Source organism: Eretmochelys imbricata, chromosome 1 (genome assembly GCF_965152235.1).
Source record: "Eretmochelys imbricata isolate rEreImb1 chromosome 1, rEreImb1.hap1, whole genome shotgun sequence".
Taxonomy (NCBI): Eukaryota; Metazoa; Chordata; order Testudines; family Cheloniidae; genus Eretmochelys; species Eretmochelys imbricata.
In genome coordinates, this window is record NC_135572.1 from 333,254,827 (window position 1) to 333,471,970 (window position 217,144).

At 42.6% G+C, this 217,144-nt stretch overlaps 1 protein-coding gene across 8 annotated transcripts; it reads left to right on the top strand.

Annotated features, from left to right (window-relative positions):
• Positions 1–12,649: 12,649 nt before the first annotated feature.
• Positions 12,650–215,681, top strand: ATXN7L1 (ataxin 7 like 1). Of its 8 annotated transcripts, XM_077835536.1 has the most exons (14): positions 12,825–12,874; positions 13,505–13,573; positions 61,745–61,875; positions 82,935–83,039; positions 85,879–85,932; positions 137,687–137,909; positions 172,356–172,639; positions 181,047–181,129; positions 181,972–182,228; positions 185,280–185,472; positions 191,185–191,306; positions 198,966–199,902; positions 210,475–210,549; positions 213,036–215,681. In XM_077835536.1, the coding sequence occupies exons 4-14, from the start codon at positions 82,937–82,939 to the stop codon at positions 213,075–213,077; spliced, it is 2,373 nt and encodes a 790-aa protein (XP_077691662.1). In that variant the 5' UTR covers positions 12,825–12,874; positions 13,505–13,573; positions 61,745–61,875; positions 82,935–82,936; the 3' UTR covers positions 213,078–215,681. The 8 variants fall into 8 exon arrangements, with proteins under 8 accessions (XP_077691645.1, XP_077691646.1, XP_077691653.1 ...); XM_077835519.1 differs by lacking the exon at positions 61,745–61,875 and having other exon boundaries at positions 12,650–12,874; XM_077835520.1 differs by lacking the exons at positions 61,745–61,875; positions 85,879–85,932 and having other exon boundaries at positions 12,650–12,874.
• The last annotated feature ends 1,463 nt before the right edge of the window (positions 215,682–217,144 follow it).

Consider the following 217,144-nt stretch of genomic DNA (forward strand, 5'->3'; position numbering starts at 1 on the left):
CCCATTCTAAGATGCCTATCTCTCCCCATTCATTGTATAGGGAGCACAGGTACCTAACTCAGGCTTTGGGATCCCATTGTTGTTCCAGTGATTTTTCTAGGCACCTAAAAGTTAGGCAGTGAAACACACAAGTCCCTTTGTGGATCCAGGTCTAAGTGACTTGTCCAAGATCATATAGGAAGTCTGTGACAGAACCAAGAACTAGACCCACATTACCTGAGTCTTAGCCCAGTGTCTTATTTACAAGGCCATTTTCATCCACATTCGATGGGTTGATACGTGGATTTAATTATGTTATAAATGTGTTTCACCAGTTCTTTTCTGTAGATTCATAGATTCATAGATTCATAGATATTTAGGTCAGAAGGGACCATTATGATCATCTAGTCTGACCTCCTGCACAACGCAGGCCACAGAATTTCACCCACCACTCCTACAAAAAAAACCTCACACCTATATCTGTGCTATTGAAGTCCTCAAATTGTAGTTTAAAGACCTCAAGGAGCAGAGAATCCTCCAGCAAGTGACCCGTGCCCCATGCTACAGAGGAAGGCGAAAAACCTCCAGGGCCTCTTCCAATCTGCCCTGGAGGAAAATTCCTTCCCGACCCCAAATATGGCGATCAGCTAAACCCTGAGCATATGGGCAAGATTCATCAGCCAGATACTACAGAAAATTCTTTCCCAGGTAACTTGGATCTTACCCCATCTAAAACCCATCACAGGCCATTGGGCCTATTTACCATGAATATTTAATTACCATGTAGCAATTTAAGTTTCAGTAATGGGTGCCAGATTCAATCAAAAGCTTTAAAAATATCTATAAAGCAAACAAATATATTCCTTTTTAATACATATATATTATTGAGTATCTGCAGTGTAAAGATCTGATTGGTTGTTCATTTCTCAACCAAATCTTACTTATATGTATTATGATGTTGTTGGTCAGATATTGAATTATTCTCTTACTGAGACTGTTATACTAAGAACAGCTTATTGTTACTGCTAGAGCAGATGAGTCTGCAATTGTTCGGGCTGAGGGCATCTCTGCTTTTGTGCGTTGGGGTAATTAGTTGATCTGATGATATCTTAAGGAATGTCCTTAAATGTCCAGACTGGAGGATGAGGTTAAATAACTTCAGAAGTGCTTACTGAATGTGATCAATACTCTGTTTCAGTATCTTATTTGTGATTATCAGGTCTAAGTGATTTCCTGATTTTAGGCTTCTGACAGTTTTCTTTAAGTTCCTGTATTGTTATAAGCATGGCCAGGAGGCTTAGTGGTTTCTAGTGGGACCTTCAAGTCTAATACTGTCTCTCTTTTTAATAATGCTGAGTGCATTTGATGAGGAAGGGGGATTGAATTTCTTTGCCCAGGCCTTAGAAACTTTCTGGCCAAGCTTCTCTTTTCTGGGTGGCTGTGATTTGTTTCTTTCCAGGTTTGTAAGATGGAATCAGTATATATTGCATCTTCAGTTTATGCTAATTTTTCCTTCATATGGTCTGATTTTTGTTTCTGCTAGAGCATGGATTGTAACTCTGCAATGCGACATTGTAAGCAGCATGTAGATTAGTGCCATGTGTTAAAGTTGGAAAGTTCCCTTCCTTTTTTCTTAGTTTATGGCAGACTCCAACGAGAGACTGCTGAATTGGAATTAATTTGCAAACTGGATACAATTAACTTAGGCTTGAATAGAGACTGGGAGTGGATGGGTCATTACACAAAGTAAAACTATTTCCCCATGTTTATTCCCCCCACCCCCCGCACCCCCCACTGTTCCTCTGACATTCTTGTCAACTGCTGGAAATGGCCCACCTTGATTATCACTACAAAAGGTTTTCCTCCCCCCGCCCACTCCCCGCCCCTCCCCCCCCCCCGCCGCTCTCCTGCTGGTATTAGCTCATCTTAAGTGATCACTCTCCTTACAGTGTGTATGATAACACCCATTGTTTCATGTTCTCTGTGTATACAAATCTCCCCACTGTATTTTCCACTGAATGGATCCGATGAAGTGAGCTGTAGCTCACGAAAGCTTATGCTCAAATAAATTTGTTAGTCTCTAAGGTGCCACAAGTACTCCTTTTCTTTTTGCGAATACAGACTAACACGGCTGTTACTCTGAAACCTGTCATTATGCAAGGCACTGCATTTAGCCGTATGGAGTGGAAATCTATCAACTTCATGAAAAAACTCGTACAAATACAGACAGACATCATCTTCCTTTCCAAATGCAAACAGATGGACATCATACCAAAAGGACTGAAGGTAAAAAATCCATTACAATCTACATACCACACAGACTACGCTGACAGCTTGTGCCACACGCTCTCAAAGAAACTGCGGAACCACCTGATCAACATCCTCTACAGCAAACAGGGAAAGATTAAGAATGAGCTCTCAAAACTGGATACTCTCATAAAAATCCAACCTTCCACACAAACTTCCTTGTGGCTGGACTTTACAAAAACTAGACAAGCCATTTACAACACACACTTTGCTTCTCTACAAAAAAAAAGGACACTAAACTATCTAAACTACTACACGCCACAATGGTTCCCTTAACCAAGCAATGGTTCCCTTAACCCACCCAGCAATATTGTTAATCTATCCAAATATACTCTTAGCTCAGCAGAAGACTCTGTCCTATCTCAGGACCTCTCCTTCTGCCCCTTAACCCCCACGAACATGATACAGTTCTGTGGTGACCTAGAATCCTATTTTCGATGTCTCTGACTCAAGGAATATTTCCAACACACCTCTGAACAACATACTAATCCACAGAGACCTTCCTTCCAACACTACAAAAAGAAGGATTCTGGGTGGACTCCTCCTGAAGGTCGAAACAAAAGACTGGACTTCTACATAGAATGCTTCCGCTGACATGCACAGGCTGAAATTGCGGAAAAGCAGCATCACTTGCCCCATAACCTCAGCCATGCAGAACACAATGCCATCCACAGCCTCAGAAACAACTCTGACATCATAATCAAAAAGGCTGACAAAGGAGGTGCTGTTGTCATGATGAATAGGTCGGAATATGAACAAGAGGCTGTTGACAGCTCTCCAAAACCACTTTCTACAAGCCATTACCCTCTGATCCCACTGAGGGTTACCAAAAGAAACTACACCATTTGCTCAAGAAACTCCCTGAAAAAGCACAAGAACAAATCTACACAGAAACACCCCTAGAACCCCGACCTGGGGTATTCTATCTGCTACCCAAGATCCATAAACCTGGAAATCCTGGACGCCCCATCATCTCAGGCATTGGCACCCTGACAGCAGGATTGTCTGGCTATGTAGACTCCCTCTTCAAGCCCTACGCTACCAGCACTCCCAGCTATCTTCGGGACACCACTGAGTTCTTGAGGAAACTACAATGCATCAGTGATCTTCCTGAAAACACCATCCTGGCCACTATGGATGTAGAAGAGATCCACTTCCTGGACACTATGGTGCTAATAAGCGATGGTCACATAAACACCACCCTATACCGGAAACCTACTGACCACTATTCCTACCTACATACCTCCAGCTTTCACCCAGATCACACCACACGATCCATTGTCTACAGCCAAGCTCTACGATACAACCGCATTTGCTCCAACTCCTCAGACAGAGACAAAAACCTACAAGATTTCTATCAAGCATTCTTACAACTACAATACCCACCTGCTGAAGTGAAGAAACAGATTGACAGAGCCAGAAGAGTACCCAGAAGTCACCTACTACAGGACAGGCCCAACAAAGAAAATAACAGAACGCCACTAGCCATCCCCTTCAGCCCCCAACTAAAACCTCTCCAACGCATCATCAAGGATCTGCAACCTATCCTGAAGGATGACCCATCACTCTCACAGATCTTGGGAGACAGGCCAGTCCTTGCTTACAGACAGTCCCCGAACCTGAAGCAAATACTCACCAGCAACCACATACCACACAACAGAACCACTAACCCAGGAACCTATCCTTGCAACAAAGCCCGTTGTCAACTGTGTCCACATATCTATTCAGGGGACACCATCATAGGGCCTAATCACATCAGCCACACTATCAGAGGCTCATTCACCTGCACATCTACCAATGTGATATATGCCATCATGTGCCAGCAATGCCCCTCTGCCATGTATATTGGTCAAAATGGACAGTCTCTACGTAAAAGAATAAATGGACACAAATCAGATGTCAAGATTTATAACATTCATAAACCAGTCAGAGAACACTTCAATCTCTCTGATCACTCGATTACAGACCTAAAAGTTGCAATATTACAACAAAAAGACTTCAAAAACAGACTCCAACGAGAGACTGCTGAATTGGAATTAATTTGCAAACTGGATACAATTAACTTAGGCTTGAATAGAGACTGGGAGTGGATGGGTCATTGCACAAAGTAAAACTATTTCCCCATGTTTATTCCCCCCCCCACGCACTGTTCCTCAGATGTTCTTGTCAACTGCTGGAAATGGCCCACCTTGATTATCAATACAAAAGGTTTTCTTCCCCCTGCCCACCCACCCCCCCACTCTCCTGCTGGTATTAGCTCATCTTAAGTGATCACTCTCCTTACAGTGTGTATGATAACACCCATTGTTTCATGTTCTCTGTGTATATAAATCTACTATATTTATGCTCAAATAAATTTGTTAGTCTCTAAGGTGCCACAAGTACTCCTTTTCTTTTTGCGAATACAGACTAACACGGCTGCTACTCTGGAACCTTGTATCAAACTGTTTTTCTTCCCTTTTCTTTCCTTTACACTTGAAGTCTTCTCCTCTCCCTCCCACCTCTCTCCAGTTGTGTGGTTAGGAATTACTTTGCTGCCCTCGATTCTTTGTATACCTTGTGGCAGTGTTTAATGTTGTTTGCTATTGGCTATACACTTTGTTAAGAAATGTTAACTGGGTTTTTATTTATTGGGGTTTTCTGGGTGCTATCGTAGTTTTCTTTTGAATCTTGTCCCCAAAATATATATCTTAGGTAATCCATAGAGGTTGTGTAGTGTGATATGTTGTCTGTTGTGATATGGTATGACTTGTTTAGATAGGACTAGTTGGCTGCTCTCTGATACGTATGACTTTTGTTTGACTATTAACACACACATGTCACTCAGGACTAAGTTTGTTATGTAATAGTGAATTTTGCTTCTCTCCTTTACTGAGCTAAAGATATATCTTAGGGAATCCCATCTTGCTTTCCCACTGAGACTACCTTGACTAAGGCTTTCTACACACACCTCGTACTTTCTTTCCATTTGTGGTGGCAATGCTGTTGAAACCATGACTGAATTTCAGAAGCATGTTGTAGTGAGGTAGTTCATTTTCAGATATGTTCTTATTTTTCTTTGTGGAGGTGAAGATTTGTTCTTTCTGATTTCTGATTGCATGCTTGGAACATACTCTTAGCCTTAGTACAATGAGTTTGTAGTTGGCAATGTATAGTGCACAGAAGCATACAAAACGTCTTTGGATATTTTGATCCACTGCTGTTTTTTATGCATTTTACTACATTTCTTCTTTGAGCCGTACTCTGGAGCTTCTTCCGCTTCCCTGATTCTTTTGTGTGTGCTCTTGTAGTTCCTTGTAGCCAACGTGGTAGTACCTAGAGGCATCTTTGCCCAGACAGGTCTCATAATATGATATGACAGATTCTGAATAAAGCCTTTATGTACTGAGGACCAGCCATGTGTGTTCCAGCTGCTTATAGAAAAACTGTGTGTGTATTTTGACATTATATGTATTTGATATTGTGTGTGTGAAGCAGAGGCTCCTTGCATCTTCTCCCAAATATGCACCCGTATAAAGGCCAATCAGAATCTGGTCCTAATAGGTTAAATTCTAGAAAATTTTACTTCATCTTAAATCTGCAGTACCTCCATTGAAGTTACTATGTTGTAAAACTGGTGTAAGAGAATTAGGAATTGCTAAACATATACATATGGGAAGTCAAAGACTACTTACATGAGTAAAATCATTCACATGTAGTGTTTGCAGTATTTGGCCCTATTAATATAAATTGGATCAATAGGGTTACATGATATGCCTTAAAGATGCAATAGAACTCCCTACCACTCTCAGAGAGGTAAAGTAATTAAGAACCACAAAAATGTCAAAATCCTGTAATCAGATGAATAGTCCATATACTTCCCACAGATCTGCACATACAGGCTGAAAATCTCAGGATTGGTTTAGAGAATTGGGTCTAAGGACCCACTTGAAATGATACGTTGGCAAAATTGCAGACTAAGGCCATGTCTACACTACAGAGTTAAGTCAACTTAAGTTACATCAATGATCATAAGCCACTTTAAGTACATCGGTTGTACATGTTCACACAATGCCCCTTGTGTCGGCAGAGTGTGTCCACAGTCAGTGCTCTTGCATCGACAGAGAGAGTGTTGCATTGTGGGTGGCTATCCCACTGTGCAGCTTGCCACCCTCTGCTGCTTGGAGCTCTGGAAATGGATTCCGGTGCATCATGGGGGAGTGGTTACCATCCCATGATGCAGTTCTTTCCATCCAATCATTCCATGGGCTTCCAGCTTCATTTTATGCCATTTTACAACAGCCCTTGTTAACTGTGCACCCACAATCTGATGGCGTGGATCCTGAACTGTTGACCAATCTGGTGATGAGCTTTCTGAACTCAATGCTGCTGGTCCTACAGTATTTCATGAGCTGCAAATCAGAAAGTCAATTTGTGGTGCCTGCTCTGCTGTCTGCCATGGACATAAATAATTCAAGATGGCTGCTGGCATTCACGGAGCAGCTGCACATGGTGGACCATCATTACTGGGACTGGGAAACAAGCACTAAGTGGTGGGATTGCATCATGATGCACAAGCGGAGACTGCAGAATTTTCAGATGTGCAAATCCACCTTCCTGGAACTGTGTGCAGAGTTTGCCCCAGCATTGCAGTGCAAGGACACCAGAATGAGAGCTGCTCTCACTGTGGAAAAGCGAGTGGTGATCACTGTGTGGAAGCTGGCAACTCCACGCTGCTACCGGTCAATTGTGAATCAGTTTGGAGTTGAAAAGTCTACCATGGGGGCTGCGGTGATGCAAGTGTGCAGGGCCATTAATCACCGCCTGCTACAAAGGACTGTGACTCTCAGTAATATGCAGGAAATACTCAATGGCTTAGAGGCTGGGTGATAGATGGAATGCTTCTCCCGATTTTGGCCCCAGATCATTTTGCAATGGAGTACATCAATCGAAAGAGCTATTTCGACATGGTCTTGCAGGCACTGGTGGATCACCAGGGCCATTTCACTGACATCGGTGTGGGGTGGTCAGGGAAGGTGCATGAAGTGCACATCTTTAGGAACACGGGACTAAATCCACCATGGATTCACCAAGGGAAGGTCATGCCTGACTAATCTAATCGCCTTTTATCATGAGATTACTGGTTCTGTGGATGAAGGGAAAGCAGTGGATGTATTGTTTCTTGACTTTAGCAAAGCTTTTGACACGGTCTCCCACAGTATTCTTGTCAGCAAGTTAAGGAAGTATGGGCTGGATGAATGCACTATAGGGTGGGTAGAAAGCTGGCTAGATTGTCGGGCTCAACGGGTAGTGATCAATGGCTCCATGTCTAGTTGGCAGCCGGTGTCAAGTGGAGTGCCCCAGGGGTCAGTCCTGGGGCCGGTTTTGTTCAATATCTTCATAAATGATCTAGAGGATGGTGTGGATTGCACTCTCAGCAAATTTGCGGACGATACTAAACTGGGAGGAGTGGTAGATACGCTGGAGGGGAGGGATAGGATACAGAAGGACCTAGACAAATTGGAGGATTGGGCCAAAAGAAATCTGATGAGGTTCAATAAGGATAAGTGCAGGGTCCTGCACTTAGGACGGAAGAATCCAATGCACCGCTACAGACTAGGGACCGAATGGCTAGGCAGCAGTTCTGCGGAAAAGGACCTAGGGGTGACAGTGGACGAGAAGCTGGATATGAGTCAGCAGTGTGCCCTTGTTGCCAAGAAGGCCAATGGCATTTTGGGATGTATAAGTAGGGGCATAGCGAGCAGATCGAGGGACGTGATCGTCCCCCTCTATTCGACATTGGTGAGGCCTCATCTGGAGTACTGTGTCCAGTTTTGGGCCCCACACTACAAGAAGGATGTGGATAAATTGGAGAGAGTCCAGCGAAGGGCAACAAAAATGATTAGGGGTCTAGAACACATGACTTATGAGGAGAGGCTGAGGGAGCTGGGATTGTTTAGCCTGCAGAAGAGAAGAATGAGGGGGGATTTGATAGCTGCTTTCAACTACCTGAAAGGGGGTTCCAAAGAGGATGGCTCTAGACTGTTCTCAATGGTAGCAGATGACAGAACGAGGAGTAATGGCCTCAAGTTGCAGTGGGGGAGGTTTAGATTGGATATTAGGAAAAACTTTTTCACTAAGAGGGTGGTGAAACACTGGAATGCGTTGCCTAGGGAGCTGGTGGAATCTCCTTCCTTGGAAATTTTTAAGGTCAGGCTTGACAAAGCCCTGGCTGGGATGATTTAACTGGGAATTGGTCCTGCTTCGAGCAGGGGGTTGGACTAGATGACCTTCAGGGGTCCCTTCCAACCCTGATATTCTATGATTCTATGATTCTATGACTATATAGAAAGCTGCACACTGGGAATTTCTTTCCAGACCAGAAGATTAAAAAGGGTGATGTGGAAATGCCCATAGTGATCCTGGGATACCCCGTCTACCCCTGCTCCGGTGGCTCATGAAGCCTTACACCGGGAGCCTAGACAGCACCAAAGAGTGCTTCAACAACTGGCTCAGCAGGTGCCAAATGACTGTTGAACGTGCCTTTGGCCAATTAAAAGGTTGCTGACGCTGCCTTTTTGGCAGAATAGACCTCAATGAGAAAAATATTCGATAGTCATTGCAGCCTGCTGTGCTTAACATTTGCAAAGCAAAGGGGGAAAAGTTTCCCAAGGTATGGAGTGCTGAGGTAGATATGCTGTCTGCTGATTTTGAGCATCCAGATACAAGGGCAATTAGAGGGGCACAGAGGGGGACTATTTGAATTAGGGAGGCTTTGAAGGAGCATTTTGACAATGATTTCTAGTAATGTGCATTTATGTGATGCATTCCGCCAGGCAATATTTACTTGCCACCTTGAATGATCCCTGTAGTGCTTGCTTCCTGAGCATTAATCATACTGAGCACATGTTCCTGCCTATAGCCACTGTGTTTGAATGTTACTACCAACTAATGTGTGTATGACACAAATAAAGCCTCATTTTATTTCAAAGATTAAAGTTTAATAACAGGACAAAACACAAACATTTTGTTAAACAGGGGACATAGTAATAAGGAACAGACTCTCAGTTATAGGCTCTTATAGCTGTGTGTAACTCCAGCTTTCATTGTGAAACCAGTCCCTAGGAGTGGAGTGGATGGGGTACTCCAAGGGACTAGGAACATGCAAGGAATGGGGGAGGGGAGGGTTTGGGGAGGGCATGGAATGAAGTTCTGTATTGATTGCAGGGGCACTGAGATATGGATGTGCTCAGACTGCAGCGTAATGAGGGACTTGAGCATCTCTCTCTGGCCCTCCAGTAGCTTTATCATCCGCTCCTGTCCCTGTGTCCTTTCCAGGCTATCCAGCCTGAATCTTCCATTGATTGTCTCCCTGCATGCTCTTGTTTTGCTCTATGATGCATCTGTTGACTGCAGCATTTTGTGAAATATAGACTTCTTACCCCTCCTGGTTCACCAACTTATCTGACAGAAGCGCTTTGCCGGTGTGAAGAAGTGGGTCCTCAAGGGCACATCTGCAGAAACCAAAGAAACAATGAACAGAAACAGTATTCAGAGTAGCAGCCATGTTAATCTGTATCTGTAAAAAGAAAAGGAGTACTTGTGGCACCTTAGAGACTAACAAATTTATTAGGGCATAAGCTTTCATGAGCTACAGCTCACTTCATTAGATGCAAATGAGCTGTAGCTCACGAAAGCTTATGCTCTAATAAATTTGTTAGACTCTAAGGTGCCACAAGTACTCCTTTTCTAGAAACAGTATTGTGAGTTAGCTCACAGCAATGAATCACAAAAGTTACATGCGCCTCTTTCTCACTGTCCCTTTGCTAGCACACAGTCGGCGAAAATCTGGAATATGGTGAGTTCGGGGGAGTTGGGGGAGGTTGGGAAGGGGGAATGGGCAAGAAGGGACAAGGGTCTGGATGGTTTGCAAAGAGGGTCACTGCATGTGCCTAAGGAGAGTATTCTGAATATTGGCACCCTTTTCCACAGGCTGGGGTAATCAAACCCAATATCTCAGTCCTCAGGGTAACCCAGGATGCAAGGGTGCATCTCCTGCATGCGTGCAGCTTCAGACTGGGTCTGTATGCTGCTTGCCTGTATGCTGCTCTGGTCCCTGCAGAAATAATTGCTGTTTGGCATGGCAAAGTTCCCTACAGTGGGGAGAGAAACAAGGCAGCTCTGCCAAGGAACCTTTGGCAGAGGATTGCAGAATACCTACAGGAAAGTTTCCTAGAGATCCCTATGGAGGATTCCCGGGTCATCCCGGTGTACATTAACCAACTTTTCCGCTGGGCACAGCTGCATAGGCTCTGTTGTTAATTTCTATCCCTTATCCCTCCTCTACCATATAACAAAGTAAATGAGACTTCAATCTCCTCTCAGCGTGCAGTATCAAAGCAAAATGTATACTTACTAGAGCTCATGCCCCCTCCTTCAGGCACGCCAGAGCCGCAGTACAGGGACTGACTGTCCTGTGTTCCACATCTTTCTCCAGCTCCACTTCCTCATCTATTACTTTGTCCTCGGCCTTGACTCTGCTGACCACTGCTTCTAATCCCCCCTACATATCCACAGGGCTCTTGATGGTCGAGGTAGCATTGCCACCGAAGATGGCGTGCAGCTCCTTGTAGAAGCGACATGTCTTCAGTGCCGCACCAGAGCAACAGTTGGCCTCCCTTGTCTTCTGGTATGCCTGCCTCAGCTCCTTGATCTTAGCATGGGACTGCTGCATGTTCCTTTTGTGCCCCTTCTCCTGCATGCCATTAGCAATCTGCCTGTAGGTATCAAAGTTCCTCCGGCTGGAGCGAAGCTGCAACTGCACAGCCTCCCCTCCCCACAGATGCAGCAAATCCAACAGCTCCAGTGTATTCCATGCGGGAGTGCATCTACTGCAGAAAGCTGGCATGGTCAGCTGGGAAGATGCTGTACGAACTGTCCACGCTGAGCAAATGAAGAAGAATTTCAAAAATTCCTCAGTCTTTAAACAGGGGAGGGGCGAATGCCTGTGTACATTCAGGGCAATGGAGTTCAAAGTGCTGACAGTGGTCATGATGGGCATTGTGGGACACTTCCTGGAGGCTAACTAGGGCGACAGAAGCAAGCGCAGCATCTACACTGACACTGCGTTGATCTAACTTTGTCACAAAAAGTTTTATGCCTCTTGTTCAGGTCATTTTATTTTTTTGGCGTAACAGGAGAGTTAAATCAGTGGGAGGAGCATTGTAGTGTGTACAACTCCACTGTTTTGTCAACAAAAGTTGACTTTTCTTAGCAAAGCTGTGTAGTGTAGACAAGACCTAAAAACAATACATTCAAAAACAACAAAAATATAAGAGGCATGAATTCAAACTTAGCACTGCCTAGCACTTACAGACACCAAAACAGTGGTGACAGTATAGTATTGTTGTTATAGTTTGGTCTATGCGAAGCTACATGATTAAAAGTCCTCAACACCCTCCCACCCCCTATTAATTGAAATCCAAAGTTTTTGTGTAGTAGTAGTTGGCTGTCATTCGGAGATGCCAATATGACACTTGTAGTCACAAAACAGTGTCTTTCACATGCATTTATTAAACACATTAACACAGTCTACACAAAACATGAACGAATGTTTTATGTTTTCCATGTAGACTGCATCTTCACTGGGCACATTCAGCCATTGTCCCAACACTGGTGCAGCTCTAATCCCTGGCGCTAGATGCTCAGAGCCTGTGGGGAAGTTCGCGGGGAAAAACTCAGTGAAGACACGGCCGTGGGGACCTGAATCCTTTGCCATGTCCAGGTTGAGCGATGTGTCCCTTGAGCACGTTTCTGAGCCTTGTTGCAGCAGATACTCAGGCGGGAGGGCACTGCTTTGGGCGCTTTATTTAAGAAAGCCTCCTGCTCCCTGCCTGGTAATGCCTCTCAGCCGTGTCTCCTCAGCCTTCTCCCCCGTGCCGTGTGTCGGTCACCCCGCTGTCTCTGATTTCCAGGCTTGCCCTTTACAGACGCCCTCCCCGCAGCGCCGACAAACGAGGGGACGGCAGGGGCCCCCTGCAGCCCGCGGTTCACCCACGCAGCCCCTAGCGCCCGCTGCTCCCACCGAACCCAGCAGCCCCCCAGCCCCTCCCCGGGGACTCCGGCTTCCCCCGCCCCTGGGCTGCACGTGGCCCTTCCACGCCGGCGTCCCCCCCTGCCCCGCGCCCGGCTCCCGCGGCTGCCTCGCGCGTCCCCCTCCCCAGTGCCCCCTCTGGCTCAGGCAGGCTCCGGGCAGAGGCAGAGGCTTCGCGGTGGCCAGAGCGCAGGCTCGGCTGCGGCGGGCATGCGCGGTGCGAGGCGGGGAGCCCGATCTGATAGGGAGCAGGGGCTGACACTACCCCCGTGTGGGCGGCGGAACGTCCCGAGGATGACGTGCGGCGTTCTCGAATCCCGTGGCTGGCTCGCTCGCTCGCTCGCTGCTGGTGCCGAAGGAAACGGGAAAAGCAACAAGAAGGCAGGAGCAGGAGCGGCGCCATGGCGGCCCTGGAGCGGCCCGTGCCCAGTCCCGAGGCGTTCCTGGGCCAGCCCTGGGCCGCCTGGGTCCGGGAGGCCGCCCCCTCGCACGCGTGCTGCGCCGCCCTCCCGCACAGTAAGGGCAGCACCAGACACGGAGCCCTGCCCGGGGCTCCCCATGCTGCTCCCCTCCCCCTGGACACCCACATGGAGGAGGGGGACGGGGCTCGCCGCCCGGGGTGATGGGGGCAGCGGGGAGGCCCGAGGCTCTGCTGTCCCCCCGCCGCACTAGGGGCTGCCTTCTCCCCCACACGCCCACTGCACAGCTCTCCGTCCCCATGCGTGTGGGGAGGTGCTGGGTACGCGGTGCCTGCTGCCGGCACTGTATTGGGTACCTCTGCTGGGCCAGCTGCAGGGGGTGAGGGGCAGGCGGAGGATGCTCTTGCTTGGGAGGCTGGAGGCGCCGGGGGATGCCGCGGCGTGGGAGGGGGGCTGGGGAGGCAGGAGGATGCTGCTGCTGGGAGGGGGCTGGGGGCAGGAGGTTGCGGTTGCATGGGGGAGAGTGGTGGAAGAGAAGATGCGCTTGCATGGGAGGGGGCAGGAGGACGCTGTTGCCTGGGGAGGCCGGCACTGGTACTCCAAGGCAGGTGCTGTGACGGTGATAGTTGGGTTTTTACTGTTAAACACATACACACTGTTAACTCCTTCCCCTCCCCAATAAACACATCTCCTTTGACCCTCTCTTGACTTCTCTTCTCTTCTGCAGGTGTAGATCTAGAAGAGACTGGAAAAGAGGGTGGAAAAAGCAGGGAGGTTATGAGGCTTAATAAAGAAGGTAAGTGCAAACCACTGGCACACTTTTACCTGCCTGTGTCGTAGTGGTTTTGAGTGAGTGTGGCATGGTCTTAACAAGGTATCATAATATCATGTGAATTGTTGTGCTGGGTAACCATGAAGAATGCTTATCAGGCTTGAGTCCATACAAGCGATTGTCACTGTGTGTCAACTTCTTTTAAAGTATAAATATAATGGGTGTGTGCATAAATGTTACATGTTAAAGGATAAAAGACCATTTTAAGTCAAAGGATCATGTGACACTTCATATTGGATTTCTTTCTAAAAGTCTCCATCCTTTTTGTTACGACAGTCCCTTCATTTCGGTATGGAAATACACACATGCGTGCATCTGGGTACCAACTTCAAGCAGCTTAATTCTAAAAGTTATTAGCAACCGCAAAGACAACAGTATAGGCTGTTTTTCACTTTTGCTGAAAAAATTGGTTTGTGGTAATATTTAAATGAGTTCATATTAGCTCAAGTTGCATTTTGGTTTCAGATTGTCATGTGGTGAGTGTGGTTACAGATGGCTAAATGGATAATTCACAGTGTTACATTTTATTAAGGCCAACGAATGTATATAACCTGAAATCAAATCCAGTGAGTTGTTTGAGAAATACTGGGCATAAGACTGCTGTTTGAAATATCAAGTTTCCAGGTGCTATGAATGTGAACACACAAGTAAATTTCAATGTACCGGCATTTCCAAATATGCCAAGAAGCCTGCAAATTGGTAAAAGAAACCACTTTAGTGTGGCAGCAGGCACTCAGATTGACAGATTTGTTTGTGACAGGATTTGCTAAGATAACACTTGGCTATGGTATAATGAAATTAGTGAATCAGTATTTGGCAGATTTTGAGGGTGACTTTATACTGAAGAAATTATTTTAGTTTGTTACAGTGTGAATAAGATTTTATAAACTCATAGCCTGATCACCACCAAAAAATACACTTGATGTGAAAGTGGTTCATAAGAAGCAGGCCCACCGTAGTGAAACTTCGCATAACATACTAACATTGAGAGAGCTCAGATTATTAATAAGGGATACTCGAATATTGTAACTAGGGCTGTCAAGCGATTAAAAAAATTAATTTGTGATTAATTGCGCGATTAATAGCACTGTTAATAATAGAATACCATTTATTTAAATATTTTTGGATGTTTTCTACATTTTCAATATATTGATTTCAATTACAACACAGAATACAAAGTGTACAGTGCTCATTTTATATTTGTTTTTGATTGCAAGTATTAGCACTGTAAAAAAACAAAAGAAATAGTATTTTTCAGTTCACTTAATACAAGTACTGTGGTACAATCCCTTTATCATGAAAGTTGAACTTACAGATGTAGAATTATGTACAAAAACAACTACATTCAAAAATAAAACAATGTAAAATGTTAGAGCCTACAAGTCTACTCAGTCCGACTTCTTGTTCAGCCAGCCGCTCAGACAAACAAGTTTGTTACATTTGCAGGAGATAATGCTGCCCACTTTACAGTGCAATTAATGCTGCCCACTTATTGTTTACAATGTCACCTGAAAGCGAAAACAGGTGTTTGCATGGCTCTGTTGTAGCCGGCATTGCAAGATATTTACGTGCTAGATGCGCTAAAGATTTATATGTCCCTTTATGCTTCAATCACCATTCCAGTGGACATGCTTCCATGATAATGCGTTCTGCTCAATAACAGTCCAAAGCAGTGCAGACCAATGCATGTTCATTTTCAGATCCCACCAGCAGAAGGTTGATTTTCTTTTTTGGTGATTTGGGTTCTCTAGTTTCTGCATCGGAATGTTGCTCTTTTAAGACTTATGAAAGCATGCTCCACAACTCGTCCCTATCAGATTCTGAAAGGCACTTCAAATTCTTAAACCTTGGGTCGAGTGCTGTAGCTATCTTTAGAAATCTCACCTTGGTACCTTCTTTGCGTTTTGTGAAATCTGCAGTGAAAGTGTTCTTAAAATGAACAACATGTGCTGAGTCATGATCCAAGACTGCTATAACATGAAATATATGCAGAATGCGGATAAAACAGAGCTGGGGACGTACAGTTCTCCCGCAAGGAGTTCAGTCAGAAATTTAATTAACGCATTATTTTTTTAAGGAGCGTCATCAGCATGGAAGTATGTCCTCTGGAATGGTGGCCAAAGCATGAAGGAGCATACGAATGTTTAGCATATCTGGCGCAAAAGTACCTTGCAATGCCGGCTACAAAGGTGCCATGCAAATGCCTGTTCTCACTTTTAGGTGATATTGTAAACAAGAAGCAGGCAGCATTATCTCCTGCAAATGTAAACTTGTTTGTCTTAGCAATTGACTGAACAAGAAGTAGGACTGAGTGGACTTGTAGACTCTAAAGTTTTACATTATTTTGTTTTTGAGTGCAGTTATGTAACCAAAAAAAAATCTACATTTGTAAGTTGCACTTTCATGATAAAGAGATTGCAATACAGTACTTGTATGAGGTGAATTGAAAAATACTATTTATTTTATAATTTTTACAGTGCAAATATTTGTAATAAAAAATAATATACACTTTGATTTCAGTTACAACACAGAATACAATATATGTGAAAATGTAGAAAAAAAATCCCAAATATTTAATACATTTTAATTGGTATTCTGTTGTTTAACAGTGCAATTTAAAACTGCGATTAATCGCGATTAATTCTTTAAATTGCGATTAATTTTTTTGAGTTAGTCACATGAGGTAACTGCGATTAATCAACAGCCCTAATTATAACAATGTGTATCTTTAGAGTATATATGTTACAGAACTATGTTAACTAGATTTTTATCACATTGATATTAATTCTGTGACAATGGCAACATTGTTGGCAACTTAAATGAAAACTAGAGACAATGTTTCTTTTCCAGACAAACCTTATAACTTATTCTGTGTTTCAAATCAGATGATTATTAATGTAAATTTGTATTTACCATACTTCAGAAATCTGTTACTGCTTTCAGGTAGCAACTTGCAGGACTTTTAATCCACTTGAATAAATTAGTATGAGTTGAAATATTTTTATCTTACTCATTTAATCAGTCTGTTAATGTAAATTGTTATATCATAGCCATCATTGTGTTTGAGTACCCTTTGTAAATCATGAATGAGCCTTCACTCCCCTTGCTAAAGGTGGGAAAAATCTGAGCGCTCAAGTCAGATGTACAGAACTCATTGCCCGTGTATTTGCAACAGTACTTGTGGATGTATTCTGATCTCACATATACAACAGCTATTGCATGGTATGACAGTGTTTTTGTTATGGCAAAGGCTTATGGCCCTGGAAGGTCTTCAGTTCAAACCCAACTTGATTTTCTTTGTGACCTTATACAATTCAGTTAACTTCCTTATGTCACAGACTACCAAGGTATAAAGCTAGGTTATAAATAGGGCCCTACCAAATTCACAGTCTATTTTGGTCAATTTCACAGTCATAGGATTTTAAATATCGCAAATTTCATGATTTCAGCAATTTAAATCTGAAATCTTACGGTGTTGTAATTGTAGGGGTCATGACCCAAAAATGAGTTGTGGGGGGGCCGCAAGGTTATTGTTGGGGGTGGGGTGGTTGCGGTACTGCTACCCTTACTCCTGCACTGCGGGGGCAGCGTTGGCTTCAGAGCTGGGCAGCTGGAGAGCGGCGGCTGCTGGCCTTGAGCCCAGCTCTGAAGGCAGAGCCGCAGCCAGCAGCAGTGCAGAAGTAAGGATGGCATGGTATGATATTGCCACCCTTCTGAGCTGCTGCCTGCCGAGCTGGGTCCTTGGCCAGCAGCCACCACTCTGTGGCTGCCCCGCTCTGAAGGCAATAGCACAGAAGTAAGGGTAGTATGGTATGGTATGGTGTTGCCATCCTTATTTCTGCACTGCTGGTCATGGTGCTGCCCTCAGAGCTGGGTGCCTGGCCAACATCTGCTACTCTCCGGCTGCCCAGCTCTGAAGGCAGTGCAGAAGTAAGGGTGGCAATACCGTGACCCCCTGAAACTCCCCTTTGGGTCAGGCCCCCCCATATGATAAACACTGGTCTCCCACATGAAATCTGTATAGTATAGGGTAAAAGCACACTAAACACCAGTATTCACAGAGGGAGACCAGATTTCATGGTCCATGATGCATTTTTCATGGCTGTGAATTTGGTAGGGCCCTAGTTATAAACAGGACTTTACAAAAATCTGAGACTTCATGTGAGTTATGATAATATTTATTGAATGATAGTAAATTATTTTTAAACGTTGAAAAAATCCAGAAATCTTAGTTTATCAAATTTGCTTTTTTGTAGTATATGGCTTTTGTCATGATGATAAATACCAAATGTACATTTTAAAATTTTTATATTTTAAGTAATTGAAATAGTTGCTTAGCAGGAGATTGCTTAGCTACTTAGCTTTTACTCCATAAAGCACTCATCAGATGTTGACTAAGTTCCTCTTATCAATGAGAAAAAATAAAACCATATAAAAACTAGTAGGGTTTGTATTCCCATTTGCACACAGGAGATAGATGAGGAAAGAATATTTGAAAGGGTCCATAATCCATGATGGATCATTTGTTGGTGGTATGATAGCACACCATTAAAGACTGCTACCTCACTCATTATGGCCCAGTTTACATACCTCTTTCAGTGGTAAGCAGTTACATAAAATAGTTCCATTCAGGTCAGTGGAGCTACTTGTGGGAGTAAGTGCTCACCATTGAGAGTAAGAGTCCAACAATCTGGACCTATTATATAATTTCTGTAGTGGAAAAGGTGCAATGAGGCCATGTTTTAAAAAAAACAAATAAAAACTGGAGACTTACAAAAGACCGCATTGTATACTGCCCCTTGTTTTATTATTTGTATAGTGAGGGAATAGTGAGGAGGGGAAAAAATCATGAATATTTGCTCATATTTGCAAATGAACTTGCTTTGGCCATGATCGTGTCCCCTTTATGTTTACTTTTTGTGAATGTGTTTGTGTTTTACTGGTAAGTATGTTTGTGGAAAGTGGATTTCCAAGTTACATGCTCAAGTATTCACAGGAAAATGAAATTTGCATGGATAATTATTTGTGCCAGAAAAGCTTGATTACTCATCTAATCAGGAAGCAGTGTCATGTGAGTTATCTGACAAATCACAACTAATCAACATAGCTCAAATAGTGACTATCAAAGACTTGGAGCACTGTTTGGAATTTATACTTAGAATTGACTAATGAATTTGAGGAAATGAGGATTTGCTTGTGGATAGTCTATGTACAATATGAGGCAAAATCAATGGATCACTTATTTGTTGTGAAATATTCACTAAGCTGTAATTATTTGACTATGAAGTTGATGCTAAAAGATCACCATTTCCATAATAACCTGTAATTGATTTTAAATATGTTATGTACATCAAATATTTTCACTTACTCTTTTTCGTATGTGAATTCACATGATGTATAAAGTAGGAGTGTATTTTCTTATGTACATAAATCTTTAACTTAGAAAGAGATGTGTGCTTTGCTACACTGTATGTGTATTGAGATCTGTTAAGCAGAAGCATTGCCAGAAGCTGGGAATGGCTGACAAGGAATGGATCACTTGATGATTACCTGTTCATTTCCTCTGGGGCACCTGGCATTGGCCACTGTCGGAAGACAGGATACTGGGCTAGATGGACCCTTGGTCTGACCAAGTATGGCCGTTCTTAATGTCTTATGTAAGCAATTATTGGCTGTATGGGATCAAGACATCCTGATTTAACTTTTCTGACTTTGGACCAGGGATGAATTTGGTTCAAGGTGTTTCAGTCTATATCTGGTGGCTCTCCAGATAGAAGTTTAGATTCAGTGTAACTCCATACAAAGTGAAAGGGTCAAAGGTTAAGCTGGATGTCATAGTCAATTTACACTTTCACAGTTCAACAGATTTTAATGTTCCAGTTTGAACTTGATGACTGCTGTGTCTGTCTTACATTGTCTCTTCACTACCAGTTTCCAATTTATCACTGTACAACAGGATAGCTGAGTATAAAATTCATTATAGCAAAACAAGTTATAATCTATGTATCTATGTTAAAGTCTGGGTTTCTCTGGATCAGCATCACACATGCCCAGTCTCTGGGCTCAGACTTGGTGACTACATTTGGAGCTAGAGTGCTGAAAGGATAGAGTGAGGAGATAGGTATCAGGGGAAGGATTAAATTGGGTTCAGGATTACAAGTATCCAGCATTTTCACTCAGAACAGGACCACAGTAGCACTAGAGTAAAGTTCATGGAAGGTCTAGTCAGTTTTACTCTTAACATCTGCGCTGTGCATAAAATGAAAATGATGATTCCATTGGAAAGGATTCTGTTCTTGTTGGAAGCAAAGGAAGGAAAGTGGTAGGGAAGTAGAGGATGTTTTCAAAAGGGGATCGTAGAATATAAACTTGAGTGGAGTTGGGAAAAAAACCCAGGGGAAAGAGCAAAAAATATGCATCAGAAAGTGGACTAGTGAGAGACGATCAAACAAATTGGTTTGTGTCAGGATGGAGATTGTATCTTAATTTCTTTTGGTCCCAATCTTCAGGAATGAAACTTACCTCTAACATTTTAAAATATTTCTTTTTCTCCGCCTACTCCATCTTTTTTCGGAAAAATGTTTGGGAAGAGTTTAGAAATTAAACATACCAAAGAAGAAAACAGAAATCAAGCATAGGCAGTCAGCGGAGGGATTGCATGTATGTTCTACAGTTCACATTATGTCTAAGTTTCCTCCATTTGCCCCCTAATGTATATAGACTAATAACCTGTTCCAAAGGCAGAGGGCCTCCAGTAGACATAATTATTCCATTAGAGCTTGGTGTGTGAAAAAGCTGGGAATTGGCCTGAGACAAGGCAAGAAGTGGAACTGTTCTATATCAGTATGAGGTTAGGTGTAGGAATAATCTATGCCATCTGTTTCTGATTACTTAAACTCCCATTGTGAGTTCTCCTTGGGATGACGAGGCTGACCATAGGATTGGATTGTCCATGTTCTGACGTTAAATGCCGGATCAGTTGGAAATACAATCTTTTGGCTTCTTGATGTTTTCTAGGATTCTGTCCTGATCTAGCATGCAACATTGAGGCACTGCTGGGGATTAAATATTGGCTAACTCTAGTCCTAGCTGCGTACTACGGTATTATTGTTTAATACATCTGTTCTGATAGTCCCCAGAGATTTAGTCGGAATTGGGGCCCAGTTGTGCTAAGGACTGTACAAAACACATTCGAAGATGTGGACTAGGTTTCAAGAAAGCTTACAGTTTAGGTGTTCTATATTTCATCAGCCAAGGCTGGGTGGAAGAATGGATGATGGTAGTGGGAAAGGTGCTTTCTGACCATAGATATTCAAATCAGGATTTTGGATCCTTTAAATATATGTTCCTAAACTGTCACTCTAGGGAAAGACCTCTGTTAAAAATTCTTTCAATATGTAAAGGCAGTAAATTCTTTTAAACTAGAACTTCTTTGCTTAATTTAGGTTCTCCTTAGAATCCTTGAGATTGCAGCTGAATTCCTTTCATCTAGCAATGTTGACAACTCCTCTTAATTTACCAGAGATCTTTTTAGACAGCATAGGTTCTTACTCTTCTTAGTAAGTTATTCTGCTGACGGTATATATAAGGCAAGTCCTAGAATAGATCTACATTTAGAGGCTTCAGGAGTTGCCTGATGCCGTGGAACGATCATCATCTTGATACGAGTTTGAGATTGGGGGATCTAGGTGGTATCTGATAATTTTCCTCAATATTTGTGCTTGAGGGTTTCTGGAGATCGAGAAACCAACCTAATGTTCTTCAGGATATTGAAGATTTTGAGTTTAGTGGGAAGCAAAATGTGGTTTTCTCTTAACTGATAGAATTGTCACAAAAAGACTTTTCTATTTGACATTCTTTGTACTCACTGCAAATTATGGTAGAATTTGGGATGATGAAAAGATAGGAAAGGAAGGGTGTACAAGTGTCTACTAGGGATCTCTCATATAGCGAGATCCCAAAGTCAATCCCAGAGAATTGGTAAAATGGCATGATGCTAATAGTTCTGTCTCTGTGCTTTCCAATTGCTTAACTGATGGGATGCAAGTTTGGGAAAACATTTAAAGAACCATTTCCCCCCCCCCCTCTTACCCTTTCGCAGCCATATATATTGGTGTATGGTTGACAGTTTCAGAGTATATTCTGTCCTACGCTGATGTAATGTTTGTTTGGGGCTATGCTTATAAACCACCTGAGCTATTTCAGAATGAGGCTTTGTGATTCCTCAGGTCCTTTTATTCAACAGAATATAAGTTGTCTGTACTCTGTAAGCTGCCTTGATTATTATTCAGCAATTTTCTTCACTTTTTACTATCATAATTTAAACTCTTAAATAATATACATTTTACACCCAGCATGCCTTCCTGTGTCACTTTATAGCAATTCAGTTCACCAGAGTTTAGAACTACATGCTCTTACTTCATGTTTTAGTAATGTTTTTGTTTTTTATTATTGTGTGCGTTAGGGGAAAGAAACTGGGTTCTCTACGTTAAAATAAGCATTGTATAGTAAGAGCAAGGACTGCAAGGCAAGAGTTCTGGGTTCTTTTCACACCTCTGACACTAAGTTTGAGCTTGTTCAAGTCACTTACTCTCTCTGTTCTTCAGTTGATCCATCTGTAAGATGGAGATAAGCATACCGTTGTGGTGGGGCTCCGCATAGTCTGCAGTGCACGAGGGGTTAACTCTGGCTTCCCTTGGCACATGTGATCAGGAGAAGGGCTATAAGAAGGGCTGCTGAAGCGACAGGGATAGGACAGTGCATGGGGGAAGGCAAGACTCCCTATCCCAGCTTTGAGGATGGGGTTGATCCCTAGTCTGTGGTGGCTTGCGTTTTACTGTATTTGCTTGTTGCTTTGTTTTCACAGAGTTTAAAGACAGATGGGACTATAAGAACATCTAGTCTGACCTCCTGTATCTTACAGGCCATCAAATTTCACCCATGTACACCTGTGTTGAGCCCAATAACTTGGATTAGACTAAAACATTTTGGTTCTGAGGAGACTAAACTATTGTAGGCCACTGGCAGAGAACAGTAGAGACTGAGATGCCACCTGTCACAACCGGAACCTGGTCAAAGCAGGAGTCAGAAATCAGGCCGTGTCAGATACTAGGAAGTCAAAGTCTGAGACAGAGGGGAAACAGAGTCGACTGTCAGGAGGCAGACAGGGTCAGGTTACCAGGAGATCAACTTGAGAGCAGAATCACAGCTCAGTAGCCAGAGCCAGGCCAGGTTGGGATACCAGGAAGTCAAGCCAGGGGAGTAGGAGCAAGAGAGCACAAGGCACACAGTCCAGAGCAAGGTGGATCTTAGTTGCAAGGTCGACTTCCTGTTCCTGTGCTGGGTTTAAATAGGGGCTGTGGACCACTTAGTAGAGCCATGCAAATCTGCAGATATCTGCTGTGACAAAGTTCCTGTTCTACCTTGGTAGGTCTTGCGCTTATTGGCGGATTTGCTCGCCTTGGAGCTTCACGGCAGCCCTCAGCTTGGCCGTTTCTCTGAACCCACAGTCCAGGTCAACTCCTCCTGTGTCTGACCAGGAGTTGGGAGGATTTGGGGGGAACCCGGGCCCCCTCTCTACTCCGGGTTCCAGCCCAGGGCCCTGTGGAATGCAGCTGTCTAGAGTGCCTCTTGGAACAGCTGTGCAACAGCTACAACTCCCTGGGCTACTTCCCCATGGCCTCCTCCCAACACCGTCTTTATCCTCACCATAGGACCTTCCTCCTGGTGTCTTATAATGCTTGTACTCCTCAGTCCTCGTTCTCACTCTCAGCTCCTAGTGCTTCTTGTTCCCAGCTCCTCACACGCACACCACAAACTGAAGTGAGCTCCTTTTTAAAACCCAGGTGCCCTGATTAGCCTGCCTTAATTGATTCTAGCAGCTTCTTGATTGGCTGCAGGTGTTCTAATCAGCCTGTCTTAATTGTCTCCAGAAGGTTCCTGATTATTCTGGAACCTTCCCTGTTCCCTTACCCAGGGAAAAGGGACCTCCTTCGCTTGCTGCTACTCTGTTTGCTTTCTATGCTCTCCTAAAGCCCCCTGGCCTGGATTTTTCTTACTTATGACCCTGCTTTAGTTTCCCCCCCCCCGACCGGGCCAGATGCTTTTTCTTCGTTTTGTTTTTTTTTGCTGTTTTTCTGCTGCCGTTCGAGTGCTGGTCGATTGCCAGCTTGCTGCCAGCCCCCCCTCCCCCATGCCTGCTCTCGGACACTGCTATTTGCTCCAGCTGAAACCCCCAGTGGTGGGGGGGAGGACTGCCGACCCGCTACCCGGAGGAGGGGAGTGGAAGCCCCCAGACCCAGCCGTTTTGCTGTTATTTCTAAACCCGTACTGAGCTAGGAAGATTCTTCTTATCTTTACAACATTCTTGGCCTGCTGAAAGCCTCGTTACAAAGCTGGAAGAGAAGATAGCCGACAGAAAAAAATCACCCAGGGAAGCTACGAACCATCGTGGAGGGGGCCGTAAGACTGAGTAACTTTTGAATTGTACTCTCGTGTGGGGGGAGTTTGACTGTGTTTTAATTGCGTTTGTGGGGGCACAGGGGGTGTGGCACGGAGCTACCCCCCGATCCATCGGTGCCCCTCTCCAACACTGTTACAACTGTCACGGTCCCCCTGCCATCCGTCCCTGCTGGCAACTTGCCACCTGCCTTTGGATTCAGCTGTTTGCTTTGAATTTTGCCGTTCGGGCTGGACACAACAGCCGACCAAACGAGACTCTTTGGACAAATGTGTGTGGGTCCATGTCCCCCCCCGCCCCACCGGACTGTTTACCCCACAGCTTATCCCTATTACCGGACCCCAATTCCTGTTTTCCTCCCCCGTCTAGTCCGACCCCCTTTGGCACCCCCGCCTGCAGCCCAGCAGGGAGGAGTGGTTAATCTGCTTCCCCCCCCCCCACCTTCTGGTATCTCCCCATCTCTCCCTGCTCACAATGGCAGGGAATGAGAGGGGTGAGGCCCCTCTAACAATCTCAGTTGCCCCTCCCCCACCCAACCCCCAAGCCCTCCCCCCCCACCATTGCTGTTAAAACACCTGCCACCGCCCCCGCTGGGGCATCGGCAGTAGGAGACACCGGGGCGACTACTGCCGCTGCTACGTCCACCACTCCCCCCAGATTCTAGGAAACCCCCACCAGTTGGCCGGAAAGGCCAGGGTGTGAAGAAAGGAAAGGGCCCCGCTAAAACCACCAGACCCCCCATGGCAGGGGCTGCCCCTACCGCTGTGGCCTCGTCATCGACCATGGCGTCCCTCCCCGCTGTTCCCTCCATCAGCTCTGCGAGCGTTCCTCCCCCGGCCCCCAGGACGTATGCCCGGGCAGTGGCAGCCCCCCCCCGCCTGTTGCCTCGTCATCTTGCCCACCCACCGCCTCCACTACCATCAATAGCGGCCGGGGCCCCTTTCCCACCATGACCAGGAAGCACGGCGTCCGTTGTCTCCTGGTCCCCGCCTCGCCCCACGTGGAGACATACGTGCAGGCATTGGCGAGGGTGCGGCCTCCAAAATGTACGGGAAGGTCGTCTTTTTCTTAGCATCGGAGGCTGCCGCCTAGGAGGCGGTGGAGAAGGGCCTGGCGGTGGGGGCGGTCTTTGTCCCCCTGGAGCCGCTAGAGGACCTGGGCATTTGCCTAGTCCTCACCTCCGTCCCTCCCTTTCTACCCAATGCTGCCCTGTTACCCGCTCTCTCCACCCTGGGGAAACTTGTTTCTTTCATCAGCCCTCTCCCGTTGGGCTGCAAGGACCCCACCCTCCGTCACGTCCTCTCGTTCAGCCGGCAAGTGCAGCTTCTACCGCCGCCGGTGGCGCGTGACGGAGAGGCGCTCGAGGGGTCCTTCCTAGTCCCCTACCAGGGAGCCTGCTATCGGGTCTTTTACTCCACGGGAGAAGCCCGGTGCTACCTCTGCTGCTCAGCGAGGTAGGGACTGCCCTTTGACCCAGCGGGGAGGGGCACCCGAGACCCCCCGAGACCTGGCAGGACGTTGGCTCCGTCGTTGCCGACGCCCCTGGCCACCCGGCACCTGAAACCACCTCTCCTCCTGCTCGACCCACCGCTGCTCCCGTCCGGGCCCAAGAAACACCTCCCCTACAACGCCCAGACGAGCAAGGGAGTCCCACCCTTGCTATCAACAATCCAGCAGAGCCTATGGAGGAGGGTACAGCAAAGCTATTACCGGGTATAGGAGAGGGCCCGCCCCAAGGAGAACCTCCCACTCCTCATGCTGCCTCACTGTTACCCCCCCGAACCCTTGAACCATCGCCTCTGCCCCCCTGACACGACCCCTGCTAACCAACCCCCAGACGACGTTATGGAGGGCTGGACCCTAGTCCAGGGGAAGCGAGGCAAGCGGAAGGCTCGAGCTCCGCTGCACCCATCCGATGCGGAGGCCCCCCGGAAGACCAGGAAGGGAGGCACTGATACTGAGCTTTCCGCTATGCCCATGAGTCAGATCCATCCGCCGGTGTCGAGAGGGGAAGACAGAATGGCATTGGAAGGTAGAGTCTCCCCTCCACTAGAGACTCTCCCCTCCGAGACCCCTGAGGAAGCCCCTTCTACCCAAATACCACCTGAACCCCCTGCGAACCCCGAAGCGACCGTCGAGGCGGGCCCCAGAGGAGGGGCCCCCGGGGTAGCAGAAGACGACCTCTCCTCCATGTATGAGGAGATTGAGGCCCTAGGTTTGACCCCAGTCATCCAGGGAGAGGATGATCTACTGCCGGCTGGCCTCGATCTGGGCAACCTCACCCCAGTCCCCCTTTCCCCATGCTCCCTCCCCCTAACCGCCTTCCCGGGCGGGCACCCTACAGAAGGTAGTCCACCACCTGATGCCATGGCCGCCAAATCCACCACAGAGCCTGCGCCTAGCATCACTGGGAGCCCCCTCCCCCACCCCTCAACCCTCGAACCTGCTCAGGAGGCACCACCTTTCAGCTGCTTGCCTCCCGAAGCCCAGAGCCTTGCCTCTGCCCCCGCCCCCACCCCCACCCCTGTCCCTGCCCAATCCACCTCCTCCTGCAATGCTATTGCCACCCCTGGGGTTATTTCTTTTCCGTTTTTTGCGGATTCCCCCCAGGGAGCAGCCTTTGCATTTTCCTGCCACGACCCATTAGGGGCTGCAATTTTCCCTCCACCATCCCCTTTTACCCCAAGGCGTGAGATGGACCTAATAACTTTAGCCTGTCAGACGCCCCGTCGGTGGTCCGCACCCTGTCTGCCCGCCTCAGCGGACCACGAGGCTGCATCAAGAGCCCCACCAGAGAACAACCCGGAAATCGCAACCCCCCCCCCCGAGCTGCAAAATGCATTGCGGAAGTTTTTAGAAAACATCTGTGGCGCCTGCAACGGGGTACAGCTGGCTCTCCAGCTATGGGGGGACTTTGATCAAATCCTCCAGACCACAAGGGCCCTTAAAAAGGAGGGTAGAGGGCAAGGAAGGCGCGGTGCTGCGGCTTACGGGCGGGCCCGCGGCTTCCGTAATGATTTACTCACTTACGGGATGGGTCACGGATTGCTGCGCGACCCGCCGGGGGCCGCGAACACCCCCGCCAATAAGGAACCCCCAGCCCTCCGCATGACGCCTCTCATTATCGCAACTTTGAACACCAGGGGCTGTAGGATGGCTCTCCGCAGGTCCCAGGTGCTCTCTTACCTTCGGGAAGGGGGGTACTCTGTAGTTTTCCTGCAGGAGACCCATACGGATCTGACCGCCGAGGACAGCTGGTGGCTGGAGTGGGGGGACGGGGTCTACTTTAGCCACTTCACGATGTGGCAAGCTGGAGTGGTGACCCTGTTCTCCCCCAACCTACTGCCCGAGGTGCTAGGGGTCACTGAGGCCGTGCCGGGCCACCTGCTGCATCTCCGAGTCCGTATGGAGGGGCTCGTGGTCAACTTTGTTAATATCTATGCCCCAACTACAAGCCCGAAATGGCCACAATTCTATCAGTGGGTGTCCGACTTCCTCGGCACCCTAGATTCTCACGAGTGCCTAGTCCTGGGAGGGGACTTTAACACCACCCTCGGGGAACGGGACCGCTCAGGGGCCGAGCTGAGCCCGGCTGCTGTGAACATTCTCCGAGAAATAGTTGAATATCACTCCCTAGTAGACGTCTGGCGTGACCACCACCCAGATGACATTTCCACGTTCACCTTTGTTCGGGTGGAGGCCCATTGGTCACACCACTCTCGTTTGGACCGTATTTATTTATCCCGTTTCCATCTTTCACAGGCCCACTCCAACATTTGGCCGGCCCCATTTTCCGACCATCATCTAGCCACCATAACAGCCTCCCTCCGTGCAGAGAGGCCGGGGCCGGCCTATTGGCACTTTAACAACAGCCTGTTGGAGAATGAGGGCTTCGTGACGTCCTTCCAGGAGTTTTGGCTGGCCTGGCGAGAGCAGCGGCGTGCCTTTCCCTCGGCACGGCGATGGTGGGATCTAGGGAAGGTGTGCGCCAAGCTCTTCTGCCGTGACTACACCCGGGGCACCAGCCGACGGAGAAATGCAGCGATAGAGCAGTTGGAACGGGAGGTCTTAGAGATGGAGAGGTGTCTGGCCGCCAGCCCTGAGGACCCGTTCCTCTGCGGAGCGTGCCGGGAGAAGCGGGAGGAGCTCCGGGCCCTCGAGGACCATCGGGCCCAAGGTGCCTTTGTTTGATCCCGCATCCGCCTCCTTCGGGAGTTGGATCGCGGCTCCCGTTTCTTCTACGCCCTGGAGAAAACGAGGGGGGGCAAGAAACACGTCACCTGTCTTCTAGCAGAAGACGGCGCCCCCCTCATGGATCCGGTGGAGATGTGTGGGAGGGCCCGTGACTTCTACACAAGCCTTTTCTCCCCGGATCCGACCGATCCTGGCGCTTGCAGGGTGCTCTGGGAGGAACTCCCCACGGTCAGCATGGGCGACCGAGACCAGCTAGAGCTGCCTCTCACCCTGGCCGAGTTCTCGGAAGCCCTCCATCGCATGCCCACCAATAAATCTCCGGGCATGGACGGGCTGACCGTGGAGTTCTGCCGTGCGTTCTGGGACATCCTTGGCCCAGACCTAGCCACTGTCTGGGCTGAGTCTTTGCAGGGCGGGGTCCTCCCTCTTTCGTGCAGGCGAGCAGTGCTCGCCTTATTGCCGAAGAAGGGGGACCTCCGCCATTTACGAAACTGGCGTCCCGTCTCACTCCTTAACACGGACTACAAAATCGTAGCGAAAGCAATCTCGCTGTGGCTAGGGTCCGTGATGGCAGATGTGATCCACCCAGACCAGACCTATACTGTCCCGGGTCGCAGCATTTTTGACAACCTATTTCTAGTCCGAGACCTTTTGGAACTCGGGTGTAGAGACGGTCTGTCGTTCACCCTCCTGTCTCTCGATCAGGAGAAGGCGTTCGATAGAGTAGACCATGAGTACCTCCTGAGCACTCTGCAGGCGTTTGGATTCGGACCTCAGTTTGTGAGTTTTCTCCGGGTGCTGTACGCCTCCGCGGAGTGTTTGGTTAGGCTCAACTGGACCCTGACCGAGCCGGTCAGCTTCGGGCGAGGAGTGCGGCAGAGGTGCCCTCTCTCGGGCCAGCTGTTCGCTCTGGCGATCGAGCCTTTCCTCTGTCTCCTCTGCAGGAGGTTGACAGGATTGGTGCTGCGGTAGCCGGAGCTGCGGCTGGTCCTGTCAGCATACGCCGATGATGTACTCCTCGTGGTCCAGGACCCGGGCAACTTGGCGCGGGTGGAGGCTTGCCAGGCCATCTATTCAGCAGCCTCCTCCGCCCGAGTCAACTGGGTCAAGAGCTCTGGCTTGGCAGTGGGGGACTGGCAGCAGGTGAGCTCCCTCCCACCCGCGCTTCAGACCATCCGGTGGAGTGCGGGTCCACTGCTCTATCTCGGCGTTTACCTTTCTGCCACGCACCCTTCCCCGCCGGAGAACTGGCAGAATTTAGAGGGCGGGATGATAGAGCAGCTCCGGAAATGAACGAGGCTACTACGGTGTCTCTCCCTCCGAGGGAGAGCACTGGTGCTTAACCAACTAGTCCTGTCCACGCTCTGATACCGGCTCAACACCCTGGTCCAGCTCAACACCCTGATCCCGGCCCCGGGTTTCCTGACCAACCTCCAGACATCGATTCTAGAGTTCTTTTGGTCAGGAATGCACTGGGCCCCTGTTGGGGTTCTTCATCTACCCCTGAAGGAAGGAGGGCAGGGCCTGAAGTGTCTGCACACTCAGGTCTGTGTCTTCCGCCTCCAGGCCCTGCAGAGGCTCCTTTATAGTGCAGGTAGTTCGACGTGGAGCATATTGGCGCACGCCTTCCTGCACCGCTTCCAAGGGCTCCGATACGACCGGCAGCTCTTTTATCTCTGTCCGAGAGGTTTTCCATGAGACCTCTCCGGGCTGCCGGTCTTCTACCAGGACCTCCTCTGGACCTGGAAACTGTTCTCAATGACCAGGTCCGTGGCAGCCACCGTCGGAGCAGATCTCCTCACGGAGCCCCTGCTACACAACCCCCAGCTCCATGTGCAGGTGGCGGAGTCCCGCTTGGTGCGCCAGAGTTTGGTCCTGGCGGAAGTCATGAGAGTCGGAGACCTCCTGGACTACAACCGGGGAGACTGGCTGGATCCCCTGACGCTCGCCCAGCGCATGGGGCTCTCCAGACCTCGTACCCCCCGGCGCGTACTTCAGGAGGTGAAGGCCGCCTTGACGCCCGCTGCTCGGGCTTATCTCAACCGAGCCCTGTGTGAGGGCACACCCCGCCCACCCTCTACCCTAGGCCCGCCGGACCTTTCAATTGGCTCCCTACCCCGTAGATCCCAACAAACCCCTCACCCTTTCACTGCAAGCCGGCTGCATGAACTGCAGCCGGTCAGCTTCCAAATCGCGCCACAGAAATATTTATACACACTCACGCTTCACACCCTTCACGCCCACACCCTGGTGTCCCGCCCTGATACAAAGTGGCGGGACCTCCTGCCACCTTTGGAGGGTGAGCAACCTTGGTGGGCCAGCCTGTATTCCACCTTGGTCCCGAGGCCCGTCGGGGACATTAGTTGGCGGCTCCTTCACGGAGCTGTGAGCACGGGCGTGTTTTTGACACTGTTCACCCCCATCCCGGATACTTGCCCTTTTTGCAATGTGAGGGAAACCCTGGCGCACGTATATTTAGAGTGTGCCAGATTGCAGCCCCTTTTCCGGCTCCTCACGAATATTTTATTATGCTTTTGGCTCCACTTTTCCCCTCACCTTTTTATCTACACACTCCCCATCCGTGGCCCCACAAAATCATGAGATCTCCTGATTAACCTCCTCCTAGCCCTAGCTAAAACAGCCATTCATAAAACCAGAGAGGGGAGGTTGGCTAATGAAGCGTCCTGCGATTGTAGGGCCGTTTTCCGATCCTCAGTACATTCACGTATCCGGGCAGAGTTCCTCTGGGCGGCGTCCACCAACTCCCTTGACACCTTTGAGGAGTGGTGGGCGCTGTCCGAGGTTCTCTGCTCGGTGACCCCATCTGGTTCCCTCCGTCTGACCCTTTGATTGAGGGGAAGAGCGAGAGACCGCAGCCTCAGCCGTTGCCGCTGTGGATACCATCATCATTGTCACCTAGGAGGGGTCCTATAACACGTGGGTGTAATCCCCCTCCTCCCCCCAAACTGCCCACTCCGCAGCCATGCCCATCTTGTTGGGCACTCTCAGGAGAGGAATAATCAGTGACACTGGGCGTGGCACTAGGTAACTTGAGGGGGTGGAAGACCACGAGTGTCGAGGAAGTTCCCCCGCTCTGGACCCAGGCTAGCCTGAACACTTCTCCCTCCTGAAGGCTGCTGTGTTATACCTTCTGTTTGGTCTTGTTTTGTTGCATAGTTTTGCTTTATCCTTTTTGATGATTCTTTGTAAGTGTTACAGAAATAAAATTCTTTTCTGCTTCAAAAAAAAAAAAAAATTACTCTCCTATAGCCATCTGGCCCGACCCTGTCACACCACTTTATATCTGCATCTGCGGATACGGTTGTATTGTTTACCATCTTTACGGATCAGATGCCAATCCAAATTTTTGTATCCACACAGGGCTCTAACAGTGGGATAGGGTGCTGGTGTGGATTGTGGGTTGGATACAAGTTAATTGTCATGGATGCGGATCCAAATTTTTGTATCCATGCAGGGCTCTACCAATCAGGGTCCCCAGCATTCTACCAATCAGCTCCCAGGACTGGGGTCCTCTGTCAGAGTTTAGCTCCTATTCTGACAACAGTTAGCAGATCCCTGGAAGCAGGTTGGAATTTGCTAGCTCCAAAGAGCCAGGGTTCAAGGTCTGAGGCCCTGCAATGGCAGGAAATTGATTAGGTGGGATATGCCCAGATGATCCATACTCCATGCTGCAGAGGAAGGTAGAAAATCCCCCAAATGCCTGCCAATCTGACTGGGGGAAATTCCTTTCCAACCCTAAATCTGACAATGAATTGGACTCTGAGTATGTGAACAGGAAACACGAACCAAGGACTAAGAGGATTATCTATACCACCTCAGTGCACCATGGTGTCTGGTGTCCCACCTCCAGCTGTGGCCATCCCTGATGCTTCAGAGTAGGTGGGGGAGAAGGGGAGAACAAAAATACCCCTAGCAACCCAGAATACATCTAGCCAATTGTACATTGAGAAAAAATTTCTCCAGGGCCCTTGCTGGTGAGCAGCTGAAGTCCTGAAGCATGATATTTGAGTATGGTAATTATCTCAGTTCAGAGCTGAAAGTGTTATGTCGAGGGCAATGCATAGCTTCCTGTTCTCTCGATGGCCAATAAACAGGGGATTCGTAGACTGTCTCTAAGGACCGGAAGGGACAACCATCAAGACCAACCTGACCCTGTCCCGTCTCCTTCCCCCCCCAACCCTTGTTTTTTTCTGAGAAGATGGATTAAAGTATGTATTATAGAAAGATATGTAATCTTGTTTTAAAGACTTCAAGTAATGATGAGTAAGGCTGCAGGTTTGTCACGGAGGTCACAGAAGTCACAGATTCCAAGACTTTCCGTGACTTCTGCAGCAGCCGGTGCGCCTGGCTCAGGGGCAGTTCAGGCAGCCTCTGCGCCAGGTGCACTGGCCACTGCTGGGGCAATCTCGGGCCACCATGTCCACCCCCCAGCTGCAGAGTTTGGGTGTGGGAGGGAGCAGGGGGCTGGGGCACGGGACAGTGTGAGGTGGGCTCTAGGTGGTGCTTACCTGGGGGCTCCCCTGAAGTGGCAACATCCCCCTCGCTCAGCTGCTGGGTGGAGGCGTGGCCAGGAAGCTCTGCACGCTGCCTCCGCCCAGAGCGCTGGCTTCGCAGTTCCCATTGCCTGGGAACCGTGGCCAATGGGAGCTGCAGGGGTGGGGCCTGCAGGTGGAGACAGCGCGCAGAGCTGCCTGGCCACGTCTCTGCCTAGCAGCTGAGTGAGGGGGATGTCACCGCTTCCAGGGAGCCCCCCAGGTAAGCACTGCCCAGAGTCCACCTCACCCCATCATGGACCACAACCCCTTGCCTCCTCCCACACCCAAACTCTGCTGCCTGCCGGCCCCACCAGCCTCCCACCCCAGCATCAATGGAGGTCCCGGGCCATGCGCTTCCACCTCGCCCCCCTAGCAGCCGAGCTGCCCTCCCCCAGCACCCGCGGGGCCCCTGGGCAGCTCCCTCCTCCCCCGAAGTGTTATTCACTGGTATTTTTAGTAAAAGTCACAGACAGGTCACAGGCCCTGAATTTTTGTTTACTGCCTGTCTCCCGTCTGTGACTTTTACTAAAAAATATCCATGACTAAAATGTAGCCTTAATGAGTCCACCACCTCCCTGGTAAGATGTTGCGATATTTAGCTACCCTCACTTTTAGGAAATTGCGTCTTATTTCAAGGTTGAATTTGTTTAACTTCAGCTTTCTGCCATTGGATCCTGTTATGTCTTTGTCAGCAAAGTTGAAGAGCGCTCACTATCAGAGCTTTTCCATTTTTAAATGCCTACGCAGTGATCAAGTCACCTCTCAGCCTTCTCTTTGATAAACTGAATAGTTTGAGCTGCTTAAGCCTCAGATTGTAAGGCTTGTCTTCTAGTCCCTGGTTCATTTTTGTGGTCCTCCTTTGAACTCTCTCCAGTATTTCTACATTGTTCATGAAGAGTAGACCCCAGCGGAACAGTGTTCTAGTAGTGATCTTACAAATGCATTGTACAGAGTTAGGATTGTTTCCCTATTTGATTTTAGTCTTCCCCTTTTCATACATCCAAGGGTAACATTAGCCCTCTTTGCTACAGCATTGTATTAGATTGTGACCATTAAACTAGGTAATCCAAATGATTCTGTAACAGTAATCTGTTGTAATGGGGGGAGGGGGGCGGCACACTTACCTCTTGAGTGCTTCCTATGGGCTAGGTGTGGTACTTCAGTGCTTTTATCACCCCTTGCACCTTCTGCAGGCTGCCAGCTGACCTTGCTGGGTCTTCCATGGCTTGACCCTCCAGCCAAGTTAGGGTGACCAGACGTCTTGATTTTATAGGGACATTCCCGATTTTTGGGTCTTTTTCTCCTATTACCCCCCTCACCCCGTCCTGATTTTTCTCATTTGCTGTCTTGTCAACCTAAGCCAAGTCAAAGTCCAAATGAACCTCTTCCAGGTTAGTAAAGAGTCTAATAAAGGAACAGTCCTGCTGCCCTTCTACGGTCTTCATCCCCAGCTCTGGGCCCTTGAAATTCAGCCCTTTATTTGAGCTCTCAAATAAGCTCTGTCCCCTTCTTGGGGTTTATGCCACCGTGGCCAGGAGGGGAACCCAGGCCTGCCCACTACTCCAGGTTCCATCCCAGGGACCCTATAAACAGCATTTAGTCACTGCTTGTTTTCAATTTGTTGCTGCTCCTTCCCTGTGCTTCTTCCTACCTGGCCCCTTTTAACTTCATCTTTACTTCAGGGTTAAACATCTTAGGTCCTCTCTCTTCCTGAAAACTCAGTTTTAAGCAAATGCAGGCAGAAACAAACTTTGGTTATCCCTAGAGCTCCTTTGGCCGGAGTGGAGTGGAGTGGAGTGGAGTGGAGTGGAGTGGAGCGCCTTGCCTTGCCTTGCCTTGCCTTGCCTTGCCTTGCCTTGCCTTGCCTTGCCTTGCCTTGCCTTGCCTTGCCTTGCCTTGCCTTGCCTTGCCCCTCTGATCCCACCCAGGAACTGACTTGCTAAGGCTTTGCAGCTCCTTTTATCTGAGCCTGCTGGGCTCTGATTGGCTGCTTCCGTAAGACCTTTCTAGGCAGGCCTGGAGGACCCACCTTTCCTGCTCCTTTCCTGTCACTTTGGTGCTTCTTGGGGCGGGGTGATCTAGTAGGATCGTGGGGCCTCCTGTAGGGAACGACAAAGGCCAGGTACACCCTGTCATACCTGTTTTCATTATATAGTACTCCACCAGTCTTTGTCATCTGCAGACTTTGTCAGCAAAGATTTTATATGAGCATCTAGATTGTTGAAAATAGCATTTGAACAAGAACTGCTCACTGAAGGACCCTTAGAAATGGCCTCGCTTATAGATATTTTCTCGTTAACATATACATCTGCAGATCTGTTCGCCAGTTTTTAATTCATCTACTGTTAACAATGTTAATTTCATATAAGGGAAGTTTTTAAAATTTAAAATGTCATATGGTACTAAGTCAAATGCCTTCAAGAAATCCAAGCATACTATATCAACACGTTACTTTTATCACCCAGTTCTGTAACCATGTCAAAAATAAACAGGTTTGTTTGACAAGACCTACTTTCCACAAAACAGTGCTGACTGGCATTAGCTATATTTTCAGCTTCTAATTCTTTGTTGACAGTGTCCTGAATAACTGTCCTATTATTTTGCCCCGATCAATGTCAGGCTAATTGGTCTATAGCTCCTCTTTATCTGCTATCCCTGCTCAACAGTCCTTATTATCTGTTCTGTATATTTTCTGACCAATCATCCCACTAGTCTTTATGGGGGGGATCAGAAACATGGTCTAGTTTTTCTTACCAAGCTTTGTGTATTTAGCTTCTGACAGATGTAGTGCAGTTTTCAAAACTCCCACAGATGTTACTTATTCACCAGAAAGAAAAACTTCCTGTTTTGCACCCCTGAACAGAGGATAGAATGCCACCAGTTGCATTTTCCAATATTTATTGTTGTTTCTTCCCTTCCCAAATCCCTGCCAGAGTTCTTGGCTGCTGGTTCCACAAACATTTTTGACAAAATAGTGCTAATGTGAATCCTCAGAGGGATCCTGGCAGGTCAAATTTTGTTCCAAAATTGGATTTTGTAAAAATAAGCTTTTAAAAATCCTTCAAAAAGTCTTTATTTTTATTTATATATAATACCAAGAGTGCGCTTGTCATTTTATAAACAAATAAGAGAACTTGGTTCCCGTTCCAGGGAGCTTACAGTGTAGTTGAGATGCAGATAAAACTGACAAAAGCAGTATGTGGTGTGCCGGTCTGAGTTAGAGGTGGTAAAAATCGAGAAGTAGTCAGTGTTGAAACCTTCATGGAAGAAGCTATTTTAAGGAGACGTTTTGAAGGATGTAGAGTAGATTGGTGTGAAGGGAGGGGACTATTCGAAGTTTAATGGGTGGTTTGGAAGAAAGTTTGAAAACAAGAATGGGGAAAGATATAGAGGAAACAGATATTTATTTCCAGTGGAAGCCATTTTTTAAACTGTTCCTGAAATATTCAAAATCTTGTGTTAATGCAGAAGGACCTGAAAGAGAAATAAGGACAACCCAGGGAATTACAGACAAGTCAGCTTAACTTCTGTACCTGGAAAGATAATGGAGCAAATAATTAAGCAATCAATTTGCAAACTCTAGAAGATAATAAGGTGATAAGTAACAGTCAGCATGGATTTGTCAAGAACAAATCGTATCAAACCAACCTGATAGCTTTCTTATAGATGGGGGGAAGCAGTAGATGTGGTTTATCTTGACTTTAGTAAAGCTTTTGATACTGTCTCACGTGACCTTCTCATAAACAAACTAGGGAAATGCAACCTAGATGGAGCTTCTATAAGGTGGGTGCAAAACTGGTTTGAAAACCGTTCCCAGCGAGCAGTTATCCGTGGTTCAGTCATGCTGGAAGGGCATAACAAGAGGGGTCCCTCAGGGATCAGTTCTGGATCCGGTTCTGTTCAATATCTTCATCAATGATTTAGATAGTGGCATAGAGAGTACATTTCTAAAGTTTGTGGACGATACCAAACTGGGAGGGGTAGTAAGTGCTTTGGAGGATAGGATTATAATTCAAAATGATCTGGATAAACTGGAGAAATGGTCGGAAGTAAATAGGATGAAATTCAATAAGGGCAAATTATTGGGAGGGGTGGTAGATACGCTGGAGGGTAGGGATAGGATACAGAGGGACCTAGCAAATTGGAAGATTGGGCCAAAAGAAATCTGAGGTTCAACGAGGACAAGTGCAGAGTCCTGCACTTAGGATGGAAGAATCCAAATCACCGCTACAGACTAGGGACCAAATGGCTAGGCAGCAGTTGTGCAGAGAAGGACCTAGGGGTGACAGTGGACGAGAAGCTGGATATGAGTCAACAGTGTGCCCTTGTTGCCAAGAAGGCCAATGGCATTTTGGGGTGTATAAGTAGGGGCATTGCCAGCACATCGAGGGACGTGATTGTTCCCCTCTATTCGACACTGGTGAGGCCTCATCTGGAGTAGCGTGTCCAGTTTTGGGCCCCACACTATAAGAAGGATGTGGAGAAATTGGAGAGAGTCCAGTGAAGGGCAACAAAAATGGTTAGGGGTCTGGAACACATGAGTGATGAGGAGAGGCTGAGGGAACTGGGATTGTTTAGTCTACGGAAGAGAAGAATGAGGGGGGATTTGATAGCTGCTTTTAACTACCTGAAAGGTGGATCCAAAGAGGATGGATCTAGACTATTCTCAGTGATGATAGATGACAGGACAAGGAGTAATGGTCTCAAGTTGCAGTGGGGGAGATTTAGGTTGGATATTAGGAAAAACTTTTTCACTAGGAGGGTGGTGAAACACTGGAATGCGTTACCTAGGGAGGTGGTGGAATCCCCTTCCTTAGAAGTTTAAGGTCAGGCTTGACAAAGCCCTGGCTGGGATGATTTAGTTGGGATTGGTCCTGCTCTGGGCGGGGGTTGGACTAGATGGCCTCCAGAGGTCCCTTCCAACTCTGTTATTCTATGATTCTATGAAATGCAAAGTACCCTACTTAGGAAGGAACAATCAGTTGCACACATACAAAATGGGAAAAGACTGCCTAGGAAGGAGTACTGCAGAAAGGGATCTGGGGGTCATAGTGGACTGCAAGCTAAATATGAGTCAACAGTGTAATGCTGTTTCAAAAAAAGCGAATATCATTCTGGGATGTATAAGCAGGAGTGTTGTAGGCAACGCACAAGAAGTAATTCTTCCACTCTACTCCGCGCTGATAAGGCCTCAATTGGAGTATTTTGTCCACTTCTGGGCGCCACATTTCAGGAAGGATGTGGACAAATTGGAGAGAGTCCAGAGAAGAGTGACAAAAATGACAAAAAAAAAAAAAGGTCTAGAAAACATGACGTACAAGGGAAGATTGAAAAAATTGGGTTTGTTTAGTCTGGAAAAGAGAAGACTGAGAAGGGACATTATAACAGTTTTCAGGTACATAAAAGGTGGTTACAAGGAGGAAGGGCAAAAATTGTTTTTCTTAATCTCTGAGGATAGGACAAGAAGCAATGGCTTAAATTGCAGGAAGCGAGGTTTAGGTTGGACATTAGGAAAAACTTCCTGTCAGGATGGTTAAGCACTGGAATAAATTGCCTAGGGAGGTTGTGGAATCTCCATCATTGGAGATTTTTAAGAGCAGATTAGACAAATAACAGTCAGGAATGGTCTAGATAATACTTAGTCCTGCCATGAGTGCAGGGGACTGGACTAGATAACTTCTCGAGGTCCCTTCCAGTCCAGTGATTCTATGATTAGCAACAGCTCAGTTAATTGTAATTGTCCAAGCCAACTGGTAAAAGTAAATTTCATCCTCTGATACTCTTCTCCAAGCGTCCTCTCTCTTTTCGTCCAGGTCCCTTCTTAAAATTAATCACTTTAATAAGCTTTCGTAGATTCCAAGGCTAGAACGGACCATTGTGATCATCTAGTCTAACCTCCGGTATAACACGTCATAGAACTTTCCAAAAAGAATTCCAAGAGCATAGTTTTTTAGAAAAACATTCAATCTTGACTTAAAAGTTGTCAGTAGTAGAGAATCCACCACAACCCTTGATAACTTGTTCCAATGGTTAATCATTCTCAGTGTTAAAAATGTACATCCTATTTCCAGTCTGAATTTGTGTAGCTTCAACTTCCAGCCATTGGATCATGTTATGCATTTCTCTGCTAGATTGAAGAGCCCATAATTAAAATTTGTTACCCATGTAAGTACTTATAGACAGTAATCAAGTCATCCCTTTTCTCTTTGAGCTAAATTGATTGAGCTCCTTGAGTCTGTTAGCATGAGGCAGGCTTTCTAATCCTTTAATCATTCTCATTCTCATGGCTCTTCCCTGAACCCTCTCCAGTTTTTCAACATCCTTCTTGAATTGTGGAGACCAGAACTGGACACAGTGTTCTGGCTGTGGTCACATAGTGCCAAATAGATATAAAAGTGGGAGGCGGGAGAGAGAGCGAGAGAGACAGACAGTACCCCATCCTATAAGTATCTCCTACATTCTTAATGCCTAGATGTTTGCATTTACTTTTAGCTATATTAAAACACAGATTGTTTGCTTGTGCCCAGTTCAGCAAGCGGTCCAGATTGCTATATGTTAGTGACCTCTTCTCTTAATTATTTACCATTGCCACAATTTTATGTCATTTGCAAACTTTATCAGTGATGATTTTGTTTTTCTTCCAGGTTGTTGATAAAAATGTTAAATAGTGTAGGGCCAACAACAGATCTTAGAGAGACCCTTCCAAAATCAGTGATGATTCCCCATTTACAAGTGCATTTTGAGATCTATCAACTAGCCAGCTTTTAATCCGTGTAACATGTGCCATGTTAAGTTTATATTCTAGTTTTTAAATTAGAACGTCTTGTGGTATCAAGTCAAATGCCTTTCCATCTCTGGGCTCTACTCCACTATTTTTCATGAGTCATGCCTTAATTTTAATCTTAACTAAAAGACAAAGCAGAATTAACCAGGTGTGTATACAACAATAATCGTATGACGTTGTGACCTTCCTAGTGCCTTGCCAAGTTGCAGCCATGGGTCCTGTTTCTGCTACCATTGGAATCAGTGGGAGTTTTGTTATTGAGCAGGGATCAAGCCTTTGGACTGTAAACACTTCAGGACAGGGTTTCTAAAGTACCATATACACACACGTTGTTATGATATAAAAATAATGCATACAATTTTGATTTAAAGTCATTTTCCTTTTAGTAGTCTCTGATGTTTATAATAAAAGGAATTTTTTTTTTAAAAAATGATTTTTAACACATCTATTTGAAGTGTCTTACCCACAACAATTGATATCAGAAAACCTCAATGTGTGGCATGTATTTTTGCATGTATATTTGAAAAAAAGGATATGAACTGTGAACTTCATGTCTATGGTATATGTAGCTATCGTGTTTGGGAGTGGGAGGGAATGAATGGAGAGAAGCAGTGAGCTTAGGCAAGTTGACTACTAAGAAGTACCATTTATTTTTCATCTTTCATCCAGAAAGGTCCCAAAGTGATTTGCCAACTATGTGCAGTAACTGCTTCCTTTACCTCTGAATTAAAACATGGCAGCTGTTAAGGGCCTGATCCAGCCTTCATTAAGGACGGTAAATGGACTTTGAAAACCTTCAATGGGAGTTGAATTGGGCCCTAATAGCACATACAAACACTATGTAATGGTTTGGAGATGAAACAAAGAGTACCATATCTATTTGAAATTGTAGAGGGGATATAGGGAGGTATACACTGGAATCTGGCCAAGACACTAAGGGCTTGTCTACACTCACCGGGGGATCGACGTGTGGCGATCGATGCCTCGTTGGTTGATTTAGCTGGTCTAGTGAAGACCTGCTGAATCAACCACAGATCGCTCTCCCGTCAACTCCTGTACTCCACCAGAATGAGAAGAGTAAGGGAAGTCGACAGGAGAGCGTCTTCTGTTGACATCGCTTAGTGTGGACCCCGCAGTAAGTAGATCTAAGCTATGTCGACTTGAATTATGCTATTAACGTAATTCAAATGGAATAGCTTAGATCGACTTTCATGCGTAGTGTAGACAAGGCCTAAGATTAACACACACCTTTGTGAGAAGTGTCAGCATATACTTTAACCAGTGGTGAATACCACAGTTTCAGATCTATTCCAAAAGATGGCACCAGCTTCTGTCACTAAGATTAGGCATCTCTCAAGACTGCCATCTTTTGAAACACCTTTGCCACTTCCTGCAGCACTTAGGTGGGCCTTCCTTCCAAGTAACAACCTTTCTTGGACCTACTGGTATGTGAGACCAGGCCAGCTTTTACTTTATTGGAAAATGCGCCGACCTAGCAATCTTCCTCCATTTCTTGTGGAACTTATTTTTCCCAGCTGTTACGTTGTAGTATTATTTATTGTGTGTTTTACCATAGCACATAAGAGCCCTTGTCATGGACTAGCACCCCATTGTACTAGGTGCTGTACAAACCCAGAACAAAAGACAGTCCCTGCCCAAAAGAGCTTACATTCTAAGTATAAGACAAGAGACAGCAGTTGGATACCGACAGACGGGGAGTACAAAGGGACAATAAGATGATAATGTTGGTTGAAAATATTATAGAATCATAGGAATGTTCTGCCACTGGGTCAATGGGAATCCACCGCAACATGCTGGCACAGGTTCTAATAGCAAAACCAGACCAACGTCTGGTTTCTCTGCACTACTTCCTACCATAGTCTGGGTGAAGGCTTCTGTAGTCCAGGGGTCCTCCGTCACTTCAGGGTGTATGGAAAGCAGCAGTTCCAGCAGCTCTTCACCTGGGTCAGCCTCCTCTAGGGGCAAGGCGCAGCGCAGCACAGATTGAACTCCGGGATCCTGCAGTGGTCTGGAGATGTCTGCTTCCTTCCCTTGCGCAGGCTCAGTTGGGCTAAAGGCTCTGCTCCTGCCTTTTATACTTCCTGTCCCGCTCCTTAGCTTCCAGCAGGAGGCATGGACCCAGCCTAGCTCCACCCACCAGGGGTCAGAGAATGGCACCTCCTACTCTGGCTAAGTGGGAGGCCGCTCCGTCTCACTACAGAGTCCTATTCTGACCAAATTCACATACCTCATATCTCTCATTTACATAACAGGGATGAAAAAATAACATAATGCTGTTATCATCCAGCAGGAGCAAATTTGGTGGTGGTCCATTCTGAATGTGATTTGGTGTTAGGGAAAACTTACTTCTCGGTGTACAAGAAGGAGGACACGTGTTTACTGAAAACCAGAGTAGAGCCACTGTCTTAAGCATGAACTCCCTATGCGTTGCAGTGAAGAAGATGACTAATGCTGTCCTTGACTGTATAAACAGGGAATATAGAGTAAGAATAAGGAGGTGTTATTACCGCTAAAATGGCATTGAAAAACTGTGCACAGTTCTGGTGTCCATATGTAAAAGGATGTTGAAAAATTGGGGAGGGTTTAGAAAAGAGCTACATGAATTATTCGGGGTCTGGAAAACTTGCCTTACAGTGAAAGATTTAAGAATCTCATTCTATTTAACTTACCAAAGATATTGGTCTTGGTGACACTCCTGAAATATGTGGGGTTAGTTTTTGATTTCCTGCCCCTTAAGTTTCACCTGGCAGCAATATTGCTGTGTTGCACTCCATGGCAATTGTACTCTGTCTTGTTATACCCTACGTTATTAAAAGTCCTAAAGGACCTTCATACTTGCCCACCAGTTAGGATGTTGACTTCCACATGGGAACTCAGTGTTGTCCTTCTAAAGTTTGAATTCTCCCTTTCACCTACTGTCAGAGTGCTCAGTACATCTTCTTGCCATCAAGACTGTCTGTCTCATGACTAGGGCTGCGAGTCTCTCATGAAGGTCACAGAAGTCATGGATTCTGTGACTTTCCGTGACTTCTGCAGCAGCCGGTGCTGGCTCAGGGGCTTCCTGAGCCGGGCAGCCCTTGAGCCAGCAGCAACAGTTTGGGTGTGTGGGAGAGGGCTAGAAGGTGCAGGGGGCGCTTACCTTGGTGTGGGAGGCTCCCTGGCTCCCACTGGCATGGCCCTGCAGCTCTTCCTAGACGGAGGGACCAGGGAGGTTTCACGCTCCACTGCGCCCACAGGCCCTGCCCCTGCAGCTCCCGTTGGCTGCAGTTCCTGGCCAATGGGAGCTGTGCAGCCGACGCTTGTGATGGGAGTAGCATGCGGAGCCCCTGGCCCCTCTGCCGCCTAGGAGCTGCAGGGACATGTGGAGCCAGTAGAGAGCCCCTACCAGTCCTGACAACCCTCCCCACCAGCACCAGCGGGGCCCCAGGCCACCTCCCCCAGCACCTGTGGTGCCCCCAGAGTGCTCCCTCCCAGAGCACCCGCGGCCTCCCGCCCAAGTTTTAGTTAGGGGTATATAGTAAACATCATGGACAGTTCATGGGCTCTGAATTTTTGTTTACTGCCCGTGACCTGTCCATGACTTTTACTAAAAATATCCGTGGCTAAAATGTAGCCTTATTCATGATCATTACCTCAGAATGGAGAGCCAGCAAGCTGCAGTCTTTTATGGTTGGGTCACCTTATACGATTTCCACAAGACAACGTGGTGATGGAACCACACTGCTGAGTCCTCCCTAATGTGGTCTCGGAATTTCAGCCGAACTAATCGATCACCTTACCAGTCGTCCTTCTCACACACTCCTCATAGAAGAGGAGAAGCTGTATACTTTTGGATGTCTCTAGAGCCCTGCTCTGTTACCTCAACAGAACCAAGCTTTTCAGGATCTCTTCCCACTTCTGTGTGGCCATATCTGGAACACTGAAAGGCCAAGCTGTCTCATTGTGGAGAATCTTGAAATTGACCACACCATGTATTTTCACTTGCTGTTACCTGGCTGGTGAGCCTGTCCCTCTGAATGTCCAGGCACACACTATCAGGGTGCAGGCGGCATCATCCATCTTCTTCAGAAATGTGCCAGTTTGAGTTCTCCAAGTCAGCTACATGGAGAACCCACTCATTTTTGTTGCCAGTTCGGATGCCAAGTTCAGAACAGTACTTCAGTTTCTGTTTGACTGATTGATACTGCTACATTCCCACCATCCAGGGGGGATACTGCTTGCCAGTCACCTATGGGGAGCCACACTGACACACACTCAAAGAAAGTATGGTTACTTACCCTATAGTAATTGTGGTTCTTTGAGATGTTGTAATCAATGTGGATACCCTATCCCACTCTCCCCACTTTTCGAAGTGCTCAGCCTCATGAGCTTTCAATTGTGAGGGAACTGAGGATCAAAAATGGTTCTAATAATTTGCAGAAGATTTTGAAGAATTTTAGCTTGAGTGAAGAACTAGCATGTTGGACACTTTCCACCCCCCACCTCCCCATGCCCTCTTACAGGAGTACAGAGGGGCACAGGGTGCATGTTGGGGCGATGGACACTGTTAGTTTTTAAAAAAAATCCAGTCTCACGCATGAGGTGCATGCATATCTGCAGTGGGATCAATGCTGACTATAACATGGAAGGACTACAATCACTGTAGGGTACGTTTAAGAGTAGCAGCCGTGTTAGTCTGTATCCATAAAAAGAAAAGGAGGACTTGTGGCACCTTAGAGACTAACCCTTCTTTCTCACATGTGATCAGTTGCCTCCAGAAGCAGGTGCTTTAAGAAAAACACTAAATGTTGCAAGACTTGCAATAAAATTGTGAGAGTTGGCAACACTGTTCTTCACCTACACATGACCACCTTTCATAGGCGCCCCCGCTGGTGGTCTCATCCATCAAGTCCTCTCCCTCCTTCCCAGCACCTCCTGCTTGCTGTTATCAGCTGTTCTGTGGCATGTAGGAGGCACTGGAGGGTGCGGGGGAAGAAGGAGAAGCGGGGATAGGGTGTGCTAGGGGGAGAGGGTGAAACTGGACGGGAAGAGGTGTAGCAAGGGCAGGAAGAGATGGGACGGGGTGGGGGCCTTGGGAGAAGGGATGCAGTGGGTGCGGGGCCTGGGGCTGAGCGGAGATTGAGCACCCCTAGGGAATGGAGGAAGCCGGCACTTATGCCACCTTTTACATCCACTTGCTTGACAAACAGTCAGTAAAGCTTCATGCAAATACAGTTTTGCAGACTGAGACATGGAAATATGAGTAGTGGATCAGCAGCACTCACAAAGGTTGAAAAAGCAAGATGAAAGGTATCATTACATCTTTGATTGATTGATTTATTTTTTAGATACAGAAAACCCATGAACTTTACTTAAAGTTGGTTAGTCTCTAAGGTGCCACAAGTACTCCTTTTCTTTTTAAAGACAACAGATACCACATCATTATGTGCAATGTTCTAATGAATATTTTTAGGAAATGTGCTGTAAAGACATGTCATCTGAAACAGTAAATGATTTTAAAAAGCCATGTTTTGTTAGGTTTCAGAAAAATTTTCCAGTCTGACTTGATAACTGTAGACCTTTATTTATGTCTGAATGAAAGCTGCTCCTTAGCTATGATACTGTCCTTCCTTTAGCTATGAGTGCTTTTAAAATTACATGAGCAAATTAAACTGTTGTAATTTATCAGTCTTTCAGTTCCTTTAAAGCTGTGGCACAATTCGTAGTGACTAGATGGGTGGGTTTTGTTATGTGTTCTTGTAGCAGTTGTGGGTATGTAACTACAAAGTCATACATGTGTGCATTTACATGAAGGCTTGCATTTTTTGCCTGCTGAACGATGGGGATGGAATGATGTTAGTATGTACCAGACACAAGAAATATTTTTAGACCCTTGCTTAATCTCCAGTATGTCCGTTTACATATATTGTTCCTCCCTTATCACCACTAGCTTTTTGGAATTTTCACTGGTATTATAATAAAATGCACATGTATTAAATGTATTCATGCACATCCATAAATATATTAATGGGTGAATAAAACTTGATTTGGTAAAGATATCAAACCTCCGAGTTGCTCTTACTTGTAAGTGAGATCCAGTGCTTTAATGTCATTCAGCATCAAGCTCTAGGATGCTTTCTTTTGCAGGTAATGTAATTGGTTTGTCCCTGTCTGTGCCAGCATCCAAACTCTTTTCATCCCTAGCAGGAAACCTGTGATTTACATCTGTGGTCAGTTAGAAATTGCTGACAGGGCCTCAGTGTATAGAGGGCTTTCCCTGTGAAACTGACTAGGCACTTGTAACTTTCACTTAGTGCTACTGCAAATTCCCTGCCCCCTCTAGGATTGTCACATAAGCAAATTATAAATGGAGAGAAGGGGACAGGGAAAAAGGCATGATACCCCACAATGCTGTACTGAAAATAAATCCCCAAAGTATGGAAATTTTTTTTCCTAAAGATGAGTGGATTTAAATATATTTTACCTGTACATCTTTTTTTAAAATATGTTTAATTTAGGAGAACCAGCAATACAATTTACTGTAAGATGCAATGAAACATAATAGTTTAATACCTTTGTAGCTTCTTCTAGCTGATGATCTCAGAGGATTTAGCAAACTGTTAGTGAATAAGACCTCACAGTCTCCTTGTGACCTAGATACCTAAATATTATTTTACGGGTAGAGAAACAGAGGAATAGAGAGGCTAAATGACTTGCTCAAAGTCATATTGGAAGACTGTGGTGGAAGCAAGAATATAACTCTAATCTCCCAACTTCCACTTCTGTAGTATTAATCACTATGTCATGCTTTCTCCCATGTATTGTAAATAGGAGTTGGACGAGTATGTCCAGGACACCCAGAGCTTTGTATAGCATTCTTTTGTATGGAGTCTGCATAGGATGGAAATCTAAAGAAATGAATACAAGTTTAGTTTAATTTATAATTGAAATATTCAATATGGTTACAATAACATAGAAAATTGACTTTATTCTCAATTTTCTTGCAGCATGTAGTCTGTTACACTTGTGCAAAGATGATTTAAAATGTTACCAAAACAGAATGGAAGCATTTTACGCCCTGCTTTGCATTCACTTTATGCTGATACAAATGACTACATAAAGTATAAGGCAGTGGAGAACCAGGCCCAGTGTTTTTAAAGCAGATCTCTCCCCCCCCCCCCCCCCAAAAAAAGCCATATTAAACTTAAGCTCCTCATCGTGGAATGTTCCCTCCAACCAGTCTTGGATCCAGGCCCAGATATCTCCCTATCTCCCCTGCAATCCCCCCCCATACATTGACTTCCAGGTGAGCACAGTGTCCCATCAACCTCCATATCCCACTGGCCTAGGTCATTTGCAGGATGAGAACATGGGAGGGTACTGGTAAAGCTCCCCCAAGAAGAGGAGTCTGGAATCTTCTTACAGAGTGCCTACTTCAAAAAAGCTTTTGTCACCATCTTGGAGACCTTGGGTCTTGGGAAAAGTACCGCTGAGGCTCCAGGCTTCTCCAGTACTGGGAGCTCCTCAAAAACCTTGAGCTCCTCAAAGACCCAGAGTGCCAAGCATACCTCAGCACCAAAGTTGTCCGCTGTACCTTCCAAGCATGACCACTCAAGCAGAGACCCAGAAAGATGTGTCTCTAGATTGTCTTTAACATCCACAGACTTTTCAATACCACTTCTGGTACCTAAATAGATGACCCAGGCTCCAACTTCAGTACCTTTGAGGTCAACATCTTCTGTTCCAGCACTATGGACTAGACAGATATCCTTGGGAAAATCAACATCCTCTGCAACCTCATCTGGTCCTGACAAAGGTTCACCTGAGACCACAGGAGTTTAAGTTCTCCAAAGATTTGTTGGTGTCTGATAAGCTGGAGTCTCTTTTATTAATGGGTACCGAATTGCTATGGGTACTGAGATCTGCAGGGTCTCTGAGACCTTATCTTGCTCCAGTACCCTTGGGTTCTGTGTTATCATCTGCACCAGGGGAACAGCCATCCTTACCTCCAGTGTCTGCTCCACTTCTGACCTATGCTGAAGACTCCTCTTCAGATTCTCAGATATCTGTGCAGGGATCCACTACCTCTCTCCTGACTCCTTAACTGAAAAAGAAGCCCCAAGGGCAGGACAATCTTGTGCCCTTCTTACTGGTATGACCAGCACTGGATGCCTTCCCCTCTACCTTATGCCCCCATCCATGACCATACTGGGACCCATCATCAGCTTTCAAGAGCTCCTAGTTATACCTTTTGAGGATCATCATGGAAGGCAGTCTCCTGCTCTATCTCTTCCCCCTAAACAGCACCAACTAGAGGAGGAGTCATTTGAAGAGCAAGAGGCTAGAGCAGACAAGGAGGTGACAACACATACTATTATCTCCTAATCTTCACCAGACGAGGCCGTGATGCCTCTTCTGCCTTCTTACAGGGATGATTTTAAACAGTTTCATGAACTGATGAAATGCATTGCTGACTCGCTTCAGATGCCACTCGAGAGGTCCAAGAGTCGCTACATAGTCTCTTGGACATCCTCCACAAGACAACCTCTGGGCGAGTAGCTTTACCAGTGAATGAGGCTCTAGTCTACTGGATCCTGGCAAGACTCTCTGTCAGAGTACAACTACCTCACCACCAACATGTACACAAGCCAATTAAAAAGTACTATGTCCGAGCAAAAAATTCTGAGTGTTTATTTTTGCACATTCCTCCCAACTGTCTAGTTGTGTAGGCTGTAAATGTGCCTCGTAGACAATACCACACTAAGTCTACACTGTATGGTCAAGACCAAGAAGCACCCCAACCTCTTTTGGGCATAAAAGCTATTCTTTCATGACCCTCCAGTTTAGAATGGGGAGTTATCAGGCTCTGATGGCAGTTATAGTAAACTCAACACTTTTATTGATCATTTTCCCCTGGAATACCAAGAATAGTTCTAGGCATCATAGCAGAGGATCAGCTCTTAGCAAGGATACAGTTGCAAGCCCCCTAGATGCAGCGGACATCACAGCTTGTTCTATCTCTACTGCTGTCAAGCATCTTGCAAGCATCTTGGTTGCAGCTGTCAGGATTTCCTAGGGAGTTCCAGGATACCATAGAAGACCTTCCTTTTGACAGACTGAAACTTTTCAGTGAGTCCAACAATGAATCCTTGCACACCTTGAAGGATTTGGGGGCCACTGTGGTTTCTCAATGTACATATACACCTGCAAGTTAAGGAAAACTTAGCAGATCACAACTGCAAAAAGAGATCCTATCTAGTACAGTTCTCCAACCTTTGTAGACTTCTTGTATCACATGAGACTGATGTCATGGCGTGAGGCCTCTTCTTTTGATACAACTTCCCCCACCTAGCCCTCTTCATCAAATTGGATGTGTTGATGAGGATTTGATTGAGGGTCTGGCACATCCCAACCTCGGGAATGTTCAGCTGCACCACCCAATCGACCTCCCTCATTTTGGAGACTGTATGTCCCATTTTTGCCCTGCATGAGAGCAAATTACATCTAACAAATGGGTTTTGGAGGTTATAACATCGGGTTACTCCATCCATTCTACCTCTATCCCATCCCTCTTTCCTGTCACTTTTCAGGAGCCCATCTTACAACCATTTGCTAAGATAAGAAGTAATCTATTATGCATAGGGACCACAGAACCAGTTCCAGTCCATCACGGGGGAGAGATTCTGTTCCAAGTATTTTCAAGATTTGAAGGTGAATAAAGAGGTAGCTTTGCAGATGTTTACAGGGAGTGCCTGCCAGGCATGGGGGCAACATGGACCAATAGGAGGCAGGAGTCAACCTCTCGACAGTGAATGAGTGGGGTGGGGAATAAGCTCTGAAAGGCAGGGAAAGTGAAGACAAGTTTGTATTTGTTACAATAGAGAAGGGGTAACCACTGGAGGGATGCAAAAAGAGAGGTGATGTGGTCAAAGTGACGAGCTAGAAAAATGAGAGAGCTTTCTAAAAAAACCACCTCCACAAGGGGCGTAGCTACCGGTACTCGGAGCCTGGCTCCCAGCGCTGGTGCACTGTCTACACTGCCACGTTACAGCGCTGAATCTTGCAGTGCTCACGGGTGTGTTTTTTTCACACCCCTGAGCGAGAAAGTTGCAGCGCTGTAAAGTGCCAGTGTAGACAAGCCCTTAGATTATAAGATCTTTGGGGACATAGACAGTCTCTTTATTATGTATGTTTATTGCCCAGCACAATAAAACCGTGCTTATTTTTGAGGCTTTTAAGTGTTATCACAATACAAGTAACAGTACAGGAGTAATAATTAGTTGGACAAGTCACTTAACCACTTTGTGTCTCCATTTCCCCCACCTGTAATATTTTGCAAAGTTGGCAAAGTGCTTTGAGATCTTTGCTTGGATGATGTAATTAAAGCCTGTAGTAGTGCCTCTCCGTGATAGACTTGCACAGGGGAGCCTGAGAAGGAGCCAAAATTTACCAATGTACATTGCCAAAGAGCCACAGTAATACATCAGCAGCTGCCCATCAGCTCCTCCCCGCTCCCAGTGCCTCCCGCCCGCCGGCAGCCCCACCGATCAGCGCCTCCCCCTCCCTCTCTGCACCTCCCAAACAGCTGTTTTGTGGCATGCAGGAGGGTCGGTGGGGGAAGAGTGAGGGCATAGCAGGCTCAGGGGAGGAGGCGGGAAGGGGTGGAGTCGGGGCAGGGCCTGTGGCAGAGCCAGGGGTTGAGCAGTGAGCACCCGCTGGCACATTGGAAAGTTGGCACCTGAAGCTCCAGCCCCAGACTCGGTGCCTATACAAGGAGCCGCATATTCACTTCTGAAGAGCCGCATATGGCTCCGGAGCCCCAGGTTGGCCACCCCTGGGCTTGCAGCTTCTCTGGGAAAAGCAACATCCATGCCTCTCTCTTCAAACTTTTCACTCCATTTGGAATGTTTTCCTGGCCTGAGCTTCAGGTCCAGGGAAGTTCAAGGGTTTTTCCACTTTCAAATTGTTTTTAGTTCTGTCATTTCGAAATTCTTTGTCGGTCCTGGGAATCTGAGAGAATAGCTATTAATGTGTCACCATTGGTGGTCAAAATCTTGGAGGTCGAACGTTGTTGCTCTTTTCTATATATACATTGGTTCATCTTTTTTGTTTAATTTGACTAAACTGACCCAGAAACGTTTCCATATATTCAGTCAGGTCAAGAAGCTCTTTCACAGTGAGGACCTCCAGAATTCTAATAGTAGTGTTGTGTGCTCTGTCCTGGTTTCTGAGCTGCTCCAGTCGTCTTTCCATTACAAGATTGCTTTTAATCAGGGGGTTTTATGTGGCCTTCCTCTACCACTGTAGATTTTTGGTGGTGTTTTTCCCCCTACTGTGTCTAGGAGCTTATCCTGGCTGATTAGTTTGCTATCTTGTATAATTTGCATAGTTTATGTGAAGGTGAGTCAAATATGTCTAATAGGCATGCCAGAGAGGTGTGTGCAGGTTACCAGGATCTGTTTAATGCTTTGCTGTAATTCTTTTATTTTACTTTCTGCTCATGAGGTGTTTTCCCATTTCTCCTTCCACTGTCTGCTTTGCAGTTAAGAGTTCTGCTTGTGTCTGGTCCACCAGTGAGGTTGATTTTGACCCACAGACAACCTGCACATCTGATTTGATTTTCATTATTTTTTCTGAATATCCAATTTTTGCTTCTCCAGGAGCCTAAAAGCATTTCACTTCAGTGGGGGACCCTTTCATGGCCTACAAAACAGTCTTACAAGATAATCTTACGTGTGTGCGTTCCTTCCCATTAAGGCCTGTTCCTGTACCTATTGAAATAGATAGCAACACTCTTATTGATTCCAGTGAATACAGGATCAGGCCTATAATGAGCCACCTCACTTGCCTCCTTTGCCAGTTACTTTTTTTTTTTTTTTTAATGGTTTAGGCCTTTTTTCAATTTGAGAATGGGAACAAAATTTCAAATTCAAGTTTGGGGACTTAATTGTACGACTCACAGTGACTTTAACAGGAATTGAACAACTGTATGGGCGCACCTCACTTAGAAGATCTGTACCCTTTTGTACAATTGTCATGATGGAATCATACTGCTCCAATCATCGAATTATTAGATTACGTCTTCATGTTTGCATTCTGTAAGTGTGGTAAAGTAGAGTGATTCGAATCTAGCATGTGAAATCATACTTAGTATTAGAATTGGAAGAATACTTCCACACTTTTTTCTAATTTTTGTTACAATAGTAGGTGGGAAAGGGGCTTGAAATCTTTTGCTACAGCTTGCACTCTGGTAGAATTTTAGCAGATATGACTTTTACTCATAACTTCATCAGCAGTTTTGCAATAAGTTTGATATTTTGTAAAGCTCTGTTTCCAAAAAAGGTCCTTGTAAGGTTATTGAAACATCCAGTTTTAAAGTGCTTGTAAATTATTTTGGAATGTCAACAATGATTCCAAGCCAGCTGTGTGAGAGAGAGAGGGAGAGAGAGAGCATTATTTTAGTAAGAATTCATATGCATTTTGATAATGAACAATTGGGCATTAATGCCTATCACATTTTTTACATGAAAAAGTTGCCAGTAATGTAAACCTCTTTTTCTGGGAAGCGGAGGTGTCTTTATAGTTTAGTTTATGGTAGAGTAACTTGATGGCTGTTGAACTTCCTACTTGTATTAAACCTGCATGAGCTAGTTGGGAATATGGGAGATAGTAATTTCCATTTGATGTTTCACTTTGACTTTGAATTGTACCAGAGGTATCAAAAAAATTGTTAAAGTGGAGTTTGATTGGTAGAGCATGATCGCATTCTCCTTGCTGTACATTACACTTCTAACTGAAAACTAAACCTTCTCGATACATGTAGCTATGTTTGTAGGTTGAGATTTCAAAACCAACTACAGGATTTAACCACATGCAACTCCATTGAAATTAATGTGAATTGTGTGGCTAAATTCACTAATTGGTTTTGGAAATCACAATCATATTCTCTAATGAAAAAATATGAAAAATAACGCCAAATTTCTCCCACTTTAAAAATGTGTAAGCAATTGGAATTAGCAAGTTTCCGTTCTTATTTTATAACTAAACATTTGTTTCACTCTGTTATCCCCAGACATAAAACTAGGTTAAAATGGAGTTGAGAGAGCACAGTGGTATCTGAAGGTTTAAAAACATAAGAGGAATTTGTAATTATCCCCGAAATGAGGGGATAATTACAAATGAAGGAAATTAGGGATAAGGTTAAACTTAAAGGAAATTCAAACATGTTTAAGTATGGAAATTCACAGTTAAAGCATCCAAATAACCTTAACTTTACCCTGTAGTAATGCTGTGCCATAACTATACACCTATGAATAATGCCTTTTTAGTGTTTGTGGTCTCTTGGAAAATTAAAGGGGTTGTTCAAATTTTCAGCTACCATAACTACCAAATCTCCTGTCCAGAGCAAAGAGGAAGGAGAAGACTGCTATTTAAGCCTATGATAGTCTCAGAAACAAGAAAAATTACTCAAAACAGTTAAGACCAAAGCTGACTGCAAAGAGTTACAAAGGGATCTAGCTAAGCTTCATGACTGGGCAACAAAATGGCAGATGAAATTCGGTGTTGATAAATGCAAATGAATCCACATTGGAAGACATAATCCGGGTATACTTACAAAATGATGGAAAACACTGTGGTTGCAAGCTCACCTGCAGCAGTCGTGTGTGTGTGTGTATAATTTAGTCACAAATTAGCTGTTACCACTGGAGGAATCATCGTGGAGAGATCTCTGAAAACATCTGCTCAATGTGCAGCAATAGTCAAAAAAGCTAACTATGTTAGGATTCATTACAAAAGGGATAGGTAAAACAGAAATTATCATAATGCCACTATAGAAATCAATGATACGCCCATACCTTGAATACTGCATACAGTTCTGGTCACCCCATCTCAAAAAGTATATATTAGAATTGGAGAAGGTACAGAGAAGGGTATAAAAAATGATCAGGAGTATGGAATAGCTTCCGTACAAGGAGAGATTAAAAAGATGGTGATTGTTCAGTTTACAAAAGTGGCAACTAAGGGGAGATATGATAGAAGTCTATAAAATCATGAATGGTGTGGAGAAAGTGCATAAGGAAATCTTAGTTATTCCTTCACATGACATAAAAACTAGGGGTCACCCAATGAAATTAGTAGGCAGCAGGTTTAAAGCAAACATAAGGAAGCACTTCTTCACTGGACGCACAGTCAACCCATGGAACTCATTGCCAAGGGATGTTGTGAAGGCCAAAAGGATAACTGTAGCTATTAGATAAGTTTGTGTAGGATAGGTCCATCAGTGGCTATCAGCCATGATGGTCAGGGATGCAAAAACATGTGCTGGGTTTTCTAAGCCTCAACTGCCAGAAGCTGGGGATGGATCACTTTATAAGTGCCCTGTTCTGTTCATTCCCTCTGAAGGATCTGAGATTGACCACTGTCAGAAGACAGGATATTGGGCCAGATCAGGGGTGGGCAAACTACGGCCCGCGGGCTGGATCCAGCCCCTCAGGGCTTTGGATCCGGCCCGTGGGATTGCCCTCCTTAGTGCCGCAGGCCCCGGGCCGCTCTCAGAAGCGGCCAGCACCATGTCCCTGGAGCCCTTGGGGTGGGGGAGGCAGAGGGCTCCGTGCATCGCCCTTGCCTCCAGGCACCACCCCCCACAGCTCCCATTGGACAGGAACGGGGAACCATGGCCAGTGGGAGCTTCGGGGGAGGTATCTAGAGGTGTGGCAAGGGCAGTGCGCAGAGCCCTGTGCCCCCCTTCCCCAGGGTCCATGCAGGGACATGGTTCCATCTGTTTCCTGTAGCTACGCGGCATGGGACCAGGGCAGGCAGGCAGGCAAGGAGCCTGCCCTGGACCTGGTGGGCGCCACTGCCACCCTGGAGCCGCTTTAGGTAAGCGGCACCGGGCTGGAGCCCGAACCCCTCCTGCATCCTGCCCCCCCAACTCCGTGCCTACACATCGCACCCCTCCTGGACCCCAACCCCTTGCCCTGAGCCCCCTGCCACACCCTGCACCCCTCCTGCACCCCAACCCCCTGCCCTGAGCCCCCTGCTGCACCCTGCCTCCCCATGTACCCCAACCCCCTGCCCTGAACCCACCCCACACCCCTGTGCACCCCAACCCCCTGCTCTGAGCTCCCTCCACAGTCCACACCCTTCCTGCACCCCAACCCCCTTCCCTGGGCCCCCCATACACTCTGCACCCCTCCTCTGCCCCAATCCCTTGCCCTGAGCCTGTTCCTGCACACCGCACCCCCTCCCGCACCCCAACCCGCTGCCCCGGCCCTGCATACAATTTCCCCACCCAGATGTGGCTCTCAGCCCAAAAAGTTTGCCCACCCCTGGGCTAGATGGACCATTGGTCTGACCCAGTATTACATTTTTATGTTCTTCTTATTAGTAATGAAGTTGACAGTTTTATAACAAACAAAACCCATCCTAAAGTGACTGCAATATGTCCCTTGTGCCATTACAGAGCAGAAAACAAAGCAATGTTATGCAAAAACACAGTGTGTGGTTGCAAGCTCACTTGCAGCAGTCCTATATATGTGTAAGGTAAAATTGTGAAACATCAAAAAAAAAAGGGGTTACTAGTTTTTTCCATTGCCCTCTGTTACTGATTTGAGAATGTGAAAATGAAACTCTTGTGCAGTTCTTTGTGTATTAAATAAAATGGCAAGAATTGTATAGGTGAGTGTCAGGAAAGTTGTCTGATGTGTTTGAGAAAATATGGCAGGCTAGAAATTCAAATAAAATAATAATGTAATTGATTATTAAGCTATTTTCAAAAGCTACTTCTTCCTCACAGTAAAAACACTCTTATTACATGTTAGTATGTTTTTAAAAAGGAACAATCCTCTGGTCTGAGTGATTATACTAAACTAGTGATTTGTGTGGAATAGGTTAGAAATGCATACCCTTCAGTATAACAAAGATTAATCATTTTATTCTGATTTAAACAAGTAGGACATATCTGTGTTTTCAAGTTTATTTCCTTTTCTTCCTCTTGCTTCCTCAGCATGACTAGGTAAGGAAGCTTGCTCAAACTGACTTGTAACATGTTCTGAGTCTTCAAGGTGGATGTTCACAAGCGGTTCAGGGGGAAAAATACCCTTATGATGATTATTTAATTTTTCATAGCTAATAAAAAGCTCTCTTTTATTATTAAGAATGTCTCAGAGTTTTTCCCCTGACTTTACACATCTTTTAAGTTGATGCTATACCTACTCATGTCTAAAAATGAATGAATCTGATCCATGCAGGGTGAAGTTCCTTCCAGGATGAGTGCTCTGTTTTTGCAGAGTTGTAGTCTGAGTTATCTACTTCTCTTCATATGGTTGTTGATGTCTGTAGCTTAGTTACTAGCACAAATGAGAGAGAAGTGTGGAAAATAATGTGTGTGAATGCCTGCCCCAAAACATAAGGGCAAGTTGCAAACTCTGGTCATGCATTTAGAGGCACTGTAGATGATGAATGGCATTTAGATTCTTGAGACTAAGAGACTGTGTATAAACCTTATTGTAAAGCCAGAATTTGAAAGGTGTGCTTATTCAGTAAGACTTTTAGCTGCTTTGGTATCTGATGTATGTACTTAGATACCTTAGTCTTTGGAGAGCAAGAATGTGTACTCAAAACACAGTATCAAAACTCCGATGAAGTGAGCAGTAGCTCACGAAAGCTTATGCTCAAATAAATTTTTAGTCTCTAAGGTGCCACAAGTACTCCTTTTCTTTTTGCAAATACAGACTAACACGTCTGCTACTCTGAAAACTACTCAAAACACAACAACTGTTGTAAGGTGGTATATATTCTTGGAACCAAAGACAATCTGAAACTTGTAGTTGTTAATTCATGAAGATCTGTAAAGTTTGTGTATCTGTTGATTAATGGGGGTGAAGGTCATCACAGATGTAAGAGTGGTTTTCGATTCATAATGCAAATTGAATATTCATCTGTTGTGTGAGACCCTATTGGATGAATCTTCACCATATCTTTTTGGTAGAGTGTGTCTTCAGCACCTGTAGCCGATGCTCTGTGCAGTGACACTTGAATAACATCAAGTAGTTTATCCCATATTTGACATTCCAATCTAGTGGGAAATATTGTTTGAATTTTAACTAATGTCTCTTATTTTTTTTTTTAAGAACTTATGAAGAAAATAAATCTCCTTTATTTGCATTAGCACTACTAGCTTTGCATTAGCAAACTATCTATTACTAAATTTATTCCTTATTTTTATAATGCCTTTACAGTGAAGTAAACAGTACAGTTTAGAGCTTGAACAGATGCTGCTGTTTTATTGGTATGAGACAAGGGAAAAAATGGGAAAGAGAAAAAAGGTAATCGTAACTAAAACCTGCCAGCTTCTCACATTTGTTGTTTGTACTGCAGTGGCACTCATAGACTTACACAGGTTTGGGACCGCATTATGCTAAGTGCTGTATAAATACTAAGGAAGACCATGAAGTACTTGAAATCTAAGGCCCAAAATGCAGACACGTGAACACAGAGTTCAGTGTTTAGCATGAAGTTAAGCACATGCATAAGTCTTTATAGAATCAGGATCTAAGAATACAAGCAATACATGGAGACTGCAGGAGAGGCATACACTAAAGTGTAGAAAGGCTTTATTTGTATGTGTTTTATATAAAATTACATAGGCAATATCCAACTGTTCTGGACATCTTTGTACCAGATGGATTTAACTAATTGGTGTAAGTTTGAAGAGAGACTAAAATGACCCTAAGGGACTGGAGGGATTGACTTACTGGAAAATGGTTAGCTTTCACCTCCCTACGTACCATAGCTTGGTTAAACTATTAATTGGGCTGGGAGGGCATAAATTTACATATATTTGGAAGGTGTAAACATCCAGGAGAGAGCAGAATTACTGACAGTGATGCACTATGTAATTAAGAATAATGGCTAATTTAAGTAATAAAGAAATATTTAGGCTATGTATTGTGGAGGGAAATTGGGGGAACATCCTGATACAGAGCTCGGACTGTGTAAGTGATGATAGATCTCCTTATGGATGCAGTGGAAAGTGTGTCACTTAAACCATCCTTACGTTAGACTAAACAAAACACTAAAGGATGTACTATAAGAACTTCCTTTGCTGGGGGAAGCAGGGGCTAGATGACTTGATAAGAATTTTCTAAGTGCAATAGCTACTCTTTCCAGTGTCAGGGTTCTTTTTTCTGCTGAAAAGCAACATTGTGTGTGCTTGTAAAATATATGTGATATTGGTGAGTATCCCTATGAGATCTAGGTATTTCAATGATTACTTTATTACATTCAATAAATTTGTGTATATATCACTTTTATATGAAGTATCTCTGTTTTTTAATAATGAGAAGTAAAATGGACCAATATTTACCTAATGTAGCATGTGAATTCCTCTAGAGATGCCTTTGTACGTTTGTAAAAACTATGGTGCACATAGTGTTTTGTGCACCAAAAATAGGTTCACGTAGTATTTTGTGAACTAATACGAGAACATCCCTACTCCAAAGAGTTTTAATTCGAAGGTCCCAATCCTGTAATTTATTGAACACAAACAGGTATGTGTGTGGTTTGTCCATGCGCCGTGTACTGCAGCATTGGGACTTTAGTTTTAACAATGTACGAAGAAAGGCAAGGGTGGGAATGGTTGTAAAGAGGTTGTGGTGTTGAGTGTTTCTGTGCTGCTTGTAGTTTCAGGATTTTTTTTAAAGTATGTTGTAAAATTATATTTCATTGCAGGGAAGAGAGAGGGAGAGGAGAGCTATTGTTGGAAGGCCAGCGGAAAGTCATATTTTAGGAGAGGCTGAAAGGATAAGAGGTAGCTAAGCACTTGGGATCAGGAAGTCACTTCTGAAGTGTGCTCTGTATTTAGGGGGCAACATGAAAAAAGGCTCAGAGATGCGAGTGGAGGAGGGGATGAACTAGCATACAAGACACTGTACTTCATCTCAGGCATTGGGACCCTGACAGCAGGATTGTCTGGCTGTGTGGACTCTCTCCTCAGGCCCTACGCTACCAGCACTCCCAGCTGTCTTTGAGACACAACTGACTTCCTGAGGAAACTACAATCCATCGGTGATCTTCCAGAAAACACCCTCCTGGCCACTATGGATGTAGAAACCCTCTACACCAACATTCCACACAAAGATGGACTACAAGCTATCAGGAACAGTATCCCTGATAATGTCATGGCAAACCTGATGGCTGACCTTTGTGACTTTGTCCTCACCCACAACTATTTCACATTTGGGGACAATATATACTTTCAAGTCAGCGGCACTGCTATGGGTACCCGCATGACCCCACAGTATGCTAATATTTTTATGGCTGACTTAGAACAACGCTTCCTTAGCCCTCATCCCCTAACACCCCTGCTCTACTTACGCTGCATTGATGACATCATCATCTGGACCCATGGAAAAGAAGCCCTTGATGAATTCCACCATGATTTCAACAATTTCCATCCCACCATCAACCTCAGCCTAGACCAATCCACACAAACGGTCCATTTCCTGGATACTACAGTGCTAATAAGCGATGGTCACATAAACAGTACCCTATACCGGAAACCTACTGACTGCTATACTTACCTACATGCCTCCAGCTTCCATCCAGGACACACCACACAATCCATTGTCCACAGCTAAGCTCTAAGATACAACTGCATTTGCTCCAATCCCTCAGACAGAGACAAACACCTACAAGATCTCTATCAAGCATTCTTAAAACTACAATACCCACCTGCTGAAGTGAAAAAACAGATTGACAGAGCCCGAAGAGTTCCCAGAAGTCACCTACTACAGGACAGGCCCAACAAAGGAAATAACGGAACGCCACTAGCTGTCACCTTCAGCCCCCAACTAAAAACTCTCCAGCGCATCATCAAAGATTTACAACCTATCCTGAAAAATGATCCCTCACTCTCACAGATCTTGGGAGACACACCAGTCCTCGCTTATAGACAGCCCCCCAACCTGAAGCAAATACTCACCAGCATCCACACACCAGACAACAAAAACACTAATCCAGGAACCTATCCTTGCAACGAAGCCCGATGCCAACTCTGTCCACATATTTATTCAAGTGACACAATCATAGGACCTAATCACATTAGCCATACCATCAGGGGCTCGTTCACCTGCACATCTACCAATGTGATATATGCCATCATGTGCCAGCAATGCCCCTCTGCCATGTACATTGGCCAAACTGGACAGTCTCTACACAAAAGACTAAACAGACACAAACCTGACATCAGGAATCCTAACATTCAAAAACCAGTAGGAGAACACTTCAGCCTCTCTGGCCACTCAGTAAAAGATTTAAGGATGGCAATTTTGCAACAGAAAAGCTTCAAAACCAGACTCCAATGAGAAACTGCTGAGCTTGAATTAATATGCAAACTAGATATCGTTAACTTGGTTTGAATAGAGACTGGGAGTGGCTGGGTCATTACACATATTGAATCTTATTTCCTTAAGTTAAGTATCCTCTCACCTTCTTGTCAACTGTCTGAATGGGCCATCTTGATTAGCACTACAAAAGTTTTTTTTTCTTCTGCTGATAATAGCTCATCTTAACTAATTAGCCTCTCACAGTTTGTATGGCAACTTCCACCTTCACTGTATGTGTGTGTGTGTGTGTGTATGTGTGTATATATATATATATATATATATATATATATCTTACTATATGTTCCATTCTATGCATCTGATGAAGTGGGCTGTAGCCCATGAAAGCTTATGCTCTAATAAATTTGTTAATCTCTAAGGTGCCACAAGTACTCCTGTACTTTTATATAGTGTGTAGCTATTAGTAAAGAATGAAGGGCACATAAGGGTTAATCATGGTCACATCTTAGAGAAGAGGAAGGTTTTGAAGCAAGATCTGAAGATACTTTGTCACTGTGGGGGGAGTTCCAAAGCAATGGAGCAAGGAAGGAGAACCACCCTCACCTATGGAAAGTCTTGGGGTGGGGAAAGACAGGAGGTTAATACTGAAGGAATTGGATGTTGAATTTGGAGTTGGGCCTCTTAACACAGTCATTTGTTTACATTAGTCCACTCTTTTCTTTTATTTTCTTGATTTTTTTTTTTTTTTTTTTTAATCTCACAGCTTGGCTGGTGTATGAAATACATGTTACAAATGTCAGGACTAATACAGTTCCAGAAAGTGTCTCCAATTGCTTTGAGATACAAATTGCTCTTTTAGCCAAGGCTGTGGTTGCTTTTTAACTTTTGTGTATGTGATTTTATGCTTTTGAAAGGCTGACAGCCCCAGAGACTGAAGTTCTCTGTGGAACAGGTAATGTACAGTTTACAAATTAACACATGCTCCCTTTCAATGTACCTCAACTCTAACCTGGAGGGTTCACCTCTGTGTGAGTGAATAGCTCAGTTTCCAGGTCTGCTCAGTCCATATATAAGGCTATTAATAGTAGTGTGTCAGTTGTGGTAGTGTCTTTTTAGGCTGTGGGAACTTGACTTAGATCATTAAATCATAGGCCACCAAACATCTATTGCATGATAACAATTGTTAGTGTTTGGGTTTAAAGTGCCTACCTAGAGGTGAAAAGCTTTATATCCCATTACAAAACTCATACTTTTACTAGATATTTTATCCTGATTTTTGCAAGTGTGATAATCACATTTTAAATAAGACTCACTAAGTTATTTTTCTTATGGAGATAGTAACTTAATGGGAAAAATGTCCAGCACACCTAAGAAGGGGAGGAATTAGGTATTTTGTATAAAGAGCTGCTTTGCCGCTTGAATATCATGGTAAAATAAGTGAGTATAGAGATTAAAAACTCTTTGCTTTCTTTCCACAGTGTTTATCAGCAGTCTTTTAATAAAAAATGTAATCTTTTTTTCATGCCAACAAAATTTTCAAGTGGTCACCTTTTTTTTTAGAAAAAGGTCCCTCTATATTCTTTGGGGATTTTTGGGTGGGTTGTTGTTTTGAACCATTGCTGGATGAAGAGTCCTCTATATTTTCCCTCTCCCCAATTTCTCCTACTCTGGCAGAATTTGGAATGAGGTAGATAAGGTGGGGAAGACTGAAGATGTAGTCATCCTGTACTGGCTTGGGGGAGAAAAGAGATTTTCCTGATTAGGCAGCAGTAGCGGAATCATTTTCTCTTCTTTCAGATTTAGTCCATATCTAACGATAAAAGAAGAGGACAGACTAAATTGAATTTTCTATGAATTGCCTGATGGCCGAGTGGTGGAATATAAGGAAATACTGGCTTTCTTCAGCAGTATTGGATATTCTGGCAGCAGTAAGTAAAGGAATCCATAATAACGCTTACTGAAGTGGGAACACTCATGGCTTTACAGACTCTTTCTATATAGGAGAGCATGAGCATGCTTAGCCTTTTCCAAATGCATAGATGTAAGGTGAGGATATTTCTTTTTCTAGAAGGTGTTTTTTATTAGTAATTTTCTTTGCTAGAAGAATTGGGAGATTGCAGGCATTAGCTATTGTCCCAGGAACATTCTCCTTTGAAAAGAAGTCATTTCAGAACCTAGTTTAGTCATCATCTTGATAGAGAACATCCTAAAGACATTAAGATAGAAATCCGTGAAAATTTTGTATTTTTATTAAACTTGACATCCAAAAGAAAGAAGAGGTTGTTGATCTTTTGTTATGTTGTGGTGGGATTGAGGATTTTGTTACATATTTATAGAAGATTACCTTTCTTTAAGAAGGACCTGTGCTCAGCTGAGGAAAATCTTCCTTCTCAACTGTGTCTGCCTCCTAGACTAGAAGTTGTTAATGTGGGGACAGTTAGGAAGGATTTCTTTATCAGATCTTTGGATAGCATCATAGTCATCTTTTTCAACATTATAAGAATTGCTGTAAATTATGTATTTATATGATACTAAGTCTTCGAGGTCCCAGCTAGATCAAGGCCCCATTGTGCTACGTATTGTATAGACACATGGTAAGAGAATAGTGAAAAAGTTACCATCTAAATAGATAGGGCATACAAAAGAAAGTGTTATCTCCATTTTAGAGATGGGGTATGGAGGCACAGAAAAATTTCCTCCAGGTCACTCAAAAATTCTGTGACAGAACGAGCAACGGAACCCAGATCTTGAATACTATTCCGTTGCCTTAACTCAAAGTCCATTCTTCTTCTCTGAAACATTAGTGTAGCATCCCAAGTTAGTTTGTGAATGCTGTCCATGTCTTGTCTGATTGCTTAGAAGTCAGTTATGTACTTGGGACTCTGTATATGGCATAAGAAGTAGTGGCTCATTTTCTGCGCTCAGGTTCTCTCCTGAAGGTTGGTTGACTTAAGAGTCAACATAAATGTAACATTTTAATAAATTTGTGTTGATTTGAGAAATGAGAGTAGGAAATATGACATACTTGTAATATTTCTACTGGAATATAATCACTGCAATACGTAAATTGTGGATTACTAAAACAGAAAGTTGCCTGTGCCAGCCAGTTAATTAAATGCTCACCACTCCATTTCCCAGCAGAGACTTCGGCAGGGTTATCTAGTGGGAAAACAGGGATGAACTGGAAAACATCAGTAAAGTTTGGAAATATCAGCCTTTCAGATGTTTAACCTACCAAACAGCTGCAGTTTTAGGAAATGGGAAACTTAATGAAAGGAGGAGCACCAATAGCCAGTAGGTGATGGTTATGTACTGTGCTTTTTGATACATTATTCACAAGAGAAAAGTGAATGTGCCTTTGTCTCATTTTAGAATGTTTTTCCATAAATTGATTTCTCATAACGCATGTGTTAACAGAGCTTCCTGTTCCAAGAAGGTCCGTGTAGAAAATACTTGATGATTTGGGACGCAGTAATACTACACCTGCATCATTAGTGTGTGCTTATTTCTTAAATTAAAACCTAGGGCTACTATGGCATAAGAGAGAACACTGATGGAGGTTTGTACTACCTATCCACACCCCTTCAGCCAGTCAGATGAGTTTCTCAGATCAGCTTGATTCTCTCCCTCCCTTTTCAGCCTCTTCCATTGCTTCTTATATAGCCTGTTTTGGCCTTTCCAGACTTAGTCAAGAGACTTGCACATCTTAATTACAATATTTATAAACATTCCAAAGATCATTTGCATAAATTGATTTAATGTGAAAAAGGCTCACATTTCTTGTAGAATAGAATTTCTTCTGTTTTCGATACCTGTTTAAAGATGAAACTTTGCTCTTTTAATTACAATTTAAAAAAAAATTAAAATGCTGAATTGTTTCTTAGGGAAAAATATATCACTGTTTTGTAGGAATGGTTTCTTCTTTGAGCAGGGATCCCACTGTAGATTCATGTGCACATAAGGCCGGATTTTGATTAGCAGTGTCTGGGGTCGCGCATGCCCCTGTACCGTCTCATGCTCTTCTGTGAATGTATAAAGGGTGGGTGGCCAAAACCCTCCTTTGGTTCCCTGTTACCACTCAGGACAGCGAGATGGACTGTAGTGAATGTCTGACCTGCAGGTTCTTAGCTCAGGCTAAAGATCTTTGAAATCTTCTGCAAATCTTCAGAACCACTTCTGATCTTCTGCTGTGACTGCCATGAATCGACCATGAACTTCATTAGTTAGATCCCCTCACCACATGTACAGGGATTCTCAAATGGCAAATTCAAAACCTGCAGGCTTCCAGCCCAGTCCGTCCATCCTGCAATGAAATAATACCCTTGAAAGACAGACACAGTAGGTATCTCTTTTGCCTGAGGGAATCACCTATTCCAAGCAGATGCTTAGTATGCTTATTCTTCTCTGCAAGGACTCATTTTCCTCCAAGTCAGATTGTCAGTGATAGGGTTTTTTCTCCTGCCTCTGCAGGATGGGTCACATGCTGGGATTATCTGGCTATATCTCACTTAATCAGTTCCCTGCCATTGCAGGGGCCTTGGTCATAGGTACATCTCAGTCCCTCCTGTTCTCTGCCTGTGGCACACAGTAGTTTAGTCTCCTGTGGGCTGTAACATTTTGGTTTAATTGTGGTGGTTGGGTTTGGTGTGTGGGTGCTGGGTGGTGTTAGTGGCCTGTGAGTTACAGGTCAGACTAGATGATCTGATAGTCCCTTCTGGTCTCTGACTCTGTGACTCGCAAGTTACAAGATGCAAGGCTGAAGCTCCTGAAAGTCTCATCAAAAGTGGAGGAAACAAGGTGCAGAAACCTATTAATAGACAAGCCAGCATCATCTAAGACCCCACTGAGTAGACAGGCAATGCCCAAGGTTACTGTGGAGAAGACTGTGTTGGGGAGAGATTGACCTCTGCTTCAACATCAAAGCAGTGACACCTCAGATTTCGAAGTTGAGCACTGAAAGGGGCCTCTCTGAACACTGAGGCAGAAGCTCAGGAAGGATCTCAGTGTCCTCCCATAAGAGAAGACCCAGCACACCCTCTGGAAAAAAAGTCCTACAAGCCCCACACAGTGCTGAGGGATGGAAAAAAGGAGCAGACTGTGATGCAGCAGACTTCATCATTGTCGATGATGCCCTCTCAGCATCCACTCCAGCCTTGGGGCATGAGGCTCGGGTAGAACCAGGTCCATCACTGGTACCAAGACATTCTTTTTGTCCAGGACCAAAAGCACCTTATACACGGGCATGCCCCCTGGGGAGGGGTCTGTTCCTCCTCACTGTCACTGGGGCATACGTTCTCCCCATCACTGACCAGTGAACCTGCCCCTCTGAGGTCTGTAGTCACTGCCACTGAGAGTCCTGTGGGGCTCTCCTACAGGTTCCAACTTCACTGGCCTGTCAAGACTGGCATTGGTCCAGTCAACAATCTGTTAGTCATCTGTACTCATATAGTTATGATACCATGGCTTTATTGGGAGTACTGGGGCCTGTCTTCACAAGCATCAAGGGCCCCGTCTCCACCACTGAGAGAGAGAGAAACAAGTGTCCCTCCCCAGTGTCCAGACCATTGATGCCAGAGTATGAAGAGAAGGCAGATTCTGGGCTCATGGCACCAGCACCTCATCTCTCTAACAAAAGATTTCTCCTCATCATTGCCAGATGAAGCAGTATCTTCAGTACTGGATGACTTTAAGGAGTTCTAGGAGCTCCTTGTGTGAACTTTGGTCATCTCAGAGAAATCTCACAAGCAGTCTGACATCCTGTCTGGATTGCCCTCCCCATTAATGAAGGCCTATTACACACTGCTAAAGTTCTGTGGCAGATGCCAGATATCATGACATCAATGGCCAAATGAGTCAAGAAGAGGTATAAGGTACCCCTTTCAGGGTTTGAGTACTTCTGCACTCACTACCAGCCAGGCCCTACTGTCCAAATGACTTTCTAGCCTGGAACAGGGTGACACCTTTCCTCGCAAAGCTCTGTCATGACAACAGAGAAGAGCTTAAGGATATAATGAAAGCAGGTTGACTGTTGGCCAAGTTGGCTTTGCAACTGGCAATGGATACCGCAGACACTACAGCCAGGTCTGTGGCCATCACAGTGACTGTGTGCAGAGCATTTTGGCTTCAAGCATTGGACATCCTGAGGTCACAGTTGAGGTTTTGCACTTGAAGGGCTCGGAGCTGCTGAACAAGAGGACAGACAGTGCTCTACACTTGATAAAGGACACCAAAGCTATCCTGCATTCTCTTGGAATTTACACCCTTCTCCGTACTGCAAGCTGTACCATCCTCAGCCACAGCTGAGATAGTGCACACCATTTTACCACCCCAGATTAAACTGAATATCACTCCAAAAGGCACTTGAGATGCCACAAGAGGTGCCAACCTTCCTTTTGCTTGGCAAAGTGCACTTCTGCTTTTACATGTCAGTGGGTTTGATGAGGCAGTCAGGAGCCCTGTTGGACTCAGACTAGAGAACACAAACTTAAGAAGCTGCTTTGTCTCATTCCACTGGGCATTATCTGTCCTAATATCAGACAGATGGGTGTTAGAGATAATCACCCTTGGCTACCTCATACAATTTGACTCTTTACCCCCTTCCCTTCCCCATCTCTCTTCAGGGAACCTTCTCACAAGACGCTTTTACAGTCAGAATGTGCCTTGCTACTTCATTTTGGGGCAGTAGAGGAAGCTTCTCAGGAACACAAGGAAAGAGACTTCTATTCTTGGTATGTCCTCATTCCAAAGAAGAAAAAGGGGTCTTGAATCTCCTCAGGTGTAGAACAGAGTAGGATGAAGAAATACGAAAACTGTCTCAGATGCAGGATGATAATGCTTGCCTCCATCATCCCATCCCTCCAAGCTCAAGACTGGTTTGTGACTTTTAGAATGCATATTTCTATCTAGCTTTTCACTTTGCTCGCAGGAAGTATCCAAGATTCACAGTGGCGACCCAACCATTATCAATACAGATTTCTGCCCTGCAGACACTCCTGAGCACAGTGTGTGTTCACCAAATGCCTGATGGTAGAGGTAGTGCATTTAAGGAAACGGAGAATCCATGGCTGTTTGTACCTGGATGACTGGCTAATCGGGGCAGATCCCAGCAAGAGACCAAGACAGCCTTGAATGGCATCTTTTCTCTGTACTGTCAACTAGGACTCCTTGTGAGCTACAAGAAATCCTCTTTCACACTGTCTCAGATGATAGAGTTCTTAGTAGCTTTGATCCTAACCTGCCAGAGGTTAGGTACAGGTACAGAGAAGGGCTACTAGGATGATCTGAGTAATGGAAAACCTGTCTTATGAAAGGAGACTCAAGGAGCTTGGCTTGTTTAGCCTAACCAAAAGAAGGCTGAGAGGAGCTATGATTGCTCTCTATAAATATATCAGAGGGATAAATACCAGAGAGGGGGAGGAATTATTTAAGCTCAGTACCAATGTGGACACAAGAACAAATGGATATAAACTGGCCGTCAGGAAGTTTAGACTTGAAATTAGACAAAGGTTTCTAACCATCAGAGGAGTGAAGTTCTGGAACAGCCTTCCAAGGGAAGCAGTGGGGGCAAAAGACCTTTCTGGCTTCAAGATTAAACTCTATAAGTTTATGGAGGAGATGGTATGTTGGGATAACGTGATTTTGGCAATTAATTGATCTTTAACTATTCATGGTAAATAGGCCCAATGGCCTGTGATGGAATGTTAGATGGGGTGGGATCTGAGTTAGTACAGAGAATTCTTTCCTATATATCTGGCTGGTGAATCTTGCCCACTTGCTCAGGGTCCGTTGATCGCCATATTTGGGGTTGGGAAGGAATTTTCCTCCAGGGCAGATTGGAAGAGGCCCTGGGGGTTTTTCGCCTTCCTTCTGCAGCATGGGGCACGGGTCACTTGCTGGAAGAGTCTCTGCACCTTGAAGTCTTTAAATCATGATTTGAGGACTTCAGTAGCTCAGATTAGGTGAGAGGTTTATTGCAGGAGTGGGCGGATGAGATTCGGTGGCCTGCATTGTGCAGGAGGTCAGACTAGATGATCATAATGGTCCCTTCTGACCTTAATATCTATGAGTCTGTGAGAGGACAGGTTCCAGTCTCTTCAGTCAGCAGAAAGGGATGACCTTATCTGTCTCTTTCTCAACAATGATGATTATTGGTGGCTCACCTGAACCACCTTTGGATGTAAAACACATGATCTCAGGACAACTTGACACTAGACGTGAATGTCCTGGAGCTCAGGGCCATTGGACTAGTCTGCATAGCATTCCTGCCCATTCTGCAGAACTTCACAGTGCAAATCCTGACAGACAACACGTCAGCGATGCACCAAATAAACAAGCAAGGAGGTGCTCGATCATCCCTTCTTTGCCAGGAATCCATCAAGTTCTGGGACTTTGGGGTCATCAGCTTTGAGTGACACAACTGGTGCTACATTTTCCAGGGGTCAGCAACGACATGGTGAACTCCTTGAGAAGAAATGTGGTAACCAACCATGTGTGGTCTCTGTAGGAATCCATCCTAGACCCAATATTCTGCCAATGGTGGACTGTGCTCCAGAGGAGGCATGAGCCCAGGCTCTGTGCCGAGAAACTTTCTCCTCCAATGGAATCCTGCCTCCCTCCCTCCCTCCACCGCCACTGTTGCAGTGCTCATTGCTAAGGCTATGATTTAGTCATGGAGGTCATGGAAGTCACGGAATCCGTGACTTTCAGCGACCTCCATGACTTCAGCATGTGGTGGTCAGGAGCTGCAGAGTCCTCCGCCACCCCCAGGGGCAGGAAGCTGTGGGGTACCCCTACTTCCTCTGGCGGCCCCCAGAGCTCCAAGCTGCCGCGGCCGGCAAGGGAACCCCTGCAGCTCATGGCTGCTGTGGGCCCCTGGAGTTGTGGGCAGCAGGGGTATCCCACAGCGCCCAGCCCACGCTGGCGGCAGGGGCACCTCACAGCTCCCATCTGCTGTGGCTGCGGGGGAACCCCTGAGCTCCCGGCCACCATGGGCCCCTGGAGCTGTGGGTAGCGGGGGAACCCTGCAGCTCCTGGCTGACATGGGAGGCGGGGGCACACCATAGCTCCCAACCCCCATGGGCAGCGGGGAGACCCCTGGAGCTGCAGGCAGCAGGGTACCTCGCAGCCCCCAGCTGCTGCAGGCAGCTCCTAGCCCCTGCGCAGCTGCTCCGCTTCAGGCCGTGTGGGGACCCGCAGATCCCCATTTTTGAGAGATTTCAATTAAACATGCAAGCTTGGGACAATGCGGAGGAAGAGGGTGGGTTAAAGGCAGATGGAGAACCTGGGTCAGCCTGGACAGGAGAGTTGTTGGCAGACAGTGGGAGCCATGAGCCTTCAGGATGTATTGAGATGGACCTGGAGCAATCTCATCCATTAAGTTCCTGCATCCCGTTATTCCCCTTGTATTCTCCCATCTTTCTCAGCTCATCCTCCCATTCCTTTGAGCCTCTCCTTCCGTCACCTCTGTGCCATCACAACCCTAAGGTGGCTGCTGCCTCCATCTCATCTTCTTTTGCAATTCAACACAGCTGGACATTAGAATAAGGAACATCGAAAGCAGAGAAGATATGTTAGCTTTGGTCAGTGTTGGTACAATGGAAGGAATTACGGCAGGGGGAACCCTCCTGATTCCTGGCAGCCTTGCTGGGAGCATGGGAAAGACTGTAGTTGGAGCTAGAGTAAGCGTAAAGGAATTCTGAAAGAAAGACGCAGGCATTTTATTTTTAAAGTTGTTAACAAAGACGAGTTTCAGGTCCCACCCACAATCTGAGAGTCTGATATGCAACACATTATAATAGGCGCAGCAGCTCCTTAAGACTTAAAATTAAACTCCCTTAAAGTGAAGGTTACACAACAGTTTCCAATTAAGTCACCTGCACCTTACTGAACTGTTCAAGACTTTATGCTGAATTTTTTAGGCTTGGATTCAGTCCATAGGTAAAAAGAAATTTTTTTTTTTTTTTAAATCAGCCCTACAAATGAAATTTAGAAAATTGTAGTTGGCAAGGAAATAGCAGTCAGGAGGAGCACCTTTTGGTGTTCCAGAAGAATCTGGGTTTGATTTGATCAATTTAAATGCCTTTGCAAATCATTAACTGAGTATACATACAGTAAGATGGTAAATTTAGTGTTGAGCTGAGGAAGCCTTCACTGCACAAGAGTTATGGAGCTAACTTAGATGCCTAGTGAAAAATCTAGTCAAATGTATTGCTGCAAAAAGGCAGGGACATCTTGGGCTGGAGGAATGGTCTGGGTTTCAGACCATTTAAAATGCAAAAAGGTTGGTGGGAAGGCTCTCTTACATCCTGTAAGGAGTTCAAATGGTGAAGTGAGGCCTCCATATGCACTTTTGGACACCTGCACAAGTTATGTTGTTGGTAAACTCCTAGGATAAGATAAGTGAGTACTAAAATTCCTTAAAATGCAGTGAGGGAAAATGTGGATTTAGTTATTGCTTCAGCCTCTAAATCTTTTAAGATGTGAAGGAGTTGAGGGGAAGGGTTCCCATTGTCTTTATAGGTGTTCAGGATGCATCCAAAAGATGTGCATCTTTGAGAATCTCTTGCGGACCTCCTAAGGTATGTGTGGTACTGGAAGTTCTGGTGCGGTCGAGCGAAATAGTTCAGATTTTGAAATGTACGTGCACCATTTGTAATCCAGTAGGCCTTCAGAGTTCTGGAAAAAAACTCCTTTTCAGATATCTTTTCATTTTAAAAAACTAGAACATTTCAAACAGAAAAGTTACTTAAATGATTGGTTGTTCAGTTTGATCCGAACCAATTCAGATTTAAACAGGTTCTCATCACAGAAGGCATTCTAGTCCTGTGAATCCAAAATATGTCTCTTTACACCACTGAGTCCAGTACCAATTTTCCTTGCTTTTCTAGCACTTGGAACTGGTAGGGCACGGGAAGTCAATTTTTTTGTCAAGGTCCAAATTTCTTGGTCAAGGTTATAGTCAAGGTCCAGACTCCAGAGAAAATTTAAAAAAAACAATAATGCTAATTGTAAGTAAATAAAAAGATTTTGGGGTCCATTCTAAAGCAGCTGGGAGTCTGGATTTGGCCCGTGGTCTGCCTATTGACTACCCCTGTGGTAGGGTTTCTGAGAAGATCAATCCACTCCCACGTTGGATACTCTTCACAAGTATGTCTAGCCATTCCCAGTCAGGCAGTGCAATAATTAAACCTTCAGTCAGTGTTGATATTGATTTCTGTGTAAACTATAATTAATGGGAAATTCCCAACATTATTTAATATCTCCAGCACCCTAAATTGATTTAATTAGCCTTAGCACCTGGGAGGCAACATACCGTTCTCGGTTATTTATGAGTCAGAGGTGTCACCACCCAGGCTCTTCTTTCCTGGTGAAGATTACTTGCCTCCTCTTTCTTTCTGGTGGTTCTCTTCCACTCCCCTTGGTCACTGTTCTGTCTTTGGCTTCTTAGGGTTTGTCTTCACTTACATTTTATAGCACTCTAACTTGCTGGCTCAGGGGTGTGAAAAATCGCTCCCCTAAGTGCAGCAAGTTTGAGCGCTTTAAAGTGCAAATGTGGGCAGGCTCTGAGCGCTGGGAGCTATTCCTCTCGTGGAGGTGGATTATCAGGAGCGCTGGGAAAGCTCTCTCCCAGCGCTCACGTGTGACACACTCACACTTCAAAGCACTGCCGTGGGAGTGCTACTGTGGCAGCGCTTTGAAGTTTCTAGTGTAGATGTTGCCTAAGTCTATGTCTACACTTGACAGGAGGGGTTCAAGAATTCTTCCATCAACCTAGTGCTGTCTACACTGGGATTTAGGTCGGTTTATCTACATTCCTCAGAGATGTGGGGTTTTTTAACACCCCTGAACAACTGCAGCTGGGTCGATCTGATTTTCTAATATAGACCAGCCCTCAGTGCCTTTGTTGAAAAGTCATTTGCCCTCTCTTTTCTTCTCCTTAATTACTTGTGTGTTAACTTGCATTGTCTTTGGTTCTTTGATTTATTTGTATTATGTTAGCATCCAAAGGGTTCCAATCAGGACTGGGGATCAGCTGTACTGGGTGCTGTGTGAATACCCAGTCTCTTACCTGAAGAAGAACTTGGTCTAATTCATCTAATTTTGTTTCTTTGATTTCTACACTAGTGACTTCAATCTTGCTTTACCTTGTTTGTTCAGAAAAGAAACCAGCTTGCATTTGATCAAAATGTAGCTCACCTAGGATGGGATTTTCAAAAACACTTGGCACCTAAATGACTTAGAACCACAAATCATATTGACTTTTGCTGGGACTTGAATTCCCAAGTCAAACAAGCACTCTTGAAAATCACACCCATTGTCTTTTCACTTGCCAGAGCTAACATTTCACAATTTGAATTACCTTGATTACTATATCTGTTGTGTATCCAAATTTCTTCTCTTTTTGGGACTTAAGACACATCTACACTGCAGTTCAGACTACAAAGGTGTGAATAGTGGTGCGCACCAAAGTGCTGCCCTGTATTTCCCTTGTGTGGGTGCTGTGGGCATGAACTAAAATGTTCCTAGATCTCATTAACTTAATCCTCTTCAAACAGCGGTACATTATTGAGAAGTAGGAACTTTTAGTGTGAACCTGCAGCATCTGCACAGAAGAGTTACAGAGCAGCACTTCGATGCACACTGCTATCCATACACCTGTAGTCCATTAAGGGCAGCGCAGATATGCCCTTAATGTCCCAAACAATTAGACCTCTTACACTCTGAACTTCTTGAACTCCCTTGGGTCATCTCAGTGCGCTGCTCATGTTCATTGGCTTTCTCAAGTGATGCCCTGTACCTCTTCAGTGATGGGCATTCTGTCCATGGAAAATTAAGTTCTTGATATGATATTTCATTTTATATAAATAAGACAATCAAGTCATTTTTTCCCTTAAATCTTAATTTTACTCAGTTCATAAAAATGTGTGTTTTTGGTAACAAGGTAATTAACATTTAATATTTATAGTTGTCCAGTCCCTGAAAATTCATATAGGATCTGACATTTTCAAGAATAATAGGAAACCAATATCAACTAACTACTGAAGCAACTTCACCTTTTTTCACAAAAGGAGAATGTTACTTGTAATAAAACTTTATATTAGATAGAAGGAGTGAACACTTATTTCTAACATAAGACGATACTACCTATTCAGGGAGCAGTTAAACATGCTTGTATAACACAGTGCAGTTGCCTTTGTATTGTGTTTTGGTTGCAGGTTTCAATCCACCTCTCAAATCACTCAGAATAGATTTCTGTAAAAGTGATCTTATGTAGTGAAAGGGGTTTTCTCTTTCACTGCCATTGATCTAGAGTGGGAGAGAATATATCTAACAGATTTCTAGCCCTAGAGTTTTTCAGATCTCTAACTGAGGGTCTAGGTTGATGGATGTTTTTCAGCATACCTATCAATGCGACATTTTTGTCAATCTAAACAAGTTCCACTTCAAAACTGACTTATTAAACATGATCAAAATTAATTTTTAGAATATAATTTTACTAAATGTTCAGTGGAGTAATTATTACATAAGATGTAATGTATGTTTACAATTAACAGGGGAGCATGATTACTATATAATAAAATACAACTTCTCTAGCAGTCAGCATTGTGAGGTCCTTGGTGCTGTGATCACCTTAGCTCTGCAATAGAGGGATCATTCCTTTCCTGAATTTTTCTATACACTTAGATGTAACTGATTATGTATATTGTGCTCAACATGTAGAGAAGGAACTTCATATAAGTCATCTGACTTTGATTGTTACTACGAGTAATCCTTACTTTCTATGTGTATTATGATGGAAAGTTCAAGATTATATCTGAGATCTGCAATAGCCTTTGAATGTTCATGCCACTCTGCAAAGGCAACATATTTTCTTTGTTTTCTGTGATTTCTGTTTTTTAATGCATCTTTTACTAAAATAAAGTCTGGCAAAATTGGATCATGTTATGGATACAGCTATCTTATTGTTTAGAACTGTTACTAATATAAAAACTATAAACACAAGAATTCCCTAGTACAGTAAGGCTTATTCTCTGAAAAAATGCAATAAAGTATGTTAATAGAAATATTGATCGTATGACTTTATAGAAGTCAGGATTTCTACAGTCAACTTTTCCCATCCCTTTGCCCTGCTACCTTTTGCCACACTCACATGGGTATGACACATAATATTATAATGTCGGACAATATTACATGCTATTACTCAAATATTTAGTTTTCAAACACAGGCTGTGGTCTTATATAAATACGTTCTACGGCAATTTTGGTAAATTATCAGATGATAAAGATACATTAGTATGTGAAAGGTTTACCATATGAGAACTAGATTTGGTCAAAGTATTTGTAACAAGACATTTTGTTTATCAAAATATTCTTGTTTTTGAGTTTGACAGTGGAGGCAATTTTGTAGAAGTTTGTATTTCTTGAGTTAAAATTTGTGCAAAGATTTTTGTTCTCATTAAGATGTCTGAAAATATATTGTGACAAATGTTTGTGCCTTTTTTTTTTTTTTTAAGTTTTGAGCTGGACTGGTTTAGGTACAACTGATTAGATAAGTTTAGCAAGGTTATTGCTCTGGTTCTTTGGTTGGTTGAGCCTATCCGTGTTGTCAGAAGCATTAGCAGACATGATTCCCCATTTTTTCTCTCTGAAGGAGTGCCTGTATTTCATGGGCTCTCTCTAAACTATTAAAAGTAGGGTTGGAGGCAGGGAGCAGATCTACCTTAGGGAAGCCACAGGCCAGAGGGAATACAGGAATTGTGTAATTTTTTTCTCTTTTACCTGTCCCGCTCCTAAGTTGGGGCATATCCCCAATATATGTTCCATCTGTAGGCCTTTTCTAAAAGGACCAGAAAGTGAGAGAGGCTGACCTCAAACTTTTGGATAGCTCTTTGTGGCTTGCCTTGGACCTAGGCAAGCAAGACCTTCCTGTACCAGATCAATCTGAGTCCAGAAGTGCCCTGAGCTCCAGATCAACAGCTAGCTCCCGAGTCTGTCATCTGTGATGGCGCTGGTTGCAGATGGAATAGGGCAGTTAGATTCTTGAGACAGGGGTGCCATTTAGGGGGGGCAGAGGAGGGCTCTAGTACCCCCTCCTTCCGAGTTCTGTAGGAGAGATCTACTCACCCTTGCCCCATTTATATTCATAAATGATCCGGAAAAAGGGGTATGCAGTGAGATGGTAATGATACAAAATTACTCAAGATAATTAAGTCCAAAGCCAATTGTGAGGAGTTACAAAGGGATCTCACAAAACTGGGAGATTGGGCAACACCATGGCAGAAGAAGTTCAGTGTTGCACTTGGCAAAATATAATTCCAACTATACATACAAAATGATGGGGTCTAAATTAGCTGAACCCGTCCATAAAGAGATCTTGGAGTCATTGTGGCTAGTTCTCTGAAAACATTTGCTCAATGTGCAGTGGCAATTAAAAAAGCTAACAGAATATTGGAAATCATTAGGAGAAGGATAGATAGTAAGAGAGAAATATCATATTGCCTCTACATAAATTCATGGTATGCCAACATATTAAATAGTGCGTGCAGATTTGGTCACCCCATCTCAAAAAGATATATTGGATTTGGAAAAGGTACAGAGAAGAGCAACAGAAATGATTAGGGGTATAGAACACCTTCTGTATGAGGAAAGATTAAAAAGACTGGGACTTTTCAGCTTGGATGACTAAGGGTGGATATGATAGAGGTCTATAAAATCATGAATGGTGTGGAAAAATTGAATAAGGAAGTGTTATTTTCTCCTTCACATAATATAAGAACTAGGGGTCACCAAATGAAGTTAATAGGCACCAGATTTAAAACAAACAAAAAAAAGTATTTCTTCACAGTCAACATGTGGAACTCTTTGCTAGGGGATGTTGTGAAGGCCAAAACTATAACAGGGTTCCAATAAGAACTAGATAAGTTCATGGAGGATAGTTTCCAGGAATAGCTATTAGCCAGGGTGGGCAGGGATCCAACACCATGTTCTGCGTGTCCCTCGCCTCTGTTTGTCAGAAGCTGGGAGTGGGCAACAGAGCGACTTGATGATTACCTGTTCTGTTCATTCCCTTGGGGCACCTGGCATTGGCCACTGTTGGAAGACAGGATACTGGGCTACATGGACCATTGGTCTTACCCAGTATGGCCATTCTGATGTTCTTATATAGAACCCAGATGTATCTGCTCCCCACTGTAACCCACTAGACCCTGCTCTCCTCCTAGAGCTGGATTAGAACCCAGGGGTCCTGATGGGGTCTCTCTCTCCACAGAGTTAGTAATAAAGTAAGAATATACATTAAAATTTTAAACCTAACCGGTGTCCCTTAAGTGACTTGCCATAAGATGTCAGAATATGTTGTTGTTAGAGCTCATGGGTCTAATATTTATTTAATTTTCTTTTTTTTATATATATATATAAAGGAATTAGATACAGGGCTCCTGTCAGCTAATTACTAAGTTATCTTCCAAAAAAACTAGTGTTTTTAAGTGCCTAAGTAGCCCCAGGAATCACGGTTAAAGTTGCCCGCCCCGCCCCCCCCCCCAATCTGAAATGGCGCCCCTGCCCTAAGAAAAACTTTGGCTAGTGATAGAAAAGAGCCGTGCTCCTTTGGGAAGTGTTGGAGTAGATCTCCTTCAGCTGACCCAAGCAAAAAGAGATTTAAACTGCCTCACCAATCCTAGTCTATGTGGACTTAATGGCCCGAACTGGGTGCTCTTGGAGCCCTGAGGGCGCATGGTACTTTGTCTTCAACACCATCTTGGGAGGTGGGTCTAATTGCCTCTGGTACAGAGTCAACAGTGACATGATCACTTTGGCACTCTCCACTCTGATACTGTAATCCCCTGCTCTGCTTTTGTGGCACCATCTGTCTCAGTAGCAAGATCATTGACAGTATTGGGAGATCTCTACGTATAAGCTGAGCTATAGTTGTCATTGCTATTGTAGGTGCTGAATGTCTCCACTATGATGCTGGCTATCACCACTGCGGTGGTACTGAGTATCTCTTAGGCACCAGTCAAGTCACAGTTGGAAGTGCATCCAATAATCAGTAATTTGAGGGGCAGCTGGTAGCCAGATCATCCTTTCAGGCCACTCTATATGCCTCAATACCATGGAAATTTCTATTGCCACGGGGAGAGCATCCTGGCTAGTCTTCAGGCATCTCAAAGGAAGTTCAGACAACAATTGAAAACCTCCCATACGAAGGCTGTGAACTCTGGTATGAAAATGGATGACACTGCATTCATTGAAAGGCTCCCAACCTGATCATTGACTGCTGAGAGCATACATGCTAGAGGGTTGTGCACTTCATAGCTTGTGTGGGCTGAGCTGATTGCATACACCAGTGGCTCCTTGCATCCCTCCATTCCCCCCACAAGCTCCCTGTGTGCCATCCTCCTCTGTTTGAGAGACTCACTGTGACTCCCGATCTCCTCCATGCCAGGAGTTCTTTGTGACCCCCGTGTCTGCCTCCTCCCATACCAGGGTACCCCAATCTTTCCCCCACCCCATGGTGGGGGTTCTATCTGTCCCCATTCCCCCATCTGCCATTTCCCTCCATGACAGGGGCTCTCTGTGCACCCCCTTTCATACCTTCCTTCTATGCAAGGGACTCTGTGTGGCCCCCATCCTCCTCCTTCTCCCCATACCAGGGTCCTCCAGTCATCGTCCCCCCAGTAGGAATTTGGTGTGCATGCCCCCATTCCCCAGTTTCCCCTGACCCCCTTTTCTCCCTTCTCCCCATTATTATTATTTTTCATCTGAGAGAGACATCATTCTGGGTGTCAACATGATAAACTCTAGTGGGAGGACAGGCAGAGAGGAGATGGGGTATTGTTATGCTGAGGGGCCATCAGCCAGCTGTTTTATCTACAGAGGACTGTAGAAGTGCTTGAAGCTGTGTCTATACTAACAAGATGGCATGGGGGGCTCCAGTTAAACCCTATTTTTCCCATTTCAGTTTTCCAGTTTTCCCCAGAAGTCAATAGAGTTCTGGCCACTGATTCCAAGAACCTTCCCTAAACATTTGAAATCGATTAGATGCAGGGTTCAAAAGTTATTGTTACATATAGACAAAGAAATGCTATTGAGATGAGTGCAGGCTTTCACAAGCTTGGCCAACCAGCTGCCAGAAGGAAATGGAAGGCTGCAGTCTTGTTCCAGACAAAGACAATGGCCAACTGCTTTTATCCATCAAAGAAATAGCCTGATTTTTGGCAATCATGGTGTCACAACCAGGGCATGGGTGGTCTGACCTCATGGTAAGAGCAGGAGTCAGGAATCAAGCCAGGTCCGATACCTGGAGGTCAGAATCCAAGGCAAACAGAGGCCAAAACCAAGAGTCAGGTATTAGGAGACAGGCAGGGTCAGGTTACCAGATCAGTAGCAAGTAGAAGGAGCAGGTATTGCAGGGGAAACAGTCTGAAGCAGGGAGATCCCAGTTGCATGGACAACTTCCTGTTCCTGTGCTGGGTTTATAAAGAAGTTGTGAATCAATAAGGACTGCCAGCATTCTGCCAATTAGATTCCAGGCCTGCAATCCTCTGTCAGAGTTCAGCTTCTATTCTGGCATCTGCTAACAGGTCACTGGATAGCAAATTGGAACTTACTAGCCTCTAAGAGCCCTAAGGACCAGAGGAGGGAGGGATAGCTCAGTGGTTTGAGCATTGGCCTGCTAAACCCAGGGTTGTGAGTTCAATCCTTGAGGGGGCCATTTAGGGATCTGGGGCAAAAATTGGGGATTGGTCCTGCTTTGAGCAGGGGGTTGGGCTAGATGACCTCCTGAGGTCCTTTCCAACCCTGATATTCTGTGGTCCCTGACACATAGTTTATTTATGGCAAACATGGTTATTTAAATTGAAAAAAGAAAATGCCTGTTCACACTAGACCACCAAACTATGCAAGCTACATCTGTGTTTAAAAATGTTTGAGACACAAGGTGAGTAAAGTCACATTTTCTCTTGGACCTCAAACACTTTTTGAGTACCTTTCCCAGACCTGAAAAAGAGTTCTGTGTAAGCTCAAAAACTTCTCTTTCACCAACAGAAGTTGGTCCAATAAAAGATATCCCCTCACCCATCTTGTCTCTCTAATATTCTGGGACCAACTCAACTATACCAACACTGAAACCATTCCCCCTTTTGGTGCCATAGGAGGCATAGGACTTTTCTGTCTCTTTTCTCTGCACTTTCTGTGCAACTCATTTCACCCTTTTCTCCACTTTTGCCATCTCAGTACTACAAAACCTGCTATTGGTGCTATGTACTACTAATAGTCCCCTCGTTCCCCACTTTGCCACCCCAAGATTGTGTGTGGTGAAGATGCAATTGCTTCTCTGATACTGTGACCTGGCCTGGTTTCTAATTCTATTATGTCCTTTGGTAGATTCTTGGAGTATTAACTCCTTCTGTTTTTTAGTAATTTCTCACAGCTGGACTTCTACTAACATAAGTCCCAGAACTGGGCAAGTTTTGAAGGCCTAGTATATGGTATATATTCTGAGGCTTAAAAAAGCTTAAAGAATTTAGAATGGCGACAAAATGTAACTCTTAAATATTATCTGTACCTTTTTATTTGGGAAGTGATCAATCATAGAATCATAGAATATCAGGGTTGGAAGGGACCTCAGGAGGTCATCAAGTCCAACCCCCTGCTCAAAAGCAGGACCAATCCCCAATTGATGAGTGTGTGTGTGTGTGTGTGTGTGTGTGTGTCTTTTATAGTATGTAGTGTGGTGGTAGCCGTGTTAGTCCCAGGATATTAGAGAGACTGGGTGGAAGAGGTCATATCTTCTATTGGACCAACTTCTGTTGGTGAGACACAAGCTTTTGAGCTTACACAGAGCTCTTCTTCAGGTCTGGGAAACTTAATCAGAGTGTCACAGCTCAATACAAGGTGGAACAGCGTGTTTAGCACAGGTAGTTAACATACATTTCAAGGGATCATGCAAGGTGAAGTGGCCCATTAATGCCACTCCAGATATAAGGGGGAAAGGAGGCGGGGAGGTGAGGTAGTTAGTAGGTTATAGATTGTTATAATAGGCCATAAATCCAGTGCCTCTATTCAGTCCATGATTTTTAATGTCTCGCAAAGTTATGAATTGAAGCTCTCTGGCTCTCGGGCTTTGAGAATGAGGACTGGTAGGTCAGATATAGAGTGATCACTTTTTGGAAAGTGTTCACTCTCAGATGATGTCTTTGTCTTTTGTCATTTTCCTGTGTGAGTTCATTTGAGAGCGTAGTGAAAGTCTGGTTTCACCCACATATTTGCTATTGGGGTATTTAGTGCAATGGATGAAGTATGCCACATGTTATGATAGGCATGTGAAGGACATATGGAGCTTGAAAGCTGTGTTGTGGAGGGTGTTGATCATTGTAGCAGTGGAGATATGTCTGCAGGTTTTGAATCAGTTGCTCTGGCAGGGTCTGGTGCCGCTTTGAATTAGTGTATCCTGGAGTGTCGGGAGCTTGCTTCTAATGATGTGCTTGGAGAGGTGATGCAAGAGTAAGAATAAAGCTTTTTTTCCCCCTAACTCTTATAAACTTTATAACGAGGCTGAAACATTTCATAAATGTAATGCAATGGATGATTCTTGAGCTGAGAGCTTGTGCCAAGTTTCAGACTGGTGAGGGAATCCTTATCATGGAATTACGAGGTTCTGACAAATGGGAATCTACAAATGGAGAATCAGTAGCAAAACCCTGGCTTTAGCATTGCTATATCTGCACTGCAATGTAAAGTGTTTTTAAGATCAATAACTTCATCCTCAGGCTAAAGCAGAAGGAATGGCCTCTAGAGTTCTTAAAATTATATAACCATATTAGATGTGAGATTAAAATAAAATGGCCTGCCAAATTGTTCTTTTATCAAGCGGTAAAATGAATAGCTGTGAAGAGGAACAGGGGTTAGTATGCAATGTAGGTCCCATCTGCACTAAAACTGTAACTAGTTAGGGTATTAAATCACAATATGGTTTATTTATAGTGTGGTATGTCCTGGTAACAAGGCTAAAACCTTGAAAAGTATAAGGCTTTAGCATGGTTAAGGGGCCACAGTTAGGTCTCATCTGAACTATAACTATAACCTTTGACCATGTTGTAACCAGATCTCGTGACTTTGTGATATCAGTATAGAATGGGGCTTTTGCTTTCCTCCACATCCTGGCCTTTAGTATCTCTTCTTGATTTATATTGTCTATCACTGAGGGGGGGCCTGGTTCTTGCCAACCATAGTTGAATCAGAGTCTCTTAAAATCCACTAACCCTGCTCTTCCGCATCCCTTGCTCTCTGAGAGACTGAAAACACTCGCTCCCAGCCCTTTCAACCTGAAGAATGATATTCGTCCTAGGCATCGAATTGTGGGCTTTCCCATAGGGCAGTGCAGAACATGACTCAATTTTTAATTAAAACATACCATTCTGGCACTACGATTATCAAGAAACAATTAAATAACTTCGGTAATATATCAATTCACCCACTGAAAAAGCTACTTGTCTGAATAAACATAAGTTATAAGACTTACAGACAGGTCACAAATATATTAGAGAATTGATATTTAAACATTCTTCTGTTTATCATCCTCAGCTGGTATTTTGAGTGTTTCAGAGCCATTTAATTTTTGTGGTGGTCCTGCACTAGAAGGTTTTTTTTAATGTTTAATTTTAATTTAAGTAAATGGAGTTTGTCTTTTAAATGGCAAAGCAGTGCTGAATTGAAAGCTACCTTTTAAGGAACCTGCATCAGAAGCAGCATTGACAAGCTTTCGAGTAGATCTTTCACATGCAGTAAATAGTGCTAAGGCACCATCATGTGACATCTTTGAATAAGTCATGGACCTGTCCTGAGGGGTAGCATGGACCACAGTTGACATTGTTGATACTCTGAGAGGCACTTGACAGTCCAGCAATGTATTCGTTGTTTGCCCAAAAGAATCTACCATTACCTACCTACAAGGCCTTTCATTTTCAGTTGTTGTTTTTTTAAAGTTCAGAAAGTTACCAGTGTTTGTTACAAAAATTTTAAAAAATGGGTGAAAATGGATGCACAGTTCTCTGGGTAAATATTGAGGTTAGTGTTGGGGGTGGGAGAAGAGAGAAAAAAGCCACAAACAGAGAAAAGTAAGAGTATTAAGTAATTTAATGCTGTGGTTTATTTCATGGACTGCTCATTAACAGAATGTACACATGCACGTGCGTGTGTGCATCTCTTCCAGTACATTTTCTTTCTTTATCTGACAGCCTTGCATTTACACTTAGACTAATTTATTATTAACATAACTGTGTCTACCTAATGTAATGTATTGGATTGTCTTAACATAATCAATATTTTCATGTACTTGAGCAGTACAAATTTGGGTGAAAATTGGTAAAAATAGTAGCTTTTGTAAAAGCTGGAAATTTTTCAGTAAAACGGAAAACAAGGGTCTCATTTACCTAACACTGATAGATTTCATGGAGTTGCCCAGTTGGTCAATGGAGAATGGTACTTTGGAGATCCTTGGCTCCTGGGTCCTATCTCTAATTCTTAAAAAGTAGCATCTGCTAATAGTCTACAGAGAGCCAAGCTGCAGAACCCATGTTCCTTGTTTGCTGAAATACTAACAGAAATTAGAGATGGGAAAGACCTATAAATATTTCATTTTGTGAGTCCTTTCCCAGTGCAGGACTGTTCCGTACAACGTGTTCTTGAGTGCTTTGTTCAGTATTACATTTATTTCCAATAAGTATTTAGACAGGGGTGCTGCTTCTTGTATTCTGATCATCAGAATAAGATGTTCTGTCCACAGCTTAAATAAAGGATCATAGAAATTAGAGCTGGCAAAGATCTATTCTGATAACATACCACCAACACTGTCCTTACAGAGAATATTACGTAGTTTTTGGTTTTATAAATATAATACTAGTAATCCTACAGTATCTTTAATTTCTTTTAAATATACTCTTAACGCATAACTTCTAATACTTATATATATTTTTTAACTTTCCCACAGATATGCACTTATTTGGCCATTATCCAGCTCATGACGATTTCTATCTAGTAGTGTGCAATATCTGCAATCAGGTAGTCAAGCCACAGGTTTTCCAGTCGCACTGCGGTAAGTGAAAATTTTCATTCCTGGATTCCAGTGCCAGATCAGTGTATGGTTCTCATAAGAATCATTGAGTACAATCATGACAGAGGCATTGCAAAGGTAATCCTCTTGTCATCATGTCTGTTTTCAGCTCAGAACGTCACAAATGCCTGAAAGCAGGTATGAGTTTCTTATAGGGAAAGTTAAAATAAATTATCCCAGAAGCTTCTCAAATTGAACCTATTATAACAAATTAGATAATACAGTACCTGTAACTAGATACTAACTAGACCAAAACTATTTTGATGTAACCTTGAAATGGTCTCTGTCAAAGTTGAGCAGTTGGGTCACTTGTAACCAGAACACAGAAAGAAAGGTCTCAAGGATTTGTATTTAGGAAGTTTGAAATGAAGATTGATCTTTTGCAAGTTGCGTGTATACAATAAAAGCTTTAATAATACCAGGAGTTGTAGAAATGTGCAAATACTTTTTCTAAATTAGCCTGCTAATGGCAAGAATACAAAATGTATCCTTATTTTGCTATTTGAAATCAGAGCTCATTTTGTTTGAAACGCATTTTTTATTTTGCTTGAGCAAGCTGTTTTTGGGCATTTCCTGCAAATCTTCACCCCAAGTTCTAGTCTCATAGTTTATTATTTGTCCACTGTTTTGATCTATACAAATAAAAGGGAGTGGCAGGGTGTGGCCTGCCTTGGCCAGGACACTAAGCTGATGAGCTTTATATGAATTCCTGAAAGTTTCATACATTTTCCTCTGAAAACTTCAACTTAATCAAATTAGTTTTTGAGAGAGGATTTCAGAACAATGAAAAGTAGCTAATACTGAAGGAGGGATAGGTGAAAATGCATCAGAAAACAAAACTGAAGGTAACCCAGTCAGATTTTACTTTTTTCTGTTGCAAACTGAGTTCATAGATCCTTTGTATTGTTCAGTCTTGTATGCAGGAAGCGATTCAGTAAGTGGAATTCTGCAGCAGACCTGCAGAACAGGAAATGTTTAAAAAGCACTGCCTCCACTTTGGAGGGACACTTACTAAAAGTTAACTACAGAAATCCATCTGTGTAAGACCAACAGGAAGCAATTGAAGTCATGTTTCAGGCAGTTACGTGCCACAGATCAGCATGGTAGGTTTTTACTAAAAGAATTGTGAAACAAAGCATAATAAATGAATGCCACATTTCAGATCTTGTCCTTTTCATAAGATACTCAAACATGAGGATCTTGGGGCTCCAGTACCAACATCATGAAAATTCAAAACCTAGACGCACAGGTCACGAACATAATTATTTTTAAAGAACCAATTCCAGGGTTGTAACTAGTAATTTTTCTTGAACGAACACACACACCCTCCTCTACCCTTGTTGCCTCCAGCCTACGTTACATTCATATTTTCCCAAGGTAAACAGACCTCTACACACATGGTCACTGATAACATGGATACATTAACTGTAAACACTTTATCAGTGTGTTAATAAAGGCTTGATGCAGAACAAACAATTGTGTATGCTGCAGAATTGCTACACAAGGATAATTGAAAATTACTTGCTTTGGCATGCATGATACGTGCTGGCCTTCAGTCATGACATGTTGGCCTGGAGTAAATATGAAAGATGGCCCTCTTTCTATTAAGTGGACATACATGATCCCTGTTAGAAACAAAATACCCCCCCCTCCGAGAGCAATAATCTGATTTCTCCATCTGATCACTGAAGTTTCTGAAAGGAACTGAGTGTAAATGGCATAATACCATTCTCATCTGTTACCAGTGTTAGCCTGCATGTCGGTGTAAACTGACACAGATTAAGAAGATTTTTTGCCAAGAAAGTAGTAGAGTCTTGTGGTTTCCCACTCAAGATGTGAGTTACATATATGAGAAAATGGTACGTGTTCTTAGGGTCATGAGTGCAGCAAACTGTATGAGGAAATCTAGTAGAGTAAACAAGGGAGGAATCTAAAAATGACAAAAATACTTTAAAATCAAAAGCTACATTCAAATCGTTAGAATTAGTACAGGGGATATTTAAGCATACGATACTGCCGTATCAGAAAGTATGTGATATGCTCCTCAGCAAAAAGGAAAACATTTGTCATTGAATGGCAAGATGCACCGGATTTTATTCGTGTCTGAAGGGTATCTGTCAAATGGAAATACAGCATGGTGAATTCCGTAACAAGGAAAGTAAACCATGACAGGTAAATGGTAAAATAGAACTTAGGAGGGTCAAGAGGGAATTTTAACAGTTAATAGCCAAAGTTAATCAGCAAAGAACAAGGAATTCTTCAAGTATGTCAGAAACAGGAAGCCTCCAAGGTCAGTAGATCTGCTAGACTACCATGGAGTAAAAGAGAGAAACCCAGTGTAGTTAAATCTTCCCACTGTATTTTCCACTGAATGCATCCGATGAAGTGAGCTGTAGCTCACAAAAGCTTATGCTCAAATAAATTTGTTAGTCTCTAAGGTGCCACAAGTACTCCTTTTCTTTTTGCGAATACAGACTAACACGGCTGCTACTCTGAAAAGTGTAGTTAAGGACATTGCTAAGGAGCTAATTAGTTTTTGCCTCTGCAGTCACTGTAGAGGAATTTTGAATACCTTCCTCGACCTATTCTTTGTGGATAAAGATGGGTCACTGTAAGAAACTGAGCTGACAAAAGGTGCTGGAACGAAATGATCATTTAAAAAGCAACAAGTCACCAGGGCCAGATGGTTTGTATTCAAGAATTCTGAAGGAACTTAAGAATGGAATGGCTGAGCTGGTGACAAAAAAAAAGTATATATAATTAAAATCACGTACTATACTCAAAGACAGAAAGTTAGCTAATCTACTTTTCTTTTTAAAAGGTGCAAGGCATGCCCCTGGGAACTACGGACTTTTGAGCCTTACTTCAGTACTAGGTATAGTACTGTTATAGGTATATAACAAAAAAAAATTGTAAAACACCTTGCATGGTAAGGTAGACACAAACCAGCATAGATTATATAAAGGGTTTTTTTTGCCTGATTCTTTTTGAATGATTGAAGACAGTCAGCAAAATAGTTGACGAAGTAAGAATGGCCTTGTGGTTAAGGCACAAGATTGGGACTTTGGATATATTGAGTCACATCTCTGGCACAGACTTCCTGTGTGTCTGTGGGCAAGTCTCTTAAAATGACTCTCATCCTTGCAATAGCCCTGTGATGTAGAGAAGTATTATCCCCATTTTTCAGATAGGTAACTGAGGCAAAGTTTACTGTTTTGAGGTGCTCAGATAGTATCTCTGTAGGTTCTCATTATTTCCTAATGTGATGATTTTTAAGAGAGTTTAATATATTCCCTTGCAAGAAGTTAAGAAATCAAGTCACAAAATGAATGGTTAATGTTTCGTAGATTAAAAACTGTCTCTGAGACAGAAGATAAATATCAGGAAACAAGGCCAATTTTAAACATGGAAGGAGGTTAACAGTGGGAAGCCCCAAGATTCCATAACTCATATCAGTGTTTAGTTTATTAATCATCAAGACAATGATGTGAAGTTGGCAGAATTTGCAGATGACACAATTATTTAGATAAGTCAACTAGAGAATAAGGAATTCCAAAGAGACCTAAAGCTAGGCAGTTAGACAACATGATGGCACATGAAATTCACTGTAGATAAGTGCAAGGTAATGCTCATTGAAAGGGGTAATTTGAGCTCATGGTGCACTTTGGATCCTAATAAGTTATCACTCACGAGAAAAGAATATGTGTCACTATGCATAGCTCGATAAAAACTTCCGCTCAGTGTGCGGCAATGATCTAAAAAAGCAACAAAATGTTTAACTCCATTATAAAAGGAATGACACTATTGAAAATATTATATCACTGTCTAACTTCCCAGCATGCCCTCACCTAGAATACTATACTTGATCCTGGACACCTCCATCTCAAGAAGGATATAAATGAAATATTGTAGAACAGGCCCATAGAAGGGCAACAAATACATAGGTGACTGTGAAGATTTCCATGTGGGAAGAGACTAAAACTGTTAGGACTAGTTTGTTTAGAGAGGAGACACTTAAGAGGTGGTGTGATAGGAGTATATATAATGAGTGGCATAAAGAAAAGACAGTTGGGAGCCCCAGGTCATCTGTATAATAAAATATATTAAAAAATCTAAGAAAATTAAAAACAAATTTAAAACTGATAAAAGTACTCTTTTCCACAAGGCATAATTAACATGTGGCACTCATTGCCACAGGATGTTATTGAGGCCAGTAGTTTAGTAAGATTCAAAAAAGGGTTGGACTTACGTTAGATATGCATTTACACTAATTAGGATGAACTTGATTATCAAATCTTGTGTGATTAGACAGAAGGCATCTACTAATTACTTGGGGCTAGGAAGAGTCTTTTCCAAAGGGCATGTCATTGCAGAATTGTCCATTATGTGAGGATTTACACTTTCCTCTGAAATATCTGATACTGGTCACTGTCAAACAGGAAATTGAAATAGGTGGGCCATTGGTCTGCTATGGTGTTGTAAATATTTACCCTTTTTCAATATTACTTTATTTTGAGTTCTGGAAAGCCTTGGAATTAATTTCTGAATAAAATTTGTTCAATTGCAGTGTGTAGCAGTGTGCCCAGTTCTATTCTGTCTGAATTCAGAGGCACTGAACACCTCACGAGGAGGATATGAGGTTACTTTACACTGTTCAATTGAGTTTGAAACATAGGGTCTTGAGTGTCTTGAGCTACAGCTATAAAGATGTGGAGGAGGCAAAGAAAGGGGAAAACAAATCACTGCAGAGGCCACTGCTATTGTCTTTCTTAGGTATGCAGGAAAAAAACCCAGCAGAACGTTGGTTTGTGATTTTTGCCTTTTTTCTCCTTACTCCTCCTCCACACTAACTATAGGACATCTGTATAATTTAAACCCTGAATTTTATTAGGTATTTTGCATTACTAATTTTCTAATCTCCAGATTCATTTGTACATTTATTTTTTTAATTGTAACTTTAGATTATTGTAATGTAACCGACTGGGAGAACCCTCTCTTTTTCACATGGTGGAAAAACTCACCTGAAAAATACTCACTTTTGCATTTTTATTTAAAAATCTTAGTAAAAAGTTGTTGTTGTTGTTGTTTTTTTAAATGTTGGTAACTACACTATTGTTTTCAAATAAATAGTTTAAAGGCATTATTATAATGTTAGGTTCAGAGAATGAAAAAGACAAGGCCAGTTATAGTTAAGGTGTTTAGCTTTCTCTTCTATTTTTGGATTTTTTTAGGAGTCTCTATTACAGCTTATCTGTGTTCTTATTGCCACTTACTGTGGGGTTTGCCTTTTACTACTGACATAGAAACAGAGTGAAGCTTGGGGTTCTCACCAGGTTTTTTCTTGTTTTGTGTTTCTGCTATTTTCCCTCTTTAATATAATTTTAAAAACTAAATATCGGGAGAGTCATAGTTGCAGGGGTTAGGGATTGCAGCAGACCATCATGTGGAGATAATGGAGAGGACAGTGCTATCTGGATGAGAGAATGTGTGTGTGTGAAACTAAAGCATAACTGAAACAAAAAATAGACTTGGCTTTTATTGACATGCATAATAGTTTATATAGCTACATAATGGAAATACATTTTCGTTGCATCCGATGAAGTGAGCTGTAGCTCACGAAAGCTTATGCTCAAATAAATTGGTTAGTGTTTAAGGTGCCACAAGTACTCCTTTTCTTTTTGCGAATACAGACTAACACGGCTGTTACTCTGAAACCTGTCATTTTCGCTTGGGTTGCTCTTCAATTTCAGAATTCCAGATACAGAGGTTCATGCCAGTTTTGCTCTGAAACCATTTGCAAATGGCATCCTATCAGTCAGAATGTGCCGTCAATCCAGGGATTGAGCCTGTTGTCTGCTCATGAATGCTGTTGTCCTGAATAACGAGTATGTTGTACTACTGCACTGAGTTACCCAGCTTTAGACTTTTAAAACTATTTAATCTGTGTACATTATATGCATGAATATCCAGTGTTCCAAGCATATAGTTGTGGCTACTTCTGCATAAAGTAGTTTTAAATGACATCAGATAGTTGTGAGGCTGGTAATGTAGTTCAGTGCACTTTACCATACGGAAGACAGACGTTCGAGACTGACATCTAGGCTCTCATATGCTGGCCTTAGTGGCATCTGGGAGCACACTTGGGGGCAAAACAGTGCTCCTTGTGGTGGTGGGTGGATGGGCGTTGTGTCCTCAATGCGCTCTCTTTCTAGGCATCTGTTTTTGTAGAAGATTTTTTGAGCTGGTAATCCACAGTGGGAGAGATTTGTCCACATGACTTTCGTTAACTGGAATCCTGTTCATTTGCCCCTTATTAAATAAGATTGGATTCTTGCAGTTCTCCACTAGATGCCTTTCTCTCCCCTCCCCCTTTTCTTTACAGTCCCTAGCCGGTTTTAAGTAATTGAAAACCGGGGTTGTAACAGAAAACTAAAGAGAAATAAATGTAGTTCCAATTGTTAAAAACAGTGAAGTGATGATCCGAGCAATAACAGCCCTGTAAGTCAGTCTTTCCCTTTTCAGTGAAAATCTCTCTGAGCTGGTGGCAGTGGAGCCATGAACAACCAGCAGAATAGGTTTATAAAAAGAATAGAACTTGTCCGACCAATTTGGTTGCTTTTTTATGATAAAACAAACTTAGTGAATGAGGGAAAAGTGGTAGATATAAAATTACTGGAATTTAGGAAATTGTATGATATAGTGTCTCAAAATCTTACATTCAAAACTGACTGAAGGAACTTAGTGTGGTGATAAATGGTGAAGTATCATGTTTGGGGAGCTGTGGAGTACTGCAGGGATCAGTTTGGGTTAGCAATGGTCTAGAAGAAGGAACTACTAGCAAATTAAATCTGTAGATGGTAATACTTTACAGATCTATAGTGCCTTCCATTCAAAGATTTCAAAGCACTTTACGGAAATTGAGGGACAGAGAGGTAAGGTGACATGCCCAAGATTGCACAGGAAGCCTGTTGCATAGGTCCAGACAAAGTGAAGCTCTCATGTACTTCAGTCCTTTGCTGCAACTGCAAGAATACCCTATCCCAAAAGGGAGCTGGGCAGAAAATAAAATTAGCCTCAACTTGGAAAAGAAACCAGCTAATAACGTGAGAAAAACGAAATTGAAGCATAGATATTCAATTGGAGTGAGAAACTTAGAAAGCAGTATAATGAAAGATTTTGGATTATAACAGTGGGGGGAAATGAGATATAAGTTTGTAAAGCTATCTGAAGTTATATGCTATGGAGTAGGAAGATAATTGTTCAGTATAACTACGCTTCTGGTATGACTGCCCCTGGAAATACTAAGATTCTTGTTGTTATGAATGTATTGATTAACTGGAGGTTGCTCAGAGAAGAGCAACAAAACTTTTTAGGGAGTTGGGGGGACTGATCTGAGGAAAGATTGAGTTAAATATATTTTGCTTGGCTAAGCTCTGGATAGGTGCCCCTTTTACCTTTTGTATGAATCTAGATAATATAAAAATACAAATATATTTGTAGACTGTAAACACCAAAGATGAACATGAAATGTTTAGGCTAATAAATGGTGGAATATTTAGAAGTTAATAAACTGAAATTTAAGAAAGCAAAATGTAGGCAGGCAGACTATCAAGAAAAGCTTTCCAGCAGTGAGATCGGAGGCTTGGAAGTAGTTTCCAGGTAAGTGGTGGAAGTCCCATTACTTAAGTAATTACAACGAGACAGGACAAAATATTAGTAAGTGTACACTGGAGAACAATCCTGCTTTGGCAGAGATGGACTAGATGACCTAGAGGGTCTTCTCCATTATTTACTTCTGTGGTATGATTTTATTGTTCTGTGCTTCCTATCTGCAAGATCATTTTACCATATACCTCTAATTAGGGGAAGAGACTCTCATTATATAAGAGTATAATGACACGTCAGGGAGATCATGCACACCTGATTTGTCACTCTCTAATTAGAAAGCTAGGGTTGGCATACCTGTTTCTTCACAAGGGGTATGTGGGGGATAATCTTTCATTTGATCTCTTTGCTACAGAAACATTAACATATCAAGGACACCCTTCAATAGTCTAGAATATAAAATCTTTTCTCCCTTTCAAATAATTATTTATATCCTCAAAGAGATTATATTCTGAATGCATGTAAGATTAGCTATTTTGCAGAGTGATTGTGGTACAGTAGAATTTAATGAACTGTGATTCAGAGGAAGGCTGAGCTGTAAAATGAATGAGGAATGGTTCACTCTCCATACATTGAATTAGAACAGTGATTCTCAAGTGCATCTACTGTGACTTCTGGGGTCCCAGAACCCCTTCTCCAAACTCCTTGCTGCAGCCCCTGGCTCTGCTCCCTGGAGCAGTGCCCAAGCCCAAGGTGGGCCTGGTGATGTTTCATTATATTTTATGAGGCTGCTGCCTCTGGCTGTGGGAAGGAACCTGCCCTCTCTCCCCATCCCCTTTGCCTTGATTGTCAAGGGGGCTCTGGCATGCCCTGATTGGCCAGACCTCATTGTTTCCCGCTTGCCTTCCATTGAAGGGGAGTGTCACTCACTAAGGCGCCACCTGACCAGCTCGAAAATAATCACCTTGTAAGGGGAGGAGCAAGGCAGGAGTGGGAAGATGCTGTTTAGGAGAGATTGTATGGTGGTGGTGGTGCTGCTGGGGAGCTGAGTCTGAGAAACAACTCAGGGGCAGTGTCAGCCAGGAAGTGCAGGTGCAGGACGGTGCACATGCTGCAGTGAACTTAGAGGCCCAGCTGGGAGAAAGCACAGGTGGCAGCTGTTGCAGGGGCATGGAGACCATGGAGCACAGAGACCAGGGACAGGCCTAAGGAGCAGCCTGAGTGTATGGCCACCAGCAGCCTCCCCAAGGGTTCCAGCTCGGAGGAACCCACTAGTCAGGGCAGCCCCAACCACAATAGCAGCTTCACATTTTTTGTGTGCCACTATGGATATACAAAACCTTTCTGTTGAAAAGGAAGCATAGACGTAAGCAGCTCACACACAATCTAATATGAGTGACATAGGTAACTTTGACTTGTCAGCACCACCTTCTGCAAATCGCAACCGTGACTTACACGAGGAAAAAAGGGTGTTTTAGAGTGAGTGCGAAGACAAGTATATAGTTGGAACCAAATTCATCTGAAACTATCACGATTTGTGCACTATATAAAACGGGACTTCATCAGGTGAAATCGTACCCTAGGCAGCGTCGTCATAACACTCATAAATCAGAACTAGAGGAAAACTATGGTGACATTTTTTTCCATAAAAAGCTCTTGGGTAAAATCAGAAGTCAGACACTTCAACAACAAAAGAAACGGAAGGACTTTCTTCCCCAAAACAATGAATTCCATCTGGCAACACTCCAGGCATTGCATTGTGCTGCATCACAAACCATTTTCAGATGGTGAATTCATCACACCTTTAGTACTTTTTGTTCAACAGGAACATCAACTGTTTTGTGTTATGGCCCTTTAAATAATTAATTAATTAATTAATACATATTATTCTTTACAATTATTTTATTTACATGACACTTCCAAATAGCCATGTCACTAGACTGTCACTAGTATAATATTTTAACTGTCAAAACTGCAGCCTCAGCAAAAATTCATTTGAAAGCCAGTGAACCAGAACATAACTATTTTTTGTTTCTCATAAGCATTCTGATATTGTCAGTGTCATATTTTGTTAGAAACAGCATCAAAACTGTGAAAAAGTAAATCTATCAAGTGTATCATCTCTACTAATGAAATTACTGTTTTCTGTAATTGTTAAGATTTTGTCTAGTGTATTGTGACCTTTGTCAAGGAAAGAAAAGCACTTGTATCCTTGATGAAAAAAGGAAGTGTGATGGTTTCTCATTCTTACATGGTGTTTTTCACTAATATATATGATCATTTAATAGTCTTGTAAAGACTTGCAACACAAAGATGTTAAGCATAGGCCAATTTTTTTCTTTTTGTATTATCATGTTGAGGGTAGATTTTTCACTCCACATAAGACTGAAATAACAAAAACTAGCCTCATTCCACTTGCTTTATGTCAAGTCTGGCAGTGTTGGTTGACATTTAGTTAACAGCTGCCAAGAGCACACACTAACCTTACTTTTTTTTGGTGTATTAATTTTTAACTTTATGTATTCTAGGTAATTTAGTACATATAGGGAGTTTTTTTGGGGGGGGAGGGGGTTGTTGTTTTGCCCACTATTTTTCATTTCATTTACTTTGAATTAGGAATTGCACAAGCAGTTTCTCTCTATGAGAAAAAGATTGAGAAGGTGAAATCTGCTCCTGCCTGAGGCCAAGGCATTGGGCTGCAGCACAAGCACTTGCCCGCCTCTCCCCCCTGCAGCGCTAGCCTGTGGTTAGAATGCCAGGTAGAGGTGTGGGGTGTTTAGAACCACTACATCTGCAAAATCCCAGATTGCATGACCCCTTATTTTAGCTGGTCCCAATTCAGCCCTCCAAGCTGGCCTGCATAGAACAAAAGCTACCTGCTTCAAAACCCCCATTCATGCATAGCCTGGCTGCAGGATTTAAGTGATCTTGAGAGCCTTGCACAAGCCATCTATATCTGCATTAAACTAATACGGGGTATGTTTGAACTCTACATCGTAGTCATTGCATGGGTAGGAGATAGGTATCCCTGGTAATTTGTGTCTCAGGCAAGGGTTTTAATAGAAGTGTAGTTTTAAATAGTAACCAGCAAAAAGGATTTCTCTCTGAAGGAGTATCCATTTATAGGACTCAGCTGTTGAAGTTCAAGGGTAGCATTAGGTTTAATTTTAATCTGTACACTATAATTTATGGGCTGAGTTTAGAGCATCATACTTTCAACTGTTGTTTGACAGAATAACTGTTCCTTTTGGGGAAGATGGAAAAAAAATTCTCTGGCAAATATTGAATTATGAGCAGAGCTGGTGACACCCCATAATATTAAAGTTGCACAATACACCCCATTATAAGACTGATTTCAGCTCATGTGTATACACAAGTAGGCCAAATTAAGGTTGCACAGGCAACCTCAATTTTAGCATTTCCTAGCTTTTGAATGCTTAACTTTGCAAACTTCATGTTCTTTTAATCTAGTTGTTGTGTATAGTTTTACAGAAGTCCGTGCAAGCTTCAGTTTTAAGGGCGGAATCCCACTGAAATCCATGTTTGGAACACACACACACACACACACACACACACACACACACACACACACACACACACACACACACACACACACACACACACACACACACACACACACACACACACACACACACACACACACACACACACACACACACACACACACACACACACACACACACACACACCCCGTATTTCCAACAAGTAGTCCAAATAGCACTTTTGTTTGAGACTGCAAATGTGAACCCCTATAATATCCCATATTGTTATGTTGAGAACTCTTGGTGGATTGGTTGTGTTGTGACAGCACTAGTAGAACCACTGATATAAAAAGGAAGAATTTCATTAATTTGTTTAGTAGTGATTTACAAAATATATTTTAAAACTTGGATTGTGAATTTAATGCTGTGAAAGATGTTGGATTTATATCACAGGAGTCTGAAGCCTTGTGTTTATTGCCATAGCAGGTACAGCACATGCAGGCTTTTCAACATGATTCTGCCAGTGTGCCACCATACTGGCCTGACGAGAATCATGAGGAGTTAATTTTCCAATCCTTGACCTCTCTGCTGAGACTGCCAAGAAGGATGTCCATTAATTGCCAGTTGTGGTGGTTTCTGTGGTATGGACTTGTCCACTATGAACTGGACTGGGATCAGCTTGGCATACAGGTATTGATGTACAGTGCGATAATGGAAGATACTTGTTTTCCCATCTCTGGTCTGGTGCCAATATCCATCAAGATGTCTTTTTAACATACAGCAGACCCTTGTTGGGTTTTTTATTAATAATTTTGTGAATTCCTGACTTGTGGGAGCAATCGAAAATCACCAATAGATACAAGTAAAAAGCAAGCCAGAACAAAACATTATGATATCAAACTGAAACATATTGTTAAGAAGTTGAATCTGACCCTGATTTTGAGTTTGCTAAAGACCCAAGTATGAGATCATTGATTCTACTGTATGCAGAGGTGTTGAGTTCCTTCAAAGCAAATGTACTTTGTCCTTACATCCTTTTACTTACCTTGTATATGATCAACAGAAAGATTTGGTCCTTGCTCTGACACTCTGTGCAGCTGATTGTTTATTTGACAATCCTCTGCAGGAAATATAATTAGTATTTGGATTAGTCACTAATGTACATTGCGCACATGAATTACTCTTGAATTCCTAGGAAAATGTTACAGGCATATAAACCTGGAAATTGGAATTTTTTTGGCAGTTTTCTAAACTCTGTTTCCTGGTTCGTATGCTGAGTGCTATTGAAACAGGAATGCATGGTGGCACTACAATCCATATATTTTATTTCCCACAGAACATATGTATGAATTCTGGTCTACCTACCTTCTCAGTGCCCGATCACCAAAACTTCTACAATATACAATGGTGAGTGAGGAGAGAAGTGGGATGGTGGTTTGTCCCCACCCAGAAACATCTTCTTTGATGGTCTATAGTGCAGTAGGCAATGTTAGCAGCTACCACTTCCCTTACCACTCCCAACGTCTGCAGCCCAGTTAGGTAAACTGTGAGGGAAGAAGCTCCTTGTTACCTTCTCATCCATCAAGTGTACTTTTGCAGAGATAGGTGTGATTAGACCCAAATCAAATAGGGAAACACACCAAAATTGAGAGAATTACTTTAATAAAAATACACACACACAACACAGGAACTTCAAAAAAAACCCCAAAAAACCAGAAGCAGTTCTTGATGCTTTCGGGTGATGTCTGCCTGATGTACAACAAAATATTTTACTAAGTCATGTCTTTCAAACATATTGTAAAGCAGGTAAAACGGCTTTATTCTAATCCATAGATGGCTAGTTAGAACAAAGCTCAATAGTTAAGTGATAGTTTTGTCCTAGTTGGCTATTGGCGGATTACATTTTTCCTTTGAAAAGGCTGTTTTATCTACTTCAGATTATTTTTGTTGTAAGTTAGTAAGAAATTATCTGTATTGCTGGTATTTTTATTTTTTTTCTTTGATCACTGTAAGATTTGTTTATTTCCTGCCTCATGCAAATCTGTATTTTCTAAACCTAGTGGGTTCTGTTTATTCCACTCGTGCTACATTAGGAGTTCTGAGTACTGCCAGATATATTCAAAGCATTATATTTGAATGCGTGAAATACTGTACTTAAAATTTGCAATATTTTACATGCAACTGATGCTGCTCTGTCTATTTTTCATTTCAGAATCCTGCAGTGAATCATATAATTGTTTTAATAGCTTAATGCTGTTTTGCTTAACTGTTGATATTAGTGTAATAAGTCATAGCAAAATTTTAAAAAATATTTAATTAGGACTTTTGTTCTAAAATGTATTTATTAGAGACAAGCTAGAAAATACTGTAGGCCAGTGTTTTTAAATAAAATTGCTACATTTATCTAAATAAAGTAAAAAATAATGCATTACATGATATATAATGAGAGAGCTATTTAAAAGATGATGTTGAAGATATTTCCCTGTCTGGTATGTATTTTTGAGCATTCAGCTTCACACAACCAAAACCCCCTCTATTTGTAAAGCTGCCACAATTGAATTTAGAAAATCTTTCTCAATGATTGTTTGAATTTGTGTGACTGGTGACACTGTCAATCAGGAATATTTGTATACTCTGTAGTGTTCTGTGGAATTAACAGAGATTTCTGGGAGGCTTGTTGCTTCTAAAGCAGAGTGAATGAAATAATACTTCATTGTGCTTTAGTGGCACTGTATCTACTAGTGTGTTTCTAGTTGGGTTGTAAAATGGAACAAGGTGTGTGTGTGTGTGTGTGTGTGTGTGTGTGTGTGTGTGTGTGTGTGTGTGTGTGTGTGTGTGTGTGTGTGTGTGTGTGTGTGTAAAACAGTAGTCCCTGAACTGTGGGGCAGAGGATTATTTGGGGGGGGGTGCACGGCGGGGCCTGGGCCAGCCCCCTTGGGTAGGTGGGAAGAGAACACCACGCTTCCAGCTCTGCCACCAACCTCACTCAGGCCCCAGGCCAGTCCTGCTCCGCCTGCAGGCCAGATTCTCCCCTAGCTCCACTCTGCCCCCTGCTCTTCCCCCTGCCAGGCTCTGCCCTCATTGCCTCTCTGCCCCTAGCCCAGCTCCACCTTTAACCCTAGTTCCTCCCCCATCCCCAGTTAGGGTGGCCAGTTGTCTAGTTTTCAACCAGAAAGGCCAGTCAAAAAGGGGACCTGAGGGTGTCCAGTCAGATCTACTGACTGGACACCCAAAGGCCAGTTACTACAAGCGGGAGACTGTGGTCGGATCACTTATACACTAATATATACTTGCAGATTTGCCATATTTGGCAGTGGTACCCTAGCATACTACTGGAATTATTACTGGGCTCAGTTGCTGCCCTTAGATAGAGGCAGATTGAGGGGGAGGGAGGAAAGACCGTGTTTTCAGTCTCTGCCTAGGGCAGCGGTGGCCAACCTGAGCCTGAGAAGGAGTCAGAATATACCAATGTACGTTGCCAAAGAGCCACAGTAATACGTCAGCAGCCCCCCCATCAGCTCCTCCGCCTCCCTCCCCACACCTCCCGATCAGCTGTTTCGTGGCATGCAGGAGGACACGGCAGGCTCAGGGGAGGGGGTGAGAAGGGGTGGAGTGGGGGCAGGGCCTGTGACAGAGCCCCGGGTCGAGCAGTGAACGCCCCCCGGCACATTGGAACGTTGGCACCTGTAGCTCCAGCTCCAGAATCGGTGCCTAGACAAGGAGCCGTAAGTTGGCCACCCCTGGCCTAGGCAACAGAAAAGGTTAGCCCATCACAGTTTTTAATAGATTTTTATGTCACTACCTAATGCCAAATGCATGTAGCTGGAATGTTGAAAACAGAGTTAAAATGTTAAGATGGACAAGAAAGGCACAGAGACTGTTGCTAAGAGATGTGAGGAATAGTATGGTACAGAAAAGTAGTAAGACGTGGTCTTTTGTGGTCCATTAACTAGCGTGGTTGAGTTAGAGAGAAGAGTGCAGTACACAACTCAAATATGCAGGTAATGTAAAGCTGGCAGGGATCTCTGATTCTTTGGCAGATAGTGTTATAACAACATGATTAGTAAATTATAGAAATAAATTATCCTGGGGTTAAAAATACTCTTTGACTTCATGGACTGTTCCATTTTTTTTGCTCAGGCTACTGTTTGGCTCTTCCACGATAGATTTCTGTGGTCCTGACGTTCCCTGACCCAACATATAACAGTAATGTTAATAGGGTGAACTGGGAAGTGTTGGTACCTGTCTTAGAGCTGTTGTTACAACCATGTCTGCACACTTGGAACACTGCATCAGTTTATATTCATTTCACATTTTCAATTTTCAGTCCAAGTCTAAAAACATTAAAAAAAGCAAACAAAAAAAACCCCTAAAGTTTTAATTCTGGAGCACAATTCTGTGGCATGTCCAGGGACCAGGAAATACACGGGGCCTAGGTCATGCCACTATTTTTCTATGAAGATTGAGAATACTCAGGGTTCATTGTCTTGACTCCAATGTCTCTCCTTTGATCAACTTGTTTCCCTTCAGCTTCTATAAAGTTCTTTTGACTTTCCACTCCCACTCTATGTGCCATATCCTGCCCCCAGCTGGAGGAGTCCCCTAAATCTCAGTAATTGGTGGCGTTCCACCCTATATACATGGAGTGAGTGGGAAAGGGTAAGATGTGTGGCACCAACACAATGGTCCACACACTATGCATGCAGTAGAGTTCAGCTCCATGAGGACTCCCTGCATGTGGGGGCTGGGAGAGAAGCAGAGGGGCAGTGGATTGATCCATGTGTGAATCCATGGTACCCTGTGACTTGGGAGAGCAGGAGCTGCCAGGGAATAGTGCCACTGTTGCTCCTGTGCCAAGATCAGCTACTCTGGCTTGGTGCAGAGGGAAGGATTTGGCTTTAAAATCTGTCACATTACTTGATACCTGCTGCAAATATATTAACCCCTCTGTTTATCAGACCAGCAATAGCTGGTAAGATAGTCTCATGTAAAAGAATTTCTTCTTGGGTTTTTGAGAGCAGGCAGAATGCTCCAGACAACACCTAGCAGTGTTAAGTTGGGTGATACTGAGGCAAGTATTATATATATTCATAAAGTTTCCCCATCTGCCTAAGTCATGTCTCATCGTCGTTTCTGAACTACCATCCAATGAACTCCTTAGGTGTGTAGGCCTGTGGGTTACATACACTGAGTCTGTTAATACTCCACTCTAACACAGACATTCATAATTCTGATATCGCTACGGAATCTTGTTATATGCACATATACACAAGTTAAGGTGCCTGTATATTGAATGTATCAGTCCCTAAAAGCAAAACCTTTAAATTTAGAGTTAAGGTTGCTCAAGCGTAAATCCCACCAGCACAATTTCTCAGCCTAGGAGATCTCAGCCTGTCTACCTCCCTAGCTCCTTGTGGTCTCTAAGAAATAGAGCAGCGAGTCAGGGAGATTGGGCTGGCAGTGTACAGAAATGGAATTAGTTAACAGAACTTTACAGCGGCCATCTACTCTTGGTACAGATCAATTCAGTTATGCCAAATAAGGGGAACTGACTTTAATTGTTAAATTTCAAATGTGGCCTGTGTCTCAGATGTTAAAAGAAAATATGTAGGTGTGAAGTTTGGAGTTTGTGGGGACTGCATTTGTTTAGCTGTAGGAACCCCAAAAAGTGAGATGTTCAGAGCTGAATTTCACAGAGTGGAAGAATTTTTAAATGTTAGCTCAGCAAAAGGAAATAAACATTTTACTAAAAAGGTTATATGGGAAAATTGTGGAGTCACTAAACAACAGCACCATAATAAATTGAGTTCCAGTAAAGACAAATGTAAAATATTTCAAGTAGGAAGGATTAGTTAAATGCACAAATACCTGATAACCATACTACCTAGGCAGTAGAATTGAGCTGGAACAAAGGTTCAAGTAAACAATACATATAATGGGTCTACCATGTGACTCTGTCGCATGCAAAAAATGGCAAATGGTGTACAGTTGAACCCACCTGAAATCATCTTGCTTAATGCAAGTTCTTGCATTAAACTAAACTATTTATTAATTTAATATAGATGTTTCACTTAGTTCACTTAGTTTCACTTCAACAAAATAGTTGGTTTCTTGTTCCAGCCAGAAAAATTATTGCACAAAACGGAAACAGGTTTTCAGTTTTTTTAAACTGAAACTGATTTTAATTTCATTTCATTTTAGCAGAATGGTTTTGTTAGTGAAACAGCTGCTGTATGTGAAACAATGACATGATAAGATTGGAAAAATATTTAGATTCTGCCACTAAAGAGTTTGGAAAAAACTGAACATTTTAATAAGTTCATTTAGAGTTTATCACTTATTAGAGAATCTTGGTTAATGGGGGTAGTATGTAAGAACTGTCTGTGCACAGTTAATAGAAACACAGGTAAAACAAATTAAATAATTGTTCCCCCTACTTGTGTGTGATCCACTGAAACCATCATCCAGGCCCACTCATGTCATGTCATGTCTTGACTGCTACAACCTTCTTCTTTCTGGTCATGACAAAGGAAAACTTGTCCCACTCAAGTTAATTCAGAACACCGCTGCTGGGGTTGTTGTCTTGGCTTGTTACTCTGACTATGTCACTTCCACTTTGCATCCCTTCACTGGCTCCCATTTTTCTGCTACGTGGAACACCAGTTACTTCGTTCACCTCTGAGTCCCTGCATGACTTGACTCACGTCTACCAACCCTTATGCACTGTCTGTTTGCCTGCTCTGCCAAAGATTTGCCCTTCATCCATTTTTCCCTGAGGCACCTTTATGCTTTCTCCCAGGCTGCTCTTTATGTTTGGGAGGAGGTCCCTGTTTAAAGCAAAAACAAAAGGCCCACCTCCTTATCTTTGTTCAAATCCTTTCTTAAAACCCGGGGAAACCTCTCCCTTTCTAAAAGGCATAGGCAGAGTGGACAAAACCTTTATCTACTGTTGAAAACCACTGTGTAACAGTTGGGTGTTGTTAGTATAAGGTCTTCAAAGAGAAACTAACACGATAAATGTAATAGTACTTATTTTAGCTGTGTCAGAAGGGTGAAGTACTGAGTCAGCTTTGCTAGGCTTTGGACCTGCCGTGGCAAGGAAGTATTCCAAACCTTATGATTAGGCTACTCAAGGTATTTCCTCTGGCTACACATGTTCTGCAGAGCCTATTGTTCCTAAACAAAAATGATCAAAGTGTACCCAGGGGCCAGTTTTTGAAGCATAACAAAGTCAGAAATCAATTAAAAAAAATAGTGAATTGTCTTCAATGAATATACTGGTCTGGGCCCTCAAATAATGTGTATCTGCATAGCCACTTAGTTGAGAATCTGGGCCAGTGTATATTCTGTGTCACTGAAACAAATGAATCCATGAACATTTCCATAAATTTATATTTGTAAATTCCACCCTTCATATGTTATTTCTCTTAGAGGAAGGAGGGAGAAGGATAAAAAAGAGTATGGAACTAGCAAGATATTTGTTTATCTGACTTAATGAATGTTTATTATGTTCCCCTGGCCTTCATTTGTGTGTGTTCTTTTCAGATTGTAAACTTTTGGGGTAGGGATTGTATCTTCTAATGTGAATGTACAGAATTCATCTCAGTAGAAAACGATCTTAAAGCTAAGAGTAAAACAAGGGGTAAATGATACTCAATTGCAAGCAGCTTTCTGTCCTATCGCAAAACCAACACAAAAAAGATCTTGCGGTACTTTTTTTAATTCAAAAGTATTTCTTGTATCTATATTGAAATAGTGTCACATTCAGTATAATTTCCAGTAAGAATGTTCACATCAATTTTCATTGTTTCTTATTAACAATACTGCAGTCAAGTATATTAGCACAAATTTAATGTTTATGGAATTGGTATTCGTTTCTTACTGCCAGCAGTAAACATTTTAAGTAATAATGGATGATTGTGAAACAGGAGGAAGTTTAGAACTTTGCCTAATTTAAAGAGGAAACCAGTAGTTCAGTGACTGTATTGCCATAGGTTTTGTCTTGTAAGGATAGTGTTCTCTCATGTCAGTCAATCAAATAGCACCAATAATGAAATGATTGTTTTTTTTCATCCAAGGATTCATTTCTTACTGCATTCCCAGGAGAATTACTACCTCTGGGTGACATTGGGTATGTCTGCACTGCAGCTGGATGGTGTGATTCTCAGCATAGGTAGATAGACTCAAACTAGTGCATTAAAAATTGCCGTGTGGCTGTTGCAGCACACGTGGCAATTTGGGCTGGTTGCCCAAGCTTGGATCGGATACGTTTGGGCTTGGGCAGCTGATCCAAGCTGCTGCCCATGTCACAATATTCACACTGCTATTTTTGGCATGCTAGCTGAGGTAGCATGAGTCTGTCTACCTGCACTGCAAATCACATGTTCCAGCTGCAGTGTACACATACCTGTCTGAAGGTTGTGTAAAACTGGTTTTAGTGGTTTAGCAGTTTACTTCTTTGTAATGCTTTTGCTTTGAAGCTCTTGTAGTGTTTGGTTGCAATGCACGAAAGGTCCTCTATATATTGGGAATTTGTTGGGCTTACTTCCTCTGTCTTCTTAAAAACAAAAAAACCAGCCACCTCTGTTTATGGAGGCCAAGAAGCCAAAGGAGCATCATAGATACACCTTTTGCAATTACAGTGTGCCAGGTACTATAGCTTGTTCATTTTACACAGCACTTGGTGAGCAAGAATCCAGGCTTGTATTTAGTAGAAATCACAATTTAGAACATGAACTTGAGAAATCTCTGTTGGGAACACCCATGTCTGATCGTAGGGTTTACTAGGGGTATGTCCACATTGCGAAATTAGGTAGAATTTATAGAAGTAGATTTTTTTAGAAAGTGATTTTATACAGTCGATTTGTGTGTCCCCCCACTAAGCGCATTAAGTCGGTGGAGTGCATCCACAGTACTGTGGCTAGTGTCAACTTACGGAGCGGTGCGTTGGTAGCTATCCCACAGTTCCTGCAGTCTCCTCTGCCCATTGGAATTCTGGGTTGAGCTCCCTATGCCTGATGGGGCAAAAACATTGTCGCGGGTGGCTTTGGGTACATGTCGTCAGTTTCCCCTCCCTCCGTGAAAGCAATGGAAGACAATCGTTTTGCGCCTTTTTTCCGTGCGGGCACCATACTGCTTTCAGGTCTGCAAACCGTTGTCATCGAGTGCTATGAATCCACCTTGCAGGTCCTCTGTATGACTGTCGTAATCCACTGCTTCCGCTGCCACTCTGTTCTCCTACTCTCCTGGTGGTCTCGCAGGTCCTCTATATGACTGTTGTCATCCGCCGCTTCTGCTTCAACTCTTCTCGGCTGCTCTTGTCTTGCAATACCATGACAAGTGTTCGACCTGCTTAGGTGTTGTGTCCTGGCAGCAGAAGGTCTGCAAAACTGGTCATCCAACCACCGCTTCCCCTTCAACTCTGCTCTCCTGCAGACGCCATACCATGGCAAGCATGGAGCCCGCTCAGATCACCGCGGGAGTTATGAGTGCTGTAAACACCTCGCACATTATCATACAGTATATGCAGAACCAGAACCTGCAAAAGCAGGCGAGGAGGCGACAGCAGCACGGTGACAAGAGTGATGAGGACATGGACACAGACTTCTCTCAAAGCATGGGCCTCGGTAATTTGGCCATCCTCGTGGCAATGGGAAAGGCTCATGCCATGGAACGCCGATTCTGGGCCCGGGAAACAAGCACAGACTGGTGGGACTGCATAGTGTTGCAGGTCTGGGATGATTCCCAGTGGCTGCGAAACTTTCGCATGCATGAGAGCACTTTCATGGAACTTTGTGACTTGCTTTCCCCTGCCCTGAAGCTCAAGAATACCAAGATAAGAGCAGCCCTCACAGCTCACAAGCGAGTGGCGATAGCCCTGTGGAAGCTTGCAACGCCAGACAGCTACCGGTCAGTGGGGAATCAATTTGGAGTGGGCAAATCTACCGTGGGGGCTGCTGTGATCTGAGTAGCCAACGCAATCACTGAGCTGCTGTTATCAAGGGTAGTGACTCTGGGAAATGTGCAGGTTATAGTGGATGGCTTTGCTGCAATGGGATTCCCTAACTGTGGTTGAGCGATAGATGGAATGCATACCCCTGTCTTGGGACTGGATCACCAAGGCAGCCAGTACATAAACCGAAAGGGGTACTTTTCAATGGTGCTGCAAGCACTGGTGGATCACAAGGGATGTTTCACCAACGTCACTGTGGGATGGCCGGGAAAGGTACATGATACTCGCATCTTCAGGAACTCTGGTCTGTATGAACAGCTGCAGCAAGGGACTTTCTTCCCAGACCAGAAAATAACCGTTGGGGATGTTGAAATGCCTATAGTTATCCTTGGGGACCCAGCCTACCCTTTAATGCCATGGCTCATGAAGCCATACACAGGGACCCTGGACAGTAGTCAGGAGCTGTTCAATTATAGGCTGAGCAAGTGCAGAATGGTGGTAGAATGTGCATTTGGACGTTTAAAAGCACGCTGGCGCAGTTTCTTTACTCAATTAGACCTCAGCAAAACCAATATTCCCATTGTTATTACTGCTTCCTGTGTGCTCCACAATATCTGTGAGAGCAAGAGGGAGACGTTTATGGTGGGGTGGGAGGTTGAGGCAAATCGCCTGGCCGCTGGTTACACGCAGTCAGACACCAAAACAGGAGGGCGCGGTGCGTATCACAGAAGCTTTGAAAATCAGTTTCAGGAATGGCCAGGCTACAGTGTGAAAGTTCTGTTTGTTTCTCCTTGATGGAACCCCCCCAATCCCCACCCTCCCCGGTTTCACTCAGCTTTACTGTAAGCTAAGCACCCTCCCCTCCCCCCTTCGATCATGTGCTGTACATCAGAGAATCTTGAAAACCAGTTTCATGGCTGACAAGGCTACAGTGTGACAGTTCTGTTTGTTTCTCCTTGATGAAAATCCACCCTCTTGGTTCAGTCTACTTCCCTTAAAGCCAACCGCCCTCCCCTCCCTCCCTTTGATCACCGCTTGCAGAGGCAATAAAGTCATTGTTGTTTCAAATTCATGCATCCTTTATTAATTTGTCACACAAATGGGGGTTAACTGCCAAGGTACCCCAGGAGGGGTGGGAAGGAGGGAAGCACCGCGTGGGTTGGGGAGGAGGGAAGGACAAGGCCACACTGCACTTCAAAACTTATTGAATGCCAGCCTTCTGTTTCTTGGGCAGTCCTCTGGGCTGGAGTGGTTGGGTGCCTGGAACGCCCCCTCCCCCCCACGTTCTTGGGCATCTGGGTGAGGAGACTAAGGAACTTGGGGAGGAGGGCAGTTGATTACACATGGGCTGCAGTGGCAGTCTGTGCCTTTCCTGCATCTCAGCCATACGCTGGAGCACATCAGTTTGATCCTCCAGTAGCCTCAGCATTGCACCTGCCTCCTGTCATCATGCTGCCGCCACCTCTCCTCTTGTTCCAGCCATCTATCCTCTCATGCATCCCTCCTGTCCTTGTGTTCATTTTGTGCTTTCCTGGACTCTGCCATTGTCTGCCTCCATGCATTCTGCTGGGCTCTTTCCGTGCGGGAGGACTGCATGAGCTCAGAACATTTAATCGCAAGTGCGTTTTTTTTTTTCGCCACCTTATCTGTGCTAGCCTCTGGGACGGAGATGCTAGTGGCAGCATTCAAACATTTGCAGCTGCGGGAGGAAAAAAAGGGAGAATAAAATTGAAAAAGGCACATTGGCCATTTAAAAGGAGGGGCTGATGTTTTCAGGTTAAAGTGCAGCACAAACCCAACTAAACCCCCCCCAACACCCAATTCTCTGGGATGATTACTTCACCCTGCCCCCCACCGCGTGGCTAACAACGGGGATGATTTCTTTTCAGCCACAGACAAACAGCCCAGCAGGAACAGCCACCTCTGAATGTCCGCTTACTAAAACCACCCTATTTCAACCAGGTGACCATGAATGGTATCACTCTCCTGAGGATAACACAGAGAGATAAAGAACGGATGTTGCTTGAATGTCAGCAAACACTGGGACCACACGGTGCCATGCTTTCTTATGCAATGGTTCCAGACTACGTGCTACTGGCCTGGCATGGTAAAGCGTCCTACTATGGAGGACGCAATAAGGCTGCCCTCCCCAGAAACCTTTTGCAAAGGCTTTGGGAGTACCTCCAGGAGAGCTTCACTGAGATGTCCCTGGAGGATTTCCGCTCCATCCCCAGACACATTAACAGACTTTTCCAGTAGCTTTACTGGCCGCGAATGCATCCCAAGTCTTCAGGGCAAATTAATCATTAAACACACTTGCTTTTAAACTGTGTATTATATTTACAAAGATACACTCACCAGAGGTGCCTTCTCTGCCTTCAAGGTCCTGGAGCCTGGGTTGGGAGGGTATTGGCTCCAGGGTGATAAACAGTTCCTGGCTGTCGGGAAGAACAGTTTTTCCGCATGCCCGGTGTGCGCTATCTTCAACCTCCCCCTCCTCCTCAACTTCCTCGTCCCCAAAATCCCCATCCCTGTTGCGTGAGACTCCCTTGCAGGAGTCCACATACAGGTGTGGGGTAGTTGTAGGGGCACCCCCTACAATTGCATGTAGCTCATCATAGAAGTGGCATGTCTGGGGCTCTGACTCCGAGCGGGCATTTGCCTCTGTGGTTTTATGGTAGGCTTGCCTGAGGTGCTTAAGTTTCACACGGCACTGCTGCAGGTCCCTTTTATAGCCTCTGTCCTTCATGCCTTTGGAGATTTTTTTCAAATATTTTGGCATTTTGTCTTTTGGAACAGAGTTCTGATAGCACAGATCCATCTCCCCATATAGTGATCAGATCCAGTACCTCCCGTTCGGTCAATGCTGGAGTTCTTTCGCGATTCTGGGACTCCGTGGTCACCTCTGCTGATAAGATCTGCATGGTCACCTTTTGCTGATCAGTCTGCCATGGTGGCCAAACAGGAAATGAAATTCAAAAGTTTGCGGGGCCTTTCCTGTCTACCTGGCCAGTGCATCCGAGTTGTGAATGTTGTCCAGAGCGGTCACAATTGAGCACTGTGGGATAGCTCCCGGAAGCCAATACAATCAAAGTGCATCCACACTACCCAAATTTGACCTGGCAATGTTGATTTCAGTGCTAATCCCCTCATCGGGGAGGAGTACAGAAATCAATTTTAAGAGCCCATTAAGTCGACAAAAATGGCTTCGTTGTGTGGATGGGTGCAGGGTTAAATCAATCTAACGCTGCTAAATTCGACCTAAACTCATTGTGTAGACCCGGGCTCACCATCAGCTGATACAATGTTGAACTTATGTGGTTACTGCCTACACTATTGTGGTCAACATGTTAGTTAACACAATTCTTCAAGGTGTAGTTTTTTAGTGAAGACAAACCTCAGAGGCCACTGTGTAGATAGCGCGTTTCTTCACCATACCATCTCAACCTATGTTTGAGTTCCTCAGCCCAAACTAATCCCAGAAATTTGGAAGAGGAGAAACTGAAAGGACCAGTTTCTCAAACACATGGAGGGTAGAGGGTAGATTTGACTCTTAAACCTGTCATCAGTTCTTAGCTGGAGATTTTGAAGATTCCCAGACCTTTGCCAGAAGGTCCAGAGAGGTAGGCGATATACTAAGAATCCTACCAATAATTTGTCTAGTAATTTCAGGGGAACTATTTGCTTGCAAAGGTCGGAGACACCCCCTCGCCCCTTTCCCGATTTGAAGTTTTGGAGAGGGAAGGTGAATCAGAGTTATTTGGAGCCAAAAAAGAGGCCCATAAGTCCTTTTGTAAAGTTTCGCAAGAGGATTGAACTAAAAACATTACACAAACGTCTTCAGGAACCCTGAAGACCTGCATTCTCTGAAAGGAAAGGTCTTGCTTTGTTCCTAGATAAAGGTAAAATCAGAATTTATGCAGGGTCATCTGCCTTTCATACTTCAGAGGAAAACAGCTGGCATTTTCCTGATACAGTTATTCTAAGTATTTAAACAAACAGCATAAAATGACCGAAGTATGTTGCCTGGAAGTTTCTACAGTAGATCTGGTAGTGGCTTCCTACCCTGTCCTTCTCTTCCCATGGGGAGATGCATCTCTCTCAGATGCACACCAGATAGGAAAATGGAATATGTCTGATAGAGAAAACTTGAGTTGACCACACCACTAGTAGGAACACCATGTGACTCATATCTTGAAGTCCAGTATTGAATGACTTAATGTATTCTAATAAGAATTTGTGTATGTAACTTCCAAAAGAATGTCAGATTACCCAGTAAACTCATTGCCTTATAAATGTTATCAGAGAAATCTCCTAGGATTTCCTTAAGTTAGTTGTCAGCAATCATGGATGCTTATCTTTGCTTAAAGTGTATTCTGGCCATTACTTGGCAAAGACAATTCCCCAGACAAAGTTAAAGTAAGGGTTCCCTGCAGAAGAGGAAACTGAGGGACCCAGGATGGTCATATGTGGTTTTTCATTCATACTGTCCCATTTCAATTGCATCACTTGAAGATTACAAAATATATACAATTGTGATAAAAATTCTGGAACCATCGCTTTTGAAAGCCAGGTCAATTTTCATACTGTTTGTAGCCAGTTGACCAGCCAGGAAGGAACTTCCGACAATTATTGCACCTGCTTTCAGATATCAGTCTCCATAAGATATGGTCTCGCATCAGGGACCATCAGATTTGATGGTCTCATGAGGTCATTGTTACTCCTGTGTCAACAAGGGCATTCCTCCTCATGAGGCCTTTGAGACAGTAAAAGAAGGGAGCTGCTTTGAGAGCCATATTTCCTCACTAGCCATAATGCAAATAAATTATTTCAATATTTACATTTTAATGTCTAGCAACATTATCCAGTTAAAAAAGAAAAGGAAAAAAAAAACTTACCACCAATACGGTATGAAAGACAAGTAACTAAAGTTGCATATACTCCATGGCAAGATTCCTGGATTCTGCACGTTGCCCCGTCCACAGGCGCCACCCCTGCAGCTCCCAATAGCCGTGGTTCCCAGCCAGTGGGAGCTCGGGGGCAGCACTTGGGGTAGGGGCTGCCTGTGGAGCCCCCTGGCTGCCCATATTCATAGGAGCTGGATAGGGGATGTGCTGCTGCTTCTGGGAGCTGCGCAGAGTGGGGCGAGCCCCTGACCCCACTCCCTGGCTGGAGCGGGTCCCTTGAGGGACGGATTAAAAAATCTGGAGGGCCGGATGTGGCCCCCGAGCTGTAGTTTGCCCACCCCTGTTCTAGGCTGTCTACGTACTCAGGAATACAATGGTTTACAATTGATTGAGCTTTCCACAGGATTTTTTGGTAACCATAACTAGTAACTTTTTTTTACTTGAAAGCTTAGATTCTGGAGCACAATTCTGTGGCAAGTGGTGGATTCTGTTATGGCATATGCTGGGCCCTGCAAGTAACATCATAATTTAAGGTGGCATGGAGAAGTGGCAAACAAAGTTAGGAGTTTCTGAATATGTGGTCATATAAGATCCAATGTGTCTATATATATTACAGCACATTTCTCTACTGTGATATCTCAGAATAATGGATGATCTTCCTTAGATGTGCTGAAATCACCAACCATAAGGGAGTGCTTTGGCAGCCTTGATTTGTTCATTCTGTGTCTCAGCCTTCATTTCTTTAAAATGAAGCCAATTCTTGGTGGGGATTCAGATAGTGGGGATGAAAGTTTTGCTCTCATTTCCTTTCAGAAATCTTTAAATCAATATTCTTAAATCTGATTGTGTTCTAAATGTTGAAATTAGCAGTACAGAAAGTTGGTCATTTAATTTTATCACACCATGTTTACTATGTGAAGGTTTTAGTTAATAAAGACTAGCTTATTTTCAATATTATCAGTGTTTATGGTACAAGGTATCTGCTAATTGATGTTAGATTATTTATGTTTGTAGTTGATAAATTTTAAAATAATATTACCACAGATCAAAGGACTAGTTTCACTTATATTAATGTGGAAAGATTATTTTTGGTCTTGCCAGTATATATCCATAGGTTGAGGATTTTTTTTGTCTTGGGTGTCTTGCTGCCTGATCAGCTGTATGAGAGGAGCTCACACTGAAGTCATTATCTGCTTGTTGTGCTTTTCCTGTGTGCACTCATGACACTGCAGTGACAGAGTCATGCAATTGTAAAATAGGTAAGTAAATCTGTTTCCAACAAAAAGCTTTCAGTAGCTTTAAGACTGCATCACCTATCTGGGGTTTTGGTCTAGTATCCAGGCTGGTGTCCCTTTTAACAAGTACATTCTTTACTACAACCAGGTTATAAAGAATATTTTTTAGGAGGACAGTTGGCCTCTCCAATGAAAGAGCTGGATGTGAGTGTGACTACTCCTGATCTAAGAGCAATATTCTGCAGTTCTGTATTGATTCAAATTTGGATACTTTCTTGCTGGTCGAAATTAGAATTGACATTAGAACCTCTGCAGATTGCTGGAGATGCCAAAGAGTAAGTGACACAGTGGATTTCTTTACCCTATGCACCTCTAGAGTAAAGGCCACACACAATTCATGACATCTTCTTTTAGCAGCAGTAGAGAGTTCCGAAAAAGCTCTTAAAATTCTTCCAGTAGACGGTCTGCAATTATTAATGGCCTCTTGTGAAAACAAGCATGATACTTCAGTGACCAGAATAAACAAGATGCAAAGAATCTAGAAGCCCATGGATTTGGCTGAATCAAATGCAGAAAATGAGGAAAGACGTAAATGAGAGGAATAAAGGTGGAACTGAGATTTTAGTCAAAAGATTGACAAGGACAGCTAGAAAGAGTGAAAGATCAGCAACACAATCAGAACATTAGGATTTGCAGAGTTGAATGTGGAAAGGAAGACAATGACACTAACAGGTGTGTAGAAAAGTTTCTTCCAAAATTTAGATATTGACTTGGTAGGGTCAATGAACAAATATATCTGCTGAGACCTTACTGGTGATATTATATTATAACTTTTCAAAGTAGAGATAAGAGCTGGCCTTTACTGGGGGCTAAAAACAAGAACTAAGTTGTTTGAGTTTGATGTCAGTTCTTAACATATCTGGATTTAAAACAATAACACAGTTTGTAAGGCTTCCTGAGAATTAATGTCTTCATCAGTTCTCACTCCCTCTGAGTTCTGCAGTGAGAAAATAAATATTTTCTGGAGCACAGACATAGTGCCTACAATGCTAGAGAACATGATAGGAAGAGATTAATGTATAAGATTCAGAAACCAAGTGTATAGCAGATAGTTAATGTTCAGTTTGATGAATGCATGTGACTTTAAAATTATTTTTTCTATATTTGCTTAGAGGTCTTGATAGATGTACATTTAAATAAACTCTCAGCTGTTTTTCCTAGTTGTATATTAATGCACGTGCCTGCTGGTTAAAGGGCAACTGGATACTAAACCCCATTTGATATTTTTCTCAACAGTGTAAGTAATGCTTTTATATATATGCATGTGGTTTGTGTGGACACAGCCCTATATATAAAATAATTCTACATCGAAAAAAATTAATTGTAATGCAAGATTAAGAGCCTAATTCAACAACCCTCAGATTAATAGTTCCACTTCAATCAATGGAAATATTCATGTTACTAGAGATTGTAGAATCTGGATGTAAGGCTGGGAAATTAAGCATAACATTTGGGAAATTAAAAAGATGAAGTTCCTACAGCAATTTAAACTCTGCTTTGTTGCACATGTACTGTCGCTATATTTGACACACATTTAACAAATTAAAAAGTAATATGCATTTTTGAGGTACACTTTAGCAAACCTAGGAATAGACAATGCTATGTGTGGCAGAGCTATTTTGCTGTGGGAAATTTACCTCTTCCAATTTTTGACTTGTACATTAAGAATTAATGTATAATTCATGTGAATTTGCATTTAAATTTCCTTTTAAAATGTTTCAGAATCTCTTCTAGTCCTGTGAAAGGAGATTGTTGAGTTTCTTTAGCATTAAAGGATCTGTTGCTTCAGTATCACAGAAGAAACCTTGACCACTCCTCAATTTAGAATCTGATCCTGGAAGCACTTAGGCACATGAATAACTTTATGCCCCTGGCAATACCGCTAAACTCATTCATTGATACTACTTTTATGCCTAAATGTTTACAGGATTGGCACCCTCATTCATAAGCTGTTCAGAACAGTGATAGTGTTTGTTTGTATCGTACCTAGTACAATGGGGTCCTGATGCTGTTTGGTGCTGTTGTAATATAAATACTAAATAATAATCATGGGTCTGGGAAGAAAATTTGACCAGCCTCCTAACATCCAAACCTATTTAAGTACAAATAAAGTTGAAACTTTTTTTTACTGTAAGAAAACTTCATGCTCAATTTACATTGCTCAAAAATCTCCTTTTCTAAAAAGTCTTTTTTTTAATATACTTTTATTTTGTAAAATGTTTAGAACAGTTTCTCTTGTTAAGAGAAAGGATTTATCTGTATTAAGGGAGTCACCTAAGGGCCCCTATCAAGGAGCAGAGCCTCATTGTGTTTGACATCTGTATAAATGCATATTAAAAAGAGATAGTATCTTCTCCCAGCCTAGAAATGGGAGAAAACTTAGACTAGAGTTTGTCATCCTTTGTACTTTCTAGGTATCTGGAGGTATTAAAAAAATCAAGTAGATGTGGATATCTAGAGTGACACAAAGTAGATAAAGTGTCACTTGTTATAAAAATTAGTTTTATTTAATGTTATAATTAGTTCTTCAGGTGACCTCTGCATATTCCCCCTTGCGTCAAGTGGTGGAGTTTTTTTAGCCAGCAGTGTTAATTGAAGATGTGGTAGTGAGATATGTTTGTATCAGATTATAAACTACATTTTGTATTATGAACTGAACTCTCATGTCTAACCTTGCCCAAGACAAGGTTGTTGTAATGTAGGGGTTCACAGCTTGTTCAGGGTCGCGAGATGCTTTGTTTACGTGAGCGTCCGGAGGTATGGCCGCTCGCAGCTCCCAGTGGCCGCAGTTCGCCGTTCCTGGCCAGTGGGAGCTGCGGGAAGCAGTGGCCCAGCCCGTGTCACTTTCTGCAGCTCCCACTGGCCGGGAATGGTGAACCACGGCCACTGGGAGCTGCAAACGGCCGTACCAGCAGACGTTCAAGTAAACAAAGCGTCTCACGGCCTGCCAGGGGTTTACCTTGAACAAGCCACAAACCAAGTTCGGGAACCCCTGTTGTAATGCATTTCAGACAGATGACCTGCGCAGAAAAGATGTTTGACACCTTGTTGAAGGATCATCAACTGAGAAGCTACCACAGAGTAATCTGGAGCCATCAACTTTGATTGTCCCTCAAATGTTGGCCCAACCCCATAGGACAAGGGATTTTAGATGCCAGCATAGCTGATGGATCTGCAGTTTCTTAGCCTGGACATATGGCAGAAGTAGACTGTTTTTAAGAAGGGGTGCTGTTCTGAGCAGGGGTGGGCAGACCATCACCACATGTAAGCAGGACTCAGTGAAGAGAAAGGGCAGGAGGGATTCTGTGCAGCCTGAGTCGAGATTTGGAGCTTACACAGAGCTCTTCTAACATTTGGTAAAGCAACCCACATCCTTTCATGTATTTATACCTGCTCCTGTATCTTTTACTTCATACATCTGATGAAGTGGGTTCTAGCCCACGAAAGCTTATGCCCAAATAAATTTGTTAGTCTCTAAGGTGCCACAAGGACTCCTCGTTTTTTTTACTCAGAGTTTCATACCTAAATACATGATGGAACAGATTGGTTGTCATAAGTAGTTAACACATACTTCAAGGGACCATTCAAAGTGAAGTGGCCCATTGACACCCTTCCAGTCATATGGAGGAAAGGGGGAGGAAAGGAGCTGGGGGGTTGTTAGTGAGTTATAGATTGTTGTAATAAGCCATAAATCCAGTGTCTCTATTCAGTCTACATGAGGGGGGGCATCTCATGACTAATATTTTATAAAGATCTGTATCTCTCAAGTGCTTTATAAGAGTAAAGTTTCTGTGGTTAGGAAATTCCTTTGCTAAGCCTACAGTCCTGGCTTTCCTGCCACCTTGTTGCCAGAGGGCTTTAACTAGAATCCCAGAGTGCCCACAGCTAGGTGGATCTCTACGGTAGCGTGTGTAAGTGACTGAGGGCACATGGGAAAGTATTAGTTTTAAGGTGTATGGTGGCTGGACTGCAGAGTCCCATGTCCCAAGGAAAGGCTCAGAAGAAGCCTTAGCTAGAGCTGTGCAAATAACCAATGTTTCAGTTTGATGACTGAGCCAAAAAATTTTTAAAAACTTTTGTTTCAGGTCAACCCAAAACAAAAATTGAATTTTCCAGCAAATTGAAAAACATTGTTTATGGATCAAAGGAAATAGCGCTGAGGGTTCAGGAGAATTGCCTCTGATGAGCCACTTGCTTAAAAGTGCCATTAAAGTCAGCCTTAGCTGAAGTGACTCCATAACCAACTTAAGTGGCAATAGGATCCTATGATCCATCTGAAGCAATGTAGTTCAGTGGCAAGATCCAGAACTGTTAACTTGAGTAAACCACTTGGCAAAGTTTCTTTGGGCTCCATATCAACAATACTGAAATCCCCAGATTTGCTCAGGACAACTGGATCCAATGCCGGCATGGTCCATAGTCTCTATACTACCACTTGCTAAAGGAGTTCTATACCTACATCATTTTCACCAAGGTTCCCTGATTTGTCACAGATTCAAGAAAATCTCACATTGTGATGCTTTATGTCTAGCACAGAGGTGGGCAAACTATGGCCCGCGGGACCCTCCTGCCCGGCCCCTGAGCTCCTGGCCCAGGAGGCTAGCCACCAGCCACTGGTGCTCCAGACAGTGTGGTAAGGGGACAGGGAGCGGGGGCATTGAATAGAGGACAGGGGAGTTTGGGGTGGTGGTTGGGGGTGGGGGTGTGAATAGGGGTCGGGGCAGTCAGAGCGCAGGGAACAGGGGAATTCAATGCGAGCAGGGGTCCCGGGAGGGCAGTCAGGAAGGAGGGGGGGTTGGATGGGGTGGTGGGGGGCAGTGAGGGGCAGGGGTTCTGGGGGCAGTCAGGGGACAGGGAGCAGGGGTGGTTGGATGGGCCAGGGGTCCGGGGGGGCAGTCAGGAATGAGAGGAGGGGTTGGATGGGGCAGCGGGGAGCAGTCAGGGGTGGAGGTTCGGGGGCGGTCAGGGGACAGTGAGTAGGAGGGGTGGATGGGACAGGACTCCTGGGGGGCCGACAGAGAACAGGGTGGGTTGGATGGGGCAGGAGTCCGGGGGGGGGAATAGGGGGTGGGGGCTGGGCCACGCTTGGCTGTTTGGGGAGGCACAGCCTCCCCTAACCCACCCTCCATGCAATTTCTGAAACCCAATGCGGCCCTCAGGCCAAAAAGTTTGCCTGCCCCCGGTCGAGCATAACTGGCTCATATACTACATTGTCTTGAGTATCGTTCTGAAAATGTAGATCCACAGACTATTTTCTCTTGGAGTTATCACAATAGTTCCCTGATGCTTTGGGATTTGCTGAGTCAGCAACCCTAAACAATCTGGGTCTACTATCCTACTCTCATTTAAATACTACTGCAAAGTGTTATCTACCAATGGTTTACTCCAAGAGCATGAAGCTGTAGACATTCCCTTTGTGGGAGTCCCTCTAGTTAAAATCAGTGGTATGGTTCAGTTTTCCAAAAGTTCTGTCTAGGACCTGGAATAACCTCAGTGGGCTTTGAAAACCTTCATCTGGGTTCCCTAATCCAGCAACCCTTGAGTGCTAAACAGCATTGGTACTAAATTCTCATAAACTTGTTCTCAGGCCCAGATTGAGATAACCCCAGGCTGTACTGATTCTCATTCAGAGCCTCACTACTTTTTGGCTCTGCAAATGGCTAAAATCTCCAGTCTAAGGCTAATACCCCAGTTTTAAAAATGTCCAAGTCTGTGGTAAGGCATCAGGGGTCTAAACATGGGCATCATTGCTTTGTTTCTGAAGTTATGTGTGACGGCTAAATGTCACATTACCTGGAGTCAGAAGGGAAGACTACCTGGAAAGACATGCAGACAGATTGTCCGGTGGAACTTTACTCTGGAAGGGGAGAACTATACAGTGACCTGATCAGATAGCAGAGTCACAAAGAGGGAGCACCCTGCGTCCCAAAGAGAGAGGGGCCACTGGACGAGCAACCACCAGGAGAGGGTGCCAGACAGGACAAGCTAAGTCCCAGACTTAGTCACAAGAAGACATCTGCAGTGAGTGAACACCTTCACATCGGGTCATAAAGAGCTTCTGCTCCACTGTCATCTGCCAGTGATGGATCAGTGGATCTGCAGACTATTTCTTATGTGAAATCAATTGCACAGTGATATCCCTCAAGATAACAGGGAACAATAATAAATAAATACTTTTTGCAGCTGCTTCTGGGACCACATTGTCTTAGCACTGAAGTTCTTGGTTCCCATCAGGTTGGGCCCAGATTGACCCCACGTTAGGGTTCTGCAGTTGAAAACAGTTTTTCTAGCCTACAAGACTTCCTTTTATCAAGGGCAGAGACTGATCTGTCAAAAGCACAGGTGTCTCACTTAGGACTCAGTCTGGCAGTATGTGTTATTTAAAGGGAGTATGCCCAGGTTAGGCCTCTGTGGATACATCTACGCTGGAATAAAAGACCCATGGCTGGCCCAAGTCAGTAGACTTGGGCTCTCAGGGCTTGGGTTGTGGGGCTGTAAAATTGCTGTGTAGATGTTCGGGCAGCCCTTCAGCCCAAGCCACACAAGCCCAAGTCAGCTGACCCAGGCCAGCCGCAGGTGTTTAATTGCTGTGTAGACACACCTTTTTTTTTTTTATATGTCTACACTGCCATGTAAATCCAAATTCAGCTGACTCTGGGTTAGAGAATGCAGGGCTTGAGCATCTACACTGATTGTTAACCCTACATTAAGAATTTTCTAACCCAGGCTCAAACCTGCGGCTCTGGTTTCCACATAGCAGAATGTAGATACAAGTCAAACCAACTGTATCCCAGACTCCCTTGCATCCTCTTGAAACGTGGCCGCTCTAGCCCTTTGATCATGGTGCACTATGAGAAAACTTGACCATCAAACCGCACATTCTAGGAAACTTGAACAGCCTGCCAACACATCCTGCCGAGCAGTCATTTTGCTCTGTGTGCTTCCAGCTATCAGAGGCAGCAATGTGGAGGAGGAGCCTTTTGAAGACCTTCTCTTGCTTGCACTTTCACTCCTGTGTCAGGAGACAGGCAGAGCTTCTGTGAGACGCAGGTGGACATGTCAGCAGTGTTTTCTGACCCACCAGAGGCAGTTGACAGTTTATGATGGAGCAGGAGGAGGACACAGACATGGCAGACTTGAAGAGGCTGATGCTCATGACACTTGGCACAGCTGCTGGTGCCCCCTACCTAGCCTGGCACTTCTGGAGCAGGGCCACAAGCACAATCTGGTGGGATCACATCATCATGCAGACCTGGGATGACCAGCAGGGGGTCCAGAACTTTTGCATGAAGAAAGCTACATTTCTGGAGCTTTGTGAGCAGCTTTCCCACACCCTCCAGCGTAAAGATACGCACATGAGGGCGGCCATCTTGATCCTAAAGCAGATTGCCATAATCTCCTGGAAGCTGGCTAGCCCAGGCTGCTACAAGTCCACTGCCAACCAGTTTGGCGTTGGAAAGTCGACTGTGGCTTGCACTGGGAAAGTTCATGATACTACCGTTTTTCATTGTTTGGGCATTCTGTTTCCAGGCTGGGACACTATTCCTACCAAATGACAGTCTCATAAACGGGTTACTGTCCCCACCATTATTCTGGGTGATCCTGCATACCCCCCTTTTGCCTTGGTTTATGAAACTGTACCCTGATTTCAGAGGCCCTGACAAAAGATGTCACTCTAATTACACTCTGAGCTGATGTAGAATGGTTGTTGAATGTGCTTTAGGCTGATAGAAATAGTTTTGGAGATGTCTACAGATCCATTTGCATGCCAGTGTCATCAATGCTGTCCGCATTACTGTGCCTTGCTGTGCTCTTCACAACCTTTGTGAAGCCAGAGGTGAGCCATTTCCTTCTGAATGGGCCTATGAAAGCCAGGGTCCACTGAATCAGTACACTCAGCCAGGAAGAGCACCTACCACAACTGGAGCTGGATGCACCCAGAAAACAGAAGTCAGGGATACTTTGTGTTCCTGCATTATGGACTTGCATGGTCCAATGAAAGAGGAAGAAATGTATCTTTACGAGTGTGCTGGGGTGGGGGTAGGGAATGGGCCTCATTGTGTGGGGGGTTTTCAGTGCTTGGGAATGGTCGGGGTTGATTGCCCTGTGATGTATTTATGAATGACATAACCACTTAGCCCACTGTCTTTGATGATTCACAGTATGGATTGATGTAGACAACTGTATCGATGAATAGCGTTTACATACTAATTCCTAAATTTCCCTTTTCGTGTATTTACCTTTATTATTTCAGATAGACACTGTATGATGTGATAAAATAAAAAGCTTTATTAATAAACTTGTATTAGGGAAGTACATTAACCCACTGCCAGGCAGGCCAGCTGCCATTACCACACCAAAACACCAATAACAACAGAACCTTAAAAAACAGAAAAATCAATGTATGAACAAGTGCAAACAATGAAACCATGTATGAGACAGAAACCCCAACTGTTGCATGTTTCCTACCACACTCCCTGGTTCTCCTTTCCCTTCTTTCCCCATTTGCTGTTCATTTGGTGCCAGGGGAGAAGGATGGAGGCATCCATAGGGGAGAGGGTCAATATGGAGGGTTGCATGGAGCAAAGCTGCCCTGCCAAGCCACTCATGGGGGGCTGATTGCATGGACCACTCAGCCATGGAGTTTTCCAAGCTATTTCTGGACTATATCACATGGTACCACACAGGGGACTCGGGCTGTGGAGTGGGTGATACAGTAGGAGCCGCTACTTTTGTGGCCATTAGTGATATCAGCCACTCAGACAGTTCTCTCTGCTGAGCTCTGTCTTTCTCCTTTAGCCGCCATTCCTGTTCCAGGAACTGTGAAGCAAGTTCCTGCTCCCGCACTGAAACCTTGTCCTCAAGCTGTTCAGCCAGCCTGAGCCTTCCTGCTGGCCTCTTGCCATGCCTTTCCTCTAGCCGTAAATCGCTCTGTCTTTGGGACTGGACCTACTTGTTGGCCCTGTTCAGAACTTCCACCATAAATTCATCACAGAAACAATTCCTCTTGGAAAGGTCCATGAAGATACAGTGACCCAGGTTCTGCTGCAGCGTGGGCGAGCTGTGGACGAACAGCAGCCAGTAGACGTCAAGGGGCCCGTAATAGGACAAGACACAGAGGGTTATTGTCTCAATAGCTCAGTGCAGGAGCACAAAAAGAAATCCTCGTGGAATTTCAAGGACATAAAAGGTTACTTTTCCAAACTGAACCTCAGTATATTATGAGAGGGATGCTTCGGATCACAGAAGCTCCCTGGACATGGCTGGGTTAATCGCAGCATCAGAAGTCCAAAGACCATACTAAGTTAAAAATTTAACGCTGTTTTGTGTTTTCTAGAAATTGCAGCACTACTTGAGTTGGGGGAGGGAGGGGCTATCAGTGACTGTGCTACAAAAGCTTTTTCTGTCATTTCAGCACTTCCACGTTTTGGAGGACATAACCATTGTTGTGGTGCCCCGCTGGCAAAGGGAGACGTTATCCTAAGCTGCTGGTGGGAAACCTGCAGTGTATCCAACCAAAGTATTCAAATGTATAGTGAGTGAACAGCACATCTGAGTGGAGTGGGCTGGTCAGCTTCCCTCCACTGAAATGTGACTACCTATCTGGAGTTCCTGCTTCAGCAATCGTTTGCAGCGATCAGCACCCACGTTTGGTTAGAATTCATGAGGGAATCAACAGGATGATATGTTAGCTTTCATATGGCCTGTCTTGTTATGGCTGCATGCAAATACACAGAACTCCACAGCTATCCCCTTACTCCGCTTCTCCCTCTGGCACATTTGTGGAAAAAATTTCTAATCTCGGTCAAATTTGGCACAAATGATTTTGTCACCGGCATGAACTACTTCTAACTGAAATGGACTAGATTTGTAAATGAAAAACATTTTCATCTTCATTCCCCCTCCCCCTCCTGTTACTCTTTCTAGGCAGCTCGTTACACCATTGGTTACAGAGCTGCATATTTCCAGGTATGCCAATGTGAGGTTATTGTTTTTAAGAAACAGGAATGCCCTAGCAAAAATCTGTACCTTCTCAAGTAAAGATTCACTTTCAAGGCATTTTTATTGTTTATTTTTCCTGGTCACCATTTTGAACTACACGTGGTGAGGGGAGCCAAGCCACTGGTAGCATATGATACTCCATTAGCAAATACATGCTGCTAGCTAGCGCTTCTAATAACTTTTTCATTGGTTCATAAAACAGAAATCCCTCCCATTGTTATATTAATAAACTTTAAAATGGAGCCAGAAACTTACCAGCTTCTGTCCCTTTCGTGTGTGCTACAGGCTCTGTGGCAGGCTGTTCCTTGGGGAAAGGCATCAAACAGCTCCTTCCAGTATGGCCCCAGGATGTGCTACTGCTGATCCTGCTCCAAAGCCTCCTCTGGGACTGGTTTCAGCAACAGTCTCACTTCACTGTCCTCACTCAGCGCCTGCTGCTAGCTCCCATCAGTCCCCATGCTGGATTCTGGGACCAGCAGGTCACCATCCGGCTGAATAGGTCATCATGCACCTCTGTTGGCTCTGTGCTTGGTGCAGTGCCCAGCACCAGTCAAACCCATCATAAAATGGGCATGATGTCAGCAAGTTGCCCGAGGTACAGTTCTGGTCATTTAATCCATTTCTTGCACTGGTCGGATAAATTTGCAGCACTGCCAGTTTCTTTGCTGTTTGCTGGTATGCATGGTTATTTCTGGTATTTTTACTAAAGTTCACTGTTTTGCTGGCCTCACATCAGGAATTTACCAAAATCTGGCTGTGCTCCAGTCACAATGAAGCAGCGTGCCTTGCAAAAGGCTTGTCCTGTTCTGTCAACAAACAGAGAAGACTCTCTGCTGGTGTGTTTGCAGTTCGGTGTTCAGAAGGCAATGGAAAGGTTAAGCACTGACTATGTGCTCCTGAATTGCACCAAGAGGACCTGATTCTGTTTCCTGGGAGTTGACTAGAGATTCTTGGATTAGAGAGGACAGAGGAAGTTGGCTTATGGGTTTATGGGATACTTTTAGCGAATTCCCAGGATCCAAGTCAGGGGGGCTGTATCTACACTGCAAAGAAGTAAGACTTGAATCCTGGGTCCCAGCTTGACTCAGACTCAGAATCTCCAATCCCGCAGGATCCTGGTCTGAGCCCAAGTCTGAGAGATTTGTGTGTAGACGGAAGGTGGGTGTGGGCTCAAGCCTTAGCCTAAAACTGGGCTTACCTTGCAATTTAGACCTACCCTTTATTATCAAGGAGAATACTCATTATCTCCATTTCTGCTGGAAGGTCACTTCAGAGTAAAACAAGATCCTGCATCATTGACAAACTTCCTTTTTCAGACTGAAATAGAGAATTCTTCTCTGTTCCCTCTGATTCTGTTGGTTCGGGAGATCTGTCTGCAGATCAGTTGAGACACATCTAAGATGTTGTCGTAGGTGTAAGTGGATCGACAGTAGGAGCTCAGAATGAAAGTCAATACACGTGCACTGTCTGCTGCTTTATTGAGCTGGCCTTTTTGAGCTCCTTCTCCAAGCCATGAATGATTTGAAGCTGAGGTGGGATGGACCCAGAGCAGCTGATTAACTTACAAGTGTGGGGTTTGCATGCTCCATCACAGGCATCCAATAATAAGTTTTGGATTTACCTGCTCAAAATGAAATTCAGTGGATGAAAAATATCTGTTGTTCAATGCTTCCTTCTGCTGCTGGTCAGAAGAGAACTGTGCAGTGTCCAATAGTGGTCCAGTATGGGGACCTGGCCATTGCTACCTCTCCACAAAGAGCTCTGTTGCAGCAGAAGCTGACTTACTTGTATCTTCTGATTGATTTTTAGCAGTGACACCATTACTGTGGCATCTGAATACTTACCGTGGGTGGGGGGAACACACAAGATGTAATAGTAGAACAGCGTTGGCCTATGTGTTCATAGAGCACCTGGAATAATGGGGCCCTGATCCTGACTGGGGCTTCTGATGCTATTGTGTAATATGAAAATAACAAAATCCCCAGAACTTAATGTTTGAGCCACCACGTATGTCTTGTACTACTCAAAGAAGTTAGTCAAATCTAACAATTGATCTTTTATAGAGCCATAGAAACTCTGCACATTAGCTTCTTTGAAATCACCCAAATCTATGGTTAACATTTGTTCTGTATTTGCTGTTCGCTTTGAGGCAAATACTGAAGTGCTTGCTCAGTTTTCTGTTCTGACGCAGGCGAACTCCCATTAAAGGCATTGTGGGCTTGCCTGAATAATAACTGAGTGAAAACCTGAGCAAGGACCTCAGGATTAAGACCCTTATATATTACTTGGTGAGGTTGAAAAGAATGGGTTTAAAACAGTATGGGAATGTGCATCATATAACATGTCTCTTGTCTACTGCCACCTTTGTACTCAATGTTGTCAGATTTCAGAGTAACAGCCGTGTTAGTCTGTATTCGCAAAAAGAAAAGGAGTACTTGTGGCACCTTAGAGACTAACCAAATTATTTGAGCATAAGCTTGCGTGAGCTACAGCTCACTTCATCGGATGGATACTGTGGAAACTGTTGTCAGAATAGCTCAGGGTATAGTATTTTAGGTTAATTGCTTATGTAGATCCAGTAGGGGGAGCTCACAGCATTGTTTTGTCAGCTTTAAAATGTGTCTCTTTCATGGGTGATTGAGCTAGATTTTTAAAAAATCTAGAACCTGAAGAGTATTTTGCAACAGATTGGAGGGGACACATACTCTCCTTTAATCTGGGCACATGATTCTCATTGTCATTAATGGGAAAATCCTGCCCACATATGAACAGGAGAGGGTCTCTTAATATTTTAAAATTGGATCCAAATTTGGGCCTAAATTGTCTGAGAGTCTCTTTTCTGTTTGCCCTCCACTGACTAGAAAGAGTGGCATTAGAATGAAGAGATCTGGAATGTTTCAGTTGTGCACGTGCTTGAATCCCATTACCTTTGGCTCTTTTGCTCAGTGTAACAGTTAAAACAACCTCTTACTTAATGAAGAATGTGTATACATGTATGAAGACAAAGCTCTCTAGGGCTATAGAAATCTGAAGTGTCTTAGTGGAACGCCTGAAAAAAGGCTGCAATCCGTGTATACGAAAAAACTCTTTTCAGTAAGAATTCATACAAATGCCATACTCTGTGCTGTGAGAATAAAAAGAATGCCTTTGAAAGAGTCAGTACCGTAATAGCAGGACCTCTTGAGGAAAGATCTAGGACAGTGGTTCCGAAACTTTAATAGCATGCAAACCCCTTTCACTAAATTGTGAAATCTTGTGAACCCCTTCCTAAAAATGAATATTTCCAGGGATTTAAGTTTAAATTTCCACCGCACTCCATGGGGCTCCTGCTGCTGGACCCCGTTGACCGCCCCGGTCAACTGAGCTCCACTGAGCTCGGGCTGCAGGTCCCGCTGACTGTCAGGGCTCAGGCTGCCAGCCCCAGCTGCCTGGCCCCACTCTTCCTGGGGCTTGGGCTGCCAGCCCCACCCATAGCGCTGGGGCTCGGGCTGCCTGCCCCAACTGCTCTGACCCGCTCTCCCTGGGGCTTGAGCTGTCTGCCCTGCAACCGGGTCCCACCTGCAGCCCCCAATGCCCAGGGTCCTCTGGCCGCCATTAGTGAAATTTTTCTGGCAAACCCCCTGTAATGTTCTGTGAACCCCAGTTTGGGAACCACTGATCTAGGATTAGGTCTTTATCCCCTGCTCTGGCTCCTTTATGCCAGGTAAAGGCTCTCTCTAAGCCATTGATATAACCGGGGGACTTCCTACAGAGCAAAAACTGAGGAAGACAGGTGTAGGCTATCTTTTAAGGACCCCCTCCAAAGTCCAGGTGTAGGGGCCATGCAAGCCCACAGAGCATAGCACTTTGGAGATTCTGAGCAGTGCTGCAGCTGGGGAGACACTTCCATAACTTATACCCGTGGTTCTCAACCTGCAGCCTAAGGGCTGCTTGCGGCCCAATCAGCACACAGCTGTGGTAGTCCATGTGACATTCTCAGAGCCATATGGGTAGTATGTAGTGTGGATGCAGCCCACCTAACACACGTGGACCACAATGGTAAATAGGTTGAGAACTTCAGACTTTGACTCTCCAGGGCTGTCTAAGGTGTTCTGGGTACTGCCTTAGCCGCTAGAGCTGCCTAGAATCAGGAGGGTGCAAGAGTGGCTTAAAGCTACTTATTCCTCTCTTCCCTCTAATTGTGAATTTGTGCTGTGCTTCTTAGAGTATGTCTTCACTGCAAGTGAAGGTGTATTTGTAGCATGGAAAGACATGTCCATGCTAGCTTTAATTTAGCTAGCATAGGTAACAGTATGTAGACATGATAGTTCGGACTAGCAACCTGAGTAGACACCTAGAGTCTCCATCAGGCTTCTACTCAGGCTGTTACCCCAAGAACAAGCCTGTGCCACCATATCTTCACTACTGTTACCTGCACAAACTAGATTAAAGCTAGCACAGAGATGCAGAAACAAACAGACCTTCACTTTGCAAAGAAGACATATCGTTAAGGGCGCATACCATAGAATCTCACCAACATTATTTTCCTGGAGTAACACTTTTCTTGAAGGTTGCAATCCTTTCTTAAAACTGGTCTTGGTAGCTCAGTATTTTATAATGTGAGTGAACTAATGCAAAACAGATTACTTCGTATATGACACAGAATTCCAGAGAAGACAGCAGATCAGTGGTCCATTGCTTTATACAGTATTGGCTGTGAAAATAATATATTTAATTCCTTTAAAAAAATGAGATTAGTTACAATCTCAAATCAGGAAATGCCCTGGGTGATATTGCATGTTTAACCTGAACTTTGACCCCTTGTATGTCCTCACTCTAATTGTCTTCAGCCAGATGATCATATTATTGCTCAAATACTATAATATACTTTTTTCCTACCACCTTAGGGCTTGTCTGCACAGTGCCTTAGTCTGCACTAGCAAGGATGTAAATTCTGATGTTCACCAGCATGTCGGACATTGCCTGGGCTGTGTGGTCCCTGCTGGCGCACACTAAAAGTTCCATAGTGCATTTCAATGTAGTTTGCTTTCTTCCATCAAGCAGACAAAGATATAACAAGATCCAATGCCTAGAAGTTCAAACAAAGAAAAATCAGGATGGAAAAGGCACAAAGCTCGGGAAGGAAGGTTGAAATTTATGACTCGGATGACAAAAGACAGAATACATGTGATGCTTCATTGAGACAGACAATGAGAAGCCAGTAAAACTAGATGGTATAGAGTTAAAGTCTATACAATTTAAATATTTCGGTTCAGTGTTAAGCTGTGATAGGGATGTGGATGTTAGGAGTCATATGAAGAGCACTTGGTGCAAATGAGGGGAGTTGACAGGAATTCTCTTCAATGAGAATATGCCAAGTAAACTAAAGAACAAAGCATATAATGATTAGGGCAGCCATGATGTATGGGTTGCAATGCTGGCCAGTAAGGAAGAGAGAACCACTACTTTATACTGTTGAAATAATAATGCTCAAGTGGATGCTGGGTAAGATGAGAGCTAGCAGGCTGCTCAGTGAAATAGTATGAGTCATGATGCAGATAGCCCTCGGGGAAAAGCTGAGGGACTATCAACTGAGGTGGTTGGGTCACATGAGATGACGAGATGTGGGATATGTTGGTCAAAGAGTATGTGATCTAACGGCCACAGGACAAAGACCACAAGGAAGGCCCAGAAAAAGGTGGTTTGCGTCACTGAAGGAGGACAGAAGGCAGGCTTGTGTCAGCTTGGAAGACACACTCGACAGCAATGCTTGGAGACAAAGAACAAGAGCCGCCAACCCCAACTAGCAGGACAAGGCAAAGGCAAAGAACAACAACATTGCAATTTAGTATAGCAACAATCCACACTGAGGAAAGTGTCTTGGACTCTATTTGCTCAAACTTTAGAAAAGCTGAATATTGGGTAGAATCCTAAGTTTGCTTAATGGTTTCAGTTCTTAACTATTGCAGACACTGTTATTCTAGCTATAATATAGCTGTTTTCTCCTTGTTTCCTGCCTGCTACTATACATTTGAGTTGGAAATTTAGTTGTCACGGGAGGAGGAGGAAACATTCCCTTATAGTGTACCTTCCCTGTTTCTGCTGGAGGTCTCCTTGGAGAACCTGAGAACTGGGATCTTTTTCAATGCTCTACTGATGGAGTTTGTTGAATGTTTAACAGAGATCTTTCATCTGAATTGTTTAGTAGGTGTTAGAATTAAGTTAAGATGTTAAAATTAAAATTTTCCCTTTTATATTCTCAAATTTCACTTCTTTAGTACTTGTAATATCATAATCCTACTAGTTCTCTAGTCATCCATAGTGTTACAAGAAAAACAAACAGAAGAAACAGTTTGATTCCTTTTATATTTTATTATTCTGTTTGCAGAAGCATCTAAAATGTGCTAGACTCTAAATACAAAGGAGAAATAGTTCCTGCCCCAAAAAACATAGCAAAAAAGAGCAATAATCCTCCCCTCCTCCTTCCAGGAGCTCCTGTAAGGTCCAAGGGTATATCTGTGCTGCAGTCAAAGGTGTGATTGCAAGCATGGGTTGGTATACCTGCGCTAGCTTTCATCTAGCTAGCATGGTTGCTCTCGCACCTTCAATTGCATTGTGGGCATACCCTGTAAGTTAAAAGTTCCATAATCCCCTATGACCTGAACAGGGATGCATCTCGACAACCTGCAGTTACAGGTATGTAACCTCCTCTTCCTAATTAAACCTCACATTCCCCTTTCTGGGGAGGTAAATAAGTGTTAGTATCCCCATATCACAGATGAAAAAAACAAGGGATAAGTGACTGTCCCACCATCATACAGCAAATACCCATCACACCTGTCATAAATATAAAGGGAAGGGTAACCACCTTTCTGTATACAGTGCTATAAAATCCCTCCTGGCCAGAGCCAAAACCCTTTCACCTGTAAAGAGTTAAGAAGCTAAGGTAACTTCGCTGGCACCTGACCCAAAATGACCAATGAGGGGACAAGATACTTTCAGATCAGGGCAGGGGGACAAAGGGTTCTGTCTGTCTGTGTGATGTTTTTTGCCGGGAACAGATCAGAAAAGCAAGCCTTCCAACTCCTGTTAAATTAGTAAGTAATCTAGCTAGAAAATGCATTAGATTTCCTTTTGTTTAATGGCTGGTAAAATAAGCTGTGCTGGAGGGAATGTATATTCCTGTTTTTGTGTCTTTTTGTAACTTAAGGTTTTGCCTAGAGGGATTCTCTATGTTTTGAATCTGATTACCCTGTAAGGTATTTACCATCCTGATTTTACAGAGGTGATTCTTTTACCTTTTCTTTAATTAAAATTCTTCTTTTAAGAACCTGATTGCTTTTTCATTGTTCTTAAGATCCAAGGGTTTGGGTCTGTGTTCACCTGTACCAATTGGTGAGGATTCTTATTAAGCCTTCCCCAGGAAAGGGGTTGTAGGGTTTGGGGGGATATTTTGGGGGAAGACGTCTCCAAGTGGTCTTTTTCCCTATTCCTTAAAACACTTGGTGGTGGCAGCATAGGGTTCAAGGACAAGGCAAAGTTTGTACTTGGGGAAGTTTTTAACCTAAGCTGGTAAGAATAAGCTTAGGGGGTCTTTCTTGCAGGTCCCCACATCTGTACCCTAAAGTTCAGAGTGGGGAAGGAACCTTGAAAACAGCAAAGCTAGGTCTTCTGGCCCACCAGCGAAGTACCTTCCATTGCCACTCATGCAAGTCATTTACCCTTTCTGTGTTTGTTTGTTTGCCTGTCTCTCACATGAGCTTGTTGAAAGTGCAAAGCATTTTTAATCTTTAGAGATCAAAGCACTTGCCAAAAGGGGTAAGCAAGCATGAGCAGTCCCATTTTACAGACAGCATAATTAAGCACATTGATTTGAAGCGATTTTTCTGTCATTACAGGAGCTGTAACAACATTACAGCTACGGTTGTTGACACATTTGTTGAGTATTATTACTGTTGTACTTCTGTCATCTCTGGTCTTTTTAGTTTGACTAAATAGCATCATATAAAACACAGTACCTTAAATGAATTGCACCAGGTTGACCCAACAACAAAAGATTTTGCATTTCAAGTTATCAAAAGCTACTCTTCCCTTGTACATAGAGGTACATCACTAATGTTATTGCCTCTGAGTAAACAACAGTTTGCAATAAAAACCACCTCACAGAATTCCAGGAGGAAAATATATGCAAGTTCCCTGATTCCTGCCAATATAGCCCTGCAAGAAAAACTTGTAATTAAACTTTACCTTGTGCAATCATGGTGTGCTACTATTAACATACGACTACTACTACTATTAACATAGTAAAATGGGAAGGAAAAGGGACTAGGTTGTCCACAGCCTTCAGACCAATCTGTCTCTAATTACCAGTCTACTTTTAATTAATAGCAGTGTCAGTGAATGTCTGCAATAGTCCTGTGTAATCTGCATAATAAATATTACCATAGCTTTTCCATTCACTATTTAAGAATCATCTCATCGTCCACTGAAATGCATCCACCTCTGGGAGGAAATATAACTGTTTTTAACAGGTGCATCATGACAGTTTGGACTACAATTGAATACCACCTTATGCAGTTGAAACTATAGGAACATTTAGCTCAGCAGATTGCAGTTACCTAAACTGTCACTTGGCCAGGACATCTTTGTTCTTACAGTAAATGCTGCAGGATTTTTAACAGACCTTTGCTGGTTAAAACTTCATTCTTATGTTTAATGAAAAGATAACAAGAAGTACAGTGCCTCCTAGCACTATGCTGAGGCATACATTATTTATTTATTTATTTCCATTAGTGACCTTGATGTGCTAGCTGCTTTCCAAACAGAAAAGAAGGCACTGTCCCTGACTCACTTCTTGGGAAGCATGCTCTAGTTTAGTCACCTTAGTTTTTCCTTGTAGATATCCTTCTACACCAGTTACTAAAGAGCCACCAGGCAATCCTGGGAAATCTATGCTGAGCACTTGTTCTTCATATCACTTTATTTTTTTAAGGAATTTCGCTCTTTCCAGTAATTTAGTAGTGAGGTTCTTGACGTTTTATCTACTCTCTCTCATGCAGTTATCCTAGCGAAACATCTGCATTGTTACATAAATAAAAGATGCTCCAAGGGTGCTCCAGTTTCTCCTGTTAACTACTGCGAAACATCTCACACAGTACCCTGCCCCTCCCCTGACCAGACAGCAAGTATGAAAAATCAGGACGGGGATGAGGGGTAAGAGGCACCTATATAAGAAAAAGCCCCAAATATCAGGACTGTCCCTATAAAATCAGGACATCTGGTCACCCTTCCCCTGCCTCAAGGAAGAATGAATAAATAAATAAAATCTTTATCTACAAATATGTATATCTGTTACTCCTGCTGCTTTTAATTTTGTGCTTTGTTTCAATATTACTTAGTTACTTGACTTGTATAAATAGTTTTTTAAAAAGCAGCACTTTTCAAAGTGCTTGTTGTTCTTGGCACAGGATCAGTTCTGGTGTCCAACTGGTAGGACCTGAAACTTGTTGTTTAATAAGTGCCTGTAGTCAAAACAGTTGGTGTATGCAACGACTGATCTGGTATTTGTTGCAGCAGGTCATCTGCCTGATTCCGAACACATGCACAATACCTAATCACGTTGCTGTATATCTCTGACGGAGTCCGTGATAATGTGAATCATTTCACGTTCCAAAAGTACAACATGTTTACAGTCGTCGTAGAATCAGATTACGTTGGCAGTGCGTTCCTCTCTGTAAGTGGTTTCAGTTTACATTTTGTCTTCTAGGAGGGTATTTGCATAATTTTGCTGATCCTACTTTATTTATAGACCTTTTTAGAAATGGGGAGTCGTTTTAGCTGTTTAATTTTAGGAAGTAGAACTTGTATCTGCTGCAAATGAAGAAACGTGTAGCACAGAGGTTGTTTTAGCACTTGATAATTAATTTCCAAATTATGCCATTTGACCTAGTCTGGAGTGTATACTACTTGCACTGCTTTTTATCAGAAACAACAGTACTTTTCTTTGAATTGGCTGTTTATTTCCTTTGTCAGTTTACAAGAAGGATCAAAATGAAACTGACTGTGCCATTTCCTTTACTGCGCACAGTTAAAGGGTGGATACAGTTTGCGGATATTGTTTCAAAACTTTTCAACTGGACTTGGAACAGTTATTTTGACAAACTCTCACTGGTAAAGTTATCCTTGGATTGTGCAACACTCTGCTGTGGTTTGTTGGCATCAAATCTGAGTTTATTTTTATCTAGCCTCACATATTTGGTTTTGTAGGGTTTTTTTTTAGGTTGTTGCTACAAAATGAAAGTGCTTACAAGGTGATTATGAACTCTGGTTATGAAGCAACTGCCAGTTATTGCAAGATGACCCTCTCTGCCAATACTTCAGTTGTTCAGTTATCTGGCTCCTAACTAGAATTGTTTCTGGAAGGGGGAGTTCGTTGTTTGTTTGTTTTGTTTTTAATTAGAACTAATGCCAAGCACGTTTTCAAACTTTGACCTGGAATTAGTACACTGTAGAAGATTTCATACAATATTTACTGAAATAATAGGTAATAAATTGCTCAACTTTTCCTAGTGAATAGCTGTGTAATTAAAATTCAGAGTATAGAACTCAGAGAAACAATATTTCATGTGTGCACACTGTACGGAATTATCATGAGTAAGTAGCACATTAATCTGTATAACGATTACGGCATAAAAGTTTAATAGACCAGAATCACATTGTAAATGAGGATATTACACTTCATTGAACCACTGGTTAAATATTTTAAACAAAGATAGATAAATAGCATTTCTACTATACTGAAGGTCATCTGATTGTTCAGTCTGACCTGATATAAATAATTTGACTGCAAATCTTGTACAGCTCAAGAAAGACAACTGAAAAAAAGACATTTCTATAGTGACAAATGTGAACACTAAGCGCAGTCTTACTGTATTGTAACTGTTTACTGCCAGCAGAATATTTTTAATACATTTTTTCAGCAATTCAGTTCTGCTTATTCTAATGGACTATAATACAGAACTATGAACCAAAGTGCTGAGTTTACTGAATTATTCATGAATTAAATTTAGAATGAATATACCATTTTCACCCTCTTTGGTAGATTGCCTTTTTATTTGACCTGTTGAGGATTATAATCTTGAGGCTGGAATGTTGTTGTTTTTTAAAAAAAAAAAACACAACGTTTTTCCTTTAGGCTCTGTCTACATAGGAAGTCAAATCATGGTAAACTGCAAATGTGTTTGAACATGACAGTTGCTGGCAGGGTTCTAGCATGTTTTCTGACTTTGTGCATGGGGATTTTTTGGCCTGAGAACTACTTCTAGGCCATCCCAAGAGAGACTGAGGTTTTTCATTTGGTAATGGTGTTTGTTCTTCTCTCCCACCGCCTGGCCAGAACTGTCCCTCTCTGAGCCTTCCCCTTCTGACCATTTACAACACTTCATGATCTTGTATCTCCCATTGATGCACAAGAGACTGTTTTGAAAACTGAATCTTTTGTCTTTTTCCTAGAATTAGTTGTGTTAATGAAGATAAGCATTTTGGATGAAAGAGTGGTTTACTGTGAAAGAAACATATACTTGTGTTTTCAGTCTGCCTCAATTAAAAAACATATTTAACATCAAAATATGATCTGTTTAGTGTACAGTAAAATCAGGATCCAACTTTTTAATCTAGTAAAATATGACGAGTTGGCACAACTCATTAGAATTAATGAACTTGAACTGAGTACATTTGGGTTTATCTCCTCTGTACTTCAGAGACTACTTCATATTTTATCTCAGGAGTGGAGATCAGCCGGGATGCTTGATCTTATAAGTGTAGTCGTCAGAGAGCTAGGAACAAGGCATTCTCAGACGCGGGTTTTCAACTTTGGCACTTGCTGCATTTTTGTCCCCTCTTTTCCACTGACACTGGTCAGACAGAATCTGAGTTTGTTGACCTTCAGAGCATGCTGCATTTCTATTTTCTTACGTTTTTTCTGAGGGGATGGAATTGAGGAGGAAGGATTTTAGTCTTTAGTTTTTGTGGATTTGAACGTCCTTATTGATTGTCATTGTGTCAATGTGATTATTATTGTATTTTTTAAATTATGGATCTGTATAAGCACATAGGTTGAGCACGTACTGTTGTTTAAAAATAAGTAGCCTCTCATGTCACTAGGTAAATTGAAACTCATTCCCTTCTGAACAGGAAGTTGAGATGTTGCTCTTCCTGCAGAATAGCTGTTGTTATTTCCCAAAGACCAGCCAATGAAGATCCAGTGGAACTAGTAAAGTGGTTCAGAGACCAGAACTTGAGGACTTGAGCCGTTGCAGAAGAGGGTTTGGGAAAAGTAGAGGATTGCATCGTGTGGTGGTGCATTGAAAGAGGGCTGGAAACTGAGTCTCAGTCTTGAAGAGCAGTGCTGGAGATTCAGGGATCATCCAGTCTTGCTCCCCAAACAGCATAAAGACATCACATCTGGTGTGCACAAAAATCTGATTTGGCTGGGACAATTGGATTACATCCATGTTTCCATGGGACATGGAGAGTTTGCTGGAACAGTTTAATGATCATTTGCAGTGCTATTCAGAAAAGGGAAACTTAGTTGTACAGCAGTAAAATAAACTTTAGGATCTCGTAATAAATTTTTAAATAAAACAAGCTTCACTTTGTTTGTTATATTTCTTTCTTAAAATGCATGGATGTTAATGTAGTGGGGGAAAGTTGAACTCTGTTCTCAAAGATCAATGCTGCTAAGATGTTAACTCCTTGGCAGCAGAATCCGAACTTTGTTGCTGTGAACATCCACTTTGCCGCAGTGGATGAGCAGAAACCCGCAGGCAGGCACAAAAGGATTAATGCTGTAAAGAGAATTGCAGCTCTGCTTGTGTTCTACCTGACAGATCACAAATGCTTGTGGATTTGACAGTAGTTCTTCTATAAAATAATTGCACTGTATTTAGTTATTTATGGGTAATGCTAACATAAATTTACAAACACTCCAGTAAATTCGTGATGTTGTCTCCCAAATTTTATACCTGCTCAGGGGAACAAATGTATTTATAGCATTGCAAGATATCTTCAGAAATTGCAACAGGTGTGGAATTCAGTTTAGCATTATAATTACTTGTATTGATTTATCAGAGGCACCTATCTAGCATTAGTCATTTTATAAGATTTTTCAAATAAAAACTGAAGTATATTTGCTGGTATGACTAAGTTATTTGATTCATGTACAGTGATTATGCTATTTAATGTGAACATGTAGGACCTTATTTTCAACAGATTGTACGCATATAAATTCACTTGCACTTCTGTGCCTAATTTGCACGCACAATTACCACAGGTGCATGTAGAAATCCCATTTTTACATGGACAAATGGCCAGTTACATCCTTATTCGATATTCGTGTGTGCAAATACCTAATGGGAGCGTACACATTGTATGTGCATTTTTGTGTGTGCAGTTGTGGTTTTTCTATTTTCCATTCTTTTTATAGGCTATGTATTGGCAAATCAATAAAAATGTAATTTGAAAAATAAAACAAGCTTAAACAACCAAACTTAATTTCTAGATACTTGCAAAGGGAAGAATGCAGCCATTCTGTTTAGACAATTGAGTATGACAATGGACGTGATATTTGCTTTTTCATATGTAAAGGGAGGTATATATTTTTCCTTTTATTTCCAGCAGTCCTTAAGGTATTTTCAGCTGAGGCCAAGTAATATTTCTGGTAATTCTCAAAGTACCTGCTGAAAATGTGGAAGGTTATTTATAGCCATGTTTTGTTTGTAGGTATTCAAAGATATGGAAGGAATTGCCAGATATAACTGTCAGTACTGATCACAAGAAAGTCAGCCATTCTCTTATGCTTTAAGTAAAACATTAAAATTACCCTGGTAACCTTTCTTCCCTTCCCCCAAACACACATACGTTTTAAAAATGGAGGGATAAATTATTATATATTCATATAGTGCTCCTTATTTCTGACATTTCACATAAGTTACAAGTTCCATTGTGAATGTATTGCTTTGCTCTTGGGAATTAATTGATTGGGAACGTTTTTGATGGAACCATTCAACCTTTTTCTTGGTTGAAAATCACATGTAATGAGAACTACATTAAAAAAAAACTGAAGCTGCTCACATATGTGATTCTTTCGATGACTCTAAAATACTGATCATCTTAAATGGTCAATATGTGTGTCTGTAAATTAACCTGAGTGTCTTTCTTTCCAGAAGATTAATTTTAATTATCTATAAATGGGATATATCACCCTCAACTATTACATCCTTAGGTATAATGCTTAAGGTATCATTTTCTAGAAGGCAGTCAGTCTTGACAAAACTAATAGCTGAAGTGGTAGTCTGAGCAGTCCATGCTGAATATTTAAGAAGGAAAAGGTTTTACCAACAGTTTTAATTCACAGGGAGTCTGTCATTGTAGAGGTTCTTGGTTGGTTACATAACAACACCTTGTCATCAGAATCTCAAGAGGGTAGTGGTAAAATTTAGAATATAATTCAAACTTTTTTTGTTTGGCAGGACAAGGTAGATTAAATTAAAACATTTGTAGTAAAAGGGTTACAGGATGTTACACTGGTCCGCAACCAAATTGCATAAAATAATTAATATGGTTTAACTAAATAAGAAAAGTAACAGAACCTTTCAAAAATGACTTATTACAAGTAAAACTGTTGCCAGAAAACTGAAATACAAAATCAGAAGAATAATAAAAGGTGACCGGACAAGGATTTATTTTAAAAATTGAACTTGTGCCCTCTTTTTACTTACTGATGTTTATAAGTTTTTTCTTTTACTGCTTTTTATTAGCTTTAAAAAATTGGAATGTCAACTTTGGTGTTTCTTGAGCTGTTGGAGGACCCCTGAGAGATCTCAAGGCATGTTTATCATGAGTCTGACAACTTACTTGAAGGGGGTGGGGGTGGGGTATTGAATCTTTAAGAGAGGCTTCCTTTATTCAAAGTGTTGTTTAGTCATTGATGTTAAATAGGTTTCTGACAAAAACAAAAAAGTTTAAAACATTCTGACTAAAACTCTCTTCCATTTCTTTGAGCTCTTGTAATATTACCATTGCACTGGTTTTCCAGGCATCACAGTCTTCTAAGCTAGACAGAACCTAAATGGCCACTGTAAAAAAAACAAGCAAGGAAAAAACTGGGGTGGATGGACAAGAATCTTTTCTAGCCACTTTTATACATGATAAAGAAGCAAAAGGAGTATAACTCTAGAGAAGCAAAATGGAGTAAACCTCCACTTTTGTCCCCCTTTGCCCACCACCTTTAAGTATTCAGCATATAGTTCCCAAGCACTGCATAGATGTCTGTCTGCCATAGATATTATTTTATTCTTTGCTTCTTCAGTAGAGGGAAGTGCCATTGGTTATTGGAAATTAGCAGTACTGGCAACATTTAGGAATTTGTCTTGCTTCCAACTAAAATCAGTGGTAAAATTCCCATGACTTCAGTGAGAGCAGGATTGGACCCTTACAGGCAGAGTGAGTGTGGGAAAGGATGTGGAAACAACTTGTTTGACATTCCTTTTACAATCTAAGTAATAGATGAATCTTCCTGACAATGGTGGATTTGTACTTGGGCATATGCCAGCCAAAGTATTTTCATGTTTTGACCCTATCCTAGAAAGCTATGCTTAAAGATCGTTGAAATACCAAAAACAAAAAGTGTAACTCTTCATATGCACAAGTAGTCATTCAAATGCAAATCGTTTAGTTTGAGCAGCATGATGCTATCCGCTCTTGTTAATATTCTTTTGGTTAATGGAATGGCCTTGCATAGTAGTGCAATAGGTAGCATTCTGTTGGATTGTTCATTTTAGGCTTCTTATTTGAGGGGTTTAGACAAGAACTATTTCCCTGTATTCTGGGCCAAAACTTAACTTACAGGTTCTCAGCACAGAAGCAAATTATTTTAGTTACACAGTCAATTAAAGTAATTTAGTGTCTCTTTGTGAACATTGGGGTGAGGGAATTCTTTGTACCACATGGAATGTAAAACAAACATCTTTATATTTTTTTTAATAATAATGGTGCTAAAGGAGAGGAATTGTTGATGAGTAGCTAGAGTTCCAAAATAGCACCTCTTCTCATGGGCTACGGGCCAACATGTGCTACATCTTCTAGAAACTACATTTAAGTTGGTAATGTCAAGGTTACAGAGCTAGCTTCACCTCTGTCCTCTGAATGCATCCATACAGGTCTCAGGCCTTCTGCTTTTGCCTCTCCTGGGATATGGAATTCTGCAGTTCTCCCACTATTAAAGTGGACCCTGGGCTACAGTATCTTGTGTCTCATCTGTTGAATAGCTGACCCTACAGGTCCGACTGGGTTCAATACATGCAGTTCTTCCCTTCAGGAGTCTGTGACCAGTGGTCAGACAGACTTCTTAAGCCAAAGTATTGTTTAATCTGAACAGTAAGAATTAAGCATTTAGAGAAAAAAGATTTGTAAACAGTCCTTCATGCTTATCTAACTTAACTAAAGCCTGTAATGAGAGCTAGGCAGACCTAGCTTCTTCAGCCACCCCAGTGTGAGTCCTGAATGTCAGGCTGAACAGCTCACCAACTACCTGACTTCTGCACAGTGTCTTTGTAACTGTTTATAGACCTTTTGCTCATCTGGCTCCCAGCATTGCCCCGCACCCCCCCATGGCAAACAAATTTTTGTAACTTGGTTGGAGCCTGAAGGTAGAATCTTCACTGCCAATAGTTTGGGCATTGTCTCTTAATAACCCTGAAGTGTTTTCTGGAGAGGTGGCTTATCTTGAGCTATTCTTTGTTCTTTCTATTTGTTTTCCTTGCAGTCCATAATTAAACTAAACCAACATATTCATACTGTAAACATCCCAGTAACTAGGTCATATACAGTATTCGTAAATTATTACAAAGCAGCCTCACGTCCATCACAAGGAGCTCCCTAGAAAATTAGTAGATCCTTAGGTGAGTAATCTGAGAACCGAACAGTTTATTAAGGATTAACGTTTCAGTGCCTCCATTTCCCCTTTGGTACTAAAAATTAGGTACAGTAATATTTGCTTGCTGTACTTTACAAAGGTATTGACAGTTTGTAAAATGTTTGTAAAATGCTTTGAGATCTCCTGATAAAATGTTAGGTAAGTGCTGAGTATTGCTATTAGCACTTACATAGTGTTTAACAATCTTCAGAGCACTGTACATAGTTGTTTTTGTGTTTCATATTTACACATTTGCATTATGACTGATTTCAACAATAATTAACCAGTGTAATGTTGTGTGCTGAAAGCCTCATGATTGCAACACTGAATGGTATAACTTCATCTTTTCTAACTGCTTTTATTTAATTTTTTTGCCTGTGAAATGTTTTAAAATGTATTCTTTGTCCATTACAGAACGAAGACACAATTCAATATGTAAACCTTCCCCATCTCCAGCTTCTCCACCCTCCAATTCCAGGACATCAGTAGTACAAATTAAACAGAAATCCTGTATCAGCGGCCATAACCCTGTCAGCAGCAACTCAAAGCCATTCAAAACTCCCAAAGACAATCTACTTACCTCCACTAGCAAACAGCACACAGTCTTTCCTTCAAAAGTGTCAAGGGATAAACCATGGTAAGTACCATTACAGTGGATAGCTGATTTGTCTGCGCTTGTTTATTTGTATTTTTTTTTTAAATCTGTTTGTGTATCTCATGGTCCTCTAAAGAATATACATTTTCTTCTCTTCTGAATATATAAGATAAGTCCAGGGATTTCCTCTGGGGGGAAATGGGGATGAGTGTTGTTGTTTATATACATATTTATATAAAACCTGACCCCCCGGGTGTGTGGTGATAGATAAAAACTCTATGAGGAAAGAGGAAGATTGACTGTTCACCTTCCTACTGTACCATAAAATGTTTACTTCTCTGAGATATACAGCAAGGGAGATGTCTTTTGAGTTTGGTAACTTAGATCCATAGAGCCTGTGGACCATCTGACATCATTTAGGCAAACCTTAAAATGAATATGCTTAAATAGTAAGGACAGGATTTTCAGTAATGGCTTTGCTAAAGTCAATGAGGGCTTGTCTTCTGCAGCCCTACCACTTGTTTTGGGCACCAGTTATCACTGAACCTCATTATTTAAGTGCTGTTAGTATGCTTCATGCTATGTGAGACTGCATAGAGCAAAGTACAGTCTGTAAAAATCTCTGTCCTCTAGGTCTTTCAGCATAGATGGTATTGTATACGTCTTTAGGCTGTGAGATCCTTGAGACAGTCCTCTTACGTCTTAATGTTACACTGTGAGTGTTTAACAAACTAATTGAGCACAGTGGAGTTGTAAGAATGTAAATGAAGGCTGAATTTGTATTTTAAATCTTAAGAAGCTAACTTGTCTTCAGTTATATGGAAGAAAGATGCTTTTGTGATTAAGGCCTCAGACCAAAGACATCTGAGTTTAGTTTCTGGCTCTTAGGATATGTCTACGCAGCAGCTGGGATGGTGCTTTCCAGCATGCTTACAAATGGCTGCAGCAGCTAGTGTTAGCCTCCTGAGTTCATACCTGGGGGTTAGGCAGGACTGTACTCGGACAGCTAGCCCGTGCCACCCAGACATGCTGCCATTTTTAGCATGTTTGCTCAAGCAGAGCTAGTGTGTCTGTCTTCACACAGGAAGCACCCTACTAGCTGCTGTGTAGACATTGCCTTACACAGGTTGGGGGTTTTTTTGTGACCCTGAGTAAGTCACTTAATCTGTCTGTGCCTCAGTTCTCCATCTGTAAAACTGACAGAGTAGTACTTTCTTTCTCTTTGTCCCGCCTACTTCTGTTTTAAGTTCTTTGGGACAGGAGCCTTTATATTATTTTCAGATATACTACCTAGCATAATAGTGTCCTGATCTATGTTGGGGTCTCTGGGTGCTGTTGTTACACAAATAATAATTAATAATCAAATGGAGTTTTTCTTTCTCTGTTCTACAAACCATTTGTGAGACAGAAAATATCAACCCATGCAAATCACTTTAAAAAATACTAGCTCATATTTTTCTCTCTGATATATTGTGAGCAATTCACATTGAATTCAAATGGAGCTGCTTCCATATATCTTCAGAGTTTAGCGTATTGCAATTATTTTTAGCAAACCTGGTTCAGTTTTGACTTTTTTAAACGGTTAAATCCTTCAACTCTAAGAGTGGTGAGTGTCCCAAGAAATTATGGTGCTAACATTGACTGAAATAGTAAACTTAACCTTTTAGACCACATATAAAAGAGATGAGGTACAGGTTATCCTAGATCAAATGTAACTGCTTTCACATACTGTGACAAAATAATACTACTAATCTCATGCTGACTTTTTAGTATACTTAAACAAGAATAAGACTTTTTCAATATTGTTTATGAAGTTAAAAAAAAATTAATACTTGTAAGCAAAAAAATACAAATAGCTTCAAAGTGTTCACATTACAGACCACTGAAATGTTCCTAGTTCTGGTGTTACAAAATAGTAACCTACACGGAAGCATTTCATCACATTGGCTCATGTTGTGCGAGCATGTAATATTGGGGCCTTTGTTAGCACACACACACACCCACACCCACACACCCCCCTCCCCATGGTGAGAAGTGGAGTTACTTTAATGGCTGGCTCCATCCATTTTATGTCATCATGCCCAAGTCTGTGTTTGTTATGACCCAAGACCTCCTCAGTAGTCTTTGCCCCTTTCCGGGTTATGGGGAGTCAGAGATTTAGTGGCTCTAGTGGGGACTGATCAGCCCTAGGTTTCCTGGATTTAAGACTTTTTTTCCCCAAAAGCCCCTGGCTGGAGTTAGTAGTGGAACCCAGGTCCTCCTGCTCCACTGGGTTTCAGCTCAGGGACCTTGTTTGGAACAGCCCAAACCAGTCCTCCTCAGTGCCTTGCTGCTCCCTGAGCTTCTTCCTACCTCTCCTCGGCTCTTGGCTTCCCCAGCCTTGTCTTGCTTCCCCCTCTTTGGAGTGTTGGTTTGTCTGACAGCTTCTCACCAGTCTGCGGGAGGGAGCCACTCTCTGCAATGCTTCTGCCTCTCTGGCAGCTGACCTGCTCTCCTCCCTTGCAGCCTTCTTATCTTCAGAGCTGCTGTGGGGCTGCCAGTCAGTTCTGGCTGAGCAGACAGGCAGTTACTTTGTTAACTCTTTGGGTGCCAAACCAGCAGAGGTGTATAGACCTTATGTTCTTATGACCCTATGACAGACCATTTGTTAGCCATAATTCATGTCCTTCACAGTGCCAGCAGATGGCCTTCCATAAATTAACCAAAGTCTAGTGCAGAACAGCATGCCCAGTGCATGTTCATCTGGCTGGCTTTATTCAAAAAGTTCTAAAGCAAAATAAACATTTCCACCAAAGCAGAATAGGAAACATTTATTGAAGATAGAGAAGATAAATCAGTTCATTTAATGAATTAGTGTAGTAGCATTTGATAACACTTAGTGCTTCTATCTAAAAAGCCGCCGACATGTTCATTGACTAGTCCTTACAACATTCCTGTGTGGTGGTAAGGAAGTCTTGTGTAATCTCATTTTACAGATGGAAAAACTGAGAAATATTGAGGTTAAAGGATTTGCCCAGTATCACATAGCAAGTCAGTAACAGAGTCAGAATTAGAACTGGGATCTTTTCTCCCAGTCTTGTGTTTAGCATGCAAGATCACACTGCTTCTCCAAAAAAAACAACCCCCAACCCCCACCCCCACCCCCGACACACACACGTTTTAATACTGGTCTTCCTGTGCAGGTTCCAGCATCTTCCATGGCAAAGGTGCAAGCTTCAGGAAAGTGAGGACTGATTTTTCTTTTTACTTGGAACGCAGGAAAAGAAGGTCTGATTATGAAGTATTAGAAGATACTGAATATTCAGTAGATGGTTTCGATTTTCTTAAGGAGAAATTATTCATACAGATTTTAAGGTTAGACAGGACCATTTACAGTATTTTAATCTCACCTCCTGCATAACACAGGCCATAGGATTTCAACCAATCCTGGATCGGGCCGATAACTTGTGATTGAACAAAAGATACCTTGTAGAAATAAATATCCAATCAAGAAAAAATAGTATAAATAGGTTTAAATAATAACTTTTAATAATTGTAAAGACAGTCACTAATCTCTTCTCAGTCAACCCAATTGCTTGGTCCCATAAGCTTTCTGATCACCTGGGTCTGGGCCGAATCTATTCACTGTTGCTAGCTCTGGATCTATAATACATGCTCTTAGGCTCTGACCTCTTATCTGACCCTTTCTTGGGATATGGGACACCATTGCACAGCTGCAGTAGATGTCTGGATGTCTGAGACCTCCTGAGTCCCCCAGTCACTTACACATATTCCCTCAGAGCTCCACCTACAATATGGACACTCTGAGCATCTAGTTAAACCCCTTCTGTGACAATGTGGCAGGAAAGCAAGGAACACAAGCTTAGCAGAAGAAACTCTTAAGCGGAGACTTAAGTTTTTGAGTGCCCGAGAGTTACAGATCTTCATAGATACTAGATACTAAGGTCAGAAGGGACCATTATGATCATCTAGTCTGACCTCCTGCACAACGCAGGCCACAGAATTTCACCCACCCACTCCTGCGAAAAACCTCTCACCTATATCTGAGCTATTGAAGTCCTCAAATCATGATTTAAAGACTTCAAGGAGCAGAGAATCCTCCAGCAAGTGACCCATGCCCCATGCTACAGAGGAAGGCGAAAAACCTCCAGGGCCTCTTCCAATCTGCCCTGGAGGAAAATTCCTTCCCGACCCCAAATATGGCGATCAGCTAAACCCTGAGCATATGGGCAAGATTCACCAACCAGATACTACAGAAAATTCTTTCCTGGGAAACTCAGATCCCACCCCATCTAATATCCCATCACAGGCCATTGGGCCTATTTACCATGAATATTTAATTACCAAAACCATGTTAACCCATCATACCATCTCCTCCATAAACTTATCGAGTTTAATCTTAAAGCCAGATAGATCTTTTGCCCCCACTGCTTCCCTTGGAAGGCTATTCCAAAACTTCACTCCTCTGATGGTTAGAAACCTTCATCTAATTTCAAGTCTAAACTTCCTGGTGGCCAGTTTATATCCATTTGTTCTTGTGTCCACATTGGTACTGAGCTTAAATAATTCCTCTCCCTCTCCGGTATTTATCCCTCTGATATATTTATAGAGAGCAATCATATCTCCCCTCAGCCTTCTTTTGGTTAGGCTAAACAAGCCAAACTCTTTGAGTCTCCTTTCATAAGACAGGTTTTCCATTCCTCGGATCATCCTAGTAGCCCTTCTCTGTACCTGTTCCAGTTCGAATTCATCCTTCTTAAACAGCGGAAGTTCTGGGACACATCCACCCCTATTCTGATCTCATTCTTCTTGTGAGTCTGAGGTTTGTTAGGCTGAGATGAGTCCATCCTGGTCACTCTTTCCTGCAAGTTCTCCTTATGTGTGGCAGTGGTCGACTGTCTTGCACAGAGCAGAATTTATTCTTAAGTAGGATGATCTCTCCTCTGTGCCATGTGTCCAACTGAGAAGTCCAGCCCCACGTCCACCTTGTCATGCTTGCCCCATCTACATATCCCCTGTATAGGAAAATCATTGTTCCAGAGGGGCAGGTCAGCAGCTGAGAGACAATCTAAGTCAGGGCCCTAGATTGCCCATTTTGATAGTTTCCTTGTGATACTCCTTCAACAAGGTATCAAGAATCTTTCCTGGATAGGGGTGGTGTCTGTAACGTGGTACAATATGCTGCTGTCAGGCAAGATTAGACATCTGTTCAGTATATAATACAAAGCGCAGTTCATAATTTAGACTTGTCCCATTCGTTCACAGTCTCACTAATGCTGTATACAGAGGTAATACCACCTCCTTACTGCTACTCCACATTCCCCTAGGATCACAGTAGAGGCAATTCTTGATTCAGTCCTACGTGGAGCACAGGACCTGGTCCAAGAGGTCAGTATAGATGAACTGCTGAGTAATAGCAATCATAATGTAATTAAATTTAACATCCTTGTAGGGGGAAAATACCAAAGAAACCCACCACAGTAGCATATAACTTTAAAAAGGAGAACTATGCAAAAATGAGGAGGCTCATTAAAAGGAACAGTGGGTGACCAGAAGTCCTGATTTTATAGATTTCAGAGTAGCAGCCGTGTTAGTCTGTATCCGCAAAAAGAAAAGGAGTACTTGTGGCACCTTAGAGACTAACAAATTTATTTGAGCATAAGCTTTCGTGAGCTACAGCTCACTTCATCGGATAGCTCACAAAAGCTTATGCTCAAATGATTTTATAGAGACAGTCCTGATATTTGGGGCTTTGTCTTATATAGGTGCCTATTAACCCCCACACCCATCCTGATTTTTCACACTTGCTGTCTGGTCATCCTAGAATAGTCACAAGCGTGAAATGCCTGCAAGATGCATGGAGACAGTGGGGGCCTCTATTATGGTGTTTTAAAACTAAATGTATTCCCCACATAAAATAAAAAGAGTAAGAGGACCCAAAAAAATGCCACTATGACTATGCAGAGTAAGAGAGGTAGTTGTAGGCAAAAAGGCATCTTTTAAAAATTGGAAACCAAATCAAAGGCCATGTCTACACTGCTACTTATGTTGGCAAATCTTATGTCTCTCAGGGGTGTGAAAAAACACATCCCTGGGCGACATAAGTTTCACCAGTATAAGTGGTAGTGTGCACAGTGCTATATCAGCGGGAGAACTTCTCCCGCCAATATATCTACCACTGCTTGTTGGGAGTGATTTAATTATGTCCATGGGAGAGCTCTCTCCCGTCGGCATAGAGCAGCTACATGAGAGATCTTACAGTGGCACAACTGCATTGGTACAGCTGTGCTGCTGTAAGTTCTCTAATGCAGACATAGTCTTAGGCCCTGTCTACACTACAAAGTTTTGTCGGCAAAAGTTATGTTGCTTTAATTAAAACTGCGGTTGCATGTCCACACCTAGCTCTTTGTGTCAGCAGAGCGCATCCACACTAACAGCTCTTGCATTGACACAGAGAGTAGTGCACTGTGGTAGCTATCCCACTATGCAACTGGCCCACAGGGTGCTTTGGGAAGGGTTTGCAATGCCTCATGGGGCAGGTAGAGTGTCACATGATGCAGGTTTCTCAATCCCATCATTCCAGGGGCATCTTAGTATATTGTCAGCTGCTTTTTCAACAGAAGCATGTGCAGAGAAGGAGAGGGGAGTGGTTGTCTGGAGCTGGGGAGACAGCAGGCTGACCAACCTTTCCTGAGGCAGGAGGAGGGGGACACCCCCCGTATGTCAGCCCCCAGCTGTGCTCGGCATAGTAGTCTCTCCTGAAGCAGCCCTGCTTGCCTGCCTATGGTTCTGTGATTCCCTTCAAGTTCTTCAACAGCCTTCTCAGCTGCCTGGAGAGGCATCCTCAGCAGCTCTGTGAGCTCTCCATGTTGAGGAATGTCAAAACAGCATAGCAGTTCTGTTCTCTTCTCCCCCCACCCCCCTTTCCCACCCTTCACTCCCGCTCCCTGCAGCAGCAGTCTGCCTGCCTCTGTGTTCCTATTGCAGGGCAGAACAGGAGCATTCCAAAGATTTGCTCTTTGTTCCCCAAACGGAGCAGCACGCTCAGCTGTCAGATACTTCCCGGAGCTTTGAAAGGGGAGGGGCGCATGCAGGACAGCAGAGATCAAAACAATGATCGTGGCGGTCACAGCAGGCATGGTGGAATACTGGTGGAAGCCAGTTCTGTTGACAGAACAAACAGCAGTGTCTGTACTGACGTTTTGTTGCTTTATCTTTGCCGCAAAAGACTTTATGACTCTCACTGAGGTTTTATTTTGTCATCAAAACAGCAGAGTTTTGCTTCCAAAAGTAGCTTTGTAGTGTGTACACTTCCCCTGTTTTGTTGGCAAGAGGCAGCTTTTGCCGACAAAACTTTGTAGTGTAGACAAGGCAGAAAATAGAAATGAATGTAAATTACAGCAAGTCAAGTATAGAAGTATAATAAGGCAGACCAAGAAAGAAGTTGAAGAGCAACTAGCTAAGGACATGAAAACTAACAGCAAAAAAAAAAATCGAGCTACATCAGAAACAGGAAGCCGACCAAACAGTCTCTGGTGCCACTGGACAATCGAGGTGCTAAATGAGTACTCAAGGAAGACAAGGCCATTGTGGAGAATCTAAATGAATTCTTTGCATCAGTCTTCACTGCAAAGGTTGTGAAGGAAATTCCCACACCTGAGCCATTCTTTTGAGGTGATAGAGCTGAGGAACTGACCCAGACTGAGGTGTCAGTAGAGGAGGTTTTGGAACAAATTGTTAAATTAAACAGTAGTAAGTCCCCAAGACCAGATGGTATTCACTCAGGAGTTCTGAAGGCACTCAGTTATAGAACTGCAGAACTACCAACTGTGCAATGTAACCTATCACTTAAATCAGCCTCTGTACCAGATGACTGGAGGATAGGTAATGTAACATTGACTTTTTTGATTTGAAGTCTGCAGAGGTGATCCTGGCAATTACAGGCTGGTAATCCTAACTTCAAAACCAGGCAAATAGTTGAAATTATGGTAAAGAACAGACTTTATCTATCGGACACATAGATAAACCACATATGTTGGGAAAGAGTCAACATGGTTTTTGTAAAGGGAAATCATGCTTGACCAATCTATTAGAATTCATTGAGGAGGTCAAAAAGCATGTGGACAAGGGTGATCCAGTGGATATAATGTACCTTGATTTTCAGAAAGCCTTTGCAAGGGTCCCCACATCAAAGGTTCTTAAGCAAAGTAAGCAGTCCTGGGATAAGAGGGAAGGTCCTCTCGTGGATCAGTAACTGGTTAAAAGATAGGACACAGGGTAAGAATAAATGGTCAGTTTTCACAGTGGAGTGAAGTAAATAAGGTCCCCAAAAGGACCTGTACTGGGACCAAAGCTGTTGAACATATTCATAAATGATCTGGAAAAGTGGGTAAACAGTGGGGTGGCAAAGTTTGTAGACGATACAAGATCAGTGAAAATAGTTAAGTCCAAAGCTGACTGTGAAGAATTAGAAAGGGATCTTGCTAAACTGGCTGGCTGGCTGACTGAGCAACAAACAAAGAGATGCAATTCAATGTTGATAAATGCAAAGTAATGCACATTGGAAAATGTAATCCCAACTATACATACAAAATGATGGGGTCTAAATTAACTGTTAATACTCAAGAAAGATCTTGGAGTCATCATGAACAGTTTTCTGAAAAAATCTGCTCAGTGTGCAGCGGTGCTCAAAAAACCTAACACAATGTTAGGAACGATTAGGAAAGGGATAGATAATAAGACAGAAAATACCATAATGCCTGTATATAAGTCCATGGTCTGCCCACATCTTGAATACTGCGTGCAGTTCTGGTCGTCCTAACTCAAAAAGGATACATTAGAATTGGAGACAGTACAAGGACAACAAAAATTGTTAGGGGTATGGAATAGTTTCCATAAGAGGAGAGATTAAAAAGGCTGGGCCTGTTCAACTTAGAAAAGACGCAACTAAGGGGAGATATGATAGAAATCTGTAAAATCATGACTGGTGCTGAGAAAGTGAATAGGAAAGTTTTATTTACTACTTCACATAACACAAGAATGAGGAGCCACCTAATCAAATTAATAGGCATCAGGTTTAAAACAAACATAAGGAAGTATTTCTTCACAGAATGCACAGTCAACTTGTGGAACTCGTTGCCTGGGGATGTTATGAAGTCCAAAAGTATAACTGAGCTCAAAAAAGCAATAGATAAATTCATGTAGGATAGGTCTATCAATGGCTATTAGTCAGGATGGTCAGGTGCACAGCCCAATGCTCTGAGTGTCCCTTTACCTCCAGCTGCTAGCAGCTGAGCCTGGATGACAGAGGATGGATCACTCAGTAAATTGCTCTGTTTTGATCATTCCTTCTGAGCATCTGGCACTGGTCGCTGTTAGGAGAGAGGACACTGGGCTAGATGGACCATTGGTCTGACCTAATATGGCCATTCTTATGTTCTTAGCCACAGAATCACTCGGGGAATTCCATGTTTTGTTGGTTATCCACAGTGATCCCCAAGTCCTTTTTGGAGCTGCAGTCTTCCATGATGCAGTCCCCTGTCAAACAAGTATAGCTTACATTCTTTGTTCTTAGATTCATGATCTTGCATTTGGCTGCATTAAAACACATGTCTAAATAAGCCTATCTTACCATGCAATCCACATCTCACTGTAAAACTTACCTGTTCTTGTTTACTACTCCAATTTTTTTGTTGGCTGCAAACTTTACTAGCAGTGATTTTATATTTTCTTCCAAAATGGTAAAGCTATAGATTAGTATTTCACCAATAATATAACTTGCAGGACCCCACAAGAAACCCCTGATGGATAATGATTTTCCATTTACAGTGACATTTGGAGATCCATCAGTTAGCCATTTTTAATCCATTTAATATGGGCTACAAAGATTATGGATAGTAATAATTGCTTAGTCAGAACATTGTACCATACTAAATCAGATTATATTATGTTAACAGTAATCTTTGTCAACCCAGTTTATAATCTCATCAAAAAAACAATATCAAGTTGTTTTTAAGGCCTCTATTTTCCATAAAAATATGTTGACATGTTAATTATGCTATCTTTTAATTCTTTAGATATTTACCCAGAATCAGTGTCACATTGACCAGTCTATACTTCCAGGGTTATCCTATTTTTATGGGCACAGCATGAGCTTTTTTCCAGTCCTCTAGAACCTCTTCAGTATCCCAAGATTTGCTGAAGATGAGCTTCAGTAGTTCAAAGAGCTCTTCAGCCAACTCTTTTAACTCTTGAGTGAAAGTTGTCTGGTCCAGCAGATTTTAAAATATTTAACTTTAGTAGCTGCTGTTTAATATCCTCTGGTAGTTGCTGTTGGAATAGGAACTATTTGATGATCACTATAGGATGTAAATACATCATTCAGCTTCTTTCCAAATACAGAATAGAATATTTGTTACTTTTGCCTTTTCTGAATTATTGACAATATTTTTGCATTATTGTTGACAGTTTTACTGTTCTTTTCTTGTAGTATTGTAAGATCTTGTCTATATGAACAATTAGTGGGTGGCACAAGGGGATGTGAATCTACCCTGCACCAGCCTGCCACAGACTACCTGTCCATATGGACTCTGCTGGCGCTCATTAACATTTAATTAATGCGCTTTAATCTAGCAGTGTTTCAAAGAGTATTAGTGCAGTAAGGCCCAGAGCTCCCATCAAGATTGGAGCCTCGTTGTGCTGAACAAATCTAAAATAAATGACAGATAATGCCCCCAAAAGTTTACAATCTAGACTGGGACAGGTTGTAACTTGGGTAAAGATCACAATGCAAGTGAGTGTAGGGAAACAAGTTTGGCAGTAATAGAAAGCCAGAATTGTGTATATTAGCTAGTTGTATAATTTTCTGACATTGCAGTTTTCTTTTAAATAAGCGAACAAGAGATCTTTAATGAATCACTAATCATCAGTCAGTCTAGCCATCGTTATTAAGCACTTTATTGGTTGGCATTAAGCTGGTGTGACAAAGTTCCTCCTCTGCCTTGGTGGGTCCTGCACTTATTGGCGGATTTTCTCGCCTCAGAGGTTCATGGGAGCCCTCAGTTTGGCCACTTTCATGGCTCAAATCTGCCATTCACTCAGTTAGCCTCATCACTGGACAGCATGGGGAAAGGAAGAAGAACAATCCCCGCAGTCTCTGCTGATCCACCTAGTGGATCAGGGAACAGGCCAGAGACCTTCCCCTCTGGTGGAACCCACAGTCCAGTTCAACTCCTCCAGTATCAAATAGGGAGTTGGGGTGATGGGAGGAACCCGGGCCCGCCCTCTACTCCGGGTTCCAGCCCAGGGCTCTGTGGATTGCAGCTGTCTACAGTGGCTCCTGTAACAGCTGCATGACATCTACAACTCCCTGGGCTACTTTCCCATGGCCTCCTCCCAACACCTTCTTTATTCTCACCACAGGACCTCCCTCCTGATGTCTGATAATGCTTGTACTTCTCAGTCTTCCAGTAGTACACCTTCTCACTCTCAGCTTCTTGTGCCTCTTGCTCCCAGCTCCTTGCATGCACCACAAACTGAAGTGAGCTCCTTTTTCAACCCAGGTGCCATGATTAGCATGCCTTAATTGATTCTAGCAGCTTCTTGATTGGCTGCAGGTGTTCTAATCAGCCTGACTGCCTTAATTGTTTCCAGAAAGTTCCTGATTGTTCTGGAACCTTCCCTGTTACCTTACCCAGGGAAAAGGGGCCTACTTAACCTGGGGCTAATATATCTGCCTTCTGTCACTCTCCTGTAGCCATCTGGCCCGACCCTGTCACACTGGGTACAGCTGGGTCTTAAGAAGAAATTTGTGGGAGGGCAAGAGTAATGGCTCTCCTCTCCAAATATTTAAAATATATTTTCAAAAAGCATCTTTAAAAAAATAAAAGATTATTGCAAGGGGAGACTTTATCCACCTGCTTTTTGGAATGTATACTTCAGCTGGGTGCCCAATGTTTTCTTTTGCTAAGTTTCAGGAACGTTAAAATTTAAAGATCTCTAGCATAGGGAATTGGGTTCTGTGCTGCTATGCAGAAACTTTGGCTGGATTCTTGGTCCCAGGGCCTCAAGGGGCCCAGAAATGAAGTGATTGGTTCCTTATTTTGCTTAAAGTTCTGCAATGTTGGGCAACAAAATTGAAAGGCTGGGAAAATAGTCCTCTGGACTCTGACATAGATGTGGAAGGTCTCTTGGTGACAGGTGTTTCTGAAAGGTAGAAAATAATTTTTTAACATAGACATACAAATTTTAAGCCCAGAAGGAACCACTATAATATCTAGTCTGACCCTCTTACACAACGCCGGGAAAAAACTTGATCTTCTAATTACTGTCTAAATAGTCCTTTCGGATGCATAAGGCCACATTCCTGGATTTGTATGCCGAGCTCACCCCAGCCCGCCAGTGCAGAGACACCAGAATGAGAGCTGCACTGACTGTGGAGAAACAAGTGGTGATCGCACTTTGGAAGCTTGCCACACCAGATTGCTCCTGCTAAGTGGGAAATCATTTTGGAGTTGGAAAATCTGTTGTCATACAAGTGTGCAGGGCTATTAACTGTCTCCTGCTGTGCATGACTGTGACTCTTGGCAACGTGCAGGCCATTGTGGATGGATTTGCAGCAGTGGTGTTCCCGAACAGTGGTTGGGCACTCATACCACTATTTTGGCACATGCCCACCTTGCCACGGAGTACATCAATTGAAAGGCCTACTTTTCTCTGGTTAGTCAAGCATTGGTGGATCACTGGGACACTTCACCAACATTTTTGTTGTCTGCTCAGGTAAGGTACATGATGCTCACATCTTTAAGAACACAGGACTGTTCAGAAAGCTACAAGCAGAGACTTCCTTTCCCAACAGGCAGATTACCATTGGTGATGTTGAAATGCCAATAGTGATCCTGGAGAACCAGCCTACCGCTTGCTCCCCTGGCTTATGAAGACATACATCGGCCACTTGGATAGCAGCAAGGAAATATTCAGCCACTGGCTCAGCAGGTGCAGAATGACAGTTGAATGTGTTCTTGCTAGATTGAAGGGATGCTGATGGTGTTTACTCACAAGATTGGGTCTCTGAAAAAATCATCCCAATGATTATAGCTGCCTGCTGTGTCCTGCATAATATCTGTGAAGCAAAAGGGGAAAAGTTGCTACTGGAATGGAGTGGGGGTGGCTGTCTGCTGAGTTTGAACTGCCAGACCAGAGGGCTATTAGAAGAGCTCAGTGTGGAGCTATAGGACTCAGGGAGACTTTGAAAGAGCACTTTAACAGTGAGCCAGAGTAGTGCATAGTGGTGTTTTGGAACCTACTAGAAATGGTGTGGTGCTTGGTAGACACCTATGAATATAATGCAGTCAATGCTCCTATTAATTTTGTGATGGATGCTGTACAGTTATGATTATTATGCTGTTTTTTTCACCAATCATATGAGCTGTCACGTTGTACAATAACTAGTAGGTGCTTTCAGTACTGCTAGGCATTCGGCAGCATATGTTATGAACTAGTAAAGATGAATTGTTTTCCAAACAATAACATTTTGAGTAATGAAACCAGTTAAAAAAATTCTGTCCAAGTTAAGAGTAAATACATTTAAAACTTAATAAAATTATGGAATAGAGCTTAAGAAAGGGAAAGAACATTTATGGCCATTTTCGCTACATGTATAGCAACTGTGGCTCTTTCAGGTCAGTGTATATGAAGCTGTGGTTGTCCTTAATGTCCTCTGCTGTGGTGTGGTTGGGGTTGGGATGTAACCCCTGATGCGACGTGGCATGTTGAAGAGGAGTGCAGGGAGATGCTATAATGGAGTTCTCCGTGGACTGAAAAGGGAGGCAAACCTGCGGTGGTTGAACCTGTAGGTCCACAAGAGTGTGCAGAATCTGTGTTTGCTGCTGGAGAAATCCCGTTGTGTCCTGGTACATCTCCCTCTCCTTTTGCTGCTGTGACTCCTGGGCCTTTCTCTGTCTGCTCTTTCCTTCTTCAGACAGTTTGCAACATTCACCCTCCAGGCCTCTACTCTTGTCTGATGCAGCTCTGGCTTGCAGGATCTCTCTGAACATGTCATCCCAAGTCCTCTTTTCTCTCCTCCTTATCTGACTCAGGCATTCTGCGAGTGTGGAAGGGGAGCCCCCTCAAGGCCACAACGGCAGCAGCTACAGATAAAACACACAGAGGTAACACTGTCAATATAGTCACAATGGAAAGCAGAAGTTAAGATTCAGAACTCCCTTCCCTTGCTTCCCATTTGTTTTAAACAAGGCTTGCTTATTGACACTTCTGCTTGGGACTGCTTGTGCACTGCACCACTCACAGCTTCTGCCCTGGTGAGTATGGGCCACCAGGGGCGAGGGAAATGAGGAGGGAATTGCTCAGTTGCATGAGAACAGGGAAATGGCACTGCGTACTGGCACCATTTTCCACAGGCAGTGGTGATTTGGCTGTTATCTCACTCCCAAGGGTGACAAAGGCACCAAGAGCACAGCTGCTGCTGGTATGCTGAAGCTGTGTGGGCCCATGTGATGCTAGCCTGTTTACTGCAATGCTACCTGCTGAAGTTATCTCTGAGTGGTGTGGGAAAGTGTCCCACCAGGGAGGAAGAAATAAGGCTGCCCTCCTTAGAAACCTTTGGCAGAGAATTGCAAAGAACCTCCATGAAAGTTTTATTGAAATCTCTTGGGACATCCCAGTGTACATAAACAAACTGCTCCACATGCCCCAAACGCCTAACTGTACAGGGGAATGAAAAGCAATTGGGACAGATGGGAAATACATTTACACATTTACTGGAGGTTCCTTCCCCTGCACTGGGCTCACCTATGCTCAACTCCCGGGACTGACTGGACTGCATTAGAATCTCAAACAGGTCCTGGCTAATGGCATAGCTGGACCCCATCCCTGGTCTCCTGTTCCCCATCCTCCTTCTCTTTCTGCTCCTTCTCCATGTCCTCGCTGTTCACAACAGGAGTGTGAGAGTCAGGCTTTTCAGAAGCATCAACAGTGTTGTGTGGGGTGCTAGTGGGGTCTCTGCCAATTATGGCACACAGCTCTTTGTAAAAGCAGCAAATATGTGGCTCATCACCGAACCGACTGTTGGCCTCCTTGGCCTTACGGTATGCCTGCTGCAGTTCTTTCTTTTTCAGTCGGCACTGCCACTGACCCGTTGTACCCCTTCTCCTGCATCCCCCATGGCATCAACTCGTAGATGCCAATGTTTCTACTGCTGGTCTGTGGCTCTGTCTGCACATCCTCTTCTCTCCACAGGTCCAGAAGATTCAATATTTCTTGTCTACTCCAAGCTGGGGGTGTGTCTGGAGCGTGTAGCCGACATGTTCAGCTGGGCAATTGCGCACAATTGCAAGCTGCTAGGTGTCTTGCCAAGTTGGACTATCAGGAAAGAGCATTTCAAAAATTTGCAAGATTTTAAGGGGGAGGAGGGCTTTACGTCTCTGCGACACCTGGACAATGGAGTTCACGGTTGTGACCAGAGTGGTCAGTGTTGGGCATTGTGGAACAGCTACTTGGAGGACTGTTAGGGTTGACATAAGTAGCACAGTGTCTGCACTCATGCTGGGTAGACCTCAGTACATCAACCATGGCTCAGTGCTGCTCAGGGAGGCCATGTTACTGCATCACAATAACAAGACACATCAGTGGGAGACAAATTTAAGTGTCGACACATGCACAACTAGGTTGACGCGAGGCGGTTTGCATCAACCTAACTTCATAGAGTAGACCAGGCCTTAGAAACCTACCTCCACAGCCATCAATTTGAATAGGGAGTGGATTCCTTTTTCAGGCAGAAATGTGTTACATAGTTGCCTTTATTTCTCTGGCACAATGAAGCTGAATCTTATGTATGGAGTTCAGTACTAAAAATAATGTTAATTCCATCTTTCTACATGACAACATTTGATGATTAAGGACAATAACACTTTTTGCTCTTTTCTTCTCATAAAAACAGGCCGCAGTGGACTTGTCTACACACAAAATTAACATTAATTTAACTAAACGTGGAGTAAAATCAGTTTAGCTAAACTAATGCAACTTTGGCCTGCTCTACACTTAAAGATTAGGTTGACCTACCGAGATCACTTGGAGGTGTGAAAAATTCACACTTGTGAGTAATGTAATTATGCTAGCCTAACCTGGAGTGCAGAAACGGCTAGATCAACTGAAGAGTTCTTCCATTGACCTCGCTACCACCGCTTTAGTGGCGGATTAACCTCAACAACAGAAACCTCCCATCCATTGCTATAGTAAGCATCCAGCACTGAAGCTGAGCCGCTGCAGTGTCTGTAATGTAGACATGACCTTAGTATGGGAACACTCTGCTTTGGTTTAACATGGGACAAGCTAAACCAGTGGAAGCCAGATTTAAACCGTTGAGGGAATGTGTCCACGCACAGAGTTGCAGCGGTTTAGCTAAACTAACTTTATCTCTTTAGTTAACAAGCACAACTTTGTGTGTAGAGTAAGCCGATAACTGCCCCATCAATGGTGGAAAAGAGCCATTGTTCCTTTGTATCTGACAAGTAACTGGAATGGTGGCTCAAGATGCACTTTTTTTTTTTCAGAACGATTTGATATAGTACATTATATTCACTTTGATTTTTATTTTGAGCAAGGACAAAGTGTGTGTGGGGGGGAGTTGTATATTTTAACCAGATTTTTTCTTTAGTAAAGCACCACAGCCCCTAAATCATGTAGTATGAATTATCGTTGCTTCTGTGTTTTTTTATAATTGTGCTTAGTTTAGAAATATACTGCACAATAATTACTAAACAGTGATTCCAAGCACAGTTATGCCCTGTTAGCCCTAAATATATTAGTGTTAAAGTGTGTTTGGCTGTGTGTTGCGTGAAAACAAATTTTTTTACGTTATGTTCTGTTAACAGGAAACATGTGGAAGGACATGGGAGATAGGTGGGGATCAGAAAGGTGGGAGAGTTTGGGCAGAGAGGTGGAAAGGCTTACTGCCCCATTTCCTCCATCCTGCCGCAACACAGCAAGGCTTCTGGCAACTATGACAGGATTACAAAAACACAGGGATTTTAGTAAACTGAACTGGAAGAACGGGACGGCCCTCAAAACCTGGGGTGTTCTTGGGTTTCTGGAACATCTTGTCACCTTGCTTGCTTGGAGGGGGGAGGGCAGAAATATTTGACTGGTCTTATGAATGATGTTGTTTGAAGTGCACCCATTTAGCAGGTATCAGTTTCATCAGGTCATCTGCCTGATAGCTCTTTCAGGGGGTGTCTGCAGGGGCCACAGAACTGGGACAAAGCAGCATTTTATTTAATTTATTTGATTGATTGTAAAAAGTAACAGGGACACCCAGTTGGGCCCTGAAGACAGGAATGTTTCCAGTTTTCTGGGACACAGTGTAGCATAAAAACAATGGAGTGTCCCACTTTCTCAACCCCACGTCCAGCTACTGGGTATTTCTGAAAAGGAAGGGAAATTCAGCCCAGAATAAAAGAAGAAAGATTGGATTTCATTGGAAAGACAGTAACTGCTTTTTGTCAACTATAGCTAATCCTGGGGTAGATGAAATCTAGGTGTGAACCAGAAAGAAAGCCTTCCTGAAGCAGAATATTAAATAACCCTTGAGGCTGTTTGCAGAGAGCCAGACAGCAGTGTATGACTTGTGAATATCAAAATAATTATATTCCATAAAGCAAGGCAACTTTTTATGCTAGTAACGGAGATTAATATTTCAGACATGTTGCAAGAAAGATGTATGGCTAATAGTAAAGCACAAAAGGAACTAATGGAAGACAGTCTTTCACTTTGACAAAGCAGTTTTTATTGTGGGGAACCCATGTTTTCTATAGCAGTGCTGAGGAAGGATTATCCCTTACTATGCTCTCCATGACAGCATTGCAGAGGTACAAAGATACAAGGTGTGATAACTACTCCCAATATATTACGCACAGCAGGGAAGGAAACTGTTGCCCAGGGCTCTTGTAAGAGTTTGTTCCAAGTGAATAAAAAACAGCATAATAAAGCCAGCAGGGAAGATAGGATCCACCACCCTTCTTCCTCAATCTCTGTTCCCAGTGAAAAGAAACAGAGCAAGGGGAAACAGTTAATTTTGATACTTCCAGATGGGAGCAGGGAGCCCTGTTTTAATTTGGAGGAAGGAATACCTGTAGTGTAAGTAATACATACAAGGGATATTTCCCAGGGGAGTGAAATAGTAATTTGGTAACCCAAAAAATCAACATCATGCTGATCACTTTGCTTTTAACACTTTTTCTTGGAAAAGTTTAGTAGGTAAATGATGATAAAACATGTAAAATTGAATAAATATCACAAGGTATGTGGTAAAACCATTTCCAAGAGTTTAAATTTCAAAGCTGCATGCAGCATAAGATCCTTGCACAAAGCCCAATTTGTGGCTTTAGGGCAGTGGTCTCCAAACTTTTCCTCTCACGCTCTCCTTTATCAGTAATAGAATGTGTCTGTGCCTCCTGACCCCAAGCTGGGAGAGGAGCCATGGCCAGGAGTGGAAGGTGGGGGCCAAGGCACAGCCCAGAGCAGAGCCAGGCTGCAGCTGCAGCCGAGGGCATGGCCAGAATGGAGCTGGGGGCAGAGGAGGCTGAGTGGCGCTCCCTCCCCACCCTAGTTTGAGGACCACTGCTTTAGGGTAAAATGGCAGCGGTTAGCAAAGATAACTAAATGCTAGGGGACACTCATTAGGGTTTATCACCTTGCACTCCAGCCAAGGTTCAGTTAAGCCCTGTATGTCCCCACCCCAAAGCACACCTGTTACACCCATCTCACCAGGCTCAAATCCTTTGCTCCTGACACAGGCTGCAGCTGCTGTACTGGGCATTCTTCCTTTTGTTCCTCTGCAGCTGAAGAGCTGTTGGGTATTCACCTCTCTCTGCTGTCCTCTCCTGGTTGTCACTGAAATCATATCTGCCATTACCTGGCCTGGGTCTGACTTCTCTTCTCCCTCGCAGCTCAGTTCTGAGCTTCCTGGGTAGTTTACTAGTACCTCCTCCCAGTCCTGCCAGCAGTCTGGGGACCCTGCTCATGATGGACTTGCACCAGTTCGCTCCCACAGCACCTCTGAATAACATTCCTCTTCCCCCATTACATGTAGGAGCAGTGTGGAGCAAACAGAGATAATACTGGAGCAAACTGAGAATATGAAAACCGCACAAATAGCTCTCCCACACCCTGGCATAATTAAGAAGAGGCTCCAGTGCCTGGCAGAGGGAGCTGAAAATGAAAGTAAAGGGATAGCCTAGTCAAAATCAGGGAAGCTGGCAGCCTTCCTATCAATTGAGAAACAGAATACAAATCAGAAGAGATTACAGAGATACCTAGAGCTGATAAAAACACACCTATGGTATTAATAATAATAATAATAATATATAATTTGAACTTATACTGTTTTTTAAAGGGTTTTCAGATCACTTGTCTGTTAGTGAAACTTAAGCCCTTTGAGACATATAAACATCATTATTGCTAGTTTAAGGATGGGGAAACAGGCTAAATATGATTTAATGATATACCTAAATTAACACAACGAGTCTGTAGCAGAATTGGGGATACAGTTCAGCAGTACTGATTCCCAGTTTCCTATATTAACCACTAGACCACATTTTGTATGCTCTTTTGGGAGTTATATAATAAGAAGGCTATAGACAAACTGAAAAGTGCAGAAGAACAAACAACAAATGTTTGGGTTTTTAAAGATTACTTTTAGGTATTTTAAGAGGTTTGAAAAATTGTTTGTATTAATTTAAAAAAATGAGATTAAAAGGGTTTGAGATGAGGCTGAGACTTGAGAATGAAACCAGAGATGGCTGACAAAAATAATAAAATTGTGAGAATATATCAGGCAAAAATGATCTAATGGTAAAACCTGAAGAAAAGGTATGATGTGACTATAATAGTCTACAAATATCTGAGAAGTATTAAAGTAGAGGGATTATTTGTGTTTGAGAACGGCATGACAAGGAACAATGGCTTGGAACTAAATGACAATTTACCTAAAATAATATTGGAAGAGAAAATTCTTAACTGTTAAAGCAGTTTGTCATGGGAATAATCTATTTAAGGAGTGCCAATGGTTGATGTTTAGGTGTAGATTACATTACATGAGAAAATAGCGTAGATGGAGAATCCTTTGTTTCATGCATCAGGATGCTAGAAGACCCGGTAGGTTCTTGTCTATGCAGTTCTTATGGGTAATGTACTAAAAGCACAGTAAACTGATTTAGGGGCCATAAAAGGCTTGAAAGGAGATGTGCACTAACTGAAACTAGGGAAAGCATGAAAGTTACAGGTGTTCTAGCATAAGTCTTCGCTTGGTGGTAGGAGAAACTTCATCTTCAAAAGTATACAGAAAGGAAGCAGCATTACTTCAAACAAATACTAGGGCCTGCATTTCAGAGACCCACAGGAGTTATCCATTATATATATATATATATATATATGTGTGTGTGTGGATATATGTGTGTGTGTGTATGTATATATATACATACACACACACACACACATATATCATCTAAGGTTTTGCTTTTTTTTTTTTAATAAATCATGGAGTTTAAGGCCAGATGCGGGGGCCATTAGTTCATCTAGTCTGACCTCCAGTATATCACAGGCCATTAAATTTCACTCCATTACCTCTGTATTGAGCCCAATAATCTGTGTTTAACTAAAGCATAATTTGTATTTGGTTTAAGCATATCTTCCAGAGAGGCATCCAGTCTTGATTTGAAGACATGAAAAGATGTCTCCACCATTTCCCTTGGAAGTTTGTTCCAATGATATTCACTCTCACTGTTAAAAATTTGTGCCTAATTTTGTATTTGTCTGTCTTGAGCGTCCAGCCGTTGGCTCTTGTTACGCCTTTCTCCACGAGCTTAAAGAGCTATTTAATATTGAATATTTTCTACCTGTGTAGGTACTGTAGTTATGCACTATAATAAAATCACCTCTCATTTTTCTTTTTAACAAACTAAACATACTGAGCCCTTTTAATCTGTCACTGGAAGGCATTTTCTCCAGCCTCAAATCATTTTTGTGGTTCTCTTCTGCACCCTCTCCAATTTTCCAGTATCCTTTTTAAAATGTGGACACTACAAGCAGACACTGTACTCTAGTATTGGTCTCCCCACTGCCAAAAACAGAGGTGAAATAACCTCCCTGCTCCTACTCACTACTCCTTTGTTTATCCAAGGATTGCATTAGCCTTTTTTGCCACAGCATTGCACTGGAAGCTCATGTGGAGTTGCTGGTCCATTTGACCCCTAAATTCTTTTCAGGATCTCTGCTTTCTGGAATACATTTCCTCATTCTGTAGATATAGCCTGCATTCATTGTTCTTAGATGCATGTGGCTGTATTAAAATGCATTTTGTTTCAATGAGCCCAGCTTACTACATGATCCAGATAATTCTGTGTGGCCGCCCTGTCATCATGTATCATTGTGCCATTTGCAAATTCTATCTGCAGTTATATTTACTTCCAGATTGTTGAGGAAATGTTGAATAGTATCGGTTTGCCAGTTCTTAATCATTTAATGTGTTTTATTGATAGTTTGTAATTAATTAATGTTGTTCAGTACTAACTCAATGCCTTAGAAAAGTGTATTACATCTACACAGTTAGCATTATCAACCAAACTTTGATAACAAGTTTCAATCAAAGAATGAAATCAGGTTTGTTTGACAAGACCTATTTCTTCTTCAAGTGGTTGCAGATATGTATTCCACTTGGGTATACAGGTGCCCAGCGCATCAGTTGGAAAACTTTCCTTAGCAATGCCCCTCGGGGGGTGCTTGCACCCTTCGGCCTTGTAGCCCCTCCCATGGCTACCCCCTTAGTTTCTTCTCACTGCCCACGGTTGAGTTGGCACGTTCAGTGTGGTGTTTCACCTCACTTTCCTCTATCATGATGTTTCTGTGGTTTTCTTATGTAAATAGTTAGTTTAGCAGTACCTTAAGGTTTTATTTAGTGTAGTAAGTAGAGTTTTTTGCCTGATGTGATGCCTTCACCAGGTTTTAAGCATTGTTTATCATTTGGGGTAGCTATCCCTACTGGTGACTCCCACACTCAGTGTTTATGGTGCTTTGTGGAGGGGCACATTAAGGAAAGGTGCTTCATCTGCAGGTTGTTCGATAAAAGACCCATGGCACAGCCGCTGCTGGCCCAGGTCAGTTGACTCAGGCTCACGGGCTTAGGTTGTGGGGCTATAAAATTGCAGTGTAGATGTTCAGGCTTGGGCTGCAACCCAGGCTCTGAGACCCTACGAAGCAGGAGGGTCTCAAAGCCCTACATTTCAATTTTATAGCCGTTCAGCCCAATTCTAGTGTGCCCAAGTCAGCTGACCCGAGGTCTGAGACTCAATGCTGTGAATTTTTTTTTAATCACGGTTTAGACGTAACGAAGAGATCTCAGGTGGCTATAGACTTGTACTTGAAGAAGAACCTTATGCAGCAGGCCATGAGGTCCACTTACTCTCTCTGGGGGCTGCCACAGATTATCGGGCCCCCAGAAAGCGCCTGAGCTGCTACGGGCTGGGGCTTCACAACCAGATTTGGATTCCTCACCCAGGAAGAAGGGAGATCGTTCTCCTGCCTGTGTTCCTCTAAGGAAAAAGAACCCACAAAATGGACTGAGGCTGTTCCAGAGCTCAGTGAGATTCCTGCTCCCTGTTGCGGAGGAGTGCAGACTAGCAATGTGAGTCTTCAGTACTCAGGATAGAGCTGGACAATCCACTCGGTCTCCAATACTGAGGCAAGATCAGATGGATGCCATACTATAAACTCCCGTACTGTCCAAAGGGTGTCCACTGAGTCCGGTACCAATGAGAGTGGTGATGGCACCAACAGTTTCTGCACTGGCAGCATATCAGGCATCAGCAGACTTGCTGTGTTTTTCTGTTCCTGATTCTCCACTACCCAGGAACATTTGATTGTGCTGGCAGCTTCTTTGGTGTCCTGAGTGCTGCATGGACTGGATCTAGACTTGTTGTCGGTACTGTCTTCCACACAGCCTCGTATCTGAGGGTCAGGGTTGCAGTCAGCTTCCTGCTTGGTACCAAGAGCATTGCCAGCACAGTGATTGCAGTACTCTACATCTCTGGGTCTGATATCAATTTCATCCTCTGTATCGGTACCAGCTTCAGGAATGAAAGTGAGTGCAATGCCTTTGTCAGTACTCAGTGCCAACCATCGTACCATCATTGGTGCCGATGAGACCTGCATATAGGGCTGTGGATGACACGCGGTGTTTACTGGCTTCACTGGAGCAGCTCCTCCATTACTATCAGACTACTTGGAAGGGTCTTCAGGATTGAGTTTGGAGACTTTTCCTTCGCCACACCATTCTTGAGGGTCGTTGAGACTTCCTGGAAGTCACCCTACATACAGAGATTGGTATTGCTTCTGCAGGGATAAAGGTTCCTGGCCTAGCTCCTACTGGCCACCAGTGCCGTACCCCTATCAACAGTGGCCTCCTTGGAAATCCCGGGGAGTTTCTCATTCACTGAGGTCCCAGTCTTCCACTCGTTCCAGGGTGAGGTCACACATTCCTCTGGTAGTGTCCCCTCATGATCCACCTGTGCTGCAGCCGCAGACTGAGGTGACTCCCTATGAGTTGGTGCAGTCTGATCCTATATTAGTCATGCATTGCCACAGGAGATTCCACTGATCCTGCTTCCCTCTTCTTCCTCATCAGCAAATGAGGCTACAGTGCCAGATTATTCATCTCTGGTGTCAGAGGATTTTAAAATCACATCAAGATCTCCTGAGACAAACAGTGTCACCCTTAGGTATTCAAGCTGAGTTTGTTCAGAAGAACACCCATACATTAGTGAATATTCTTCAGTCCTCTGCTCCTGCCAGAGTCACTCTCCATATAAATGAAGTGATGTTAGAGTCTGCCAAATCTCTGTGAAATACCCCAATGTCTTTAAAAGCAAAGCATAGTGATAAGAGGTATTATGTCCCCAGGCAGGGTTTTGAGCATTTTTTTCCTCACATTCAGCTCCTAATTCTCTTATTGTGATGGCTGCAAACAAGAGATTATGACACGAGAGATATAAATCCACACCTAAAGACAAACAGTCTAAGAGGCTAGTCTTGATAGGGAGAAAAGTTTATTCAACCTCTTAATTACAAATGTGTATTGCGAAACAGCAGGTATTATCATTTAAGTATGATTTTGTGAATTGGGATGCTATGTCCAAGTTTATGGATAAGTTGCGAGAATCCTCCAAGGAAGAGTTTAAGGCAGGGGTCTCAAAGTCCCGGCCCCGGGGCCATCAGCGGCCCAAGAACCTCTCCACTATGGCCCGTAGAGGAGAGACCCATGCAGACACACTGCTGGCTCTGTCTGCTGCAGGAGCTGCCCGCCGCAGCTCCCATTGGCTGGGGGAGAGGAACAGAGATACATCACTAGTCGCCGGGCAGAGGCAGCCATGGAGGCAGCATCACTTTTTTCCACGATGAATATAAATAAGTCAAAATACTGAACACAACTGTCTGATGCACCTCTTGCTGCAATCCTGAAGGTTTCAACTGCTCAGTCACTGAGGCTAAACATCTGACAGAACTGAAGCGTTGCCAGGTGTCTGGCAAGCACTAAAAACTCTCTGGCAGGCAAAGAATTGTATAAAGTTGTATGACAATTTTATTATTTCTAAGAAATTTGAAATAAAAAATACAACATAAACCATTTATTTTCTGAACACCATCTTCAGTGACATTATTGGCTCGCTGGGAGGATTTTAGAATGGGCACTGGCCCTAAGGTAAATTGAGTTTGAGACCCCTGGTTTACAGCATTCATTGCAGAAGGCCGTTTGGTGGCCAAGATGTCTTTGCAGTCGGCACTGGACAGCAGATCCTTCATCCAGATTTATGGCCGCCTCTGTAATAAAGAGAAGGACCTAGTGATTACAGAACTCCGGCGTAGCTCCTGAGGTCCAATAGAGCACAGAGGAGGACTTACTTTTCGATGATTGATTGGTTTTTGTTTTCTGAGAAAACTGACAAGACATTGCATCCTTTTAAGGACTCTTGTGTTATTTTGCAGTCACTGTGGGTTTATAGCAGGCCACAAAGAGACATTGTTATGAGTCAATAGCAACACTAGCAATACCATCTACCTTGATACGTCTGACAGTCACATATTAGTCTGCTAGGCAGCAAGACTTCCCTAGAAAGGGGCATAGATCACCAGAAGAGAAGACCTGGGTCCAGATTTGATCCACCAGCCCTTCCTCCACCACCTTAGGGCATGCAGCCTATTTGACTTTCGTATTGAGGGCAGCATACCAATGGTGAAGTTATTGACCATATCTCCAAAGTTCAAGGACAGGCTTCTAAAGTGCTTGGGAAACAATAACTATGGACAAGGTGATCCTAAGCACTCTGGGATCAGGTTATACCATCCAATTTCTGTCCATTCTCCCCTCCTACCTCCTTCAGCAGGTCCAAATTCTGGGTGTTCTGGGGGCTTTTAGAGAGGAAGTTCATCATCAGGGAAAGGAATTCTGCTTCTGTTCCTTCCTGATCCCCAAGTCCAAAGAAGGGATGAAAGCTATCCTTGCTCTTCATGGTCTCAACAAATACATCAGATACGGAGATTCTGCATGGATATCCAGACTACTGTTCTCCCCACACTGGATCACAATGACTGGTTTGCTGCTCTAGATCTTCAGGATGCCTGCTTCCATGTGCAGATTTTCCCAGGCCACAGGATATTTCTGAGATTTGTAGTGGCAGTGCAGCATTATCAATATATGGTGCTCCCTTTGGCCTGTCCTCAGCCCTACATGTATTTACCAGATGCATGACTGTAGTGGTGACCTACGTCAGGAAAATGGGAATTCACATCTTTCCTTATCTGGATGATTGGTTACTGAGGGACAAGTCCAAAGACCACGTTCTCTGCCACATCCAGTTCACAATTTTGTCTTTTTGATAACCTGGGTCTAATTTAGAACAAAGGGAAGTCACACCTAATATCAACTCAAAAAATAGAGTTCATTGGGGCCCTACTAGACTATACAAGTTTGAGGGCTTTCCTAATGATCGAGAAATTTCAGGCAATTCACCAACTATGTCTATCCCTCTGGTCTCATGATCACTCATCAGCTACAATCTGTGTGTGCCTAAAGTTACTAGGGCATATGGTGGCATGCACTTAGGTAGTCCAACATGCAAGATTGCATTTGTGTTCTCATCAAGGCTGGATGAAACTAGTCTAGCTCCCAGATAGTCAGTTGAAGGACATCTTAGTATGAGTACCACCAAACATCCTGGACTCCCTAGAGTGGAGGACAGATCAGTTCAATGTTTGTCCAGGGTTCCCTTTGTCCACCCTTCTCCAACCAGGACTATAGTTCCCAGTATATTCCCAATGGGCTGGGGAGCACATCTAGGGTCATCGCAAGTTCTGGACGTTTCCCTTTGTATCATTTTTCTGGAACTTTGCGCTATTTACAGTGAATGCCTGGCCTTTCAGTCTCAGATCAGGGGTACAGCGGTTCATATCCTTAATGACCATATCATTGAAATATATTATGTGAACAAGCAGGGAGGGGCTAGTTCCAACCCACCTTGCCAGGAAGTGATAAAATTTTGGTATCTGTGTATCAAGGAGGTGATTACCCCCACAGCGGCTCACTTAGTGTTCAGAATCAGTTAGCCGACCACCTCAACAGTTTTTTATCCTAGAATCATGATTGGTCCTTGAAGAACAACGTATTGAGATCCATCTTCAGAGATTGGAGTATTGCAGTGATAGACTTGTTTGCAACAAAAGACAACAGGAAATGCAGTCAGTTGTGATCTCGAGTGGGGCCCAGTCTAGGCTCTTTAATCAGTGCCTTCCATTTGAATTGGGGATCAGAGCTGATGTATACTTTAATTCTTCAGGTTATCCTGAAACTGCAGTTGGATCATACCAAACTGATACTCTCATCGCCAGCTTGCCCAAGACCAGGCTGATTCTCTGATCTTCTTGACCTGTCTGACATCCCAAATACTTTCCCTTCCTCCCTTCTGATGCACTGAGCAGTCTGCATCTGTTGACGTGGATGCTATATGGTTAGATAAGGGGGAAGGACATTGCTTGGAAGCAGGGCACTGAGTGTTACTTAACAGCAGAAAGCTTTCTACTAAACGACATATTTTATCAAATGAAAGCATTATTCTGTTTGGTCACTAGCTCTGGGAATCCAGCCAAAGCAAGCGTGCATTCAAGATGTTTTGGATTATCTGTTGCTTCTTAAGTCATCAGGACTGTCTCTGAGCTCCTTGAGCGTCTGCTTAATGAGGATATTGACATTCCAGTGTTTTAAGGGAAGATAATTTTTTCTAACTCCCTGATATGCAGATTTTTTAAAAGGGATTGTCTGTCTCCAAGTCATCAGTCGTCTTGACTCGGTCTCTTATGCAGATCATGTGAAGGGTCAGGTGGTTTCCAAGCAGACAGTTCCCAGATGGATTACTTCCAGCATTATGGCAGCATATGAAGTGGCTCAGTCTACACCTCCTCAAAGACCAGTGGCTCATTCAACAAGGGCCCAAATAGCTTCAGTCACATTCCTCAGTGATGTTCTATATTAGACATTTGCAGAGCAGCTACCATTGTCTTCAGTATATATTTTTACCAAGCATTATGTTAGTACGACTGCATCAAGGTCAGATGCAAACTTTGGGAGGGCAGTTTTGCAGTTGTTCTTTAGCCCCACCTCCTTTAGTTATTGCTTTTGAGTGGCCTTAGTGGAATACATGTCTGCAACTACTCGAAGAAATAAACTAGTAACTTACCTGAACTGTAATTGTTTTTCTCTAATATGTGGGTGCAGATGTAGATTCTACGACCCACCCTACATCCCCTCCTCATCAGAATTATTAGCTTTAGATTCTGGTGCGAAGGAACTGAAGGGAGTCAGGGCAGCGTTGCCCTTATAGCAGGGGAGGGGCTATAGGACTGAAAGGCATGAGTGCTTTTGCAAAGTTCTCAGACTGTGATGCACACTTTGAGTGGAATACTGCACATCTGCACCAATATCTCAAACAACAACAGTTACAGTACAGGTAATTAGTTTTGTTCCATGAAACTATGTTAACCGGCAAGCATCATATTCCTGTCCTTTAATTCTTTTTCAGGTGAGTCTGATATCAGCTCTTCCATTATTTTGCTCAGGCTAGCCCAACCTATATTAACCCTTTTTGAACATTGTCACAACATTAACACTCTTTCAGTTTTCTGGCATTTCCCCAATATCCCAAGATGTGTTAAAAATTAATATCAGGAGGACCAGAGATCTCCTCAGCTAACTCTTTTAGGACTCTTGAATGCCAGATATCCGGGCATGCTGATTTAAAAATATTTACTCCCAGTAGATGTTGTTTTACATCTTCCTTAGTTTATTAATGACCTGGAAGGTACTTCATCCTCAGTGATAAGAATACATAATCCTGCTTCTTTACAAATACAGAAAAGAAATATTTATTAAACACTTCTGTCTTTTCTGTGTCATTATTAACAATCCTTTTTGAAGTGCCAAATGTATACATTACTGGTTGGGATTTTCCTTTGTTTGCCCATCCTGAATGTAATTTGGGTCATGATTGTATTTCTTTCCCCTTCCTCTCCTCCTTCCCACCCCCACCAATTCATTCAGTGAAAAGATAAGGCACCATTTATATCAGTGATCTCTTGGAGAAAAACTAAAGTTTTCTGTAATGACAGGTTTCAGAGTAGCAGCTGTGTTAGTCTGTATCCGCAAAAAGAAAAGGAGGACTTGTGGCACTTTAGAGACGAACAAATTTATTTGAGCATATGTGGACACAGCTGGCACATATCTATTCAGGGGACACCATCATAGGGCCTAATCACATCAGCCACACTATCAGAGGCTTGTTCACCTGCACATCTACCAATGTGATATATGCCATCATGTCCCAGCAATGCCCCTCTGCCATGTACATTTGCCAAACCGGACAGTCTCTACGTAAAAGAATAAATGGACACAAATCAGACGTCAAGAATTAGAACAATCAAAAACCAGTCAGAGAACGCATCAATCTCTCTGGTCACTCGATTACAGACCTAAAAATCGCAATATTACAACAAAAAAACTTCAAAAACAGACTCCAGCGAGAGACTGCTGAATTGGAATTAATTTGCAAACTGGACACCATTAAATTAGGCTTGAATAAAGACTGGGAGTGGATGTGTCATTACACAAAGTAAAACTATTTCCCCATGTTTATTTTCCCCCCTACTGTTCCTCACATGTTCTTGTCAACTGCTGGAAATGGCCCACCTTGATTATCACTACAAAAGGGTTTTTTTCTCTCCTGCTGGTAATAGCTCACCTTACCCGATCACTCTAGTTACAGTGTGAATGGTAACACCCATTATTTCATGTCCTCTGTGTATATAAAATCCCCCTACTGTATTTTCCACTGCATGCATCCGATGAAGTGAGCTGTAGCTCACGAAAGCTTATGCTCAAATAAATGTTAGTCTTTAAAGTGCCACAAGTACTCCTTTTCTTTTTAAAGTTTTCTGGTCCCTAAGCAACCAACAGCTTCCAGCTCTGTGATTGATTAATCATTATCTGTCATCACGAGGTCCAAGATAATTGCCTTGTGTTGAATGCAATACCTTTAGTGTTAGAAAATTATGTATAATTTTTAGAAATTCTAATGATGTTTTACTTCTGGCTACATGAGACCTCCAGCATGTCTCCAAAAGTAAAGTCCCCCATAATATCACAAGTTTTCTTTTCACACATTACTGACAACAGGTGTTTAAGGAGCAATTCATTCTATTCTCTAGTTTGATTTGGTGGTCTGAAACTTACCCAAGCTAGTAACCCCTCCTGGGCTTTGTTAGTTAGCTCATTGGTCCATATGCATTCAAGACTCTGTAATTCTGAGTTATCAGTAAGTATAAAACAAGTAAGTTCTCTGCCATTATTCTTGTTTTAGCATATTTACTCCATTATTTTTAATACTAAAATAGAGAATCTATTTTGGGGGACACTTTTGCCCCTTTTTATTGCTTATCAGTGTTTTTAAATGTATCTATATAAAAATAAAAATGTGTCTTGAAAACTTATTCAGCTTTATTTTTACATAATAAAAACTACTTGACTTTGAGTTAAATTGGCCATGATTTCTTGTGTTCATAAATTACTGTAGTTCAATCATCTCTAAGAAGACTAATGCTTTTCTCCAAGAAGTCATTTTTATATAAATGGAGTCTTATCTTTTCACTGAATGAGTGGGAGAGGAATACACACAGAGGGCCAAGTTCTGTGGCAATGTTGAAGTGAGACTATAGCAGGAAAAGCAGGTATAGGGGATATGCTTTATCTTGCACCCTTGTGTTGCTTTGGGTGCAATCACCGTGTAACTTATACTGGTTTCACATACCTATTGAATGTAGAGTGGGTATAAGTTATGCTACAGTTTTGCCCATTTTCTGACCAACTTACAAAACCATTTTTTCCACCACAGAATTTGGCCCTCTTTGACAGTTGCATCTAATTAATACCAGATCTGGATATTGCTATGCTACACAATTCTTTTATGGTTTGATATGTGTATGATTTATACAAATCTCAAGGCTCTGGGTGCTTTTGCCATATTAAAACCTACAATCACACTGATAAAACAAAAATTCCTAACTCTTCAAAACCAGGGAAAGGGAAGGTGGATGTGCTCCAGCCACAGATCCCAGCCCTTCAGTCACACATTCCAGCTTTCCGCTCACCTTCCTCAAAAGCCTGGAGAAAGAGAGGTTATGCAGCATGCCCTGAAGATCAATAGACTTTTGGGCTATTTTGGACCAAGGTTCCAAAGTTCAGGGCCCCTCACAGAGCATACCCTGTCAGCAGCTCCTTCTCTTTCAAACTAAGGGAACTCCAGCCCTGGCACCTCTGCCAGCTGCAGCAATGCAGCATGGGAAGAGGCAGTTTCTCAAACAGGTAAGTCCTAAGTCACTTGGTGCTTTGTATGAAAAATCCAGTATCTTGAACTCCACTCAAAGTCAGGAGGTAGCCATAGCACATCTCAGAGCACTGGCAACTTATGCTCCTGGCAAAAAAACTCCACTTAACAGACATATTATGTTAGCATATTTCAGTTTCTATCTTGATTCAGAAGAAGATGCACAGTTAACAATATAAAATTTTTGAGAATGAGCACAATTGTAAACATTCTCTGCTCTTTTAAAATGTTTGCAATGATAATGTCCTTAGTTAATAAACTTGATTTGTGCTTCAAAAGAAACATTTAATAAAACTGTAATAAGGGGAAACTTTGTGCTGTACCCATCCAGTTAATGCATTTTCTTTTTAACTATAGTATGTACACAGTTTAAAGGTCTGTAAGACAATGATTAGACTAAACAACTTCTTATACTCTGACTCATCAGAAGTATCTGTGTCTGGGATGGCCTGGTGCTCTAGGTTATCCTGGGGGTTAAAATTAAAGGTTAGCTCAGTCTTTAGCACCCATTACTGGATAATTAATGTGATACTGATTTTTAAAAAAAAGTCTCCAGAGCAATCAGAAGCCGGTAAGCCTAACTTCAATATCAGGCAAATTGGCTGAAACTACAGCAAAGAACAGAATGATCAGACATATAGATGAACACAGCATCTTGAGGAAGATGGTTTTTGTAAAGGGAAATCATGCCTCACCAATCTGTTAGAATTCGTTGTGGGGGTCAAAAAGCATGTGGACATGGGTGATCCAGTGGACATAGTGTACTTTGATTTTCAGAAAGCCTTTGACAAGGTCTCCACACCCCTGGCTCTTAAGCAAAGTCAGCAATCATGCTATAGGAGGGAAGGTCCTCTCATGTTTACAAGGTAGAAAACAAAGGGTAGGAATAGATGGTCAGTTTTCACAGTGGAGAGAGGTAAATAGCAGGGTCCCCCAAGGACCTTCAGTGGGACCAGTGCTGATGAACCTATTCATAAATGAACCAGAAAAAGGGGCAAACAGTGAGGTGGCAAAGTTTGCAGATGATACAGAATTATTCATGATAGTTAAGTCCAAAACTGACTGCAAAGAGTTAACAAAAGGAGCTCACAAAACTGGGTGACTAGGCAAGAAAATGGCAGATGAAATTCAGTGTTGATAGATGCAAATTAATGCACATTAGAAAATATAATCCCAACTGTACATACAAAATGATGGGGTCTAAATTAGCTATTGACTCCAAGATCTTTTTCTTGAGTGGTGTCATGGTTAGTTCTCGGAAAACATCAGTTCACTGTGCAGCGGCAGTCAAAAAAGCTAACATAATGTTAGGAACTATTGGGAAAGGGATAAATAAGAAGACAGAAAATACCATAATGCTGCTATGTAAGTCCATGGTATGACCACGCCTTGAATACTGCATGCAGTTCTGGTTGCCACATCTCAAAAAAGTTGCATTAGAATTGGAGACAGTACAGAGAAGGGCAGCAAAAAAGATTAGGGGTATGGAACAGCTTCCATGTGAGGAGAGCTTAAAATGCTGGGGCTGTTCATCTTGGGAAAGAGACAACTGAGGGGGATATGACACAGGTGTGAATGGTGTAGAGAAAGTGAATAAGGAAATGTTATTTGCCCCTACACACAAACCAAGAGTCATCCAATGAAATTAATAGGCTGCAGATTTAAAAAAAAAAAAATAAGGAAGTACTTCACACAATGCACAGTCAACGTGTGAAACTTGTTGCCAGGGGATGTTGTGAAGGCCAAAAGTATAACAGGGTTCAAAAAAGAATTAGATAAGGTCATGTAGGACAGGTCCATCAATAGCTATTAGCCAAAGATGGTCAGATACGCAACCCCATACTCTGGCTGTCCCTACACCTCTGACTACCGGAAGCTGGGAGTGGATGACAGGGTATGGATCACGGAATAAATTGCACTGTTCTCTTCTGGAACCAGCCACTGTTGAAAGACAGGTTTCAGAGTAGCAGCCATGTTAGTCTGTATCCACAAAAAAGAAAAGGAGGACTTATGGCACCTTAGAGACTCACAAAGTTATTTGAGCATAAGCTTTTGTGATGAAGTGAGCTGTAGCTCATGAAAGCTTATGCTCAAATAAATTTGTTCGTCTCTAAGGTGCCACAAGTCCTCCTTTTCTTTTTGTTGAAAGACAGGGTACTGGGCTAGGTGGGCCATTGGTCTGACCCTGTGTAGCCGTTCTTGGCCAAGCAAGCAGAAGCTGAGAAAGCAGCAGAGGTGATACTTGTACTTACTGGTGAAGATTTGGTCTGCTACACAAATATCCCCTTTGATTCATGTTTAGGAACAGCTCTTGCATTTCAAGGACAGTCTGTCTGTTTCCTCAGTATGGAATAATGCCCCGAGAGCATCACCAGAGAATTTGCGTGCCATCTGGATATGTATTTGGTGAAAAAGTAGTTGAGCACACCCTGTCTGACAAGAGGAATGCCTCAAAGAGGGTGGGGCAAGGAGTGGAATAATGGAGATGTTTTCATTATGGCTTTTTAACAATACCTGGGCTTAAAGCTCTGTGCCTCTTTATCATGAATGTTATCTATCTGGATTTGTTTTCCTGGGGAGGGCTTGAGCTGGCAGGCAATATGAGGATGGATGTTGGATGGATGGACAAAGAATTGTGCGTCTTCACTATATGTCTGCTCATTTGCATGTCAGCCAGTAAACTCAAAGTATTTTAGGATTAAAATAAATTTCTTTATTAAACTAAAATAAATCCGATCTTGCTCACCTCTTGCTATTGAATTGAGAATGTTACATTTGTTAATGCCATAAATATACTGTTAAAAAGGTCAAATTATACAGAGCTCATTATTGCTGAGCTTATTCTAGAAAGGACAAATTAAGCTGATTGTTTATTTATTAATTCTTAAAATTGTATTAAAATATATTTTAGGGTCTGCCAAACTCATTAGGGAGACTGTTAAAGTTGCCAGGTTCAAAATGTGACTTCTTTCCCTCTAATCCCCAAAATACATATAATCTTTTGGGACCCTTCTAAGCAAGAGAATGTTTTATGGATATTTATTAATTAATGTTAATACTGCCAATAGCAAAGCACACAATCATGATGAACACTGTACGGCAAAAAAAAAAAAAAAAAGTGTTTGCCTGTTATTGGAGGAATAAAATCTTTATATAAAAAGACTAATTTTAAATTTCAAGATTCCAAAGAGGAATTATAAATAGTGGGGAAAATGGATCGTAAAAAGGAAAAGTATATACCTTGACCTATATAATTGGTTCTCAAAACTTCCATGCTTTGAAAAATGGCCATTTATGTAAATACCTAATTGAACGAAATATTACATGTTTGCAAAGTATCTCATTTTTAGTCTGGTCCCAGGATATTATGTGACTTCATTCAGATGTTCTTATATAACTGTGTCTAATTCATAATAAAATGTAGAAATAAGTCAAAAAACTGTAAATCCTGTGGTACAGAAAATACAACTTGAAGACTCTTTCTTTGGTTTTGCAGTGTTCCTGTTCCTGTAGTCAGTCTAGAGAAAATTCCTAACCTAGTGAAGGCAGATGGTGCCAATGTTAAAATGAATTCTACAACCGCCACCACCATCACCTCCTACTCAGCCTCTTCATCCACCATACCTGCTCCAACTTTGATTAAATCTGCTTTGACATCTAAGTCAGTGCCACCATCTCCAGAAAAGATTCTGAACGGCAAAGGAATTCTAGCTCCTTCAATAGACAAGAAACACCAAAACGGCACTAAAAGCAGTAACAAGCCTTACAAAAGACTTTCAGGTGAGTGATATTGTACTGCGCCTTTTGAGATAGTCCATCATTCTTCATTAATAATTTTTGTAGCTGAGGAGTAATATATAGTAATATGCTATAGCTATGTTTTACTGTAAGATGCTGTTTTTAATATGAATAGTTAGCCTGCAAGCCCTTGCCATATGGATAAAATATTTCCTTAATAAAATACAAGTTCATTTTGCCTTAGAATTAACCTTGGTGGTTAACTATTTGTCCTCAGTTGACCAGCAGATAAAATGTAGACTATCTAAGGAATAAATGCAGTAAAATAAAAGGGCAACAGGCTCTCCCTTTTTAATTTATTTTTAGCCATATTGAACAAATTTGCTGCAAACCAGTGTAGTAATGATCAACTTACCAAGATTTAGTATTGTTCTTCAGTCACTCCAATTGAATACTTGAGATTTGAGTTATTAATGTATATCTTGTAGCTGAGGGCCCATGCTGCCAGGTGGCTATAATTCATAAAGTTGTGTGTAAAAAAGCCAAAAATGTCTGAGAACTTAAATATTGGACAGTAACAGACTGTGAATCACAGTGATGGTTGAACCTGGTGATATTCTAAACAGAAAAAGCTCTCTACCTTGCTTGAAGCTGTTTCCATCACTTCACACTGATACAACAGACATCGTAGGGCTTCAAAGTGGGGTTATTGTGTGTGCTGGTTTTGTCGTTGGGTGGGGGATTGTGTTAATTTGTGTGTGGGTTGTGTTGTGCTGGGAGAGCTGTGTGGATTTGTTTGAGTGGAAAGTGAGAGGTGTATGCTCTGACAAGAGGCTAGGTGAGTTTGGGGTAGTTGTGTGTGCTGATTATGTTGTTGTGTGAGTGGTGTTGATTTGTGCCGGTGACAGTTGGGTGCATGGGTGTGGCAGTTGGGCCACATAATCTGTGTAGTGTCCCTCATTCAGCCAATGAAAATGTGCATGCAAATTAGCTACAGAGTAAGGGTGGTGATTGGTTGAGTTACCTCTGGTATCACAATGGTCTGAGTCTCTTGACATGGCATAGATACATGCCTTCTCTAGTTGTACACTGCACAGGTGTAATTTGTAAAGTCAGAATGGCTGAGAACTTAAAAACTGGACCGTAACAGGGTGCAAAACCCAGTGATGATTCACCCTGTTAATAATCCGAAGAAAAAGAGCTCTCAGCCACGTTTCTAGCTGCTTCCATCACTTTATACTGACTCAACAGACGTTTTAGGTTTCAAAATGACTCACATGACATTCCTGGACTCTTATTATATACATGTGGTTAGTTCAACTGAGAAACATAACTTCTGCCACTTGCAAGGTGTCCATTGGATGTGCCATCAGTAAGTGTTTTTCATGTTAAACATCATGCCTGTACTAATGAATGAGCTTTTCAGGGATATTGTTATGTGGCTCCAGTGTGTTAGTTGTGTAGCTGTGCAATACAGTTACTCATCTTACTCTCAGGAAATGCGTACAATTTTGCATTGTTATACCTTTAAAAGGGACAAAAACTTAGAGTATATGCTGTGTACAACATTCTGTTTTTAATTTTGGTAAGGAGGCAGTATGATACAAAAACGTCACCCTAATCTGATGGGACTTCACCCTATCACACTGTAAAATAATTTTTAAGCTTTTATTTTTTCTTAAATATCAGGAAATACTACACAGGTTTAGGGAAGAGACACTGGTGCTAGGTAAATCTTGTCTCTCATTTCTTCTTCCACCACAAGTGAAGAGGGCTGCACATGTGTACATCCACACACAGAGAGCAAAACTGGGGTCTGGTTTCTCTTAATGGGGAGGAGGAGGTAGGATCTGGGGAGGCTGCACAATCTGTGATCATGACCTGCACAATCTTATCTGTGGTGAGAAGGCAGAATATGGGCCTGTTGATCTGTCACTTTGCAGATCCACCAACGGAGCAAGAGGATAAGCATCATGGAAGAAACTGGAGCTCAAGGATGCAGTAGCAATTACAAAGTGCCCACTGCTTTACAGCCAGAGGGGAGGATTTTTCCCCAGAGCTGAGCCAGGCCAGTTGCAGGACTCTGGGCAGAGAATTTGCTGCCAAAAGCAGAAAATACATTTTTGTTCTGAATGAAGGAAAACAAAATGTCTGAGTTAGGTTTTCCAGCAAAAGTAACTGAATCAGGTTTACTGCATCAGAAGCTGCATAGGGCCTATTCATCCACTGGCAGCACACTGAGATTCGGGCAGGAAATTTCTTGTGTGAATTGAAAGTCTGATCTTCCTATTGGCAGTGCTATACAGATTAGGCTGTGCGCTTGATAGAAAGTTAATTGATTCTGTTTCCCAAATGTGTGTTGTGACACCACTGATTAGTTATAAAATAATTTATAAAGGTGAATGCTATTATTTGTAATTGAGTTTAAAGTATAACCCAGGTTTTTGTAGACTGAATAACGTTGTTGTTTTTTTAATTTTCTCACATTTGGCAGTTAGTATTATGGCCTTGTTAGAATGGCTTGACTCCAAAACAGTGCAAGGTGTGTTTTCTAAGACTGTGTGTGGTATGGAACAGTGCCATTGCGCTAAAGCATTTAGTATGGTGTCTTCTTTCTTAACTAGTTAAAGGTGCCTCACAGGAAACCATTTTTTCCTAAGGTTTTGCAGGTGACCATACCAAAATTCAACAAAGCTGAAAGTACTTAGCATAAATGACTCATTTATCTTTTTTCATCTAACGTTTCATTTACTAGGATCTAATTTATGATTCCAATGAACAAATACAGGGCATTGTGTTCTACCAGAAAACAGTTTACGATACCAGTGGAAAGAATGGTTTAAGGAAACATTAAAATTTTTAGGAGCTTAAGTTCAAAATTCAGCTTAGATCTCTCTTCCCTGGACAATGGGAGCTTGTCTTCACTGCATTGTTAGCTCAAGCTGTGACTCAGGTTTTGCCCCTAAGTAGACAACAGGACAGACACACTGTATCTGTAGCTCAAGTTAAGTGGTGCTTTAAGCTCAAGCTAGCTGGTCTGTAAGGGGGCTGCGTTGAAACTCAAATGCTGCTGATGCTCAAGCAAGTAATGCGGTGGGGATGCAGCAGCTCACAACTCATCTGTTAATCTGATCACTCTGTGTAGCTCGAGTGCTGTTTTGCAGTGTGGTTGCTCTCACGCCACTCTCACTTGAACTAGGCTAGCTCCAGGGGAGTAACTCGAGTGTGCTAATTCAAGCTAATTCTTGCAGTGAAAACAAGCGCTAGCTGATGGGCTCAGTCTTCAAACTACCAGCCTTGCTCCACAGACGACTGTAGGGGTTGTATACACTGATGTTGTATTTATAAATATTTACTGTATATGCAACAGTCATTAGAGTGACTAATTACTCTGAAGAAGTCATCACAGTATGGGGCCTTCTTTCATATGGCTTAACTAGGGCTAGAGTAGTTCCACACTGGCACTGACTCAGCAAATTTTGCCAGTTCACCATATCAGCCAAAATATGAAAATTTGCTTGGGGGAAATCTCCAAATAGGCTAGGACCCTGTCGTAGTACTTTGTGGTCATTCTGGTGGATGTTAAGCTATTTTTTCACATGAATATCTTGATTGCCAGAGCCACAAAACTGATAGTTTTCAGGTTGTTCTTTAAAGATCTGTTCTGTTACCAGACCTAGAATCCACTAAATCCTGCCTTCTCTGCCCCACTTATTGATGCAGCACCATGATACAGTTTGTGATTGTTCATCACAATGAGGCAAGTAAAGTAAGTTGTGAGAACATGTAAATGTTTTATACAGGTTGTCCGTCAACGCGGTTGGTTTCCCACCATTATTACACGCAATTTGGCACAGGCTGAGCTGAAGATCTGAGGGTTAGTAAAAGATTCTTTGGAATATACCCAGGACTTAATATACTTGTTTTACACACTAGGTGGGCAGGGTAATTTTTAGGTTCATCTCAGTCTCTTGCTGCAGAAGTGGAGCCAGTCATCTCAGTCCCGGCAATGGACTTAAACTGGTTTATAAAAAGAAAAGGAGGACTTGTGGCACCTTAGAGACTAACCAATTTATTTGAGCATGAGCTTTCGTGAGCTACAGCTCACTTCATCGGATGTTTTACTTCCTTCTCACAGCCCTGCCCTCTATCTTTACCCTACATCCTTGAGTGAGGCTAAAGCTCTTTCTATGGCTGAAGGCTGGTTCTTGTTGGGGATGGTCAGGGATGCTGCCCTCCTCCCTGTGACAAAGTCTGAGCAGGGAGAGAGGTAGCCCGCCTAGAGAGCTGCGAGAGGCAGTCTCAGGGATCAGTGTCCCCTAGCAGCAAACTGGAAGAACTGAATCTGGAAAAAATAGCCTTTTTCCATTCTAAATCCCATTTATGGACAAAGCTAAAGAACTGGAAGCCCCATCTAGATAGGACCATCTGCTGATTTGCAAGCTGTGCTATAGGTTGTAGCGTTTACTCCCTCCTCTTCGTTCTGCCAAGACTATAATGTTGCTCTAAGCCACCCACTGCAGCTGCTCCAGAGAAATGCTTGCACTCTGCCATTTTGGAGGATCAGTGTGTCAACCCTGCAGCATGCTCAGGCTATGCCAGTGCAGATCTGTGACAATCCAAGGTCACATTTACAACTGGGACTCTTACCTGACATAATGGATACTCTTACTCTCTGGGAATCCAAGAGCTCTGTTTTTATCATTGCTTAGCAAGAAGGTGGTGATCTTTCCACTTAGACATGGACTTCACCATAGAGCAGTTTGGTGTACATGGCTACTCTTGGAAAGATTGCTCAACTACAAGAATCTGTGGTTTACCTGCTTACTTAGCAGTGTTCCTTGCACAGAGTATATTATGTCATTGCTCTGTGGGTCATACAGGCTTCCAGTTTTTCTGGCTGCAAATCAGGATGTTGGCTCATATCTTTAAAGCCCTGCATAGTTTGGGACCTAGCTGTCTTAGGAACTGCCTTTTTCCTCATACTCCATCCTAGTAGTTTTTGATCAGTCAGGATTTTCTGACAGTTCCCAGTTTTGTGTGTTCCTGAGGCTGGAGGGCTAATGTTTTTAGTGGAGCACTCTTGGTTGTTGAATTTGCTTTCATGTTGGTCCTACAGTCTGAGCTTATGGGTGTTCAGGGCATATAGCAAGGCTTGTCCATTCACTCCATCTTTCTCTTGTCGTTCTTTTTAGTTACAGTTTTGTCAGTATAGTTTGTTTTAATTTTGGGGGGCAAAGGAGGAGATTATGTAAATGAACCTAGAACAACACATTATATACATTTAACAGTATAACTTAAATAATTGACTCATACAATTGTCCTGTGAACATACATTTTGATGTATTAAGTATTTCTGTAGTTTCATCTTATTTAGTGTACACGCAAGCCCTTTAGTGTCTGCTATGCGTCAAGGGCCACAGCAGCATCTACTACTCAGGACAGATTTCATTGCCATTGTAGTTTTCCAATAGTGATGGTGCTGACCACCATTTCAGGTGTATGCACCTGCTCTGAATGCCTTGTTATCCCCTCTTTCTGCCATGTCCCTTTATCCAAGGGTCAACAACACAAATACTAATTTAACATTTTGTTTATAATTAAGTTCTAAAAAATATGCATAACTCAGTACTCAGATCTGTCGGTCACTAGTACATCTAGGAAGTAAGTGTTGTCTACCTATTGCAAGTAGTTGGAGTCAGAAATCAGATTCTACTCCCAGCTCTGCCACTGACATGCTGTATGACCTTAAGCAAGTCCCCTAACTTCATTGTGTGCCTCGGTTTACCCATCTTTAAAATGGGGAGAATAATTCATACCCTGTCTCAGCAGGGATGTTGAGATTTATTGTTTGTAAAGCATTTTTGGATCTTAAATTAAAGGTTCTATATAGATTTAAAGTATTTATTAGTGGCATTCACAAAACTACACACCTGTACGAACATAGAGTTGAGGGAATTGTTGAATGACCAAGCTATTTTCTCCATTATGTATGTGACAGTGGAATTGTGATAAATGAAAGGGGAGGGGTCACTCCCTTTCATGGACCCAGCCAGCCAGCTAGCTATAAAAAGCCCTCTTAGTAGCTATTATCTACTTGCTTTACCTGTAAAGGGTTAAAAAGTCTCCCTGCATAGGTAAAAGGAAGGGAGTGGGAACCTGACCAAAAAAGCCAATGGGAAGGCTAGAACTTTTCAAAATTGGGGAAAAAACTCCCCCTTTGTCTGTCTGTTGTGGTTCTCCGGAGAGAAGGGGACAGAGCAGTGATGCTGTAAAAAGCTTTGGGCCAGGTATGAAAATCATGGAATATCACGGTTGGAAGGGACCTCAGGAGGTCATCTAGTCCAACCCCCTGTTCAAAGCAGGACCAATCCCCAATTTTTGCCCCAGATCCCTAAATGGCCCCCTCAAGGATTGAGCTCACAACCCTGGGTTTAGCAGGCTAATGCTCAAACCACTGAGCTATCCCTCAGATCATACCTAGAAACTACTCATTTGAAACCCCAGATATGTAAGTAGATCAGGAAATGTCTAGGAAGACGCAATTCAGTTTGTCTTTTATTTCTTTATGGCTTGTGGACTCCTCTGTGCTAACCCTGGTGCTTTTGTTTTGCTTGTAACCTTTAAGCTGGACCTCAAGAAGCTATTGTGATGCTTAATCCTTGTAATTGTTTTCTTTAAAAACCTAGCAAAAATCCTAAATTCAGATGTATTTTATTTCTCTTTTTTTAAATAAAATTTACCTTTTTTAAGAACAGGATTGGCTTTTTGTGTCCCTAAGAGGTTTGTGCACATGTTGTTTAATTAGCTTGGTGGCAACACCTGATTTCCTTTGTTTCCTTTCTCAGCTCTTCCCCGGAGTGGGGATGAAAGGGCTTGAGGGTACCCCACAGGAAGGAATTCCCAAATGCGCCTTCCTAGGTTCTCAAAGAGGTTTTTGCACTTGGGTGGTGGTCTACCCATCCAAGGTCAGAGAAAAGCTGTAACCTTGGGAGTTTAACACAAGACTGGAGTGGCTAGTATTAATTTTTAGAATCCTTGCAGGCCCCCACCTTCTGCACTCAAAGTGCCAGAGTAGGGAATCAGCCTTGACAGGAATACAAATAGCTATGCATATATCTATCAGAACAGTGGGGAGGTAGGTATAAAATAAGTATGTGTTCATGTTTCTGCTACAGTGCTGTAATATAAAAACTAAAACCTATGTTATACATAAATTCTGGGTGAGACATACAAAATTAAAAATGGTAGTAAAATAGGTAAATCTAGTACAGTTAGCATTAAATATACTAAAACAAATCTCTCAATGGATGTTTACTATTGCTAATAATATTTAGAACTCAGGTAACTTCTTTCTCTTTTCAAAATGCATTGCAAACTTTAAGTAAGCTTCTCAATGCCCCTATGAAATAGGAAAATAAGAATTATTAAACCCATTTTTACAACTGGTGAAGAGGGGACAGATTTAGGCCAAAACTTTCAAATGTAGCTGGTAATTTTGAGTGATTCAAATTTTTAGTGTACAGCTTGAGATATCTATGGCCTGATTCTTCAGAGGTTCTGCTCACCTGCTTCTCCCAGTTGAAATAACTGAGAGCTGCAGCATACAGTCAGTCTTAAGCTGGGCACCCGAAGATTTGAGACACCCAAAATCAATAGCCATATGGAAAATGTTGGCCTTACTTGCCACAGTGATAGTCATACAGTAGAACCTCCTAGTACGAACTGACCAGTCAACCACACACATCATTTGGAACCAGAAGTACACAATCGGGTGGCAGCAGAGACCCAAAAAAAAAAAGGCATACATAGTACACTACTGCGTTAAACATAAACTATTATAAAAATAAAGAGAAAGCAGCATTTTTCTTCTGCATAGTAAAGTTTCAAAGCTGTATTAAGTCAATGTTCAGTTGTAAACTTTTGAAAGAACAACCATAACGTTTTGTTCAGAGTTACGAACAACCTCCATTCCCGAGGTGTTTGTAAGTCTGAGGTTCTACTGCAGCTGGAATTTAATTCAGATACTTGGCTTAGTCTGGTACTTGGACCCTTCTATCAAGCCCCATTCTCTAGCCCATATCTCTGAATGCATTAATGACACAACCTCCTTAACTACTACTCCCAAAAGACCTTTTGTCAAGTGAAGCTTTCCCTAGTGTAATAGCAAGTTCTCTGAATTCTGTAAGTGAAATCCTGTTTTTACTGATGGGTGCCATGTGCAGGGAAAGGAGAGAACAGAATTGTCTCAGCCATGCATGTGGTACAAGAGATGCTTTGCTGGTATAGGTCAGGATGGTTCAAATTGGGCCTGGGTGAATAACCAGGGACAGCTTACTGCAGCCCCTTAAAAAATATGTATTTTCTAGGAAGCAGTCTTAATTGACACATCCATTTAAAAACATGTATTTTTGAGACAATCTTTTCTTTTCTTTTTTTCCCCAAACAGAAAGAGAATTTGACCCAAATAAACACTGTGGAGTACTGGATCCTGAAACAAAGAAACCTTGCACAAGATCACTCACCTGCAAGGTACTTTTCTCAGAAGATAAAATATCAGATGCTTTGTTATAGTTTAAAATCCCACCACGGTAATTTGAGAGGTCATACCTGCTCCTGTCTTAGAGACTATGGGTATGGTATTCAAACACTTTCCACAGGTAATTCTTGCTAAAGTAATTCTATTCTGTTTCTTTGGTGAATCAGAGCATCTACATCAATCCACTGATATTTTTGACAAAGGTTTTCCTTATCATTTGTGATGCAAAGGGCAGTACAGTTTATTTACAGGCACTCAGTAGCATTGCTTTAAACACTGACTTTTGGTTAATATATGCAGCAGCACTGTTACACAGTCTCCTTGTAGTAAAGATGAAATTCATTTTCTTATAAATAATTTGAGATCTGCTTATATGGCTAAAAGACTCACATGACTGAAACAACAGTGTAAGAAACATATATATCTACTGCTGTTGGTCTGTAGAGGGGAACAGGGCAATGTGCTTGAATATCCACCCTTATTTATATTTATACATTTGCCAGTCCAACCAGATCTAATTATTTATTGTAGATTAAGGGCTGCAATTACAATGCTCTAGACAGAATATTAGTAATACTATTTGGCTTGGAAATGGTAAATGGATAGTTTCCATTATGAAAATTGTCCCGAAAGATAATTTAAAGATAAATTGGACACTTCCTGAAAATAATTTTTTGAATTTATCCAGGGCAATGTGGAATAGCAACTTTTTATTGCCATGACTATATTTAAAGTTGTTTTAAGTGGAGTTTTTCTCTTAGAATTGTGTTTCAGAAATTTAGAGCATTCACAAACAGTTTTATACAAAAATTCTTTTTAACCACCCTATTTTTAGACTCATTCACTTAACCATCGACGAGCAGTTCCAGGTCGCAAAAAACAGTTTGACATCCTTCTAGCTGAACACAAAGCTCGATCCAGGGAAAAAGAAGTTGCAAAAGACAAGGAGCATCCACAGTCTATAAGGGAAACCCATCAGAGCCATCCCACACCAGCACAGGATTCTTTGCCAGGATCTTCACTGAACTCTGGGCAAGAACCTAAAGTAACATTTCCTGCAAAATCTAGACCACCCAATTCTGTACTTCCTAGGTGAGCAGCCTTCTCAAATGCATGAATGCGATATTCTGAAACTTCTATAGGAAATGTCCCTCTATGTCTTGTGTACAGATAATGCTATATTTGTGTCATATTTATATGGATTATTCCATAATCAACTATTAATATAGGGTTCTTCTCAGGAGCTGGAAATAGATAACACCAATAGCGGTACTTAAATCATGGTATAATAGTCAGGGCTCTGACTGGGCTGGGGGAGAGTTGTTATTCCATAAACTCTGCTGTCAGTCGCAGAATAGCTGAATGTTTCAGCTAAAATGGTCAGTAGAAGTTAGCAAAGTTAATATTCAAATATCATGAATAGGTTTTAGAGTCAATTCATTTAAGTGAATCAGAGCAATTCATGCCTCTTGGTTAAGTTTGTGAAGGAAGGTGCCATTTAATAGTTCCTGTTCACTTTAATGGGACTACTTATACAGGAAGGTGCACTGGGATTATTTAGTCTGCAGAAGAGAAGAATGAGGGGGGATTTGATAGCTGCTTTCAACTACCTGAAAGGGGGTTCCAAAGAGAATGGATCTAGACTATTCTCAGTGGTACCAGATGATAGAACAAGGAGTAATGGTCTCAAGTTGCAGTGGGAGAGGTCTAGGTTGGATATTAGGAAAAACTTTTTCACTAGGAGGGTGGTAAAGCACTGGAATGGGTTACCTAGGGAAGTGACAAAGAAGTGACAAAATCTCCTTCCTTAGAGATTTTTAAGGTCAGGCTTGACAAAGCCCTGGCTGGGATGATTTAGTTGGTGTTGGTCCTGCTTTGAGCAGGGGGCTGGACTAGATGACCTCCTGAGGTCCCTTCCAACCCTGATATTCTATGATTTTATGACTTCAGTGTAAACAAAATGATCAGCAGCTGGCCCTTAGCACTGTTCTTTCAGGCTGTCTGTCTGTAGCTAATCATTTCTTATTCAGGTTTTCTTTGCAACCACAAGGGCTAATAACACTTCTTAGAATGGAAGCCCAACTTCTAAAGAAACTGATGAAGCTCCTCTACAGAAGTTCTGACAAAGTATACTGGGTCAGCTGAACCCGAGTAATGCTCTGGTAAACTCCCCATGTGTTCTAGTTTCTAGCATATAGCGCAGCAGGCCAAGTGACAGTCACTTGTATCTCTTTTGAACTGGAGCACCAGTTTTGGATAGTGTTGATGGGGGTCAGTCAAGTCAGATTGATCCATGCTTCTTTTATTATTTCATATTTCACTTCTTCTGAGAGGTCCCAGTTGGGATTGGGCCCCCAGTGTGCTTGGTATTGTACAAACACATACAAAGATACTGTCCATGCCTCAAAGAGCATATCATCTAAAATAACCAAGTGACATACAAAGGGTGCAGGAAGAGAGCTACAAACAAGGATATGCAGTTTTTATATGCATATCTGCGCTTGCCACTTCAGAAATTATTCTGAATAAAGTAATTGTCAGGTGCTCCGGTCAGCTCCTCAAGCCAGCAATAATTGGCTAATTCAGTTCAGGGAAGGTTCCATGTGCAAGGAGCATGGAAGAACGTGTGTAGATGTTTGGGTGAGACTGACAAACTGGCAGATGAGGCTGGCATCACTGGTGGAGAGGGGAGACTATACAAAGAGATGGGCAAAGAGGCAGGGAATGGCAGAGTTGTGAAGAGACTTAAAGGCTTGCACTTACTGCAGTGAAAGCCAGTGGAGGGTTTCAAAGAGAAGGGTGAAGCGGTCAGAACAACAAGCAAGGAAGATGAGCTTACCAGTTACGCTTTGTAGTTCTACCCGTTAAGTACTCATTTCTGCTGCAGTGCCTGCATTAACCATCATAGTGACTATTAGCCTTCCTAGCTCTCGTTATGGTGACATGTATAACTGGTTTGAGATTCTAAACTTCAGTGCAGTTAGAGGTGTAAGCAACTCTGTGCAATTTCCACAAAACAGAGGCAGCTTGGCTACGGCTAGTGACATTTTACGGGGGCTGCTTCCTATTATGTTAAGATTCTCATCAACTCCAAGGTAATTTTAGAGAAAAATCTGTTAGGCAATGAAAACATGCCTGTATTAGCAGCAGTGAGTTTTTATTGTAAGCACTCAACAGACGTGCTAGAATGGTTGTTTCTCTAAATCTACCTTTGGACTCTGGATTGTTGCACGTGTGACTTCTCAGAATCAGAGAGTTACAAAACTGACGGAGAAACAATTTGGCAGTAAATTCACTTGACTAGAGAAGTGACAAAATCAGGCTACCAGTTACAGACCATTTGTTTCCCTCTACCATCAGACTAGCACACATGCACACTTGGCCACGTAGGGTGCAAGTCTTCACTGACTATAACTGAATTCCCCCAACGATTGTTTCTAGGCTGCTTTTGAAGCATATACATTTGTTACCAAAGAAGGCATTATCATGCACGGGGGGGGATTGTTTTGTGGGGTGGGCGGGGAGTGTCTAGCACAAAGCCTGCACTATTCTGGATGGTCCTGCTTTGATTTTTTTATAGGGTTTTAGAGAAAGACTAGATAAAGTTGTCTACTGGGAAAATCATACTATATAGAGCTATCTGGATTTACTTAACTAGCTAGAAATAAACTAAGCCAGGCATTTTATTACAGTTACTAAGCTAGTTGACCTTCTTCTGGTAGGAATTTCATAGCAAATAAAATTGCAGAACTGGACACCTAGTTTTTTAGCAAGTAACAGAGTAATGGTTCCATGTGTTAGCCTTTCAGTTTCTTTCCCATTTATTTTTTGTTTTTATTCAAATATACCTTCTTTGCCTTTCATACCTCTTAAACTGACCCTCCTTGTGAGCCCCAAATGTAACTTCATCCAACACAAATGTAATGGTGAAAGGCTGAACTGTGAAAGTGATGTAATTTTTAAAAAATCTTCTTAATTACACCACATCATTTTTATGCTTCTTACGCTGTTATTTCTTGTGCCATTTACTTTGGAGCTTGAACAGATGTTGTGCCGTATGTGGTTTTAGCAATGTGGTTTTAGCAAGCTGGTTATGGAGCTTCTTCAAAACATTGAGACTGTAAATCTTCTTTCTCCTCTTAGACCATCATCTGCAAATAGTGTAAACAGCAACAGTTCTTCAAACCACAGTGGCTATGTACCGGAACTGCCACTATCTTCCATGGGAGGAGATTTAGTTTGTAGATTGTCCAGTGATGAAGGAGAAGTGGATGGAGCTGAAGAATCCGAGAAATTAGACTGTCATTTTTCTGGACGCCACCCGAGGCCTCTTGGGGTATGTCTGTCTTTTTACAGCACTGCTGCTGTTATTGTTTATACAATGCCATTGGGGTATATGGCATTCTACAGACATGTCAGAAATAAGGACCCTGCATTCTAAAGTTTTCAGTCAAAATAAGACAAATACATCTGATTATGACAGAAGACAATGATGGGTAGGGGAGGAGGAGAGAGACAGGTTAGTGCACATGACATATTAATAGTACAAGGTTATGGGCACAATAAAAAATCAGCTGTAGAAAAAAAAAGTTTTAGGGCTAGATTTCCCTCTCACCAACATCAGTATAAACCAAAAGTAATTCTGATGTAATGAATAGTTACACTTGTGTAAAACTGTCATGAGAGGACAATTAGCCTTTATATCTTGAGAAGAGCTAACCTCTTAGGTTAAATGACAACATCTAAATGTCCTTGAAAATCTTACAGCAACAAAAAAGCTACCAAGTGATTAAACTGCTTTATATTCTTGAGTATGTGTAGTCCACCTTGGAGCAATAACACTTCAGGAGTGCTATTTTCATATGAATGCACTTGTGCATTGATCTCATTGCCTTATTCATCTAAAAATGGAGTGTCCTCTCCTGAGTGAGGCGTAATCCATCTGCTCTGGAAGCACTCTGCCTCAACTGTTTGCCGGTCTGGCTGCTCCTGTTGTCTTTCTCCTCTGCTGGTTTTAAGTTTTATTGTTACTCATAAGTGCAGCCATGTGGCACCAGAACTGAAGAGTGTATTTGTTTATCTAGTACAATGAAAGCAGTAATCAGATAATTCTTGAACTCCTGAGCAGACAGCTCTCATAAAAATCAAGCTCGGGAAATTAGTTAATGACAACTAAAAGTTTTCATCAATTTATTTTCTATACAATTTGCTTAATTAAGAGAATGTGCTTCTATTATCACACCACAGTAATACACTGAAACAGTATGACAACTGCGACGTAGTCGAGGCCTCAGACTTAAATGTGCATAATTCCCATTGAAGGAAAGGGGAATTTTACCTGTGTTGTTACTCCTGGACTGGGCACATAGATGCCCCCAACATTAACATATGTTTACCCTGATTTTCAAATTAAATTTAAATATCACTCCATCTGTATGTTTATTTTCCCCGTGTTTTAAAGGATAGCCAGCATTAGAATTTATCCTACTTTATCATGTCCAGTTTTCAGAGTAGCAGCCGTGTTAGTCTGTATTCGCAAAAAGAAAAGGAGGACTTGTGGCACCTTAGAGACTAACCAATTTATTTGAGCATAAGCTTTCGTGAGCTACAGCATCCGATGAAGTGAGCTGTAGCTCACGAAAGCTTATGCTCAAATAAATGGGTTAGTCTCTAAGGTGCCACTAGTACTCCTTTTCTTTTTATCATGTCCAGAAACTACAACGGCTTGTTTGATGCATCCTACTATGTGTCTGTCAATTATACAAAATTGTAGGTGGCACTTTCTGAGACAGATTGCATAGAAGTGATATCAGAGTCACTGAACAGTAAAGAAAAGCTAAAATTCTTTTAAAATTAAAAAAAAACCCTACAGAATTATGTAATGCAGCATCAACTCTCCAAAATGTTTGTTAATTTTGGATGGTCTCCTCACCCAGAGGCAGAGTGAAATGGAGCTGCTCAAAGTGAAGATGGCATCCCTAACTTGTGAAAAAATTTCTCTTATCTCCATCCAGCATGTGCCTCTCTTCCTCACAATCATTGTATTTGAACTTATGCTAAGGAATTTATAATGTTAAACTATACCCATTGTCTGGGTACTGGCACTCGAATACTCCAGTTGATGGGTGTTTGTATAGGAGCCCAGATGGGGTAGATAGCATGTCTCATTTCATTAAGTACTATCCTTTTAATGTTGCATGAAGCAACACATAAGACAACTATAGGAAAGCTCTTGTCACCAGTAGAATTGTACAATAAAGAAATCTCCATAAAACATTGGGTATCTGTCTGTCTAGTATTCTCTGCAGTGTCACTAGGCAGACTCATGTTAGATTGTTTTCTCAGCCTTTTTGTAGAGGATTGTATGGGTTTGGATGCAGTGAAAGAAGTATGAAAGAACCGCTGGATACAGAATGTATTGTTACCAAACAGCCGCCCCAACAAGTGTCAAAGGAACAGCATTCATGAGTGTGAAGAGACAGTGACTCTGTAATAATGAATGTTGGCCTGGTTAATTGGATGTATGGTGTATGGATATATTGGTTTAGCTCAACCTAGAAATAAATCTGTTGCGTTTGTCTGACTAGGAAAACAGGCAGAAAGAAAAGACTGGCTCAATATAAGCCACTGCTCAGGAAATACTTGTCGTTAAGGGATAGTGGCAGAACCATCAGCTCTGAAAACTCCAGCTCAATCTCGTGAAGAGCCTACAGGACTGATTTTGACCAGAAGACTCAGGGACCACAATGTGACAGGTCTCCCCGTCTCCTCCTCCCCCCCCCCCGCCCGCGGGGAGCCACCTGGAACTGGGGTACCACTGAGCCCTCTGACTCACCAGCTTGGGCTCCCTCTCACCCTGTGCTGCTGTAACAAGCTGCAGACCTGCTCCTGGTCTTACACTTCCACCAGCATACACACAGGTAGGGACACACCCAGCTGCAGTTACATGCAGGCTCTCTGACCAGCCACTGCATAAACCAACAACAGAGAGCCTACAGCCAAAATAACCACCAGCTTCCCAACCTAGGACCCCACCCCCTGCCCCCACTGGAGTATAAACCCAGAATTATACCGCCTTGCACTGCACAGGGAACTGTACAGCATAAGCTCATAGAGTTCACACACACCCCAATGTGGAGACGAATATGCAACAGCCTTTGCTGCTTGAGCTATGATTTCCCACACACTTCACTTTAACTCACTGGTTTAGATAAAGCAAAAACGAGTTTATTAACTACAAAAGATAGATTTTAAGTGATTATAAGTGAGAGCAAACAGATCAAAGCAGATCACCTAGTAAATAAACAAAAACGCAAATTAAGTCTATACTAGAAAGATAGGATATGAAATAGCAAATTCTCACCCAGGCTGATGATACAGGCAGGCTTTCAGATTCTCAAGGCCCAAGCTGCACTTGCTTTACAGCTTGGAATCCCCAGGTTTTCAGACACAGGCTAGAAATCCCTTTAGCCTGACTCCAGCATCCCCGAGTTCAGTCTATCTTCCTCAGGTGTTTCCAGAAGTCTTCTTTGTGGGGAGTGAAGAAAACTTGATGATGTCACTCTCTGCCTTATATAGCTTTAGCATATGGCAGGGACCCTTTGTCCCAAACTTCAGTTTGTGGAAAAACACTGGTATCCAAGATGGAGTCCAGAGTCAAGGCCCTTGCATACCTTGCTGAATCATAGCAGCCATTACTTAATAAGTTTCTGGAGTGTTCTCAGGAAGGCTCACCAGGTGGGAGATAGGCTTCTCCTAAATCCTATTGTTTTCCTTAATGACTCATTACCCTGAATAGATCCTTTCCAGCCAGCTATCTAGACTGAAAGGATCTTACTTAGTGGGCGTCACCCTGGTGTAACTACATTTGAAATACAGATAGTCAATATTCATAACTTCAGATACAAAAATGATACATGCATACAAATAGGACAGTCCTATTCAGCAAATCATAACTTTCCAATGACACCTCACATAACCCATCTTGTACAAAATGCATCATAATTATGCCATAATTATATCATCATAATATCACTGTGAAGAACTGTAACAAGGTTTAAAAGGAACCCTCTCTCAAGAGAGAGGTAGTGGGCATTTGGGAGAACCAGTCTGAGACACAGGGATCTCCTGGGGTGTCTGAAGAAGATAGGCCTGCCTAATTCTAACCATCCTAGGGGATGGTGAAACTTTTGATAAGGTAGACATGTGTAGATTGTTGAATTAAAATCTTTTTTATCTAACAACTTTGTTCTTTCTGCTAAAATAAACAGTACTTTGATTTTATCCCTTGTATACCGCTGACCACAGACTCCCAAAGGGAAGAACCACAGATGCCTGAACTCAGTAAGACCTGCTGAGTTGATACGCTGGTTACTGTAGCATGTGCCTGGTCTAGGAGTGGGCAAATTGCGAAATTCCACCCCAGGGTAGGTAAAAGCACAAGGCCTAGCACCTTGAGTGGATACTCTGAGAGAGATCAGAAAGGGAAGAGAGGTGCAGCTAGTGTAATTATGTCAGTGTATTTCAATACAGCCACCTTCATCCAGAATAACAGTAGCTGCAGTATGCAATCTTGAGGGTAAGGCTAAGTATAACTGGAGAAGTGAGGGAATGTTCAGGGTTCATCAGGGATGCACAGTAACCTCCTTCCTCTCTTCCATTCCACATATGCTTAATAAATATAATGTGTTATTTCATATGAAATAAACTTTGCTTACATGGTGACCTGGTCATTGATCCTGGGGTGTGATACAGTCACCTCAATCCATGTAATCACGATAACAGCTATGCTCTGAGAGGCGATGTAATCTGGTTTTACTCCACCACTTTTGTGTTCTTTTTATCCCTTCTTTGGCAACCAGTACAAAATATTACTTTTTGTTAGGATGGCCAGCAGCTGGCCATCTGCAGTCTGAGAGAGGTGTGTCTTGCATCTTCTTACAGATGCGTAATTGCTATGGTGCATGGGGGGCTGCACTGACAGAGAGTGAGCGTTACAAGAGTATCCTGAACACATATACCACTGGGGCCACAGCATGATATTGGACCAGTTCGCAGTGCACTGAAACAGAAAGACAGAAGAACAAGCTAATTGTATGTAGTGTTTCTAGGTTATTGGCTGTTGGCATTAGGAGCAGGAATGAGGGCTAAGTTAAATAAAGATGAGTACAGAGATAAATATATCAAGAGGCTAGAAAAGTGGTTCCATTGTTGTCTGATGTTGACTTCTAAGAGGAATCTACTCCACAGAGATCTGTCGCTACAACCCCCTGCCGCAGTTAAGGATCAGTAATGGTGACCAAAGAAAAAGTAGACAACCCAAAAGCATGGAAAGCTTTCAGTGATGCCCTTTCCGTGGTTTTTAAATTTATCCCCAAAAGTCTTTCGAGGTTGTGGTGCAAATGCACCCTTTCAGAGTCTTCTGGAGAATTCCCACAGGGAGATAGTACCCACTAGTCAATGCGTGTGCAGCCAGGAGAATGGGGTGTTGTGCACGCTTCTGTACAGGATGTACTGGTGGGAATTCTTTTCCTTCTCTTCCTGAAGTGTCATCTGTTCAGTCCTTGTGAAGTAGTTTATTAAGGACAGTGGTACAGTGCTTTTCGTTTGTTTTCTTTAGAATGATTTGTATTCTTGCTTAATGAAATGTGGTATTTAACATGCATTGAATGGTATCGCTGATTGAGGCAGTTACGGTATTAGCAGGAATTACGTTGCTAACATTGCAGCTCAGGATTTACATGATGTGTGAAAGAGAAAGTATGACTCTGACATTAGAATCAAGCCCTTAACCCACACAGGTGAGTTTTTAGCGGATGTATAAAATACCCCTGACAACAAGCTGAAATGTTAAACATATTTCATATATCATGCAGGAAAGTAACTGGTGATACTTTCTTCTGTCTATAGTTGACTTTAAAAAATATATATTTGTGTTGTGCAAGTGTGTGTGTGTGTATATATATATATAAAATATAAAAATATTTCTCTATACATTTTGTACTAATTTATTAGTCTATTAGCAACATTGAAATGTCTTTTCTTTCAGTTTTGTTCATTTGGTAGTCGCTTAATGGGAAGAGGATACTATGTATTTGACAGAAGATGGGACCATTTTCGATTCGCACTAAACTCCATGGTAGAAAAACACTTGAATTCACAGATGTGGAAGTAAGTGAGAATTTTGCACCATGTGGTTGTTTTATTCTTTTATAATAGTTAATGCTTACAGTCTTCTAAATTAACCACTTCCATGGAATGCTTTTTTTAAAAGTTACCTGGCACATTAGGTAGTGTCATTTACATGAATACAATTTTATTCTTTGTACTCAAGAAATACAGCTAGCCTTTAGGAGCTTACAGCACAACAGAATAATTTTTTAGTCACCGTTCCAAAGCAGATTTCTACTTGGTGGCTGATGATGATCTTAACAGAAGTGTACCACATCTAGGTTACATGTCCCTCTGTACCTCTAGGGTAGGGTAGTTCCATTAGCCTTCTAACTGCTTATGTGTCATTTTGTTGTAGAACCCATTTTTCCAAAATATTTGTGTCTGCTTCATGCAATTGTAAGATTTATTATCTATAGACATGGCTTTCTTTACACATTATTTTGCCCTGACTTCACTGAGAGGCCAGTGTACAAAAGATCTTTTCCCTTGGTTATCGCTGAGATGGTGGTGGTGGTGGTTCAGAGATATACTAGTGCAATGTATTGATGGGTTGAATGCTCACTGCTTGCAAACCCACAAAAACCCACAGTAGTTTTCTCCATACGGACTGAAATACCCCTGACAACAAGCTGAAATTTTAAACATATTTCAAATATCATGCAGGAAAGGACTGGTGATATTTTTCTCTGTCTAGAGCTGACTTTAAATATATATATTTGTGCTGTGCAAGTGTGTGTGTATATATAATGTAAGAAACGGTCAAATGAAAAAAGTCTCATTCAATTACATCATATAATGGCAGACAGCTAAAAATTGTTTTTTAAAGTGCTTATATACCAATGCTGGAAGTCTAAATAATAAGATGGGTGAACTAGAGTGCCTCGTATTAAATGAGGATCTTGATATAATAGACATCACAGAAACTTGGTGGAATAAGGATAATCAATGGGACACAGTAATACCAGGGTACAAAATATATCGGAAGGACAAAACAGGTCTTGCTGGTGGGGGAGTGGCACTATATGTGAAAGAAAGAGTAGAATCAAATATAGTAAAAATCTTAAATGAACTAAACTGTACATTGAATCTCTATGGGTAGTAATTTCATGTTCTAATAATAAGAATATAGCAGTAGGGGTATATTACCGACCACCTGACCAGGATGGTGACAGTGACTGTGAAATGCTCAGGGAGATTAGAGAGGCTATTAAAATAAAAAGAATAAAAAGAATAAAAAGCTCAATAATAATGCGGGATTTCAACTATCCCCATATTGACTGGGTCACCTCAGGACGGGATGCAGAGATACAGTTTCTTGACACCTTAAATGACTGCTTCTTGGATCAGCTAGTCCTGGAACCCACAAGAGGAGAGACAATTCTTGATTTAGTCCTAAGTGGAGCACAGGATCTGGTCCACGAGGTGAATATAGTTGGACCGCTTGGTAATAGTGACCATAATATAAATAAATTTAACATCCCTGTGGTGGGGAAAACACCACAGCAGCCCCAAACTGTAGCATTTAATTTCAGAAAGGGGAGCTACACAAAAATGAGGAGGTTAGTTAAACAGAAATTAAAAGGTACAGCGCCAAAAGTGAAATCCCTGCAAGCTGCATGGAAACTTTTTAGAGACACCATAATAGAGGCTCAACTTAAATGTATACCCCAAATTAAAAAACATAGTAAGAGAACCAAAAAAGTACCACTGTGGCTAAACAACAAAGTAAAAGAAGCCATGAGAGGCAAAAAGGCATCCTTTAAAAAGTGGAAGTTAAATCCTAGTGAGAAAAATAAAAAGGAGCATAAACTCTGGCAAATTAAGTGTAAAAATATAATTAGGAAATCCAAAGAAGACTGTGAAGAACAGCTAGCCAAAGACTCAAGAAGTAATAACAAAAAAAAAAAAAAGACATTAGAAGCAGGAAGCCTGCTAAACAACCAGTAGGGCCACTGAATGATCGAGATGCTAAAGGAGCACTCAAGGACAATAAACCCATTGCAGAGAAAGTAAATGAATTATTTTCATCGGTCTTCATAGCTGAGGATGTGAGCGAGATTCCCAAACCTGAGACATTCTTCTTTAGGTGACCAATCTGAGGAATTGTCCCAGACTGAGGTGTCATTAGAAGAGGTTTTGGAACAAACTGATAAACTAAACAGTAATAAGTCACCAGGACCAGATGGTATTCACCCAAGAGTTCTGAAGTAACTCAGATGTGAAATTGAAGAACTACTAACTCTAGTATGTAACCTATCATTTAAATCAGCTTCTGTACCAAATGACTGGAGGATAGCTAATGTGACACCAATTTTTAAAAATGGCTCCAGAGGTGACCCCGGCAATTACAGGCAGGTAAGCCTGACATCAGTACCAGGCAAACTGTCTGAAGCTATAGTCAAGAACAAAATTGTCAGACACATAGATGAACATAATTTGTTGGGGAAGAGTCAGCATGGTTTTTGTAAAGGGAAATCATGCTTCACCAATCTACTAGAAATCTTTGAGGGGGTCAACAAGCATGTGGACAAGGGGGATCCAGTGGATATAATGTACTTAGATTTTCAGAAAGCCTTTGACAAGGTCCCTCACCAAAGGCTCTTAAGCAAAGTAAGCTGTCATGCGAAAAGAGAGACGGTCCTCTCATGGATTGGTAACTGGTTAAAAGGTCGGAAACAAAGGGTAGGAATAAATGGACAGTTTTCAGAATGGAGAGGGTAAGCAGTGGTATCCCCCAGGGGTCTGTACTGGGACCAGTCCTATTCAACATATTCATAAATGATTTGGAAAAAGGGGTAAACAGTGAGGTGACAAAATTTGCAGATGATACAAAACTACTCAAGATAATTAAATCCCAGGGGCAGACTTCGAAGAGCTACAAAAGGCTCTCAAAACTGGGTGACTGGGCAACAAAATGGCAAATGAAATTCAATGTTGATAAATGCAAAGTAATGCACATTGGAAAACATAATCCCAACTATACATATAAAATGATGGGGTCTAAATTAGGTGTTACCACTCAAGAAAGAGATCTTGGAGTCATTGTGGATAGTTCTCTGAAAACATCCACTCAATGTGCAGCGGCAGTCAAAAAAGCTAACAGAATGTTGGGAATCATTAAGAAAAGGATAGATAATAAGCAAGAAAATACCATATTGCCTCTATATAAATCCATGATACACCCACATCTTGAAGACTGCATACATATGTGGTCGCCCCATCTCAAAAAAGATATACTGGAATTGGAAATGATTCAGAAAAGGGCAACAAAAATGATTAGGGGTATGGAACAGCTTCCGTATGAGGAAAGATTAATAAGACTGGGACTTTTCAGCTTGGAAAAGAGATGACTAAGGGGGGATATGACTGAGATCTAAAAAATCATGACTGGTATGGAGAAAGTAAATAAGGCAGTTCATAACACAAGAACTAAAGAGCAGGTTTAAAACAAACAAAAAAAGTAGTTCTTCACACAATGCATAGTCAACCTGTGGAACTCTTTGCCAGAGGAGGTTGTGAAGGCCAAGACTATAACAGGATTCAAAAAAGAATTAGATAAATTCATGGAGGATAGGTCCATCAATGGCTATTAGCCAGAATGGGCAGGGATGATGTCAGAATCATAGAAGATTAGGGTTGGAAGACACCTCAGGAGGTCATCTAGTCCAACCCTCTGCTCAAAGCAGGAGTAATTCCCATCTAAATCATCCCAGCCAGGACTTTGTCAAGCCAAGCCTTAAAAACCTCTAAGGATGGAGATTCCACCACCTCCCTCGGTAACCCATGCCAGTGCTTCACCACCCTCATAGTGAAATAGTTTTTCCTAATATCCAACCTAGACCTCCCCCACTGCAACTTGAGACCATTGCTCCTTGTTCTGTCATCTGCCACCCTTGAGAACAGCGTAGCTCCATCGTCTTTGGAATCCCCCTTCAGATAGTTGAAGGCTACTATCAAATCCTCCCCTCACTCTTCTCTTCTTCAGACTAAATAAGCCCAGTTCCCTCAGCCTCGCCTCATAAATCATGTGCCCCAGCCCCCTAATCATTTTTGTTGCCTTCCGCTGGGCTCTCTCCAATTTGTTCACATTCTTCTGTAGTGGGGGGCCCAAAACTGGATGCAGTACTCCAGATGTGTCCTCACGAGTGCCAAATAGAGGGAAATAATCACTTCCCTCGATCTGCTGGCAATGCTCCTACGAATGCAGCCCAATATGCTGTTAGCCTTCTTGGCAACAAGGGCACGCTATTGACTCATATCCAGCTTCTCGTCCACTGTAATCCCCAGGTCCTTTTCTGCAGAACTGCCGCTTAGCCAGGCGGACCCCAGCCTGTAGCAGTGCATGGGATTCTTCCGTCCTAAGTGCAGGACTCTGCACTTGTCCTTGTTGAACCTCATCAGTGTCCTTAACCTCTGTTCACCAGAAGCTGAGAATGGGCTACACAGCATGGATCACTTAATGATTATCTGTTCTGTTCATTCTCTCTGGGGCACCTGGCATTGGCCACTGTCGGAAGACAGGATACTGGGCAAGATGGACTTTTGGTCTGACCCAGTATGGCTGTTCTGATACTGAACAAAAATAAGGATTACAGCCCAGTCCTCCTCTCTGGTGCTGCTTGGCTAGCAACACACTTTGTTGACCAATCTGCAAAGTATCATTGGTGTCAACTTTGCATGCTGTTCATTCTTTCCCCTCAAAACTGGAAGGAAAACTATATATCTGTGACCACCCTGGAGAAGATTGAAGGTGTTTGGAATAAAGGGGAATGGTGTCAGTGAGCACTTGATACCAGTGTGTCAAGATTTCCTAACATGAGGTATTCATGGCGGTACCCAGATTTCATGAGGCTCATTGGCATTAAGGTCTTAACATTTCCATTTGCAATGCAATATTAAACATATTTCACCATTATATTTTGCAACAGTGTCCTAAGCACTGCATATGGGCATGAGTTGCACAGATGCATTAAAAATAGCTGGCATTACAAAAATTTAAGAATTTAGAAAACAATGTAAAAACAGCACTTGGGACTTGAAGACGTGATTGTACTGCACAATGTGCATGCTCCATCCAATATAACTACATTACTTTGTAATGTTTCATGTCACTCCATATATTAGAGCTGTTATAGGCATTATATAGCAGGTATTAGATCAACCAGTTTTAATTTTATTTAAATATCTTGCTATTGAAATACTAAAGCTCGGCTTGTCTGACTAACCTTGTAGACTAGAAGAAATCAGACTGCTGTGCTGGGAGACGGAGTTTGGAAACAGTGGGCTTGTTGCCCCTGGGGTTAGTTTCTTGCATAGCTGAGGTTAGAAGGAGATAGCAGGTGTTTGCTGCACAAGTGTTTCTCATCTTCCAGTAGTAGCTGTAGCAGTTTACTATCAGGTGAAGAGGAGGCTGTTCATTTTGCCACCCAAAGGTAAAGCTGTGGATCCACAGGATAGAAGCTCAAAAGATTTGGGAGGTACTCGTTTGTTCATGTGGCGATTCAGCACTCAGGCGGCTGAGAGAGTGCGTCGCTGGCATCGCAACACCATGAATAGCGTAAAAAAAAATCACTACCTCTGTCAGTACTGTGAAACATGTTAAAAGGCACCATCCTGCTCCCATGGAAGTCAGTGAGTGTCTAACCTTAAATGTTTGACCCAAATACTAGCTCAGCCTCTTTATGAAATCTCTACGTATGTTTAATATTTCTTTTTTCCGTTAATTTTGTCAGCACTTTATTTGCCATATAACATTGAAAGTTCTTGATACTGGGTCCCTAATTGTATCCCTTTCTTATTCTCTCCTTCTTCCAGACCGATCTTTTCTTATCTTCCCCAACTGACTGCATTACAGTCCCTCTAAGCAGGGGCATTTGTAAAGCACTACTCTAGAACTGATGCTATTGCAGTCCCATAGCTATGGATCATGCAGCAGAGATGAGGGGGGTGAGGTAAAGCACTGTGCTGAGAGTATGTTTCCCAGAATAATAATAATAATACTCATGTAGTACTTTTCATCTTACTCACAAAGGTGGGTAAGAATTATCACCCCCACTTTGCAGATGAAGAAAGTGAGGCACACAGAAGCTAAGCAACTTGCCCACGGTCACACAGCAAGTCACTGGCAGAGTTGAGACTAGCACTCATTAATTCCTAGTTCCCAGGCCTCTGCATAATTCCATCCCCTTCTCTATCATAAGCATTGTGTTCAGTGCTAGGCCCTTCAATTCTAGACAGATACTGCAAATAGGGAGGTAGTTCAGGGAAGATCAATGAGAATAGTTAGGGAATCGGAACTACTTTATAAGGAAATACTCCGTTGGGGGTTTTTATATATACTTGTCTGAGTGACCATTCTGGGGCCAGTGAGAACTGAGTCTATTAATCCTTGAAGGGTGTAAACATGGCTCAAAAAACTTGTATTAGAGAGGCTTATACAAAGGAGTGTAACTATGAGAAACTGAATGAGATTAAGAAAGCTAAACTTTAGGCTGAATGGCAGGAAAAGGCCATGTAATAGTTTCCCAGAAGAAATGACAGAAGCCCAATTTCTTGGGACACTTAAGGTAAGACTAGATAAAGCAATAAAGTGTATGCTAGAGTTGGCTGAATAGGAAAAAAAAAATTCAATATAGACAGCTAATTTCCCTGGTAATTATTGAATAATATATTCTCCAAATAGTATTCAGCCACCTATAGAGCTGATTAAATACCACAAAAAATGGACAAGTTATTCAACAAAAATCAGTGAAATTCATCAACTAGGTATTTGATTAATCCTATCTGGCCAGCCCTAAAATGGGCTATAGGGAACAATCCTCCACTGACAGAGTGATGGACTATGCATTTCTAACTGCGCCGATCCTGTGATTCACAACTCAGAAACTGGCCAAGTGCAGCAGCTCCCACCCCTCGTTGATCTGACCTGTAAATTCAGGTTAATGTTGAATTGTCCCACTAATCCAGCCTTTGAATACTTTCAAGAAAAACAAATGTAATATTTTTAAACGTTATGGTTAGAGGTTGAGAGTCATGGGATTGAACTTTGTGGTATCTCTGGGTTATTTTGTAAGGTGGGGAAGGAAACAGGAAATTAAATTTGGAATAAAATTATTTAATTGAAACATTGAACTCAGAATTTTCACTTAGCACTTTTTGCTGAAGTGAAGCCTGGATCTAGATTAACAGGTGTATTGCAGGCAGGATTAAGAGGCATTAGCAGTGTTGTTTGGGGAAGTTTACGCGGCATAATTCTCTGCTCAGGCCTGTGTATTACTCCCCCACTTCCTTCAGCATCAGCTCAATACTCCTGATTTGAAACTATGCTTTGGGAAAACATGAATTAAGATCCATGTTTAGGAAATTATTATAGTAATAAAATGTGTGTGCATATTTATTTTAGGTTGAATCACAAAGCACCTAACATTAGAACTATGCGTTTAAAAAAGAGACATTTTAAACTGACACAAAATAGTCTGTGGTATTGGAGTTAAAATTTACATGGTCACGAGGGATAGTATTTAGAATTAGAATTTTTTTTTCGTAGTTTGATCTATCCAGGAAAACTCTTCCTATCTGCATTGCTCAAATTGAACCTATCAGATTGGATGAAAAATAAAATATCTGAATATCAATGTTTTTCTTTTTCATATTTAGGAAAATCCCTCCTGCGGCAGATAGCCCCATGCCTTCTCCAGCAGCACATATCACCACCCCTTTTCCAGCATCGGTTTTACAGCCTTTCAGCAACCCCAATGCAGTGTATATTCCTTCAACACCCATCAGCTCAAGAATCACATCTTCTTACATAATGACATCAGCCATGTTATCGAACACAGCCTTTGTGACAGCGTCGGATACGAATTCCATTGTGTCACACACCACAGCTTTTCCTCATGTGGCCGCAAGTTTAAGTATCATGGACTCAACTTTTAAGGCACCATCAGCTGTGTCACCAGTGCCAGCAGTCATCCCTTCCCCATCCCACAAACCATCCAAAACAAAAACCAGCAAATCCTCAAAAGTCAAAGACCTATCGTCTCGTAGCGATGAATCTTCAAGTAACAAAAAGAAAAAGTCACCGTCTTCTTCCTCTTCATTATCTTTGCAGACATCCTCCTCGTCTTCATTTTCAGGGTCTCACAAAAAGAACTGTGTCCTGAATTCTAGTTCCACTTTGAACTCCTATCAGGCTACATCTTCCTATAACAGTATGTCTGTACACAATACAAACAATGGAACAAGCCCACTCAGTGCCAAATCGGAGCCCTCAGGACGGACTTCATTAGCAAGTAGCTCAACTGACTCAGTAAAACACATGAGCATGGTAGTAAGCAGTATTGACTCCTCTAATTTGTCTGTATCCTCCTTTGTGCACCATTCAGGGGATCATTCCCTGGCAGCACATAATGCAGTGTCTTCTCTACCCCTTTCTTTTGACAAATCAGATGGAAAAAAACGTAAAAACTCTAGTACTAGTAGCAAAGCCTGTAAAATCACTAAAATGCCTGGTATGAATAGTGTTCACAAAAAGAGCACTGCCAACCTTATTTCTACGGTGCCAGATCCTCCAAACAGCTCGCTCTCTCGCCAGGTAAGGGATTCTTCCAGTTACTTCTCTGCAGGTCGTTTGCCTTATTTGAAATGTATTGAATTGTGAGAGAACTGGTTTTACAATTGTCTCAGACTCTGTTTTTCATCTTCTGACTTCCTGTTTAGGCTGATGCAAAAACGTTTTTGCATTTGTTTTGAACCCAGTCTGGAAAGGAGGTTCAAGTGTGCAAAACACCTTTGTGATCCTTTATTCAAATATTTTTGTTTTACAAGTGATAACAGTTCTAATGCAACTTTACAACTAGCTATTTATGTTTTAGATCTCAAATTGAGGGGGAAGGATGGGGAAGTTAATTTCAGAAGTTAATTCCTGCTCTTTGTTCATGGCTTGGTACAGTGCATGCAAATTCAATATGTAATCTATCTCAGTATAGCTCATCACTGCACAGCTCATCAGATTTGGTTTCTTTATATACAGATGTTTTGCTTTTGGAGCGTTTTTTTTTTTTTTTCATAAACACATGCAAAATAAAGGCCTGCTCCTGAAAGGTGGAGAGTACCAATCACTCCCATGGATTCAGTGGCTGTTTTGTGCTCTCAGCATCTTTCTGATTCCTGACCTAAACCAAACTCATTTTCCCCTTTGAGCAGAACTACTCATTCACTCCCTTTTTAGGGGGTTGGGTCCTAAATGAATTGTTCAAAGACTGGTGACGACATCGGTTCTGCGAGTTAGGATCCCCTTTATTAGACAACAGTCCTTATTCTGGTGTACAGTAACTTTTCGATTAGTGAACTCAATAAAGCTAATAAAATAGATTTATTTCACAGTTGGAACCAGGAGAATGAAAGTTCGCTTTACATGTGGATTTGTTTTAAAAACATTCTAATTTGTTTTTATTAATGCTCAAATAATTTTTAAATTGTATGCATTACACAAAAAGCATAGTGACTGCTTTAAACATCGTGACTGAATAATTCAGATCAACATATTTAAAAGAGATGGAATGGTAGTTTTCACAGAATACTGTGACTGTTGGAACAATCCACAGTGCACTTATTACAAAAAACAAAGTAGTAAAAGGGCTTAAAAGAAACTTGTTAAAAGGTTTCAGAGTGGTAGCCATGTTAGTCTGTATCAGCAAAAAAACCAAGGAGTACTTACTTGTTGCACCTTAGAAACTAAAAAATATATTTAGGCATAAGCTTTTGTGGGCTAAAACACACTTCATCGGATGCATGCAGGGGAAAATACAGTAGGAAGATATATATACACAGAGAGAACATGAAAAAATGGGTGTCAAAACAACAGACTGGACTTCTACATAGAGTGCTTCCACCGACGTGCATGGGCTGAAATTGTGGAAAAGCAGCATCACTTGCCCCAAAACCTCAGCCATGCAGAACAGAACACCATCCACAGCTTCATGAACAACTCTGACATCATAATCAAAAAGGCTGACAAAGGAGGTGCTGTCGTTTCATGAATAGGTCGGAATATGAACAAGAGGCTGCTAGCCAGCTCTCCAACACCACTTTCTACAGGCCATTATCCTCTGATCCCACTGAGGGTTACCAAAAGAAACTACACCATTTGCTCAAGAAACTCCCTGAAAAAGTACAGGAACAAATTTGCACAGACAGACCCCTGGAATCATGACCAGGGGTATTCTGTCTACTACCCAAGATCCATAAACCTGGAAATCCTGAACGCCCCATCATCTCAGGCATTGGCACCCTGACAGCAGGATTGTCTGGCTATGTAGACTCCCTCCTCAGGCCCTACGCCACCAGCACTCCCAGCTATCTTTGAGACACCACTGACTTCCTGAGGAAACTACAATCCATCGGTGATCTTCCTGGAAACACCATCCTGGCCACTATGGATGTAGAAGCCCTCTTCATCAACATTCCACACAAAGATGGACTACAAGCCATCAGGAACAGTATCTCTGATTATGTCACGGCAAACCTGGTGGCTGAACTTTGTGACTTTGTCCTCACCCACAACTGTTTCACATTTTGGGACAATGTATACCTTCAAGTCAGCGGCACTGCTATGGGTAACCGCATGACCCCACAGTATGCCAATATTTTTATGGCTGACTTAGAACAACGCTTCCTCAGCTCTCGTCCCTTAATGCCCCTCTACTTACGCTACATTGATGACATCTTCATCATCTGGACCCATGGAAAAGAAGCCCTTGAGGAATTCCATCATGATTTCAACAATTTCCATCCCACCATCAACCTCAGCCTGGACCAGTCCACACATGAGATCCACTTCCTGGACACTATAGTGCTAATAAGCGATGGCCACATAAACGCCACCCTATACCGGAAACCTACTGACCGCTATACTTACCTATATGCCTCCAGCTTTCATCCAGACCACACCACACGATCCATTGTCTACAGCCAAGCTCTAAGATACAACCGCATTTGCTCCAACCCCTCAGACAGAGACAAACACCTACAAGATCTCTATCAAGCATTCTTAAAACTACAGTACCCACTGCTGAAGTGAAAAAACAGATTGACAGAGCCAGAAGAGTACCCAGAAGTCACCTACTCCAGGACAGGCCCAACAAAGAAAGTAACAGAACGCCACTAGCCGTCACTTTCAGCCCCCAACTAAAACCTCTCCAGCACATTGTCAAGGATCTACAACCTATCCTGAAGGACGATCCCTCACTCTCACAGGTCTTGGGAGACGGGCCAGTCCTCGCTTACAGACAGCCACCCAACATGAAGCAAATACTCACCAGCAACCACACACCACACAACAAAAACACTAACCAAAGAACCTATCCTTGCAACAGACCCTGTTGCCAACTCTGTCCACATATCTATTCAAGGGACACCATCATAGGACCTAATCACATCAGCCACACCATAAGAGGCTCGTTCACCTGCCATATATGCCATCATGTGCCAGCAATGCCATGTACATTGGCCAAACCGGACAATCTCTACGCAAAAGAATAAATGGACATAAATCAGACATCAAGAATTATAACATTCAGAAACCAGTCAGAGAACACTTCAACCTCCCTGGTCACTCAATTTCAGACCTAAAAGTTGCAATTCTCCAACAAAAAAACTTCAAAAACAGACTCCAACGAGAGACTGCAGAATTGGAATTAATTTGCAAACTGGACACCATTAAATTAGGCTTAAATAGAGACTGGGAGGGGATGGGTCATTACACAAAGTAAAAACTATTTCCCCATGCTAATTTTTTTCCCCTACTGTTACTCACACCTTCTTGTCAACTGTTGGAAATGGGCCATCCTGTATCACTACAAAAGGTTTTTTTTCTCCTGTTGATAATAGCCCACCTTAATTGATTGGTCTCATTACAGTTAGTATGGCAAGACCCATTTTTTCATGTTCTCTGTGTATATATATTTTCCTACTGTATTTTCCACTGCATGCATCCAATAAAGTGGGTTTTAGCCCACAAAAGCTTATGCCCAAATAAGTTTTAATCTCTAAGGTGCCACAAGTACGCCTCGGTTTTTTTACTTGTTAAAAGAAACTCCATGTGGTATAAACTAGTTCATGGGTTCTCACCGTCGGGGGTCACAAACAAAGCTGGGGGAGCAAGGGAAGAGTTATGGCCATACTCTCTCTCTTTATGGATAGATGGCAGTTTGGGAACCCAGTGCTATTTCTATTGTAACATGGGGTCATGGTATTGAAAAGGTTGTGATACACTAGTTAATTACTATAGCTATTTTAATACATTGAGCTGGTATTTGTAAAATTAGCCTTTATTTCCACAATAACCTGTATCTTCATTTGATTTTAATTGCTTTTATAAATAGTAATGTTAAGGGGTTTTCCCTTTCCACTTTAATTGGGTGACAAATTCTGAACAGTTTGTCTTTTAGAGCAGGTAGCTGATTGTCAGTCCCTCTAAGTTCTGTTGCTGGGGTCTGGTTCCTCCCAGATCTGTCACTGATTTGCTTTGTGACCTTAGGCAAATCATCAAACTTCTGTGCCTGATCTGTGAACTGCCTGTGTCTTCACCATCTATCAAATGGTAGTATTTACATTTTTCAGTGGGGAGGCGGGGTGTGGTCAGAAGCTTTTTTCTTTTTTGCTTACACTGAAACAATGGTACAGCCACCCTTGGATCCCTGATGCTGATTCCCAATCAGAAGTAGGAAAACTTAAGTCAAAGTAAAATAAATTCATCTTAATCACAGTTCTGTGCACCATTCATAGCTGTTTAACAGCACAGTTTCCCCCCTGAACTTGCTTTGTTGCCACGGATTGTATGTAACACAGATTCCACCAGAGGGCTCCAAAGCAGCAGAACCTCCATGGAGGGCATTTCATTGAACATTCTGGTAGCTAAAGCAGAGATGTATGAGGCAATTTCCAAAGCACCTTTACTGAGCAGTTGGTTATTGTTTTAATGTGCATGTGCTCAGACCACTGAATTCAATGCAGTTTTTAAATATCTAAATAAACAGAATCAAATAAAGTCGGTTACGATGGCCCACCTAAATCTAGGATGGAGAATTGCCACTAATTATAGAACTTTGAAATCCTTGGAGAAAATGGCACCATATGAGGGCAAAAGTGTAAGGTGTGAGAATAAATAAATTGTGGCCAAATGCATACCGATAAAACCTTTATTATGATTTATTATTTGTATGCAGTGCACACAAAGCTAGTCCTTTCCATGCGGGGTTTCAGTCTAGAACAGTGGTTTTCAATCTGTGGTCTGCGGACCCCTATGTCTAAGATTTCCAAAGGGTCTGCACCTCCATTTGAAATTGTTTAGGGGTCTGCAAATGAAAAAAGGTTGAAAACCACTGGTCTAGAGAGGAGAGAGAGCTGTAGAAGACAAGACAACTGCAAAACCCAGAAATGGGGATAGCTTTGCGTGAGGCTTTTTGTTTTGTTTTAAATGAAAACTCTCCCTCCATTTGGACATTGCAGAAGTGAGTTTTTAAAGGGAACATGAATGAATAGAGGATGGTTTGGGAAGGGCATTCCATACATAGGAGCAGCACAGAAATGGGAAAAGAGGACGAATAGGGCTCTCAGACTGGTGTAGTGGGCAGAGTGAAAAGCCCCAAGGGGGGCACCATTATATATTTTCTCTCTCCTGCTACCAGTAGAGCTACAATAATTACATAACCTACGAAGAGATTCTTTATTTTGGCTTTTGAAAATGGATAATTTTATTTCTTTGTGGGGGATAATGGCATGGTTTTTCATTTGTGGTTGATCACATAGCTTAGGCATTTAGCTCTGTCCAAATGGCCTGGATTTAACTTCATCCCCAGACAATCATTGGAACACCCTATATATCAGCCTTAGCTTCCCCTCTCCATGCCAGTGCTTTTGAAATATGTGCCCCCAAAATACTGGGATGCCTTAGATACAAGAAACTTTTAATATCTCAAAAGGGAGGAAAGTCAGACTATAGATGATGTTATTACAGAATATTAGTACACATAAGATCTTGGGAGCAGGGACTTGTCACCTTCTGCCTGAGTGTCAGTAAGTAGCATGGTTTGAAGAAATGAATGTGGGGGTCAAACTTGGGAAGTCCTGAGTTCTAATCCCAGCTCTCTCACTGAGTTGGTGTGTGACCTTGCACTTTCACTTGTGCTTCAGTCTCCTAAGCCAGTGGTTCTCAAACCAGGGGTACACGTACCCCTGGGGGTACACAGAGATCTTCCAGGGGGTACATCAACTCATGTAGATATTTGCCTAGTTTTACAACAGGCTACATAAAAAGCACTAGCAATGTCAGTACAAACTAAAATTTCATACAGACAAAATGAAAAAGTGAACTATTTTTCAGTTCTGTGACACTTGTATTTTTACATCTGATTTTGTAAGCGAGTAGCTTTTAAGTGAGGTGAAACTTGGGGTACACAAGACAAATCAAACTCCTGAAAGGAGTAGTCTGGAAAGGTTGAGAACCACTGCCCTAAGCTGTCAAATGAGGATAGTACTAAACTACCTCCCAAGGATGTTGTGAGGATTAGTTAATATTTGTACATTGCTTTGAATATGTGAAACACTGTTGAAGTAATATTATTATTGTAAAGCACACGCACAAGGATGGCACTATGTAAAACAACAAAATAATATGAACCATAGGGCCTGTCTTATCTGAATATTTGTAAATGTGAGACTAATATGTACCGATAAACTTCCCTAGAGTAAGAGGTTAAGTACATGGAATAAATGTCTTAGGAACATGGATATTTAAGCATCATACAATATTTATATAAAAGTGTAATTACAGTTCCACTTTAAAACATTACCTTGGGAACTAAGTACACTATAGGTGATTATGATGGAGCTCAGTGTAACTGGCAACTAATCATCTTTGCAACAAGGAGGCAGAAGTATGGGTACATAATAAAGACTGTGCACATTACATACTGCATGTATTTATGTTACATACAAATCTAAACTTGTAACTACCTAAATATAGCAACTGAATAACTTTATTCGCCTCACGTGTGACTATTGAAAAAGCTGGGGGATGAGGTCTTCTGTTGGAAAAGTTCAAAGCCAGTTTAAAGCTGGATTGAATCTTGACAGGCTGTGTTCTTACAGTATTTGTGTTTCTAGAATTCTACGACAGATTAGTGTTACTGGGAATCTTGCTGCTGTTCCCTGATGTAAGGTTGGCATTTTGTAGGTCTCCCCTTATAATAAGAGAGCAAGGGGCAGGGCACTGAAGGGCTCAGGTGACTGGTGATAGGGTGTGGAGCTCTTCACATCTACCTCAAATCTGGCCCAGGGAGGCAATATCTGAAAGCTTTACCTTTTAATGGCTGTGAAATAGACCGGTTTATATGTGGAATAAACTGATAGCTGGCCTCACTCTAATTCCTGTGTAAAGTTATCCCTATCACCAAGAAAGCACCACCATGACTGGAACCCTTTTATTACTCATCACCTTAGAGTGCCATGGACCAGACGGGCTCTGACTCTGAACTACCCTCCCACTCTTGGAAGTAATCCCTCCATGTCAGGGTTAAGCACTACCAGCAGAGCTGTGTGAGGAAGCTCATGCTGCTGCAACCACATGGTTAATCTGTTCTGTTTATACACCAAGGATTCCGTCTCCTGTGTTATCACATTCGCAGGAGCATTAAATGAATGGGAGTCAAGAGGCCTGGGTTCTACTCCCAGATGTGCCACTGACTCACCAGAGGACAGAGGCATATTGCTATTCCCAGAAGACTGTGGCGGGCGCCAGACACCCTGCCACCAAAATGCCGCCGCCAAAAAGTGGCAGCAAGGAGAAGCGCCCCCGCCGAAATGCCGCTAAGAAACGGCAACTCTTCTCGGTGGCATTTCGGCAGTGGGGTGTCCTGCGGGCGCACAAAAATGCCCTCACAGGTGCCATGGCACCCGCAGGCACCGCAGCTCCCACGAGCACTGCGTTGGGGACCCCTGCCCTAGAACAAGTCACCACGCCTCTCAATGCCTGTTTCCTCATCTGTAAAATGGGGACATAATGATCACCCACCATTGTAAAGAGCAATGAGACTTACCAATGAAAAGACTTACCAGTTCAAAGCGTTGTAAGTGGGGGAGGAGTTAAACGGACCTTAATTTAATTTGAAAATTGGCTATAATGAATTTTTCATATCATTCTCCTGATAGTATCCTATAACTCCCTGCTGTGGACTTGACATGATGATGCCTTCAGTGGCTAGGAAAAGTGTTTACATGTTGCAGTACTCTGTAAACAACCCATACGCTCAGCTTATTCCATTAGTGACTGTAGATGTCAGGCACTGGTTATCTGCATGCAGTACTGGGAAGGTCTGTAACCATACGTCAGACTTGTCTCTGATATGAGTAAAAGAGAGGACTTGTTTTGGATAACATGCATAGAGGCACCAAGATTGAGTCAAAACAGCCCCGAGGAAAAAGGTTAATGGTTAATGTTAAAGGTTAATGTCATGAACAGGTAGGACTGAGACAAAGACCAAGCCCTGATAAATGTGTGGAGTGGACAAACAACAAAAGATAGGACCTGGGGGAAAAGGGAAAAAGGCCACAAAGCTGGTAAAAACCCAACTCAACTCTGACCAACCCCATACGCTCTCATATCCCTTCTGCCACGAGCAGCAAGGAAAAGGAAACAGTCACTGATCTTCAGTGTGTGTCTCACTCCACTCAGGAGAGAGACCTTTGCTTCTTCCCCAATGAATGTTATAAAATCGAGACGGTTTGACAATGAAATTCATTGCTCTGGTAAATTACCTTTTCCAAACGTGTTTGTCAGCCACACACCAGTACCAATCCAGGATAAGCATATGTGATCCCTGCATCCTCAGAGAAAATGCTCCTGAGGCTTAAAAAGACAACATTCCCCAGTACTGAGCGGTTATAAATGCCTGTATACTGCACTGCTAGGGCACTGTAAGGCATGGTATAATATATACAGAGAGAGAGAAAAACCTAACAGAGCACTGGCATCCATGCAAACCCTGGGATGTGCCATGGACAATTTTATAATAATATTTTGACTAAATTTTATCTAAATATGTGTCTACACATTACGTTGCACTGACTCTCAAAAAAACTCTGTGGTCCAGTAAAGTGATCTCACTGCAAATTTACACTCCTGGGGTCAGATCCTCTGCACTGGTTTCTGGAGGCTTTGTGCTGCCCATATCAAGCAGCTGGTGATACTCTTTGTATAGGAAAGATTTCAAATGGTGTCATTCCATGTAGCCAGCTCTATCCCACGTGCTCTGAGCCTCCCAATCCCAGCACAAGGGTGTACCAGGGCAGGGCAGGGTGGACTGAGCAGAGTGTGCTCTAGCAATCCCCAGACACCTGCACTGTTATGCCAGAGTCCAAACCAGGACCCAGCCAGCCGCAGCATATGAGGGATTAGAAAGGTGGCTTGAAACTACCTTTCTGCCCTGCCCTACCCTCCCCCTGCATCCGGCACCAAACACAGCTCATTTGGACACACGGATCAGGTTCATAGTTTGTCCTCTCTTAGCTGTGTCTACCTCATACTCTCATACACACACAACTTCCCCACATTTGAAACCCTTTTCAGACCATTTGAAAATAACTAACGGGGTCAGAGTTAAACAGAAAGCATGCTATGGATAGAATCGTGAAGCAGTGGCCGTAGCTCAGCCCACTGAATCCAGGCACTGTAAGGCATGGTATAATATGGATCATAATCCCCAGTTATGGGGCACATGGAGAAGAGATTTACTACCTTTTCCATCACTCTTTTTATAATCAGACATTCTAACATATTCTGTGCAAAAACACGCCTTACCATTAAACAACCCTGCCCCAGTAGATGGAGGCAGAAGGAAGCATTGAGAGGTGAGCAGGCTAATACAACGTATATAGAAGAAAGCATGTAAGTGTCCCTCTCCTCAAGTGCAATGCAAATTCCCTGTCCACTGGGCTAATAAATGAATCTGGCTATACCTTCTTGTGCACCGTAGAAGGACCATGTCAGTCTGATTGAAAAATGCTCTCTTCCCTTTTTCCTCTGACCAACTAGCAGAGGGAAGGATTTGCTCTGAATCAACATGTGTTATGGCTTTGATACTCTGTACAGGGAAATAAACATGTAGAAGCAGAGAGAGAGGGCTCTGTGCAGTTGAGACAACATATATATCTATGAGAAATAGCTAGAAAAGAAGCAATTGCAAGGGTCTGTAAAGAGTCTATAATGCTGAAAGGTACAATATAAAGGAATGGATGCAACAAACCTATTTATGAAAGTAACAGACTCAGGATGCAAACTGAAGCTAAAAACAAGGAAAGGAACTTAAGGGGCATTGGGATACCTTGCTTTACGCAGAGGGTGATTAATATGTAGAATAAACTATACAAAAAACAGAAGCAAGCGCCATACTTTGACTATACTTTAAAAGGATTTTGTTAGACAACGTGTAACAAAAGGGGTTTAAGGGTGTAAACATTAAACTAGGGGTATGCAAAGTATCTTGCTCCATTCTAAAATTCAACAGTGTAATCAAAATAGTCATAAGTGTACCCCTACACAACAGTCAGAGGTAACAGAGTATAATACAGCACTTCCCATTTGCAGCTGTTAGGGCTGCAGATTCACAGGGACAAGTACTGGAGGCTGACCAAGACACACAGCAAAATGTAATAAATTTTGAGGTCAGAAATCCAAAGGATTACTGAAGACTCAGCAGCTTGATGCCTTTGCAATGGGTCCACTAGCTTGAGGTGCTGCAATAGATTAGCTGCAGCCCAGTGCATCAGTCTGAAATCAGCTTGTAGCCCACAAGTCAAAGTCGAGTCACTACAAGCTAGACAGAGGGTCCGTCTGATTTGTTGTTTTTCTGTCCCATACTGTTCCAGTTAGTGTTTCTTATGTGCTTTGTGAAGTGTAACTACATTTGCCTGCCTTAACAGGTTCACTGAGATCACTAGGAATATATCTAAAGAAATTTGTTTTTCAATAGACAGTAGCAATGTTACCTCTGTTTTCTAAATAAATGTAAAAGGTGCTTTCAACATGAAAGAAAACAAGGCCAATACAGGCTTTCCATGCATCTGACAACAATGTGCCTTTCAATACTATTCAATTAATGTCTTTCAGATTGGAAAAAATAGCAGTGTAGCTTTGTCACAATCCAGTCCTTCAAGTACATCAAACCCAGTACACAACAGACAAGTAAGTTTTGCGGTTGTTGTTTTCTAAGCAAAAGTGCACTTAAGTAGTCAAATACCAGATACTCTGTCAAGTAATGTTTGAATCGTTTTATGTATTAAATTATATTTTTAATCTTTGTCCTCTGTAGATTTAATCCTCCTTTTATAAATTAATATTAGATTTTTTCCCCCTCATTAAGATTCTTTTTGCAGCAGTTTATCGCTCCCAAAGTGTGTATGAATGGTGAGTTTCCTGCATATTGTTGGCCACGCACACCACAGCCCAATCAATTTGTTGTTTGCCTGGCCAGCTGTCTCTGATGTGGTGGAACACCAGCCAGCAGCAACTGAAACAGTGCTTTACACACAAAACTCACTGCAAAAGGAAACTGACTAGGCTGATGCAGTTACAGCAAAGAGTAGTAGGACAGAGAAATGTTAGAGAGGAGGAGACAAGGGCTTGTCTACACAAGGAAATTGACTGTCATAGCCATACAAACCACTCTGAATCTGAGTCCTTCCCACACCATCAGACATCGCTCAGGGCATGAACAACGCTCTGCCATCCCTCTCTATCATACTCTTTGCTGGAATGACTACCTTGTTGTGTTTGTATAACGCAGCTTGTTTGAGAGGGCAGGTTGTTGGCCTGTTGCTCAACCTGGAGGACCTGTCGACTGCTTTTCATTTGGTCCCTACCCTTTGACATGTCCATCTTGGACAGCCCTACCAGGAGTTAAACTCCCACCAGCCTAGCTCTCAGGGTCATTGGAACACACAAGCTTTCCCACTGTATCAAGTCCCTAGAGAAGGATAAGATATTCCCCCATAGCTATTCCCCATATGGACCGTCTCCTCCAGAACAGAAATGACTTTATTCAGGAATATGAATGCCACTCACAAAGCAGTCAATGCTGGTCAATTTTCCCTGTGTAGACAAGGGAGGAGAGAAATAAACAACAGAAATAGTGATAATCCTAATGCTGATAGTTTGCATCATTTTCCCCCATTGACAATAATCTGAATCACCATCATCTAGAGATGAACTGCCAAAATATGACCTAAAATAAAATAATTTATTCCCTCTTGCTTGCTGATTTAAAGGAGGAAGTACATGGAGGAAGAACTACTAATAATAAATAAATGCATTGGAAAATCTCTCCTTGCACACTGGCTTTTATTTTTGAGAGAATGACATCCAAATGCCAACAGCAGTCAGGGGCAAAAGCTGTTACAAGGCATAATACAGATTTTTGGTTGATTCAAGGGGCAATTCCTGTTTTGTTCATTCAGCTGCATCATCTATACACAACCCCAGGAATAACGCTTGTTAGTTAACTACTGTACTGGATCCACCAGTGAGAACCCAAGAGTACAAAACATTGATTTTGTGGCAGTCGTACATAAACAGAAGCTATTACACTGTTGCCAGCTCTTACAGTCTTATCAAGCACTGCAATATTTGGTGATTTTTCTAAAGCCCCAGCTGTTAGTCACTGAGTGAAAATCTGAGCTTTCATTTTAAAAAAAAGTAAGGTTCTAGCCCTCACAGTGACAGCTGAAGCTTGAAAACATGAACCCTAAACGCAAATAAACCAAAATATATTGTTGTTTTTAAACCTCATGATTTAGTGGGGCCTGACTCAGAGTTTTTGAATGATTGGGGTTAATATTGATAATATGAATTGGCAACAGAGTGCTCTGGAAGTCAAATATTAGGTTTATGCTATATGGCAATGTCTCTTTGTAAGATTTTTGTCAATTACATAAACTGATCTGGTATCTGAAAGTTGTAGCAATCAGGATATTGTCACAGTAGCCCGCACTGTGTAGTTTTTAATAAACCATAATGGAGTTGGTAAAGTGATTACTTTACATGAAAATGTCTTCTACCTGTTAATGTCAGCTGCGAACTAAAAGCAGACTTCCCCAGAATTACTGGCCATAACATCCATCCCTGCATTAGATTTATAATTAATCTCTTTTTTTTTGTCTTTGTAATATTTTTAGGTACCTGAATGTTTTAATATTTCAATCCCTCATTATGGTTTTTTAATATGTATAACAGATCACTGTAGTAAGAGGTGACAATGCACTGTATGTCATTTGGGATTACAGCAACTTTTCTGCCTAAGGCTAGTGGAGATGTGATGTATAAGGAAGAGATTCTTTAGATCTGCCTCCTGTTTGTTATTTCACATTTGCCCTGATTCTTGTGTTCATTAAGTCAGTGTATCGCTGAATCTTTTTTTTTTAAACCCTACACACAGAAACATGGAAACATACAGCATATTTGATACAGCTTCTTTTCACTGGAGTCTAATGTAATGAGTTTATTTCTCAAAATAGATTAAACTTTACTTGTTATGAGATTTAAGAAAAACAAATTCCTTTTTTAGCCTTTCCAGCAGCAGGTGCATTATTAAAGTTGTTACAGTATTGAATGAACAAGCGCGTGTACTGGGAAATGTTTCATGGTTTTGAAACTGGCTCTGGTTTCTCTTTTAGAAAACATCAAATCGGACTGGTAGGATAAGGACTCTTCCATAGCAAGGAAAAGGAACCAGCCTATAATCTCTAGCTTTCAGCAACCCTACAACACAGAGTTTTTATTTTCTGTGTCCTGCAGGTGGATTTAACCTTTTATCAGTTTGTGGTTCTAAATGAAATTTACAGAAAACTGCTATAATAGTGGATTGTTTAGTTTCTCGCTTGTATTTGCCACTGATCTGTGCATTCTGCTTTGTTCTGTCTCATGCCTTCTCAAGCTATTAATGTTGCTTTGCTCCCTTTGTTTCTTACAACAGTAACAGTGGACATTCCAAAATAATCTAATTCATGTCTTGGATTTTAAATTGTCCCCAAAAATTGTTGTCATTAATTACAAACTACAGTAATCTCTGGATTTATGCTTGTCTTATGGATAAAAAAATATTACCTAGTGCATTTCTCAGCAGTTTGTAACAACTGGGGCATTGCAACTTTAAGAACTAATCTTGATGGATGCTCAGCACCCATAACTCCCATTGACTTCATTGGGAGTTCTGAGTGCTCAGGATCAGGCTCTTAAGGAGTCTGTACTCCAATCAACACATGGAGGATTTACACATCTAACTCCTGCTAAAGTTGGTAGGAACGCAAACATGAAAATTCCCCATATCGTGATGGGAGTTGTGACCCCTAAAATCATACTACTAATTTGCTTCATTAAACAATTTGGGTTTGCAAGGACAGGAGTTGAACAGATTGGTTTGCATCAATAGAATTGCACTGACAGTGTTTCTTATAGGATTACTGATTTTTTTTTATATAAAATGTAGATTTTATAATCAGAAAATTGATACCAGGTACTGGAACATTAGTACAGAGGAGTTCATTTTTATTTCTACAGTGTTAAAAGTGCACTTATATGCTGGTTTAATTACATCTTGGGGAAAGGAGAGACTGCAGATAGTAAGGAGATTACTTTTTTCTTTTTTTAAAAAAGAAGGCTTAAGGCAGATTTTAAGAATTATAAAATGTTTAAGGAATTGTAAATGAGGCTAGACCCTTTGAAAAAAGTTTAGAAGATATTCCTAAAGTAAATTTTTATAGTGTTAATTTTGTAATAATTTATGTTTTACTATATTTCGGAGCTAGCTGACCAGAATAGTTTCAGAAACAGTATGAAATGTAGGAAAGTTTAAGCAATGTTTTATATTTTTAAAATGTTCTTTGAATTATGTTTTTATTGACCATTTCTTCAGACTGAAAAATGTGTACATATCTTTGTTATTTTTGCACAATTTTTGTCTTGTTCGGTTTTAGAAGCAGAACTATGTTGTTGTTTAATTTATTTTGAGTTGTAAAACTGCAGGAATTTAAAAATCTTAGTAACAAAGTTACCCTCTGTAATTGATGAAGTGTCCCTCTGCTTCCAGAGGGAAAATAGTGCTTGTGGGATTCCGTGGCTGCTTCTGAGAAATAAAGCTTGTCAGTGACTGAAGGAGTAATTCAGTCGTTTTAAGGACTTTTAGCTCTTTACATGCATCTTTTAATTGGAAAGCTGGAACCTGGAGATGAACCTTTGAATGCTGCTTAAATTTTTTTCAACTGGCTTAGGCCTGACAGCATTTGGTGAAAGCTAAGTGTCAAGTGAAAACCCCATGGTATTTCTCCCTTCATTAAAGAAGCATTATTTGATTTTATATGTATTAAAAACTTCAGCCTGAAAAGTGAAATGGAAATAAACATTTTTAAAAATGGATATAAACTGGACCAGCCTATAATGCATTATTAGTGTAGCATTCACTCAGCCGTTCTTTTTCTCCCTCATTTGCCTGAAGATCTTGTGATTTGTTTCCAGCAATATAGGCTCAGAAGCTTTGGTTGTTAGACATACGCAATGCATAGGCCCGTCAGCCATAAAAAAAATAAAAAAAGCGACTTGGATAACTTGTATGCCTTCTTTTGTATCGTTGTAACAATTGTAAATAGTGCTGATCGACCTTTGTAGAGAATAGTTTATACAGCATATTCTATTATTGCTGATTCTCAGTGAACTATTGTTTTAAAAAAAGAAAAAAAATGAAATTTTTCTATTTACACCTTATATTTTGTTATGCTGTTGACCCATGGCACTTTAACAAAACTCTGTGGGTTTTGCATAGCTGGTCAGTCATGGGGTATATTAAATAACTGTTGTTGCACAGAAATGAATTTGCACCTGCTATATTGTGCTTTCCTACTTCAGATTTTAGAAATTTTTCCAGAAAACTTTTGAAGAAAGCATGTCCAATCATTCTAAAAAAATAATGCCATACTTGTACAGTCAATTTCTTTTCTACAGTCCATATTTTGTAACACTAAGTATTTTCATTCTTTGTCCTGCACCTTTCTGTGTTAGCAGTATCAAATAGAATTCATTCCATGCTTGTGATAATTGTAAGCAGAATAAATGTCTAAAGTAGGTGTAAATAGTAAATTCTATGGCTTACAGTTTTAAAAAAGGAAAAACAGAACAAACATGTATCTGATTGATACTGCCATGGTTCAACACCGGGCCTGGAGATATTCTCTAGTGAGCGATTGTATTTTTTTGTTTTTTGCTTTATTATTATTTTTTTTGTAACATGGCTTTGTAAATAAAATAATTTATATGTTTGTAAGAAAAAATGTGCAGTGTCTTCTTTAACTTTCAAAACAAATGTGTGTGTATATATTGTGAAATTGCACTTTGCTTCATTTCACAGGGTAAGATTAACTCCTGTGCGGAGAACCAACCAGTTGGACTAAAAGGGTTCTGTGATGCTTTCTCGAGGTGCCCAGAACCGTAAGCCACTGTTACCCCTCTGCCTCTGCAGGTGAGAGCTTTGGCAGAGCTTAAACTGTGAGAGATCCCTGCCACACCAGTCGGTTGGTCTCGCCAACAAACGCCTCAAGAATTTGCCAGTCTAAACCTAACCCTCAAGGTAACATGCAGTGAACCCCAGTTTCTGAGTTCCCCAGAGACATCTCTCTGCAGTGTCTAGTCCGGACACCACTCAGAAATTAGTAGGGCCACTGTCTCCAAGGAGACAGATTACACACCAGCCTGCTGGTTCAACTGAGGATGAATGCCTTACTTCAGTGTAACAGCACTGGGATGAATTTATAATAAAACAAAAATAAATTCATTAATAAACAACATAGATTTGTGATACCAAGCAAGAGAAAATGAGAGACAGGGATGGTTACAAACAAAACAAAAATAACATATGTTCTAGTAACTAAAACATAACTTTACCAAGCTACAGTCTTTGCCTAAGCAGTTTTCTCAGCTATCAGCATTTCTAGCCTCTTAGGCAGGAGACTCGACCATTCACAGAATCAGAGGATGCTGATCCCTTTGTCCTCTAAGTCAGTGCTTCTCAAGCTATCTGATGTGGGGGACTGGCAATTTTTTTTTCCAATGTGCCCGCAGACCGGCAGCCGATGGCTCATGGACTGGCACCAGTCCGCAGACCACCACTTTGAGTAGCACTGCTCTAAGTGATAGATGCCAAAATGGCTTATTGCTTCCCCTTATATTTCTCTAAACTCATCATTTTGTTCCCAGAGTCAGGATGCTGTTCTTCTCTTCCTGTTGACTTCCCATCCCCCTGTTGACTCATATGTAAATATGGCTTCCACTGTATTGGTTCCACAATGCTTAATTTCCATTACAGACAGTGAAATCGCTACCTTCCCTCCTGTCTGGAGAAAAACAATATTATTGTACTATAAATCTGTTGATTCAATTGCTTATTCTTTGGGGTTCAGGCTCCTTTTTGCTCCTGAAGTGTCTGTGCTGATCACAACTACGTTTCTGTTCAGATAAAATTAAGTCGTATTCCTTTGCTTAACTCTACGTGCTCTACCATTCCAGATTAGTCTGACAGTCAGCTTTGTGAAAGTTGCTAGATCTAAAACCTCAGATTTTCCATCATTCCCCTTATGGAAAATTGCTGCAGTAACAGGCCTCACAATAGTGCTCTCACAAAAAGTTGCCATCATCAACTTGGCCCCAAATGTGTTAAATATTTTTCTTCCCAAAATTTTCATTTTTATGTTCAAGAATATTTATTCTAGAAAAGATCGTGGAGATGGGAGATTCACTT

Excerpts from the sequence above, each read along its gene's own strand:
- ATXN7L1 (XM_077835519.1), top strand. The coding sequence starts at position 12,760 with ATGGCGGCCCTGGAGCGGCCCGTGCCCAGTCCCGAGGCGTTCCTGGGC. Across the intron at positions 85,933-137,686 it reads GAGCCTTACTTCAGTACTAG|AACGAAGACACAATTCAATA; the intron begins GTATAGTACTGT and ends TGTCCATTACAG. Across the intron at positions 210,550-213,035 it reads ACCCAGTACACAACAGACAA|AAAACATCAAATCGGACTGG; the intron begins GTAAGTTTTGCG and ends TTTCTCTTTTAG.